Here is a 267,045-nt window from a genome sequence, read left to right as displayed (position 1 = left end):
GAAAAATAAACAAACTGAATGAAGCTTATGGATGCACACTGGAATAGAAGATAGATTTCTAAGTGCTTGCAGAAAAAGAAATAATGGAGCAGGTCCTCCTTCCCCCTTTTTTTATCTGCAAATGCATATTTTTTATTTGCTTTAATAAGAACCCTTAAGAACACGAAGCAGCACATGATCAGGAAAAATTTAGTGACTTTCTTCCTCTAATGTATATACATGAGCTCTAGTATAATGTAATAGGCTTTATTTTGTCAACTACTGATTAGCCAATCAACATGTATACTTGGTCCATAAGCAGGCCAAACAAACCGTTTGCTACAGGAATATGTGCTGTTCATCCAGAGATGATATAACTGTGGCCATTAAACCAGCCATGTCACAGGCGAACCAAGGAAATGGGCAACGTCATGTCTAGTTTGACCTCACTATTTAAAATCTTGTGCTATTATGACTTGGGTGAAAATTGGACATCTAAAAACCTTATCTTGCTCTTCTCTGTTTCCATATTTCTATGAAAATCACTTCTTGTACTTTAAGTATGTCAAATTTAAAAGTATGACACAGAAGGACAGCTATATGATTGAGTGTAACATAATAAGGCATCTTTTGCTTTAAAGAAAATCATAGAACCATATAATGCCAGGTTAGAAGGGACCTCAAGGATCACCTGGTTCAACCTTTCTTGGTACTGCTATAGTCTATACGAGATGGCTCAGCACCCTATCAAGCTGAGACTTAGAACTGTCCAATGGGGGGGAATCTACCACTTTCCTTGGGAGACTATTCCAATGTTTGATAGTCTTCACAGTGAAAAATTTACCCCTTGTGTCCAAACAGAATCTCCCCAGAAGCAACTTATGCCCAGTACCCCCTGTCTTTCCCATATGACTACTTGTAAATAGGGAGTCTCCATCTCCTTGGTAGCCACCCTTTAAGTACTGGAAGGTGGTAATAAGGACTCCCTGAAGCCTTCTTTTCTTAAGGCTGAACAAACTCAGTTTTCTCAGCCTCTCCTCATATGGCAGGTCCTCTAGTCCTCTGATCATCCTTGTGGCCCTTCTCTGGACCTTCTCCAGCCTGTCTGCATCCTTTTTGTAGAGCAGGGACTAAAACTGAATGCAATACTCCAGGTGTGGTCTGACAAGCAACAAGTACAGCAGATGATGACTTCTTTAGCTCTGCTGGTGATGGCCTTGTTGATTCAGCCCACCATCCTGTTGGCTTTCTTTGCTGCAGCAGCACACTGTTCACTCATGTTGAGCCTCTTATCCACTAAGACCCCCAGATCCCTTTCCACAGGGCTGCTCTCCAGCCAGGTGGACTGCAGTGTGAACTGCATTCCTGGGTTATATATTCCTGTTCCCGGGTGCAAGACCTTACATTTGTCCTGATGGAACTTCATAAGGTTCCTGCTAGCCCACTCCTCCAGCCTGTCCAGGTCATCCTGGAGGGTGGCTCTCCCTTTCAGAGTGTAAGCCTCTCCACTCATGCTGGTGTTGTCAACAACCTTCATCAGGGTGCTCTTGATCCCAACACCCAGGTCACTTACAAAGATGTTAAACAGCATAGGGCTCAATATGGATCCCTGGGGGATCCCACTTGTGACTGGTTGCCAGTTTGAGGAGGAACTATTTACTATCACCTCCTGGGTACGGTCTGTCAGCCAGATCCCCACCCACCACACAGACCACTTGTTAAGGCCGTAACGAGTTCGTTTCTCCAGGAGGAGGCTGTGGGGGACTGTATCAAAAGCCTTGGAGAAGTCCAGGTAGACAATGTCCACTGCTCACCCTGCATCCAACCAAGTGGGTTACTTTGTTGCAGAAGGTGATCAGGTTTGTCAAGCGCGATTTGCCCCTGGTAAATCCATGTTGGCTTTTCCCAATCACATGCTTCAATTGACTTGTGACTGTCCCCAGGAGGATTTGCTCTGTGACCTTTCCAGGTACTGAAGTGAAGCTAATGGGTCTGTCTTTACATGGATCCTCCTTTGGACCCTTCTTGTAGATGGGGGTGACAGCCTCCCTCCAGTCTTCAGGGACATCTCCTGATCTCCATTAACTCTCAAGGATTACGGAGAGTGAGTTTACAATGACATCAGCCAGCTCTCTCAGCACTCTAGGGTGGATGGCATCTGGACCCATTGATTTGTACAGTTCAAGATCCTGTAATAGTTGACACACAAACTCTCCCTTCATTGACAGTGGATTGGTGTCTGCATCAACCTGGACTTCTGTTCCTTTGGTCTGGGACCCAAGAGCACTGGTAAAGACAGAGGTGAAGAAGGTTTTGACAACCTCTGCTTTTCAGCATTGGTGGTGACTAGTTCACCTCCCTGTTTAACAGTGGGCCAGTATTATTCCTCTGTTTCTGCTTGTGGTTAATGTATCTGAACAACCCTTTCTTGAAGTTTTTTGACATCTCTGGCCAATGTCAGCTCAAGCTGAGAAAGTTGCATAAGTCCTAAGGCAAGTTGCTCAGCTGAATAAATTACAGGATGTTTTTCTTGCATATGGCTATTAATTACAGATAAATTTAACTGTTTTGCATTTGGCAGATGGAGACTCATACACTTTTGCCAAATAAGTGTCAACAAAGAAGATATCAGAAGATTAGATTATCAGTTCATTGCCAATTCTTAAAGATACTATTTAAGAGTTACAGCTGAATACAATACACACATCCCACTAAGTACATACCTGAAGAAATACCTTCTTAAAGTATAAACTATTTTTTTTACCCCATTCAGTCTAGTCGACATTTTATTATGTAAATTATGAAAGTACAGTATCTATGTCTACAAAACCATTCAATCTTCCAAATAAATCAACTCCTGCATATCACAAAGGTAGCTGCAAAGCAAGAAGCAAGACAGTCTCATGGGAAGAGGGCCCAAAGAAAAAAAATAAAGGCAAGGACAGAAAACAGAGTGATACACACAGAAGGGAAAATGTAGGAATGCTGCCTTTTTGCATTTGCTTTGGGTATTTTTGATATACAGTAAAAAGCAAAACAAAAACCAACCCAAAACAAAACTCAGAGAACTGTACCTTTATAAATATTTTCTGAAAGTTAGCATGGCTGAACTGATTTAAGAGTGGCTTTGAGATTTGAGATATTTTTTACATGTCCCAGTTAGTCCTCTAATGAGATTTCTCTCTTACAGGCATTCTAATGATTTTTACACCTGCTGTTCCTTAAAATACTACGGGATTAGTACTGCTTCCAGTCCTGGAAACTTGTTCCAGTAAGTGCAAAACCAATGACAGATATGAGGAAGAGACCTGACAAATGGACATTTTACACCTCTGACTCAGTCTAGCAACGAAACCAGACAAGTCCCATTAGTGCCAAGCCTATAATATATAAGCACAAGGAAGCTTTTTAGAGAAAGCACTGCAAAAAAAGCTGAGGTCAGAGTTTGTTGTTGAAAGCAACAACTTAGTCCAGAAAGTACTGAAACCTGGCCTGCCCTTGCACATACACAGCAATATATTTCTACATTACGCTGAGGCCAAATCAATTTACTTTCATCATTTTAAAGTGCTTGTTTAAAGAGGAAAAAAAAAAGGTATATTGTCCAATGCCATCCAACATATTCTACTTAATTGCCAAATGCTATCCAATAGATTCTACTTAATTGAAATAGTCAAATGTCTTAATTCTCCAGACAACCAAATGGCACCTCCCATGTATATCACTTGCTAATACTGCCCTTCAGTGTAGAAAATAAAATCAAAGGCTACCCTGTAAGATTTATTTTATAAAATTCAGTTCAGAAATGAACTACTTTTAAACAGAAAACTTACAGGGGTAGAATAGGGAGCTTTTGGGATTTAGAGAACCAGCAGCACACAAAGTTTACAATACTTTCTTACAGGCAGGTGGGGATTGGGGACAAAAACCCAAACCCCAACAGCAACAGGGGGTGCAGGGAGAACTGAGTGCTTTGATCCCAGCCACAGCCACAACATCTTGCTCAGGCTGAAGAGAAAGCCCAGTTTTACCATGAGCATTATAACCAGTAAAACTGATCAGCTGGCCAGATGATCAGTAAAATCCTCTCGCTAACACATGAGAGGACACATGGAGCACATGGGTTTTGAGACATGACGTTTAAAAGTTGTCCTACAATCCCATGACAAACAACATGCATACAAAAAGGAAAAATTACTTATAAGATATTTTTGGTACTTAAGAAAAAAAAAAATTGAAAAAGAGGACACCAAGGAAAGAGGCCACCTGATGTTAACCTGAAGAATGTTTGTATAGGTAAGTCAATACTCACTCGCACAGCAGGACTCCATTTTCCAGAGCTGCTCGGAAGTCTTTGGTTCCAAAACTCTTCCCAGTAACTGTCTATAAAAATAAGAATTGAGAGTTAGCTGGACACATACCCATAATCAGGACTAGCAAGAATATCTAAGAAGTACTAAAAAAAATCCCCAACAGAACAAACCCAAAATAAACCAACAAATCAAAACCTAACCACTTTTTGATTCAAAATACTATTATTTTCTTAGGTTAATTTCAAAATAAAAAAGTTTTTAAAAAATAGTCCTTTATGCCTCAAAAGATGTCAGATCCAACATCTTCACATAGTTTCCTCTAGCGTAAGCCAATCTTCAGCTGAATTCTGTGGGAATACTTATTATTTTCTAAAGCAATACCAGCCACACTGAAACACATAAAATGAATTTAAAACCAAAGTGCAAAAGAGAGAAAGTCTTATCTGCTATGAAATTTTACAGTATCTGTACTCACGATGTCCAGCATAAAGTATTTTAATAGGGATTTTTTTCCTACCACTTGCACCTAGGGCAGTGTGACTGAAGAACCACTCTGGCAAGTCTATATTGCTGTGTGCAGATCAATTCCCATTTCTTGCAAGCAGCAGGACTATACCAGTGGGACTACTTTCTATATTCAGAGTGAAAAGCAGTGAGTGAGAACAATGTCTTATAAAAGGTCTTAAGACACTCAATGCCAAAATTGCTTACAGGTTTTCAGCAAAATTTTGGAGGGGGGGTTGTTCAGTTTTGGGGTGTTTTTTGTTTTGTTTTGGGAGTGTTGTTTTTTTGTGTGGGGGTTTCTTTTGTTTAGTTTGGTTTTTTGTTTGTTTGTTTGGGTTGAGTTTGCTTTGTGGTGGTTGGTTTTTTTGTGGAAAACAAGATTTGCTCCAGGCATTAGCTCCTTTCGTCTCAAACAAGACCATCAACTCAGAACCCTGCTTGAGTCTGAACTCACTTGGATTCTTCCTACTAGATCCTCCCTCTGCCCATGTCCTTTGAAGAGGCCAAATTCAGCAGATGTATTCTAAACATCCAGACTAGCAACCCACACACAAGTCAGAAGAGGACTCAATATTCCTAAAACAGGCCAAAATGAGGGTTTTACCCTAGTCAGGTATGGAAATCAAACACTAGGAAAGGTATTTATTTGAGCTTAGAGGCTACCAGGTTCTGTCACCAGCTAATTACAAACTTCTCTTTGGGGATCCTGACCATCCTCAACACTGCACAGGACTTCAGGCACACAGTTAAAGGCTCTGTGGAACCTGCATGCATCCAGACCAAAGCTGCTTATTACCACAGTAATTAAGGAAATTAGTAGTGAAACAAATGAGCTGTGTCTAGTATAATAGCAAAGGAGAGGATGTAGCTCTTTGAAGATCTGTTACATTATCACCCTATTGTGTTTTTTTTCTAAATCACAAAAGGAACATGTACTAACACCAGAGATCCTACAACTTAAGTGATTAGCTTTAACATAGTTTATCTTTTAATTCAGAAGTTGTAACTTCAGTCTCTATTCAGGTAAAAAACGAGCTGTTAAACACCTTTCAGGTTTAAAATTTTTCTTCTAGGATTTAAGAAATAATGACGAGCATGCATGCTGGCGCACCAACTCAAGGTAAGAAAATTTGAAAAGTTAAGGGAAAGAAACCCCCCCACACACTTTTAAAAACAGCAAAGGATGACAGTGATTCCCCTGGGAGAACTGCATTTTATACAATATTCCTATAACAACAGCCTATTGTTACAAAAGAGTAGATATTGCATTTTAGCAATGTAAGTTTCAAGAATCACTTAAAAACACACCATCTGAAAACTATCCTTATCTCAAATAAAACACAGCTTTTTGCTTCCAAATGCATATATTCAGTGAAAATAATTTTGAGGAAACTAGCCAGTGTAACATAACTGCATTGAAAGTTCAAATATAAATATTTGTGTTCCCTAGGTAATAGGGAATATGGGTTATAAATTAAGCTCTTCATTCTGCATGCTAGAAACATGAAGTTTGCATCTCAAACGTCCGAACTGTAGTAAGGGCTGTAGGACAGAGGTCTGGAGTTTGAAACATAACCATAAAGTCCATAAGGTATCCTCATTCTAGAGTTGTCGCTGACATCTACAGGACTACACAGTCCAAATGCTTGGTTTCACATAAGACAGTTTACTGGTAAATCATGCATGCAATAGATAGCAAGATCACAGAATCACAGAATGTCTTTAGCTGGAAGAGACCTCCAAGATCACCCAGTCCAGCCCTAGACCTAACATCACAAGCTCACCACTAAGCCATGTCCCTAGGCACCAGGTCCACATGCAGTTTAAATGCCTTGAGAGATGGTTATTCCACCACTTCCCTGGGCAATCTATTCCAATGCCTGACAACCCTTTTGGTTAAAAAATGCTTCCTAATATCTAACTTAAACCTCCCCTGGCACAGCCTGCATCCATTCCCTCTGGTCCTATCACATGTCATCAGGGAGAAGAGGCTGCCCCCCTCATCACTCCAGCCTCCTTTCAGGCAGTTGTAAAGAGCAATGAGGTCTCCCCTCAGCCTCCCTAAACAACCGCAGCTCCCTCAGCCACTCCTCTTGTACTTGTGCTCTAGGCCCTTCACAAGCCTCATTGTCCTTTTCTGGACACTCTCCAGCACTTCAATGTTCTTATCATGAGAGGCCCAGAAATGAACACAGTATTCTAGGTGTGGTCTCACCAGTGCTGAGGACGATCACCTCCCTACTCCTGCTGGCCACAGTGTTCCTAATACAAGCCAGGATGCCACTGGCCTTCTTAGCTACCTTTTCCTAGAGTTGGGTCCATCCCAAACATGCAATGCCTTATATATCCACAACCAACCTTCACGCTGAAATTCCTTACAAAAAAATAATCCTAGAACTGCAGCATGTATTTGAGGAGATCGCTCCTCAGAAATTATTCTTAAGAAGTCTAGGAGCATGTGCCACTGAAGTCATGTTTAACTTCAGCAAAGTCCCTCCAGAACACAAGTGCCACGCTACAAGGCATGATCATGCTTTCCTCGTGCATCTGGTGGTCTTTTCCAAAACAAAACAAAACAAAAACAAAACAAACAAACAAACAAAAAACCAAACAAACAAAAAAAAACAAAAAAAAACACAAAGAAAAAAAAACAACACAAAAAAACCCCATGCCAAAATGGTACGTGGAACAGCTCTGACTGTCACGAAGTCTTTAGGCACATGAGCTCAGGTAACTAGAAATCATGCTTGAACTACAAGAGAGTCCAACTTGAGTACAGGGTGGTAAATGCTACTATTGGACTTGCAGACCTCTTAAAAATCACATGAAAGGATGTAACACTGGAAGCATTTTGACTAAGTTATTTGTGCAGCCACTGCGGCAATCAACACCCACTTGATATACAGGATGAAGCTGTCAGACTGATCTTGTGACCCACAGATTTTGACAACTACATGGTTTGTTGACATTAAAATAAAAGTGTCAGCAGTGCCAAGTTACGTTTCATTAATATTGACTTTTAAAGGATAACTAATAATTAAGTAATTAAGAGGTGTTCTCAAGGAATACTAACACTGGTGGCTTGAAACCGAAACATTTTTCCACATTGCATAACACCTTGAATTTGTTGATGTCACAAAAATAAGTACTCCATTTTAAACCCTGCTTTCCTACAGAGATGAAGGACTTCTCTCAGCATGGACTTCCATACAGCTTATACCCACCACAAGGCACACAGCTCAGCTGTAACTATTATAGACTATATAGGAACCAGGTACCATTAAAAAAAGTGGAAAGCTGCTGACGGGCTCAGAGTTCCCTGACTTTTAAGAACCTGAGTAAGGCAAATTGAATCCCACCCCAAGATATTACATCTTCAAACAAAGTCTGCGATTTGTGAGTCACTGTTTATTCATTAAAACTGGTTATACTGGGTGTGGTACTCTTATGTAATAAGCATAATTGATTTTGGACAATTTTTCAACCACTTAGGCCATGTGAGCCACAGAACAATAAAGGAAATATCTTGCAAAAGCGATTTTTATCCATGTTTGGACAACATCTCTTTTTAAATTATGTCTCTCTTCTCTCCCTCATTCAGTTGAACATATTCTGCTTCTTTCTCTGCTTTTTTGATAGAAAGAGAGCAATGATATAATTAAAGGCTATATAACAAAATCACATTTAATTGCTGCTATAAAACAGATTGATTTTATTTTTGTAAGACAGCGTCCCTTAACACTTTGGTAAATTGCAATTGCCAGGTCCAAGCAATTTACTTCAAACAATATGCAAATCAAGTCTTTACTTAAATTTAGACATTTTAAAAATGCTTACACACACACAAAGGGTTAGTTTAATTTCAGGTTTGCTGTGACTCCTGCAGGAATAGGCAAATCAAGAAGAAATAACCAAAGATCAACCATTCTGAAGATGGCGCAACACCAAAATCATGATGGACTAAACAAAAAGCACATGGCACAGAAGAATACTCTAATTATATGCCTCACTACCAAAATTAACATTGAGTACATTTCTTTGGCTTCTGCTACTACAGGCCAAATATAGTTGATCATAATTGGTCTTCTTTGCCTTAAAAGCCATTCGAAGTTGAAAGAATTTCCAGTGTTAGTAAAAAAAATACTAAAGAAGTTCATGTTAAGTTGCATCCATAGTTTACAACAGTTTGAACGGCTTTAGCAGGATGGTAGATGTTTTCAGATGGATTGGTTTCCTACACATACCACCACATGCAACTCAAAGTGCAAGAGACTGGCAGGTTTCTCAATTTTGCATTGCTGTGCTGGAAACACCAAAGCTAGACTTTCCCTATCCAACACACGATTCTCGCCACATACACAGGCATACTGCCTAACCAATGCTCCACCAAAAGAGCATTAGCTGCTCGGAAATGAGGAAGCAGCACTACATCATGCCCAGCCTGTGGAAACTTCAATAACACCTTGCTGCAGACAAGCCAGGTACTTGCCACTCAGCCAGCTCCACAGTTCATGTTAGCCAGCCCTGCTCTCTTCAGCTCTTTCAGAGATCCTCTCCCACCATCCCACATAGACTACACTGTCTCAACCCATGCAAGGACCCCACACACCAATTTGAGAGACACACCAGCTGCAGCAGCATGAAGACTGCAGCTCCTTGATGTAGGGCCACAGGTTAGGGATGCAACATTCAAGATACTGAACCATGCATGATAGCAAGAGCCTTAATGCAGGCTCACACAACGATGTCACAGGGCAAGCAATTCATCAGAGAGACATCTCAAGGATACTGCACTGATTTATGAACTTCAGGTCCCCAGCTCATCTTGCAGCAACAACAGCCAGGTTTATTGTGCTGCAGAGAGGACCGACTGCACGTGTGCTGCAGGGAATGGGGACAACCATACAAATCTGATGCTGTGGTACCATCCCCACTACAGGACTTTGGCTACACCTGCCAGTTCCTGTCATGATACCCACCTCAGCTGATCACCTCACATACGCCTAAATGTCTGAATACTACCTTGCTGATGGCCTCTCTATCCCTTACCCTAGTTACCACCTGGATCAGATGATATGACAAATGGCTCCATCCTTACATAATCCCAGCATTACACATTTCTGTTTACAGCACTTGTCTCTAACCACCCTCATCCAGTATATCACTCCAGAATGGTACTGTTACTGTAAGATGCACAAAAAGATATATAGGCTACACCCACAGCCAACAAGCAAGCGTTCAAGCAACTCTCCATGTTTTGGCATCTGTACAATTTGGCAGGGTCTGGAAGTAGATTTATGACACGTTTTATATGGTATTTCAAGTCCACTGCATTTTATATACGCTTGTCACTAATATGCTTTATCTCAGCCTGACAGATTTAACTTTTAGAGTCTGTCAGGAATGAAGACCAACAGCAAAGAAAAAAACAGACAAACAAGAAAACAGTATAACAAAAGCAGTAGGAAGTGGTGTTTTTTATGGACTGTGACCATGAGTAGATGTTTTGTGGTACACTTCAGATGCACCACCCAAAGTCCTGCAAAAGGTCCTGCACCCCCCTTCACTGCTATTTGTAGTCCTTTTTTAAATGTCATGCAGGATATGAGCTTGCCCTTGAATGGTGTACATAGTAGCTGTCAAAGAAAATGCTGTCATTATGCTTGGAAGTAAGGAGCTTGCCGTGTTTGGCCTTTGCAGACTTTCTGTCCAGTTTTCTCCTCCCTACTGGTTCTTCCTCTCTGAATTTCTTTTTTAAAAAAAAAAAAACCCAAAGCAAAACCCCCCCAAAACACTAACAATTTGCTCCAGTAGTCTATTGATTTATCCAAATCCCTCCCAAAGGGCCACATTCAGAGGGTTGCTACACACCATCTTGAACACACAAGTAGCAAAAGGAGCCATTTGGGTAGAAGCCTTCAGCATTGCAGCAGACAACCCAACTAGAGTTGTTACTAGCTTTCTCAAGGTAAAGTGGTTAAACAAGCAGCTCACTTCTGAAGCAAGCAGGATCTGCCTCCTTGAATTTTGGGCCCTGGGAAGATGTTCAGAAAGAGTGGGCATTCATATCTTCCACCAATGGGAGAACACTGCTGGCATGTCATCTGTGGTAGCAGAAGGGATACCAGGTCTAAAGCAGCCAGGGTCATAGAGGGAACCATGCTGCTATTTTCACTACTGATCACAGTTTAATTAATGGTCCAACCTCTCCTTAGAGGTCAACAAGTGCTCAAGAAGCTGGCATGGTCAGCTGTCTAGCAATGAACTTACATCGCTGCCCAGACTAACAACTGCACAGGAGTCAAGAGCAAGGCCTGCATATTTACAAAAGGAAGCTCCTCATTTCAAGTCCTCACAGTTCATTGCTAAAACCCAGGATAGGCATGACTCCACTGGGTGTGCCTGGAAGTAATAAGAAAAAGATCTATCAAGAAATCTGCTGGATAATCTAACTGCCCAGCAAAAGGAGATTAATATTTTTGTCATAGATCACTTACTTATGCGGGTCCGCATGAACGTCCCCCTTTGTATCGGTAAGACTTTTGCTCTTCTGTTGGAATAATTCCTGCTCCATTGCTCAATGAAAAGCTGTACTCTCCTGTTTAACCCTATACTCCAAGTCCCTGGGCATTATTTCATTTCAAAGGATGTGGAAATTTTTCAATCTTCAGCCAAAGCTGCCTTTGATAACAAACCAGAACAGACATTTACGAAAGGAAATGACTGATAATTGAAGGAGTCTTACTGTTATTTTCTATCATCAACATAATGATGGGGTCTTATTGTGGTATGCCTTCAGACAGACATGCCAAGACTCCTGAAATAACACACAACTACATTTTTACAAAAGATGAAGAAAAACAATGAATGAGGGGCAAGCAAGGAGCCATATGATTACTGGTGTGAAAGGTGCAAAAAGCACAGATCTCTGCTTATCAGCTGCTTACGCTCTGTTTTTTCAGTTCTTCCGTCAAATTGCATATAAAAATACAACCTGAAGGATGGAAGTGAGTTTAAGGGAATTCCTGACTTAAAGGAACAATACTGCAGAAAGAGGAAGGATAAACATTCGGGATCGATCAATTCAGTTGAGCTTTTTGACTCCCACAAACAAGATCATCCGGCAAAACTGCAAGAAAAAGAAGCTTAGTGTTATTTATGCCGATGATTGCACTGACAGGTGTCAAACTAGGAGAACCAACATCATGAGATTGTGTGATAAAAACTGTATATGCAGAGATGGGCAGCATGAACTAGATGGAGATAGGTGTTCCAGGAGGATGTAAAGCTTACAAATGCAAAGTGAAATTTGAATGACTAGCCATCTCTGAACAAACGAATCATCGACATTTTATTGTAATTATATAGGTAAATCTAATTTACTTGGGAATTATTAATTCCACAGACTGTTTAAATGCACACAAGTTCTAAAGCTGCCATCCTGACTGATGCATGATGATTGCAACTTTAACCTAGTATTTACTTTCTTATGTGTATCTGCAACTAATTTCAGTTAAATAAAAGTATTTATGCACCTTCCCCAAACAATACAAGAGTAACATGAATATTTTAAGATTTGCCAGCTGAGCTCCATACCAACTCAGTGGCTGGTAGTTAAAGAAGGGTGGCAGTGGATGCCTTAACCGTAAGTGTTCCTACTCAAGCAAGGAAAAGGACAAAATCATAATGAGGTAACAAACATCCAAACATTCATTTCACCCCTGGAACATCCAGAAATCAACACCTGAATTCCTTAAATATGCAAGAGCCTGGTTGAATGAAAGTTGTCTTTTCCAACTAATTCTCGGTATAGTGGTGGTGTGCTAGAGCTAGGTGTTTGTTCCTGCCATAGGGAAAAAAAAAGTTAAACATACCTAAGGAATGAGAAATATGAAGGAATAATTTCTAGAAAAGTGATTGACTGAGGTCACAGAAGAAATGGCAAGCAGAGATTCCAGTTTCATTGCTCAGGTATCTCTGAATGATGTTTCATCATGTATGCACTCCCACGCTAGCGGACATTTGAACTTGCCCACTGTGAGAGTCAGTCAATCTGAATGCCAGCTCTTAATCTTTTTTTTTTTTGTTTTCTGAAACATCTCCAGTGCTTTGACTGTTACCTGACCTCAAGTTGCTGACCAGCTTTCCAAGCTGGAGAATAAGTGATCAAGAAATAAATGAATCCATGCATAGTTGTGTCTCAGCTGGACTCCTACATTCTGTCTGCCTGGGGCATACAAAAAGCTTGCCCTGGATAGGAGGTCAGTATGTTTTCAGCATCTCCCCGAGGATGTTGAAATAAAAAAGACTAGAATAATATCAGTGATGACACAGCTTAGACAAGTGAACTTGCAAGAAGACTCTGATGCACCACTGACAGAAGATTTTGTGGGGCTGGCTGAGCGGTAATCACAGAAGAGAGCCATGATCTTCCTGCTGTCCTGTTGTGGCACCAGAGCATCCTTTCCCACTGTCTTCCTCCTGCCCTTGTGAAAGCTTTGCATTTAGAAAGTGTCTTGCCATCACCCAGATGACTTTGTGCTTTAATATAGTACTAAAACTGAAAAAAACCCCAAACCATTCCCCATGTGGAGTCATTGCCTCTCCCCCACCCCAAAACAACCATGGCAATTGAGCCAGGGGTTCAGAGTACTAGGGAAGGGCACCACAGGGCTGGAGCCACAGCATGCTGCAAATGAGAGAAAAGGATAATATTTGGATTTTATGCAGATTCTTAACAGGCTTAACATTCCCAAAGATCTACTGCTTCAGCACCCTGACAGCCAGGCAGTACGTGAGAGATGAGATGGTCAGCCATGCGCCCTCACAAAGAACTTCAAGTTCAGGCAATAATAATAATAATAATAATAATAATAATAATAATAATAATAATAATAATAATAATAATAATAATAATAATAATAATAACAACAATAATAATAATAACAACAACAACAAACCACAAAAACCTCTATGCAAAATCCATCTATACCATTGCTTTTGCTAAAGGAGGAAAACAAAGTTTATAACAACCGCAGCAGTTCAGTTTCACATGATACAAGGAAAAAAAAAAAAAGTTTTTTATAAACTTCAATTAAAAATAGAGGCATTACTTGAAATATTACAAGATAAAATACTAGTGATACTGAAATCACATTTGTCTAGGGCAAACATAAAGAAAGTATTAAAGAAAATACACACGGCCTTTTTTTTGTATAAGTACTAAAATCACATTTCTCTAACACTTTAATCTAGTATTTTATATTTATAGAATCATAGAATATGCTGAGTTGGAAGGGACCCATCAGGATCGTTGAGTCCAATTCCTGCCCCTGTCTCCACTGTAATTGAATCTTTAAATATTTTGGTTTTGTTCATTTGGAACAAAAGATAAACACAAGCAATAAAAAGCCTTCTGATATTTGTATTCCCTAAGTTTATAGCTCAGTTTTACTAGTATGGTAATTCCAGGTCATATGCTGCAAGTTTCAATACAGGCTGTCATTCATTAGCATTTCCTTTTATAGGAAAGACCTTTGCTTATACTGAGTAAGAAAAATATGCTAAACCTCCAGTGCTATCTGCAAGCAGGTCCCTGTTGGGATTATTTATGTAAGTGGCTGAGCAATATAGAGATACCAAACATAATGGCCAAAACCAGTAGTTCCGCCCTAGATTACCCTTATCTCTTACAAATCAACAGCTTTGATCCTGGTGTATCTTTGATTTTTCATATATTTTAAATACGTGTGGTTCTTCAGGGAGCAGTGCCAGTGCCACGAGTGAGCTGGGGATCTAAGCACAAGGTCCTGAAATTGTTTAGCAGGAGGAGAAAAGCATCAGATAAAAGACCACGCACACAAGCGGGAAATGCTTTAGATACAATTGCTTTTGTGTGCTTAGCAAGGCTATTCATGCATGGAAGCAATTTCTTGTTATTACTGGAGATTTGTCAATCTTTTCAAATTTTTCTGCCTTTACTGAAAGCAGTGCTCTGACCAGCATACAAACTGAGACATGGGTTAACTTCAGTCACAAATGTTCACCAACAACCCCCTCCCGTTTCTCTCTCACACAGAAACCCACAAGCACACACAGGGCTTGGGGAGCCAGCAGCCATCTCACCAAATCCTCCATCCTGTCCCCACATCCCCTGACTTCTCTGTCTCCTTCTACACCCACAGGTTTCCAACCCATTTCACCAGGTTTACTTAGCTAATTAACACAGCAACAGATGGACAGTGAGCAAAGACATTGTGCGGAAATGAACATTTAACAGGATCAAAAGACACCATAAAGGCAACTAGTGTCATGTACAGAGCCTGGAAAAAAATAGTCATGACTCCACTTCTCACTAAGCAAGGGCACTTGGCACTAATTGCGGCGCTTAAACAACAGCATGTAGAAATTTCAGTATCAGTTATGTAAAAATAAACCTTCAAGGGGAAGTGACTGAAATTCGTGTGGACTTCAGCTGCAGAAACATGCTCTTCTCTGGAGCTGGAATAACTCAGGAGGCAAGACTAGCTTAGGAGAACTACTGTTATGATCTCTTCAAAGAATACAAGTAAGACTGAAAACCTCTTAAATACTACTGTGTTAGGAGTTGGGGTTTTCTCAAACTACATTTAAATTTCAAGATATGAGACTGAGTGTGGGAAACTCGCAACACTGAGTAAGCAGTAGGGGAAAATATGAAGAACTGTGATGTCAAGAAAAATAGTATTTGGGGTTTTTTAGGTTTGGTTTGTTTGATTTCTTGCTTTGTTTTGTTTGGGTTTGTTTTTTAAAAAAACTTTTTAAAATCTGAAATTTAAAGGGGGGCATAACTACACACAAATAATTACATTGGTATGTTTGAAATGCACCGTAGGTGCAGAAAGTTACCAAGCTGTGAGTGAGACTTCTCAAGGCTCCATTTGCCAAGGTTCTGCATTACAGGCCATGAGCTCCTACATTACAGCACTGGATGGCAGAGCACATCACCGCTGCCGCGCAGCACCATCTAATGAGGGACGCCAGGTATGACATATGACCAGAGGCTTTGCACTTATATACAGTCCCTCTCCTTGGCAGGAGATGAAAGAAATCGCCTCTGGCAAAGAAATTAAATAATTGCAGTCAGAGGAGGGAGGATAGCTACAGAGGAAATTGAAGTTCAAGGGAGCTGCAAAGGGATGGCGTGCATCTGAAAAGATGACAGGATCACAACCAGATGAGGCAGGGTATCAGCCTGGGCGAAGGAATAATTATAATTTAGGTTCAGTAAGTTTTGCTGACCAGCCCTTGTCTCTGATTATGTTTTTGAGGAGTTCTAAAATATGAATAATGCCCTTTTAAATAGAAAGCATTTATATATAAAGGAATATTTGACTAACACATAGCAAGTTACTGACGCATCTTTATGATACTTGGAGAATTGCAAAGTCAATGTGGTTTTGTGCCTGATGACACAGCTTTCAGCTTTTCAGGGAATCCTTTTCCAGCTATGCCTCCTTCAAGACCTTTTCATCACATCACAGCACAGATGGTACCATTCTAAACAGTAGCCTATACTCCTCACCCATTAGTCCTAATTATTTTTTTGTCCTCCCCAAGATGTAACCTCTTTACTACTTAACATGCATTTGCCTTTACAAAAATAAAATGTCATTGCTAACAGAAATCAGGGATCAGGCTACCATTGGTCCCAAAATCAAGAGTTCACCCTACTCCAGGATTAATGATGACATCAAAAAGGCCCTTCTTTATGCATCACACTGCCCTGTCATCTGTCTGTTCCTATTTGAACATTTCAGTCTAGTCACGAGCACTTATTAAGCCAAATACACCACTAGCAAACCCTTATTCTCTGTGGAACTCTTCTGCTTTGTTTCCAACACCACAGATAGAAGAAGCCTTAGCAGCTGTCAATGTCACAGGCAGCCTCATACAGGGATAACTGCTGCACTTTAATTAAAGAATAAAGGTGAACAGCATGGAGAAGAGATTATGGTCCAGAAGGGAAGCCGCAAGTGACAACTGCTGCACTTCCAAACTCTTCCAACACTTCCCCCTTCCTATCTTTCCTCTTCAACATCATCACTTGCCACCCCACTCCTGATCAGGCAGAGAGAGCATTGATACAACCCAAGCCTTACTCAAGCACCTCCAGCGTGACACTTCCTCCAGGCATTTTATTCCTCCTCTGCAAATGCAGCTTTATTTGTTTAACTATTTAAGGAGCCAAACTGGTTTGACAGAGTGCTTGCCTCCTCACCTGGGTGTGTTTAGAGGAGCCCAAGATAAGACTGACTGTCATAGCAGCTACACAGAGTTGCTATGTACGCTGCCCAGAGGTAGGATTTAATTACTAGTCGAGAGCAGCCAATCTCCCCCTTATTACAGAAGACAATTATAATTTGCTTATATTTATTATGACATTCTTGCAGAAAAAGCTCATGACTCTTTGTAAACAAGTCCATACTCTGAAAGGGAGAGGCAGAAATTTATTCCACAGTTTTCATATTCACCCCATTATGCATTTAATATGCAAATCCTGAATACCCAGTGTTTTTAGTATCAGTAGAAAATTCTATGTTGCTGAAAAAATGAATTTCTTTTCCTCTGGGGGGGAAAAAAACCCAAGGTATATTAAATAATTTATCAGCATATGGCTGATACATCCTTTCCCAAAGAGAGACACTGACCTTAAGCCCTGTGTAGAAAAACCAGAGAGGTTCCAGCCTGTGTGGGCTGCTTCACATATATTCACGTAACTTCCCCTAATGATACAGCCACAGTGATTTTTAAAAAGCCACACAAAGTCCACACAAGAAAATCACTTATTTTCAAGCAAATAAATTGTACCAGAAAATGTTTATCCAGAGCTACAAAAAGCAGTCTTGGAAGACTACTTTGATGCATTCATTTAGTAGGATTAAGCTTGTACTTTGTAATCTCAGAAAAGATGCACTTTTGAATTATAAATAGATAAATTTACTTTGGGCATTTTCCATCTCTAGCTTAACTTCCTTTTGTCTTTAAAATAACACTGCATTAAATGGAGTAGTATTATCAGTACCCCATACAGTTTCTCATCAGTGGAAAATACATCTGTGTCCTGGAAGACTGAGATTTTCTTCCACTGTAGGCAAGATTCCTCAAGCATTTCAGGTTCCAGCCACAATGGTTTCTACCATCAGCTGCTTTCCAGGGCATGCAGACTTCAAGAATGTCTGAAGTTTTGCCTAACAACTGAGACAAAGCACAGACTACCTCCAATTTAAACATTTTCTCCCATACATATTGCATGAAGTTATGGTGATTTCTGCTGCTTTATCTGGTACATGATTACCATTTCGACATGAAATTTTTCACCAATTTATTTATAGCTTAGTACAGCAGTTAAAGATGCTTTTCTACCACAACAAAAACAAAACTCGGAAGTGCTGTTAACATTAGGTCACTGCTTTATCAAAGCAGAATGAGGTCTTTTTTATTTGAAGTTCCAGACAGAAAGGAATGGTGCTTTGTATCATCAATGTTATTTTCTACACAAGATTTAATTTTGTTTGGTGGCATTACAAAGCTATGTATTTTATTGGACATACATCCTTTTAAATATTTTCTGTTAGAAGGAAAAAACAAAAGTTGGATGTAACTTACAGCTTGAAGCATTCAAACACCACTTGCACAATGTTTATAGACTAATAAAGGCATTATCCCACCAAATTAAACTAGTTATCCACCTCGCCCAGCATCCTCAATCTGACAGTGACCTGTACCAGGTACATCAGAATGTTTGCAGGGTGGGGAGGGAGGATACCAGTACTTTCATATTAAGAGTAGAGGAGTTCTCTATAATTATGTGGGGAAAAAAAACAACACAGATAGGGAGAGCAACACATCTTTTCACAGACAGTTCTCTTGCATCAGAAGTCATGTCAAGGAGGAGAAATATCACCCACCACTTCCTCCTGCCCCTATATACTGTTGTTTTGGGTTTTTTTAATATATGCTTGCCTAAATATTTCTTTGTTTGTGATATATAATAAGACGCAAAAACGTGTCCAGCTTTTTCTGGATATACAAGGCTAACTTATGTTAATTCTAAAGTGTTAAATCTATGCAGTGCCTTTTTAATTAAGATATGTAACCATAAATACACTATTAAACACTCATAGATCTTCTGCCATCCAGTGTTCTCCAAGACTAGTGCCTCAATTCAGGAGCCCACAATGATATTGGGTGTGAATTCACACAGAATCTGAGTGTCACTGCAAAACTGATCTTGCATATGTCCTGACGTATTCTGACCTCTGCTGTTATAAAGTGGAATTTATTTTGACAATCAGTTTTTCTTTAAAACAGTGTCTTCAGCTGAACAAGCATTTTCAATATCTGCAATCAGCTGCGGTAAAGAACTAACAGGAAAATCACTTATTTTACACTGTGAAGCAGAAAAATAGTGTCCAAGCCTTTCTAACTCTCCCCCACCCCAAAGTTCCTATGATCATGTCCTTTATTATGAGCAGCATATTTGATTATTACATAAATGTGCATACCCTGTTCTTCTAGCATCCAGATTCTGCATATGCTACCAACCTGTCCCAACATCATCATTCTCTGAGAGTGCATTGTTTTAGGCTTTTTAAGACAGATGCAAGCAAAACCACTGAGCACACAAATATATAGACTATTGCTAAGCTGAAACTATTCAAACAACTAGTTCTAGCTAGCTTTTGGTTTTTGCACTTGAAGCTATATTTTCACAACAATAATGTTTTACAGTAGACTAGCAAGCTCTCTTAATTATGTAAAAGTCTAGGACTCTATACTGAATTTTGACAGTACTGGTTAGTGAAGATGTAATATTCTAAGTATCCCACACACTAATGTCAGTGAAAGTGTAAATCTGAAGGAATTATGACTGTATTGGTTGGCAAGACTTTAAACACAGTAAAACACCACTTTTTACGTTATAGGTAGACTCAGAGGGGAAAAGAAAAAGCAAGGGAGTGTCCATCATGATGCACTGCTTCGGAACTTCTCTTTCCCTCCTGAATAAGAAGTCTCCTCTCAGACCCTGATCCTGATGATTAAGGCAGGGACCTTTACTGTACTTGCCACAAATGCTCAAAGAACATTTGCTCTTCCTTTCCCATCGTAACGCCTGACATTTCAAAATAAAACTGCATCTACAGCTTGCTTTATTTCTGCCAGCCTTCCTGATTTCCCATGGCTTGGGAGATGACAAAGTGTTTGATCAAATACTTATAAACAGTAGGAATCTAAGACTGTATTCCCAGTCAGCTAACACTTTTGACTAAGGAATAGAAAGACAGTGACACAGTGCCCAACAAGTGTTTTTAGCACCAACTGCTCTTTTTAACCCCACGTTTAACTAGGAAAGAGACCATAATCTCAAACCAGCAAGTTCACCCTTTTGCCAAGGGCCTACCTCTTTTAGAGCCAGAAGTAGAAAATAGTCCTTTGACAGTATTTTCTTCTAAAAAAACAAACCAACCAAACAGAAAAACCCACAACCCCCCCCAAAACAAAAACACAACCCATACAACTAAGCAAAAAACCCCAACAAAAGTCTTTTACCAATGACTCTGTTCTTTACCAGCAATACCAAAATGAATGTGGGGCTTTTTTGTTATGCAACAACTTTTTTTTTTCACCTTCATGCATAAATAGTTAAGTTATTTATTTTTTAAAATAATTTAAAATTTTGCTTTTGCTGGGACAAAGATATGGAAGTTTGCCATAACACCTTTATTGGCGTAAAAGCAGGAAATGCAACAGATCACTGAATCTTAAAGGATCTTCAACCACAACTACAAGCCAGTCAGTTATTAAAACTCAGCACAGCACTTTATCCCATTGTACAGATGTCCAGGTGACAGCTTAACTTACACACATACACACCATTCCAATAACCATCCTCACATGTTTTCTTTTGCCTTCAGTCTCAGTCACCATGTGCTGGGAACTAAACCAGAAAGGTGCCCCCAGAAATGCTACTACAGTAATGAATACCTTGTTATTACCATCAAGAAGGGTCAGGCAAATTAAAGTGAAAAAGTAACTGAAGACAAAACGTAGAAGAAATTCTATGGCCATGCTAGAAGAAAAAGCCAGGATGGATTTGGTATGATGAAGGTGAATAGAGAGTTAACGACAAGATGGCTCTGATGTTCAGTTAAAGATCCTTCATGTCAGATCCTTCAGAGAAGCATGGGAGTGGGGAAAAAAAGCTACTGAGAGTAGAAGAAAAGTGTTGAAGATGGCAAAGCATGGAAGAACTTGCTTCCTTAAAGTTCTTCTGTGTTCTAGGACATGCTCTAAGCCATTAGCAATTAATTATCTTCTACTTAAAGGGCTGGAAGGGTCTCAGTGACTGGAAAATTAAAGACACCTCCACCCCCCCCTTTAGAGCTGTGATGACAAAAAGAAACTAGAATAAGAATTAGAAAAACATTTAGACTTATCTCCCCAACTTTAGTCTCTAGAAGGGTATTAAATATTGCTGACTCTCCACCAAGCAGAGCTGTTTGGGAGACAACACTTTAGTCTGAAAAGTCACATATAAATGTGGCTTTTTTCCTGCTTTGGCAAAGTAACTGGTCTGATACACAAGAAGAAAAGCAGTAAGTGGGCTACAGATGGACTTGAGTAATGCAACTGGCAAAAAGCCTTGCTATGTTATTTAAAGATAGACAGACTGGAAATACGGTCTAGGTAAGGAGATTAAAAGGCCTTTATGTGGCAGTAGGAAGATGACCACACATGCAAAGAGCAGGTTTCGGAAGTGCAACACAGACTAAACTGTGTAAGGTACTAAACTGGACCCAAGAGAAATCATCTCAAATTCCAGGACTGTTTAGCACATTCTTTGCAGAATTAGGTAACGAACTACAACTGTTTTATTTATAAACCCAAACCAAGACATTGGATCAGCACTACGGGGGGAGATGAGAATTCAGTCTTCTGGTCCAGTATTGGAACAGTGGTCTAAAGATCAACAAGAAAAAAATTAGCAGAGCTTAGTTACAAAATCTTGTTCTTAAAACAGGGCAACCAAACACAAAAATACAATAATCCTGTATGTCTCAAAAACAGTGTTAACTTTTTTTTTTTTTTCCCCAACAGACTTGACCTCAGTTTGTAGTCAGTCACCCCCACATCCTCCTATGCAGTGCCACTGTCTTCAGTGGTTATCCACCAGTTTGTAATGGTGCAATTTTTGTCCTACTCTTGGTTTGGTAGGTGCTTTGAGACAAAACAGAAAACAGGCTTAGGAGTATAAGGACTAACTGAAGGGGAAAAAAAAATATTATAAAGAAGAGCTGAGACTGACAGGAAACACTTCCAAGTTTATCACAGCAAAAGTTTTATGAATTGGTACAATTTGCAGCAAAGAAAATTAGGGAAGAATTAGGGAAGAAACATTAATTGTAAGAGTTATTTACCATAGACCACTTTGCCAGTTTTTAAGAGGTTAAAAAAAATATATGCTAGGAATGGTACAGGTTTAAGAATATCCAGTCTTACAAGAGAGTAGTCATGAACTACGTGACCTCAGAGCTCCTTCTAGCCACATATGCAATTTCCACATGAAAGAGCTTATTACTCATTCAGTCTCATCATCTGAATACCAAACCAAGAGAAAACCCTTCTTTGTTAAGCATGTACACATCTGCAGGATTTAGGGCATAAACCAGAACAAAGTGAGTTTCAGGGGGAGTTTTGGTGTTGTTTTGGAAATGAGGTACTTCACATCAATGGCTTTAAACACATGATAACCTAGACACAAAACATGTCTACATGTAAATCAGTTTATTTTAGGATGTGTGGTCTAAGTGTTAAGTCAGAAATTCAAATGCCTACTATGACCTGACCTTGTTAAATCAACAAAAAAGAAAAACTGTATACCCATGGTGGGGGGACAGACACAAGTGCTCCCCTCTAAGAAATTATAATTACTCTGATCAGGATAATTACCATCTCTGAAGACACACAATTTCAGGGGAACTTGCACTATCATATATAACTCACACATCAGACTCTATAATTCTAATGTGATGGCAAAAGTTGCATGGGGAACTATGATTTATTAGAATTTAAAGGCTAAAGTACTGGTTGCATCCAATTAATGCAGTTTAATTAATTCTGTTCCCAAAATAAATCCCTCTGTATGGCCTGTTAATGCTCATCACTTGCTGGGGATGGAAAAGAAGGAACTGCCAGTTCTTTATGCACAGTGTTATTAATATTACATAGTCTAGGGAAGCTCTAGGCGGTCCAACTTTGCTCCACAAGTGGCCTGCTGCTCTGGAACCATTGGAGATGCCTGCAGAGAGATGGGAGACACTCAGGCTGGTGGTGCTGAGGATGCCTGTGCACCATTGGCACCTTCTACATCTCCACAGAGACGATGTGACTGTTTCAGATGACAACAACAAAATGAATTAAATTCTGGTTTCCCTTTCTCTGGTGGAGGGTAGTGTTGACCTGACAAAGTGACCTACAAGCTCTGAAGGACAAAGGGCTCTCCCCAGGCACCTCCAATGACAGAGTTATGTGGGAATGAGGCAGGTACCAGCAGAGAGGATTGCTACAGCTACAGGAATATTTGCTTTGAAGAACCTCCAGAAACCACATGAGAAAAATAACAGAAACATATTTTTTGAAAGGGAACTTTCAAAGTAAAAACAGGTCTGGACTTCATTACAGGTCACAGGTGCTACATGAATCCACCTGCTCAAGGCATTATTTTAGACACACATATTAGGGAGAAAAAAAAATTAAAAATCAAGTTTTTGCCACCTCAAGGGAGAAGATACAAAATCCCACACAACCTTGCTGCCAGAGGAAGGAACCAAAGAAACTCAGGACAAAAATGGAGAAAGATCTGCTCTTCACGTTTGCATTGGAGAAATGGGGAAGGAAAGATGAGAACAATTACTTTTGTTGTTTGACTCATCCCCTGCCAGCGAGCCCAGCACAACCCTGTCTCAGTTGGCAGCAGGGATGTGACTTCTTGCTACACTTTGGTCTCCTGACATTGCCCATACTTAGCACTGGAGGAGGTGCAAGTCTGGATAACTTCAGTTCTATTGTTGCTTCCACAAAACCTGTGCAACATTATTACTGAACTCAGGGAGATGTCACAGAAACCCACTCAGCTGAGACAACCCTAAGGCTTGATGACCAACCATTTCATTGTAATGATGGCTGGGACAAGAAATCCCAAATATCAAAGTCAAAAGCTGGCAGACCAGAGGCAGCCCTCCCAAGTTGTGGGATTTTTTTTTTCATACAAAGCTCTGTCAAGGCTAAATCCACTTCAACATGTGCCAAATTAATACAAATAAGAGTCTCTGTCAAAAGATATGCCTATGGAGAGTGACTGTCAGTCCTTGTATTAGATTTATCAATAGAGACCAAAGAACTGATCTTGGTCAATAAAGCAAACCGAAGTTAATGGTTCATCTTTCAACGGCTGTGAAGAAGGAAATTATAATTAATGTCAAAAAAAACCCAAAAAGCTTGTGATTGTTTTTTTCCTCCATACAGACAGGAATAAGTCTACAACACAACTTTTTTTTTTGTAAAAGCAAAATAAAGCAATTCTAAGACTTGCATTCAGCGTAATTTGAAAGCATCTTATTCTGGAACTGCCTTTATAAACACTGCAATGACAAGTTGAGAATCCCTGCAAAATACCTTTTGAATTGTTGGGAAATCACAGTATGCTGCAATGGAAGAAACTTATTTTAATCAAACCTGAAAACTGCACAAAGTGAAACTGGATTAAGCAATAAACATTATACTGTCTCATGAATGATTTTATGAGCAAATCTGTGACAGCAACATTTCTGTTAAAAAGAAAAAAAATACTATGGCAAAAAAAAAATAAAATTGTAGCTTTTTACTGTGAAGCAATTTTGCAAATATTGTAAAGAATGTTGTGCTACTCGAAAAACTCCCAGCAGTGTTCAGATGAACAGAAAGTGATTTCACAAAACATCAACTCTTTTCTGTGTCTTGATTCTCTTTTTTTCATACAAATGAAATATTTGTGAAATACACAGCATCTGAACACAGAACACACATTTTTTTTCAGTACGACACAGTGAGGGCTATTTTAAGATGTTGGAATGTCATTAATTTGCGCCCCTTAGCTCTGCAATTTGTAAATGATTAGCTCTAGAGCACCAAAACAAAGTCAAGTCTGTCTAAGCCCATTTCATCTGACTACTAGCATTTAATTTAAACAGAATTTCAAGTTCTGATGCCAAAACACAGCATATGCTACTTATCATAAAATCTAATATGAACCCTCATATATTATTTATCACCAGGAAGACAACATTTTTTTATTTTGTTTTAAGCCTGGCCCTTTCAGTTTCCCAAGATCTCAAACAAGTACCTACATTTCTGCTAGTAATGAAGCCCCTGAGGAGCAACTTTAGCTTGAGACATCACTGTCAACCCTTTTCCTTTTGTGTCAATAGAGGAGGAAGGAAAGAAGTATATGATTAAGCTCAATGCTATTTAAATTTACTTTTTTTTTTTTCATTACAGGAGATTCCTGAATTTAATGGCAACCTCACACCTTAAAGAGGGAAGAGACTTATACCATCAGTTTACTGTTCCTGTTGAGTTTTATAGGAAATAACAAGTATTTGGCTGTCATGCTCCACCACAGAGGGCTGTACAAAGGGTTACAGGAGGCAGCCCTGTGGCTCTGGTGTCTGGAAAAGCCTTAAACTCTCAAGAGGTCACAAGACTCTGCAAACACAGCTAAAAACAAAACTATACAGGGAAAAGTGGGGAGCTCTAGAAAGATTATAACATTTTGGCTCTAGGAGAGGAGCTCTCCCAACAGCAAACCGCGTTGAATGGAGCAGTAGACACTACTTTGTGCTTGTTTGTTTTTTAGATCCATGAAACAGAACACACCTACCACTTCTTTTTTCATCACAAACAATTCTTTCAAAGTCAGAGCTCCGGTCTGAAGCTTAAGGCCTTCTATTTTATTTAGTTCTGGGCTAGCCTTAAAGGAGCAGGGAGAGAGGTTCAAAATTGGCAACATCACTCACCAGGAAATACAAGTTACCTGCTCTTAGGCACCTATGGAATACACTTGTTTCAAGTTCTTCAAGTTTGAGAAAAAAAAAAATCTGGACTTCAAAAATTCCCTACTGTAATTAATGACTTGCTCTAACTTGACTCTAAATAAATTTAATCACTATGAAGGAACAATTAAAAAAAAAAGTTCAGCATCACCTGATATTTTGAAGTACCAGCTTTAAACTAGTACTTCACTGTTTAACCAACCCCCACATTGAGCCATAGAACCTTCATATTTGGTTTCAAGACGAAGAGAAAAAATAAGCAGTGGCCACATTGACCCAACTCTGAGACTCAGGTAACAAGAGGGGCTGAAGATTCAGAAGTAGTAGTGAACAGTCCCACTGCACAATCCCCCGCTGGCCAGCCCCTCTCTGGTGGGGGTATCTGTCCTCACTGGTGGAGAGGACAGAGGGCTCCTGTGGTCCCCACTGCCCCCAATCCAAACACTTCAGTCAGATAATTCATGTGTATATGAAAATTAGTTTCTGCAATTATTCTGCATCCTTATTCAGCAGGATGCAGAAGCCAAAGGAGCATACTGGGGAAGAGAAGTTTTGAGAAAGGATAATCTAGAATTCTCCACAATTTGAAAAAGAGAAATTAAATTAAAGCATTCAATTCTTATATCTTCTAAAACAAGGAAAAAAATATCTGAAATGGCTTATTTATTTTTTTGTAACAGTTACCCAGAAGTTTTGTAAGTCCTTACCCACCTAAAAGAAATTTTAATGAGGAAGGTATCACATTGAAGTTCTGAAACCCAAGCTAGATCATTTCCATAACCTCAGAAATGGTATTTCAAGTTTCTTTTCCCTGCCAACTGTTTTTATTCCCAGTTGCAAATCTCTTTTCTCTTTCTTTTGTGCTTAAAAAAAAGAAGTTCAAATACCTAGGCAACCTGCTGTAGCAGCTCTGATTGAAGGTGCTCATGTTCACCTCATCTGGGAAATTTCCTAACTCCAATGAGTGCCACTAAAGCAATCAGATTGTTTAACATCCTATGCAAATTACTCAGATCCACCTGCAAACAGACAAATGGAATTTAGCAAAACTATGGTAATTCAGCATGATGCTGAATTTAATAAAAACATCTCTAAAGTAAATCAACAGGAGATAAGAAGTAAGACAAACTTCAGGACTGTAGCATGAGTTATGGCAGAAGGTCCACATGGTGATACTCAAAACAGAAAACCCCACTTCACAGACTGAGTCTGGTTGGTTGTTGTTTCTTTTTCTTATCTGGAACAAAGAATATTTACCTGCTTCTAAAAAAAAAAAAAAAAAAAAAAAAAGGCAAAAAACCCCAACTGAAAAAACCCACAAAACCTCCTCCAGCCCTGAGTATTATCTTGAAGTTGTGGCAGACTTACAGTACTAATCACCTTGAACCTTCTCCCCCACAAATTTAGTCTCTGCGTAGCTAAACAAATACTAATAATTGAAAAGCACACAAAGTGATTTTACTAAGGGGGTAATTAACAACTTGATCTCAGTTTAGCAGCTGATTTTTAGTTGGCTTTAAACCAACAGGAGCTTAAAAGAACCTATTACACATGGATAAGATTCTGAATAACCTTGTGAGTTAGTAGTTGGCAGTTTGATGTGGCCCTCAGACTTCAAAGGACCCTTTTATAAGAAAACAGGACAAAAGGCAGAGAGGTTTTTATCATCATTTATGGTAAATAAGATAGACAAATCCACAGCATACTAGAAAGCTGATGTAAGGAAAAGACTGAATTTTGCATGAGCTTCATCAGTACTTTAGGGACCCTGAATTACCCAGTAGGTTTTTGATTAGAAGATGACACTAACTTGAAAAGGCAATAGCAAATAGTCCAGTAGCACAGAAGAACCCAAATTAAGTTTCTGCTACTTTGCTATCAGCAGATGTTTAGGAGGACACAGCACCAGACTCCAGTGGAACACGTGCCCAAGGGTTTCCTGACAACTGAAGTGAACAAATCCCACCCTGGGCACATAAAGCTCAAACTGTTTTCACTTTCTCCTGCTCAGCCCTAACGATTCCTATTCCCCCAGCCATGAACATACAGGCAGACAGGCAAAACTGATGATCTGTGGAGTTAGCATTAGAAGAATTGCATGTTAAGGTCTAATCTCTAAATACACACACTGCTGATTATTAGGCCATGTAGAAACATAAGGATCTCCCCCTTGCCATAATTCACTGATGGAAAACCAGCACTGACATATGGCTTAAAATTAACGTAGTGTGAAATGAAAAGTACAAGTCTTCAAGTGGAAAGCTGCCCAATGTAATTTTCACCATTAACATTTAATTTAAGAAGCAGATCAAAGAAGTGCATCATTTACATTTTCAAACATTAAGTTTTAAAGATCAAAGACCTCTCATACTTCCAGACTGCATATATGTGAGTAACTTGGTTAGAGTAATTAATCTATGCAGAAAGAGAACATGAGGTGCTTGTTTGCTCTGTGCAGGAGTTCCCCCATCAGCTGAGACTGTAGCAACTGCTATCTGCAAGGAGCACCATCAACAAGCACTTGTTGACACTATGTATAAATAGAAGTAAGGCCCTTTGTGGTCTAAAATAGCATTATACCAATTTTCTGACTGCTGGAGAACTCTCCCCCTGCAACTAGCAGCTGCTGAGTAGTTTTTTCACAACTCCAGCCTGACAGCTATGATTTAGCAGTGCTTATACGATGTTCCAGCGGCCATTAATGACTTCACTTCATTGTGGTGTTTAACCAAAACCATGTATTTCTTGACAGTGCTGTAGCCTAATTATGCCAAAAGTTTAATAGAGAGATGTGCACTGTGTAAATATTCCAAAACATGTCAGCTTAATTCTATGTAGAAATGAACTATCAGCAGCAAAGTGATGTTTTAATGACCACTGGGAGTTGCTGCAACAGATCCTGGTCAAATTCAGTGTAAAGTAGAAAGTGTCCTGGCACTTATATCCAGGAAACAATCAAACTTTTTGTTCATACTGAAGACTGCTCATGCTTGCTTCTCAGCAAAAACCGCAGCTTAGAATTCAAGATGAAAACCAGATTTTCTTGGCAGAAAACCACAGAATATCACAGTTACAAAAACTATGCTAAAATAAGGGGTGATCTCATGAACTGGACCAGCAAACAGGAGCTGCTTAAGGAAGTTAAGATGGCCAAACCTTCTCTAAGCTGAGGAATGTGACACCTCCACATGTGCAATGATATTGGGCACCTGACTGCTAGTGTTACAATAACATTCAGTCCCCTGGCACCTTCCTTATGGTATGTTAAGATCCTCAATCTAACATGCTGCCCATCGGACTGGTTCTAACCACAGGTTGGATTTTTATCTGTATCTCCCTCTTTTTACCTATTTCCCTTCTGAATCACGGGATTAAAAATATTTTAGAAGTAGAAGGGAGAGGATATATAATGCTAACACCTACACAGAGACATAAATTCTTATATCACGGTATTACACATCTAATACAGGCAAGAAAGGGGCATATGAAATCCACATACCTACCTCTAAACATAAGAGGTTTTCTAAAGCTTCTCAAGAGAAGCTTCTCCAACAGACACTTCTCATGGTAAGGATCTTGCCTAAGACTCTAACTAAGACTAACAAGCTCTCAGAAAGATGAATTTTAATATGCTTTTACAATAATTGAGGAACCTATGTGTTATTAGTACTCTGGGAAAGAGTCTTCCTGACAGACGAAAGAAGTTTCATAGAAGCAAGTTTCATACTTCAAATCTTCTCCCACAAACAGAAAGGTGAGCAGAATCTTTGCCCGTTAGATTAAAAAACTGATGAGCTTTGTCTGTCTGCAATTAACTTGTAGCATCCTAATCTCAAAGGACATTTATGTCACATAATGCTGTAGAATACGTGGGCATTCTTGCTAGCCCTAAAATGGTTTGCATGGATTTCTGTGCGATAGCAGCCACACTGCTTCCAATCCCCAGCCTACATCAGACAGGTAGACACAGCCAAAACACTTTAATGTCTTGAACTGTATCTGTCAAAAATAAAAAGCACTATGTGCCATCTAAGCAACATGATATGCACTGGTAGATGAAAAAAAGCAAACCAAACCAAACAAACTAACCACAACAACAAAAAAACAACTAAAATAGATAAAATCGGTGTATGTCACATCTACCTCCACTAGCAGTCTTTAAATGCTCTTTCCCAAAGGGGAATGTACATCCACTGCCTCAGGAAGAAATGAAGACACATTTGCTTCTTTACTCGAGTGGAGAAGCACATGACGAGGTTGGGATAAAAAGGAACCAGAGATCCAGTTCCCTTCTCCATATCCTCCCTCCAGGAGCAATGTCTGTTAAACTGAGCCTGCATCAGGTTGATCCATTCCCAGACTGTGCAATAGCACAAGAACAAAGACAAAACATGGCTGAGCTACAGCCACACTGCAGCTGGGTTAGGGATAACACTCTAAGGAAAAAAAAAAAACAAAACAACAAAACAACCGATCTGAGGAAGGCTGGCATACCTTTAAAAACCGCTGTGGCACACCAATATCCTTCCCATACTTCGTTCGCCCATATCCAAAAGTTAGCGTGACATTAGAGATGTCTTCTAAAGATGTGAGACACCCTCCTCTATCTTACCCCCTCGGCTGATCAGAGGAAAGAGAAAACAATCAGATGAGTCACTGCTGGAAATCTGCACGGCTGGATCACATCTAACCCATCTCCGCACCAGACACAGGAAACCAAATTACTGCCAGCCTCCCAACCACATCTGCTTACACACTGGAAAACACTGCTTTGACCTTACATGTTGTTACCATGACCAGCAGATACAGTTCTTGCAAGTGACTTGCCCTCAAGTAAAGACCAAATCTTGTCACTGAGATGTGCATGTTAAGTATTGCATGTTCTGACAAAATTAGCCATTATACTGAGAACCAGACATGATTTATTAGGGTTATCCTTAACTATGGTATATCCAAACAAATATAGGAAAAGAGCATTCACATTTTTTACTGTAATTTTTAAGACAGTTTTCACAAGGACAGATCAAAGAGTCCACTGAAAAATGGAATGCCACAAGATTTTCGTTGCCTCATTAAAAAAATATAATAAAAAAATTTAGAAATTCCTAGCTGGAGAGGTAAGAAAGGGAAGAAAACAAAAAAAGGAACTTTAAGTACCCACACAGACACACACATGCATGCACTTATGAGCCAGGCCTAACAGTAAGTTTCCATGCCCCATGGTAAAATAGTAGATGAGATACCAATTTTACAAATATGTAAGTGAAAAAATTGAAAGTAATGTAACACATTCAGAAATTTAGAACAGTCTGAGACTGTATTCGCCCAGTCCTTTAAATGAGAAAAATGCAAAACAAATGCAAAAAAAAATAGACATAAAAAGCCACTATAATCTATAAATGTTAATAATTTAAATACTCACAACATAAATTCACTTCAGTAAGAAGAAAAAGTAGTTATTTACAAACAGCCTTCGGAGCACATTCTTCCTCTTCTCTTCCCAAGCCTCTCTCCTCTGTCATTCCTCCACTGCAAACAGCTCCCAACCCCATCCGCTGACACTTGACATGCAGAACTTCCTGGAGTCTTTAACGATGCTCTCAAATGAGATTACAGCCTGTGTCTGCAAGACCTACCCTAACGTCACAGAGGACTTTTGGATGTTATCAGACGCATGAAAGCCAGGTCATTAGTGAGCAACCCAGTCTGCGCATTTTAATGGAGACTTGTCTTTGAAAATATTTGACACACAAGACTCGTAGCTGTGAAGCAATACCTTCCTGAATAATCATTGAGTTGATGTTTATTATATCAGGGTGGTTTTTTTTTAACCTTCATAACACCAGGCAAATGTCTGTGAAAGATATCCATCTGTACCTGGAGCTCACACCATCCTCCTCACTCCATTTTCATGCAGCCCAAAGAAGAGCAATTCCATACAATCTTTTTACTGAATGGTGAGGACTTGCAAAGAGGATGCCCACCTAGCATTTTTCAAAAAATATACAAAGATGAGACCTTGTTAGTTAGTTAAGACAATCTATATCACTTTGCTACAACACTTTTCTATAGGCAAAAGAATCTGCAATCAAGTGCCTGGCCCATTTTTGCTCAGGATTACATTTTCAGGTGCATCAAAAAGGTACATTTTGTCAGTGCAGCATTTAGGCAAAGAGCAGACAAGGAAGAAAAGAGATGTTTTTTTCCTAATGTGGACATGCAGTAGTGCATTTGTCCCCAGCTTCACCTAACCTGAAATAGTATTTGAAGAAGCATTTCAAGTCAGCACAACAGCTGTTGCTACAAAAAAACAAACAAACAAAAAACAACCGACCAAACAAACAAAAAAACCCTCAACACACAAAACCAACCACTCCTATAGTGCCAAGCCTAGAACTTAATTTTTCTTCATCTTCTCCACAGCCACTTTGACATCTGGCTTCATTTGCTTCCTTTCCTTATCACATTGTGATTCACTAGTTGACATGGTCATTTGACCATGAAGAAACTCTCAGATCAAACTCCACAAGCTAGATTTTTCAAATTCTTTCCTGAAAGACAAATAAAAAATAAATAAGAAATAGAAGAGCCAATAAAGCATTTCCAGGAAAGAATTTGCAAGTAACATTGGAGATGAGATCTGGGATTAGATTGCACCCCTGAAGCAGAAGTGATGATCACTGCAGAACTGCTGGGCCAGGTGGCCAAAAACCTCTGAAGGACCATCTCCCATCAAACGAAAACCCCAACAAGACACAAAGGCTGTTTCTGCCATAGCAGAAATCAGTGTATAAGCATATCAAATACTTTCAAATGCTTTAGCCCAGAAACTCCTGGCAGAGTTTCTATTTAAAACAGCTCCAGTTGTACTTATAAACCTTATGAAATTCATCCTAAAGTTATTTATGGCTGGAAGCCAGTCTCCCTAATTCAGGTGTCTAGCTTATACCTCAACCCCAGGCACAAAACAAACAGCTCCCAAGTCATATAAGGAAGAGAGCCAGGCATCGAGCACAAGGAGGTGACTCGAGAAGCCTCCAGGGACAGAGATGGCATGTCTAAATTCAGGTGTCTCCACTAGCTCAGCTGCAACTCAATGGGGAGCTGCCACCAAAAGGCCAACTCTGCCATCACTGCCTCTTCCCAGACATGAGCACTGGTGCCCATCTCACCTTCCAGGAGCCAAGCAATTACATAATACCACAAAACAGGCTGAGACTCCATCATCCAAAGGCTAGGACCAAAGCCACTGCCACCACAAAGAAGGCAGGAGAAGAACATGCCAAGCAAAGGAGTTCCAGTGACACCTCGCTGTGATAACGGTCCAGCAGTAACACAAAACCACATACTTGTGGGACTTCATCTAGGAGAGCTTGGCCCAACACCTAATAATTTCACTGTCTATGCTAGTTAAATCAATCCCAACCCAGATATGCCTTTAAAGCTGTGTTATGTGACAATTATTTTGACTTTTCGGCCAACATAGTAATAACTATTTCTCAAAGTTATTATATCGGGTTTCTTTTCTAACATTAGTAACGATTCAATGCTGAATCACATCCAGAAACAGTTAGGACTTTCACATGAGCCGGTGCAAAAAAAAAAAATAATGTGCCAACACACCCAGTACTGGCAAAAAAATAAAGCAAGTCTTATAATCCTCATGCCCTTCTAAGATCACCCCAGATGTTTTGTACCACAAATGCAAAACATTGTTGAAATTAAGTTCCTCTTCTCAGTGTAACACACTGAAAGTTTTACAACTAAACATCCAACTGGAAGCTAGCACACTAAGTTAGATTCATACAGCTTTCTTTTTGTTGGAAAACAAAAAATACTTAGCACTATTTATTCATAAACACTAAATTTGCAACTGTTTGCAGAAGCTCACAACATCAGGAACCAAATAACCTGTTTTAATGTAGCTTATTCACTACACTTCCTTAAAGTAAGATATTCTCTTGGATCGACAGTGTTCAGGTAGGTGAAAAACAGCAAAACCAAAACACTTCTCCTGAGGTAATTTGGATATTATGTTAGGTGTGTTGAGAACACCTCTGACTAGCAGAAACATTTCTAGTACACTGGGTCTGAGAGCACGTGCTGTTTTTCATTAGGTTACTGAAACTGGAAAGCACACTGAAAAAAATGATAGTTAAGAGTTATATTAGTCTTGTTAAGCAAAAGGCTGGGTTTTTTATTTGTTTGGTTTTTAAAAAAACTTTAGGAGGAAAAAAAAAAAAAAGCAATCTCCTCCAGGAGTGAATGAAGAAACTCTAAAGAGAACTAGTGGTAGGTACAAGAAACAGCTGGAATGTATCTCGTTCTTACAATAAAACCCAAGTGTTTTCCAAAGCTCAGCAAGGTCACCATCTAATGTATTACACTCAAGCACTCATTAAAAACTTTAAAATTTGGATTTGAAAAAGTGTTTAACAAATAAAAGGTGCTAAAAGGGAGTCCACAGTAATGGGGGGCTGGGGATGGGGGGGAAGGAGGGGAAGCATGCTGAATATGGAAATCACCATCTCACCTTCTCCCTGAACCATGGGAGGAAAATAATACATCACCTCACAAAACTGAAGAAAGGATCAGGTCACAGTTCAAAAAACAAACAAACAAACAAACAAGATAGGAGGAAAAGAACAAAAGTAACACCATGACTAACTGTAGCTGGTAACCATAAAATAAAGAACAGAAGAAAAGTCCAGTCAGAATTATTTGAGATCCCCTTCAAGTTGCAATGTGTTTCCCCAGTATAGAAGACATATCCATTTCTATAGTCAACAAGTTAATTCTTCCTCTTAAAGTGCCTGCAGATGCTGCTTTCATGCAGAATTTTAAAACAACACTCACAACTACAAAGAGAAATTGTCCACAAAGGAAATGACACTGTGAACTCAGCTCAAAGCTATGCACGCCCATCGCACAGGGCTGCATGAAGACAGACTGAGCATCTTTGAGAAATCCAAACATAGACTTAACTTGAAAATATATGAACCCATCTTGCAGAAACCAGGAAACAGCTTTTTACCCTCAAGCAAAAATCAGTCCCATTTTTCTCCCAAACACGTCACCAAATGCACAGCAGATAACTTTCCTAAGGTCTGGCAGGAAGGTGACAAGGTAACAGAGAGAATAACGTTCAGTCAGATAAAACAGCTATTACCACCACCTCCTCCCTCCAAATCATTATTGCTAGTGACATTTTGCCATAGCACTTTCATAGTCTGCAGAGAGCGAAGAACATGATTTCTAGGATTTACAATTCCCACAGTATTTGCTTGCCAGCATGTATAGTAATGTATCCATTCATATTTATATATTAATTGGATACACTTAGATTTACTCCATGCAAGGGCTGAATGCCAAGAATCTACAGACAGTAACAAAACATTGATGCATCCACCTAAAGGAGGGTTAAATACATCCCTTAAGTAACAGTGAGCCAGGACTTCTGCAGCAGCGCTGTATGAAGTTCTCCAGAAACCAGCCCACCCAGGTTTTATGACTTGACAGAATTACCCAGTATTAGACATGATTTAGGCAATACAATCTATAGATTTTGCCTTTTCATTCACACATCTTTCATTCTGACACAATCCAGCACATGAACTGGCTATTTCTGCACTATCCAAGAATACATTACTCAGAACTGGGAAAAATCTTTTTCTAATTATTAGTTCAACAGAAATAAAGGTACCTATGAGAAGAGGATTTGAACTTTAAGATGAGCCTTCCATCTCTACAGTTACACCTTCCATCTGCCATACCAGACTGTATGCATTAGATTCATGCTTGGGGGAAAAGCAAAACCAAATAATCATGGAGGTAAGATCTCTATGCAAATACAGGGAAAACACTGCTGCTAGACCTCTTGCTGCATTTGCAGAAGCCATAAAAATATACAGTAGAAATGTGGATTTCAAACAGTTTCAACAAACAGAAACATTTGGTGACCACATGTCGGAGACCATTTACTGGGTTTGATTGCTGTACTATTAGTCCAAACCAAAAGATTTCAGTAAGTAGTCCTGGCTCTCAAGTTTTATCCTCAGACTTACTCTTTATACCAAGCTACCCTGCAAATCCACTTTCTTAATCTTCCAAGCAGGCAGGTGTGTGTGTCTGTGTGTCTGTGTGTGTACACACATTTGCTTTCTCTGGAAACAGACAAAGCCAAAAGCCCCCAAATATTTTTCCAACATCCAAAATGTAACATACTTTCAAATCACAAAGGAAGACAATTTTGGACTCCAAAAAGCAAACTGTAATGCAATAATAAATGAAGTTGTAAGCACATACAACAGCATTCAGGAAAAAAAAAAAAAAAAAAAATTAGGCTATTGCACTACCTATTTAATGGCCATGGCAGATGCGAGCAATGGAAATATCTTTAGTTGCCCTATAGCCATCCTGGGCTCCCTTCCTCTAATGTTGCCTATCAAAACCAATGCAAACTTTATCTTGCTACAGAAGCCTCTCTCCATCACCACTGGGTAGTGTTAGCACTAGAAAGGATCTCTCCTGTTGCATGCAGAGTCTGCATGAGGAATGGTCCCAGGACTACAAGAAGATCCTGCTTATGACAGAGACTGTTGCCCTTGACAACAATATAAAATGAAACTGGCAGCTTTCAGAACATCTGACTTTAACAGCACTAAATCAGTTACTAGGGGAAGAAATTCAGCTCCCAAGACGCCCCGTAATCACTTGCGATGTTAAGAGTTACTTGACCCAACACCTATTTTTCACTTCAATGCATTTGTCAAGGTTGCTCCTTGTGTTCTCCTACAGCTCTACTGCTTCGCTCCAACAATTCATTCAGGCACACGCTCACTGCCTGCCCTCCCACAGACAGGATCTGTGCATTCAACTACTTTGGGGGAAAATAAATAAATAAATAAAATATTAAAGCGTTATTTGCCTCGGGGCACTCTAACTAAAGATTTACAGACTTTGTGGGTCAGGTTTCAAGTTGCTTTAGCAAACAACTTCAAACCATAGATATTTACCTGAGGATTAGGGTTCATCTAAAACACAGAGCACGCATCAGAAGCGGAGAGGTTTTATAAGAAAACAGCACATGCTCTTCCTCCATCTTGAACCCTTAGAGGGGCATCACCCCTAAAATGGGGGGAGAGGGACCACGTCTCCCCTTTGTTCATGAGGATGAACTTTGTGGTGGACTGCAGAGAGGAAGAAGCAGACCGCCCTCCCACATCTTGAAGCAGGAAAACAGACTCGGCAGTCTGGGATATTTAATAGCTGGAGGAAGAATGCTTTGGTTTTGAGGAACAGCTTTTGGCTTGCTGAAGTTATAATATGGAACAGAACACAGTAGAATCATTTTAACCCAGCTATTTCTAGCTTTGGCAAACACAGCTCCACCTTAGAGAAACTATTTCCAAGTTGTGCTGTTTTAGTGTTTTATACTAGTCTCAGCACACACCATCTGCCCAGCTGAGGTGCTAAGCAAGGGCTGAGCTGCACGTGAGTTTGATCAGCACCAGTTGTTACAGGCAGAGCTCAGAAGACTCCGTAAGTCCCAGATGCCAGAACTCAACACCACTAACCAGTGTTGGGCTTTGGATAAGGGACACCTGAAGGAGTCCAAGTTTTGCACAGGAAGTGACTGTCCCCAAAAGAAACAGATGTCCTCAACAGCCAGCTCTCCCAGAGTGACTAACCATCTCCCAGAGCTACAGTAACCAATACCGAGACAAGTAACACCTCTCACCACCCAGTTCACCATGGCACACAAAACCTATTTTAGAAGAGGTTGGGAACTATTCTTGAAAAAGTCTTTGCACTCTAAAGACTACAGATCTGCCTTGCTTGCATTATCATAAAATATGCCTCAACATGACTCTGAATTACAGAACAAAGTCTTTCATTAACTAACACCAGATATCAAATGCAATTTTTGTGTTATTACTTTTAATCAAGTTGTTGGTTGTTTTTTTATAGCACAAGAACTAGGATCAAATGTTCCAGCTCCCACCAGCCAGTGACTGCTGTACAACATGGAGACTCCAGCTGAGAACAGGCAGAAAAGGGACTTGACCAGGACACAGTCTGCTCTGGCCAAAAACTTTAAGGACTGAGGCAGTGAAAACTTTGGATGTTTTGAAGTGGTTTCCCCCCCCGAAGATCTGACAAATATGGTTGCCCATTCCTGTTACAAAAAGTCCTCAGCTTCCAGGTTTGAGATCAGGTTTTCTAAGTTGTTTTTAAAATCTCAGTCTCTAAAAGGCTCTGTACTGAAATAGAGAAATACGTTAACACAGATTTCATTAGCAAAGGGAAATACTACCAGTTTACAGCTTGTTCTTTCAAATCTATAGCAGCTAGTGTTCGCATGCTTTCATCTTTCTCTAATGCTAGGGGAAGCTGGCATGCAAAACCTTACCAAAACATAAGAACTTCAAGTTCATAAATATTTGGGTATCTGCCTTATCTTCAAAACTAATTGCTTAATCATTACGACTCACTGAGCTTCTCTCAGTAATACACCCACTGCTGCATTTCATAAAGATCCACAAAACTTTGGGACATGTCTCATTACTCTAAAAATGACTTTTTTTCTTCTCATACCACAAAAGACGTGGTTGGTCTTTGCTTTTTTATCCATCTGGATTTAAAGAGTAGAGAAACACAACAGGCTCTGAAATGCAAACCTCATTTTGTAGGGAAATAAATATTTACTTTTTCCTTCAACATGACAGAATGCTCAACATCCTGTTTATCGATACCTTCAGGTTTTTAAGTTACGCGATTTAAAGTAAAAGGTTTCTCCAAAGGGTAAGTTTAAAAGTTACTTGAAAATGAGAACAGCTTTCAGAGAGAAGAACAAAATATAGCCACACAGATCCGAATGGGAAGGGGGGAAGCTGAATATACGTATGTTATTTCCACTATATAAACAGTGTAGACTTTACGCTAACATTGCTCTGCCGGTGCTCCCATGTGCTGGCGGCAGGCAAAGAGGGAGCCTCTTGTAGGAACGGTACAACCAGCCAGGATCAAGTGAACGATGATAATCATTAAATTAAAAAAATCCCCCAAACTTTACCTCATCCCCAAAATGAAGAATTTCAAAGATGGCATGACATCACCATAATGAAACCACTTAAAATAAGCTTTGTCAATTTAAAGAAAGCAGCGCAAGAAAGGTCTGTGTGAGAGAAGAATGCTCTAGCTACCTCAACTCACAGATAGCTCTTGCCAAATCGACACGTGGGGAAGTCAGGACTGCTTTAATTACCTACATTCACGGATGGTACTTACAAAACTGACACTTGTGGAAGTAATTTACGATACCCTCGCCTACGGTGCTCTCAGTTCGAAATTCTCAATAGATTTTAAGCACTAGATGTCATCGTTTTACAGAAGAACAAAGAAGCCTGGAGCCTGGTCTTGACAAGGTGGCAAAGATGGGAGGCAACAAGTAACGAACACCCTGCTTTGGATATTTACTCTCCTGAAAGTTACTGGGATAGCATTTTTGACAACAGACGTTTCACTTCACGTGAACGGGTGCAAAGAAATAAGCTTCATACGTTAAAATCCGTACGAAGCAGCACTCAAAGGCTGCTCTTCAGGAGCCCACCACGACCTCACTAAGTGAGGCTGCTGGACATTCCGCCCAGCCCCGTCTAAGGCTTCTGCAGGGGGATCCCCGGCCACCAGCCCTGCCCGTCCCACCGACACGCTCAGGGACACAAGCCCACGCCTGCACAGACACCGTGCCACTGCCGTCTCATGCAACAGCTTCAGAAACACAGGTATTTACATCAGGCGCGATGGGTCGTCAGACACTCATGTTTAAAAACAGAGAAGCAAATGAGTGTAATTTCAGGTTGCTCTCTGTCCCAAACTCTTTTGAGGCAGGAAGGAGAAGAGTGCCTTTAATTCCGACTGTCTCAGAGCAAGCGCTAAAGAAGCAATTTACTAGATGGCAAGAAATTACAAGCCTTAATTACAGGAGGGCAGCTCTACCAGCCTTTAATTTGGATTTCGGGGAGGGGGGCGTCGGCGATACTGCAAAGACAGATCTCCGCAAGCCTTCACGATACCTTCTAAAAATAGCAGCCCGCAGCTGCTGACAAAGAAAGAAAGTTTGGGAGCCGCGTCCCCGGGAGCTGCTGCTGCCTGACGGCTGCGGTGCCCCTGGGCCACGCAGGGGGTGCGGCGAGACCCCGACCCGCGCGGCGGGAGGGGGCGAGGGGCGGCCCTGCAGGAAGGGGGCCGCGGGTGGCAAGGGGGACACACACAGAAGAGGTCCGAGCGGCCGCCTCACCTCTACCCATCGCCGAGCTTCGGCGAACGCCGCCTGGCAGTCGCACTCCGCGTCCTCTCTCCCCTCCATGGCCAGCAGTCCGTCCGTCCGTCCGTCTGTCTGTCTGTCTGTCTGTCTGTCAGGGAATGGATCCGTGGGGGGTCGGCGCAGAGCGGCCGGTCCTGCGGCGGGCTGGGGGCGAGGGGAGCAGCTGCTGTCATTCAGCTGCCTCCTTTTAACGCTCCCTGCGCCGTCTCCTCCTCCCTCCCCCTCCGCCTCCTCCCCGCGGAGTTGCTGCCCCTCCCGGGAGCTCGGCGACCGCAAGAATTTGAAGGAGCCGCTGGCTGGAGAGAGCAGCCCCGCGCCCCGCAACCTCCCCCTCCCCGCCCTGAGGGGGCAGGGGACGCCCGGGAGGGGCTGCACCCCCCGCGGCGGCTCCGTCCCGCCGGGCCACAGCCCCCCTCGCCCTCCCGCCCGCTGGAGGCCGCCCCCGGCGGCTCCCGCCCCTCCGCATACCAGGAATAGCTGGGGACAATCGCACCTTTCAGGGCAGGCCACCTCCATCCCAGCCCCCGGCACCTGCCGCCCCCCGCACCGCCCCGGTGCCCCGCGGGCCGCCTCCCTGCGGCGGGGCAGCGAGGGGCAGCGCGGACCCCGGGCCGGCCCCCGCACCTCCTCCGCACCCGCCGGCCTCCCCTCGCAGCCCACAGGGCTGTACGACGGGGATAAGGAGCGGCTCGGCGCTCTTTCGCCGCGTCGTCCCCCTTTGGGGACGGGCTGAGGAGCCTTTTGCACTGCTTGGGAAGAAGCGAGAGGTCCAGGGTTTGTTTTTGAACTCGTTCCACGCAAAACAAGCGAAGCAGAGATGGCTGGGGCAGAGCTGGGGCCGCACGGGTCAGCCCCTCTGCTTCCCTCCTGCCCTCCACACCGTTCGCCTCGGCTCTGGTTTCGGTCACGGCACCCCCACCCACCCCGTGCCCACGGCTTTGTTTCACTCGTGTCTCTGCCCTCAACGCGCTGCTACAGTTCCTCTGGGACGTCTCCTCTCCCAAGCCACCTTGTGCTCAGGCTCGGAGCTGGAGCCCTGTCCCGGCGAGCCCGCTCTCCTCCCGAGCCCGGGCGGGCTGGCTGCCGGGCTCCGGCCCCTATGGCAACCACAAACATCGGGCCGGGCGGGGTGGTGCGGAGCCGCAGCGGATCCCGCTTCCACCCAGAGCTAGGCAGGAGAGCACAGGTGTCCTGGCTAAACACGGCGAAACCCTTTCTCCCAGGACAGGAGAACACAGCAGACACGTTCAGAGCAGGAAAGGGAATGGAGTAGCAGGAAAGAGCAATTCTCTGTAATATTAATGCATAGCACTACTTTTTTTTTTTTAATGTACTTTATTCAACGTCGTATGAAACATGATCTTTTTGCTACCTGAACTGTTAATATTTTTTCTTTCCGTATCTTCTTTGTAAGCAAAGTCAAGTTGCTGCACACAGCTTCTGCTTCGTGTGGCCCAAGGCGGAGCTTTCCATGTAAATTTTTAAGGACCCCTGAGAAAAAGGTAACTTGAAATTTGTACTGCACACAAATTAGCCTCTCCTAAGATGTTTACTTAGGAGCACATCTTACTTCTGCTCTGTAAACAACCTTCTTAGATTAGGAAAGAATATTTTAGGAGATCAGTTCAACATACCAGGGAGCTATTAGCCATCATTTTCTGCAGTACATGGAATCTTGTGTTACTGGTGGTACACACAGGCAGGAATACCCAGTGACTCCAACTGAAATAAGTTCCACAGGAAATGTTTGACATTTAGTAGAGTTGCAAATGCATAGAAATTATGTAGTTAGCTCCTCACAGTGGTATGATTTGAGACATCAATGCTACAGAGCCAGCGATGAACGAAGTAATAAAGCTATAATATTCATATTTTTTTCCTACTCCTGCTTCCTGCTCCAAGCCAGATCAGCCCCAAGACCAAATACAAATTAAGAATCTGCCCTCTTCTCAAGTAAGAAGCCTGAGAATCAGGAAAAAAAAACAACCAAAACCAAAATCAACAACCCAAACCCTCTCATCTCACTATTTAACATTCAAGACTACAAAGGCTAACAAAAAGTCTAAATAAAGCATGTATGTGCTGCTGCTGCTGGCTGCCATCAGCTTGTGTTAGCTGCCATTGCTATATATTTTTCTGAAGAAAAATTCCCAGATACTTAAGGGTCTGCCTTTTCACTTCATATAAAAATATGATGCTTGTCCCTAAGTAGAAAAAAGTAACTGCAAATATTAAAGGTGTTTACATTTATTTAAGAATACAATTCTACAAAACAGGTTTCAAGAGGCCATGTTTAAAAAAACAAGTTTCCAAGTTCTCACTTACTTCTGTCTGTTTTACTTCACTCAGTAGCAAACTCAATAACTTATCTTGGAATCAAGTGTTTTAACATTTTAGATAAAATAATTAAAGTAATTTGAGTAATCAAGTAATTTGATTAAATCCTTTCAGTAAGCTCCATGGAACACAGCAGCGTTCAAGTCGATGTTATGCACTGAGTAAAAGAAGTTCCAGCATGCAAATTTCTCCCTCAAAGTGAATTTTAAATTGACTGTCAGAGATAATTTTTCTATGAAAGCCCAAATGACCAAAAGAGTTTAATATTCCTTTGCACTAAAAAGGTCACCAGACACCTAGATCAGAAAAAAGACCACATATACCAGGTATGAGTGCTAATTGTTGGTGTCCAAAGTAGCAAACATCATGTAGTTCCACCCAGAAACTGTGTGTGCTCCCAGGGATAAGTCAAGCAACAGTTTGTCATACTCTTTTTATAGAGAGTTCTACCAATATTTGATGCAATAGTATTTTCTAACAAGGCAGGCTTCTTCCCTTAAGGAAAGAGCATATTTATTTTAAAATGTGGGCTGTTAAGTGTGTTTATTTGCTAAAACTTACTTTTCAGTGCTAGAAAACACTTCCTTCTCCTTTCCCTAACTGAATCATGCAGCCATGACTGAAAGGGCATTGCACTGGTTATTAAATTCTTATGGTTTCTCAACAAAATGCTTGTAATAACAAGGGAAAACTTACACCAATATACTTAAAAGAGCTTGAACAATCCCCTAGTGCTTAATAGCACAGCAGCTCCATTCAGCTAAAATTAATGGAAGTGCTGAGCATGCATCATCACTTCACTCCTACATGCACCATTTCCATAAGATGATGTGTACGGCCAGCCCAGACTGCAGGAGCTGAAGAGGGTTTTCCTGGCAGTCACTAGCACTGCATGCCTATGGCCAAACTATGCTCTACACAAAGGTGGCAAGGCTCTGTCTGGCAGGGCTGCACAAGTTTGGAAATATATTTTCCCACAGAGCTTGAGCTAATAAGCACAGAATGTACAGCTAAAGCAACATCTGCATGGGCATTGCAGAGCCAGAAGCACCTCGTGGCTCTGCAGGGCTTATCAGCTCCTCGCTGGACTATACAAGCCAGCCAAGTGTTTGTACCTCATTGGGTATCCAAGTTTAGCCTGGAGGAGACTCAGGGGGGGACCTTATCACTCTCTACAACTAGCTGAAGGGAGGCTGTAGTCATGTGGGGGTCGGGCTCTTCTCCCAGGCCACTAGTGACAGGACGAGAGGGCATGGCCTGAAGCTGCATCAGGGGAGATTTAGGTTGGATATTAGGAAGCACTTCCTCGTGGAAAAGTGATTAGACGTTGGAATGGACTGCCCAGGGAAATGGTGGAGTCACCATCCCTGGAGATGTTTAAGGAAAGGCTGGACATGGCACTTAGTGCCATGGTCTAGCTGATGTGGTGGAGTTAGGTCATAGGCTTGGACTGCATGATCTCAGAGGTCTTTTCCAGCCTTAACAATTCTGTTACACAGGTTCTGTCAATGCCAAAGGTATTCAAGCATTGTGTAGATCCCTTTACTTTCTGTGCACCTCAAGATGGTTGCCAGTGCCTGTGCCACTGCACGGCCTCAGCAGCACTGGAAGGCCACTACACCATACATGTGAGGTGAGAGAGCACTTCTGCTGTGCAGTTCTTCAAAATTTCAGTCTAGCAAGAGACCATGCTGTGAGCAGATACAGTTCAGCATCAAACTGGTGCAATGCTCTTCCTTTAACATCTCAAATTTTTGAGAACCCTTCCAAAAGCAACGGTCACTAAAAAGTACCATCTTATGTATTGATAAATCAGAAATTAACACTTACAAGTAAAATAACATTGGGCAAAACCTTACCCTACAGGGCAACTGATTTGAAAACTGCATGAAAAACACTGAGCAAAATAAACGTGTTACCAAAATACTAGGAATTCTCATAAATAAGTTTTTACTTTCTAATAAGATGTATATTTTATTCAAGACTTTTCCAGTGTGACCATGAAAAATCCCACCCCAAGTTTACTATTCTAACCATGATTTCCTTTGTCATAAATTCACTTAATCAGTTCCAATACTCAATTCAAGCTCAAGTTCTGAAGTGATTTTGCAATAAATAATTGCACAAAAACAGAGCCCCTCTCTTTAATATCTAAAACAACTGAAATCTTCTGAACACTGAAGAGTGTGCATATGGTGTGAGGGTTTCCCTAAAGGAAACAACTGTCATATCTAGTTTAGCAATTTTGAACTCCAGTTCCTCTTCCTCTCTGCTCACCCTCTCCCCTACCCTGAAAGCACCTGATCTATATTCACTATGGCTTACTCAAACTCTAATCCTCCCAGTCACTTTTAACATAAAATATGCAATATGCAAATTAAATTGCAACAACTTTTATTTGATTTTTCTGGTATTAGCAGAAAGACAGTGCAGCAGCTTCAGTTACTAAAGCCTTTGATTTTTGTTTTAAAAAAAGTTTCAGGGCTTTACTAATGAGCATGGCAACAGAAAGTAAGTCTTAACGATACTGCATTTCATTGGGGTGAAAAAGTGCTCAAAAATATAAGCTTGGTAGTGTTGTTCTTCCCCCTCACTTTTCACACAAGCTCACTTACAGAAAACAGGCTCCTTGTTAGTGGACTCTCCAGGTGACATGTTTTAGACAGACATGGGACCGACTTTTCTTTAGAGTGCAAAAGATGTTCTTGAGTGATAAGATAGACTCCCAGGCCTCTCTCTTTTCTATAAAGAAGGAAAACTCTGCCAGATTGCTTCTGGCAGAACCCCATTCATTTTTCCTGCAATGACAATTGCTAGAGAATGAAAGCACCCTTTGGGACATGGAGGGTTTAGTTTCCTTTGGCAGCAATCATGATTGGAAGCAAACCTGAATTATTTTCCTTCAAAGCAACAAGTAAGAAATATAATTTTGCAATGTCAAAAACATGCACATTAAACAAAACCAAACTTCCCAAGAATCCTAAAGTGTAAGATTGCTTATCCTAAAAAAACAAAACAAAACAACAACAACAAAAAATAGCTCCCAAACCCTACAAACCCAACCAAGTTGTTACAAATTCAAGTGTAGAAGTTGGTCAACAGTACCTTCAGATCCAGTGGGTGGGGTGGGAGGGATGGCACAGGGGAAGGGTATCACATAGCATTCAGTTATGCCACCTGACAAACTTAAAATAGATATTCCTAAAGGGAAAAAATAGTATATGTCCATCTTAAAATCTGTAGTCTGTTTCTGCTCTTGTTACACAAAACTTCTTTACAACTATAATGACTTTTCCATAATTTACTTCAGTTGGGTGAGATGCTTCACATGGCTGTATTCACCTCTGTGTTCCCCCCCACAGTGCTTTCATTTGAACTGTCATTAATTACTGCGTGTGTGGCTTTTCTGGGGTAAAAATCCATGTTGCTTTTCCACATATGAATAGCAAACACTCATTTCACTAAAGATTTTTGACGATTTATTACCATTATTTGGCTTGAGAAACAAAATTAAGTTTTATTCAAAATGTTATTGTTTTTAAAATGTTAGTGGTCACCAACAGTAAAAAGAAAGTCCCTTTTCTGCCTTTTTCTGCCATAAATTGATGTATAAATAATGCACTGAAAAAAAATGCCTGTCTTTTGAGTCACCTGCAAAAGTTCTTATAACAGTATTGTATCATGATTTTAAAATGCAGTTAGCCTCATTATTGCGAATTTTTACCCATTAACATACCACATACTCCACTCAAAACGTTATCTGTGAATGTCACAAATTATAATCCTGCTCTGAACTAACTCATTATTATTATGATGAAATATCACAGAAACTTTGAAGGGTGTTGAAGGGGAAAACCCCACCACATAGAAATCTTGCACAAAATGCATGCATGTGTATAAATACTCAAAAGTTGTTTTAGGAACAAGTAGCAAGATACAGCAAGGACAAATGCAAAGTTTATTCCACATAGGCTACAATTAATCAACATGTTAGGGAAGTATCAAAATTTGTAGTATTAACATATGGCAACAGTTTTATTGTTACAACACATTGCAATAGATTAGTCCCACTCAAAAAGGCTTTTAAGCTGCAGACAGTGCAATTGCATTAAATCTTAATTCTTCTGGGTCACGTTCCATGAATTTCTTGCAAACTTCTATTGCATCCTGGGGAAAAAACGTAAAACAAAACAAAACAAAAAACACTATAAATCATACTTACTAAAAATACTCACAACTGAAACACAAAGATATGCTTTAGACAAACTATGCTCAAAATTGATTTTTCCATAAATAGTTACTAAATAGTGTGATAAAGCTACATAAACTGTATTTCTGATCTGAGTTACCACTAACCAAGATTATTTACAGGGCCCATATATGGGCAGCAAGAGAGTAAAAGTTGTATGCAGAATCTTAGCAAGAATGGATTTTGTGACTGAATATTACTTTGTGCAACAGATGTGTTGCTTGTCTGAGTTTCTAAATGCATCTCTGAAGTTTGCTTCTACTAATACTGCTGTATTCAGAAGTTTTTCCTTTGTCTCAAGATGAATCTAAGCTGTGTGGGGTAAGTGAAAGATTATAAGTAATTCCTTCATCTAGCTTTAGGGTGCAATGTGGAGAACACATGTTATCAGTAAAACAGGAAAAAACCCACATATGAAGAAAGGAAAGCTTTATCCAACTTCTCCCCCTGCCCAAACAAGCATGAATGCTATGCAATCTTTACAGACATTAGTCTATGCTACTAAACTCTAAAAGGTTTCGTTAGTTTGGTTTTTAGTTTCTCTGGTTTCTTCCTTTCATAAAGCTAATCCAGTCTGGATACCATAAAAGTGAGATCTATGCACTGCCTTCTCAGCTTCAACTTCACTTCATTCTCTGGGGATGACAGTTTATCCTCCCAATTCGGTGTATTTCCTTCCAATTCATTTCTCAACTAAACAGCTCCTGACACAAAGAAGCCCCCCAAAGCAGCCAGGAAACTGGAGAAGAATGATTATTAAGAAATGTCAGAAACAAAACCAACGTCTGTTTAGCACGGCACCTATCAAACTACAACTAAACCAAAGGGAAGAGAATAAAAAATTAGTCCAAGTTTTCAAACTGATGACTTAATCTCACATACAATTTGAAAGGAGCAGGGATATATGAAAATCTCAGCACAGAAGTCAGTCTGATCCTCTTTTATGGTCATCCCTTCTGACATTTCTTGTTATCAAGGTATGATACTTTGTCCTCCAGATTCACAATGTCAGCTTTGCGAAAAACCTCTTTCAAAACTGACTAAACCTGATTTTTGTCTCACCATCCCACTTGTTCTGTTCCACATCCAACCATAAATACAGCAAGACTTTTATATAAATACTTTTTCTCTTTCTTTTTTTTTTTTTAACTAATTCCTACCTCTAAGAAGGAATCGTCACTAGTTTCCCCATGGTTTATTGGAAATGGCTTGCGCCCATCTGTTGAAACACAAAGAGGGTTGAACAACACATTCATAACATTGGAAACACTTCATTTGTCCTGTTAAAAAAAATATCTGAACAGATTTTTTTGGTCTTCACTTACAAAACTGCTACCATGTTTTTCATTAAAGAATCACACACGTCACTGGCTATTCCCTCGTCTCTCCTTCACTGCCAGCTGCTTCAATAGGTATCATTAGGTACAGTTTGTTGCATTTCGAAAAAAAACAAACAACAAAACCAATCAAAACAGTTAAATACTTTTAAATATTGTATTTGAAAACTTTAAGGCTATAACTTGTGATTGTTCTAGTGCAAGCATCGTACTTCAGCTTTTCAAGTAGAGAAGAACAATTTCAACTACACTTAATGGATTTATGCAGACAGACAGCTGTATGTCTGTGGTCTTTGACATCTGTCATCAGGAACTCTATGAGAGAACAGAATACCAAACCCACCAGTTTGAAGAGTTTGGCATAACTAAAACGTTACTCTCATTTAAGATATATAAGCAAACAAACCCACTAACTTGAAGTATTAAGAACTTTCACAGCATTTAAAAATGGTTGCTATAGTTATTTTTTTTCTCCTGTTTGCAATATAATGCTCTCATTCTCAGCATTTAGAAAATAACTTTTTTTCACAAAAATACTTTTCAGGTTACTTGTGAAAAGCTCACTTTATGAGAACATATGTCAGGATATCCTAAGTATTTGCTAGATCAAATTCCCTTTTAGCTCTGTCCTCCCTTTTAAAGACTCCCTTCCCAAAGGTTCTATAAAAGTTGACAATACTTCCAAACTACATTTTCCATACCTAAAAATAGAATTGACGTTAGAAAACTTTCAGATTTACGTGAACAAGAGATTGTTCATTATTGTAAAAACCATGATCTGAAGACACAACAATGCAAAACCCTCAGAACGTGCCAGGAGCAACTGAATGCCCTGTTTGATTTTATTTGATTTTTTTTTTACATACATCTTGGCAGAGCAGTATTTTAATTTCATCTGGCTATAAATAACATGTTTTCTATGGCAAAAACATCACAAGCATTTAACATTCATGAGCTTCCTTCATATTTTCTGTCTGCCAAAGCCCACATGCTGGCCACAGGGGCTGAAGCCAGTGAACTAATAGAAAAACCTTCTCCCGTTTTCCTAAATATTTTTTGCTTTCTTCCTCTGATACAGAGAGGAGTTATTTTAAGAACAAAGGAAATAGCAGTATTAGCATTTCACTCAACAGTGGAGTCAAATGTCTTTTTTTGTTGTTGTTTCCTTTTTTTTTAATTTAAGCACAAAATTCAAGTGGGTTTTATCTTGCATCCCACTTACGGATAATGGCTGAACATGCTAATCATAGTCTGTAGTGTGCTTTTTCAGCAAAGCCAATTAAATGCATAATGAAAAGGTAACATGGAAATAGTAGGACACAACTAAGAGAAGAGTGAGCCATCCATCACGCCTTGAAATTTAGAGTCAAAATACTTCTGTTGCATCCCACAATAGTTGCTTCACTATTTGATCTTGTTCACTGACAGCAACATAACATTACAGAAATGTGTGCCTACTGCTTATGACTTACCACTGACAAAACACCTTAGATAACCTTAAGATTAACATAAGCACTTCTTATATACTCGTTATGCCCCAGGTTATAAGTTGCCACCTGTTAAGGGCATTGCTTAATTACATGTTGACTTTTTTAAAAAAAGAAAAATGTTCTCACCATTAAATACTGCAAAAATGTTAGGAAAGACCAGTGACTTGCCGTTTTAAAATCCTGATCTACTTGCTAGGTTGCTGGAGTGCCTGCAGCAAGACCTAGTTGCCCAGCAACACATTTAAGATTGGAGTCACTAGACAATGTCTGAGCAGAACTTGGTACTACACAATCCAAAGAGGGGGGAAAAAATAGCTGTAATTCAGAAAAGAGAGAGCACTGTTTTACAGTTTGCTGTCTAGTGACCAAAAAATGGTAGAAGAAAAAATAATCAGCTTATACCAAATGAGTTGCAGAATATTAGGATCTCCTACTATTCTGACAACATAATTTCAGTTTAAACAGTATCACACTATTTAATAATATAGCTATCATTTCTAAAGTGGCATACAGTTCATGTACTACTTCCACAAGGAATTCAGTGTATCAGTACTTTCTCCTCTTGTTGCTTCCTGTCCTTGTAAATGATAAAGGAAGATCAGAGGCAGGTTAGTAATCTGTACCATTTTATCTCAATAGAAGGGAGTTGAGTGAAGGAGAACCCCCCAAAAAAAACTAGAAGGAAGGCTGAAGTTGTTTGACAGAACCCCCCAGACCTTGTGATGCAGTTCAAAAGAATGTTAGCCCTACATTACATCAAGTAATCTCTCTCTAACTTTGATACTTAACATTACTACTTGTATTTGTTTCAAACAAATAGAGAAAGTGTATGAAAGTGTTCTTACCTAGTTCATAGAGATGACCACCTACATTAACTAAAGCAATAAAGTGAAGATCTACTTTTTCATCTATACTTGGTGCCTGCAAGAAAAAAACAAAACAAAAAGAAACTGTGTTCACTAAAACTCTTATCACAATATGATTAATGAGAACATATTGTCATAATATGCAAAACTCCTGGCCAAAAGAAATCACAAGTGAGAAGCACATTTTGCATCTATACACAATGGCAGAAGTCACACTGCAGGACATTTTGGAATATAAAGAAGCTTTCTGCAGTGCCCACATCAGTAAAAATCCTTGCAGTATAGTATCTGGAAGTATTTCCAATTGTCCTCTACGCAAAAGCTTTATTTTTCATTACTGACTTGGAAGTAGTATCAGCTCAAACACATTAACATTAAAAATAGGTATTAATATAAATTGCAGCTCCTTCACTCACCCACCTCCCATAACAGACTGAATTCTGAAGCTGTAGTGTTTTAAAATTGAAAACATTCACTTGGTCAAAGCAATTTTTTCCTTGTAAGCCACATATAATACAATTAACCTGTTCCATCTTCACAGTTGAAGGACATAGTTCACAGATCTTAGCTGGGGAGGAAGGGAAATAACCAGGCATCTAGACTGAAATTTTGAAGTGGCATCATCAGCATCCTACCAAGAATGGACTAAAGTGAAGTGACAGTATTAAGTGACATGATATAAAAAAAATATTGCAGTCAGTAAAGAGCTCTGTAGCCCAGTACTGTGTTGCCAACTACAGCAAACAAAAGCTTTTCCAGAAGAAAACAGGGCATGCACAGCACGGTACTCGGCCAGCAGACATTCCCAGCATCCACTACACAGAAGTTTTTGAACTTCTGAGTCAAAAGGTTCATCATCACAGTTGTGTTCATTAGCCATTTATGGTCTTATCTCCTCATCAGCCTGTCCAGTCTGCATCTGAGCCTGGATCCATAATTTAAAAAGATACTGTTTGAATGGGATGGGAAAAAGCAATTATCAAGAATCTGACTTCTGTGAAAAGATATGTAATGCAATTTTCTTCCATCTTGTAATTACCATTGTCCTTAGAATTTCTTGAATCACCCCAAAAATCTAACAATTTTCTAGGAGCAGATAAGAGTGTAAAATGACTGTAAAATGAACCTTAGAGTTGCACTGTGTTTTCAGACTGGGTTAAAAGCTTCCATCTTCCTGATGGTCATAAAAAAGGCTTTAAGAGATTCTAAGAAATGAAAAACCACAACCTCCTCCTACCCTGATTTGAAATTCGCCTCCATAAGCAGTTGGAGTGTGAAAGGCATAAATACCATGTTTAATTCTGCTTCAGAGGGCCTACAATAAAGAGCATTCCTGCCACTGAAGATGAGGTGGCTATGAAAGGGACAAGAGGACCTTTACACTAGAACTCCAAGGAATCTTTTTCCCCTATGGCTTAAGGGAATTGCCTTTGAGAATTTTAGTTTACAGAAGGCCAAACAGAACCAGAGCTTAGAAAAACACAAGCAAAACAAGCAGCCTCAGGAGTTTGGCTACCTCAGCTGTAAACTTCCAAGGATCACAGGTCTGCATAACTTCTGAATCCACAACCTCCACATCCACAACCTCCCTGGCAACCTGTTCCAATGGTGAGATGCTGGAACAGGTTGCCCAGGGAGGCTGTGGATACCTCCTCCTTGGAGGTGTTCAAGGTCAGGTTGGAAAGGGCCTTGAGCAACCTGATCTAGTGGGAGGTGTCCCTGCCCATGCAAGGGGGTTGGAACTAGATGACCTTCAAGGTTCCTTCCAACCCACACCATTCTATGATTCTGTTATTCTGAAAACCACACAACACAGAAGCTGACAACCAGTAGCACCTTGTTGTTATTCCCATCCATCAACAAACTTTTCATAGGCATCTAAACTGAGATGCTACAAAAGTATGCAGGCAGACAAAGCTGAGCGTCCTTTCCAAATCCCACATTGCCACCTAATTCCCTTTGTAGACATATGACTTCACAGCTGCTCACTTATCAATTAAACTTTACCAATTGTGAAATCTGGTCTTATGGAATGTCAGTTAGGAAAAAGACCACTGCTAGTTAGTCTTGCTTTAGGAATGACATTGCTTAGCATTTAAAAGCTTGCATTTGAATATATGCTACTGGGTCTGAAATTAACAGTAACTGGAAGAGGTCAAAGTATCACATTTCAGAAGACTTTGAGATGCTTAGGATTTGGTTTTGATCACATTTAGAACAAAACAGAGTTGCCCCTTTGACCATCTTGAGAGTTGTGTTCTTTGCTAGCTTCTAATAACACCTTTTATATAGAGACACATACTTGGCATGCTTGGAATGCCGAGTCTATATACAGCTAGAAGATGGATAGGGAAGCTATATATATAAAAAAAGGCATTATTAACTTCTCATAGAGTTAACTTGGAGACAGACTCCTATAGAATCCTGCTGAGTTTTTGTACATGCCTAATCTAAATAACATGCTTTCATTGTGGTATTGCCACAACCCATGAGAAATAATGTGTTTTTACATTTTTAATTCCCCAACCTCGGAGACAGAATAAAGTGCCATGCCATTATTAAGGTTTCTGCTACATGTTCTAATGTAGACAGTCTCCTTCCCTTCTGACTTCTTTTCATCCAAATTACATAGCAGTAAATTTACTACACAGTAGATCTGTTGCATTTCTTGAAAAATTAGGATTTCAGTAACTTTTGACAGGCAATTATTTGCATAATCATAAGCACAGAGAAACAACAGCGTTTGAATAGTCAAGATAACCTAAAACTTTATCCTCTAGAAATCTACTGCTTGTGACTTAGGCAAACAAGTACCTGGATTCAATGTGATCAATCTGATTTGAAGTCCCCCTGCCCCACCTTAGGGAAAAAACCCAACAGACATCCATTGCATATGTGTGCATGGACACACACACGTGCGAAAAGAAACCTACACAGGCCAATTTCTGCTTCACTGGGAAGCTCTAGAAATTATAACACTTGAACCAGAATACTTTAAATTTCAAAGGAATAGAAAGAAGAAGGAATGTCAGGTTCAGGGAGATGTCTTTTGTGGTCTCCTTGAAAAGCTACACCTTTGGCCAAGTTTTCAGCTTCTAATAAACAGTCTGTGTAAATGCTTAAACGAACAAGAGAACATAGCTTTAAGAAGGCAGCCTGCACGCTCATCACTAGGTAGCATTTTTGAACAATTATAGAGGATTTTATCTTGATTACTCTTCTTGTCTAAGACCACAGTAACACAAACATCAGTCAGGTGTTGGGATGACCAGTTTCTTTATATTTTTCATCACTTAGAAACCTCCTCAATGTCCAAAAGGAGAGAACAGATTTGAAGACTACATGTATAAACCACAAAGGAGGAGAAAGACACAGGAGTCAAAATAAGATGATTGTGTTCTCAGGATTTGGAACTAACCAATGGGAAATATCATGACCAGTAAACTTGAAACTGATTTGAAGAGGGAAAACGCAAAGAGTTTAGTGCTCAAAATGATGGTTTTGAAAACATCTTCACAGCTGAAATTTGTTCTCAAAGTATCAAGATAATGCTCACTGGTAATGCCACAGTGTATCTTCATGAATGCCCACGCTCATATACAAAAATGGTACACAAGGTTAAAAGCACCTAAGTGATTGAGGCCTGATTTTTCAGAGGATTTGTCTGTTTTCTCTGCTAACCTGAAATTAAATAATAAAACAATTGCTGACTGCTGTGAGAAGTCCATTTTAATTTATCTGTCTCAGGTCAGTACCCATTAGTTAATGTTTTTGAAACAGCACCTCTACATTTCTTCCTCTTCTTCACTAGCAGATTTCCCATCATTAATTTTTAAGATGGCACTTCCCAAAGTTTTTACTATATAAATAATAACCCTTCCTACTCCCTCTTGTACTGAGGGGTTCCTTGGTTTACCTTTCACCACTGCATGCTGCCCTCTCCTTGTGAACTACAACAGTCTTCTTTCTTCTTGTTGCACTAACCTTCAGAAACTTAATGGTACATCCCATATGACTGTTTGCCCAATCATATCAGCTGGTCTGATAAAGCGTATTTCATCACCTACACAATTTAACTTGCTAATGTAATGCACTTAGACCATTAGCCCAATCTAAAAGTCAGTATTCACTTTTCATGCATTTGAAATCTTTAGATCTTCGTATGTTACTAACTTAGAACAAGACTGTTCAAATTTGACGTGCAACTGGTTTCTTTTCCCCAAAATTGCATTTCTGTGACAAACATACAAATCCTCATCACATCTTGCTTAAAATTTATTTATGAAAGACCACGTGACAAAAACAGGCTCAATATTACAGGATGGATTTCAGGCAACTTCTTCCAACTAAATCGTTTCATTTTATTATTTCTCTACACTTGCTCTTGAGAGAAAGGAGTGAAGCAAGAAGTCTTCACGAACCAGTTTAGCAGAATGCTTTGCATTACAGGTAGTGACTGGGAAAGGAAAAAAACAACCCACTTGTGTTCAGTCAAGAAATTGGCATCAAGAGTCTTCCAGGTTCTGGAAGAAGAGCATTCTGGAAGAAGACAGTAAAGACTGAAAAGGAAAAGACAATTTTGCAGAACCTTGATAAATAAAAAGTTTCAGATGCATCCAGCTGAAATATTATGGCAGAAGTAACTGCAGTCAAAGAGAAGAAAAAAAACTTAGGGGTTTAACTATATGATTTCACATACGAGGAGTTACAAGAAGACTAAGAAAAACATACTCAAAAATGAAGTTTACACAACAGAATGTTAGGTAAGGTTTGGATTTGATACATTTTGACAGGGGAAAAGTGATGCAATTGCTATTGGGTAAATTAGGCGTCAGTAATTTCCATTTTGAGGCATGGAACATGTTTGGGCAAATATACTGTGCAGGCCTGTGAAAAACATTTTGGTTAAAATACTGCAATTAAAACAATGACCACTGGAATGATGATCACAAGTTTCAGCAAGATTATTTGTGGCTCATTCTCACAGAACAGTGACATCTCTATTCATGCTCAATATACTGTAGTGAGTTTACAGTATTTGTAACGCTCTGGAGTTTCACAGTTGAACATACATAGCTTAATTTAGATCAAGGGATCCTTTGTCCAGAATAAGAATAAAGAACTTATGTAAGAAAGGTGCTGAGGCGGTGCCTTGAGTGCTGACCCAAGGACAAGAAGCTCCTTTGCTAAGCATTGCCTTAAGTATTTTTCTACCATACTGTCATGGTAGAGTAGTTGTCTCAAGCTTATTAACTGCTCCCCCAACTAAAGCTAGAATACACAAATGTCTGGTGGGGTACAATTCCATGCTGCAGGACAGGAGCATCTGATTTTGAATGGGGGGACGTCAAGCAGGAAGGTGAAATTCAGAGATGGGTACTAACATTTATATGAACCTAAATCTCCCTTTAGATGTGTAAGCAAGAAGGATTATTCAGCAGTATGGTGTTCTAAAGAGGACTTCCTTAGTTTTTTGTTTTGTTTTAAGGAACAGAAACTTTAGTCTGACACAGAAAGTAAATGGCAGCAAACAAAGAGCATGTCTTCCAACTTAGTAAGTGTAGGGAGCAAAAAAAGAATTGGGAGATTAGCTTGACATATAAAAGGCAACAAAATGATTCCAAGGCAAGCAGACACTAAACTAAATGAATAGATGAGCTAGAAGAATTACAAGGATCAAGGAAAATTCATTACTAATGAAGCATGTTGTTACCTATAGCCTAAACATTTGCCACTTCTTCTGCAATTTATCAGGTTTGCATAGAATATTTCAGGATAATATTTTCTATTTTTTTTTTTTCTATGTTCTTAACTAATCCAGAAACCTACTCTAAAAGGTCAAGGAAAGTTTTCAGGTAGGGAAAGTGGTTCTACTTGAGCATAAATACAGTCTCCCATAATTAAGACTTTTGCTTTTAATTCTGAAATGTTTTTCTGTCAATGTTTAAGTAGTATAAATCTACTTAGAACTACAAGAAAGTTCAACTCTATTTTAAACACAATACAGAGGATGTCCTCCCCTTTTTTAAATTTAAGTGCACAGATTTCTTAATAGAAGCAATACTCTAACATTTTCATACAATGCTGAGACCAATTCAGCCTCTTTGTGCATCTAGCAGAATGATCAGAGCAGCTATAATAATACTACTTCTTGACTGGGCATTTATAGGATAAAACATCAAGGCCAGGGTAGTATTTACTATCCAGCCAACTGAGACAGCTTAATGCCCAAAATGCCATTTGTTTTTTTTTTTTGCATATTGAACTAATTTACGTACAGTTTAAGTGTTCTTGAATCTTCTTGGAAATGTATGTATAAATAAGTGTAAAGATGAGAAAAACATTTAAGTTACCAATAAATATCAGACTATATGGTATTCAGTGATAAATCTTTGCATGTGGGAATCACAATTTTAATCTGTCAGATGGAGGCAGTCAGGATCTCAGAGCATTTAACAAACAATATTTTAAAACTACTTTTAGTGGCAAGCTTTTATTTTGCCAGATACAGTTATACTGAAGGCCACTTATTTTTTAATGATTTTTTTTTTTTAACATTTTCAAAGCAAGTGCTCACTGATAATGGATGAAGAGTTGTTTTTAGAAATTTTCTTAAGTAAATAAAACTCTCAGCTTGCCAATAGTGGTCTTCTAGTATAATCACAACAGATTATGCTGTAATGTTCACCCTTGGATAAGTCATGGCTTATTTAGTGTTGAAGTAAACTCATGGTCAATTAATGTTTTTGTTCTAGGCAGGTACACTCAAGCTCCTCTTCCTCAATAAATCTTTGTTAACAACAAGCTTAAATAGGCCAAATTCATATAAGATTCCAGTTTCAAATTGCAGAAATATTATGTAGGATTTTTCAAGATTTGCTAATCAAACAAAAATGCCCCCAGGTAAAATGTCAGAGGCTTGCTAATGTAAATGGCATAAATATTAAATGGGAGGATAAAGCGTGAGTTGGGGAGAGCTTAACTCTGTGCTAAAATCTATACCTGCTCAAATCCCAAGGTATTTAACTAGCTCCAAATGATAACATCAAGAATGTTCCATAGTTCTGAAGATTACAGGAGAGCTAGATACTTAATAATAGCAATTATTATTCTCATTAAGAGAAAGGAGCCTGGGAAAAGGTATAATTTTGAGATACTTATCAGGATAAAAATATGAAAACTATAAAAAAAAATGAAACATTTAGACACTAATTATTAATAACAACAACAAAGAAAACACATTAAGAAGGATTTCCACATCAGGACAGATCTGTACGAAAGAGGAAGTTATTTGGTCCTTGATCAGAATAGTGATTTCACCTCAGTAAAAAAATCCACATACTTCCAAGTAAGAATTTCTAGTAATACAGGTGAAGTGTGATCATTACCAAAGAATGATAAAAACAAAATCACTGTCCCCTATGTATTTAAGACCATTCACTTCTACATATTAAGATTATTTTTGTGCATACTGAAAGTGTAATCACTCCTTAAAAGCTGGATGAAATACCACTAAACCACTGTTTCAGTTTAGTGTTCCTGATGGGGGTCATAGAACAGTTTAGAAATAATGGCTATGCTGTACATGTAGGGTTTTTTTTTCTACATTTTCAAGCTATAATTGTGCCCTGCAACTGAAGAAGGAAAAAACTGTAAGTATGGTATTTGATGACGCACTTTTATTATTAGAATGTCTCCACCTTCAACTAGAATGTACGTCTGCGATCTGGATATAGAAACAGATGTCAAGTGAGAAAGCAAGCGAGCCCCTTGGGATTACAGGAAATATTTCATCTTTACTGAAACACCCAGGGACCATTAAACAAGACTTAGAATGAAAGGAGACTAGGCTCATGATATAAGAACACGAGCCAGGTCTCAAATGCAGAAGAAACAACATAACGTGACAAAGAATTAGAAGCCCCTTGGTTAAGCACATCCAAATGAAAGATCATGAAGATGAGGTGAAAAGAAGAGGCTGGATGCGGAGCCTATGGCAAAAAAAAAAAAAAAAAGCCACTTCATGAAGGACAAGCTTTATCTATGCTTTGAAAATGACTTGGCATGTGTATTGAATTAAAAATACCTGGACAGCAAAGCATGAAGTGATGTACTTTTGCTGTCTGACATGGGGCAAAGAAAAAAAGAAAGGAAAAAAAAAGGAAGAAAGAAACCCTAAGAATGGTTGAGAAGAGATCCCAACAGAAAATGACGCCTTGAAGACCGAAGCTACACGGCAGAAGGCCAGCTGTGTCAGAGTAAGAAAAGACTGAAGGTGGACTACACTTACAACAGAATGAAGCCCAACAGATGGAAGGCGTATCAAGGGCCGCCAACGACGAAGACGGATTGACGGACCGGTAGCTTTTGCAGGACCTACGTGATTACGTTTGGCCCAGGAGAGGGATGCAGAGTGACACAATGGTGAAGACTTCGTTCTGCTGTGGCTAACCTGAGGCTGCGATGAGGATGGTGGTGAAGACAGCGAGGACGAGGACGACTACATAAACATTAAAAAAGAACATACTTAGCCCACTTACACTTGAAGTAACATACCTAAAAAAGGCAACTGCAAAGGTGTCCGCTATTTATTGTCCTGGCCTTTCACTGATCTAATCATACAGGTAATATTCAAGAAGGTGTTGAATTTGAAAGAGAAGACAGAAGGACAATGAAAATAAGCAAAGACATGGTCCAAATCTGAAGTTTTTCACCAGATAAGCTAGAGGTTATTCACACCCAGAGAACTTCAAAATAGGAGTTCAAGTTAAAGACTGTTGGAAAGTGAAGAGGAAGGGGATTTAAGTATCATCTCATGAGAGGACTAGTTGAGAAAAGAGAGTGATCAGTTTTGTCTACAGCTATGAAAACTGTAAGCAACAGTTCTTTGGTAATTTAGGAAAGCTAGGTTGTGCTACTCTGGGATTTAAAATGAAGCAAGTAACTACTGTAACAGAATCCAGAGTTTCTTTACTGTTGCATGTCTAACACAAAAGGAAAGCAAAGGAAAAAGGAAGCTTACCGTGGTGAGATATGCAACTTCCTAAGTTTTTCACCTATTCTTCTAAAATAGCAGGCCAGTGGCAGTATTGCCATTAACACTCAGGATCCCTTTAGTATCCGTGGAAGCAGTAGGACTATGATAAACCATTCAAATTGTTACTATTAGAAGAAAGACCACAGAAGTATTAAAAATGACTCTCAGCTGCAACTGACAAAGTTACAGTAAATATATTAAGACCAGAAAGGACCATTGTGATGATTTAGTTTTGATCTTCTGTCCCACACAAGCCACAGGACTAACCAAGTTCAAGGTCTGTTTGGACCAGAACATAAAAAACCAACCAAACATTCAAATTTAATCATTTTCTTAGTACTGAAATAAATCAGAACAACCCAACATTTCAGTAAACCCTGTCTAGAGCTACAGAGGCAGTAAACAACATAAGTAACAATCATACAGTTAACTGAATATATTAGTGCTAAATGAAAAGGCAACCTTTCTAGTCCTGCTTAATGACGATATGAACATGGAACAATGGACCCATTAGTTCATCTGACAACAATGTCAAACCAGGGCCTCACCTGCACCTTATCATCCACCATTACTTTCTCCTCTCAGCATATGTAACAATCCCCAATGTAATCTTCAGTCTTTAAGAGAACCCCTCACCTTCTGCCAGGAAATGAACTTTAACTTTTGTGCTAATTACACAGTTTTCACTTGGCCTCAGAAAAATACTCCTTTGTTTGAAGCTAACCTAAAGAGCAATCCAGATTGTCCTGTGTCTTGTGCTTTTTACACTGCCTGTAGGTCTTGGGGTGTATTTATATGTTGTCTTCGATGTCACTGAGAGTTGTTTAACAGTACAGGTGTTACAAACAATCCCTGCAGAGCCTCCCTAGCAAACAAACTCATCAATGATATCTCACTTATTTACACTGAGACGTGCCAGCTGCTTGTCAATCCACCAAAGCTATGCAAGCAGAACAGAAGCTGCAGTTCCTTAACGTATGTCCCACATTATGCATTCAATTGAATAATTCCAGTAGACTTCGAAAACAGAGTCTTAGATAGATGCTCTGAAAAAGATTATTTTCACTCTTTTTAACTCATGTATAACCACTAGTAAAAAACATTTACTTTCTTTGTGTAATTTTTGAAACAATTGATCTTCTTTCCCATTCAATCTCTTCCCCCCACCCCATCAGGAGTGAGACAATGAATTGGTTCCTTCTGCTCCCATATTGCTGACCTTAAAGAACAAAGACAGGAATTCTTCATGAACAGCAAGCATCAAGTACAGTAGAAACTGCAGAGCTCAGAGATAAGCATAGAATGCTGTTGTCCTGATCTGCACCAGGATGAAGCCCATTTGCTTTTTACTGATATTTTTTTTTTCTTCATTGTTCTCTTTACTAAGCAGCATGCTTGCTGAAATTAACAGCAAGATTTCCAGCTGGTGGACTGACAATGCCCAAATACTTAGTCACTGCTGAGAGACCAAGGCTACTTTGCTCCACTTGTTGAATCTGCTGCTTCAGACACTAAAGGATATTAGGAGGTAATTTTTTAGTGTGAGAGTGGTGAGACAATGGAACAGGTTGCCCAAGGAAGTTGTGGAAGCCTCAACCCTGTCAGTGTTCAAGGCCAGATTGGATGGGGCTTTGAGCAACCTGATCTAGTGGAAGGTGTCCCTGCCCATGCAGGGGGGTTGGAACTAGATCTTTAAGGTCCCTTCCAAGCTAAACCATTCTATGATTCTATGGCCAGCGTCCACGGAGGACTCTGTCTATCCATCTCCTTGATCCCCAGGCCGATGTGTTCCTCCTCTTCCTTCGTATCTCTACACTCAGCTCCTGTCTGCCTCATCGCTATCTCTGGAAGCAGTCTGGGAACTTTCTGGGACTGCTCCAGCTCAGGGGAGTGCAGTGGGAGCTTCTGGGGGTGGGAGGAGGTGATAAGGGTTTTGCACATTCCTGCACATGTTTGCATATATTTGTAAATATTTTCTTTTATCATGAGTAATTAATTAAAGCTGTCTAGTTTGGTTTTCAATCTGGAAGCCCCTCTCCTTATTCTCTCTCTCCTTTCCCTGTCTGGGTGGGAGGGGATAGAGAGCTTATTGTCATTAGTTTAATTGTTGGCCCTGCAATAAACTATGACAATGATCAAGTCTCATAATCTGTCTGGAGAACAGAGGTTTTTCCACAGGTTTGTCACCTTTGGTTTTTTTTTTTCCCAATTAGTTTCTGATTTTCAAGCATTCTGATCCACCCGTATATCTCAGCAGCTCCACATAAAAAAGGATAAAACCAGAAAACCTCCAGCCCAAAAAACTTATCTGCATGAAGAATTTAGCAATGACAATACTTTTACAATTCAGAGAAGCTTACAAGTGCTTAATGGCTATTATAACTTATATGTACTACTGATGTGGGTTGTTTGTTTTTTTCAAATTCTTCACTTGAAGATTAAAATGAGACATTTTCCATTTAGATAGCACATCAAGTGGCTTTAAAAACAATTTATTCTCAGCTTGCCTAAGAAAACACCAAAAGACAACTGATAAAACATGGCTTCTAGAAGTCCCCACACTCCACAGACCCCTCTGTGGACGGAGGAACCTGTGAGATTAGAACCTGCTGCGAGGCAGATGTTTAAGAGCTTTGCTGATTAGACAGTTGACAATAAAAGGCAAGACACACTATGTTAGGTTTTACAATTTTGTAAGCTGTTGCTATTAAAACAAAGGGTAGCTGTTTACTTAGAAATAGTTTTTAAAAAAATAAAACTGAAAAACTTGTTGAGAGCAGGAATTCGCTCTGGCTTTGATGCATTCCATTGACTGAAAACTGTTAAACTGTAAACTTCGCTGAAAAAATTTTAGCACTTATAGCATAATGTACTATGAAACCATTAATAAGACTTTGAACAATACCAAATATAAGATTTGTTTAACAGCACAGGGATGACAAGTATATTGAAAGATGTTTTTTATAAAGTCTTTTTTACTTTTGTTACCATTTTTACCACAATTCTTCACTTTTACCATTCTTAATGATTGCACTAATTCATTTTTCTGGCTAATATACTGGCTAAAGTAATGAGAAGATATTAAAAAGGCCCCTTTACTGAATGTGATGAGACCATAAAAGACTATGTTCTCAAAACTGAGTTTATTACCTAGAACGAAGTATAAGGCAACTAACCGTTTCACATTTCTAGGTGAGTATTTGTCCTCATTCTAAATTCCACTCATCTAATCTTTTTATCTTTTGTTTCCTGTCATAGTGGGTCCCCAAGTGAGATGAATGAAAACAAAGAGAAACTCCCTCTCCACTGATAATACACTTTTGCATTTGTAAGAGTGAAATTTCAACAGATGGTGTATAGGAAATCTGGAAAAGCAAATTAAATACTGGATTAAGTCAAATTAACAAGGCTGCAATAGCCATAACATTCCACACATTGCTTTAATAATAAGAACAGATTTTGTCAACTGAAGTTGTTTTCAACTGAATATTAAACAAAAATAATTACGTATCAATATTAATACGAAATTCATGTTAAATATACATATTCAAATAAAAGATAAAAAGCTATACATTTCACATTTCATTTAAAATGTGGATGACAAACTAGTATCTTGAGATTTTCTACTCAAACAAGACTTATTCAAAGCAAGAAACTGCAGAGAAGAGAGAATTAGAATAACTTCACAAGATGAAAGGATCACAGGAGCATATTTCTGTGATGAAAATTGCAGAAGGTCAATTATCTGAAGTGGTTATAACATAAGCCCTGAAATAGAATTGAATGTTATTGTAATTTAAACCAGAAAGCACATTAAGTTTATGATTTGTAATACAAGAAATATGTTATAAACAAGTTAAAAGCTTTATGGAATAAGTCCAAAACAATGCTCAGGCAATTATCATCCATCCCAATCAAAAACTCATTCCTACATATAGTTGTTATTAAAGCCTAGAGCCATTTAAATCTAAGATTTAAAGGAAGCACCTATAAAGTTTGTCAGGCACCAGAGTGGTGCTTTTCACATACCTAAAAGTGCAGAAGTCTGACCGTGCTGAGTAGCTCATGACTTGGCTCATGCCCAAACCTAGTAGGTTCTAGAGAAAAGGAACTCTATGCTCATCTTGTTTGGGGAACTCAATCAAGCAAGGTACCTCAGCCACGTCTAATGCATTGAAGACTTGACAGGAAAAAGCAGCATCTGGTATTGGATGATCATTTCTTTCTAAGAAGAAATATTTTTTGCTGATTAACTTGCTAGTGGTTACAAAACCTCACTTATTTGGAAGTTCAATACTTCTAGTCCCGGTCTATTTTTCATATGTGCAACCCTGGGATCAGAGGCCCTCCCACATGTTCTGCATCTGCTCAGTAGAGTCAGTCCATGAGTGTGCTATAACTCCTCCCAGCAAACAGTGTCTGCGGCCTCATTATACAGTCCTTGTACAGTAAACCCTGTAGCAGAGATGGAGGGAACGTTGAAGTGACAATAAGGGGTGCAACTTTTCTAGCCAAATGGGCAATATAAGAGTTATTATGTCTTTAAGATCATATTCAAAGAGGACACACTTAATATCTATCGATTTTCCCCACCACAATTTGAGGTTTTCTTCTGCTTAAGTACTTGCTCATTATTAAATTAAAGACAGTGTTTTAAAGGGTTCCTATGACAGTTCAAAAGCATAATAACATTCTTCTTCCTTAGAAGTCATTATGCTTACTGGGTTTTTTATATGCAAATTAAAATCTATGCATCATACTGTCTGAATAAAACAAACCCTCTTCCTCCTCCTTCTTTCACAAGTGTCTTAAATCTTTTAACAGCATTTCAAGCCTCTTTTGGTGGTGGGGGTGAAATCTGGAGAGATATTAAGTTCATTCAAGCTTTTATAAGAAGATAAGCATCAGACAGAGAAGAGGTGTCTGACAAAGGAAGTATTCCACAAATGCAGAAGCTGCTTCATTAGCTCATCTCTAACAGTCAATCAACAGAATTAACAGGAACAAGAGACATAATGAATATTTCAATTGCAAGAAAAGCCTTGCTCCTAGCTAGAACTTCCTCACATGCAACAAAAGCCTGCAAAGCATGCACATTTTTAGGAAGTTAAGGTTCATAAACTCCACACCTCACAGACCTACTTGTTTTGTCACCATGATAATTATCAGCATTAATAAGTATTGAAACTGAGACTACAGTTTTTAACTGAATTGGGCTGTATCTGCTAGCTAAGAAACTTCTGCACCAGTAAGTTTAATTAGTGTTTCTGCATCTAGTAAAGCGAAAATCTTTACAGTAGTCTCTGTATCAGTTTAATCCATTATTAAGAATGGACAGTATCCCGAGAGTATTACTTTGCTAGACATATCTGTAAAGACAGACCTTAAAGATGAGAAAAATTGTGGTATCAGAGCACCCCAAAAAAATCTTTCCAAAATGAGTGATACTTTCTTTCTCTCTGAAAACTTAAAAGTTCTATGACCTATGTTAGGCAAAAGTCAAGCTAGATTATCACAATGGCAACTTCTGTGATCAAAAATTAGTGGAAAAAAAAATTCCAATGGTTAGGGAGCTCTGCAAAACCTAAATTAACTAGATTTTTTTCAAACAGTTTTTCCTATGCATTTTTTTTTCCTATTGGAAAGCATTGTTGCACACCCAGCTACCGTATTTTGAGAGTGCTTCCATCCAACCAAGCAAAGTTGGTGATGCAACATCACTTCCCTGAGTAGTTTTAGCCCACTGTCTTAGCTTTAGCCCTGCTGGTAAAATGTCTTCAGGATACTAAGTTATTGTACTACTTTTTTTGCCACCAGAATTTGTGGTTGGATAAAGAAAAAAAGAGAGCCAAATGAGTTCCTCTTCTACCTGAGGGAAAGAAGTTGAGTGTGAACTCAACCATCACCTGTCAAGATCAGTGTGCTAAAATGCCAGTGAGCAAACACATGGCTAGAGCCTGCTGGTTACTGTCTTTTACACAGAGAGCACAAGAACAGCACTGGCACCATTATGGACTGGAGACATGTAAAAAATCCTTACGGCAGCTGTTTTGCAGAGATGTTGGGTTCAAAACTGTAGAAATATTTTGTTACTTTCACTTGTTATGTATCTGTTATACACTTGTTATTGAACTTTACAGGCTGGTTTATGGGTGCGAATATCCTCTATAGCTATGTTTCATCCTAGGAATCAGAGTTCCTTTCCACAGGTGTTATGGTTATGCATAAGACCCAGAATGACAATTCAGAGCAATACTACATTAATACCTTATTAGTTATTTGCTTAGTAAAGTCTAGAAATCAGATTGCTGCATGTCTCTGAAACATAGACACATTAAAGAACAGGGCAATGCAAGAAGTCAAAAGCTAACCAAGCATGATTTCCAAAACATTTCACATGATTCTAGTAAGCTCGTTTGTACACTTTTATTGCATAGGCTGCAAAAGAGAAAAAGCTATGGCTAACATTTTTAGACAACTTCATTGCCTTTACAGGACAGATTCCATGCTTGTTCTTTAACGCTAAACTAAACAAAAATAATCTTGGAGACAGTTATATGATTTATTTTATATTGTCCCGAGATGCAAATGTTTCTTTACAAGACTATGGCTTATTCAGAAGAAACACTGAGGAATATTGGCTATTTAAGAAAAAAAATCCCACCATATGTTCTTGGCAGGCGTAAAAGGGAAGCTCCTTTGTGTTTCTTCTCTAACAATAAATTGTAATGCCCCAGGGAACCAGAGATCTTTGGAAGTTCAAGCTTTATAGCAGTTGAGAAGAGAGTGCATTGACTCTACTTAGTTCTTGCCAATGTTAAGACTGTTACAGTGATCAAAGTCTAACTTAGCACATTCCAAGCAAGATTATAGTTCTCAAGGCACACTAAACAAGTTTGCAGACTACAGTTCGCAGCTATGGTTTGACTTAAGGAAGAAATCAAGCTGTTGTAGTTTTTTTTAGTGGCTGCCAACATCAATCCATGTTAAAAATATTCCTGATTATACTTGTGAACAAAAAGTATATCTAAGTAAACATGCTGATGTGCACAAAAATTTCAGGGTTTTTGTGAACATCTGAGACCAGTTCTTACTTGTGACTTTTATGCTGACCGAGTCAAACCCCAATTTTGATTTTCAAAGGCTAGTTTTTCCACCACCAGTATTTTTAGAGCGGTCTAATGAGGTGCAAGAATATTGTTTTCATCTGAAGTAGCTGCTCAGATGCAGCACCTCAGTCTTCTCAGTTCTGAGCCTCATTTAGCCCAACATACAGTTCTATTAGCCAAAGCTGTCAGTTGGTAAAGAGATACATGAAGTGTGCTTCTGTAACTCCTGTTAGCTTTTTTAGTAAAGGCAGTATTCTCTGTGCTCTCCAAAATAATTGATATATTTTATATTCCAGTTCTGTTTTATTCTCTCTTCCATAATAGCTAGTAACTGAAAGGTTAAACTTTATCTAGTTAGACATTCCCAATAAGCATCTAAGTAAGAGCAAAGAAAAAACAGGAATTCAAAAGCTTCTAATTTTCTTCTAAGAATTTAGGCCATGAACAAAATCAAAGGCTCTTATTATTCCCTAACTAGTATCTAACACAGTTATTTCAAGTGGCTATTTCACTTGTCTTTATTTCCTTGACTGAAACATGATTTTGAAGTATGCTGTAATAACATTTAAAGAAGTAAACCTCCCAAAGACCACAAATCACGTTCTGCTAAGCAGTAATGCATAAACCATGCTAAAACTCCCCTGTCCAAAAAACTTTCAACCTCAAACACAGAAGTGGTTCCATATGCCACAAATACCGCAAGACATAATAAAAAGTTCACTCTATCATTTGAACTTCATAACAAGAAGTGATACGGAAAGTCATGTGTCAGCACTTAGTGATGCCTTGATGCTGCACCAACAGCCTGCCAATTACTTAACACCACAACTATCTGCTGTCCACAGCTGCAAAAGCTGATCTAAGTCTAGTATGTTAAGCCTTCTCCACTCGTCCCAGGAGTGTGCTTCTAACCCCTCTGTGCCAGCATTAGCTCCTACAAGGCTACAGGGTGAGCTGTTCCAGGAAGCTGTTTGGGAAGCTGATGGAAGACAGAAGATACTGTAGGTAATCTGACAATCCAGAATTATTTCAACAGCCACAGACACACATAGCTGGCTAAAACCTCAGATACTGTAAGTTTTTACCTGAATAGTGTTTAAATGAGAGCTAAGCATGTCAAAGCCTTTAGAAATGCAGACATTGAATACAGATGATTCTCTAGATCTAATTCCTTGGCTAAAAGCAAATTAATCTTTTAAAAAGTACTTTCTATGGTATAGCTTGCCATTTACCTTAGCTGCAAAGCAGTGGCTATGGATACCAGTAATATGAGAGCAGAACAAAAACATTTTGCTACTCACATTATAGTATTCACAAGAAGGTAATTTATTTCAAGAATCAGTACAGATAATGCTTTCTACCTGGAGTAACTTCCCTCAAGCAAACATAGCATGCAATTAATTGAGTTAAACAATTCCTAGTAGCTTATTTCTACAACAAGTGTGTCTTTGCATCTTTCTCCTTTTCTACTGTCTCAGGAAACTATACAGTAACTTTTTATTATTAATTAATATGCAGGATAGAAAATCAGTTTCTTCCCCAAGTCCACATTCAAAAGGGGTATTTGGTCTGCAAACGACTCTAGACCTGGAAGTCTCTTTCATGTAATGATACCTTTTCCTGTTTTCAAAATATTCTCCCCTCAGATTCTCTGATCTATTACTTGAAAATAGTTACGATTGTTTTGAAATAAAACAACCCAAGACAGTAAAACAAGAAAGACAGATTATGAACCTAACCCTGATAAATGCCATTAATTGCTAATTTTCCTCCCTCAGATTTTGCCATAACTTCATTAATTATCACTGCAGATTAGACAATTAATGTGGATGCTCTACTATAAACAAACACTATTGTCTTCTAAATATTTTTGAAGAGTTGTGGCATTTTTCAGTTTGTTTTTGTTTTTTTTTATAAGAGGGTATCAGAAGTGTTAAGATGCAAGGTAGTACAGTGTTTCAGCATTTAGGAACTGCTGAAGCAGGCCCAAGGAGAACAAAAAGGAAAAGAAAAAAAATACAAATGAAAAACAAACAGAAAAACTCAAACATGAAGAAGCAATATAAGGACCAGCTTAAAAGAGTGTGCAGTTCTCTAAAGAAGCAGGTTATATTTTCCACATCTTCAGATATCCTAGATATTATAAACAAAAGTATATGCTCAGGAGAAGACTCATGAAAGAACAAAGAGGATATACTGCATAGCTGTCAACTATTCTAGTCTCAACAACAGCTGCCTTTCAGGAACTATCACATAGAAAGCAGAGGGAGCTGGATCCATGAAGCCTTATCATAAAAACCTAGATTCCTAATCCTTTTCTTTGGCACCTTTGAATATGAAATACCTGTCACTTGAGGAAGTGTAAGCTTCAGCAGTATAAAGTTTAATGGAAAAGCTTTTCAAGAGCCTTACATTAACTGCCATCATTATGATGCTAGGACATGAGACCAGAATCAAACCTCCTTTGAAACGCCTGAATCCAACACACTTCTCCTGTGGAACTTTTCCCAGATACTACTGCTTACTACTAAAGAAATTTTCAACAGAATTACATTTTTTACACACAGAAATACCTACAGGACTGCTTTATCTATTTAGTTGCTTCACTGTAGCAAAAAAGTGAGACCAGGAGCCAAAGAAAGCAAGAGTCTTAACACAGAACTTGGATCAAATCTGGTTCAAAACCTGGCCTGAAGGATAAATCTAAATTTAGAATACATCTAATTTGCAAACCTGAAATTAATTAACTAAATTAAAGCTGCTTAACTGTTCTTAAAATTTAGTCTCTTAAAGAAAAAAAAAACAAACCTGGTTTTAAGGAAATATTTAAGTCATTTAATAAAAAAACCCAACAACAAAACAAAACAGTAAACTTCATTAAAAACCTCACATATTCTAATACAAAAAACCTCCCCAAAAAACTCAGTTCTAATCCAGTCTATAGATGACCTGTGAAAATTTTACATAGAATATAAAAAGTTGACCATCAAAACGGCTAGGAACACAGCCCCATTTTGTTTTCCCCCTTTGAAAAATAGGCAAATTATTCACAGCTATCAAACTTAAGAAGCCTGTTAAAGCACTCCTGGAGGCAAGACTCTAGCTCTCAGCTTCAACCCATTTGCTTAGCAACTCACCTTAAAGCTTCATCTACATAGATCACACACACATGATCAATCACAGAAGGAAACTGACCCCTGTAATCCTTCTCTTCCAGCAATCATTAACTGGAATGTAGAATCCAGCAGTCCACTAATAGTAAAGTTATACAAGCAATATCTTGTCAAATACCTGATACCTGGGGCAAGGAGAGGCAGAAATAACTGCTTTTCTTTCTCCTGCATTACTTAGAAGACACTGTACAAGCCACAAGAAGAAAGAAAACCTCACCTACTGTACTTTAGAGAGAAACAAAGAAAGCAGATGAGCCATTGGAGACACAGCCAAACAAAGGAGGATTCCTGTCTTTGTCACACAAAACACTGCTAGCAACAATCTAATCAATTTTCTTTTTGTGGAACAGACACTGAAATCTAAACTGGAAAGATGGCAAACTGCCTTAGTATGACTGAAACAGAAAAATGTTGAATGTTATTTTTTTATTTAAAGGATTTTTTTTGGTTTTGGGGTTGGGTTTGGCATTTTTTTATATATCACTCAATGTGTTGGGGGATGAAAGCTTATAAATAAATGTATTAGTGAGAACTGAGCTGAATTAGTGTTTATATACAAAACCCACAAAAACAATGGCAAACCAAGTATTGTACTATTTTTTTTTTCCAAAGTAAAACTTACAGAATCTTATAAAAATATTTATTCAACTTGTATGACTACTATGAATCTTACAATCTTTCCTACAAATCTGCAACATTAAACCTCAATTTTAATTAAAAATACTACTATATTGGCTGGTTTGCTCCAAAATTAAGCTTGAAAAGGTCACTCAAGTTATATAAAAGCTTAAAAAGGAAAAAAGAAAAGCAAAACCAAAAAAACACAAGCAAGCTTCAGGTTTGGTGTCCCTTCCAACAATTCCACTTGATTTTGTGCCCCAATTTTTGACTGACACAACACTGCAAACCAAGCGATGATCTCCATTCACTGTAAACCTTCAATATACGATTGCTTACATTTCAATTGTATTAAACTCAAAGTAGTTACTAACAAAATGTTTTTTAAAAAAATGAATACCTCAGTCTGACCTTCATGGGCACTGGATTCATGAGTGACACGAATAGCCTAAAATTAAAACATATTTCAATCAGATTTGAAATGAGAGATTTTCTATGTTTTAAGAATCGTTGTATGCTCTTCATTTTATCAAATGCCAGAGATGTAACTATTTTTGTTGAGTGCTTGTAATAAATAAATTAAAAAATACATAAACAAATAATTTCAATTTCCAAGGATCTTGGAAGACCAATACTTCAGCTTCATCACAGTAAATTAAAATAAAATACCTAACTGGTTGCAATGACAGTTCTACACAAAAAAAACACTCCAGGCAAGTGTTTTTGTTATATATCACTTCTTGACCAGATCACATGCTTTGGATAGGAGCTCTGATCAGACATTTCGTGTCCAACATTTTTACAGAAAATGTCATTGAACCACTACTGTTTCTGCTTGTTAATACCTCCCCTCCGCCATATATTAACACTCCTGAGGCCTTCACAATAACACAAATCAAACTCAGACATGGAAATTGTCAAGATTTTGAGAAAGGATCATCACTATCATCAGGAGCAATTGTCCTGTTCATCCCTTTTGCCACTGCCCACATTTCTGCAGCATCCTTTCAAACAGCACTGACAATATGGCTAACCACAGTACAAACTAGCTCATCTAGTTGTTCAAGGTGCTGGAGGAAGGAGATTGTATTTCAGCAAAATCAGCTCTTTGTGTACCTCAAAATGCTGGAGCCAAAAGGAGATGGCTAGAAGGCACAAATGAAAGGAGGCAGCAGGACTGTCCTTTTAACTATAGTCCCAGATCAGCTTAAATTGTCCATTAAACTGCATCCTAAACCCACCAAAAAGATTATGCACACATTTCTCATCCATTTCAAAGTCATTTTAAACTAAGCCAGTGAATTAATATGGATGAGGAACCTTGACAAAATCCATTCTGCTGACTGAGTTGAGGGTAGACAGGAATAATTTAACCTACCAAAGCAGGTTTTTCTTTGTAGCAACTGATCACAAGGTGACTTTTAAAATAAAACTGTTTTAAGTGCTTCACTGGGTCAAGTCCTAAGGACAGTACCTGCTCATGCAAGTAATTCTTATACCATTTTAAATAGCAGTAAAAACACGATACTAACTTCATAAGTTTCTAGATATTTGGCCCTCTCTTCAGGAGTCATAGATAATGAATCTTCTAGGAACTTTTTCAGCGAAGAATTAGTTTCTTTAAAAAATAAAAAAATACATAATTAGAGTCTTGCTTTAACTCCAGATTCATGTAAAGCTTACCGAATGCTTATACCCAACAATATATTTAAAGATATAATTACATCATATCTTGAAGACACTGAAGGCTGCCACCTGCTGCAGTTTGCAATGTTTTGAGTGCTTCAGTTTATGGATTAGTATGAAATATTGTTTTTATAATTATGGGTAGAAATGCTCTTTGAATAGAGATCGTCTTCTATAAATGGTTATATTCAGAGACAACAATATAAAATGTATCCTTCCCTCCATGCCTCTCCACAGTCAAGGAAAAAAAGGGAAAAGCCAACAAAAAAAACCCCACCCATCATGCCAACAAAACTTACCAAAGTTCATTTTATCTCTGTTGTTTGCAATGGCATGAATTAGTCCAATTGTTCCACAGGCATTGTTAATGGTCTGCTTCATGAAATACACTGATGGTTTGACATCTTGCCCCTTAGCTTTTATTCTTTCTTCTTCTTCTGTTCTGAAGGTTTCATACTAGAAGGAAAGTCACGGACATTTCACAAATGATACAAATAGATACTGGCTATGTGATCCAAGCAAAAATTATTTTAAAAGACCAGCAGCTAACTAATTAAAAAAACACCTCAAGCTGCAATTTCTAATGCCTAACACATGTGGTCCAACAAGTATATGTTAATGTACTCAACAGCTCTATATTGTTTCTTAAATCAATACCTTATCACTAGCCAAAAAAAGTCACACTTGAAACATCATTTTGAAACACTTCATGTGTTTAATCAGCATGAAGCAGCCTTACATGTTCCATTTTTACATTTAATTTTTTCAAGAATATAGAATAAGATTAATTTAGCTTGACTGAACAACCTGAAGGACTTGTTTTGTAAAGCTCCTAATTGACTACAACCTGTTATATTGTGTGTTGATTTTTTAGGGTTTTTTTGTTGGTTGTGGCTTGGTGGTTCTTTGCAACGGGGGTGTTTTTAGGGTTTTTCAGTTGGTTGGTTAGTTCCTGTTTGTTTGTTTTATTTTACAATTTTCTTCTCTAACAGGAAAAAAAAATGAAAGAAAACTGCAAATGTTCCAGACAACACTGTTCTTTCTCCCTCCTTTGCTTCTTTTGCCAGGTTCTTTTGAAGACAAAAATAAAAATTGAAGTAGACAAGCTTTATATACAAGTATGACAAAAGTAAACTTTGAATGCAAATGTTCTCAAGGAACTCTTCCTGAAAACCCTTTAAAAATCTCTCTCAGACTCTATGTACCATCAGTGACAAATTGAAACAAGACATTTTTCCAGCATCACGATTCCACACTTGCAACTTATCTGACTGTTCTGGATGGTCCAAGTAAGTGCACGTACAAAGCATTTTAATTTGACATCACTTATCTACAAGTCAACAAAATAGTTACAGAACATTGGGACTTCACATGAAAGATTAAGCAGTTGATAGAAACACTTGTGTCCCTTATGTTTCTGAAGGATTAACATGCTGGAGAAAATCTCAAGTATTTGGCTGGCGGTCATATTTGATTGATCAATGCAACAGAGCACATGCTGATTCTCTGGTTCTGTTTGTCATAGGCTTCTTCAGGATGAAATTGCATACACCTTCTGAAACAAGAAGTTCTTCTTTGCCACAGGATGACGTGCCCATAGCATGATCCAAGAACAGAAGTTTGCACAGGCAGGGGGCAAAAGAAAGGTGACAGTCACAGAAGGAGCTCAGACCTGTAGCTCAAGCAGCCAGACAAGCCACAGCACATAGAAAACAATGCCTCAAAGTTGACGGAAAGGAAATTTTCTGAAGTCAGGAGATGACAGTTAGGAGTTGAATAAATTCAAAACCATCAAGATGACTGAAATCAAGCCTGAAAAGTACTGCTTGCATAGCTGTTTTGGAAAAACTGGGAGTGCAAAGGGTTACAGAACCCAATGAATAAGAGAACTGACCTAGTCACTCTTCTATTTAAATATATGTTTTGTTATAGAAGTTAAACTTTAATAGCTAACTCCTTTGTCCTTATAAACCACATGTTCTTTTTAAGACACACAAAAAAAGGAAGAAGTTTGGGCAGATTCACCTCAAACTTTTTGGCTGACCTTATCACAATCACGTAAGATTTTTATAAACTGAAAGATCAATATGAATTACACATTTCAACCTAGGTAACACTTGAAGGAGAAATGCAAGATGGTTGTCTTCTCTACTTAGAACCATATGATGACACAAAATAAGCAGGCTTGAAGATTAAACCAAATCAAGTCTTTTAAAGTCTAACTTAGAGGAAGAAGGAGGAGGGGCAATTTTCTTTCATCTTAGAAATTTGCCACATCTGTCCAAGCAGCAAAAGTCACATTGGTACTGACGACTGTACTGAAAGTGGATTGAAGTTTTGTCAGTGCAACAGTAAGAAAACTCAAGAAGTACTTCCATTTGACAGAGTCCTACACCCTACATCTTATTTTGCTTATGCTATTGTAGCTCTCTGTTAAAAGTAGCAGAATCAAGCCATTTCACAGTGCATATTAAAAAACCAAAGCCTTAAATTATCTGCAACAGAAAAACATGAGGCATATTCCTCTGTGCTTCTACATTTGCTTTTCCCACTCCAACTTGAAAAGAAATTGGAAATACGCATGTAAGGTTATCAAAAGAAGGTTCTGAAGGAAGCATTTTGCTGCTCTTGTTTTTAATGAGTAAGGTTAGACTCTCACCTTGATCCTACTACGACATCAATGTACAAGATTCAAACCGTTCATTCCTGTTTCATTTACAACAAAATTGATTTGTTGCTTATTAAACAAGCATTTACCTTTTCTGTTATTGGAAAGAGAAGCAGCACTGCACAGACAGGTCTTGGCACCATGCTAAGCAGTTCTGGTTCCATACCATAAACATCTACAAATTGCCAGTCAGGATGTATACCTAACTGTTTGAGAAACTGGAAAAGAAAAAAAAAAGAGAGTATTAAATAAGTACAATCATATACTTATCTTTTTAGAAATGCTTTCCAAAATTTAAGAATAAACAAGAATAAATGAGATTCAAGTTTTAATAAATAAGGCTGAATAAATCACTGTACTACGAAAGACATACCAAAGTCCCACAGTTTATCTGTTTAGCTTTATGAAAGGGAAGTGAAAACATTCTCCAGCACTATTTACTAAAGCATTAAAGCATTCAGGCATTTTGAAAATGTTTTGTCAAAAAATAGAAGAGTACTGAATATTAACTTTATAAATCATGGGTCAGACAACCTATGAATAAATTTATTATTTGACTTCATGAGTACTTCAGAGTATCTGACATCTGTACTCATATTGGAGCTGCTGGGTTTCAACAACTCAAAAAACCTGTGATCTTCACCAGCCTTTTGAGCAAAGAGATACTAGACTACAGATTTTAACAGGTGTACCTTTTAAGGTGTTCACTTACATGAAAAATCTGTTTGAACTATGATCTAGTAAAATATTTTGAAGCAGAAAAATATTAAGTGCCAGATCATTAGACATTAATAATTAATCTTCAAGTACTTCTCAGTTGCTTCTTTAGAACTTTTTAACATAGTCTAAGCCAGAGGCTTTCTGATCATCTTTCCTGTAACACAGCTGTGTGTCACAATACAGAAAGTGATTTTGGATATTCCACCTAACATAAAGCCACTTAAGGACACAAGAAAGACTGTAGCACCTAACTAAGCTTTGACAACCTTAGTCTACAATTGTGTGCTCACTTTTTAATCCAATACTCCTTTTTTACTCATCTATGACCACAATGATAGTTGCAAAATTAATAACTATACATTATTAAAAAAAACAGGAACTATTTCTATTACCACAGGCTAGAAGAACCTAACTGAATTCAAACGCTATTGTTACTATGCACACCGACCATTTATAACTACAAGCAAAAGCTAAGTGTACACTGTGGCACACATGAATCCTATTTGGAAACGTTACTTCTACTGGTAAAATAAATAGATTTTGGATAAAATCTTAAGAGATTAGAGAACTCTGAATAGATTCTAAAAATTACGCATTTCACAACCTACTATATTTTTGCCAGAAAACCCATATTCTATAGGAAAATCTTAACCAGTCACCTGAGACTCTTATTTTAAAATAAGGAAAGTCTACTGATAAACGATTGCAAATTTAAATGCCTGAAAAAAAAACATGCAGCAAGTAATATTCCTATACCCTCTTTAAAGGAAAAGGAACCAACTCCTAAAGCATTTCTTTAGTCTCAACAAAACTCAACTCTGCAGTTCCCAACACTGTTCCCAAAAGTGATACTGTGGAAGACCACAGTAATTTGCCCACTATCTTTCTTAGAGGGGAAAGATTACTTTAACAGCTTCATCATACTTCCTGACCAAAGCTATTTGAGGAAATCTATTTTTTGATACATTTACAGTAAAGATGTTTAAGAATCACTTAAGATGATAAGCCAAAATGAAAGGCACAGATTACTCTCCTTTTGATAACCCATCCAGTGAGCAGCTTTACACATACACTAAAGGATTCAGTCATAATTCTGCCCTGTCTGAACAGATTCATACCTACATAGATGTAACTGTAAGAAATATCCCAAATTAATGTTTTATTAAAACTAAACACAAGAACATACAAAAATACAAGTGTCTTCATCTAACAAGAGATCCCTTCAAATGCCAATTTCAGCTTGTACCAGGCAAGAGACTAGTTGGTTGTCTTTCAGAGGACATAGCCAAGGGGCTGATTCTCAATACTTATATAAAGGAGACAGTTTCTACCAAGCCTGAACGTATGGACAACAAGCATGCATGAAGTAAGGAAGATTTTTACCAACATCATCTAGGAATAGCTTGTACACCAGGGCAAAATAATAGAAAATATACATACCCTTAAGTTTATTAAAAGAATGGAGCTGCAGTTTGCAGCCAGTTTTGAGGGTGAAAAATGTACATTTTAACTGTATTATTCTGTTTCTATTTTACACTGCAAGTCATTAAACAAAAAAGGGCAAGCAAAAACTATTCAAGTTTGAAAGAAGTTTAAATGATCTTGAGAAAATTAATAGAGCTTTCTGTGTGTCTACAATAACCTATACAGCTCCAACAACACAGAGCTAGCTCAGTATTTTATTCTGGCTGCACTGTAAAATATGGAGATTTTTCTTTTCATAAGGCCAAAAAACCCTTGTCCATATTTTTCTTTTTTTCTTACACTACCTACTAATAATAAAAAACATGGATTAAACATAAATTCAAAGAGAAAAAGGGGGGCAAGGAGGAAAATAAAGTGTCTTTATCAAGCTTCAGAAAATGTTGCTCTCTTCTGTAGAGGCTGGTGAGTCTGAGCACAAGTCATAATTAAGGCTTTGCAGAACCTTTCGACTAGTTTCAAAAACAAGACAGTTTTGAAGTACAGTAAGAAAACAAACTAAAAGGATTGCTTATGTAACACCAAGCTCTTTTGGTTCTTTAAGTCTTGGCAAGATTGGGAAGAAGGACAAATTATATATTTTTTTTAATGAAAAGGGGGAAAAGGGAAAGTGTTAAGTATTCACCAGCTGATGAAACATAAGACAGTGTATTTTGAACTTCTCTGCCAAGCCTCTAGGTTGTGAGGATAATTACCACTTTGTTAAAAAACAATTATAATCAAATCTGAAGGGAAAGAGAGTGCATTAAAATATTATTTATATTTATTTGTACTTCTGGTACTCTCCTTATGAAGCCAATAACTAATCTTTCTATCTTTTTTACTGCTGTTATTCAGAACTGTAGGAAATGCAAAAATACCATTTCTTATTTTGCAAGATTACTTGAAAAAAATTTACAAAACCCCAAAATAAACCCAACACTTACCAAAAGAAAGCAGTGCTACAAAGATCAGATAAGGCTACTGGTCAAATAATTTAGGTTCTCCTATCCTGTTCTACACCCCTGGGGAGAAAAACCCCACAACAAACCAAAATAAAAAACACCCACGAATCCGAAATGAACAAAATGCTCCCTAAACCTAAGAACAGCTCTTAAAACTCCTGAACAAAATATTCCTCATAACTTCAACTCCACAGATACAGACTGCCTTTCATTACTCATGCTACCCAGCTGCCTAGAAACTTTACAATCTAAGAAATTTAAAATTTCAGTATACAATGAAAGTAACTACTAGAAATGATGGTCAGCACTAAAGAGGAACAGCAAGACCTTATGCTTAGCATGACAGCAGCCTAACACACAAGCAGCCTAACAACTTTACTGTAGAATCATAGCAAACAAAATACTAAGGAGAGGGTTTCATTCAGGCCTGGGAAAAAAAACATGACAAGAGATATCCTTCTGAAAATTTAGTAAGTAGATTACACAAACAGCCAGCATGAAATCTGTCTAAGAGACTGCCAGATGGGTAACAGATGAATAATAGATGGCAAAGTGAGAACAACCCTTTAAACAAATACACAGGGCTTATTTTTTACATTAGGATGTGCAAAGAAATAAAAAAGTTCAGACAATGACATAGCCAGCTAAGTAATCTTTTGCAACTGGGCAAAAGAAGGTAAGACTGTATCTAGTGAGGTCAGGGAGAATAAATTTTGTAGAAATAAAAACAAATTCATAGGAATCAGGGGAAGTTCTTTAGAGGGACAAAAATCCATTTAGATGTGACATGGGAAGGTCATAAAAAGAGATGACATAAGCAACAGCTTGGCAAGTTATACAAATACCTTAGTAATAACTAAATTAAACCTCCTTGGATTCTCTCTCTGTCTTTTCCTAGACCAAACATACTGGTAGAGAAAGGAGTCAGTTATGCACAAGGAGGTGAAGCAACTACTCCCCCACTGACAAAAGCATTCTTGTTGTAGGACAGCAAGCAGTTTTGTTAGCTTTTTAGACAGTGTCATTCATAGGGAGTGACCTTTGCTGCTTTACATTCCAATTATTCAGCAATTACTCAAGCCATTTTATTCTACAGATACCTACAGGACAGAGCAGTTAGGGTACTTTACACTGCATCTGAGAGCTGACTCACTTTCAGCTGTTCACTTTCTCGTAAAGATACTATATAGAGTAGCTTTATTTACGTCTGCACAATAGAGTATTAGATATTCTTTTTCAGTCACTGCTTATCACATTGCTTACTATTTTTAATGTATATGCCTTTGAACATTTACTTTAAAACATAAATATGCAAGTACTTGGCTGCATTACAGAAGTCCTACAGGAGGTGAGGAAGAACAGCAACAAAATCACCACATCAGCATCTAGTTTAACTTTTTCAGAGCATTATTTCTACTCGTTGTCGTATTTGCAATTGTCTCTTTTCTTCTTGTGTTAAAATACCTTCCTGAACAACACTTCTTGGTGTTTCACTGGTCCATTCAACAAAAAGTCACTTTTGGAATTCCTTCCCCCCATCTCATCTACACTTCTGAATTTCTCCTTTTTCCTCTAGTATTCCAGAAGGCCCTTCCTTCTCTTCTGATTATTACCGTTTTCAACTAGCTAAGAGAGCATGCAGAGATGATGGAGACAGACTCATCTCAGCAGTGCACAACAGAACAATCAGAAACAACAAACATACAACAGTACACAGGAAATTTAAATTTTATAAGGAACATATTTGAAAATGTAAAAAATAATGAACATAGTCAAACATTAGTATAGGCTGCCCAGGAGACCGTGGAGTCTCTGTCCTTTGAGGAATTCAGAACTTGACAAGCCCCTACACAACAAGTTTTGAACAGAACATGGCTGGACTACGGAACTCTAGAGGTCCTTCCAGCCTACTTGATTCTATTCTAAATCACCACAAACTGTAGGTCTGTATGTCTAAATATTAGTTAATAGTAAAAGACATTGCAATAAACTCACATAGGCAGGTTATAATAAGTTAATTTAGATATTTATGTGGTAAAACCTATGCTGTTTACATTGTTGGTATCACTACTTAAACCTATTATTAACTGTTAGGCATTGAGGTTTTTACTTCAGCACTTTAAAACAGTTCTTCTGGCAACAGTTACACAGCCAGCAGGACATTTATTTATGGGGCTGATGGAGATAAGGGAAGGGTAAGTGGGGTAAGAAAAAACAAGACTTCTGAAGTACCTAGTGCAAAATTTGAATATTGTCCAAAGTAGCCGTATCTCTCCCACTTTGTCACTTGCATATAGAAACAAAGTGAGGACACTGAAACAAAACAAACTTTGAAATTTAGGTGCAATTAAAGTTGGGCAGCATTTCAGCACAGTGTATTTCAAGAATGCCACGTCCTAAATACTAAGACATTGTACTCAAGACTCTGAGTTTTCCACATTTTACTGTGGTATTTATATACAAGCTGGAAACATGAAAGCATAAAAACTGCCAAAATGTACAAACACTTCCAGTCACTCAGATGCAAAAGAGAGCTTTTGTGGGGAGAACTGTTGGAATCCTCTTCTAAATGCAAATGCAAACCAAGATACCAGCAAAGCCTCCATTTTATTGTACTTCTGCTCAGTGGACTAAAGCATCACTATCACAACAAAGCTACAGTTAAGACTTCCATTGTAAAAATCAAAATATATCTATGGCTTTAGGAAACGGGAAAGACTACATCTAATAAACCAATTAAGACAATAAATATTTTGTAACTTTTTCATTAAAGCATGGGAATTTTTTAACTTTGTTAAATTGAAGCTAATCTTTTTCCTCCTAGAATGCAGTAAAACTGCGTAAAGTATGTCTGGTGGAATTATCAGCAAGAAAAACAAAAAACAGAAAAAACACTTATATTATAATTTCTATAAATTGACAAATAGATGATTGTATTCATCAGCCCTTTAAGTATCCAAGTCTTCTTAAACTAATCTGTAATACAAATATAAATGCAAGATATTTTGCTCTAAATTCTTTTTACATAATTTCTAGAGGCATATTACAAAAAACTGTTAGTTTTGGAAGAGAAATTCCTTTTTAGAAATACAGGAAGCACCCAAACAACATTTTATTGTTTAGGTATTATGAGGATGTGTCCTATTTCTTTCATTATGACATCTGAGGAATTAAAATGAAGGTATGATCTTTCAATGCTTTTTAGTGAAGGCATCTTTCAGACAATTAATTAAAATGACTGTAGTGACAAGATGGCAGCAGCTGTAGAAACTTCAGCTCTATATAGCAGGTCAAAATGCATCTGAGAAGCAAAGACACGGCTGTAATTTAATGAGGTGCATTATTCTTATTATTCTTCAAGATGTATAACAAATTCTTTAATATCCTTAAGTGATGTATTTCAGGACCTCATAATAAATACAGTCCATTTATGATATTTTTTTTTAATTTCTTTTTTTTTTCAAAATTTGCAGTGAAGGAGGAAAAAAGAGAACACTTTCCAGTCCATAAAAAATGTGACAAATTTTACACCCACAAAATTCTTATCCTTCCAATTGTGTAGTTTCTTCAGGGTGTCTAAAAGAGCAGCACTGACTTAGTGCTCCTGATCTTCACCATAACAGGTATGTATTTTTTTTACATATCCATCATGCAGTTTTGTAACTCACTACTTAGCACCTCCTGGTGTATATATTGAACCAGGGTATCACACAGGCAGCAATGCACAGTGCACAGGAAGCTGGCCTAACCAGCTGACCCAGGATTCCTCTAAAAATGCCCCAGCGAGCAAGAGCTTTAGCATGTCCCAGCCCAGAGGTGCAGCTACTGAGACACTGATTCAAAACAGGACACTACATTATGCTGTGAAAAACGTTTGAAGACCTGTTACTGTGATCCAATTATTCGTAATGGGCACAACCTAGATCAATCCACTCTTCCAAATAAGCTGTTATACATATTGTTTTTACAGCAAAACAACAATTGGATGTTACTAATTCTGCTGGTCCTTTAAGCCAAGGAAAATGTGGAAGCAGGGAACACCACCTTCAGTGTAAGATAAACTACTGCATTAACCACTAGCACTTATTTTCCAACCATAGCACCCCATTCACTTAAACAGTGTTGGAGATAGTAAGGATTTCCTTGTTACAATTAGTTTATGTTATTAAAACAGAAATACGAAATGGAGCAAAAAAGATCATAATAAAGGGCCAAGGCCAGAAGCAGCAAGTACAAATAAAGGAGTGAAATACATGGTTTTTTTCTTAGCTTTCAATTACTGAAGAATGTACAAAGCCTGATCTAAGTCAGCCTTTCAACCATTTGTATCAATAATGCTCTAGAACCCAAAACAAGCTAAACTTCCCCTTTGCAACATAACTACCTATTTAAACTCAGTAAGAGGTATAAATAGCTTGACATATTTTAAACTAAAAGCCACCAGTCAACAAGTGATCTCTCAACAGACATCTACAATCCCTTCATATTTGTCCTTATGCTTACTCTTTGCTATGCTGTGCCACAGCCTCAATGCCTCCCTTTTGTTGGCTCTGTGGAGGGCTTTCTGGGATATTCTCTTTACAGAAAGATACAAACAGAGTCCTGGTCTTCCACTTTCTGAGGCTACACTCAAAGAACAGGCTGGTTTCCAAGTACGCACACAATCTCCACTGTTTCCACTCTGCTTACAACAGAAGAGTTAAACTCAACTCTCCCAACCCATAACTGGAAAAAAAAAAAAAAAAAAAAAGCTGAGCTAAGCATTTTCAGGACATCACTTTCTGTTCACATCTGACATCCTCTCACTGCAACACAGTACCTCATCTACGAATACTACCACCCAACACAGGAATCATAGGTCCTGCCTCTTCAGTTACTTTGATCAGTAGGGCTTTCTTTTGGAGAAGATTGTGTGATAGTGTTGCAGTGCTCATAAAATGGGAAGACCTCTTAGGAAGAGCAAAATTTGTTTCCTTGAGATAGTTAATTATTCTCTGTATTTGTCCTACCATAAACCCTTAAGAAATGTGTTCCATAACTGGAACTGTATCCAGTTTCTACCATTTGTTCTATGTTTTGTGATCTTTCTTGTCCCTGTGACTTTAAAGCACAGACAGGTGTCAGGGACATCCATGGATGAAAATTAATCTATTTATGTAGCTGACTCAGTACCTTAATGGCTTTTTAAAAAAAAAAAAAAAAAAAAAAAAAAAAGGAAAGTAGGATCAAAGGCCTGAAATATAATTGTGGCAGTTAACTAAGAACCAGAAAGTAAGCCCTATGTGGCCGGAGAAACCCAAGCCACAGCCAACTCTCAATGGTTTAACTCCGAGCTACGTGAAGACAGTACTTGAGCTTCACAGATAGAGTCAATTACTCCCTCCTTAGCTGGATACAATGAATGCAAGGGTCGGCAGCATACCTTATCTAGGAAGTAAGTATGTTTCTTCCAATGTGTGAGATGAAGAAAGGTAAGAGAGATCATGGGAGATCAAGAAAGATAACCACCGATACTACTTTTTCATTTATCTGTGTTTGCTAGGGAATTAATAGTGGGTTGCAAGCCAGACTGAAGCGACATCATGATGAAGAACAATCAGCTTGTTTCTGATCTTTTCACTCCAAAAATTTCTATGCAGTCTGATGTATTTTTTTTGGTGGTAGAAGAAGTGGAGAACAAGATACACAGCCAAACACCATCTGGTGAGCACTTGACAGATTAACCGTATTTTCTTGCTTCCTCTCTCCTATTAGTGGGGGAAGGGTAGTACCTTGGGCCACCATCTGAAGGTTGAAGAAAAAAACATTCCCTGTCATGACTGGTATACAAAGTGAAGCTTTGTAAATGCTGAATCATCAGTCCTTTCTGGATCAGACGTGGCCTAACAATTCATTCTATCAGACTGGAGAAGTGGAGGAGGAAAAATAAAAAAGTATTGTGGCAATTCAACTAGCACTGTATGGTACATTTAACTATGCTGACTTCTCTCTCAAAAATACCACTACAGATAAGTGGCTGTGGTATTCTGAATGAATCATTGCTACTGGAGATCTTTAAAGCTAAGAAAGAATATTCCTGTTTATCCTCACCAGCCAGTTTCTGAACCATCCAACATTTCTAACACATTTTACATAAAGAGAGGTTCTACATATACCAAGGATTTCAAAATTCATCTATTATAACATAAATGCTTTCAGATTGAGAAAAACTTTCAAGAGGTCACATACACTATAACTGAGAAATAGCAGTTCTCCTTTATGATCTGAATTTCTACCACAAAAATTGAAATTGTTTCAAATTTACAACATACATTTCAAACCTTAAGAGAGCACACAGTATGGTAAAAACCACATTAAAAGCAAATGAACCTGCATTTACTACATTTCCTTTCTAGCTGCTACTGAGAAAAGGAATGATTGGTACAATCACCAAAACAGGCTAAGCATTTGTTAAATCCTAATGACAGTTCTGAATACAATCTAACACTTGAGAATCCATGAATCTTACAGGTGACTGGAATATGTTTTGCTTTAAAGAGTCCACTACCATACCTAGAAATAACATTAACAGATGTAGTATGTTACAAGGATAGACTTGGACTAAAGTAAAGACAACATAAAAAACAAGTAGCAAAACCACCCAACCCACCAAGAAACATATGGCTATATGTCTACGTAGAGAGATAACATGTATTAAACTACTACTAAACACATATATTTCAGCTATTCGGGGCACGCTATTGGGTTGCTTTTTTAAAATCCTGAAGAATTCTAGAGTATTTTACAGCGTACAGAAGAGAGTATCACCAAAAAAAAAAAAAAAAGACTGTACTAGCAATTAACAGGAATTTTTTGAAAATGAATTTGCATTCGAATCTCTAATTACTATTATTGTTGTTTTAAACATAAGCAGGATGTGAGTAACAAGTGACTAACAGTCCTGTGATAGAGCTTACCACTGTATTGAGATTAAAAGAACAATGACTAATAATGCAAGGTGTATTCAGATGCAACACTGACTATTTTTTCCTTTTTTTTTTCTTATATATACACCTCTAGACCTACATAACAACAACAACCACTGCTCAGTTAAGATTGGCAAAATACAGTGATGGAGAAAGTCTAACTGGTCTCAAGAGGCCTTTTCTGTACAGAAATCTTAACAAGAAATTCCTTGTGAAGTTAAAGTTCCTATAATCCCTCATCATCCAAAATTGATAGGTATCATTAATACAAAGCCAACAGGCAAAAGAGACAGATTTTGAACACACTGAGAACTGTTCATTTAATGTTCTTCTAGGATTTTCTCCATATAACATAAACATAAAAGATAAAGTCACTAGTTTATCCTCCTCAATTTCTACTTTACAGCTGACAGGACTTTATTTGTACTATGGTGAGCTGATGTTAACATCTCAAAAGTGAGAAGAACTTGGAGAATTTGAAATTATACTAGTCATTTATTCACAGGTATTTTCTTCCAAACTGAAATTTAGCCTCTGAATTTCAAAATTAAAAACCAAATTGTAGCGCACATTCAAGAACAGCTTGCAGGAAAGGTTGTTAATTTTAACTCAGGACTGCAATTAAAAACTTCTCAAAATCATCCACAGCAGCAATAATGCAAGAACTGTAACATTATTTCTCCTAGGAAAGTATAAAGCCAGGTACAGAATGACCCAGAATCAAACAACCCTTCACTCTCCTGCAGATTCAGTTAGTATATCACAGCAGCAACAAAATAAATACATCCTTCACACACTGAAATTCCTAACTTTCAAAATACTTCCGCAATATAGTTTTAAGAATGCTATCTTATTGCTCAAAGCTTCAGAGTCTTTTGGCTTAAACACCATCCTTAGCATTATCAACAGGCCTGCTGGGATCAACATCTCACCTCTAATGCTTGTTAAAGACACTCAAAACTATCCCTGAGAACACGATGCAGCTCTGGAGTGTATGTGATTTCCTTTCAGATAAGAGTTTACCTCGTGCTTACAGTGTTTTGTGGACTAGAACAAGCTTCTTTAGCGTGGACTCTACTACACTAACAAAACCAGCAACAACAAACCGTACAGATATTGTCAAGAATAAGCAGCAAAGCACAAATACGGTAAAATGACACTATTTCTTATGGTCAGCCAAAGAAAAAAAGATTGCAACAGAGTGATGTAAGCAGATCCACAGAAATGCACAGAGCCATAATGTACAGGCCCAGAACTGGCACACATTATGTGTAACCATATAACAACCACTAATTAAAACCCAACTTGAAATGCATCAGAGATTATGCTACGTTAAAAGCCAGAATACACCTATTTTTTTGTATTACTGTTTAGCTTTTTCTTTCCATATAACACGTCTCCATGACACTACGGGACTCAAGAGGTTTCAGAAAAGCTTTCAGGTGGATCCAACATCAGAGGGCGGAGCGCAGACACCCGCGCGGGAGGAAGAGGTCGCTCTCGCTGGAGAAGCAGGAGCCTCTACTACATGAAAATGCAAGGAGATGGGCCTGAAGCTGCAGGGAGACTGGGAGCTGCCTCAAATCAGAGCTGCTTACCTGATTCGTGACCTGAAAAGAAAGCAGAAAACAGCGGGAAGTTAGCACTCCGGTTCCACCCGCGCCCCCCAAGACCTGCTCCGTCCCCTGCCCGCACCAGCCACCCCTCAGCCCGCCATGCCGAGCCCGGGGCGTGCCGAGCCCTCTCCCCTCCGCCATCCTCCCTCCCTTCCGCCAGCAGCTCCCCCACCCCATCTCCGCCGCGCCCCCCGCGCAGCGCGGGCACTCACGTCGGGGTTGGCCTCCAGGGGCAGCCAGCGGTGCGGCTCCATCGCGCTGCTGCCGGGGCGGCTCCGGCTCCCGCTCCCCGCCGGGGCTGCACTCGCCGCGCGGCACGGACGGCACCTCCCGCCGCCTCCGCCCTGACCCGGGGCCGCACCACCCAGGCTTTCCGGGGGGGGGCGGAGGAGGAGGAGGAGAAACCAACGCTACAGCCTCTCCACCCACGCCGCTGCCCCGCTCCGCAGCGGCGAGCCGAGGCGCTACCGCCTGGGAAGAACGCCTTCCTGGGTGCGCTCGCAGGCGAGGATGGCCGGCAGGCTGCCCTCTGCCCACCGCCTCAGCTCCCCCGGCAATGGGCTCTCCCGGCGGGGCAAGGGGTGGTGCCTGGGCCACAGCCGCCCTCCCGCCCGGGCCTGCGTGCTCTGCTCTGCGGGGGAACCCGCCGCCGCCCGCCGGAGCCTCGGCGGCAGCCGGGGCTGGGTGGGGAGCCGGCGCCAGGCGCTGGGGACGGCCGTGCCCCTCTGAACCGAAAGGCAGTGAGCCCAAGCCGCCAGCCGGCGGGGAGGTACGGGCAGCCTCCCGGGAAGCACCCCCGGAGGAACGGGAGTGGCCGCGGAGCGGGGCGGGACGGAGGGGTTCGGGCGGAGCCGTAAAGCCGTGGCCGTGGGCGGCCCCCGCGTCGGCTGGGAGGGCTTGGAAGCTGCAAGGACACACGGGGTGGGCGTCTCCGAATACCCTGCCGAAAATTAACGATGTGTTGAACCGAATTGAAATCAGCGTTTCTCGTGTAAAGCTGCGAATCCCCTCGTGTCTTTCCATGTCGGACGTACCAACATAACCATTTCTTGGCCTTTTGGCTAGGATCAGGCACGGTGTAATATATTCCTAAATGCCTCAGTGTAAGGGTGGTGAGACCCTGGAACAGGCTGCCCAGAGAAGCTGTGGATGCCTCATCCCTGGAGGTGTTCCAGGGCAGGTTGGATGGGGCTCTGAGCAGCCTGTTCTAGTGGGAGGGGGGGTTGGAACTCGATGATCTTCAAGGTCCCTTCCAACTCAAAAAGTTCTGTGATTCATATTGTATACACTGTAATATACATTTTATATACATATATATGGATGTACACATGTCAGACTTAGTGTTACGTCTTCTTTCAAGTTAATTCAGAAAAGCTAAGAGTGAAGGTGCCTGTCGTTTCTTGGCCTCGGCCCCCCATGGCTGCTTCTGCCCTCAGCTCTCCACAGCCTACATACAACCAGAAAGACCTGGGGCAGCAATCCCATCTCCTTATGAGTTCTGTTACCCAGTTTCTACACCAAGCGTCTTCTCGTATTAAGTGTGCAATCCTTATCTAGCTAAGAGTACTGTCAGGCCACCATCATAGTTTGCATCTACCTACCTCTGCCACAAAGAGCTTCATAGAGAATTTTCAAAAGAATGGTAGAATTGTTTGGGTTGGAAAAGACCTCTGAAATCAAGTCCAACTGTTAACGTAGCACTGCCATGTCCTTAAGCACCACATCTACACTTTTAAATACATCCAGGGATGGTGATTCAACCACTTCCCTGGGCAGCCTGTTCCCGTAGCCAATCTAAACCTCCCCTGGCACAACTTAGAACCATAGCATGTGTGGGATTGGAAGGGACTTTTAAAGAACATCTAGTCCAACCCCCTCTGCAGTGAGCAGGAACCTTTTTTACTAGATCAGGTTGTTCAGAGCCTCATCAAGCCTGATCTTGAATGTCTCCAGGGATGGGGCCTCCACCACCTCTCTGGGTCACCTGTTCCAGTACATAACTTGACCCCATTTCCTCTCATCACTTGTTACTTAGGAGGAGACCAACCCTCACTTCACCACAACCTCTCTTCAGGTAGCTGTAGTGAGCCCTGGGACTAAGGCCCAGTTCCCTCAGACACTCTTTGTAAGACCTGTGCTCTAGAACCTTCACCAGCTTTGTTGCCCTTCTCAGGACTCACTCCAGCTCCTCAATGTCCTTCTTGTAGTGAGTGGCCCCAAACTGACCACAGTGTTTGAGGTGTGGCCTCACCAGGGCCGAGTAGTGGGGGACATTTACTGCCCTGCCCTGCTGGCCATGCTATTTCTGATACACTGTTTATTTCTGTGAATGAGCAAAGAGGCTAAAAATCCGTACGTACTTCAGCCACTTTCTGTTCCAAATCCAAAGAACTAAATGCATGTTTATGTGTAGATGAAAACACCCCCCAAATAACTCCAAATTTCAGCAAATTATTCTGTAATGGTCTGTAGTGACCAAACCACCAAGATTCTCAACTTCACATCTATCTCCACATCTTGGAGAAAGAATGAAAAGTAACAACATTAGTCGTAGTGCTAAAGGCACTACTAAGAGACTTAAGAAACTGTAATATAAAATAGTAAGTAAAGTTCTTAGAATATGTAATAGAAAGTATGTAATTGAGTTACTTAAGAGCAAAGAGGTTGTTAAATCAAGTCCTTGCTATGACAGATCTTACCGGTACATACATTGCTAGTGTTTCAACAATCATGAGGTCATAAAATACATACTACTCAGAAACATTTGCACACTTAATTAGATACTTTAAAGGGGAGAAGCCAGGATCAGACAGATCTCAAGTGTATAAAGCTCATAAACACACACCATGTTCCATAATAATTACTCTTTCCCTGAAGTATCTTCTGATTTGTTTTCATTAACATTTATTGAAAATGCACAATTTTAACCTAGTAATTGCTGCTGTGTGACAAGTTATGTTTTATTACCCTGTGACAGTCTTTTAAGAGATCTACTGAGATTGTAACATCACCATATAGAAAAAGGGAAAAGCAAACGTGAAACCGGTCACTAGAGAAATCTAAGAATATGTGCTATTTTTACAAGGTGAAACTGGTGAAGTACCAGCGTTTTAGGGCTCCACGCCGTGCCCAAACTTACTTCACTACATTTGGTGTGCAAAACTTATCGAACACGGTTCTAGCTGCAGTTTTACCCTCAGTGGCCATTTTCCACTTAAACCGAAGAGAGTTCATCTGCGCAGATGACGGGCTGCACAGTTTATCTGCAGGTGTTGGGCTGGTTCCGCAACACACCCGCGCAGAGCACAGCCCCTCCGCGCACCTGCGCCAGGTGTGACCCGACCCGGCACCTCCACAGCCCCCCGCCCCACGCCCTCCCGGCGGAGAGCTGCGCATGCTCCCTGCCCGGCAGCCAATAAGAGCGAGGCTCCTGGCCCGGCGTTGCCCGCAGCCAATCAGGGCGCCCGGCCGGCGCTGTGCGGCGGAAGCCGGGCCCGGGCGGGTGCGCGGCGCCATGGCGGGCGGCCCCGCGGTGGGGCGGGCGCTGGCGGCGCTGGGTGAGGGCCGGGCCGGGCCGGGCCGGGCCGGGCCCCGGTGCGGTGCGGGGGGGGAGCGGAAAGGGACGTGGGGCCTCCTGGTCCCGCAGGGTGTGTGTGTGGGGGAGACGCCCTCACCGCCTGGGGGTGTAGCGGGAGGCCGCCCGGCGGAGCCGTCCCCGGGGGCTGCAGGCGAAGCGTGTGGGAGTTGCCAGCGGGAGCCTCTCGGCCTGTCCGCGGGCTGGCCGGGGGCTTCGGCGCCGGGAGGCGGCGTTGGCTTGCGGGGAGCCGCGGTCCCGTGCTGCTGGTGCCGGAGGGCAGCCGCGGGCGTGCCCGGGGTCCCGGGAAGCTGTGAGGGAGTCGGTGTGGGTGCTGCTGCGCGGGGCCCCGGGAGTTCCTCGGGGCTGCCAGGCTGCATAGACTCTGGGGCCTGGTGGGGTCCCTTCTATCAGGCTTTGCTTCAGAGACTGATCAGGTTAGGTTAATGCAATTGGAGGCGAACTCCCTTAAAGAAATCCTTGCTCTTAAGGTAAAATGCGTGCATGATGACGCAGGGATTCTTCAGAGGGAGATTAGATTTACTGCTGTACCATTTCAAGGATTTGCTTCTGGTCACTACAGCTTGTGTTTTTTCCAGATGTTGGTGGTGCAGCAGATAAGATTAGTTTAATACCACAAGACTTCTTTGCAGAATTGGTAAGTTGGACAGTAACTGGGATGTGGAAGGACTTCTGACACTCTGATTCTAAGAGACCTTTTTGTTCAAGCTTTTCTGTTTTTTCTCCGTTGCAAAAAGGATCTTAGTTATGTGGTGTCTGAGATTTACATGACTCGTAAAGTGGACCTGTCCCCTTAAAAGCAATGGGGATTGCTTTAAATGTATGTTTTTCTCATAGAATAATGTTAAAATGTATTTTTTCATTTTATTTAAATGAGATACTGAGCCAGCTTGTTTACTGTTGTGTACTCTTGAACAGGTTGACTGTTGAATAAGTATGAAAATGGTGTAGAATTATCTAGTGAGGTAGTAATTAAAATACTTGGCTGAGTTTATTTGCTTTTCTTGGATTTGGTGTAATTTCAACAACTTAATTCTTCACTCTGCCTTTAAAGCATCCCCCTGTTATCTATTTTTGCATTAATCTGTTTTCTTCTTTGTTTTGTGATCTCCAAATATTCAAACAAGCTTTGTCTTGTATAATTAAAATATGCAGTAAGTATGTTTTCGAACTTAATTTCTTTTCAGTGTGAACACATAATTCAACATCTGAACCATAAGATCCCAGGTGTAAATGCAGCTGAACTGTGTCAGGTAAGTTAGTATACTAACACTTACAAACTAATATATTAGCTGTATCTGTTTTAAAGGATAGATTCCCCAAGTCAAATTTTTTTGGCGGTGTGTGTATGTATAAAAAGAGGTTTTTAGTAATGCATGATTTGTTAGTTATATTTGTAATTATTATTTGAAAATTCTCTTTCCAGAGAATTCAAACATCTGGGGTTGAGATTAGTGTTGGTGACCTGGCAAAAATAGCTAACATCATTTCCTTTCTATTTAGGTAAGCACAAAATAATTTACTTTGCCTCGTGTCTTTTCTTTTTTTCCCTTCACCTCAACTTAATAGCCCAGTTAGAAAGTGACTGACATCAAATGTTGGTACAAAATTAACAGATGCAGGAAAAGGGCAAAAGTTTGAAACTCCCAGTACACAAAAAAAGAAAATCTGAGCTTAGTCTTATGTTTTTAGAAGGCCTGTAATTGCTTAATTTATTGTCTTGATTTTTGTAATTAAAAAAATAAAGAGGAAATATTTCTAAGATCCTGTCTGCAAGCTTTAGGCATAATAAAAGAGGAGGTTAAGCTCAATTCTAAAGCTAAGTCTTCTAGACTTTTACCTGGAAGAAGTGTGTTCTAAAAACTTCTTGTTTGTTAGAGATCAGAAACCTGTTGTGTCTGTTTGAAATCTGCAGTGATAAAAGTAGAGTCTTTAGCTTGTGTTTTCAGTTGTTTTGCTGTAATGTTTTATGTGTTCTGAAAGAAAAAATATTCAAGGTCTTTTTCTATTAATAGTTAATCTCTAAACATTTTCTGTAAAATTAATATGACTGAAGAAAACATACCAGTAAAAATTTATCATGCTATGTTTTCTTCTATAAAATATAAAGCCTTAAGTTATATTAGATCATGCTACTTGAAGAACCAACTCTTTTTCTCCTTTATTAATAATCTCTTAGAGATGAGTGGATCTGCATGAACAAACCTAGGGTGTCAATTTTTTTTGTTAACTGTTTCTGTAGAGGAAATCAAGTGGCAATTATCCCCTAGATTTGCTGCCTTTTCAGTTGAGGGCTTATTACATAAATTTACTCCTGTTAGTATCAATTATAGCATTACTGAGAGGTCCTTACTTGCCTTTTGGTTATACTTAAATTACCTCTCAAAGTTTAATTAAAATGCTTTCTAGAGGAATAATGTTTATCTGCTTTATACACATCTTTCACTGAATTATGCATTTTTTTTAAGTTGCAACAGCACTCGGAGACTGTGATTATTTTTGTTTTAATGTTGTGTGTTGTGCAATTCCAACAGAGCTTGATCTCTGCCTGTTAAGACACATTAAAAGTTGGATTTGCATCCACGTGCAAAAGATGAGTAAAATACTCAGGGGAAAAAATAATATCACAGGCTGCCTAATTGTTGTAAAGGGCATGGATAGATAAAGCAGAAATAAAAAATTGCCTATTTGGGGTGGCAAGAAATGTTGTTCAATTTGTGGAGAATTAAACTGATGTGGTGTTTTTTTGATGTATCTGTAGCACAGCAGCCAGAAACAATCTCTCTACGGAAGAACTGATGATCACCTTGGGCAATGCAGTCAGCACACTGCCAAAACATGTGCTCCAAGTGATTCGCCATGTCTGGAATGAGCAGGGCAAATCCATTAGTGTGTCAGAAGATGCAAGAAATGTGGCTGCAGCAGGGCAGGTAACTAAATACCAAGGTGCAGTTGAGCTAGGTGTTCAGAAAGCACAGTTCAGAAACCTCAGTGCTTCATTGTCCATGTTGTGTTGTCAAGCATGTGGTTGGTATCTTGACTGCCAAAGTTTTTCCTATGTACATACATTGTCAAATCTCTACCAAAATAAGTAAGCTTATACAGTCAAGTTTGTCTAAATACTGAACAGTTTTCTCATATTGCTGTTTGTATGATCGAGTCACATTTCATAGTCTTTCTAAAACTAGTGCTTCATAGTACTAGTAGGGAAGGTGAGTAGCAGTCAGTGTGGCAGGCAATAGTATTAGCTGTTTATGTAAATCTGTTTTAAGTGTAATTTGAATTGTTGATGACACCAGCACTTGAAAATTTTAGTCTGTCTCTTGTAGGTTTAAAGTTCTTTTCAAGATACTTTCAATTTCCAGCATTCCTTTTTTTCCCTTTTTGAAAAAAAAAAAGTGGATTTGCATTTTAAGATCTTTTTTCTAACAACAGTTTAAAAGAGTATGGACTTAGAGGAAAAAAAATTCTCTGAGGATTGATGGGAAGCTTCTAAAGACTATTTACTTCTTTATTCAAGTTCTTCATAAAAGTCTTTTGAGCTTTCATAAAAGACTAAACGTTATAACTTACCTGTCTGAAGTTTCTTTGTGATGAACTTTGATTTATCTAAAATACTGTTACGCAATGCCATAATTTTTATTTTTTTTCATTATTGCTGTTGCAAAATTTTGGGGCGCCAAGAGGTTTTTCTCATGTTTCCACTTGCTTTAGAAACTTCTGAAAAAAACATGACGAAGGAATGAATGATAAACAAGCCAGGTGAACTCTGTAGCTCAAGCTCCTCATTCTAGAACTTTAATAGTAGTCTGTAGTCTGTCAAGTCTGTGCTTGACTATTGACTGTACTTGAAAACAGATTAAGTGAAGTAACTTGTTAAACTGCTTATTTTTTTCACTTTTAAAAGGGCAGATGATTTTGTATTCACAATAGTATCTGTAGGTGCATGTTTGTTTCCCATTTAGATATGAGCTCTGGATGTCCTGTTACTGTCTGTAAAACATTCACATGACAGAATAGCCATGGTAGGTCTTTCTAACAGTTTCCAATGTTTTTCTTTGCAGTTTGTAGATATGAAGTGGAAACTGGGAGTTGCAATGAGCTCTGACACCTGCAGGTCTTTGAAGTATCCTTATGTTACAGTGACACTAAAAGTGGCAGACCCTTCAGGGCAAATAAGGGACAAAACTTTTGAGATGACTGTGCCACAGTTCAAGGTCTGTAATCACTGTTACTTGATTCAGTCTCTTAAAAGCAATAGTGACACTGTTGTGAAGGGAGTCACTATCCCTTGGTGCATAGATTTGTGTTGCTTATTTACTGATACAGTCATTCAAAGATGAAGCATTAAATTATTACTTAAACTGAAATGATTATTTATTTCATAGCATTTAGTTCTACATCACTTATCCAAAAATGTTAATTTAGCAGGAATAAATCTGTTTTCTTACAAGCAAGCTAACAACTGAAGACATGAAGACTTTAGCATCTTCATTGGCAGCTGTCACTCTGCCTTATTAACAATGGAGGGAATATTCTAAGTTTAAGGAACTGTTCCCCAGCCTCAAAATGTAAAACTTGGGTTCAGCCTAACAGTTGTTAACAATTAGGAATGGAGGTCAGTCTGCTTTGTCACTACTGGCTCTTAATTGCTATGCCTTTTTCTGTGAACTCATGTCAGAAGCTTTAGTTTTGTATAATGAACTTCTGTTGTCATTCCTGTTTAAAGGGCAAATGCATCACTTAACATATTGCACAAGCTTACAAATCCTTGGAGTTGGACTGGCAGGAGTTTGAGAAGGATATTCTGAATCCTTTAGATGTTGTGAAATGTTGTATTCTGGTTGAAACCTATTTAATGTTAAACTTCCTGTTCAACTACTATAAGAAATGGATGCTATACTTGAGATGCCTGGATTATTTTAGTGGGGAATAAAACCTTCATGTGAGAAGGTTTTGAGTATTTTTTTTGTTGTGAGATCTGCACTATTTTGTTTTATGGCATCTTCTCCTTTTAATAGCCAAATCCATGCAAATAAGGCATCACCTGTGTAGATTTAATAGTGAATATGTCCAAATGCCAACCAGCCCACTAAATGAAAAGCAGAAACTTTCAGTTCAAGCTTCAAATAGAAACTGGAGAAAAGAGGGAATGTGAGAAAGGTGGATTGTGATTTTTCTGACATGGTAGTTTGAACTACAGTTTGAGCTTTTCTTTAAGCAACTGAAATTGGTCTTAACTCTTGCATTTTAGAACTTCTTCAGACAGTTCAAGGAAATGGCAGCTGTTCTTGAAACAGTTTGAAGACAAGTCTTATTTATACTGAAATTTTGGACAGACTTTGATCAAGTAAGCTTTCTGTTCTGCACAGGGAATAAAGTGCCATTCTTCAGCAAGGTATGTATCCTTGTCTTCTCAACAGGTATTTGCCAGCATCATCCTTGCACTGCTGTGAACATTTCTTCACTTTTGAATACTTGATGCAAACTCTGCAGTGTTTGTGAAAATGTGTTCAGCTTTGTTCATCCTGGTAGACAAAAGATCAGGATGTATCCAGAGAAGCATCACTGTAGATTTTCTAATATCCAAGAGTAAGAAACTACACATTGAACTCTGGAGTGTGGAAAGAGACCTGAAAATGTTGACTGGGAAGATGCTGAGAGAAGTGTAAATCCCATGTTAACACTTTTTGTCTGTAAAATTGAGATGCACTTGGATTGAACAATAATATTAAGGAGCATATGAAATTACATGTAACAAGCATACAGTTATTCTTGAAGAACAACAGTGTCAAGTAGTTAGTTCCAGGTATTTTCAGACATAGGTTTCAGTCGTCTTTTAATAACTGGATAATGTTCTTGTCCTAACAGCTTGTTTATATATTTGTTTATTTGGTTTTTTTCCCACTACCTGGGCTTACAAAAGCTCAATTAATGCATTAAGCTTTTCTGGAGACCCAAAATTCATTCTCTGAATTGAAGCTCAGAGGCTAATTTTAAATAAAGGTAGAAAGGTGAATTTTAATTCAAAAGCATTTTAATATATTTTTGCCTTTGCATTTAATCCAGCTCTAATCTGTGGCACTCTGCTTGATGTTTTGATTAACAGTCTGCCTTCTAACTAAATTAGAATATTGATGTAGTTGCCTCACTCCAAGCTCTGGGCTAGAATAGTCACGAGGAAACTTAAATTCAGTCTGGAGTGTTAGCCAAGCACATCAGAGAAAGGACCACACGAAAAGTCAGCAAGATTTCTTTGTTGTAATGTGTGGCAGGCGTCCACTGGACTGTGTTGCAAGTGCTCACTCTCAGACAGTGTCCTAACCAGCAAAGTTTTTACTTCAATTCTGAAGAATGGGGCCATTTCCAAAGGGAGAGTGATGAATCCAGTATGCTTGCATGGTCTTTTTTTTTTTCATTTGTTCTTAAGTTTTGAATAAGCAAAAGATGAACTGCAAATACAGTGGCATAAAACCTAATGCTGTTGCACTTTGAGATGTGCTTCTGGTGTAGTAGAGCAAGGAAGTATAAAGAGAGACAATTCATATTGATAAACAGACTGAAGTTTATACTGAAACTCCAGAATGCTAGAGACAAAGAACCAGTTTTGCTGGGATCGATCCTCAAGTGATTTCAGGTTCCCTAAAGTGAAAACATCCACTTTTCTAGCCCGCTTTACGATTTTCAGTGACTTTTTTAGAGGCTGGCTGAAGGCCATTGATAAGAGGTTATGCCTGCCTCTTTTGTGTCATGAAAATAAATTGCAGCACACCATGTGTGGTCTGCATGCTGCAATCCTTTCAGTAAAGAGCTGCACCCGCAGTATTTGGGCATCATGTGTGGTCCATTAAAACAGTACTTGGAGTTGCTTAGAAGTCCAAATAAGTGATGATGTTGGCTTTAGCAAAAGATAGTGAAGGTTTGGGGCTGTGGCCATTGAGTTGGACAGTATTTCCTTTGTGCTGCTGAAGTTCAAGGTGTTTGCTTTGTGGCTGAGGAGAGCAGGTTGTTCTTTTCTGGGACTCTCAATGGAATGTCACAAAACGGTCTTGGGAACAGACTTCCCATTTGCCTTTTTCCTTGTCTATCTTCAAATGCTTGGAGCTGAGCATAGTGCAAAAAATTCTGCGTGTGGAAAAGTTATATGAGCAGCTGTTTTTTTGTTTTTGTTTTGATTTGCAGAAGTTGGAGTGTAAGGCTCTTATAGCTGTAAAACATTGTCATGCTTGGGCCTAGTGAATTAATTGGCTTACATGAATGCAAGAGTTCCAGAAAGAGTGTTTTGTGGTCTGTTTTGTTTTTGTTTTTCCAATAAAGCTGGAGCCTTACAAGTACTCTTTTTCTAATGCACTTAAATTCTTCGTATAGCTGGAAATATTTGTGCCTTCATTGGAACTGGATAGAAAAGAAGTTTTAATTAAGTCTTAACTTTTAGAAGCAAGAATTGAGTAAATGGTGGAAGGTAATGAGAACTTTCAGTTACCATTTTTGCTTTTTCCATCACCAAGAAAAAAGTTGGCAGCCTTTGAAAAGTCTAATGTAGATTCTGTCGAGTCAAATATTCTAGAAATATTAATGAATATTTTTTAAATGTCCCTGAACTCCAGCATGTTGTAACTCATGTGGTCACTCTGGCTGGAAGATGCCTGGACATGTGTGCTATACCACTTTACTGTCTGAGAATTTTCAAAGGCATTTATGGACATCTAGAAGATGTGATTAAAAGTTGGCTATGTACTGAAACTTCTGAGATTTGTCCTGATTGCTATCAGTAGAAATTCCTGTACTGAGTAATAGAAGAATTAAGTACTTTATTAAAAAAACCATGAAACTAAAACCCTAACAGTTTGCAGGGTAGCAATATTAACATGTTCAAATGAGCTGTTGAATTGTTTGTCTAGATGTGCAGAAACCAGACTTTGCATCCTTGTGTGTTCCTAATTCTACTTTTTGATTGATTTGAAATTGTATAACATGAGTATTTTTCTAAGTCCACAAATAGTCATTAAACACATAGGTATCAAAGATAAAGATGGTCTGTATTTTGTTCTAAGCCTAATGCATGCATGTCTGTCTCATAAACACTATAATGGGTAAAGTTCAGGACTAGGCTATGACTAAACTTCTTCCTTTATTAAATTAGGATGAAGTTCAGACATAGGCAGTTGTTCTCTGTGATGGGGAACCAAGAAGCAGAGGGATAACTGCAGGCTACAAGGAATATTAGTATCAATTACTTAAAACTAGACAAAATGTTGTATTGAACCAGGAAAAGACAGAACACAGGAGATTAATGAAATTTTGCAGGAAATTAAATTAAAGTGGTTTTCTTTCCTTAACTGTGTTTAGGAGACAAGTAAACAATTACACTTTTCAACATTTGCCTGGAGCAGGGCAAGAGGAAGGAATGGGGGTGGGGGGGAAAGGGTCTTACACAGCAAACAAACCCAAGCGAGGGAATAATGAAGGAATCTCCTGCCATGTCTGTCTTCATCACATGATATTTTTTAATTAGTTTTGATCACACCAGCCCACTTGCAAAAAGCTATTTTGCAAAAAAATTGAGGAGGGCCTAGAGAGAGAGTGCACAAGTAGCTATAGTCATGTCTGTGAGCTAGTGCTTTATATATTTAACTTCTGCACACTTGGGTCTAGTCATGGCCAATATAAAAGCATGTTTGTTCCTGCTCCCACAAAATTGTACTGCCTTTCTTTAACCATATTTTAAAGGTCTGTAACCCTGTTGCTCACTGTAAAGCCATTGCCCTTTATTTTTTACCTTTCTATTTTCAAGCTTTTCCTTTACACCCATCTTGAACATCTAAAGGTACATTAGTTTGGAACAGTTAAAAATAAAGGTATAGAGATGATAAATTGGGAGAGAGGAAGAATGGAGGTGTTTTTGCTTGCCTTGTTCCCTATCATGTTTTAATATTTTATTACCCTCTTAACTGTGCATATAATGAGGGTAATTTCCACTCCTTTGTAGAGGCATGCAGGGTTCCTCTGTCAATACACAAGTGCCAGAGTCATTTCATCTTCTGGCAGCAAAATGTGCTCTATCTCTGCAGAACCTTTGAAACTGGGGGAGGGACTTAAAATTCAGTAGCTTCTATCCTATCTAGTACCCTGTGGTTGATCATGGTAGTGCCCATTTTCCAGACAGATTTTTCAGTAAAATGTTACATGTCTGTTGATTGGGCTGCTGGCTTACAGGGCATTCATTTGGTTAGGAAGTTGGATGTGTGCAGGTCAGTACATGATATAACCAGTGCCTTGACCTGGGTTGAGCGTGCATGGTATGCTGCTACACTCATCTCTTCTTGAGGCTCAGTCATCTCATAAATGACTGGATTTGCTTGTCATGCTGCACTTTTGGCCAAATGTTCCCTTTACTTTTGTTTCTCCTATACAGCACTGTCCATACATACTCATCCATACTCTGGGTGCTTGAGTGCATGCATATCAGAAGGATGTTACTCAGCACTCCTCATCCCCCAGTCCTGGATGCTTTTAAAGACTTCCTGACTCTTGTTTCTGAGGCTTTTCTGAGGGAAGGTGAAGAAATGACCTGCTATTTGAACTCAGTTACTGGGATATGTCTATTAATTATCTATAACTTTGTGTCATGAAGAAGGTAGGGCAGTTGAGATTGCTGATCTTTTCTGTGAAGGCTAATTTTAGTGTTTCTGGGTTTCCACTTCCCTGTGCTGCATTTTCCTTCTATGATTATGGTCTAGCTACTCTAACTTAAACTGTTTCTGTCAATATGTGTAGGTGCTATAGTTACCAACTCAGAATGGCTTGGGTTGGAAGGGACCTTAAGGATTGTCTAGTTCCAACCCCCCTGTATGGACAGGGAGACTTTCAAGTAGACCAGGTTGCTCAAAGCCCCATCCAACCTGGACTTGAATGCTTCCAGGGAGGGGGCATCCACAGCTTCCCTGAATTACCTGTTCCAGTGTCTTGCCACCCTCACAGTGAAAAACTGCTTCCTTATGTCAAACCCAAATCTACTCTTTTCTAGTTTAAAGCTTTTACTCTTTATCCTGTCACTCCAAGTGTGTGTGAAAAGTCCCTCCCCAGCTTTCCTGCAGGCCCCCTCAGGTACTGGAAGGTCACTATAAGGTCTCCCTGGAGCCTTCTCTTCACCAGGCTGAATAACTGCAGCTCAGCCTGTCATAGCAGCGGTGCTCCAGCCTTATGATTGTCTTCATGGCCCTCCTCAACTTGCTCCAACAGCTCTTTGTCCTTCTTTTGTTGAGGGCTCCAGAACTGGACACAGTACTCCATGTGGGGTCTTACGAGAAGAGGGAGAATCCCCTCCCTTGACCTGTTGGCCATGCTACTTTTGATTCAGTCCAGGACATGGCTGGCTTTCCAGGTTGCAGGTGCACGTTGCTGGCTCATATTGACCTTCTTATTAACCAACACTAGCAAGGTTTTCTCCTCAGGGCTGTTCTCAATCCATTTTCCCCCCACCCTGTATTTGTGCTTGGCATCATACTGACCCAGGTGTGGGTCCTTGTACTTGGCCTTGTTGAACTTCATGCAGTTTGCATAAGCCCACCTCTCAAGCCTGTCAGTGTCCCTCTGCATGGAATCTCTTCCCTCCAGCATGTCAACCACACCACACAGCTTGATGTCATCAGCAAACTTGCCAAGGGTGCACTCAATGCTTCTGTCCATGTCACTGATAAAGATGTTAAACAGCACTGGACCCAATATCAACCCTTGAGGAACTCCGCTCATCACTGATCTCCATTTGGACATCAAGCTGTTGACCACAATTCTTTGCATGCAGCCATCCAGACAATTCCTTATTCACCACGTGATCAATCCATTGAATCCATACATTTCCAATTAAGATACTAGGATGTTGTGCAGGAAGGTGTCAAGCACTGTGCACAAATCCGGGTAGGTGATGTTAGTTGCTTTCCCCTTGTCCACCGATGCTGTGACCCCATCATAAAAGGCCAGCAAATTAGTCGGGCTCAATTTGCCCTTGGTGAAGCCGTGTTGGTTGCCACCAACCACCTCCACATTCTCCAGGTACCTTAGCAGAGCCTTCAGGAGGGTCTGCTCCATAATCTTGCTGGGCACAGAGGTGAGACTGATGGGCCTGTATTTTACCCAGGTCTTCCTGTTTTCCCTTTTTGAAAATAGGGGCTATGTTTCAAATACTCTGTTAGCGTTTACAGTAAAGATATAGTTATAAATTGGAAATATGTCAGTTTTATACTTAATATACTGAGTTTTGGAACAGTAAGCTTTAATATGTATATTGAAAAAGAAGGAAAATTCTATTCTTACACTAAATTTCTGTGCCGTATAGTGTCTTAAGAGAAATTTGCCACGGCTTTGGTCACCAGGTGGCACTGCTTCGTGTCATCTTGATACACAGTAATCTTTTTGAAAGCCCTTCTGACGGTGGCATGAGGACTTCTAGTTTTCTCCCTGTGTAGTTTGTACCTGGAACTGTACACATCATGTCACTGTAGCTTCAATCCTACTTCTTACACTGTAGGGAAATACTCCAACTTCTGTGTTAATAATTAAAAATATAACAATATAAAGATTTCCAGTGACATAAACAGCATTCAGCATTTTAATAACAGAATATATACCATACTTGGTATTTTTGACATAGCTTAAAATGGTATTTTAATTATATTAACATTTCTGCTTATTACTTGTTCTTTAAATAGTATCATACTACATTTCTATTTTTTTCCACATCTATCAAATAGATTTTTCTGGATCCATATCTTGCTCATAGAATAAGTGTTTGCATTTTTTGATCCAAGGTTTTCATACAGTTTAACCACTCTAAAATCCTCTTTCTATAGTTTTTTATGCAGCTTAGTTTTGTGTCTTTATCCCACACTTAAGAATACACTTACCTGCCACCGAAAGTGGCCGTGTTGCTTAATTCCTCTGTGAATTCCCTCTGAATCTGAAAAACAACGTTCCAGTGTTCTTGGTGCTACTGAAGCTGCAAAGAATTTTTCTGTTCCCCATTAAAGGGTCCAGAATTTAATCACTATTGTCTTAGGCAGGTTACAGATGTTTTTGAAATGAAAAAAAAAAAAAAAGAATCATTTGAGAGCTTGGCCAAATTCAAGCAAGACAAGCTTCTTCCCAATTATTCTTCTGAACTGGCAAGTGCTGGATGCTGTAGAGCTGGGCAAAGAGGAACCTAATGAATTTCAACAAGGACAAGTGCAGAGCCCTGCACCTGGGAAGGAACAACACCATGCACCCATACAGGGTAGGAGCTGACCTGCTAGAAAGCAGCTCTGTGGAGAAGGACCTTTGAATCCTGCTGGACAAGTTATCCATGGGACAGCGATGTGCCCGTGTGCCCCAGAAGGCAAATGGAATCCTGGGCTGCATTAAGAAGAGTGTCCAGCAGGTCCAGGGAGGTTCTCCTCCCCCTCTGCTCTGCCCTAGTGAGAGCCTGCCTGGAGTATTGCATCCAGTCCTGGGCTCCCCATTTCAAGAGGGACAGGGATTTACTTCAGAGAGTCCAATGCGGGGCTACAAGGATGATTAAGGGACTGGAACATCTGTCTTATGAGGAAAGGCTGAGAGACCTGGGGCTGTTTAGTCTAGAGAACAGAAGACTGAGAGGGGATCTTATTAATGTATATAAATATCTGAAGGGTGGGTGTCAAAAAGGAGTGGCCAATCTCTTTTCAGTCGTGCCCTGTGGTAGGATGAGGAACAATGGATACAAGCTAGAGCACAGGAAGTTCCACCTCAACATGAGGAAGAAATTCTTTACTGTGGGGGTTACAGAGCACTGGAACAGGCTGCCCAGAGAGGTCATGGAGTCTCCTCTAGAGACTTTCAAGACCTGCCTGGATGCATTTTTGAGTGACCTGCCCTAGATTCTGTGATGGTCCTGCAATAACTTACTTTGCAACTGTACTGAACTGCTAACAGCCACCAAACTCTGTATTGTTGAAACAACAGGGATTTTGAGTAAATTGCATCATACCCTTTTTTTCAGCGAGCAGCCTTTAAAAGTTTCTTAAAATGGCAAATGTTCTCACCTGGAAAGATGCTATGATCATATGTAAGCACACAGGACTCAAGATTTAAATAGTTTGTTTTGTTTTTTTTTTTTAAACAAAGCATTGTTGTTCTTAACTGGATTCAAAGTCTGCTGTGCCAGAAAGTTTCATGGGATGACTGTTAGATGCAAAAAATGACAAAAATAAGAATCGGTTCCAAAATCAAAAGCTTTTTTGAGGAGAAATATAATTCAGTGCATTGTCTCTCTTAATCTGTTCTACCTAAAATTGATTAATCATATACTAAACACAGACATAAAAATGTGGTGGGTCACGTTAAGTTCTATAGATGTTTACTGAAATGCCCAGCTAGGGATTATTCTCTTAGAATCTCTGCTCATTCCAGTTCCCCTAAAACTGTTTTGGAGTGGTTTTCCTTGGCAGAACAAATTCTAATCTGTCATTACGATCAAAAAATATTAGTGCCATTTGAGAAGGAAAAAGCTACAATGCCAAACCACCCAACCACCCATCATATTAATTTTTTATAATTTTTATTGTGTAAAAATTGCAGTGAGTGTCTCCTGCTATTGACATGTCTCTACAAGACTGATAATGTCTTACTCAAACCTTAGACATTACACTTTTAACTATAGTAACCTCTATACATGCTGCAAATTAGACATTTTTCATTATTTCTAGTGATGTTTTTACACACTTAGGAGGCACCAGAGTTTCTCTAGCAGCTAAAGTTTAAAGCCTTGGTAAGATGCCCAGTCTACTAAACTTACTTGTTAATGCTTCATTTATATTTCCAAAAGTTAATTCATTAGAGTCTTCAAATAAGACTGGGTAGTTTAAATCAAAATGTTTTCTAAAGTAAAAATGTCTAGATCTCAGATCTTATTAAAAGGTGATCTGAGAGTTAAATAACATTTGACTAGTTCAAAAGAAAGCAAATATGGTAGTGGGCCTTGAAATCCCAGAGTGTTAAGTAACAGAATTCTTAGAAAAGCAATAGGATGAGAAGCGATTCCAGCTACAGGGCATATTACTGAGATAAAGTACTCCAGTCCAAGATTATTGAAGTTATGCATAAATTATGGGATTGTAAAGTCACGTCTACAGCTCCTCTAATAACTTAATATTTTTTCTGCAATTAAAATTGTGGCTAGAAAGCTTAAGGGGATTGATAATTACTAGCAATTAACAATCTGATCATATGAGATGCTGAGGTCTCTCCACTGCTGAAGAAATTACTGAGAACCATGGTGCTTACCATTTTGCACACTTAAATCCTTTGATACTGAAGATGAACTGATGATCCAGATACGACATATGAAAGGGCTGCCATGGTGCCATGTGCAGAAACAGTAGACATTAGCAAGATATTGTCTTAATGAACAAAACAGACTTCTTTAATAACAGAAGGAAAATATACTTACCCACTTTATTTGGAAAAATAATCTTTACATGAAGTGCTCCACTGACAAGCATATTGAACCCAAATGTTCAGAGACATTAACTTACATTTAGTTAACTCTGTCCATGTTTGGTCCCTTCAATAGTATACCTTATTTTAAAAGATTTTGCATCTAATTTCTTTTTAGTCAACAGAAACCAATGACAGGTTATCAACAATTCGAAAAAGTGTTTTATTTGACCAATTTGCAGCACATGATATAGTAACTATTGAGCATAGTAGGTTATGTACTTTAGATCTTCCAGTACAGTTTTTACATTGGATTTTACAATGTCTTTTAAGAAGCTTGGCCAATAATAATTAAATGAATTGTGGAAAAAAAAAATAATAAAAATTGTGGCCTCTCATCAGAGGCTTTGTCTGTCATGTCTCTGCATGGGTGCTGCATTTACACTTCTTTCCATTTGGGATGACCTGGAGAGAAACTGCTCCTTCTTCAGGAACAGACATGGATTGTCAAGGCTCCATGGATAAGAGCGATAGAAAGTTGCTTTATTCTCTGTCCCAAAGCTTCTGATTCCCATTAACTGAGCTATGAAGATTATATCATGTAGGCTAATTCCTAACTATATTGTGCAGAGAATTAGAAGATGATACTTTTGTTATCATTCTAGTTTTAAACACTAGGGGAGAAAGTACATGAGGAGCATGTCAGAAGTTATGGGCAAAGGAATACTGTGCTCAGAGTGAGAGAAATTAGGAAGTTTTAAATTATATATGCAGAAAATCTTACAACTTAAAAGAAATGAGAAAAAAAGGACCAGCTTCAAGAAGAAAAGTTACGTAACTAAAGGACTGAGTTTCTAATGAAACACTATTAATGAGATGAGGGGATAAAAAGTGGTAGGCAGATTAAAGGATAAGAAAGAAATGATGAAGTAAATGGATAAAGGTAATGGACAGCTAAGAAGGATTACTATGAAGAATCGATTCAGAGAGACAAAAAAAGCTGAAGCAAGAAAAAAACATAAAAACTTTGGATTAGCATCTGAGAATTTGAAGGTAGTTAAAATATTAGTGGTAGAGTCTATATAGATTAATTTTGTCTTAAAAGGGATTTGTATAAAGAATTCAATACTAAAAATTAATGAGGTCAAAATAACCAGATCTCATATTAAGCAAACCAGCCAACTGAAGGAGAAACCAAACAGCTTTATATAACTGGCACAATGATGACAATTTAAGAATTTCAGATTAATCTTCCCCATTTTGTTCCTTGCAGTTATATTTGATTAAAAAAAAATAAAAAAATGTGAAATTTGAGTTATGTCTTTAGCATCTAAAAACCCAGCTGTGTACCATCATCAAGTGAAGGCTCCTTGTTCTGTTTGAACAGCGTGAAAACATCAATGGACCTGTGATTTCTTAAAAGAATTTCAGCCTTTTCTTGCTAATTTTTTTTTAACATATTCTCATGACTGTCTTCCCATTTCTGGTTATTATTTATTATTATTTGTATCACCACAGCATCTTAAGGCCTAGGTGGCTGTCTATAACCCACTTCTGGTAGGCCATATACAAACATAATGCAAAGGGATCTAATAGTCTCAGAGATGGTGTTTGTAAGCAGCTGCAGCAATTCAGTATGTTGCAGCCCTCTCTCAGGCTGCTTCCTTAGAGCCATTTCATGATTACCCCCAACTAAAATCATTGCAACACAGTGTATGAGGGGTTTTGCCACTGTGTTAGTGCAAACCCAGTCTTCAGTTCACTTCCCTGGTAGTTTAAATTGGTCTTTGTGCTCAAGCGCAGCTTTGGGATCCGGAAGAATTATCTCACCAACTGTTCCCCGAAGGACTGAGTAGTCTTGCTGCCATTGTCACCCCCTGAGCAGCTATTCCTGCTTCCTTTGTGCCAAGAGCAGTGGCTGTAGGAGCGCTGTCACTTAAATTAGAGGCGGCTGACAGAACTGAACTGGCAGAAAACGAGCAGCTCACTGCAGCATCAGAGCAGTGCCAGCACTGCTGCCAGGAAGCAAATGGGTCTTCTTCCAGGTGGACTGTTAGAGGATCCCAGCAGCTCCCCAGATGTCATCCTGCGATGCTGGAGCACGGAATCTCAAGTAATGTTCTCAGCTAAAGGGTTAATGCCAGCTGAGTGCAGACTGAGGTACAAGAATTTTTTTAGGTTTGTGATCAAAAAAATATTTGCCATAGTTATTCTAACTATTCCAGTAGCAAAACCTATTGTACAACACTGCAGTTCATGTGTTAAAAGTGTGTGAAAACAGTCGGTTTGGGAAAGCAGTTCCATTCTGGCTTGAACTTGTACCATTGCAGCAAATACGAAAGCTGGTGTCCAGTCTACGTAAGACTTTTTCCATCAGCTTGCCCTGTTTTAAGAAAAGCTCATTTTAGGATACTCTAGGAGGTCTGTGTGAGGTCTTTCCAAGTCAGATCGTTAAAACTGAAAATTGCAACTGATAAGCAAGAATGCATTCAAGCAGGTGATTAAACTGGGAAAAAGAAGAGCAAAATAATTTGCTCAGGAAATGAGCATAATTGCTCGGAACACTATTAAAATATTGCTAACGCAACAGCTTCTGTGTCAGTTCGGGCTGTTCTTTGTTCTGACCTGCTGTGCTGCGTGACCCCTCTCTGCCCAAATAATCGAGCGTGCAGCCTCAAATTACAGAGTAGCTCTGCAGCTAAGAGAAGAGATTTGTTCTTTTCTAAACAGGGTTAAAACGGCTGCCACAATAACACGTTACTGGCAATGACCGCTGCTGTCTCTACAGATGTAAACTCAAGGACAGTCACTAAAATAGACAACTGCAAAATGGATCCGGGTGCTGTACGGCTGGAAAAGCTTTGCCAAGCTACTTTCTCAGGTAGAGCAGACCAGTTACTAACATTCGCAGCAGGCGGCGGATTTTGCGTTGACAAAAGATAGGTTATCGCGATAGCGGGGCGGCGGAGCGGGGAACCCCGGCTAGAAGCTCAAGCAGGAAAAAGAAACCTAGACAAGATTTTTAAATCCGTCCTAATGTAACTGGCTGGGCAGTGAGTGACTCGGCAGGGAGACGCTGCAACAGCGCAGCCGCCCGGCAGCCCCGCACCTTTGCGACAAGGATGTTTCCCCGCACGGGGGAGAAGCCGGAGGGGAGGCAGGGGTGCGGGCAGAGCCGCTGCGGTGCCCCGCACTGGGGGTGTCAGGCTCCGGGAAGCTTCTGCCCACACCCTCCAGTTTCCCAAAAGCAAGAACCAAGTTGGGAAAAGCTTCGGAGCTTTTGCAGAGGGGGCGGGAGTGGCCCCAGCAGCCTGCCCAGCTCCGTCCTCCCCTTGCGGACCTCTTCTCCCGCCTCCTTATTCTACCGACAGCACTGCTGGCCCGCAAGGAAAGGCTGACAGCACCTGACCGAGCCGAGGAGGTCACGTTATATCTTTGTTTGGAGCCCGGGGCGGTGCCGCCCCGCCCCTCGGCCGGGGGTGGCCGGGACGCGGAGCCCGCTCGGGGCGTAGCTTCTCCGCTCCTCCCCGGGGCGTTGAGGAGGAGGAGGAGGAGGAGGGCGGCTCGGCCGTCCTTCCCCTCGCTGCGGGCTGACCGCGCGGGTAGGCAAGGAGGAGGCTTCGCTCTTTGGACGTGCCCGCGGGATGCGCCTTTAGCGGCGGCCCCGGCCGAGCGCAGGCCCCGCCGGCTGCACCTGGCGCCAGCGCCGCGCCCTCCGCCCGGGACCCGCCATGGAGAAGCGAGGGGAGAGCGAGCCGCTCTCCCACCCCCTGCAGCCGGAGCCCGAGCCCGAGCCCGAGCCGCAGCCGCCGCCGCCGGCGGAGAAGCGCTTCAGGCTGTGGTACGTGGGCTCTTCGTGCCTGGACAGGCGGACCACGCTGCCCATGCTGCCCTGGCTGATGGCAGAGATCCGCCGCCGCGGGCAGCGGCAGGAGCCCAGCGGCTCCCTGGGCAGCGGGGTGCCGGCCCGAGAGGTGCTGCTGCTGCTGGGCTCGCCCACGCTGCGCTGCGTGCCCGCCGGACCCGCCAGCCCCGGCCGCCCCGCCAGCCCCGCGCCCGCCGTCTTCATCTTCGAGCACAAGGCACAACACATCACCCGTTTCATCCACAACAGCCACGACCTCACCTACTTCGCCTACCTGATCAAGTCGCAGCCTGACAACCCCGACTCCCCCATGGCCTGCCACGTCTTCCGGGCCACCGACCCCAACCAGGCGAGTGGCGGCGGGGGCAGAGGGAGGGGACGCCCGGGATCACCCCCCCTGCTTTGCTTCTTACCCCCTCGCCTGACAGAACCCCAGGCGCTGCTCTCTGCAGCCGCGGAGCGGGTGTGCTTGGACGGGGCAGGGCAGCCCTTGCGTGGGCCCTGCCGGACCGTAACCTCCGCTCCTCCTCCCCCCTTTACCCTTGCGAAGTGGGGGGAGCCTTCCCGGGCTGGCCGTGCCCGCTGGGCTCTCCCCGGGGTTGGCCGTCCCGGGGCTGCTCGGGTGGCTGCAGCGCTCTCGGGCTCCGCAGGAAAGGGGGTTGGGAGAGAAACACACACCGAATCCCGCATGGCCGCGGGGGTGCTGTGCCCCCGAGGGCGGGGAGGTACCAGCCTTTGCGGAAGGCGGGTGCACTAGGAGATGATGCCCTGTTCTTTCTCCCCGTCCTCCCTTGCCTTGGGGCCGCCCGGCGTCCCGCAGCAGCTCGGTGGCGAGCGCACGGTTTGCTCTGTGAGCAAAATGCAGGATTTGTGTTAAGCCGTCCTTGCCGTCGCCTAAGTTTAAATCGAGTAGCCAGGATGGTGCTTTCAGGGCTCCGCAGACCCCCACTCCCCAGGGGTGTGGAAACCATTGTTGGCGACCAGCAGGCCGTATTTTGCTGACGGGTCGTGCTGAGGACACCTGGCCGTGCTCAGGCACACTCGGTAGCGCTGCAAACAACCCTAGGTTTGGGTGGAGACATTGTTGATAAAGTGCCAGCTGGAAAAAAAGAGGCAACAGTAAGACACTATTTTCCTGACTTCTGCACAGCCTTTGGCTCATGCATCAAATGTGCAGTAAACGGCTTTCTCTTCCCTGTTTGGAGTAAGTGAGAGATGGTGGTTTGATGAGTAAGTAGATCCTTGATTTAGCATAGTGACAGTGAGAAAAAGGACTCTTAAGTAACAATCCTTTCCGTGAGTGAGTTAAGATGCTGTCCCCTCAGTTTTTGCAGATGAGGGAAAAGGTGTGCAACTGGAAATGCTGGATCTTACTGAAATTGCTTAGCTGACTTACTAGATCTCTGAACACCTTCTTTGGTTTCTTTTGGTTTTGTTTTGTGAGGTTTTTTGGTGTGGGTTTTGTTTGTTGTTTGTTTTTTTTTTTAGTGGAAGCAACTTAAAAGTTCTAAGTATATCAATTTCTATTTCAGCCAACATACTGCCATAAATTATAACATGAGAGGGATTTAGATTGAGTACATATCTATGGCTTGACCCATCATCAAAGATAGGATAGGAGGTCTCCCAAGTGGAGGTGAATGTGCTTAACTTGTTGGCAGCTGCTGCCACTGTTGTGTGCTGCCAGGAGAGAGCACGCGGGAGGAGCATGAAATGGGGGGAATCGTATCTGGCATGGCAGGAGCCAAAATGTCCTTTTAGGAATCTCACCATATAGACTGAAGGGGACTAAGGTTCCTGCTATTGGCAGAAGATGGTCAGTCAAATATATTTATGGGGTACGTCTGCTATACTACCATGACTTACAGACAACCTCATTTCATAAGAGAGTAGATGCCTATTAATCTTGTGAACATTTACATTTGGGAGACTGTTTCTGACAAAACCTTTTATCCGTGCACGTTCCCTTCTTTCCTTGTGGAGGCAAATGTCCTTATGTCCATGGAATTACATCAAATTGATACTATAGGTAAAGCCTTCCTATTGGAGGAAGCTACTACTATGAACAAGTTCCCTTTTATAAACTGCTATCATGGTCTGACAATATAGTCTAAATTTTATCTGGCAAGATTTTATTTAGCCTTGTTATCATTAATAAAGAGTAAGTCCTTCTCACGAGGATTCCTCAGCACGTGATTTCCAGACAAAGGACTATGATAAGGGTAGCAGATACACAGCCAGTGATGTGATTCAAAAGCATCCCACAGGCAGGTTTTCTTAAGGTATCAAAAGGAAAAGGAGGTGGAATTTTTTTTCCCTCCATGAGTTTTGTTACCAGTCATTGAGGCTTGGCTGGCTAAGTCTGTCTGTTCAGGTCTCTAGCTGTTGAGCTGTGCTTAAGCCTAGTCCTGAGCAGATGAAATGAAGCTGCAGGTTGCAAACTCTGAAAATCTTTTGAAGTTCTTAATTGTTTGTTAGAAAATAGAGGCTGTTCTTGCACACCATCAAAATCTTTAAGTATGTGCTTCTGTTTCAGATTGGTTATGTGAGCTTCGTGGTGTGTATTAGCTTAGAAAGTATTTTTCGCAGCTGTTATTTTAAGACGACCTTATTTTCCATTCTAGGCTGTAGTAACTTCCAGCCAGAATAAGTTGGCACTGCTGCTGAGAGGAGTGATCCTGTCCTCTTCAGGACTGGACCCCACATTGCTCCCTCTCAGCTTTGTCTTCATGGCAGCACAGCTGTTTATGCAGCCACACTGTTAACTGGAGCAGCGAACTGACTGGTGTTAAACTTGCATTTCCCCTCCCTTTGCTGGATTGGTTCCAAACCACTTCCCTCTGTTGCTTTACTGTGCAACCCTTGTATCGTTTACATCAGGACAGGTAGGTTGGAGGCACAAAGTAGCAATGAGCAGCCAAGAAGGGGAAGGATGGGCTAGCCTTTTCAGTGGTGAGAGTGCCTTCAGACTACCTGAAGATGACCCCAGTGCCACGGTGTTACCTGTCTTGGTGGTATTAACTTCAGCAGCACACAGAGTCACTCTGGAATGAAGAGAGAGTGCAGGAGGGGTCAGGTGGTCTTTGAGTTAGAAAGCAACTCGCTGTGATGGATAACAGTGGATGTAAATTATGAAAGTGAGAGGATAATGATTGACTTTCAAGAGGTGAGTGCAAGTGCTGTAAGTCAAAAAAAACATTGTAGGTAAGAATGAAAACGTTGGCTTCGAGCCCATTGCTTTGTCTGCCAGTGGTATTGCACAGCGTCTAGGATGCACGTGCGTTCATTGTGACTACGAAAGGGGCTGTTATTCACAGAAGAAAAAACAATACTTTTTGCCAGCCCCTGCAATTTCCTTTAGCAGATGATGAATAAAAAGCCAATGCAATAGGTATTCTGATAGCATCAGGTGGGAAGATAACATCTTTTAATGTTATTTGCTGTAACTGAAGAAAAATGAGAGTGAGGCGGTACGAAACACCTTCGTGTTTTATTGGAAAGCCTGCAAAGCTGAAAAGTAGGAGCCAGTGGGTCAGCTCCTATTCTGGAGTAGTACTTGGGCATGCTGTCAAACCCAGAGCTCAGCTGTTGGAGTGGGGGTGGATGCTAAGATACTTTTATTAGGAGGAGTCTCTTTCTTTTACCCTTTCATTACAAGGGAGGACAAAACTTCAGGAGCCATTTGACTGGTGAGGATGGGAACAGAAGTTTTTGACTTTTTTTTCCCCTCAGAGTTTATGCATTGTTTGCCACTCCTCCTAAGTTTTCAAACTGGCAGCCAGCTGAAGTGGGTGGAGTGTAGTTGTCTGTCTGGTAGCTTCTGAATAGCAACCAGAGATTTGTTAGGTTTGTGTTGTGGTCATTTGAGAATAATTTAGGATGCACCAAGTCTGTCTGTAGACATCAGATGACAGCGTTGTGTCATTTGGCAGATTTTCTTCACAACCCCAGGAACAGATTTATTACTTTTTTTTTAAACCAGAATTTAGAGTTTATAAATATAGCAGGCATACACTTCTCCCTGCCACCCAGAAAAGCCCTTTTCATTAGTGTTTCAAGCTCAACTTCAACACGTTTTTACCACAAAATACTGATTTTATCCTATGAAACAGATTTTAATTGTGTGAATGAAGCAATGCTGTTGGACAATTACCTTAAGCTCCCTCTTCTCCAGGAGAGAGGTTTGTGATCTGATCTCTTCACTTTTTTAAAAAACTATTTTGCCAGTCTAGACTCTCCATTTTCTTCTTGAAACATGAATAAGCCTGTTTTGGGGGATTTTTTATTTTTAACTTGAACTGGCATCCTAAATCTAATTTTACTATAATTGATTCTTATTAGTGAAGATAGTTGTCTCCTCCAGTGAAGCAAGAGCTTACTTGATGCATTTTGTATTTCTTTTAGAAACTTTTTAAGCAGTGATCCAAAATATATTGTTATGGGGTTTCAAAACTAATCCAAGGTGGCTGTTGAAGAAAAACATCCTGGTGCAACAGACCTTAGTAGGGTTTAGCTCTTGTCTGTATAAGCTAGCTGCAGATGTCTGCTGCAGCCCCATGTCAGGGGGAATAGGCTTTCTCAAGGGGAAGCAGAAATAATGGAGCGTTTTGCGGACAAAATAAAGCTATGATAAGAGCTGGAGAGATAGAGGGCTGGATACAACAGCCAGAGGCAGCCTGCTTGTAACCCAGATCCCTGCTCTGTCAGTGCTGCACAGGCTAAAAATCGCAAGCATTTGTCTATTCCAAAAGTGTGTTAATTGCCTGTTAGATAATGCATTTCAGTTAAGCAAGGTCGTAAGACAGTTTATTCCAGAAAGGAAGGCATCAGTACAAAGAGTTTAATTTTAGCTATTTGGAGCAGGCTTTTTATGCTGTAATAATGTCATGTTCTATAAGGCTTCTTATTGAAGAATGTAAAGGTATAAACGTTTGAAGAAAGTTCATGAACTTTACAGTCATATTTTGTGCTTTTATTTTTATGTGACATGGGAGCACAGGCCGAATGATAGGAAATTCTTGGCATGTTAAGTACATATGTACAGCATTTTTGCAGTTCATATTAAAACATTGCACAGGTTGAGTCACCTGATAAACTATGTTTTGATTAGGTATAACAGACATGAAAAATATGGGTTTTGGGTTTTTGAAGGATTCTGCAGGAGAGGGGAGAGAGATGCACAGTTTGGTTGCTAGATTGACTTCAGTGCACTGTGATTGTGAAGGAAAGAGGTAACACTGTTTTCCTTGAGAAAGGTAGGTTGTCCCAGTTTTAATCAAGGAAACAAGCCTTGGAGAGACCAAAAGAAAATTTTCTCTAAGTTTGTATGGGTCAGAATTTCATTCATGGGGTGAGAAACTGAAAAGCAATGACTGAAAACAAAGCCTGGATGCTAAAGGCTTGTAATGAATGGAGAATTGTTAAGTGAGCGGCCTCATTATCTCCAGCCTGCACAGGCTATACAGCCTCTGATAAAAAGTCTTGCACTCCCTTTTTTGTTTTGGGGTTTTTTTTGTTTGTTTTCTTGGGTTTTTTTAAGCAGTGTCTGACTTAAGATTTGTGAATTGGAACTGAAAGTTGAGCACTTAAGGTTTCATTTTTGTTTTCCTTAATGATAGATTCTGCACTTTTCCTGAAAATGAGAATGCTTCTCATTTTAGGCTCCTAAAGCTATCTTTAAGTTCCAGTTTTGAACTTGCATAGTATTTTTCTTCCATGTCCCACACAGGAGAAATAATAAAAACATTTAAATTGTTAGATGTTTCTGAATGGTGATATGTAACCTCTTTATCCCTTATTAATGTTTATTATAAATGCTCTTATCTGCTGTGTTTGTAGAAATAATTAATTCATTTGTCCTTTTGCAGTTCATGAAAACGACCCCATTATTTGGCAAGTAGAAGTGACATTAAGGAGGATTGTTTTTCAGAAAGGCAAAATATATATGATAAGTATATAAAACAATGTGAGCTCATGGAGAGTGGCTGTAGGTAATACACTGACCAGATAATAAGGCTGTTTTATTTAAAGAAAAGAACTTTTATACATCTGTGCACATCGAATCAGAGCTCCTCTTCTGACTATCTGTTTCTACATTTTTTTGTTGTTCTGTTTTTCAAATGTAGAGGCAGTTCCTTTTAAAAATAATGACATAGAGAATTGACTTTCAGAAGGTTTGGCTAGCTTATGCTCTTCCTCTTGGCCACAGGAAGAGTCTGATTTTTAGGGTTGATAAAAATCTCAGACTAGAATGCTTAAAGGTGTTGTTGATAAAAGCGTATGTTGAAAGTGTCATTCAATTTCTAAACAGTCATTGCAGGACAGTAGTGTGAGAGACTCCTACCAACATCTACTCTTTGCTAGAGTTTGGTCTAACATTTGATTTGCACAGCTTACCCTTCCTTGGATCTCTTCCATCCATCTTCCCCATTTTCCTGTAACTTCCTGAGCATTTTGAGTTTCTCTGAGGTGAACATGACAAGGAATTTTGGGGACCAACCACAGAGACTGCTGTCTAGGCTGTAGGTCATACAGAATTTTCAGCAGTGTTGGCATGGTCCCCTCATGGGACCAGCTGTCCTTAGCCACCTGGTTTTCTTTCCTTTGTGGTTGCAGCTACTATTTCAAGTTCAGAGACAAGAAAAAGCATTTATTTCCATTTTACTTCTATAATTTGTCTAATACATGAGCTGTGACATCATCTACCTTCATGTTCTGCACTCTTTTCAGAGACCTGAAGGAGATGACAGAGTTAAAAGACCAGACCTACTGGATGTCTTGTATAGGTCATTAAATAACATGGTGGTTGAGGGCAGTTAGAAAGCAATCTTAAGATATTGAAAGACTTAATTCATAAACAGAATCTGTGCTTTTTGTGTTCTGTGTAGACTGTTCTATGATACAATATCTATCACTTCATGTTCTGACACAAACAGGTAGGTACATTAAGACCATATGCAATAATGTGAGTCCCAAAATAAAGTAGAGCATCACTAATGCAAGATAATGTATGATCATGTCACAAACAACTACATCTGCCCTGAGGAGGTCTTAATAGAACCATAGAATCACTTAGGTTGGACAAGACCTTTAAGATCACTGAGTCCAGCCATTAACTCTACCAAGTCCAGCACTAAGCCATATTCCCAAGTGCCACATCTAGACAACTTTTGAACACATCAAGGGATGGTGACTCAACTACCTCCCTGGGCAGCATGTTCTAATGTCTAATGTTCAGTGAAAAAGTTCTTCCTAATGTCTAGTCTAAACCTCCCCTGGCGCAGCTTGAGGCCATTTTCTCTTGCTCTATCACCAGTTACTTGTGAGAAGAGACCAGTGCCTACCTCTTTACAAGGTCCTCTCAGGCAGTTGTAGAGGGTGATGAGGTCTCCCCTCAGCCTCCTTTTCTTCAGACTAAATAGCCCCAGTTCCCTCAACCACTCCTCGTGAGACTTGTTCTCAAGGCCCTTCACCAGCTTGGTTGACCTTCTCTTCAACTCCTCCAGCACCTCAATGTCCTTGTTGTATTGAGGTGCCCAAAACCGGGCATACTAATGTGTGGCCTCAAGAATGCAGAGCACAGAGAGATGATCACCTCCCTGGTCCTGCTGGCCACACTATTTCTAATACAGGCCAGGATGCCATTGGCCTTCTTGGCCACCTGGGCACACTGCGGGCTCATATTCAGGTGCCTGTCAATCAGAACCTGCAGGTCCCTTTCTGCTGGGCAGCTTTCCAGCCATTCTTCCCCTGGCCTGTAGCATTGCATGGGGTTGTTGTAGCCCCAGCACTTCACCTTGTTGAACTTAATACAACTGAACTCAGCCTATCAATCTAGTCTGTCCAAGTATCTTTGTAGATCTTCCCTACCCTCAGGCAGATCAACACTCCCTCCCAACTTGGTGTCATCTACAAACTTACTGAGGATGCATTCTGTCTCCTCATGAAGATTGTTGATAAAGTTGTTAAAAAGAAGTGGTCCCAGTACTGAGGCCTGAGGAACCACTTGTGACTGGCCACCAGCTGGATTTTACTCCACTCACCACCAGTCTCTGGGCCCAGCTGTCCAGCCAGTGTTTCACCCAGCAGAGCAAATGCCTGTCCAAGCCATGGGCAGCCAGTTAATTATTTTTTTCTGTCAGAGCCTCTGAAAGATGCCATGAACTAATAAGCAGTTACCTGGTTGTGTTATAATTCCGTTTAGTTTGGATAATTTCTAAGAGAGGCAAAATATTTCGGTTGAAGCACTGCAAAAATTATTTTTTATTTATATATATATATGTATATATATATATTTATGGGCTCCCAGTACCATTTAGACATTCTGTTTAGTGCTTTGAAGAAATTCTATCTACTAAACCATACTTCCTGACTTTATAAGTTACTTGTGATAGTGAGTTGTCTTCATCTCTGCACATATCTAGTGGCTTTCTCATGGAATCCATAATTCTCTTTTTTTATCCTTTTATCTCTTCAGAATTGGATAGGCTTTTACAAATCATCTTGTCTGGAAATTTGGAAGGGCAATATGGTAAGGTTTTTCTTGTTCTGCATCTCTGGAACCACTGAAGATAGGTAGGATTTTATAGTGTTTGCCATGTACCACTTCTCTGAAGGATTCAATTAGTTTAAAATGTGAATGCGAGAGAGATCCTTGTTCAAAGCCTGTGTGAAACACTTGTAGAAGTCATTGGTTTTATTTTATCTAATACCATAGAAGTGTGGCTTTTTCCCAGCTCTACCATCCCTGGCTCTGTGGTTTTCCTCCTACAATTACAGCTGACTTTAAAGTGTATTTCAGTTATGAAGTTGATTTTTGCACGTTGATAAACCTTAATGAGCATCTTTCTCAGTTCAAATGACTGGGGTTATGTTTGATTTTGTTACTCTTCTTGGCAAGAACATGGAGATCTGCACAGTGGTGTTTAGAGATCCTTGTTGCGTTGAAAAACGTGGGAAGTCAGAATATTATCCTTGGGGGCATAGCAATGACTGCCTTTAAGATCATTCCTGATTTTGTTTTTCCTAGCACAATTAATAAATATTTTTTTTATTTTATTTTTTTTTAGAATGCTGATGTTAAATATATTTTATGTACTCTGTGATGCAGTATGTGTTTCCTGTTATGTTCATTAAAAAAGAAAAAGAAAAAAAAGGCAGTGTCCCAGGAACTTTGGGAGTAGTCAGTGGTCTGTGGGCTCTGGAGTATTTCTGAGCTTGAGTAAATATCCTGTAACTGAGCAATGAAAGACTAGGACATGCAATGCTAACTTTGTTGAAGCTTATTTTTATATGCCTTCTCATAGTTTGTTTCTTGCTTTAGCTTGATCTTGAATTACGGTAGGATTTCTAAATAAAAATAGAAGTAGGGTAGTACATATTTAACAGAGCTGTGTTTGTCAGAGAGGAACCAGTTGCTTTCTTTAGTACTGGTCAGCTGGAAGGGTAGAATCAAAGCAGCACAAACTCCAGCTAAACCCTGTGCTGAAAGCTGGTCTGTGACCTTCAGGTTGATGTTCACGGTGGATTGCAGTACACATGCAAAGCTCTTGAGATTCCTGCCTGCCCCAGCTCTGCCATAGCATGCAAAATAGTTGCTTCAGTAGCCTGGAGAGAAAAAATTAATTCCTGCTAGTCTGCAGATTGTAAAGAGAAGGGAGTGTGTGTATGACTTGCTGCCATACTTGGCAGTGGAAATAAATAACAAACTGCCCTCAGTGTTATGGTACTTTCTGTGGCATTCTAAGCAGTTTAGGATGCAAATTGCCAAAAAAGCTATTGTAACTATACTTTTAAAAACCTAACAAAACAAACAAACTTAGTTGAAGATGCTGAAGTGTTTCTCTAATGTGTGAATCCCAGAACATCTGGTAGGACCGCTTTCTGTGAAAAGTACTGCCCTTGCTGTGACATTTGTTTTAGTATTGTGTACAAGACTCGATTATTTATGGAGATTTTAGATTGATTTTAAACAAGTACTGCTTTTTTAGAAAATACTTCTGGCCTGACTTTGTTGTCATACTCAGTGAGAGTCCCTTAATTTTCTGTGCAGCCAAGCTGCAAGCTTGAGAAGCTACAGTCTGTGAAGAGGATCCACTTTTTTTTTTTTTTTTTTGTAAACCAATAACATTATAAATAGAGGCAAGATGTTGGCTACTCTTCATCAGCACTTTTTTTGGGCAAAACTTGCCAAAAGAGAAAATCAAGTGGGCCTTTCAGTAGGAGCAGCACAACATACTTTTATGTGAATTATTCATGAAGAAACACACCCAGATTATCCATGGCATATGTGTGCATGTATTCAGATTTAGCCTCGAGGAAATTTGCTGACCTAAACATGGGAGCAGAGTGGGAGCAAGGCAACGTGATTAAAGTCAGCTCAGAAGGAGTGGGTTTACATTCTGGCACTGTGCCTCGGATTCCCTGTCTGCTTAGTGCTAGAAAGAACTAAAAATAATATCTGCAGTTTAGTGGGGTGGTGTGAAGTTTACCAGCTGAACACGTTTCCTCCATAGTGATCCTCTGACTGCGAAATCAGCACAGAAAAAGGCCATGTAAAAAAATTACGTAGAGCGCATCAATCCAGCTGTATGAATACTGGTTTGTGTTTTGTTGTTGATTTCTTGTTGGGTTTTTTTCTTTGCTCAATATGCAGGCTTTCCTTAAAATGCACAGCATTGCAGTTGGGAGTGTGAGAAATGTGGAGACCAGCCCAGACTGCTTGATTAATGAGCCTGGTGTTTCTTTATGTAACCAAATATTTTGTTTCTGTATGTTCACCCACTGTTCTGCACTTCATCTCTTTTACTCAGTATGAAATGCTTGCTAGTTGTGTGGGAATTTGAAATGGAACTTTCTGTGTTTAGTGAAAATTATAGGTTAATACTTCAACAATGCTTTTGAATGATACAGAAGTTTAGCTGCAGTGCCTTTTTATTTCTTATCTAAGTCTAGGTTTTTCAGATTTGGGAGGCTATTTGATGTGCTGCGTGTTCTTGCATGACCACCATAAAAACGTCAGATTTTGTGAAAACAGTTAATGCTTGATTTTTGCATCATAGCAGAGTGGATGCTTCAGATGAATTCAGTTGCTTCTGGAGGTGTCAGCCTCAGAAAATCCAGAAATATATGTATGTATACATATAGGTTGCCATTTTTAACCTGTCAGATAATGCATCACATTATAAACTGGAATATCATAAGCTTTTCTATTATGCTAAACTTGAAGTTTCTTTCTCATACTCCCCTTCAACATAGCAGTGCCAATACATTGCTTTTTTAGCTATGGAGTTCTACTGTTACGCTTTGCAGTTGTCCTGTTAGATTTTATAGACATAGTATTACCACAAAACCCAAAAAAACTCCCATGGCGTTCTGCTGGCTCTAGTGCTCATTTTGCAGATTTTTAAATTCTTTTTGTAACTCTGTGAAAAACTGCATATTCTGTGGAGTCTCACAAATTGTTGCAATCCTGGCTAGAAACACAGTACCCAATTTGTGTATACTTACGGCCAGGTACATAATAGTGAACATCTAATAAGATAAAAGCACGCTGGAAAAATGCTCAACTGCTACATATTTTAGCCTTTCTACACAACAATTCAAAGCATGCTTGCACCTATATCATGCTTTTGAGTGGGATTATTGATTTCAAGTAATATCAGGTAGGTTGTAAGATTTAAACTTAGGATCACCTGATTTATTTATAGAAAGTTGAAGCTTTATTTTTGTGTGGTATCCTTCATTCCATTAGTTACAAATTATTGAAGTTTGTTACCTGTGTAACATATAGAAAATGCTTCCTTTCAACTCTGTTACTGGGCCATATTGTTGGGAATAAAGAGTAGGCTTCATGGTGTCCTGTTACAGAGGTCAATGATCCCCTTGGGCATCCCAGCCATGTTCCAGGGTGCAGCATACATAAATTGTAATGGATCACTGCTCCTGGAAGGGCTGCTGTTCTGTACCCACAAGAGCGCTGCATGAAACTATGCAGGGTCTGCTTCACACTTTCATCCTGGGCTTAATTGTTTTGGGTTGGTTTCAGAACAAATCAGTCAACAACTTCAGACTCTGTCCAGAGAGCCCTGGTTTTAAATAGGATCTAAGTCACTCAAGCCGCTCTGCCCAAATTGCACAGTGTTTTCGTGTAGGGTCACCAGCTGCTGGAAGGTTGTACTGCTTTACTGATTTGCAGTACATTTTGGTTTTTATACTGCTTTCATTGTCATCCTACTATCAAATATAGTTGTCTCTTGCTATTACTATGTCATAAAAATAATAGTCTTGAAGTTTCTTGTTTTTTCTAGTACTGGTTATATTAAAATGTATTAAAATGTCAAAATATCTTTCAGCTCAGTTGAATAAGCAGGAGGATAAGGATGTGACGGGTTTCTAATTCAGATTCAGTATGTGGTGCCATTGTCATTTAGAGCCCTGGAGAGACCTAAGAAAACACAACAGTTTTTATTGGCATGTAGATTTACTGGCTTTGTTTGTTGTAGACCCCAGGAACATTCATCCAGGGGGACAACACTTCTTAAAGAGATGTTTTCTGTAGTTGATGCCTGTGAAAGACAAAGATGAAGTCAGGGTTTGTAACCAGGATGTGAAGATAATGGGGATTCTGGTAAAGAAATCACAGCTAATCAGAGAACAGTGAAGAGGACAGGTCACTGTGAGATCCCTTACTGGTTTTCAACAGATACATTAGTTTTCAAATTTTCAGCCTCTTCAAATCTTTTTACCATATGTGCATACAAGGCTACTGCTTATTATTTTCTCATGTCATGTCTCTTGCCCTTCCATTTTTCTCAGCTCCTTGAAATTGTCCCAATCAAGATTATAATAGTTTTGGTTTTGTTTTTTTTTGTTGGTTGTTTTTTTCAGGAATTGTCTGTATTGCATGCAGTTCTGTTAACCATGAGAAGTCATTATCTAATGATAGGAAAAAAAAGATAATAATCCCTTTCCCCCCATTGCTTCCCTCAAGTCCACTGCCCCCGATTAATACTTGAAAGAAAAAAAGCCATTTGTTCTTTTGCTTGTATGTTGCCAGGAGCTGAGCCTTTCAGATATAGATATCAGGATTATAAAAAAAATTAAGTTTATTCCTGTTTGCACTGCTAGCTCCAAATTTCACGATTTAGAAAAAACTCCTATCTTTTCTTTTTCCAGTATTTTTTTCTAATGTATGTTCTAGAAACAGCTGTTTATTGAATAAAATCTCAAACAAAACATTTTATGTAAAAATAAGCATCCATGCTGATCGTTTTAATAGAGCTGTTCTAATACTTTTACTTGCTCAAAACTCCTTTGCTTTTAAAATTTGTTTTCGCCTTCACGCCCTGTTTTAAAACACATGACCTTGCACGTTATTTTTAAGTCAAGACTGTGTATGACCAATGAGAAGTGAAAGTTAGATGCAATTGTATCACATTTCAGAAAGAAGGTATGAGTAACCAAAAAACCCCAAACAAACAGACAAAAAAGCCAACAAGCACCCCTACTATGGAGAGAGAGGATAGTTTGCTGTGTGGTAAAGGGCTGTAGTAATAGCAAAGTAACTCCTGGAGCATGACATAAGCAGCTGAGGCAAATTGCTGCTCCTGAGACAAATTGCTGCAGAAGGATGCTTGTTGCTGCATGGCTGCTGCTACAGCTGGGAGATTGCCTGGTTAAGAGCAAAGTAAACTTGAGCTCGGTAAGAACTGCTGTGAAAAAGTACACTCCAGATAAGTGTACTTTAATCTCCAGAGCATTTAATTGGTTCAGCAGTGTTTTCTAGTGCCTGAAGCATTAAAATGTGCAAACATTCATGATATTGACATAACTACTAATTTCTAATTTATTCTTCTCTATGAGTCCACGAGCAACAGTAGCAGAGGACACTTGCTTTTTTACTGTTAATACAGTTATGGTTCATGTGTCAAATTATGAAGTTAGTATCTGCCCTTGAAAGTCTCCTATTACTACTTTGCATTTTAATGTAATACAAAGCTGCTGTTGTAGGTCATTATGCTGATCTTTTATATATCCAATGAGGTTTGAATGTGTTTAATATAGAGTATCTGAGTGTGCTTTCCATGCAACTATGTAAAATTAATCCTTTCAAAAATTTTTATTCGGTTTGTGGTCTTTGAACATCATCTCCATTGGAAAATTTTTTTTTGACAGTAGCTGTTGATAATTATTTTTTTAAACCACGTTTAACTGCTTATGAAGGGCATTCTGGTACCTATCAATCAAATATTTTCATACATAAGATACTGTTTGAAATTTGATTTTAAGACTAAGAGAGCTTCTATCTTCCTTAATAATGTCTTTGCCTCCCAGTTCCCAAATGTTTGTCTTTTCAAGTGAGCAGACCCAAAACTGGGTGTCAAAAATAACTCAAAAGCCCCTGCCACAGTGCACTGTGGCAAAGGGTGAGCAGGTAGAGTTTTTAACAAGTTCATGGGACTTGAACAGTATATAACAAAATTTCAGAGTGCTGTTTCTGAGACAGTATGTCAGTGTAAGTGGAAGTTAGGGGGGAAAGAACGAGCAATTCCCCTTCTCCATGAGAGAATTGTAACCCTTCCATGGGAGTGCTTGCGGTCTTCTGGAGGAACAACTGGTGACAGCTTGTAGGACAAGGAAGCTTCTAGTGTCCTGAGTGATAATCAGTCTCCTGAGTTACTAACCAATGACTCTGGCAAATATTTTCCTTCCATTTCTTGAATTGCATAATTTCTAACACGAAACATGGTTAGTTGATAGTTTGCTTAGAGATATAGCACTACAACTTTACAGAGTAAATAACACTCTTCCTTCTTGGGTGTCATACTTCCCATTAGCCATGTAGCCTTTTGCTTTTTCTTTTTCCTTTTGGTGCTGTTTTTACTCTATTAATTCTATTTAACTCTCTTTTTTTAACCCATCTTGGATAGTAGTTAATCAGAAGGGTTTAACATCATGGTTATTCATTTGTTTTTCTGCTTTATGGAAATCTGCATTGTTTGAGCATAGTAACATGAAGAGAAAAAACAAACAACCCATAGTAGTAATGTATTCAAGTAAATTCCTTCTAGACCCTCCCAGCTTCACGTACCATAGAGAGCCAAACCTTTTGTCATGTCTTCTGACCAGGGAGCTCAGATAAGTCCTCATCACCCATTTCATACAGTCACTTCTTTCTGTCAACCTGGATGGTCTCAGTCTGTAGCAGCAGCATACATCAGTGCATACTGCTTTCTCCAACCCACTGAGTATAAAGTAACAGGTGGCATCAGCCTAAGGAAAGATAACATTAACTACATCAATAAATCACATATTTTAAAGGAATGTGTTGCATGAAAATGTGTTTGAATAGTTCAAGCATGGAAATTCCATTTATAAAAGTATTATTTCTCTGGGGTTTTTGGTAGGTTGGAAATAAATTTATTGGATTAGAGTAGTTACAGTCTTTTAGTGATGAGTAAATATAAAAGCAAGAACCGATTGTGTGTGGGGGTTTGACTTTCTGTGCAGAATTCTTATTAGGACTGTAAAAAAGATCAGATGCTTTCAGGAATAGATTGATTTACTAGCAATGTTTAATAGCCCAGATTAACAAAAATGCCTTTCTCAAGTCTTTGGAGAGCTCTAATGCTTGTGTATTTCTCCAGCTTTTCTGTGAAGGATGACTGTCTCAGTAGAATTTCCCTACACCTTTTGCCATTATTATATTTTCTCAAGCATAAATGACTTTCACTTTGCTATTACAGATTATGAATATTTGAATTTTAGATACAAGAATTGCATCTTTAATTGTGCACCCCAAGAATTCCCCAACACAATGGTATAAAGCAGAAGCATCCATGCTCTCAGAAAACTACATGGGAGCATCTGGACCACGCAAAGTAATTTGGATGTGATTAAATGTAACTGAGTTTTTCTAGCTGGTTCTGCAGTTTCACATAAAGGAATCTGCAAGTATGGTACTGATGTGTGCTTTGAACAGCACAAATCCTGTTCCAACAAATGTTAACCTTCTCTTTGTGGGACTGATCCTCTTAAAATGTCCAGCTCTCTATATATTATGTAAAAAAAAAATCATTTCCTTGAAGCCTTTCCTGATCCTGGCTGAGAACATGCAGCAGGGATCATATATATAATTGCTAATAAATTACCTTACTTGAGGTTGTTTTCGAGCTTGCAAACAACCTCTTGTGTGACCTTGCAGTCATGCTGCTTTCTTGTGAGCTGCAGTTCCTGGTTGAACTTGGGACACAGTTGTCCAGTGTTACAGCTGGGCTGGCACAAAAATGTCAGTTACTACATGGAACTGTATTATTCTGCTAATATCTATATGCTTAAATATTTAGTAGCGATTATTCTTTCTAAGCTTATTTCTAAAGGGCCAGACCCTTCAGGTGTTCTTGGACAAATCTAGCTGACTTCAGGGAACTGGCTCATGTGTATGAATTTTCCAGAAACTGGCTGAAAGCCCAAAATTTGACTGGGAGGGTTAATCCGAGGAGCCCCATAGTTAGGTAATGTTTCTGCATGAAAGCTTTTTGTAATTTATTTTTTTTTACCAAGAAATTTACAAATGTTTTTTTAGTTGTTTGTTAGGTGGTTTGACTTACACTTTAATAGAAAAGTTTCTAGGATGTCACCTTTCCTTTTCTAGTGGACATATTTTACTTTACTATGAAGTATCCATTTCAAGTAATAGCAAAATATTCTAAAAAGAAGCTGTTACTTGTTTTGCCACAAACTCAGGTACTTGAGAACCTGCTGTTGGATATTTCTTCCAAATACTTTTTTTTTTTAGATTGCATTTTTATGTGACCTTCTGATAACTTTGGGGTCTGCCACACACTGTAACTGTGAAGACATTGATTGCTCTTTCACTGAGTTTTTTGGGTTTTGGTTTTTCTTTTTTTTGATTGAAGGAGCCCCTGTACGTGGCAGAAGGTACAAGAAGTCTGTAGAAAATAACTTGCCAATAGTTTCTTGTATAGTTGTTACTTTTACCAAATGCTACAAGTATTTTGTATTTATACATTGATGTCTTTATGAACTACTTCAGATGGTTTTCTGAGCTACTTGTTACTGTAGGATCTGAATGTTTTACAAAAGCATCATTAAATTTATTCTCATATTTGTGAGCGAAGGGAAGAGGTGTCTTAATTTGAGAAAAAAAAATTAAAATCACAGGAAGGGATTTTTAACTCGATAGAAAAAAAAATATCTATTACTTGAATGCTCAATTTGGGATGTTTAGGAACTGTCAAAATAGTTGATATATTCAGAACTTATACCAGCTTCTGTTCCAGCTGTAGCTTCCCAGCCTTCCAGCTCATCTTTGAACACTTAAGCAAGTTTAAGCACTGTCTTTGGCACCACGGGAGATCACAATGGTAGAAGAGTGGTAGAAGAAGAATCTCCTTTGCTACAGTTTACATTCTGTAACTGCAGAGTCATCCTCCTTTTCTGATTTCTGTTCCTCGGGCCATGTATGACAAACATTCTTATAAATGGAGAACTTCCACTTCAGTTCTGATTCGTTCTCAGACTGTGTACTTTTTTGATCTGAGTGAGCTAGGGGTCTTGTGGAGAAAAAAGCATCAGTCTTTAACCACAAAAATTGTCAAGAACCTCACTAGATTCACTGCAAATCTCTGACCTTTTTGGTCTAACTGGGTAACTGATGGCAGTAGAAGACTTATCCTCCAGTGCTAATGTAGGGGAAAACCAAAAAAAATGTCAATTTTCCCCAGGCGTTTAGTGAGAGAAAACATTTTGGATGCTGCAGTGGTAATTGTAGAAGGTACAAAATTCTGCATTATGCTTCCAGCTCATTTTTGCCCCATGCTGTTCCTTTGCCATTGCAGCTCCTCCCCAGTTTTCAAGCTGCTGCCCCTGTGTTCGTTTGCACTCAGTGTGGCTTTAACTTCTTGGTCTTTTTCTGATCTCTTATGTTTTTTTCAGTCTTTTTGAATTTGCAATCCTCGGTCTGACACAGGTTCTCTCAATCTCTCTTGCTTGCTTCTACCTTGTTCCTTCTGTCATGTTTGTCTGCAGTCCCTGATACTCTTTCAGCTCACTGCACAATTCTTTCTCTTTTCTCACTCCTCTCATCCTTGTTTTTTCTTCTTTCCCCTCCCTAGCATGTTATCTGAACTCACTCTTTCCATCCCATTTCTGAACTTGTGGATTCAGTCATATTGCAAATCCACCATGAGCCACGTTTGCGGACAGAAATTGCTAAAGGTTGTATGAAATAATTTCTAGGGTCTGGTTGGCATCCAGGGAATTTAACCACTTTATTTATACCCTTATTACCAAATACCCTTCAGCCAGTATTTTTCAGCGATTCATAATTTGGCTAGATTTTGGTGGAGACACGAGGCTCAGATTATACACAAAGACCAAACTGAAGAGTTTGCATGTCCAAATACCTTGGAAGAGTTGCTTGCAGCAGTTTATTATTTATTTTAACACGAGTGAAAACCCAAAGAGAAGTACAGTATAACAGTTTAGTAACTGAATTATTTTGAAGAGGTCAGTCCATAAAGTTTAGGAAAGTTCTGATCTAAAACCAGAGCCTTGTAGCATGAGCTGCTGTCTTACCTAAGCATTAATTTATTCCAGAAGACATAGGCTTTATTTTAAGAACAAACTAAAGTAATGCTTTCCCATATAGGAATAGGCATAATTTTAAATTGTAAAATGTGTCATCAAGTTTTTAATACGTGTTTTTCGGGATGTGGCAGATGTCTCTTTCCTTAAGACTTTTTCAGCTCACAAATTAGGAGAATTTTACCAAAAAGGGGGGGGGCGGGGAAAGGATTAAGCAGAATGTGTGGTGTGTGGAAATGAGTGATATATATGTTAAAAACATATTGATATTTAACATAGTGAATGTTTCCTTTTTTGTACCTGAGGTTGTAATAGAAGAGACAGCATTTTGGAAGTGATTAGGAAAAATTAAAACCCTACTGGTTCCTGTTATTACTTTGAACTTTAGTCATAGATTTTAAGACCAAGCTCATGCTAATGCTCATTCATAAAGGGCCCCATCTTTCCCTAGCTGGTGCTTAGAAGTCTAAATTATAGAGTAATAAATTAGTATTTGAAATTCTGCTGGTCAGTAAAACCAGTTGAAAGGTTGACCTTTCACTGAAGAACATCCATCCCTCTAACGCAGGTTAAATAGGGTCAGAATTTCATTCTAAAATATAAATGATAATGTGAGATGGCTCTCCAGAAGGAGTTGAACAGATGAGAATATGTGCATGTTGCTTTTTTGGCCTATCGTTGGAGCCCAGGATTCTGACACTGGTTGTCCGAATAGGTCAGCAGTTTACACAAATCCAAGCCAAGATGAGGTGGTTTATTTTCTCAGAGGTGGGAAAGAGGCATGTGCTCACACGGAATCAGCTCATGTTGATAGGGCAGGGTTACTCCCTCTGTGTGGAAACAAGAAAGGAGGAAAGATCCACCATCCTTTTTTTTTTTTTTCTTCTTAAAAGACAGTTTTTAAATACTGAAATCCTTTTGTATTGAAAATACAAAATATACAAGTTGTTCTTAAAAGCAGTAGAGAGAGGACCTTTTCCTGTGAACTCACCAGGGCATTGGACCTTGATGGCCAAACAGCCACAGATTTGGTGGGCAGCTGTTTTTTGGTACCAGAGTGTTAGTGCCTGACTTCTTAAACATTCAGCTTTCTGCAAGCAGCACAGTTCTGCTGCTGCTGAAATTGACCTGTTCAGAAGCGTTATTTCCATCTAAGTTTTACAAGGACTTTGTGGTTTTTGATGTATTTTAAGCACCAGAGCACTGTAGTTTCCCTTGAGGTGGACTGACAGACCAGCAAGAGGAACTAGAGAGGAACCCTAGTCTTTTGGGGGTAGAAGAGGCTCTAAAAATGGAGATTTCTTTTTGAGATTATCTTCAGAAAGGATTAAAGAGGATGCTGCTGTTATCCAGTCCTTTTCCCACTGTCTCTTATTGTTCTGAACAAATGCTGGGGGACAGAGCACCTTCCTGGTACAATAATTTAGGGATAGGAAGAAGTAAACCTCATCAGACTCATAAGGTACAAGAGATGACCTTGTACCTTAGTAGTGCATAGTAAAGACAGAACACTTGGACTATATGTTGTATGCAGCCATGAGAGCCAGTAAAACCTACATGTGTGAGGTCCAGTGCTGAGTCTGCTTCCAAAATGAGGAAGCGCTGAAGATAATCTTTTCAGGTCACAGTGAAACCAGGAGGTAATTGCCCAGCTTAGCTGTAAGCATCTCGAGCCAGGCGTATGAGATAAGTTCCTCTGATGTTATGGAAAAGGTCAAGGACACTACAATCTATTTCCATAATACTTCAAAACAAAAAAACCCCAACAAACTGGTTAAGTAGAGATGCTAGGAAGTACTAGAGTTAATTAATCCCCTACATAGTTGAGTAAAAGTAACTTCATTTTCAAGAGAAGGGCCTTCCAATAGCATTCAAAGTAATTTCACAGCTTAAATGAGTTCAGTCATGCCTCTGTAGTAAAGAGCGCATTACCCTTTTTATTAGTGTGTGTAAAAACTGCTCTTAGCTACATTTGAATTCAAGACATGATGGTTAGACTGGTCTGTGCATGGTTGAAAAGGACTGATCTCATATCTCATTGGGAAGGTATTTCCTAATAAATTCATCTGTTTATCAAGTAAAGTTTCAGAGGGAAATGATTACTCATTTACTGAGTAAATAAAAAGGGCAGCTTTTTATAGTTATAGCTTAACTTTTAGTAATTGCTTTAAATATACAGCAGTTACCTTTTAGAATATGTTAACATGTATTAAGGGCACACATGGCTCTTTAAAAGGAAAAAGACTGCCAGCTATTAAAAGATTTCAGTTTATATAAAACTAAATGTAAAATTCGCTGATATCCCTTTGAGACAGGAATTTAATATTTTAAAGCATTTTTTTTAACCATTTCTTCAGTTTACCTCAGGTTTTCAGTGACTTTAACACCTAGATTACCTGTAAGGACAGAGTAATCTATCTGCACATACTTCAGTTTCCCTTTTGAAGTTTCCAGCTGTATTTATTGATAATGGCTGCTTGGTCTCTTTTCCTTCTCGTTATAGGGTAGGCAAACTTTAACAGTTTTTAATCACTGTCAGGTATTTCTGAATTTGAAATTTTTGACATAATGCTCTAAAGAGTGATAACTATTAAAAAAACCCCACAAAAAACAACAACCAAAACCCCCTCAAACAAACAAGCACAACAACAAAAACAAACAAACAAACAAAAAACCCCACAAAAAACTCAATGGAGGAAGGGGCTTCAGTCTTCCTAACTTTTGAAGAAAGTTGTGTTGAAGAAGGTTGAAGAGACTGTGCTGCAGAACTTGTGCCTATATTCAGTCCTGCATCTAGCCAACACCAAAGCACTATATCGTGACCCTTCCAGCAAGAGTCTTGCCATTGACTGGGAACAAAAATAGTAATGATTCTCATTTCTGTATATACTTACACACCCCAGCTGTTGTATATGAAGAGAGGAGCCATCTAGTTAAGACTCTTTCACAATTACTTATTTTTATTCTGAAGACTGTTCGTGAGTTGATGAGGTTTGGAAATCTTTGGAAAGGGCTATGTGATAGGAGCAGTTGAGTGCTCAGCAGTTACTTACCAGCACATCATTTGAACTAAGATTGCAACAGGAAGGAAATTTCCATGGAAGATTGCCTCATGTACCCAGCAGAATAATAGTCTATTTTAGTTGCTCAGTGCAAGTTCTGTAGAGTTTTAGCGTAAGTTGAGCAAAATAGCACTGCTTTGCACAAATAACTGCATAAATTGCACTATTCTAGTTTTCAAATCAAAAGTGGGTGACAGATTTGCCTTTACAAGGATAAATCTGTAGGGATTGTTTCTTGATGTCAGAAAATAAATTAGGTTCTTTGTTGGTACTTGTAGTATGGGAGACCAGGAATGTTTTTCAGCTGATTGATATGCTTTACTATGGCACAAGGTCTGAGTTCACACCACCTCCTGCATCCTTTTTTTCCTCATCAGACATAGACCCCCCAGAACAGGAGGAGAGCTACCCTGCACCCCAGAAGGCACCTCAGCCTGAAGACCAAATCTACCTCATCGTTCAAGAAGCATCATGGAGAAAACCCACCTTGCATTGTTAGCACTTCTGTATCAGAGCTGTTTGTTGCATGCAATGGAAAAGGGTCAGAATCTGTCATTGGAAACCAGGCATACCAAAATAAATTCCTTTTCCTCAGAAACTGGAATTACTTTCTTATCAGAAGGTTGGGGTTGTTGTTTGGTTGTTTTTTTTTCTGCTTTCTGCCTGCTTTTGAAAGCAGATGTTTGGCAACTGACTGCTCCCAGATTCCCAGTGCAGAAGAGCCAAGCTACATCCCAGATCTGTTGGTTAGCTGGAGCTGAATCTGGTCCCCCAAGTATGGGTCTTGTCCTCTGAGCAGTGAGTCAGAACATGAGAATTTCTGATGTGCAGTTACTTAGGGCTGTCACTTACATGTTAATTAATGTCACTTACAAATAATTTTTAAAAAAGTAAGATGTGTTCCCACTTGACAGGGCTATGAGTTTGACTGTGTAGCACCTTCTAGTTTAGTGTTCCTAATCTGAATACAGTTCTTTATTGTTTCTTGTGAACACCAAAATACTTTAATGAAACATAACCTCCAGGCACCGTGGACAAGTATAGTGTTATGCAAGAGCTAGTTGTACTGTATTAAAGGTTAACACTTAGGTAGAAAGTTAATCAAGAATAAAATCCTGTGTTGGTAAGGTAAAAATAATTCTGCATTTAATAACTGCCTCTATTTTCAAGTGTTCCCAACTTAGATCTAAAGCATGTTTGTTGCACTTTTGGTTATAAGCACTGGTAATCATTCAGGCTGATGGAAATATTGATTAATCTCAAACTATTAAGTTAATTCAACTTGCAAATATTTATTAAAGGAAGCATAAATTTGCCTCAGACTGAGTTGTTAAAACACACCGTTACTGATGCTTTTAGTTTTTAAGTAAATTTTTTAAAGTATAAGCTGTAATCTCCTGGGTATTTTTAGTGCATGTAGCATACTTACAGGTTAAACACCTACTTTAAACTGAAATACTGGTTCAGATGGTAAGTTTCAGTACAGACACAGGTAACTCGCTACAGTAGTAACTGTAGTACTAAAAGTCTAGAATAATTAAGAACCTATATAATTACATATACAGAATAGTTTGTTTTCTCCTTAATGTATCAAAAGGTATGACATTGTTGCTTACACTGTTAAAGTTCCAAGAACATTTTTTTTTTAAATTAAGAAAGATTAAATGGGGAAAAATTGGACTAAGAAAAATAAATATATATTCCCAGGGTGAATTGAGACACACAATTATTAGGGAGAAAGAACTCAAAATCTAAGGAAGTGCTGACTGCAGTGAATGTTCTTTGACATCTGTAGCATGTGTACAGGTTGAAAAACAAAGTCCTTATTCCATTTTGGAATATGAATTTGCAGTTGCTAAGGGAAATAAAGCAAACTGTTGAATGTAATAAGGAAATGATGAACAGATTAATAAGAATGCAGCCAGAGGGGTTTTCTCTAAACACAACTTGAAAACACAATCATAAAGGTTCCAAATGTTTTTGCAAATGTCAAAACTTTGAGATTCCACGTATTTTGTAACCATAAGAAAAAGGTCATGTCCAGTCAGGGAGAGCACAATGCAGGACAGCTTGAGTCTGCTGAACCTTTCTTTGCCAAACATCTGACAGTACAGAAGATATGGGTATGCTTATTTCTGGAGTTTACTCAAGCTCTCAGCATCTTTGGTTTATGATTAGTTATTACAAGTTCTCTCATAGTCAAAATAAGCTTCTAACTCTCAGAAGTGAACAGAAGGTTGTAATTTGTATTCCTGAGGCTTCTTGGAAGAGATGAGATGTGACCGACCCTGCTCCTTAGTACACATCAGAGAGGCTTTAGCACTGGTGCAGAACAGTAGGACTTGCTTTATCCCATGTGCAGCCTCCCTTGAATGCCAGTGAGTTTTGATTGCTTTTGTGATTTTTTTTCATCCTCCTGACAATGTGGACACTTCCACAGCCATCTTTTCTCTCACTGTTTAGATGTAAAAGAACACAACAAAAATTAGTTTGTAAAAGCACTCTGCCAGTGCAAAGGCAGTTGGCAAGGCTGTGTGTATAGAAGCACCTGATGCTTCTAGTGGTCTGTAGGCTTTTGGCTGGAGTGTTTCAGTTTGTAGTTTAAACTGTCATAGTTTGATGGAAGGGGAAGGATGTCAGTTATTTAGGATTTTTTAAGGTTTTCAGAAATTAAACCTGCCTTGACAGTGAAGTGAATTGCACCAATAAAGGAGTTGCATCTCAGCAAAAGCCTTACCTAGCTATTTTGTAAATGTTTCTTAGACTATTTCAGTTGCTTAACTTTCATCTTACTTATTCAAGGGCTGCCAGAAAGGTTCCCAAAGTGGCTGAAAACACCACATCAGCTAAATCCATTGCAAGGTGGCTTGAAATGTTTAAAACCCAAATCCAATAAAATGGAGAAACCAGCAAAGCTGTTTCTGCTATAGACATTCAGTTGAAGTTATTTATACTTACCTGCCTCTATATTTAATTATGTTGCAATTTAAGTTCCAGTTGGAATACGGCTACAAGATGATATCTGATGCTTTTAAGTAATAACATAGTGCTGTTCTTTCCTGGAAAAATGTGTATATTGGATAAATTATGACATGGTTAACAGTCAGGATTATTTTTGACAGTTAGCATTAAAGCAATGTGGTTGGAAAAATACTTAGTAGATGTGCATATTTGCTGAAGAATCTGGATTTGCAAATTATTAAATGTGTTATGAATTGCAAATTAAGAATACTCAAAAGCTTCTCCACCTCCTGTGCCTGCAACCGTGTTCTTAGTCTTCATGATCTGAAAAGCTTTTCATCTTAGATTAGAAAAGGCTAAAAGAGTAAGTCACAGCTTGTATAGCTAGTTGTTTTGTAATGCAGTTCAGCAGCAATAACTGAATGATGATAAATTACAAAAGCATGTGTTTTGCTAGCTATCATAAAACAAAAAAAAAGGCAAGAAAACATTTATTCGAGAAAGGAAGAAAACTGTAAGTTTTTATGATGCCTATTATAATGCTTTTATTTTAAAATAAACTTCAGTGTTTCTTAGGGGCAGACTGAAATGTAGGCAGAAGAAGCATGCGCTGTGGAAGACTTAGATAAACAGCACCAGGAACTGCAAGAAGCAACTTTGGAACAGCTAAAGAAGGGAGAACATCTCAAGGGCTGTCCACATCTAAGTTTATATCCAGTGACCCATTCACTGTTGATGTCTCCAAGAAAGCTACAGACTAACAGAAATTCAGTCCTCTATTTATAAGAGAGGTTGAGATATCCTAACTTTAACCATAAGCTTTTTAGGGTGGTTTATAGTTTGCTGTATTTTACCACATTATTTCACATGTTCTTGTATTGCTGTACGATGTGTTCCATACATCTTTTATTTTTTTAAAGTGCTAAATGGTTAAGGACCTTCCATCCAGGCTTATTTTTTCTGAATGGAATAGGACATTGTCTTAACTGGTTTGTAGTCTTTTCTTTGTGTTGTAACTACAGCAGTGCTTTTTATCTCCCTAAGGTGAAAAGGTCATATCAGACAGGTCTTGAATAGCAGGTGCAAAAGCAAAATGATCAAATAGTGTAGTTTAAATTATCTAAGGGCTTCAACTCACAGTTGCTGAATATTTGAAAAGGCTGATTAGCATTTTCATTAGATAATTGAAACTTTGGCATAGATGTTTCCTTGGGAGGCAGTGACTGAGAAAATTAACACCTTTATCAGCCACCATGTTCCTCATGCATGGACAAAGCCCTTGTATGTCTTGCCATTAACCAGGCATGTTCACATGCTTCTAATTGAGCTTTCACTGCAGAGCAGGTGCCCTGTGGACCTGTTCTGCCTCCCAATTCAGCAAGGTTAGCTGCAGACAAGCTGCAGGCTCTGCCCTCAGTTACTCTGATGAAACTGCAGACAAATTTCATAGAACCATAGAATGGTTTGGGTTGGAAGGGACCTTAAAGATCAGATAGTTCCACTCCCCTGCATGGGAAGGGACACCTTCCATTAGACAGGGTTGCTCAAAGCCCCATCTGTTCTGGCCTTGAACACTTCCAGGGATGAGGCATTGACAGCTTCCCCGGGCAACCTGTTCTAGTGTCTCACCACACTAACTCAAGCTTCTCATCAACCAGCACCCCAGAGTCGTTCTCCTCAGGGCTGTTTTAAATCCATTGCCCACCCTGTCTGTAATAATACTTGGGATTCCCCTGGCCTTGGTGCAGGACCTTGCATTTGCCCTTGTTTAACTTCATGAGTTTGGCATGGGCTCACCACTCAAGTCTGTCAAGGTCCCTCTGGGTGGCATCCCTCCCCTCCAGCATGTTGACCACACCACACAGCTTGGTATCATCAGCAAAATTGCTGAAGGTGCACCCAATTCCACTGTCCATGTCGACATGGCCTGTAGTTCCCTGGGTCTTTCTTTTTTTCCCTTTTTTTAAAATGGGAGTTATGTTTCCCCTTTTCCAGTCAGTGGGAACTTCACCAGACTGCCATGACTTTTCAAACATGACGGACAGAGGCTTTGCAAGTTCGTCCTCCAGCTCCCTCAAGAGCCGCAGATGGATCTCGTCAGATCCCATTAACTTGTACACTTTCAGGTTCATTAGGTGGTCTCAGACCTGCTCTTCTCCTATAATGGGGGGACATTGCTTCTTCCAGTTCCTACCTTTGCCTTCTGCAACTTGGGTGGTGTGGCCAGGCCCTTGTTGGTGAAGACTGAGGCAAAAAAGTCACTGAGTACCTCAGCCTTCTCCATATCCTGCATGATGAGGTCTCCCGTTTCCTTCTGGAGAGGGACCACATTTTCCCTAGTCTTCCCTTTATCACTGATGTAGCTAATTTGCAGCAATAGGAAAGCATAGTGTGACTGAAGGTAGAAGTTTAGTGTTAGATTTTATTGGTCAGCAGAAAAGTACCCCCTCAAGAAAAGAACCAAACACAAACAATTTGGCTTGATTTTTAAATTTTAGGCTGAGTTAAACAGAAGTACTAATGGCACAAAAAAATGGTTGGATTAAAACCAGCAGGTTGTCATTGAAGTACTGGAAAGTGAACTCTCTGCCATTTTTACACAGGCTTTATTTGGATTGTCAGGGTGTTTTACTTCCTTCTTCCCTTATTTTAAGGAAAATCAGGTAAGATTTGATGTTCACAGTCTGACAGTACAGACACTGACCAGTGTAAAGATGGAGCAGTTCTGTGCAGATCCAACACTTAGTTGATGCAGTGGATGAAAAGTGGCAAAATCCTTGCCAATAAATACCTAAGCTGAATGGTCATGGTTGAGAATTAAAAGTACGCAGCATAGTTGGGATAGCTTTTAGACACACTGGTCAGAACAAGACATCTAGTGATTAGGCATGAGGTTATATAGGCTCAGTAAAGCAGTAGAACTGGCAGAAGTGATTGTAAGGTAAGGGCCTAAAATACAGAGTGTTTTGCAGTTGGATACTTCTTGATATGGTGGAGCAATCAAACACCACTCCTCCTGCCTAAACACAGGAGAGACACATTTGAAGGCAGTCAAATTTGAAACAAGCAATCGCATATAGAAACAATTTAAGCTATTACAGCATCTTTAATTGTGTGTCCAAATCTGAAGTTTGCTTTCTAGAGAAGCAGGACAGAATGAAAGTCAATTTTATTAATCATTATTATAATGTAATAACATCTCATTTGTCTCTCATCTGAGCTTAGATGAGCTCTCTCATCAGAGCTGTTAGGCCTCCTGTCACATCTATGTAGAAAGTTCATTTTTTCAGTGTAAATTTCCTTTCCATAGCTATCCCAATTATTCATCCTCAATTTTAAGTCTTTCTGCACAAAGCTCTAGACAGCAAGACTTTGATCATTCTCAATCTATTGCTCAACAGCAATTAGTAGGCTTAAATTAGCCTCCTAAAATGTTTACTTTCATAGGATTGTGGGATTTTTTTTCCTCGTGTAACGCATAAATTCATCATACTTGTTAAATTTCAGAAGTTGACGCTAGTTTTGGGGCTTTCTTTATTGAAACAATTCCTGTTGAAACATTGTTAATCTGTACCTAGCAAATAAATATATACGAGTTGTGTTTTATAATCAATCAGAATTTCCAGGCTAGAGTAATTAAATAGAAATATTCTACCTTGATAAGCAGATTTTTAGAAAGTATTGAGATTTATTCATTATGATTAATGAGTTTTTGCAGCATGTTAGCTACATGTGTCAAGCAGGGCTGGAGAAGTAGTGCTAAGAATTTTTTAATCAAATAGAACACAAGGAGTACCTCTGGAAGGAAGTTCTTCAGACTTCTTCAAGTGTAAGTGAACTCGTATCTTATTATTTAGAAGCACTTAGAAGCTAAAAAGACCAACTAAAGGAGACCTTAGTAATACATATATATGGCATATAATATTCTAAGAATAGAAGAAGACTAATTAAGCAAACTTACCACCCTGGAAGAAAACTAAGGTCTGAACAATAAGGCACAATACTTCTTACCTTTTACTGTACTAGAAGAGGACAGTTGGAAACAACAGCATAGAATAAGTCAGGAAGATCCATGAGATTGTAGCCTAAAATAGGTATTTAAAAATATGCAAAGTATTTTTCAGATTTAAACTCTTCTTCTTAAACTAGAAAGTCATAGTATTTTTAATTTCATGATGAATTAAACCAGGTACTGTTTTATTATGTTAAACTTATTCCTGCTTCAATTTAGGAATGTGACAGTGTGTCTTATATCAATAGATTTTGAGACAAGCTTCAGGAGCATCACTTTATGTGTAGCTTATGACTGTCAAACCTTGAGAGTAATTTCATTTACAAAAATGGATAGTTATATCTTGTATAGCATCTAGATCAGGGAACTGAAACATGTTTTCAGAATTAATTGTAATAACTAAAAATCTAAGTAAAAATCCTCTGTTTAAGGGGAAAACACTGAAATAACTTCTAGAAGCACTACCTTAAGCAAACATCACTTTTAACATTTTGTGTAAGCCTTTGAATGTGGTGTCAGGTGTTTTATGTGTAAAATCTTGGCCCCACCTCCTTAGTGCTCATTTACGTCAGTTGCCTTGCATTCTTGAGGGGGAGTATTTAACAGGAGTGTTCTAGGAAAACAAACTCCTCTGTAATAGCTTATTTTCTGTGTTTCAATGGAAATTTATAGTGTCCTTCGGTATATTAATGGATACAAAAGAACAGGCTTTGTAAAAGTAAGAATTCTTGTATTTTATTTTCCTTTACATTCTAGTTGAGCATTTGTTTTATAAAGCTGTGAAAGATCGTTAAGGGAATCAGGGAAACTGCCTGGGTTTAGTAACTGCTTTAATCATGTAAGTGTCCCATTTTAAAGTTTCTGATGATTTATTACAATGTTTCCTGAGCTAACTTGTACAATGCCTTCTTTAATTCTGTTGCCCTCCTCCCTGAAAAAAGTGCTTTTGTGATTGTTAATGTGTCAGTGTTACATGTCTGTCTCTTATTCCTTCATCTGTGTAGTTTTTTCTTTTATTCAAACTGATTTTTTTTCCTTGTGAATAAATAGCTAAATCCTGATTTTTTTTTAATTTTTGTTATTTGCAAAAACTCTTGTGTAGACTAAAACTACAAATAGTGCTTTTGTGCTTAGGATCTATATGTGAATTGTTATTGCTGTGTTAAGGAACTGAAGATACAAAAAAGTGCTTGTCCTAAACAGGTGCAGATGATTTGTATCTGCTGTGTTGGAGCTTCTGTTTTCCCATGCAAAACCTGTCCTCTAGCCCTAGGTTTATCATTCTTTGTTTTTCTCTACTTGCCATTGCTTTTCTACTTATGCTGTTAGGAGATTTTTGTGGTGTTTCCTTGATAGTAAAACTGTTTAGGATAATGGTGGCAAGAGAGGCTCTTCAGAACAGCTTGCTGTGTGGTTTGTACTTACAGTGTATTCTGGAATAGTCCCTTTGGAGAGCAATTCTAAAATAGCTTATCCTTCAGCTTGAACCTCCAACTGGAATAGCTATGTCATTGGGACAGCTGTTATTTTCAATTGTGTTTTGTGCTGGATGAAAACTTGGATGAGAGCGAGGAAAAAAGGAAGAGAGCAAAAGTCATAGCAAGTGTATCTATAGATTTACATGTTGTTTAGATGCAGATGTTAGCAGATGCTTGTGCAGAGTGTAGTGTTTCTATATCTAACAGAGCTGAGATATTAGTGCTGTGAAACAAGCACTTCAGCGGTCTGTGAAGATGGGGAAGTTAAAGGAGAGGAGGATTGCATTGGGCAGTGGGGCCCATTCCCCAAGTATCTTGGTCAGGGGTGCAGTCTAACTTTAATGTTCTTTTAGTTATGGTAGAAGACAAAAGCTGAATCCAGGAAAAAACCCTACACTGTAATACAGCAACATGGACTTTAATGCATGAAGTTGTGCATTAGGCTGTTACTTTCTTGTATCCAAAGAGTAGCTGCCTCATACCTTCACTGATTTTAGCTGTGATTTCAAGTTGAGGGGCGACCTTATCACTCTCTGCAGCTACCTGAAAGGAGGTTGTAGTGAGGTGGGGGTTGGTCTCTTCTCCCTAGTAGCAGGCAAGAGGACAAGAGGAAGTGGTCTCTAGTTGTGGCAGCGAAGGTTAAGACTGGACATTAGGAGAAACTTCTTGACTGAAAGGGTTATTAAACACTGGGATAGGCTGCCCAGAAAGGGGGTTGAATCGCTATTCCTGGAGATTTTAAAAATATCTTTAGATGTGGTGCTTAGGAATAGTGTTTAGCACTGGAATCAGTAGAGTCAAGTTAATGGTTGAACTATATGATCTTAAAGGTCTTCTCAACCAGAAAGATCCTGTGATATCTGGGAAATACTCGTGAAAACGTGTGTGTTGTACTTCACAAAGCACTGCCTTTTTGAAATGCACCCTGTATCATTGATAGAGCTGTCATCTGTTCACCAAAACAGCATTTTGGTGTTCAGTTAGGAGCAGGGCTTAGATTTGTTATGAACCCACTCTGATTAAACTCAGTGTGTTACAGTGGAGTCCTGTCATTCTTGGAGAACAAAACTGCCAAAACAGTAAGTGTTAAACATTGATACCGAGAAGGAACGAAGGCATGACTCTGCTGAGTTGTAATATTCTTGAAGGATAATGACATTGTGAACAGCATGTCCTCCTCTGGATGCTGTAGTGCTCTGAATGAAGTAGGTATGAGTGATGGATTTAATCTAATTACAGCAAAGCTGATAGCATTAACAGTTGCAGTCTCTCTTGCACAGCTGAACAGCTAGAGTCAGTGCTGCACTGCAGCAGGAGCTGCGGAAGCATAAGTAAAGACACAATCTTGTCCTTGAAGAGCTTCCCATTCAAACTGACATCCTGCTACAGGCATCTGCTCTGGGAAGTCCTGTGTTCAAGCTTGCCCAGTGCGCTCACTCCAGAAGGTACGGGCTGTATCTGCACGGCCCTGGATCTGCTTGAGGTTTTATTCGGGTCTCTTGTGGCACGGTCGCAGGATCTCTAAGGATAGGTAGTTGCTTTATGTGGCTCAGAGTGCCTCGAATATGAGGCTGGAGTTGGCAGCTACCGAAGTGACAAGATGGCATTGTGTTAAAGAGGTCATATTGTGTCCTGGCAGTTTGCTGAAGGGAGGGTAGGGGGTGATTAAGGGTGGAAAGTGGCACTTGAAGGGTTAGTGTTGGAGGTACAAGGGGAAAAAGGGTCACATTTGATGTACTGTTTTTTCATATTGTAAGGGTGCCCTGCAGCAGATAATCCTTAGCTTAATGCTTCATGTTTAAGCAAACCAGCGGGATAAGACAGTGAGAGCCAGCAGGGTGCTTGGGAGTGAGTTTGTATGCACAGTGTGGGCAAGCAGGAGTGAGACTTTGGACTGAAATTGGAAGCAAGTGGCAGGCTGAAAGGCATCAAACAGCATTTTCAGGTGATTTCATTTTGATGGCCTGAAGAGCACCAGTAAAATGACTTGGCCAGCTACTTATCCACAGTGAGCAGGAGAAAGCTGCTAAATTACTTGATATGAAGAATCAAACTGCTGAGGACATTTTTTAAAGGAAAGTAAGTGTGAGGAGACTGACAGTTGTATTTCTCCAGAGGAAATTAAAGGCAGTTGTAGCCACTCAGACTGATGGTATGAGAAGCAAGTAATTGAATTAATCACAGCAAAGTTTCTGGGTGCACGGGGAGAGCTTCAAGTGAAGTTCTTTGGCAAGCTGGTCACATCTAGCAGCAACTGTGCCTACTCACTTATATAAATGAGATAGTTTTACTGATGAAGAGGCAGTTTTTTTCTTGATGGTGGGAGTGCCTGCAGAGAACAAATGGGTAATGCTGGACCATATTCCTCAGTCTGATGAATGTGGGAGTTTCGCTGTTCTTTTTAACGGCTCATTTCCTTTCCGTTTACGCACAAAGTAAGACATTAAGAGAGTGTTCATTTTACTGACGCAAAATAGAATATTTGTGAATTGTTGTTTATATTTAGCAGAATGCATCCTTAGGAATACCCAGTTCATTATACTGAAAGAAAATGTGTGTGTCCATTCATAAAGTTATAACTTATTTCAAATATTATGTAGGCATATGACAAAAGTTAGGTGCTGTACATTTTTTGTGTTATTCTTTATGCCACATAAGGAGTTTGCCAATGCCTCTTCTAATTCATAATTGAATGCTTATATGACACTTGGATTTCACTCCCTTTGTATTTAATTGATGAGAAAAACCTAGGCTCTGAATCTCAGTGCCAGAAGTATTTCCTTAATAGTATCGGGAAATGTTTCCACAATAGGGTTGTCAAATTATCTGCTGATTAAAAGTGCCAGGATGAAAAAAACATTACAATCTTTTCTGCCAGGATCTGTGAAATTTTCACATTGCAGTTTAGTATTGCTAATTAAATCACTTTGTGCCAGACTAAAAAGAAGTCTCAAACTATGGAACCGCAACCTGTGCTTGGGTACAATTAGGGGATTTGGTTGCTGACAGTGCTGATGTTCTCCTATTCTGTACAGCTGCTGAGTGAGTATATAGTGAAGGATTTTTTTTTGGTTGTGTGTGTTTGTTTGTTTGTTTGTTTTTTCTGGGGGGTGGTGTGTTTTGTTTGTTTGTTTGTTTTTTTACTGTTAGTCTCTGACTTGAAAAAAAAAGTAATTGTCCAACAGTAGCAAACGTGCCTGGCAGGAACTGCAGCACATGCCTTTGTCTCCTGGGTTTTCTGATGTCTGTTTCTCGTAGCCCGTAGGAAGGAATGCATGCATCTCTGATCATGAAATAACAGGAAATGCAAAATACTGATTTGAGATCTTCAGATCTTTAGAACTGAATTTTTTTCTAATGATTGTAACCCCTGATTGGTGCTTATGATGTTTTAAAGGGGTTTTCTGCTGTATTTTCCTTGTTGCTATCACTTCTCTGGCTTATCAAAGCATGTAGGTAAGTGAGGCTCAAAGTGCTGCAGGAGTGACAAGGTCAAGTATCAAATTCAAGCTGGGATTTAAGAATCTGTTATGCAAATATTGTTGTAAACTACGCTTAGGTATGAGCTGCAGGTATGGATTAAGAAAATGGGGTAGTAATTGGGGTGGGCGGATGAGAATTGCATAAACTGTGTTTTTTCTCTTGCATTTACATTTATTTTTGTCTCCTTTACTTTGTTACAGTTATGAATTACATGTGTTGCCCTGCTATTTATTCCTCCACTTGATTGCACTGAACAGCAAAGGTGGTTCATGCTTCTTAGGTGGTCAAGGGTACATGTAATGTTTGCACGAACATTAACTTCCTGGGCACGTGCTTCTGTTGTCCATAATCTGGTACACCACAATTACAGTCCCAGCTTTCTAAGGAGTGGGTATTTTAACAGAAGCTGTATCTGTTTCATTTATGGCAGTGATGAACTCCTTTTACACTTTAACAATTTCCATTTGAAGAAATATAAACAGAAGTGTTTCATTCTCAAGCTTAGGGTTTAAGAGGTCCAGCAGTGGAACTCATAAAGTAGTTGCACTACATACACTAGGAAAATTGTAGAGGAGATAAGGGAGAAAGAAGAATTATTACTACAAGAAGACTTACAATATGAGGGGAGAAAATCTGTATCAGTGTCCTTTTATGTAATTTCTACAGTCTTGAAGCTATATTATAAAACTTTACCAAAAAAACAAGTCTTGTTCTGTCCTTATGATCCTGTATCAATTTATCGTCTTTTTCATTTGACTTGGGAGGGTTTTGTCTCCAGTAAGGCAGGAGACAGCTTTCTTAATTTTATGTTCACTCCTTTGTATTGCTTAGAGTGCCTTGAGCAATATGTGTATGGAATGGGCACTGAAGTTCCCCATGTTCCCATTTTTAGCACTAAAGTTTAAAAAATTTACAGTGAAATCACATGTAGTCATGCACAAGTAAATACTGTAGGTGTATTTTGGCTACTGGGTAGCCAAGTTTACAGAATGGTAAAGTCTGAAGGCAACACATTCAGCACTTGTGTACCTCCTGCTCTGTGTCCACTTTTGAGAAGCTGCTTGTATTTAGTATTTCACTACTCAAGTGCTTGCATGTATCATTAGTGCAGTACACAGTTACATACCTATATTTCACTGAAGTAGAAAAACTACGTTTTTTTTCCTGCTTTCTCTCTTCTCCAACCTTACTCCTGAGCATCCTCTAAAAGCAGAGCTCCTATCCTGTGTCCTCCTGCAATATCCTCACCGCACCGCTCCTGCAAGGAGCATCCTGCCCACCCCATCTATCCATGTCTGGAGCTGGATGTGCAAGGCCTGGTTTTGTGAGACGCTTCCCGTGTTGTGTGGAAGAGGCGCCTGAAGCAGCCACGCACAGAGCCGAGATGTGGCTGGGTATCTGCTGGCTCAGAGTCTTTCAAAAAGCCAGGTTTTGAAGTGCTTCAAAGAACCCAGTGGTATGTGTACCTTTTGATAAAAAGGATGTTCAGTACAAATAGGAGAATATACTGAAATATTAAGATAAGCTAATTTTGTGGTTGTGAACAATGATTCCTGGGGGAGAGCTGATGGTGACCAGAGTGTACCTAAGCAAAACCATACTTTCTCCCAGTTCATAATGGCTGAGTAAACAAACAACCTTGATTAAAAATAAAGTGAACCAAAGCACAGTAGTGCCTGTTGATGTTACTGCCCTGCACCAGAAGAGGCAAGTTACGGGTAAAGCTAAGGTCTTCACGCTACTGAGTTTTCTGAATGTCTGATAAAATGTGTCTGGGCTTAGTTTTATTGGATTTTATTGCCAGTACCTAACAAATAATGGGACTACCCTTATCTTTTTCAGTGGATAAACTTCCTAAAAATGTTTCTACTTATGCTGAGTTTTTGGCTTTTTTTTCCTCATCTGGAAAAATTAGGTTAGGGTTTTGGCAGAGGAGAGCTGTCTGTAACGTAACAGAACTTAGTTCATCTCGTGCCAAACGCCAACACTTGATATCAATAATCTTTGACTCAAATATTGCTCTTGGGTACATTTATCATTTCCATTGTTCCATAACACAGCGGGGAAAAACAGTCTTTAACAATTGCTAGCAGAGAAAATCTGCACACAGTGGGAGCTGAAACGGTTCTTGCAGTTGTGTAACAAAACCCCAACATGTTGGCAGTGTTCTGGACCCGGACAGGGATTTTTGTTGGTGAATGCAAGCAGTGGTTTCAGGCTGGTGTGCATCATTCTTTTCACTCTGTGTGTGGTATTGAGTTACACTGCATGTATAAAATGTAATCCTTAGAGAATTCCCCCCCCCCCCCAAAAGAGAGTAACTTGTAGGGAACTTATGACTGGTAAACTGACATTATGACTTTGAATTTCCCTATTAAATGAGTGGCAGTATAAATCTGGTTCATGTATTTGTACTGTGTAGTCAGATCAGAGTTTTATATTGTTCAGTGGTGCCAGCCTCTGCTTTGGAACATGTTTATGTTCCCAAAAGGGAAAAGAAGATACAGCGTATTTCTCTTCCGTTTTTTCCTGGTAAGAGGGACTAAAACACAGTATTGTCTTCCCTCCTGTACCCCTCTCATCACAAACCATGCTTAGAAACAGCACCATCACTTCCTAAGAAAAATAGTTTTCGTTAAACTTTGGGTGAAGAACCTTCTGACTTTGAAGGACAAAGAAGATAATTTAAGAAAATTAGATACTTCTGAGGAAAGCACAGGATGACATCTCCTCTGCTCCCAGTTAAAGCGATCTAGTTCTTCACATTTTCGTGTAAAAATTGAAGATCTAGTCTTAGGTATGTTGTTGTCTTGATGCTGTATGAAAATGAAATATGAGAATTCCATAACTTTAGGAAGATGTGATTGTGCACTTCCTTTATTTCCTCTTCTTGTACTCTGTCTTCCCAATATTCCATGGAGGACACATGCTGGGTGGCAGCCTTGTTGCTGGCTGTGCATAGGAGAGTGCCTGGGATCCCCAGACCTAGCCTTTGAGTATGTTTTGCTAAACTCAAGCTGTCATCCATTAAACTGTGGCACTGGTGTGGAAAGGCTTCAGACCAGCCCCTGAGACTGTTAGAGGCGCAGGTCAGAGCGTGAGGCACATTCCAGCTCTTGTTCAAGCCTGTCTGCTTTGCAGCAAAGACGCAGGGAAAAGAGCTCAAGTGCTGGCAGCTCTGCAGTAGCTTTGCCATTGCTGTGCTTTACTCAGAGTAGTGATACAGCAGGCATTCAGCACCTCCATCACACCCTCAACCAGGATAAAGCATGTCAGTACAGCCACCTATGGGAGATTCCATAGAGAAAGAGTGTGTAAGCACATTGTGGAGCTTTGCTTGGTTGAGGTTTGCTCATGAGGTTGCTTGTGAGCTGCAAAGATGGCAGTTGCCTGGTAACTGTACAGTGAAGATGCATGCTCTGACTTCTGACTAATGGAGACTCTTAACATTTTTAATTCTCCCTTCCATTAAGATTTTGAGCCTCTTTGGTAGAACAGTTTGATTCAAAGGGACAGGAGTCAGAGTTAGAGAGGAATTTCTTTATTAGAAGTTGATCTATAATTAAAACCTGTAATACAATAGATGTTTAAGCTTTCTAACATGATCTCTTGAGTGTCTCAAGCACTTATTTCAAGTTAGTAATTTATTCTAGAAATTCTCCCTTCTAGAGTGTTTGAATACTTCCTTTCAGTTAGTGAGGTCATTCCAGAGGATTTTAAAAGGGTGCGCTGGATGGTGACATACTACTCTGACTTCTTGGTTCTGAATACTAATGTTTGGATTAATTGTTAGCTGTGGTCTTATGCCTGAGAATAAGTGCTCTGCCCACAAGAATAAACTTGGCAGGTCTCAGTCCATCTGAAAACACTTTCTGTTCTGGGTGAGTTCAGCTAGCTTGCATTTTGTGGTGGGAGCAATTGTGTTAAATGCCTTTATTGACATGTCTACATGGTGCACAAGATCTCAGATGTTGATGGGTTTGGAGAGACTGCCACTGTAGCAATAATACTTCATAATACTGCAAGATAGTTGTTCCCCTTGACTCATTACCATTTTCACGAACAAAATCTAAGTAAGGAGTTAGGTGGTGCTAGTAGTGTCTGCCTACGTATCAGAGGCAGCAATGCTGGTCTAGCAGAGCTGTAGTTTGTGAAGAAGAGTCATTGCATCTTTTGGAATATTTCATGGCATGATAGTTGACACTTGTGCCTAAAATAAAGGGATTTTCTGATGTAGGAGGTATGGTTGATTGGGTATGTTCTTTGTTGTATTGGAGTAGGAGTTGTATTTAAGTAGGAGTTGTGAAAATTTAGCATCGAAGTGGACTCTCAGTAAAGAACAGATCTTACAAAAGGTTTGTGCAGCTTTCCTTAAAGAACAGGAAAAATAATACCTGCTGCTCTCCTACCTTCCATCACTGAGAGTAGAATCTCTCACTAATCTTTGAAAGCTTCCTGAAAGTGTCATTTTTTACTCCTGCTGTAGTATTTAATGAAAGGCTGTCATTTGAGGGGTCAAAAGCTGTATAAGATTTAATCTCAACAGCATTCTTTATATCTAAAGCTCAAGTTAGTTCTTCACAATTAACCTCCTGTTTCTCCTTTGCAACTGAGCTGTCTCCATAGCTATAGCAATTTCTTGGATATTGCGGCTGATAGGTAAGCGACAGGAATAAAACAACGGTGGGGGAAACAGTTGAAGTTAGTATGAGTGGTGTTACCCTAGATGAAATACTTTGATAACCACACTTACAGGCAAAAAGTCAACTGATACAATGTAGCTTGGTTTGGTGGGATTTAGCACTACCTTGTTTCATAGATGGTAGCGTTGGAAGGTGTTCAGGTTGCCTTCACAATGCCACGCAACTTCTAGCAAACAGGTTCTTTCCTACAGGTTACTTCATAGTCAGCATTTGCAGATCACCCTCTCTAACCTCATTTGCCTACTTTCTCTCACATGCACTTGATTTTTCTGTTGTCAGAAGTAAAATTGCAAAGGTGATACCTCCTACAGTCTAATGAAAATGAAGTCCTATGTATTATTTGAACCCAGTAACAGATTTTTTTTTTTCTCTTCAAGTTTAGAGTAGAAAACAACAACTTTCCTTACTCTAGCAGTTCAGACAACCAGCTGGAAGAGAGGCTACCTGCAATTGGCAAGAGCTCTTGAGTCTTTTTATTTGTGTTTCTCTTTTCAAATCTGGTACTTTTTGCTTTGTCTAAAGTAAGAAAAAAACAACAAAAAAATCCCCAAACACAACAACCCAGAAGCGCTGAAATAAAATAATTAAGATTCTTTGTATGTCATCCTCAAGTGGGGGGGACTAAATTGGAGAAATTGACTTTCAGGTGCAAAAATGGCTTCTATGTAGGCAAAACTCGATCATTGCTGTTATTCAAATTGAAAACTTGACTCTTTTTCTACTGAATTGTAGGATGGTAAAATCACAGACTGATTTGGGTTGGAAGGGACCTAAAGATCATCTAGTCCCAATACTCCTGCGTGTGCAGGGACACCTCCCACTAGATCAGGTTGCTCAAAGCCCCATCCAGCCTGGCTTTGAACACTTGTTTTTGTCCTATTGCTACAAGCCCTTGTAAAAAGCCTCTCCCCGCCCCCCCTACCCTCCCGCCCCAGTTTTCCTGCAGATACTGAAAGACCACTATAAGGTCTCCCTGGAGTCTTTTCTTCTTCAGGCTGAACAGCCCCAACTCTCTCAGGCTGTCTTCATAGGAGAGGGGTAAAGGAAATTTACTTTTACCATTGACAGCTCTGTAGAGGTTTTAATTTTTGTTTTTCTCCAACTTGTAGGCTAATTACTTGTATAGTAGGCTGTACTGTTTTCTGAAAGTTCATATGCTTTTGCAGAAAACTGTCAATGCAAGGCACAGTTTTGGTGAAGCTAGTCTGCTAATAAGCATCTGACAAAGAACCTGTGACAGACTCCTTAAATTTCTTCTTAATCAGTACTGTTGCCTGAAGGTAACCATTTGGTCATATGAGGACTTCCTTTTGCATAAAAAGGAATCTGTATCTCAGACTGATTTTAAAATATGTTTAGTTACTTTCTGTGAGCAAAGGTCATCAAGAAAAGACTGATTAATATCTGAAACTTCAGCAAGGATTTTTTTGGAATCTAGAGACCCTTTGCTATAAGGGAAGAGCTGGATGGTCTTCTGCAGTTCCCAGAGCTGTCAAAGTGTGGTAAGTCATTCAGTAAACGTACATGAGCTACTCCTGTAGTTAGAGCTTTGTGGGGATGAGTCCCTGAGGATCCCAGGCTTGCTAGACACAACTTGGCTCAAGCCTCATTAGGATTAATCCTGCTAACCATAAAGTGATCACAAAGGATCCAGAGCTGGTAGAGGGGAGACTGTTCCCTCTGAAATCAATGCCTGTTTTCAGGCTTGTGCATTAGAAAGGAAACTAGCTTTCAATGACCGCATGAGGGTGTGGTGGAGGTGGTAGAGCAGAAAAGTTGTTACGCTTACTGTGGTATAGATGTGTGTCTATTAAAGTGCACTTCCTACCAGAGGCTGAAGTGGAAGCTTTTGAAATGCATCTGTAAGGCAATGGTGAATGTGCTAGGAAATGTCCTGTCTTCCCAGATGTTTATGCTTTGGATGATAACAAGTAGTACCAGTTGTCAAAAAGCAGCTGAAATGGCAGTTGCTCATTTAGCCATGATAAAGGGTTAAAGAACCTTTTGGCTAATAGTACTATATAAAGCAAAGATGTGAAGGCTTGTATTTTTATGTTAAATACAAACTATTGTCCTCCTTGGAGAAGAAGGTTAAAGACTGGATAGAAGCCAAAATTGAAGTACGTAAGTTCTCATAATTAGTTTGATATTATGAAATGCCCCTGTTGCCTTAATCTGTTCCTAAAAATGTTATAACCAAGGAGTTTATGAAGGATTTCCTTTAGGAGGAGTAAGTTTCTTGACAATAGGAATTTTTTTACTTATACGAGGCAGCAAGAGAAAAGTATTAAGAAATAACTAGGAAGAGAATGGTAAGTAAATAACAAAGATGAAGTAACACAAGCTTTAATCTCTTCAATAAAATTTGAAATAACGGGTTGGATGCAGTAAACTCGGTTCTGATGTGAAAAATTAGTCTTTCCAGTGAGTTCAGTGGAAGCCAGACCAGCTATTCAGATTGCCGTTATAGCTGGTGATAGTCTAGTGAATTGGGTCTGTGAAGCCTGGAGTGCTAGTGTCCAACCAGATGTCCATGACATGAAAGGCACTCTGTGATCTAACTCTGGTTCTGCTGTAGGAATTTGAGTTCTTTAGTCAGGCTGATTTCAGGGGGGAAAAACAGGAAGCTATTTGGGGATGGGGTAGGGCAGGATGAGATTCAGCTGCAGGTTGAAGTTCCATATCCTACATCAGATGGCTGCTGTACCTCATTCACGTTTAGTAATAAAATTCCTCTCCATCTTTTATTCACCACCCACTAAAATATTAATCCAGTTTGTTTGCTCATAATAAATAGTCTTGTCTAAAGCATGAAAAGTTCTGGTTTGATTGACAGTCACAGAAATACTGTATGCATGAAGTACTCTAGCTCATTTTGTCAAAAATAATCAGTGTAAGACCTAGACTTAAATATTTGAATATTACACTGCTCTCTAGCATTTGAAGATCCCTGATTAGCCAAGCACAGTTCTACATCAGCGTTTTTGGAGCCCGTCTTTTGGTTGAAAACAAGTACGCCAAAAAGTCAACTTTACTAATTTTTTAATATTTAACTTGATTGTAGCTTAAGTAGCTTGTGGCATTGTCTTAAAGAATAGCAAAATCCTTGCTGTCTCTGCCAATGGTGAAGAATTGTTCCTGTGCGTGAGGGTTGTGTAACACTCCTTAAATTCAACCACTTAATCATTTCAGTCCTTGAAGGCACAGAACAGATATTCCTGCTTGGTGGTATAACAACCTTGAAAATTCTCTGTGGAAGGAAGTGAGGGATAGTTCTTAGGTATTTGGAAAATGTCAAGTCTTTACATTTAGAAGCTGTTGACATGCACTGTGAGACAGGTTAACAGAGATTTGATTGGCTTAATGCTGTCCTGCTGGGGATACATCTCCATCTTGTTGCTTCTGCAAAGTCCATCTGTTAAGTCTCTGAGCTTCAGAGGCAGTATCTGAGCTAGGGAACTGTCCAATGATTTTCCTATTCTTTTAATAGTGGATGGTGTTGAATGACATCCTGCAAAGTGTAAATGTGAACAGGTCAAACTTAACCACACTAAATCAGGATAGCATTGGTGAAAATGAATAATGTAGTCTTTGTGTGCTCTTGTCGGCTGTTTGAATCATTTGGCTTAAAGGTCTAGAGAACTGTGACTGTAGCCAATTAAATACTGCAGCGTGTGTGTGGCTAAGAGACAACAGGAAGGAGTCATTGAACTTGTGAAGCAAAGTGGTCTTCACCTGATGCCTGAAATTACTAACATTGTGTTAGTGTTCATGTAAAACTGTAATACAGCTTCTCATTCAGCAATGCAGAAAACATAGATTTGCTGCAGAACAAACACTCCAGCCATTTAATAAGTTAGAATTTCTCGTTTTGATCCACTTCCTTCTGTTTAGAAGAGATAAGAAAGCTGTATTGTAATCTGTTGGATAGCTCAGAAGATTCTGTTAGGCCTTCAGCATTTCCTGGAAAATGAATGTGAAATCATCTAGTGAGATGAAGCAGAAATAAGAGGGAAGACACACAAAATGCATAACCAGAATTTCTTTCATATAAAGCAATTTATAAATTTCTTTTTTTTTTTTAACAGTCTCTTAGTTTTCCAGTTTATTCTGTGTTCTCAGCTAGTTGCTGGGCAAGAAACTGTGTTATAGCAGCTGCAGCTGATGTTTGCTGTGCACACACTGATGTGTGTATTGGCCAGCTGAGCAGAACAGATGCAACATGGTTGACAGTTCTGTGTGTGGGCGTTTCTAGTTTACACAGCCACTTGCACACTTTCTTTTCTCCTTCCCCAGGAAAGGTTTCTCTTATGGTGGTGAGATAGTGGTCAGATTTGGTGGAAGACGTGGGCCCTAGGTGCTTATTAAAATGAGGAAGATAAGAAAGAACTGCTCATGCAATTTCAGAAACATTTTAGCTGGGAAACAAGGCTTACAAGGTACCTGTACATAACCCTTGATATTTCACATGGCAATGAGTGATTATTTCCTTCCAGTTCCATGGCTGGGCATCACCTCTTCCAACATGAGACTCCGGCCAGCACACTAGGATCCCTTACACAGGTAGATAGGGCACCTCCAAATTAGCTATAGTGATCCCATTAAGGTCTTCTGCTCTTGTTTTCTAAATAAGTGGGTTTTCTTCCTTTTGCTGTCTAGGAGCTGGGCAGCTCTGTTTCTTAAGAACAGACTTTGCCTAACCATAGTTAGGCAAATAACTTCCTTCCTAAAAGATGAAACTATTTTGAAGTTCCTCGACAGCCTATTGTTAAACAGGAGTTGTGGATAATTTTTTTTTGCTTTGCTGGAGAAAGGCTTTGTCTTGGCTTCTTGTGAGATGAGGTGACTTGACGTGACATGAGCAGGCTTTCTTGGCATTCTACTCTGTATAAAAAAAAGACATCAAGCTATTGGAGATGGTGAAGGGTCTGGAAGGGATGATTTAAGAGGAGCGACTGAGGTCACTTGGATTACTCAGTTTGGAGAAGAGGATGCTGAGAGGTGACCTCATTGCAGTCTGTGGCTTCCTCACGAGGGGAAGAGATGGGACAGGTACTGATCTCTTCACTCCTGTGACCAGTGACAGGACTCTGGGAAATGGCAGGAAGCTGAATCAGGGGAGGTTTAGGTTGGATATCAGGAAATGGTTTTTCACCCAGAGGGTGGCTGAGCATTGGAACAAGCTCCCCAGGGAAGTGGTCACAGCACCAAGCCTGCCTGGGTTCAAGAAGCATTTGGATAATGCTCTCAGGCACATGGTGTGATTCTTGGAGTGCCTTACACAGGGACAGGAGTTGGGACTTGGTCATCCTGGTGGGTTCTGTGATTCAAAAGGTAAACTTGAGGTATTAATTATTTTGTCCTGTCCCTCTTTCCTGTATGCATGTTGTAGGATTTCTTTCAGCCCTAATTTTGTAGGTCCTCTTGTAATTCTAGTTAACCACAAATGGCACAAGGTTGCAGCAGTGCAAAGTATTAAAATTGAGGAAACTTAACTCTTCAGGGGGAAAAACATGAAGGGTTTGCAGTCGTGCTGTGGTTTGGATTCAGAAAATGGGGAAAAAACTCCCCCAAAGCAAACCTCAAACAAGCATTGGATCCCTCCTTTCTTTTCAGGCTGCCTCTGCCATCATATACCTGTTTTTTCCTCCCCTGTTGTCTTAGGCTATCAAAGTAAATGCAGGACATAAACACGGTACATAAATTGATTAATTTTGTGTTAATACACTATGCAAGTGGCAACCATTTGACTCCTCAGCTAGTACTGTTTTCAGGCTTGCGGGTGTGTGAAGGCTTTATGGAGCAGCTGCTGATTAAATCCAAGCTGAGTACATAAATCTGAAATTGGCTGTGTCTGTGGTGCTTGTAATGGGGCTTAGGACATGTGTTTACATCCTGGTGGAAAGGTAAGGCTGCCTTAGCTGGAGGTGCTACACCATGAAAGCGCGGTGTATATTTTGCCAGATAGTGTAGGGTGGTGTTCAGATACATGGTGAAGTTATACAAATGCAGCTTTGTTCTTAACATGATGAAGGGACCTATTGTGTAATAAAGAGCAGCTCCCTCCCCTGTTCAGTCCATTAGATAGTTTTTAATTTTCTATGGACTCGAGGGCTCTGAAACTCTAGTTTATGAGCAGCAGCTGGGCAGAGTCTCACAGCCACAGTTCTTAGTCTGTATTCAGGGAAAGATTGCTCAAAGTGTGTGAAAGCCCCTGGTAAAGCTGGGGTGGCAAAACCTGGCCATTTTTGTGGAAGTACATTCTTACCGTCTGAGGGTGTGAGCATTTAACCAAGCCTTGTAGAAATGTGATGATGTCCACAGTCGTATTTTGTGTGCAGCTATAATGATAAATAATGAGGAGTAAATATTTTTTGTATGATACCTTGAGAAAATACTTGGGGAGGTGATGGTGAGGAAGCTCTTCAGCATCTCAAATTCCAGGTGCATCTCTTCCTTCCCAGGCCTTACTCTGAAGGCAAAACTCTTATTGGTATGAGAGGACCAGTACTGTATCAGTAATTATGTGCTGTTCCTGCTTACGCCTGTATTACTGAGCCATTGGCTTCATGAACCATGATTTCAGCTTCCAAGTAGTTCTTTTCTGAGAACTGCAGAATCCTAAGTGCTGTATTTTTCCACATTTTAACATCATAACTGATTTGAGAAAGTTTCACTAACATATATGCTGTTCTTACCAGAATATCAAGTCTCAGAACTTGACAGCTGCTATAGCTGCAGGTCCTTTCTTCCACTTCCTGAAAAGGATGGTAAATCACAGAATCACGAAGTGAAAAAAAACTAAACTCAGAACAGCATGCATAAAAAGCAGTGGGTTATTGCTTCCTCTATCAAGTATATCCTTCTCTTGTCTACAGCTTTCTTCCATGCAAAGAATCTTGTATAAGTTCTGAAGCTGATGCGTTGTAACTATAAAGCAAAAAAGGTGCTCTTTTAAAATCTTTTTATAGACACAAATATTCTTTTGACTATCTGTATGGCTTTTTTTTTCAGAATGGAACAGTAGGGTATTTAATAAATTGGGTAAAATTATACTTTTTTTTTTCCCTAGAAAATGTAAATTTAAATTGATGTAAATGTAAATTGATGTAAATTTCTAGAGTATGAAATATGACATAATTTAAAGTCTAGGGGTGAATAATAATTTGAGTGGCATGTGTACAGCCCTCAGGTTTAATTTGCGGAGCTTGTGCATCGTGAACCATTCTTAACTGCTTTGAAATCTACACCAAATGTAGGTGTAGCTGTGTATTAGCAATACAGGACTCTTAGAAAAGTTGTCTGCAAAGATGACTCTGCCTTGTTTATTTCTGGTAAAATGCTCATTACAATCAACATATATTAAAGCAGCATGATATCAAATGGATCTTAATTTCCTGCCTATATTGATAGGTACTGAACAACTGATTACAATAGTAGCACTACCTGTTTTTTCTTGTCACTATTGAATCTTATGGTATTCAGGTATTAGCCATTGGAAATAAGCCTGGTATGTCTTAAATCTTGCATTTCACCTTCATGTCACTTAAGAAAGCTTGGTATAATACCAGGATGTTGTTACATGATGTGTATCTTTTGTTACCTAACATGTCTCTTTGAAGCGCTGCCTTAAAATTAGCATCCTGCTTACCTATTTACCCATATAAGCCAGTGGCTGATTTCCAGAAGTGATGAGCATTCAGCTTTGAATGTTTGGGGTTTTTTTAACTCAAAAGACTGTCATTCCTTGGTTGTATGTAAAAAATTCAGACCTGTCAGTCCAGGAACTTATAATGGGCTTTGTGCTTTGTTCTTTGTTCCCATAATTAACTGAATTTGTAAGTAACAGGTTTTTGTTTTTATTTTGTTTGTTGTTTTGTTTGTTGTTGGTTTTAACTTTAACTCTTTATTTTGGTATATTCTTAACATGGATTGATTTCTAGTGGGTGGTCAAACTGCTTTGCTCTTGTGTTTTTAATACAAAAAGAGGGCATAGGTTTTCAATTTGCTGTTTGGTAACATTTTTTTACTGTATGGATAAAAAATGTTATTGAGCCTTACAGTTTTCCTTGCAGCAACTCTATATATTCTGGAATGTGTCTCCACTATGATTAGTCTCAGAGCAGACACCATCTACATGTGTTAGTCTAACAGTCATCATGAAGCTGCTGTTAATGGCAGGTAGTACAGTTTTTCAAATGTCACATGCTGGTGAGCAATTCCAAATGGTTTAATTCCAAGACTGGTGTTTACATGCGATGCATCTTTAAAGCAGTCAGACAGGCTGAACAAGGATTGTGATAAACATAAGGACCTTGACATAAAATGAGTCCTGTCAGATTACTTTGCAGCATGGGGAGGGAATACATGTTGAAAGAAAAATAAGATCACAGGTCAAATTCAGAAGAATGAACATCTTTACACAGTGTGAAACACAGGTTTGCTGTCCTACGTAGTAGAGTCTGCTTTGAAGTTACCTAATGTATGCAAGTTAAGTTTTTATGAGAGCAAGAGCACGGAAATGAGCCAGCCTGCCTTGGTTTAGGCCAGGATGAAGCCAACTTTCTTTCTGTTGTTTTTGGTTTTTGTTTGTTGGGTTGTTGTTTTTTTTTTCTTTTTGGTGAACTCTGTACTCATAGTCCTATGCTAGTATCAGGGGGCTGGACTAGATGATCTCCAGGCGTCCCTTCCAACCCCTAAGATTTTGTGATGCTATGAAGAGCTCGTGAACAAACACAATGTCAGCACCTGGGGTCAAATAGTTTAAAAACTCCCAAGAGAATAATAAATATAGTGTTGTATATTTCTGTCATGTTTGGGATAAGCCTTAAAGCTCAGATTTTTATTAGTCCTCCCTGAAGTGTATCGGTATCTACTATATATAAATGTGTGGAATTGTTTTGGAAGCCCTTGTGGATGTTACACCTGAAATTGAAAGGCATGCTTGTCAATCACACCACACAAAAGACTGAGATTTGGTGAGTGAGACAAATCTTGCCTTCCTAGAAGGTGCTGGGAAGCACAGACAGATACATTATGGAACGTACTTGCTCTTACTGAGACAACTGACATGTTTCCTTGCTGGTTTTGCGAAACAAGTTTCGGCCTTGACTTCAGTGAGAACAGGACATCCAGACGTGACCAAGAATAAATTCCTAAAGTTAGATAATTTCCAGATAGGCTAAGCTCCCCAGGGGACAGCGAGTTGATTGGCGGGGGAGGTATGAAGTTCACTCCTCAGGGGAGCTTGTTTTCCAATTTTTGTTAATAGTTACATGCTCACTGCTAATTCTCATCAGCAGACTGACTCACGGTTACAGAGACAAATATTTTCTAATCTTGGCTATTGTCTGTAAAAAATAGCTTCAGCTGTAGGATGATGAAATGATGAATAAGCTTGAGTTTTAAGTTCATCAGCACAGGGAAAACTGTTGTCTTTTATGAAAGAGGAACTTGCATAGTTATTTCTGAAACTTCTAAGTTACTTGAAGCTGTATCTTGCTTTGATTGCCCCTGAGAATGACAAGTAATATCTTAGCTGAAGTGATTTAAGAAACTCCTGTGGTAATCTAAAGTGAATGGGAATTATATTATCCTTCAAAATAACTTATTTAAGTGTCATGAAAGTGCTGTTGTGTCAGTGGCAAAACCACTCTTCCCTACTTATCCCTCCCCCCATCAGATCAGAAATGGGAGTTTGGTTTCCAGGCTGGAGTGGGATAATGATTGCCATGTTATATCTAAGCATATTTTTGCCAGGCCCTAGACACTGCAGATGTGCTGCCCTTCTCCAGTGGCACAGGATTATGTCCAGGTGGTTTTCAATATCTCCAGAGAAAGAGACTCCACAACCTCTCTGGGCAGCCTTTTCCAGTGCTGTCACCCTCAAATTAGAAATGTTTTTCCTCACATTCAGATGGAACTTCCCATGCTCTTGCTTGTGCCTGTTGCCCCTTGTGCTGTTGCTGGGTACCACTAAAAGGAGTCTGGCGTCATCTTGTTGCCTGCCTGTTACATAATTGGAAGCATTAAGAAGATCCCCTCTCAGTCTTCTCCAGGCTAAACAGATTTAGGTCTCTTAGCATTTATTCATAAGAGATGTTCCACTTCTATAATCATCTTTGTAGCCCTCCACTGGGTTCTCTCAGTTAGTTCCTTCTCTTTCTTGAACTGAGGGGCCCAGGACTGGACACAGTATTCCAGATGCAGCCTCACTAGGGCAGAACAGAGAGAGAGGAGAACCTCCATCTACCTACTCACCACACTCTTCTTGATGCACCCAAGGATGCCACTGGCCTTCTTGGCCACAAGGGCATGTTGCTAGCTCATGGTTAACTTCACCAGGATTCTACCCAGGTCCTTCTCTTTCCAGCAAGTCAACCCCTAACCTGTTATTCTTCCTTGGGTGCAGGACCCTACGCTTGCTTTGGTGTGCTTTGATAATTAGCTTAAATTCCAGAAATCCTGGGTGTATTTCTGTTTGTATCACTAGGACATGGTCAAGCCTGTTCCACTCTTCCTATCAATGTTGTTAGCATTGGTAGCTCTAGTTAGTTAGCATAACCCACCTGTTTTGCTTATTTGTGTAGACTCAAGCCAATTACAAAAGCTGGTTCCCTAAATCTTACTGTTTATGCTGTCAGGCAGTGCTGTGCAGCTGCTGGCATAGAAATATCTGTCATGTACCAGACATACTAAAGTGAGAAAATAAAGGTTAGAAGTATTGAAACAAGTAGTATCTACAAGCAGCAGTTAGTGAAGCATTGCAAAAGTTACTTTTCCTGAGTTATGTGAAAATGTTCCCTAAAAACTAAACTGAAACTTCCTCAGAAACAACTCCTTCCTATCCCTCTTGATTCTCTGCGTTCATCATCTATTATGTTTTCTTCTTTATACAGTAACTGAGTACTTCTATGTTCTTTGTTTCCCTACAGTTTTGTAGAACCGAGATTAATTACCAAAACAAAACACACTGTCACAGGCTTTTTGGGAATATATACAAATGATCTCATGGGCCTTTATCAAAACCTTAGGTTATTCATCACATATGTAACTGTTGGTGCAAGAGTCTTGCTTTATGAAGCTGTTCCTCTGAAAGGACCTTACTGTCTCTTCACTGACTCGTTTGTCTCAAAGCTTTCTGGGAAAGCATTTCCTTTTTTGTTGCCTCTGGGTTTTGTGGGTTGGGATTTTGTTATTACTATTAATAGTAACTGTAGCTCTTTTGGAATTCCTCTGCATAAAAAAAAGTAAAACAAACATACACTTAATTGTGTTCAGCTATTAAATCTGAAATTCTTACCCATTCAACTGTGTTTGTACGGATTTACTTTTGAGCACCATAACTGTATGGAATTGTTTTTGCTGTTAACATAAGCAGCTGATGGAATCTTAGTATTTTTAACAGTTAGTGATTGATAAGATTAGATTATTGTGGCTCCCAGCGAGTGTAGTGATTGGTGTTTTGTGGTGTGCTAATTCTGCCTTCTGACGTGGTATTCGTTATTCCCTTGTCGCCATCAGGCAAAGTGGTGATTCAAGGCTTTGAAGCTGGAGGGAGTCTAGTTAGGTGGAAGCTCCCTGCTCTGCCCAGCACCTGGTTTCAAAGCAGTTGGCAGTTCAACATCTGGATCAATATGACTTTGAAATTGTATTTCACTGTGTTTGTGTTAGGATTGCTTGCTGGTTTTTATCTGGGAAAACTAAATTGTACTAATGGTTGCTTAGGCATTTGGTAGTGTTGCATAATAATGCAATTGCTCTTGTGAACTGTGGATTACCAGACAAGAGGGAACTTGTACAGATGTGTATTTCCTAAGTACTAGAAAACTAATGAGTGTTACTTGGCATGGGTGCAGAAGGGTTTTAAAGGCTATTAGGTTGCAAACTGGTTGGGTTTTTATACTTTCTGCACACTGTCTGATAAATTCTGTATGTTTGTCTTCCACAGTTCCTTAGTGAATGTCTTTTTGAGAAAAGGAGTCTTGAACCCAGTAGAAACTTTTTTTTGGTCTCTGCTGTCACCTGCTGCTTGACACTGTTTTTTGGTGTCCACCTTTCTGTAAGCAGAGACTTTTCTTAAAAAGTTTGTAGTCTGAATTTTCTCAGAAGTGCAGTCAAGAGTTTCTGGGAAAACATTAAAAACAAAAATACCTAACTCCTTGGTTTCATGTCACTGAGGAACTTCTAGCCTCAATAAGGGGGCTAGAATTTATTTCAGTGCCTGGCCTTTTCAGGACCATGTATATAGACATCTGCTAGATCTTGGACTGAGTAGGGTGTAATTTTTCCCATTTTCTAGAGTGAGTGCAGAATTGCTAGCTTCTTATCATCTCCTCCTCCTGTGATACAAGTAGGTAGTCATTCTAGAAAATAAGTTATAAAGGTGGTGGCAACCATGGAAATCAGATGCAGGTGGTCTTCAACCAAATCTGGGCTGATAGGCACTTCAGGAGTTGTCATGGTCTGCCATGCAGGAATCCTGAAACCTTGATCTATTAACTAGGGAAAAACAGACTTTCCAAGGTGTGCTCATTTCATAGGGAGTCAACATCTTAGTTCATAGTTTTAAACTAAAATCTTGAGAGCTTCTATCTAGAACTGAATTAAAGAACTCTTCCCACTTTTTAAAAACATGGTACATGAAGCACTTCTCTCAGTCTTAGCACTTGCACTTTAAATCCGCTAAACTGAAATTCACTATCTTCTGATTTGTATTTGAGAAGTGGATAGTGACCATAAATGGGCAAAATACTTCAGTGAGCTCTCCAGCTGTAGCTATTTTTTTTTCTCAAAAGGAAATGAATGCAGAGAATGTATTAATTGTTTGGGACTATCCATGTGACAGCCTTATCTTCTCAGGCAAACCCTTTTAAAAATAGAGTATGTGTTAAATATGATGGGGTTTTTTAAACCAGCATCTTCTTTAATAAACCTCTTACTAGAAAATGAAATGCCAAATTAAGTTAAAAATGCTGGTTTTGGGCAAAAACGCCTAGTTATTACCTGGATTTGTGCTTTCATAGTTTGAAAAAACTGGAGTTAAAGCAGTTGGAAAGTTTAAGATGCAGTGGTGTTACGAGCAAGCTGTACTTTGCTGAATCTTTCACTGGGAACTATGTCCTGAAGTTGGAAACAAACTTGAGAGTACTTGCTTATATATGTAACTGGTAGGTGAATTGAGACTTACTGTTCCACATATTTAAAGAACTTTAGGATCGTCATGACAGCTCAGTACTCATACATCTATGGGTTGCAAATTATTCAGCAGAGTGAATGTGAGATGTATCTGAGAGATGAAAAAGCATCAGTCTGACTGGCCTAAGCAGAGGAGCAAAACACTGAATGCAAGAACTTTCCTTACTTAAGGCAATGTTCCTGTTGGCCTGTGTTGTCACTGTTCTTTAATATACTGCTATAGAGTGCTTGTATGCAATATAAAAAAGGCATCTGTTGTCTGCTCAGGCATCCAGTCTTGTAACTCTTACACATTCTTTCCTGTTAAGTAACTTGATCCACCTTCTATCGTTATGCTGCTTATTTAAATTTGGATACTTGGCAAAGCAGCATCTGTGTAGCACACAGAAAGTGTTAGGTGATCTACAAGATTCCAGTAGCAAATTAGGTCATGTGGTTGGTTCTCTAAGCATAAGCTGTGCAACTCCAGTAGACTTTTTCCTGCTTGTTGATTGTATAAAAACTACACAGCACTACTAATTCCTGGGTTTATCTCAAGTAAGAGTTATTTTGAAAACTGAATTTTGTTTTATTGTAGCTTGCCTATCTAAAAATCTTTCTTTGTAGGCTGGTTTAGTGGTAGTTTTCATCTTTGCCTTCAACAAGATTGTGATCTCCCCAATATATGACATGAGGTTGAATGTCCAGAGTAAATAAAGTAAGTGCATTGCTCTGTAGTAGTTCTTTAGAAACAAACCTAATTGGGTCCTGACCAGTCACCTGATTAAAAAAATAGCCAAGTGAATGGGAGAAAGACTGACTCCTGAAAGTAAAACTTTATGCAATTCTTTATTTTTTTTGCTTGTTCCTCATGTGTTTTCTGTTGTTGCTGTAAGCTTTGGCTACACTCATGAACCTGTAGAGAACAGCAGAAGTGTGAAAGCACTAGCTGCCAAGGGGAACAGCTTGAAGCTCCAAGTACTGCTTTAACTGGGTCTTTCTTTGCCAGCCCTTGTGTTCCAGCTTTCCTGCTACTGGACTTGTGTTGTGTCAGCTTGGACTTGCAGCAGAATGAGTCGGAGTTAATGGGAGATACTGCCTGCTGGGAACCTGACTTTGAATTTTCTAAACTGTTTTTAGAAGTACACTGAGTGCAGGTCGGTTATAGAAATGCTTAGGGATTTGGCTGTTATTCTTTTCCCTTTGTGATAGCATTTTTCTTGGTTACAAATCCTCCTCATTCCTGTAAAATTAAAAGTATTGGTATTCCTTCAGCACTAAGTCAGCTGATGGAGACAAATTTTTCTGTTCTAGTTTCTAAATATCTGTAGTGTAAACAAGGTCAACAAATTGCTTGTTTGCATAAATTGAATCACTCTGAACTGGCCTCTTATCTCTTGATCGGAAATATGCATTTTTAATGGTGAAAACTGCTAAATATGGAGCACTGTCACCAGTATGTGAAGCAGCAGATTGCTGTAGATTTAGAAGTACAAAAGGTCCAGATGATCAGTGCTGTACTAATTGGATGCAGGAAAACATAACCGTTAAAACATTTCTTTTTTCCCTTTCCCACCCTTGCTCCTGGTTGAGAATAGTTACTGATATCTGCACTTTGGCTCAGATTTAGGTGTGTTTTTGTGTAAGATAAAGCCTTTGCCTTGGTGTCGAATGCCTGATACATAGCAGGATGTGGTATGTGGCTTACTTTGCCTTTGTTCCTGTTTCTCTGTTGTGGCTGGGTTATCCGAGCTCCTGGATATGCAACTTAATGCTAACTGAGAGTTGTGTCCGATCGCTCATAATTTTTTTCTTAGGTTGCGCTAATTTCTAATTGATGGATATCAAGCTGTCTTGCTAATTACCAAAGCACGGGGTGTTGATTTCTGGATGGTATCCTGTTTCTCTTTTGTTCATTTTTAAATATACATAGCTAGTTCATGAGTGGGACTCGCTATCCAAACCCGAGGCAGTGCAAGTTCTTCCAGGCCCAAGTCAGGAAGTGCTCGGCTTTTGAAGCGTAATGGTTGTCGCGCGGAGCTCTGGCTGTGCCCTGATATCACCAGTGGAGCCTGAGGAAGTGCTGTGACAGTGCTGCCAGCTCTTTGTGAGTAGGGGGATCTTTCTGCTCTCGCTTATCCCAGGAATCTCTTCTTGAGTCCTCATGTTCATGACACCAAAGTTCGGTGACAGTTTCGCTTGGACATGCCTGTGCTTCTGAACTGGGTCCCACAGCAGAACGTACTGACTGCTCCCAACATGCGAGTGTGAGGTTCATTCATCTCTTGTCTCTTTGTGTGGTGGAGAGGATCTGGCACTGCATCTCGTGAGGTGATGGGGTGAGAGAGGCTGAGCTTCTTCCTTGCTTTGAAAATAATCACCTTACTAGAACTACTGTCATTAAGTAGCCAGATTTGTTAAGCATGTTTGTTAGATTAGTACTTCACAGTCATGCTAATGTTTATAAGCCTTATGGTATGAAGAGTTGCTTTGCTTTGTTAATAAATTCCAGACGGAAATTTTCCATGTGGAAGCTAGAAACTAGCTAACAAGAGCTGCAGCTTCTCTGCACAGTGATATTCTGTCCAGCTGTGGAAATACTGATTATACAACAAGCAAATTTTGTTCTTCTTTGCGTAGCATTTAGGTTTGAAGTTTGGGTTAAGCACTGCTCAGTAATTACTGCAGAATGCATTTGAATGTTATCCCTGCAGCAAAAAGGGGAGCTCCACCTTTGTTCACTGAAGGCTGTTGCAAATAATATATATATATATTTAATACTTCCAGTGCTGTTACTACTATTCAAGAAAATGTGCAGTGTCACGATGGAGATACTCTGCCTTTTCTAGAGTTGTGACAAACTGTTCTAGTGTTATGCTGCAGCATGCGTGATTTAGTACACCTGATGGACTCTGTTATTCAACTTCAGTATATTGGTGATAAACACCTCATAACTGCAGGGCTTTTTTGAGGGGTTTGAAGGCAGGGTTGATAAAGTTGAAATTAATGTTGACAAAAACCTAGTCACATGACATGAGAAAGCATGCAAATAAGGTTGTAATTTGAAGTTATTTATTTTCCTGTAGTCCTCTCTTTGGTTTTAACCAAGTCAGTTAAAAGAGCTTGCATTAGTTTTACCAGTTAAACTGACATTTCCAACATGAAAATGTATTTCTGCCTTGAACACAGTGAAGTTTCTTGATACACAGTAGTTCTTGGCAGTACTATTCAGGTGCGCTGCGCATAGTGTACTATTTATGCGTGAGGAAGGTGTTTTCTCTCCATTACATGTTGACCTTGTTGTAGGTCTAATCACAAGGGACAGAACGGGATGGAACCCATGAACTGCAGAACTGGTATTAAAATATCTGTCTTCTAGACCTGGTGAAGTACTGCAGCCTTATTCAACACTAGCTAGCCAAATGCCTGATGTACTGCAGTAGGTCCTAAGGTGTATAACAAAGGTCATGGGACAGGTGGGGTGAAGAGGGTATAAGGTGCAATAGATTGGGAAACCAGCTGCCTAAAATTGATGCCATTATTACTTTCAGCTTACCAAAACTCTACTGTCTGTAGTGAATGGAGTTGTGACAGAATAACACCTATCATGCTTTGCTTTTTGTGTTAAATATTCAGAGCTGAATCTTACTGTAGGTGATGCAGAACTCTACCAGCACCATCTGTTCTGATTTGAGAACAGCTGACTTTGCTTGTTATATCAGCACCTATTGAATTGGATCTAACTGCTTGAAGAGGGATTCATAAAATCTTAGGCTGCTCCAATATAAATAATAGATTTAATTTAAATTCCCAAGTGTTTTGTTGTTTTTTTTCTCCTTGATTGGACTTACTAGATTGATCCTGTTTCCCTAGAGTACAACGTTGCCTCTTTAATGTCATTGCAAAGCTCTTCTTACTTGCTTCTTAACTCACAGTCTTGGATTTTTGCTTTTGGTGGTTTTGGGTGTGTTTGTGTAGGGCTTTTTTGTTATTTTTGTTAGTTTGGTGTTTTTTCGTTTCTGTTTGGTTTTTTCCTTCCTCAAGCAAGTTTTGGAGTGTTCCTCAGACTGGGGAGCAAAACTAGTATCACAGGTTTAGTTTTGTATTTGTGCCCACTGTCCATCGTTGTCTTTTTGGCCTCTTGCATTTGTGGTGGTTTTGATACAGGACCTGAAGAAGCATCTCTGCTCTTCTCAATTCTCTTGCGTCTATTCAGAGATACAGGAGTTACTATGAGCACTGTTTCAAGGGTCTTAAAGTTCACAAGGTACTGTTGTCTTCTGACAGGTGTGTGCAGCTCTTGAAATCCTGGAGGGGAGGAAAGCTCACCTGAAGCTCTTGCATCCATTTTGTTTGGTATCAGTTTATTGATACCTGAGAGAGTTTGATTTATCTGTAGCTGTTTAAGCATGAGGATATTCTTGTGCTACAGAGAGCGTTGTGTTTTGTTCCATATTTGAGTAAACATACTGTGTAGTTCCTTCATAGAAATAAGCGACTATATGTATCTAGTTATTAATGAAGCTTGTCAGGGTTTTTGTTTGCTCTGAAAACTTTTCAGGTTTTTGCCTGGTGATGTGTGTGGGTTTTAGCTCTTAAGCCCTTGCTGCGTCTGTTCTGGGAGCTCATCCTCTTCTCCACTTGAAGTGAGAAATTAATAAGCCTTTTTACATTCCATGGTCAATAATTACAATATATTGGACAATTAACATTTCAAATGTTAATTTAAGATGCTAGTAACGTTAATTTGTATAAACTGGCTATGTCTGACAATTTTGTATTGTTTTATCACTGTGTAGTTTTAAATACATTTTTTTTTTAACTGCCTTGTTCCACTTCATGTAACATTCTGCTTCTCCTCAAGAGTTTAGGGAGACATCATGAATAATACATCCAGGCATGGCCTGCATTGCACTTCTGGTTTCTCCTTCTGGTTGAAAACTGTCACAGTGCCATTGGCTCTTATTTTTCTGCCTGAGATGCCCTGTGCAACTCCTTTGGGACAACAGTCATAATTTTCTCTGCCCAGCAGTATTTGGAAAAAAGTGATAGGTCCCTAGACTGTGTAACTTAGGAGAGGAAAATAATGGGAAAATCAACTCTTCTTGCATTGTTTTGGCACTGGCACTACTGGGTTTGTTTGGGGTGGAAGTGAGCTTGACAACGAATGTTCTGAGTATGTTAAATAGATTAATTGCTTAAATATTTTAAGGATTTATTTTTTTTTATATGCAGGTGAACACCAAAAAATGACAAAATAACTCTCTTAGCCATTTAGTTTTGGTCTACTGAAACACCTGGTAGCATACGACCAGGAAGATCTGCAATGGCCCAGTGGCTTTCAGGAATAAGAATCCCACTTCTCCCATTTGGCTGCTTAATTTAATGAGGCTGCTGCTGGGAAATACTGGAACTTGGAAACACTTTAACTTTTGAATGTTTCAGTAGTCTGTCTTGGTATTACTAAACTGAACTCTAAAAACAGTTAAGCAGTTTCTTCCTATTGATTCAGTATTTTTAAATCACCATTCTGCTTACTATCTTGTCTAACCTTTCCCTGCAATTTCAACATAACAATTAATAACCTAATATCCAAATCCAAAAAAGTTACACAACTTTGATGGTGAAACTTTTGTGACTAGGGTTTCTAGATATAGAGAGCAGCAAAATGTTAAAAAACAATTATATATGCCAAAGACATGTGTAAAAAGCCACATTGGGTTATTGCTATGCTTGGTGTTTGTGCAACTTTCCCTGTACCTCATATTTCAGGAAAATATAAAATTCTTGTTTAACTCCACTTGATCCCAGTTACAGTTTTTGCCTAAAGTAAAAACGTCAAATGAAAATATTCTAATCTGATGAAGTAATTTTCAGGTAACAGTGGCACTTGGTTCTTGATAGGGTAGTGTTGCTCTGGAAGTGGAGAGGATCAGGTCTAACAGTATAGGCTGGCACATCATGAATCATTGGGCACATTGGCATTGGTATGCAGTTACTCCTGTACACTAAAGATCAATAGCAATGTTAGTATCTGTCTTGCATCTTACACTGAAGCTGTTTTTCAGACTGTACTATCTAGAGAATCTGTGGAACAACCAGTGAGGATGTGGAACTGGTTCTGGACCATCTGAAACATATTTCTTATCCATTGTGATATCCTTGTGTTACGTTGTTTTCCTCTTCGTTTCTATATAAGAAAAGTGTTCACAACTATGGAGACTAAATGGGTCTAAATATTTCACCTTGATTTATCACGTCAGTTGTGGATAAGGAAGAAAAATAGAAAAAAAGTAAACACTGATGAGGGTGCACTCTAAAAAATAACAGATAACAGCTTGTAGAAAAGGTTATCTAAACAAAGCAGGGAATAAGGATTGCTTGGGCAATATGACCTAAAACCTCTGCTCCAATGCTATGATCCCCCTATGCTGAAAGGAAGACACTGCAGCAATAAATGTGGTAGGTAGAACCAAAAGCTACACAGGGAGCAGGGACTGTGAAACAAGAATTGTGACTCAAGTACTAGTGACTGAGGAATGTGCACAATCTGGAAAAGATGGAAATAAAACCAAGTGGTAAATGGTAGGGTGTTTTTTAAAGTAGAATTGTGATTGCTTAAAAGTCCATGTATGTTCTTGTGGGGGAAATTTGTGAGAGAGGAGGATATGGATGGGGAATCCTGTTGTGTTAGAATTGGTAGTGTGTTAGACTGTTTGGACACTTGCTGGCAGGAAAGGTGAGGGGATAGCATGTGTTAAGAGTTTATTTGGGTATTATTGCAAGTACTTCAGAATTTCTTCTCCAGTCTTTGTCTCAGAAGAGATGAGTAAGTTGTGCAACCCAGCTATTGGGATGGAAGTGATGGTACACTTTTTAAAAAATCCAAATTGCCAATTAAAAGTTGACATTGTTTATTCTTGTTGACTGTGTAGAATTTATGTGATTTTGAATGGAATTATTATTTGTAACTGTGCTTTTGAATAGCAATGAAAGTGGATTGTCCTGTAATAGGTTCTGAATTCTAAAAAGGGAAATTAAAGACAGCTGTTTTGTGTGAATCTGTGTTAAGTGATTTAAACTCTAGAGCTTACTTAAGTACAGACCATAGAAAGAATAAGAGGACTGATCAGTAGAAAAGGAGCTGCATCTTGAAATATGAACTGGCACATAAGGAAGTTAGAATTGTCCATGTCCAGCTGAGCTGGCCTGGCTAGGAGGAAGCACCACTTGGGCAATGGTAAAGCAGCCTGGTAGTGCAAATGAGTGAAGATGAAGTACATTCTAATATCTGTATCATATGAAGACTAACTTTTAACCTCATTGAAAACTGAGATGATGATGGCATCTACAGGGATGAAAGCTAAATGGTCAGTAGATCTTAGGGTTACTAAACGTCGTTTTGCAATACATGAACTGGAAGCAGATTTCAGTTGAATGCCCAATGGTTGAAGAGTGTGTAATGGGAGATGGGGATTCAGATGAAGTAGTTTTCCACTGTGACTTGCAAAAGTACTGACATATGAGGTTACTGCCTCGTTAGCAAGTTTCAACTGGTATTATGTGACTGAAAGCAAGAGATACTGTAGGGAGCGTGGTTTATTTATTAAGGTGTGACTTTAGAGTTTTGTTTTTAATAGAAAAAATACTTCAAGATAAATTATCAAATGTATGGACTACAAAAGCTGTTGATTTATTTCATTGAACTAGGTGAGTTTTGAGAACTGATTTGTTTTATGAAGAAAATCAGATAGATAGTCTCTCTTGATTCCATTGCCACTAGTAATGTCTTCAATGCATGTAATGTGATGCTGTTCATTATCTTTCCAGAGATGATGAGACCTGGTGAGAAAGAGGTTTGGTTAAGCAGGGGTAGGTGCTGTTATAAGAGCACCTAGAATCACTCTGAGGCGAGTAGAGTTGGACAAGTCCTTGTTTTCTTTAGCAAAAGCAACATGAAAAAGGAGCTTGCATATTAAATATGTTGCTACTCAAGGCAGACATTCCCCCAGCATGGTTGGGATAAAATGGAAGAAGAACCATGTGGCCTTAAAAGACTGAGTAATACAGGGCTGAAATTGAGAGTTTGTACTGGAGAGGTGGAGTTTTGCCTTGCAGGGTATAGTAGGAATCTGTAGGTAAGCATGATGGAGGAGAAGAGAGATTTGGGTGTGCTTCTTAGGTGCATGATGACTGAGACAGCAGGGAAATGTGACCTTAAAGTAAGCTATGCCATAGGATGCATGGGGTGAGGTTTTTGTAGTAGATAATAAAGGGGAGCTAATGCAATTGTACATGTGTGGTACTTTGGTAAAATTTCCATATGCTTGTTGCCTCTATTCCACTGTTGTTCAACTGTCAGTTGAAACTGATGGGGTTTGTTGGTCTCTTTCACAAAACTGTTTCCACACCTGGAAGTATCTGGTTCTGCAAAATAAAGAAACAGTGATGGCCCTATGCAAAATGTATCAGCAAGATATGTTGATGTGGGAGGTGGGCTGCAAATATACAGAATTTAGAATTTACTATTTTTATATTGTCAGACAAGAATCTAAGTGGCACTCTACTGGAGAAATAACTTGGGTAAATACTTAAATTAACTGATGTTTGTCATGTCACTGTCTGTGCTTTCTCATTTGTGGCTACTAAACAGACCTTTCAAAATGTCCCTTTAGGTTCCTGATGTCATTAGCAGCATAAGACAAGTCTCCAAAGCAGCACTGAAAGAAGATGCCAAACCAAGTAAGGATAGTGAAGATGCCTTCTATGACTCTCAAAAGTTTGAGGTCTTGTACTGTGGAAAGGTGATGGTGACTCACAAGAAAGCTCCTTCCACGCTGATTGATGATTGCATTGAGAAGTTCAGCCTTCATGAGCGCCAGCGCCTCAAACTATTAAATGAGCAGCGGAACAACGAGTCAAGTTTGGACTTACCACTATGTGAAGGAAATGTTCCAGCTTCTCCATCAGATAACCCGTTTGAGGAGCTAGACAGCCCAAATAACACTGCAGGGCACACTGCGATGTTTACAGTCGGCAGTCAGACCAACTTGACCAACCTGGCCAGCACTCGTGGCTCCTTTCCAGAACGAATTTTAGAGGACTCTGGCTTTGATGAGCAGCAAGAGTTTCGGTCCCGGTGCAGCAGCGTTACTGCAGTTATGCAAAGAAGAGTTCATGACACAAACCTGAAAATACAACCACGTAGAAGACATGCAAGTGCACCCAGTCATGTTCAGCCCTCCGATTCTGAGAAGAACAGGACAATGTTGTTCCAGGTTTGTGCTAGGATGAACAGTTTCATGTCAGTTTTGCACTGTATCTTCCCCTGTGCAGTTTGAGGCTGAGTTTTGCAAGATAAATAATGTGGATCCAGTATGGTTTCACGATTTGTCATAAATATTTATCTGTTCATAAATGATTGGAATGCAGGTAGCTGAACTTCCTTTAGGAAGTCACCTCAACTCATGAGCTCAGGCAGATTTTAAGGGAATTACTTAAGGAGTAATTACTTACAGGAGCAGAGTTTCTAGGGAAATCTGTATTTTATATGCAGTTCTGATGTTGTTGAGAGGTAGGACACAGCTGGAAAAAGAGAGTATTCTTTCAAAAAGTGAATGGAGGAAGACTTACATGTGAACAATTCCTCTTTTTTTGTGTGATTGAAAAGACACAACTTCACATGAGGCTTTCAGAGCCTTATGTTTCAGCTAACCTCTTTATGATAACTTGTTCTGATGTTTAGCTTGTCTTTCCCAAGATGAGTACTCAGTCTCTGCTCTGAAGACCTCTTTCTTCAGACCTCCTGGTTATTTTTTCTCTTGTCTGAAGTGCATTTGACATCTTAAGAGCTTGTGTTGAGAAAACAAAAGGACACTTAAAGGAGGTGACCCATAAAAGGAAAGTTATTTGGACCTTATAATAACAGGGCACTAAATGCCTGGATTTTTGTCTTCCCATTTGCTTTAAAGATCACTCTTGCCTTTTATCCTCTTGGAGAAATACTAACTGAAGTGAGAATGCATTGCCCTTTAGAAAGCCACAGCCATCACTAGTCATGAAAAGGATTTGGTTGAGAAACTCCCTGAACTCTATGGAATACTTTCCATATGCTTGAAAAGCAGTTAGGGAAACCTGAAAGATAGCTTGCTGTAAAACCTATGCTTTCTCAAAAATTAGGACAAAAATAAGAAGTTATCAACCTAAGATCAACATAGCTTCTCAGCTGATTTACAATGTAGTTTAAAAAATTAATCCACAAAAACCGGTTTTTACGGCAGCTGTTAATTTAGCTACATTGTTTACTGAAGGTTTTAATATTGTTTGTCAAACATGTGATCTTTGGACCGAAATAACTCAAAAAGAAAAGGGAGGGGAAGAAAAGCTGTCTTCTTTCCAACTCTCTTTCCTATTCAGCTGAGTGTATTGTTCTTGCTGAAATATTCTTACTCAACATAGGTTGAATTATGGCACCCTTGTTCCTGCTGAGTAAGCTGTTGTGCTGAAGGTATTCTGTGAACAAGAAATTACTAGATTGTGACATTTTTGTTGCTGTTAATGTTGTGCCTCCAAGGCTATAATAAACTAGACTTACTTTTTCCACCCCCTCTTTCACCCTCTGCCCTCCAGGTCGGAAGGTTTGAAGTTAACCTCATCAGTCCAGACACCAAATCTGTTGTGCTTGAAAAGAATTTTAAAGATATCTCCTCATGTTCTCAGGTAAGCTTTAATAAGAGGCAACATGTAGTTCATCAGAAGAAAAGGAATTTAATTGTTCTTCATTACTATTGTCTTTCTCATCTATAGGCAGCAAAAAAAAAAGAAATGTAGAATTCTTTTTTAGGATTCTGTGCTGTTTTCCTTTATTCAGTCTCAAAGGCCATTTATTTTTAAGCAGTTTATCCTGTCTGAATTACTATGAATGGAAGTAAATTGCTGGTTTACCCCACTGGCTCCTTAATTAAAAAACTAAGAAAAAGATGGGGGCAAGGGGGTTTTTGAATGATAGTGACTTATGTATATACAAATCCTGCATGAAGTTTGGTGTGTTGACTTCTTTGGGGAATTCAGCTGAAGAAATTGGATTATAGACTGTGATTGCTTCAGAAACGCTTGCAGTGAACTTGAAGTACTGATTTGCTTTTACAAGAGTGTCAGCTGTTACTCAAACTGAGCCTTTCACTCATCTGGTAGCAGTTTCAAGTAGATACTGTACAAAAATAATACAATGTCATTTTCCAAAGAGTGTAAGTACAGAAAAGATGAGTGCAAAATAACCAGTCTGACCTGTGATAGTGGCAACTTTGGTTATTGATCAGAAAACAAAGGATAAATTGTTTGGGAGAACATTTGGTACAATTTTGGAAGTGGTTAAATCTCCATTTAGGATGCTCTGAGTGTGCTGTCTCTGAGCAACTAAGCTTGTGAAAGCCTCTGGAATGAAAGGACGAGAGCATCAAATCAGCCCTCCAAAAGAACAGCAGTTCACTTGAGTTGTTTCTTCTGGAGAATAAGGCAATAGATGAGCCTAGCTGTGTCCAGTCATGAATAAATGTGTCATGTTAGGGTTAAATGCCAGGACTGAGTTCACCTTCCTATCTTGCTTTTGTTCAGTGCCTGCTACTTTTGGCACTTTCTGTTTCGATGTCTTGTTTTATTGCCTTTCATTCATTATGCACATGCATAATTTCAGTCCTTCTGAAACATTATTATTCCAGTTTAAAGTACACTTCCTGGCATGTTTTAAACCTGTATTTAACTCTAAAGTACTTTCATTTTAATGCTAATATAAAATCTGGTCTTGCATGACTATGCTACCAGTGCTAATCACAGAATCATTCTGGTTGGAAAAGTCCGCTAAGATCATCCAGTCCAACTATAACCTAGCTTTACCAACCATTAACCTAACAAGTCCAATGCTTAAACCATGTTCCCAAGCACTGCATTTGCATGTCTCAGCCACCTCCATGGGCAGCCTATTCCAATATTTAATTACCCTTTCAGTGAATAAATCTTTCCTAATAGCCAGTGTAAACCTTCCCTGGTTCAGTTTGAGGCCATTTCCTCTTGTCCTGTTGTTTGTTACTAGGGAGAAGAGACCAACCCCCACCTCACTACAACCTCCATTTAGGTAGATGTAGAGAGCACTAAGGTCTCCTCTCAGCCTCCTTTTCTCCAGGCTAAACAGCCCTATTTCCTTCAGACACTCTCACAGGGCTTGCACTCTAAAATCTCTCTAAAATCAGATCTCTGTGCAGGGCAGCCATTCCAGCCGAGGTTGGCTCTGGCTGCCCTCCTTGCCTCCACTGCTGCCTTCCTCTGGTGGTGCAACTTCCCTGGAGCCATCTGGCTCTTCCAGAATCATCTTGGTTGGAAGGGACCTTGAAGATAATAAAGTCCAACCATAACCTAAATCCCCCTACCATAAACTAATTTACCCATTCAGTGCTTAAATCATGTCTCGAAGCACTATATCTACATTTCTTTTAAATACTTCCAGGGATGGTGACTCCACCACCTCCCTGGGCAGCCTGTTCCACTGTCCAACCACTCTTTTGGTAAAGAAATTCTTTCTAATATCCAGCCTAAACCTCCCCTGGCACAACTTCAGGCCATTTCCTCTCATCATTATTCACTTGAGAGAAGAGGCCAACTCCCACCTACCTACAACCTCCTTTCAGGTAGTTGTAGAGAGCAACTCTTCACCTGTCCTCTCTGGGGTCCTGGTGGCTCTCAGGCCCCTGCCCACCTGGGAGCTGTGGCCAGGAGAGGTGGCTATTTTTAATGCAATGGTGTCATTAGCTGGATGAAGACTAAACATGAGGATAGCAGGTGCTGTGAAACTGGTAGTAGTCGTAACAGTATTTCTGTTGACATTTTATGTCATATCTCAAGTGTTTGAAATAAAAATGGATGCGAACTCAGGACACATATTTGCTAGATCAGCACTGGATGCAGCTGCACGCTCTGCAGAACCTCAAAGATGCAAATGTGGGATCTCTAAAGCTTGTCCTGAAAAGCATTTTGTATTTAATATGGCAAGTGGAGCAGCAAATGTAGTTTGGCCTAAAATTTTGTGTAGAAGATAAATGTGTTAATGAGTGGAGTTAAAAATAATGTTGGTAGAGGAATAAATGTGGCCTCAGTCAATAGTAAAACAGGAAAACCATTAGACCAAATTAAATACAGCCAAAATTAATTCTTAAAGCAATGGTATGGAAAGGAGAATTTGAAGACAGCTTGAGTCTTCTCCTGCTTGGGCGGTGTATTGAGCTGAATAAAAGTGATATTCAGCTCTGTGTACTGGGCTCCTAGGTTTCATGTACTTACTGATAGTAGTCAAACAAGAGACTCCTAAGCAGGGACAATTTTTATTCTACTGACTTTAAAGCATGGTGGAGACAAGCAGGACCATGGTAAACCTTCAAACACTAGCTTTCCATTAGTAAAATAACTGTACAGGAAACAGTGTTAGGTAATGCTGCGTGTTGATCTCTGGATGTGGAGTTTTTCACTCCACCTCTTCACTTTCTTTTGGAGTAAAGCTTTTGTTTCTTTGCATGCTTATATAACTCAGACACAATACTATGAAGTGTTCATCTGGTTGTTGAGGTTTTTTTAATGCAAAACTGCTACTTTTGAGAAGCTGAGGGTTTTTTCTGTGTTCAATAGAAATGAAACATTAATTTATTCAAGATTAAGGCTTTGGTTGCATAAACCTCATCAGTATTACTTCTAAGAACTCTGTAGTAGCCACAGGGCTTCTCTGTTGTGCATTTGTAGGGCAGTGATTTATTGTGTATTGTGAGACTGCTGCTTAGGAATGTTTGTTCTTCTAAGCTTTACAAATGATGAAAAGGAGATGTTCTCCTCAGCTTGCATTCTGGATTCTTTTAGTCTGGTCTAATAAAGGTATTTTTATTCTGTAGCTTAATTATGGTTGATCTGCTGCATTTGATTAAAAATCTGCACTCCGTATAATTGTCAGTGCAGCAAATATAACTGATGATAAACCCTTGTGTGTGCTAAGCTCAGGTGTCAGACAGTTGTAGAAGTTTTCTTGTTGCAGTATTGCTGACCTTGAAGGAACCAAGAACAATAAACAGCTTTGCTCTTTTGGAACGAGAAGTGTGGCCACCAGCTTAAAGAAATGGGGAGGTATTGTTAATTGAGGAATGTACTGTGCCATTTACGCTTCAGTGGTGCAAGTGTCATGTCCATCTCCTCCCACAAATGTTCTCCTGTGGAGACTGAGAAATCATACAGCAGTAGACTTGTTCGGGCACTGTTAGCAGTGAGGGAACTGGCATTTCACTGAGCTGCCTTAAGTAAATATGGTTTCTTTGCAAAGCAGAGGGCAACGTGTACACATCTGTTCTTTTTTGTTTTATGAAGCCTTCATGTGTCGCAGGGAAATGGGTTCAGTTAAGTTAGGATCAGTGTGGACTGTGGTAAACTAATGCCGTTTGTGCCATCTTAGAAATCCTCTGCATCTTTGTTAAGTTTTGTTTAAGTAGCACAAAGGTAACTTTGGGGATTTTGTTTCTAAAAACTGCAGTGTGTAGTGACAGTATGTTCAGTCTGTCACGTAGTGTGTTACCAATTTTGTCTAGAGTGTTTTCTGTAGTGACAAGCAAGTTGTTTTGCCTCCTTCTCTCCTCTTTCATGACATAGGTGTTTTCTTTGGAAGTGGATCCAAGCAACAGAGTTCTGCTTTCTGTTGTATTTGAACTTGAGGGATTAGGCTTTCTTTTGGAGAAAATCTATTGCCATACTCAGATGATAACAACATTGGCAAAGGCTTTAACAATAGTGAGTCATGTTCCATGAATTAGACTGGAAATGCCGTACTTCTTAGGAAGCAGCTCTCTTTGATCTTCTCAGTGCTGTTTTTAGCGACACAGTGTTCCCTGTCAAGCACTTAGGCTGGGAACCTGAAAGAAAACAACAGTAGTAATGTTTAGTAAGTATTGAAACTTCTGGTATGCAACTCAGTCTCAAAGAATTTATTTAAGAGTTTGGTTGGAATTCTGCATGTCACCACTCATTCCTTGGTCTTTTTGGTGTAGTCCAAACTTGTATTTCAGGAAAGCAAAGATCTGATGCTATTCCAAACCTGTGTTTTAATGTGGGCTCACTACATCAAGTTTTCACTACAGAGGCAGTTCCAAATCCAAACTAGGACTCTCTTGTTTACTTCTCTGAAATTCCAGTTTTCCTGATGGAAGAAATTCAGGTCCAGGTCTATCTACTGCTGTATAACTTTTATTTTCTGTGTGTAAAGAGCTCTACATAATGTTTAAATGCAAAAAAGCAATTTAAAAAATAGCTATGGCAGTTGTGAAATAGATAATTAGAAGTATGTGTTTATAGTTTCTCAGATTTTTGTGTTGGCGAGTGTTGGAGTCTGGTATTTTTAGGATCACTTTAGAAACTAAACCTGTTAAAAAAAATGTCCCACTAATGCTGTTTTTAAACTCTTTTAGGGTATAAAGCACGTTGATCACTTTGGCTTCATTTGCCGGGAATCTGTTGAACCTGGGTTAGGCCAGTATGTTTGCTATGTGTTCCAGTGTGCAAATGAGTCTCTGGTGAGTATTTATTAATTATCCTAACCTCTCCATCAGAGGATTTCTAGGCATTTCCTGAACCATGGGAGTCTCTGTGTCAGCTGTGTCATTCTGCTATATCAGCTGAGCCTCAGTGGTCACATCTTCTCGGGTGTGAGACCTCAGTTGCGAGTATGAAAACATGGAATAGGAAATGCATACATTCTGTTGATATGAAACCGTATCCTGGTACTCTACTGATGCATATGTCAATAACAAAAACAAAAAAAAGTGGATGGATGAGTTCACACATGCAAACTGTGAGCATATTTGGGCTCTATATTTGAGTTTAACTCTTGCATTTCTAGTTGTTGAGACACCTGGTTCCCCTTTAAACATGTGATTATATATATTGAATCAGTAACAAAGCTAATGACACAACCCAAGCAATACTTTCCAGGGTAGGGCTTAAGTTACTGGCCTGATTGTGGATGTGTTTTTAGCCTGTATGTGGCTTTAGCATTTTCTCTCTAGTCTCTTTTGCTCCATTGGGAGAAGAAAATGGCAGCACCTGACCAGAGGAAAAGAAAACAATAATGTGGGTGGGTGTAACTATAAAAAAGGGCATTGGACATGTATGTATCCATCAAATGAAGTTGCAGGTGCCAGTGATTTAACTGACACAGTAGCTTAATATGGTGAGAAGTGTACAAGAGATAATTTAGGCTACTACATTTTTATATTAAAGCTCTGACACTTTAAAATAAGTTGGTTTTTGTTGGGAAACATGTTTGTTCCTGATGGCTGTGCTAACAGCTGTTAACTCTTTCTCAGCTAATCTTAAAAACCTCTCTTCTGGATAGCTGAAAATGTAATTTGTTAATCCACTGACTAGCTTGAGAATGAACAGTTTTGTGTCAATAACATTTCAAACACCTAACAGTCCTAGATGTACAATGGTAGCTGAGGCTGCACTGTTACCAAAATGGGAGCTTGCTATGAAATCAGCTCTATATTTGTACTAACAGCAAATGTTACATCTGACCTACTCATAAATCTGATCATGCATAATTTGAAGACTTAAAATGTGGTGTATAAGGAAACCAAGTATTGCTTAACCTCTTTACATATTCTAGTACTGATATGTGTGGGTATGCCCCAATTGCAATACGAAATGAACATTCTTGAGCTACTTTCAAATGCAATCACTTGGACCCCAGTGACAGTTTGACTGTGGCAGAGCAGAGTTGTAGAACGTAATGGCTTTCCAGATTCTGAGCTGCCAGACAATGTCAGCAGTCTTTGTATATGGGCTGTAAACCTTGTGTGCTCTAAAGCTGGCTACAGTCTGTACTACAGTTCTCTTGATTTCAGTCTCGTCATAGTCCATGTGTTCTGTGCGTCTTCCATCTGAGAGACATTGTTGCCAACTTTTAGAAATTGCCAGTCTGTGTTGCAAGATATTCACTGTTCAGTGCCCTGCTTTATTGCTAAGAAGACAGAGCACCCAGAAATTACTGTTAGTGCTTAAAACTCTGGGTTTCAATAAATAAACCAGTCCTAAACTTATCAGAACACAAATTCATTAAATTTTCCACATTCAGATGCCCTTTTTTCTGTCTTTTTTTTCTTTTTTTCCCTGCAATTTACAGCCCCTCAAAAAGTCTGTGTGTTTCCAGTGTTAGACTGTATGATTTTGGTCTTAAATGTTTCAGATTTCTTTCTGCGTATTTAAAAAGTGGCAGGTGAGAACAAGGACCTGGTTCTGAAATAAAATACTAATTTCCTTCCTAAAATTATTGTCAAGCTGTTGCCTCCTTCTTTCCATTCTAATGCAAAGACTCATGGAAAACAACTTTTAATAAGTGTTATATTCCCCTAAAATACAGTCAAGGGAACTCCAAATGCTTTGTATGTAAGATCAAAGAGTGTATTTTAATGAGTGTGAAGAAATATGCTCACCCTGACGTTTCTTAAACAGAAGCTGAGCTTTTCCAGTGCTGGTGTGTGGGATCATAGCACTGCTGTATCTGTGGTAGTGGCAGAGGAAAGATCAGGGCAGACTGAAAGGCAGTCTGCCAGTACTTAAAGTTAAGTTGGTGATTGTTAACGAACCTAGAAGCCAGTCTAGTAGACTGCAGAAAAGTGAACTGCTGTGGGAAGCTCCTGTCTGCCAGCAGGATGAATCCGTAGGGTTTTGTTCTAAAATGGTATTGCAGTGGGAGGAATAGTGTTGAAATGGAGCATGTGCAGTCTACAGGAGAAACTTGAAGCTAAAGAAAAATAAATTAATGGTGGTTTGTTTGTTTGGTTTTTATTTAGCCAGCATATAATCAAGCCAAAAATTCAGTTGCTAAAACAGCAACTGAATGCCCAGTAAGCTTGAGTAGCTGCACTTGAGATATTCAAAATCACACTTTCTAGATGAACTTGAACATGGTGAGCATTCACACAAGACAGAAAAGCTGGGAATACAACTTTGGTCTCTTTAGAAGACAGCAAACAGGGGTTTGGTTTTTTATTGTAAATCACTTGTCTATGAGATGATTTATAAATCTAATTTGATGTATGTGGCATGCATTTTTGTTTATATCCTGTCTTTTCCCTCCATCCCCTTTAGGTTGATGAAGTAATGCTTACCCTGAAACAAGCCTTTAGCACTGCTGCAGCTCTGCAAAATGCCAAGACACAGATAAAACTTTGTGAGGCCTGCCCGATGCATTCATTGCACAAACTTTGTGAAAGAATTGAAGGTAGCAGCTGAGTTTCTTTTCTCATTGTGCTTTTCTGATTATTCTAGAAGAATTTTACTGTATCTGTTAATTCTGAGTGTGTCAACCATGCACTTTCAAATTGAACAATGTAAAAACAGAGAGAAGAGTATCCCAATGAGCAATCCTCACCATCACTTAGCAGTGTCTATAATCATGTGTAGATGATAGCAGTAATGGTATTACAACTGAACATAGTATAGCTTTTGTTATAAATACATACTGTTTCATTGTTGATACCTCTCCTAGATGTTAAGCAGGCAGAAAAACTCACCAGATCATATTCTTTTTTTTTTTTTTTTTTTTTTTCCCCCTTCCTGAAGATGCTTTCAACGTGGGTAATAAAAAACCAGCTGTGGTCAGAATAATCTTGCTTTCTCATGTTTTTATTCTTTCTTATGGAGGATTATTTATTTCTTCCTCTATGTTTATTCTCTTACTTCAAAATCTGATTCTATCCTGGGTGATAAATCATTAAGTTAGGAGATTAATACCTAATATAGAATGTTAAGGCTACCTGGCTTCAAATGTCAATACACAAACCTTTGTAGTTACTCTGAAAGTGAGGTATTCCAGAACCCATGGAAAATATCTTACAGATGGAAATTTTTTTAAAATTTGGTGGCAGGATCCTATTTTTGTAGTAATTCCATTATGTCTTCTTGTAAAGTATTGTATACAAAACACCCCAGTACGTTACAGTGTCTTGTATCTTCTGGTCTGGTGATGATGGTGCTGGTAAGTGCTAGTTCTCCCATTCACTAAAAGTCGCTATTGCCACTTACCTCCCTCTGGTGGATGAAAAGCCAAGTATAAAATCTAGTGGAGTGAAATTCAGTGAGGTTGTGACTGTTATTTTCTGGGTTTACAACAGATACTCAGAAGAGATAAAGCTTAACGAGGAAAGTCTTCTCTCAGTGAAAAACTTATAGAGGCTGCTGTACTCTAGGCAGTTTAAGTATCTTGAATGCAGGTACTTGCAAGTCTGGGTTAAGTATCCAGGATCAAAATAAAATCTCTTCCGGGGTGACAACTTAATCACCATAATACTAGTTTCATAAACTTTGTACTTAGTGACTAAAAGACTTAGTGTCCCTTTCTTTTTATCTGTCTGCTCTGTTTAGAGGCTAGAAGTTAAACATAATCAAACCCAGGGCTTCATGACTTTGGAAAATCTTGATCTATTCTGATTGCAGTTCTCTATGAATGATACCTACCCTGGATGGAAAAACATGTATCTTCATCTGATCCAGGGGGTTTGTTTTCCGCACAGTTTCTGCAGCTTCCTAGACCAAGCTCTGTGAGCAAATGTGTGTTTTATTGAACATCAGACATTCTTTATTATTATGACTTTTAAGCTGCTCTTGTTTTTAAGTATTCTCTGGGATGACCTCTACCCTGTCCTTTCCCCCTGTAGAAATGCATCTAAACTTTTCAATTAAAAGCATCTGAAAACTTCTGAGTATCATGTACATTGAGTATCTTTCCATTTATACCCCTGATCTGTTTCTCTCTCCGTCCTCTCCCATACATTTGTCAGGCTTCTGTGTTAGTGATCTCTTTATACTAAGACAAAATGCATCAGTGGGGTGGGAAGCACAACTTTTTGCACAGGAGCCAGCTGCTTAGCTACTCATAATTCTGTTTTTTACTGCTTAATAAAGGAGACAAAACCCTGTGGTTTATCAAAACTTGAAGTCTTTTGTATCATGGATACTGCAGATATACAACTGTCCTATGTTAAATGTGTATAAACTCAAATCCAGGCTTTTATTTTCTACTGCCATTTTTTTTGGAAAGTTTTTGAGAGACCACATGAGAATCTAGAAGTTTTAATTTTCCTTTCTTTTCTCAGGACTCTATCCACCAAGAGCCAAGCTTGTAATTCAGAGACATCTGTCATCCCTAACTGATAATGAGCAAGCAGACATTTTTGAACGTGTCCAGGTAATGCCTTAGAAGCTGTTGTCTCAAATTTTAAGAAGACCATAAGACAGACTGGATACTTTTTCTTTTGATCGTTTCTTATGTTTTGCTGTGCAGTTGATCTAGAATTTATTACTGTCCATCGAACATCATGCTGAAATAGCATGCTCCAGCATAACCTCATGCATGATACACTGCTATCAGAAAAGCTCGATTCACAAGTCTGCTGAGGTGTTCTCTGTTCATACTCGGAGTACTTTTTTTCTAAGCTTAGCTCTTCCCCTTTAAATGCATTTCCCTGCTGGAAAGGGATATGGGAATTAGCTGAGAGCAGGTAAGGTATGCAGGGATCAAAAAAGTGGTTGGTATTTGCAGATGCTCTTTTGGCTTATTCTGAAGTGAGATATGTAAACAAGTGTATGAAGCAGATGAAGTATCCAATAATTTAGGCTTCCAAAGACTGGGCTCCTCTCTTGCTGCCTGAAGAAGGGAGCACCTCTTTTGGTTGGATTACTTATTCCATTTATAAGGCTATACAATGCCAGACAACCTTAGAAAACAAAATATGTGGGTTTAAGGCTCCTTCCTCTCCACAGCCTGTAGCATTCTGCATATGGCAAGTTTTGGTCTCTTTTGCTCTGGAGTATGATGGCACACCAACAGAAGTGCAGTTTGATACATGAATAGCACACTCCAGCATCTGGCATATCAGCATATTAACTTCAAAGAATACAGATGTATGGAGGGGAAAATAAGCAAATCATGACTTGAAAGACAGCTGTTTTGTTTTGTGTGCTGTTACTGACAGAAAATGAAGCCTGAGAATGACCAGGAAGAAAATGAACTTGTGATCTTACATCTACGCCAACTCTGTGAAACTAAGCAGAAAACACACATTCACATTGGTGAAGCACCATCGGTAAAGCTTATTTTTGTATTATTCCTCTCCCTCCTCCCACCCTATTCAAATGTAACCTTGCATGGTAGCAAGGCCACTGCTAAAGTTCATCAGAGATAGCTGAAAGCTGGGTATTTTAATTCAGAGGACTTTTTCTTTTAAGTTCGGGAGACGAGAAGGGAGGGAAGAAAAGCAGCTATAATTTTTAAGTCTAGATTCCTTTACAGTCTGAGGATACCTCCTCTGTCATTTTCCTTCCCCCCTGATCCCCATTTCCAAATAGTCATTGCTAGGGGGAGTAAGTATGAAGAAGGCATTGGTTTCAGTTTAAACTCCAAACTCACCTGGCAAAGGAAATGGGTAACAGTGTTACTACATTTATATGCTTTTATAAGGTAGTCTTTAGGGATGAAATGTGCCTTTAATGGGGTTTTTTTGTTTTGTTTTTTTTTTGTTTTGAAGTTTGTCATTTGGGGTTTTTTTTTATGGAGGCCGAGGGTATGTTGTTTATTGTGGAACTTTGTTCAGCTGTACTCTTTGAAGGTCTGCAATTGCAAAAAGAATTGTTAAAACTGGATTGTGTCCTTATTCAACAGACCATTTCTAACAGTGCGATTCCAGAAAGCACCACCAGTGGTGGCAGGTTTAAACTTGACATTCTGAAAAACAAGGCCAAGAAATCCTTGACTAGCTCTCTGGAAAATATCTTCTCAAGGGTAAGATTAACAATTCATTTTCAGCAGCTCTCCTAGGTATCCTTGACAGTAAAGACCTGTCAGACTTTGGATTTATTTTTTATTTTTTTTTGCTTTTGGCCTTAGTCTGATAAACACTTAATTGAAGCGATATCCCTGTTGTGCAATCTGAGGGTTATAGCTGGGTTGATTGTGACTTAACTGTGCTAGAAAGCTTATGCTAAAGCCCCAGAAACAGATGGAAAAAAAGGAAACTTTTTTTGAATAATGAATGTTCATTCTAGGCGACAAGTGAGTTAGCTGAGAATAAAAGAAAATAATCAGGATGGTTACGTGATCCCATAAAGAGATGTAATTTATTTTTTTTTATATGTGGCTAAATGAGGTTCATAAACTGGAATCTTTCTGTTCTAAGAAGAAATGCCTTACCTCTCATTGCTGAAATTATTCATATTGGTCATAAATAGTCTTTAGAAAATAGTAACAAAATTGCACTTTTCCAGGGGAAAAAAGGCAATAGATTTTAAAAAATGTGAGTCTTTCTTCATGTCAGTGTTTCTAGCCAGGTATGATGTGGAATTGCAGACATTATATTAATATTTAATTATACTAAATAGCCTCTCATATTAAATAGCCCTTTAAATAATAAGTTTGCTTAGTGTCCTCTGCTCAGTAGGGAGAGTTCTGAAAGCAGAGAAGAGGCATATAGAAGAGTAACTGAAGAGGGCTGGGTGCCTGGGATCCAGTGTGGTGTTACAGAGAAAAGTGAGATGAACTGTGAATACTGGATGGCGAGGTCCAAATATAATTTTGAGCAGTAAAATTAAGTTCCTTCTGCTACTAATTAAAAGTAGCATGCTAAATCAATGCCTAAGGTGCACTTGTCCTGCAGCTCATAGTGGCGTATCATAAAGTAATCTGGAAATGTAGGATGCCACAGATGTTCTCTATAAAGCAGTGTAAGGGTTCAAAAACAGAACAAGGGGGCATTCGAGCAGTTAATCACTCCCCCTTAGGCTTTAGTTGATACTTGTCAACCCCCTCCCCACGGGTATTATGCACTTCTGCTCAAAAAGGGAATGAGGACGCTGTGGGGGGGGGGGGGTTTATATGTGCTGATACTTCATAAACAAAACGCAGGTGTACAAATGTGTAACTATAATACAAGCCACTTGTAGGGTGCAAAGGATAGGAAAAGGATTGTTAGGATAAAGGGAGGTGATTTAGAATGTGTTGCAGATCCCCCCCGTTGGGGTCACTGTTGTGCATGTGAGAATGGGAAGTAAACTCGAGAGAGAGAGAGAGAGAGAGAGAGAAAAGCAGGGAAGGTTATACTCCTGACACTTTGAAGGTAGCAGCAGTGACAGCTCCTGGGCTGGAGGGCAGCAGGAACGCACCCCGTGGGCAGCAGCGCTCGGGCATTCCCCGGCTCCATCCCTGGCTTCGCCAGCGAACCTGTGCTGTCCGTGGCTCGGCTGGGCTACTGCGGCGCCTCCTCCTTTCTTCTTTGGAAGCAGGCAGGGGTCTCAGCAATCTGTTCTTAAAAGAACAGTTAGATTTCAGCCTTTATTTCGCCCCTGGGGTCCCAGGACGATCTGGCAGGCTGTAGCCTTCCAAGTGACAGGAGGGGCAGAGTAGCATGCCCATAGGCTACCAGTGATTTCTGGCCTCATTTCAGCAGAGGCAGAAGCCCCGCCCTGTGCTGTGCAGTGACATCTCTCCAGGTTAGGGTGACCCAGGGCACTGTTTCAGGTGCTGCAATGCATCATCCCATCTGCATGCCAGCCTTGGCTCAGCCAGTCTTGAGTCCCGGGGCAGAACAGACCACCCACAGGCAGGCAGGTAGACCCTCTCCGCAAGGAGCCAGTGTCTCAGGTTTTGACAGTTCCTGGTGCCCCAGGCACTGTGCAGGAGGGGTTTCCATTTAGTTGCCCTTATATGTTGAAATAGTTTTATGAGAGACATATATTCTTTGTGATATGGGGCATAACCCTTACAAGGAGGCAAAGTATTACGTACCAGGGAGAATCCTTAAAGCTGTCTGTGCTTATGGTTGCATGTGCATTTGACTTCAGACTGAAGCTAGCATTAGAACTGTCCTGGTCAGATCTGGCCTATGTTATGTAGCAAGGTTTACATGCTAGGAACTTGGTCTGAATAGAGAGTGCACAAAGAGTAATGACTGTCAGATGATCTGGATAATTTCAGCAGTCTGGAATATCATCAAATGGTGACAGCTACAATCATGCCTGTGCTGAGTTGGATTTTTATTTTTTTTTCCACAACTAAAGGGCACATGACTGGAAAGTGATCTAACTCTGATGGTGGGTCACTAACCCTGCGGTGATTGTGGAATAGGCATGCGTCACTGGGAATAAGTTTTCACAGAATTGTTATAGAATGTCGTGGGTTGGAAGGGACCTATAAAGGTCATCTAGTCCAGCTGCCCTACAATAAGCAGGGACATCTCACACTACAACAGAGCCCCATCAAGCCTGACTTTGGATGTCTCCAGGGATAGGGCCCCCACCACCTCTAGGCAACCTCTTCCAATGATCCACTACCCTCATAATAAAGAACATTTTCCTAATGTCCAACCTAAATCTACCCTTCTCTAGCTTGAAATCATTACCACTTGTCCTACCCTTACACGTCCTAGTGAACAGGTCTAATAATTTACAGTGCAGATTAACCACTAGTGATTTGGTTAAAGCAGGTATATATGACGAGTGTCTCTGTGCATGTATGCTGTGTGTTACATGCATACATGTGTTACACAACAACTGCTCCAATAATTCTTCATCAGGCTATTACAACAAGCCTAATGGATCATGTCTAATTCCTAAAGGTATTTAGGCACCAAATACCTATTGATGTGGTGGGTTTTCTCCTCCTTAAGCCAGCTGCAAATCACATGGTATTGATGTAATGCAATGCTAATTATTGCATAGCTTACTGTCTTTATTTTAAAAGTGTGTGTGTGTATATATACATACATATATATATATATATATATAAGAAATTCAGGTTTGGTTTGTTTTTTAAAAAAGGCATTCAGCATCTTTTTGTAGACAGAAAGATTTAAGGAAAAAGTGAAAGTCATATGACATACTGTCAGCCTCAATCTGAGAAAAATTAGAAATAAGTATATAGTAACCAGATATCTAGGAACACTTTAAGTGGATGACTTCTTAGCTAGGCAAATAGCATCAAGTGACATTTTAAGCTACTTGAGGGAGTAGCTGCTCACTGCTCACGGTAGGGAAGCATGCCGAGTTCTGTGCTCTGGCTTCCCTTAGTCCCAAAGGAATGTTGCTTTTTCACTTGTTTTGCTGGACTGATCTTATTTTTGTCAGGTTTGAACTGAAAACAGGCTGTGCCTTCCTGATGAAGTACCTCAAAAAAATAAATATAACCTCTGATTGACCTTATGAACAGATTTCTTCTAGCCCATGCTGCACTAACCTCTTCTGTTGTTGTTTTTTTCTGAACAAAAAAGCCCTTCTTGCAGTGCCAGAAGTGTGTCTTTTTCAAGCTAGTGAGAAAATTCCAAGTTATTCTTTGCTGTTGTCTTATTGTAAGGGTCACTGCAGAGATTCTTTAGGCACAATGTGCATTGGTAATGAGCTTAAATGGGATAATGTACTTAAAGGGCATTGTAAGTCTTGAAAATAAACCTTACCAAGAAAAAGTAGGCTAAATAAATATTGCTGATGTTGACAAAACTTTCTCAGTAGTTGCAAGCATAACAAGAGGAGCTCTACCTGCTTTTCCTGAAACCTAGACTGTTTTTCCCATGATAAAGTACTGGAAGCAACTAACTTCAGCAGTTGGAAGTACCCAACAACAGACATCTCCCATGTTTCATGAGAGTTAGTTAGGAGTGGAAGGTAGTCAAAAGCATTGTCGCTCTGTCACCGCTTCCTGTGGAACCAGATGACTCAACAATTTTGGCAAGGATCTACTAACGCTAATTTCTGGCAAGTTTGCCTCAGAGTTGTCTGTGTTAAAATTGAAGAGACTTGTCTGTTATCTGGTGCCATTTGGCTGGGTTTGCAGCCGGAGAGCATTTTTTCCCTCTTTTAGTGCTTTTATTAGTTTTGCTAAGGTGGAATTTAATATATCTAAAATGTCTAGATGTGGAGTAAAATCTCTGTTTAGGTGGTAGTATGTTAGATGCATCCATTATCTGCAGTACATGCATGGTAATGAAGTCTGGAGCTTTTTGAACTCAGCTGTTTAAGCCAATTCAGCTATTTTGCCTCAAATGGATCAAGAAATACTCAGTTGCTTCAGACAACAGAGCTGCAGGTTTAAAACTCCTGGGAGCAGGAGTGGCAGAAGACAGTTTTGCCAGGTAAAGGTGTCATTGCTTCTAAAATCCAGTGCTTGTGCCCTGGTCTGTGGTCTTATGTCACGTGCCTGAACAGTCCTGCGTTCACCTGCACAGCTGTTGCCATCTTCGTTCAGCCTTCAAAGAGGAAGAAGACCATATTAAATTACTTGCCTTTTTCTTGCAGGGAGCCAACAGAATGCGAGGCCGCCTGGGAAGCGTGGACAGCTTTGAGCGCTGCAACAGCCTTGCTTCTGAGAAAGTACGTAAGGAGCTTAGTCAAAACTAGCATGTTTTCATTCATGAGTCTTAATGAAGAGTAAATATGGCACTCGGCTTCAATTCAAAAGAAGCAGAAAGCACATAAACTTACAAAACTCAAGAGTTTTTACTGGGAGGCAGAGGGTGTGAGGAAGCTGGCATATGCATTGGAACTTCAGCTTTAATCTGTTGTTAGATTGCCAGTCCTTTTTTTTCTACGCTTCCCCTGCTTTTACAGGAAAAGTAGGGATTTTCTGGTCAATTTCTGCCTCGTTTAACTGAAGTAATTAAAAAAGGTCATCTCTCAAGGAAAGGAAATGCTCTGAAGGTGAAGAATCCTTTCTGTAAGTAGTAGTTGCTTTAGGGAAGCAAGGAATTTTTTAACCTGAAACCAGCTGTTGGGGATGCTGTATGGGGGCGAGCGAGCGGAACTCTGTTCACTTTCTTTTTATTTCCTGTTTTTCATGTTTTACTTCACATGAGGACTGATTGTTGGTTTTCCCAGGAGGTGAAGATTCTGCTATAGTTTTCCTGCTGCAGTTACTCATAAACTGGCTGTGTAATAACAGTCTCTCTTCCAGGATATTGCTATGACGGTACAGGAAGTGTGCTCGCGATATGTCGAGGAAACTAGCTAAAAGCAGTTTCCCTAGTCTTTTCAATTCCTGCGTTTTCCTGAAAGAGCCAGAAGTGTGGCAGCAGGAATGCCAATCCCTTTGAGAGGATGCCTGGAGTAATTAGTATGTTGTTTGTGTTGTGTATACATTTTTATCCCTTCCCCGAAGAAGGAGGACGCTGCTGGTTTTGGACTAAATTATCAAAGGATGTCTGGTTTTGGTGATAATTAGCATACAATGGGCCATGACAAGCAGGGGGAGAGGCTTTGGTGCCCCGGCGTGGCCCGCGGGGTTCAGCGCGCGCTCTGGCAGGGCACGGAGCAGCAGGCCTCACTCTGCTGATGCTTCCTTCCAGGACGCTTCGCCGGGCGATTCCCCGCCAGCTACTCCTCCAGCCTCCCCGGTGTCCCCGGCCTGGCAGCCGTTTCCCGAGGAGGACTCGGACTCCCCCCAGTTCAGGAGGCGTGCGCACACCTTCAGCCACCCTCCCTCCAGCGCCAGGCGGAGGATAACCTTCCAGAACGGGAGGTCCCAGAGCGTCCGGTCCCCGCTCCTGCGACAGACTTGCGTCGAGGCAACAAGGTGAGTCAGGACACGCCGTGCCACGCGCCTGCTGCCTTCTGCTGTCTGGGCACACGAGTCTCGCCCCTCTTCCTTCTTACAGAAACTGTTTCTGCACAGCTCTGCTATCTATTTATTTATTTTCGGCCTGTCTTCTCTGCCTCCGAGCAGTTTGGGGCTTTGCAGTATTGCAGTAACTTGCTAATCCCTGGATTAGTGATTAAGGGGATGCGTCAGTCCAGAGAAATCTATCATCGGACTGGATGCTGGCACCGATCTGTTATGTTGTTTATTTGTCAGGCCCTCTGGAGAAGAGATGCTCGCTGCTTTTCACTGCAGAAACCATAGCATAACATTTTTATGCCAGGATGAAAAAGGCACCGACCGCTTCAAGTGTCAGCTACTGTGTTAGCCAAGCTACCAGAGAGTATTCCAGAATTAAAACTCGTGAGGAGTCTCGCAAAAGGATTTAGGATTAAACACATCCCCTGAGCTGCGAGGCATGCCATTTGCCTGTTTGCCTTTTTCCAGAGCGTCCCTCTCTAACTTTTTTCCCTTCCTTTTTGGATACTCTCCAGCTGTTAACATGTGGAATTCTGTTCTTTCAGGAGTTCCTTCACTCAGTCAGAAGAGGTCCCCACAGTTCCTTGTGGGCGCTCTTTGGCTGTGCTTTCTTTGCCTTCAACCTGGCTATCTGCAGTAAGAGACTGAACTCCAAAACCTTAACAAGATTCAGGCCCAGATGAGCTGAATTTTTTTCTGTTGGAGAAGAGCTTTCTCCAAACTATTTGTCATGTTTAACTGTTTAGCTGCAACTATGCTTTTTGTAGGCTCTTTCTAAAAAGGGCTTTAAATAGTAGTTTCTCATGCATTTGTTTGGATTTAAATGTCAGTGTGCATGCTGCACAGCTTTGTGCAGACAGGCAAAAAAGTTTTTGCTGTTTAAGAGAATGGAGGAGGGCGAAGGGTAAGAGACTAGCCTTGAAATAGCTTTGTTACATTGTGTTTCTGAAGAGATAGTGTTTTTTACTAAGATAAACTTTGGTTATTTTTTTTTTTTTCCATTGACAGTGTTGTATGCAAACAGGAAACCCTGACAGTTCAAACTGAAGGACTTGCTGACTTCAATTCTTTGTAATAACTTTTAAGAAGTTGCTGATTAAGTGGCATCATCAGCAGATTTTTCAATCAAAACAGTTTGTGACAACTTGGTTCTAGGCTGGCATTTTTCTTTTTCTCCTTGACTATTGAGGATTAATAAAAAATTTGAAGTAAAAGAAACTGATTTAATTTTTAGGTCTCCTCAACACTTAATAAGTAATGTTTAATGGTGTAGGAGGGCTTTCTTGATTTAAACACTTTACTGCATTTAAGTGTGTTGCTAGAACACATTAGTAAGTACAGATTGTTTGTTATTTACAAAAGCAAGAGAAAATTTAGGGGAGGAAACAACATGGTTCATGTTATTGGAAGCAGTTTTCTAAGGATATTTTCTGAATGTTTCAGAGATTCTTTTTCTGAATTTGCTTTGAGAACAAATAAGGCTAAAGAAATATGGTGGTCTGCCTCTGCAATGTCATTGAAGTGTTTCTTACAAGAAATCAGCTGTAACAGCAAAACCAGTATCATCAGGGAAGCTGCCCAGTAGTACACTTGGCACATTTTTTTCTGGGAAACAAAGCCAAGATGAGGTACTTGGCCAGTATCTTTTATCTGGATGTTTTATTATTGTATCCAAATCCATGCTGACCCATCTACTATGTTCTCTTGTTGCCTGCACAGCCCTGTTCTCGGGGTTCGGCGCGCTCTCAATGAGAGTGAATCTGCGTCACCTGGTCTCCCCTCCTCTGTCTCTGCCCCTTCTTTCCTGAAAAGCTTTTACCAGGGCTCAGGAAGGTTGCTCCAGCACTCAGAAAATGACCTCTCCAAGAGGTGAGAGCGTTGTCTCCTGCCTAGTTCTTCACTGCCACAAGCTTAACAACAAGCTTCCTAGTGCAACGCAGCACATGGGAGTTCTCCCACTCTGCTTTGTGCTGCTGCATTTCTAACAGACTTCCTTAAGTACTTTATGCAAATGGGTGGACAGGCTTTTGGCCAAAAAATAGGCTTCTCTGCTGACACCTAGTAGCTGTGACCTTATTCTGCTGCAGTGCCAATCTCTTGCGTTGGTTTGTCACCTGAAATGCAACAGTTTTTAGGAGCATCATGCCGATTTAATGCTTTCTCTGCTGAATGCAAACCAGCATGTGTTGCTGTGATCATTAGCATGTGAGAATAACAGTGTGAAGAGTGTACAGTACTAACGTGGGATGCCTGTGCATGAGGAAGGGGAAATTCTAAGCTAGTTGGGTGACACAAGATGCGAGATGTTTAGAGAGAATCGGAAAATAACTTGCAATTAAAGAGGAGTGGGGAAGCAGTGAAGGTATAAGAAGGGCTTTCTGACGTCAGTGTGAAAGACTTAGTGTCTGAATGGAAGTCACACTTCTTTTTACTGTAAGAATAGGCTCTCCTTCAGGACAATTCTTGAGAAAACTCTCTTTTCCGAGGTAGGACTGTAATGAATACAGTGAAGTTTTGAACTTCATGGTGCTTTTTTGTGAGTTGGTGGCCTTTTCATTTCTCTCCTGTTAATGACAACCTTTCTCTGTCAATCCGTCCTTGTTCACTGAACTATACTTTTGTCTCTGGTACTCTGAGTGTGGCTCAGCCCTAATCATACCCAACAGTTGGAGAAAGTGCTCTTGTGACTGTTTCTCCTTGGAAAAACAATAATATATTGTATTCTTACAAAAAAAAAAGTGTTGAGACCTGTATCCTGGGTGTTAGGACTCTAATACATGGGAATTTCAGTTGCCTGAGATAAATGTGGAAGTTTTTAGGGGTGCCCACAATTTTTTTTACATTGTGGAGTGAAGTTGCATTAAACACAGATTAGTTTGTCATCTCCATTTTAAGGTAGACTGTAAGAAATTATTTAAATATGAAAGCTAATATGAGAGGCAGTTGACCTAAAGGTGTCTTTAAGGTACAGTTTGGTGTAGCAATTTGTAGTGATACATAGGTTAGAATAAATATGAAGTACATATCATCTCCTTAAGCACACTGTATCCTACCTTGTGCTCTAGGTGATCCTGCTTTAGCAGGGGAGTTGGACTAGATGACCTCTAGATGACCCTTCCAACTCTGACAATTCTGTGGTTCTGTGATTCAAGCTGAACCAATGCCCAGGTTAGTTTGTACATGCAGCTGAATCCCAGCAGTGAAACACAGCTTTCTAGATTTGGAGAATGTATGTATTGAGTATTATACTAAAACTGTGCTTTAATGCCAGCTAATTCCAAGATTAAATTTCTGAGATATTACTCTTTCTGGAATTTGTTATGCACACTAGTCAAGATACTGGATATCATTATGATAGAATTTTGATCTGTGAGGTGGGGAGATCTTCAAATTAGGAGTGAGTCCCAGAAAATCACTCTCTTTCTACTTAGGTTTTGTAGTATATGGGGTTTTGATACTATTTAATCTTAAATTAGTGCAAAAGCTCTTGTGAAAATGGGTTCTCGTTAGCCATAGGTCTTGTTGGGAGCAACTGGGCCTTGTCTAGTGATAGGACCAGCGGCACTGGGTGCAAACTGGAACATAGGAGGTTCCACGTAAACATCAGAAAAAACTTCTTTACTGTGAGAGTGACAAAGCACTGGAAAAGGCTGCCCTTAGAGGTTGTGGAGTCTCCTTCACTGGAGACATTCAAAACCTACCTGGACACGTTCCTGTGTGATGTACTCTAGATGACCCTGCTGTGTCTGAGGGGTTGGACTAGATGATCTCTCGAGGTCCCTTCCAAACCCTAGAATTCTGTGATTCTGTAATGGAGAATGAAATACATTGTTCAGCTGGGAATACCTGAAACTCTTGAGACTTTCTCTGATTTAACTTGCAAGTGTGTGTCATGCCATCAGGTTTATGAATTATAGAAAGCTCAAATCTTTGGTGTGGTTTTTCATGTGGATTGCTTTGTTGTTTTGTGGGTTTGTATTTTGTTGGTTGTTTGTTTTCCTTTGGTTATTTTTCACAGAGACAACAATCTTCTGTCTCTGGTAGGCTCAGTATGAGGTGTTTTTAGTATTCTTGTGAGAGTGTATGTTAGGCTGAATTTAGTGCAGTGTGGCAGTCCTTTACCATCTGAAGTCTATAAGCTGCTCAACTGTTAAGAAACATTAATGGAAACATCAGTGCATTTTCCTCTCTAAGAGTAATGGTTACTACGCATTCACAAAGTGTATCCTAGCCACATTGCACTGGAGAAAAATTATAGTCTGATTTCCTATATAATGTTGCTTTGAGATTACATGTGGTACAGCAGGCAGCTTTTCTTGGTGTGCTAGTGAACTTCGATCTACGGGGCAGAGCCATTTACAGTCAGAATTCTTTATAGAAAGATTTTTGATGGGTAGCAGTCAGATGGACCTATGCAAATAACACCAAGCCAGGATCAGCTGAGGAGGTAGGTGTTAAAAATCAGCTCTGCTCATTGTATAAGTGTCTTTATGTATTGGCCACTGTATAGAAGGTGTGTCTGATCCATGTTTATGTCACATGCAACATGTGGTCACAAACCCAGACAGTGATACTAGGGTGTTGGAAATACAGGGTACAGTTCTCAACTGACTGTAGACATCTTTGTCTCATCTAATTAATAGAGGGAAGTTGGTTTTCCTGCACAGTTGCTCTCATCTTAATATGATTGTCTTTAATATTCTGACATTTACAGAGCTTATCATGTGTATTTATCCACCTCCCTTCCTGAACACTAGTACGGTGCTTGTCACTGGAACCATGTTCATTTAGAAAGCATGAGTCATGCCCTGAAAGATTCTTGAGATTCGTTAAAAAGGAAGCTTCAGTTGACTTGCTAGGATTTAAATGGCTGTGTTGGAATACCTAAACCCAGAAGAAATTAAAAAAAGCCTCCAAAAAATTTCACTATCATGAAAGACATGTCTTTTTTTCCCAATGTTTATGGGGAGGTTGAGCTCTTTGGATTTAATTCTAATGATCACTACTGTGACGCTTTATGTGGAAGAGAGAAAGCATTTTTTTCTGCTGTAAGGAATTAACTAAATAGTAAAGTTTGGCATTGGCACAATGTTAGTAGGTGCCTTCAGAATGTTTTTACTGCATTGTCAATTCATTTGTGTAGAGAGAAGGCTGGGCTGTGTTTTGTGCAGTGTTATTGAACACAAGCATATATAAGGATTAAAAAAAAATACCCTGCGGATGTGGAGGTAAACAAACAGCAATTTGAGAGCATAATCTGCTTTTAAACTTTCATTTCTATAACTTTCAGAATTTCTGGCTTTTATTCAGCAGCTGCTCCTGAAAGTTAGACCATTGAAATAATCTGTTCTTTTGCTCTAATATAAAAATAAAAGCAGCACTTTAAAAAATGGAACAGACTTCAGAATAGGTGCAACTTGCCCTTGCTGTCTCTCTTCACTGCATTCATTGTTATGCAAGGATAGTTTAAACTGGTTTATCACCACTTGAATTTGAACTGTTTTGTTTTTTTTTAAACCCTTCCTTTTCCCATGCGGAAAGTAAAATACTTGAGAACGTTGTTTACAAAAAATAACAAAGTAATTATTCAGAATAAAAATATGTGACAGGATTGAGAATCAAGAGAGGTGTAATCTGGTCCAAAGTAGTTTTTTCTTCCTTCTGGAGGGGAGGAATACTTCATGCATTAGACTTGCATATAGGCTTCTGCCAGCTTAAGTCCTGGGAGCTGAGATATTAGCTGTCTTTCTATACTTGATCTGCGGATTTTTGTACCATCTAAGCCTCCAAGTAGGTCAAATTGATTCAAATGCTACTTAGACCAACCAAGAGAAGAAGTTGAAATGAAAGCAAACTGGGGAAAAATGCAAACATTGACATAAGCAGAAACAGTATTTATTCTCCAGTCAGTTGGCTTGCATGAATTCAAATGCATTATTTTGAATAATTCAGTTTAAGTGTTCTGTAGTGAGTTCACAAGAAATGATGCAGCTTTGTGTTTTGTTTTGTTTGTTTTAATATCAGGCTTTGGAAGCGTTTTAAAGAACAGTTTTGGAAAGAGATTTTTGGGTAATTGAAATCCAGCAAAGAACGTGTTTGAACAAATTGTGGGTTGGGCTTTTTTGTGTTGTTTTTTTTATTTTTTATTGTTGGTTGGTTGGTTCCACCCCCAAACTAGCTGTCTCATCTCGTTATCTGATAGAATAATAAGCGGGATGATGCATTGGTGAAAACTGAGTTGTGAGATAAAAAGTTTAGATGATCATGTACTCTGTACTCTTGAGTACTTGGGTTATCACTTGTAACAGTTTAAGGATGAATAGTAGAGACCGAAATATTTGAGGCATTATATCGAATTTATAGCATTTCACTTTTTATTGCATACAAGCTGATTAATGGATTTTGGTTTCTTTGGGTCAGGAGGATAGGCTTAAATAGCCTTATGGAGAACCATTAGTCTTCAAACTAAACTGTGATGCATTTGTGTGAAGTAGAGTATTCCATTGTTACCATTTTCTAGAGATGCATGGGAGGTATGTTAAATGATTAGAACAGGAATAGTAAGTAAAATTGGAAATACTGAATTTTATGTAATTTCTTTACTGAATTATTTGGCTTTGCCCTTTCATGTGTTTTACAAAACAGAAACAAACTCTGTTGTAGAAGCTGTTCCATAATCTAATTGTCATTTTTTTAAATAAAAGTAAAAAAAAATCTTGTAACCATGTCCTAGTTTTTGCAGTTTAGTTCTTAAATATCTATTCCTTAGTTCTGTAAGATTTTAGGTACTACCATCTCTTAGCTTTCAGCACGTTGATTCTGGTGCACTTAGTCTTGTTCAGTTGCTGGTAGGTTGCAGCAGGACAGGAGCTTGTAGAAAGCAATTGCATTGTTTTCTTCTTGGTGGCTCTGTCATTGTATAACCCAAGAAGTCATTCTTGTTCAGGGCTGCTTTTTAGTGTCTCTGCTCTTAGTATCTCTGCTCGTATTAATAAGCCTCTTCATTTTTCAGGGAACTGGTAGCTAGTGGTTAGATAGACTGTTTTTTTGGGGGTGTTTGTTTGTTTGTTTTTGTTTTGTTTGTTGGTTATTGTTTTTTTTTCCCCTTTACCTCTGCCCTGTTTAGAGGAACCATATGAGGTGTTGCTGACCTGTTGGAGAAGAGTACCTACCTGCCTGGTTGTCAAAATCCACAACTACCTTAAAACCTGAATTAACCTGATTTCTTACAGGTACAATCAAGAGCAAAGCCAGGCAGTTAAGTTCAGGTATGAGAGATGATAGTTTAGGGAATAACTATTGTACAACTTTTATTTCAAAGTGGGGAATATGTAAATGAGTTAACTCATCTGTTTTTTGCACCAACATTCTGAACCATTTCATCACAGGATAGGAGACACTGTCATTTTACTCTGTGTTCTTCCTGCTTTTACTCTGTAGGATACTGTTTCACACCTTCAGATCTGATGTTAAGCTAGGACTTGTCTGTCTCTCTTGGAATGAGGAAACTGCCTTTGCTCCCTTTCTGGCCTCCCTTTCCTAAATCTTAGTGTTTTCAGAGGTGCCCTAGCCTTCCATTTCATATGGCAAGATGCATGCATGAGACTATCAAAAGTTTTCCTCTAATCACTCATCAGACAGCTCTTGGAAGGAGGAGGTAGTTAATACTAGTTGTTCAAAATGCCACAGGAGTTTTGGAAGGGAGGGTTTAGCAGCAGAAAGATCTTCAGAACTGTATGATTTGCACACTACAAAAGGTAGCACCTGGGACTAACCAATCCCGCTGTAAGTCTGTGACTCCAGTGGTTTAACCAGCTTTGTTCCAGACCCTAAAATAGCCACCCTCTTATTCTGACTTTTATTTTAAGTTTTACTCCTTTAAATTGAACACTGTTCTTAGGACTGCCTGCATGTTTAGGGCCACAGTAGCTGAATGTAGCTTTTCGTATATAGCAATAGAAAGGAAGTTTTCTTGTTACATAGTTTCTATTTAGTAAGGCTTGGGATGACTTATTTTTTTTGTGTTCTAACACATGATATGTAAGGATTGAAATAGTGAGTAGTAGTTTCTCTATTCTTATTTTTAGAAACATGAGTTATAGTGATTCATATATCCAAACTCAATACCTTATTTTCAAAAGCTGTTGGACTGAAATACCTTTGGAAAACAGCAGCTTCAGATTAAAATTAAGTTTTTTAGTCTACGTTTAGCACCAATAGTGGTTACCCCACCACCAAAGACTGTGTAAAGTTAGGCAAAGATGATTGTCACAAGGTTTCCTGTTGCTATTTTGGTTAGTGCAACATGGGACTTTACTGAGACCACTTACTAACAGAATGATGCATAGGGAACTGAAGGCAGTATAGAAACTAAACTGAGATTAGAGAATGATTCAGACTGTTACCCAGGGCTCCTAGCCCATAGCTCTGTTCTTAGAGCAGGAGAGCAGGGTGGTGTCTAATGCTGGGTAAGTGAGCTTGAAGACATCATTGTTTCTCTGCCAGGATATTGAAGCAGGGTCTGATACGTGTGTATGTTTGAGTCCTGTTTGCTCATTGAGACCTATAGATGTTGGGGACCTGTTGTAGATAGTTAGCATAGAGACAGCTTTGATCAGCACAAAGGCCAGTTCTAGCTTGGTGGATTATCATTCAGCACAGAGTGTTTGATATGAGAAGTGCTGATTGAGATGGTCTAGGTGGGAGACTGGTGTAGCTGAAACTTCAGTAAGATATAGTCTGCTTCCTTTGCTGATCTCTCCTTTTGTGCAAGCCAAAAGTGGGGAGACTGACTGCAGCTGGCAAACTGTCTTCATCTGCAACTAATTTACCACCACAAACATAGTGAACGTGAATAACAAACCTGCTGGGCTCTTCTTTAATCTGACTCTTTCTAGGGACTTTGTACCGTAGCATGGAAATTCATCACAGGGTGAATATTTCAATGTAGCTACTGCTGTGCTGATAGCGCAGTTTTCCCTGTGATTAAGCTGTAGATACAGTTTCCCATATTTGATGCTGTCTTCTCAAGAAGGCTGTAGTGGTGTGTCATGTTGCTGACGTTGTGTGGAAGGATTTGTGACAGATAATCAATGTACCCATTGCTGTACAAGATCTGTGTACTTACTTTACTACCACAAAATGCAGAATGCTAAAATATTTCTGAAAGTAGCTCAAGTACTTCTGAAAGCCAAATCTTCTTTCCTCTGGCAACAGTCAGTAGAAAGATGTGCCTGGTGTCCTCTTAACATGATGTCCTGGAAAAGTTTCCCTGTGTCCTCTCCTTGCCTCTTCCAGCATCTTAAGCTACTATGAAAATCACTATGTAAATCTTTTTCTACATGGTACAGGGGAGGACATCAGTGCTTTTCAGGTCCTTGTAGGAACTGACTTGACCTCTTTTGGCAAAAGCTCTGTTCCTTCAGCTGGAGATGCTGATGAAACATGAGGACATTTGGCCCCACTTATGCTGATGAAGTGTCCACTTCTCGTGCAGCCTCTTTTCTATGCTTCAAGAAGGCCAGAACATGGTCTCCAATTAAATACTCACCTGTGAGTTCATCATGCCATTTAAAACAGCTCTGAATGGGATGTTATGCTCTGCTAAAGCATCATCTGCTAAAGCAACATCTGTGCATTTAGGGGTATGACATCATATCGCCCCGGTAAGACTCATGTATGGTAAAGCAAAACCCATTGCTGTCTATTTTAGAGGCTAAAATATTACCATGTTTTTCTTAGCTTTTCAGAAAGTTTAGATTTTATTCTGAGCTTCCAGCTGAATGCTTCATGAATGCTATGAATCCTACCTGATGGTATGTAGTACTGGCTTCCCAGTGCTGTGGTACAGGAATACAACTGGGCACTTCTGTATTCAAGGCGAAGCTCGCACACAGCATGTTTTGCCTTCTGAAGCTTCCCAGCAAATGCTCCTGCAGGTTTGAGGGTATACTGGACAGACTTAGTAAAGTTGTTTGTTTCTTTTTTTAGTCCAAAGTGACTGGCTTTGATTACCCCACCTGCTTTTTCTTTCCTTCAGTGATGGGGAGGGAAAGAAAAGAACATCAACTGTCTGCAGCAGTGAATGTCTAAATGCTGTGGGGGCCACGCTCACACCTCGCCGCATCTCCTGGCGGCGGAGAATATTCCTGCAGGTAGCTTCACCTATGAATAAATCTCCTTCCAAGATGCAGCATCCAGGTCTGTGCGTGCTTTTAAAGAAAATAAACAAGCAGTTGTTACTGACTAGTTGTTACTATAGTGAACTGCAACGTGTGAAAATATGCAAGGGAGAAGGAAGGCAGCTTGATAACAACAAAATTATTGCTAGAACCTCAATAGAGATCAGTTGTGCTTAGTTGGCTTTAGGTCTTTGTTGGTTTGAACAGAGGATTCTGTCATCAAAATCAAATTAAGGGCAATCTGCCACAGCTGCACTAGTAGCAAGGAAATGAAGAACTACCTCTTGCTGACAAACTCTTTAATAGTTAGCAAATCTTCACCCTAGCCTGCTTACATAATAGCAGTGTTTGCAGGAAATGTTAAATTTTTGTCTTGTCCTCGTACTGCACATGGCACCTGTTGAGTGTGTTAACAATTCTTACAGCTTTAGGTCATTTAAGGTAGTAACCTCTGAAGTATCTGAAATCCTGCTGTGTTGATACAGTACCATTGCCAAAATTCACAACCACAGTTAAATAACAAACTGTATTTAGTGACTGTAAAGTGCTTTAGCACTGCCTGTGGTGCAGCTTGGCAGATGGAAAAAGTTGCTTTTAGTATATCACAGCAGTGTAGTAAACTACAGCAGTAAGGAAGCTCAGCTGTAAAGGACTATGGATAAATGCCTTTTTGTAACTCTAGAAGGAGCTAGAAGGGGAAGGGGTTGAAGATTCCTTTTAGTTTAAGTAGAACTTTATTTTGAATAAAACCCTATTTAAAAATATTTCTCTACTGTTGAACTGCATTTTCTCTGTCTTTGGAATCGGCACCTCACTGCTGAATGTGGAAGACAGCTATTTTTGTTCTGCTGTGACTTAGATTTGTGTGATATGTCAAACAGTCTTTCCTGTAATAGCTTTCTGATTCTTTGCAGATGGTCATGACGGAAGTGAATTGTTACCATTATCCCCTCTTGCTCCACCCTTGGAGGAGGACCCTCTTGTTCTAGTATTGCAAAATGAGGATTTTCCAGATAAAACTGGAGAGAGGAAAAACTCAGAAGAACTACAGAGTCTGTGGAGAAAAGCCATACATCAACAAATTCTATTGCTTCGAATGGAAAAAGAAAACCAGAAGCTGGAAGGTTAGCTATTTAGAAAATACCCCTAAAAAATAACACAAGTTTTGCTGCCTGAAGCTGAAAGCTGTACAGGTGTTGGACACCTCAAACAGAGATGTGGTTCTGTAATTGTTTTAATGAAGAGTGCTAGGAAAGAAATGTTTGCCCAGCCCTGTCTTTCAGTTTACCAGGTTCTCTGGCCATCTGCCGATTCTTAATGAGCCACCTTATTTAAAGAAGAAAGTGGTAACTTTTCCATTTTTAGTGCATGTTAGACAAAGGTTGCTACAGTTGGTGTTCTGGCTGACCAAGTCTAGATATGGTAAACCTTACCCTCTATATCTTGTTTCAATCCTTTGCAGCATGAGGCATTTCTGTCCAGGCTTTCTGTCCTTCATTAACCACATCACAGTGGTAATTTATAAATATTTGAATCCAAATATGATTTTTGAGCAACTGACTCTTGAGGTATGTTAAAAAGTTTTTTTGGTTTTGGTTTGTTTTGTTTTTTTTCTTTAGAAGATGAGCACAGTACACTGAAAATTGAGTGCTGTTACTCAGGGATCTGAAGTTGGCCATGATGATTTCTCAGCTGCCTGAGCTTCTAGTTATGATACTTTATTATGACTGGTCAAGACTCACAGATAAAAGACAGATGCAATGTCTAGCCTCACATATGGAAGTTCTTTAGTGTAATAGACCTAGTAGCTTTAGGTGCAAGCTGAAAATTTCAAATATCCTCTCTACATAGGGTAGTCTAATTCTTCAAACAAAACATAGTAATCTTGTTTTCCTCCTTTAGTGGTCCTTATTGAGAAGGCAGAGGGAGGAAAGAAAAACAGCAGGACAGAAGTCTTTCCACATCCCTAGAAGTGTACATCCTTGAATGTATTTCCTACACGTGTAGTGTATTTCTCTGTACATTCTCTCTAAAGTTTTTCTACCTGTTGACACACACTTCTGTGGATACTCCTAGCTTCATAGGGCACATCTACGGAGAAATCTGTTTTCACTTCAGCGAAAATCTTCATTTGTTGTTTTGTCAGTCAGTCTACAGTTGTAGGGTGGGGAAGCTGGATGTCTGCAGTAGTCACTACGGCTAATTCTTTGTTATTCCCTCTGGTTGTGTGAGCTGAGGAAGAAACTCTTTTCTATACCTGCTGTGCATGGCTGGAGGTCCTGAAAACTGTTAGAACAGTCCAGATGCCTAAGAGTTATTTATAAGTTATTTCTATTCTGTAATGGATATGTAGAAAATAAGCTCTGCCTGTGTGATCATTCTTGGTGAAAACATCAGCAGTGGAGGGTCCAAATTTGCACTCATCTGCCAGCCTACATCTTGAGTTGTGCTCCAAGGAGCATGTCTCCATTCTACTGCTGGTGAAACTGATAGTCTTGTTAGCTGGAATTCATCATTTGTTTTCAAAGGATGAAAAATAAACTGTCTTAATGCTTGTCTTCAGGCTTCCTTCCTGTGGGCTGCTGTAGCACTGGTCATTTTATGAACAGGACATATGCAGAACTGATAGTTTCCAAAGAAGTGCTAGTTGGGAAGTGGTTGGCATTCTAGCCTATGATTAAATGTACCTCTCAGGAATAGGAAATGTAGTAACAGAAATGTGGGTATTTCTCTACTTGAATTCATGTACCTACCTGTGAGTTTATCCAGCTGTACACGACTGGTTTAAGACTGGAATTGCTGTGGAATTTATTTCAATGGTTTCCTGTTAGTTTTGTTGATTTTCATTTACAAAATATTAATAGAATCTCTTTTCCTGTTCCTTTTGCTGTCGAGGAGACTTGAATACTATTAGCTCATTGTTTTACAGAAGGTAAGTTCTGTGAGTGGCAGAAACATGCTTTTTCTTTTTTTTTTTTTTTTTTCTGAGCAGCTAGAAGCAGCTTTTCCAGAAGATCACATAGAAATATAAGAACTGCAAAAAGTAGCAGACCACCTAGCAATGGTTAGAAAGAAGATTAACAAGATAGTTGGTATAGGAGGTAGGGCAAGTATGATCAACAGGTGAACTTGCCAACTTTCAGTAGGATTAACTGCAGAGCCAAAGTACTATTCAGTGAATGATAATCCATGCACTTAATTCTGGAGCTCATTGTCACCCTGAAATATGTTACAGTTGTCTCGAGTCTTTCACATGCTGCTTATGAGAATGAGAGTTCTCAAATCATACAGCAAGAGGGTAGCATTTAAATTTGCCCTAGTTGGACTGTAAATTCTCATGGGGAGATCACATTCCCTTTTTAATGGAAGTGCACTGCACCTTGTGTAATAGTTGCTTCTACAAGGCTTCTTGTAGTCTTGAGTGGATATGATCTCACTGGTGAAACACAGAGCTTTTGGAAATAAAAATTTTAAAAATTGTCCCCTACATTTTAGGAGTGGGCTAAGATTAATCTTATGGATTAATCCAGTATTATCTATATCTGAAATGTGATTATTAGGTAAAGGAATTTATTTTCTTGTTTTGCGGCTTGCACTATAATGTGAGAGTTTGCTTTCACCTAGGGATGGAGGTGGAGAACGTAAGAGGAAAGAGTCTCCAGCAGGGAGCAAGTACTGCACATGGATTAAGGCAAATTTGGGATAAACTCAATTGCAGCTTTCAGAGGTCATTTTGTGAAATGTATAATTCAGTCCAATGATAATTAAACCTATCTTTGTAAATTATGTATAATAAAATAATACCAGTTAATTTCTCAGTAATGGAAATTAAAGCTGCTCCTCCATTAATTCCAGAGTAACTATGCAGCTTTATTTCAGAAATAGTGAGTCCTCTAGAATAAATATCTTGTGTTAGGTAGTCTTATGCAGTAAATCTGTTAAATACCCAGCAACGTGAGCTCTGTGCTTCAGCACATATGTACATTTCTGGGTATGGTTCTTGTTGGTTCATTCTATTCTAGTCAGCTTGATGCCAGGTAGCAATTCCAAGACCTCTTACGAGTTTCTTAAGGAACATGTGAAAACTGGGACCATTGTGAAAGACTTCAGTTAGAAGACTTGCCTAGCTTGGTTGCCTGAATCTCTAACATAAGCATTAATATGTTTGGGACTTCCCATATTAAAACAATTGCCATGTTCAATACAAACAAAAGAAAAATCATCAAAAGTGTTTTTGCAGTTGAAAGAAGCAGCAGATGGGGTGAAATTGACTGTGCTCAGTGGACTTTTCTTCTCGTCCCAAGCCTTAAAAAATGTTTTCATGTATTTTATGAATTGCCAGTGTTTATGGTACAATAGCAGAAGATAAATTATTACCTGCAGTGTCTTATGACAGAAGACGAGCACCATCTCAGCTCTTAACTGATGAATTGTAGAAGGTGTATTTATCCATAGTCAGATTATCAGATAGATACCACAGAATCACCAGTGGGCAGGGACACTAGACCAGATTGCTCAGGGCCCCATCCAACCTGGCCTTGAACACTTCCAGGGATGGGGCTTCCACAACTTCCCTGGGCAACCTGTTCCAGTGTCTCACCACCCTCACACTAAAGAATTTCCTCCTAATGTCTAACCTAAATCTCCCCTCTTCCAGTTTTAATCCAATACCCCTTGTCCTCTCGCTACAAGCTCTTGTAAAAAGTCCCTCCCCAGCTTTCCTAGCTTGAATGGGTTTTGCATATTTGATGTTTCATTTAATTATCTGATGTTCTGTTTTTTTCCTGTACTATTCCTTTGTGTTCTGTGCTCTAGCAAGCAGAGATGAGCTGCAAACAAGAAAAGTCAAACTGGACTATGATGAAGTTGGTACATGTCAGAAAGATGTCATAAATGTTTGGGATAAGAAGTTACTGAACTGCAGAGCCAAAATCCGATGTGACATGGAGGACATTCATTCCACTTTGAAAGAAGGTATTTATGTAGGATGGCTTTTAACTATGAAGTCTTCAGATTTTTTTGTTACATTTTGATACTGAAGCAAACTGCCAGCAATACTTTTTCCAGTAGCACAGAAACATTAAAATCTTGCCTCCTTTTAGCCAATGCACCCACCTGTTGTTGTCAAACAGAAATTAGGTTCTGCTGTGTCTACAGCATACAATGTCAGCAGTGCCATATATAATTGTGTGTATAATCATACTCTTGATTATACAAGTAATAGCTTATGCCCATGTATTATTACATCAATGATTGAACTTGGATCTTCTGCAACTAAGACTGAGACCTTCTGGTTTCTGGTCTGTGGCTTCTATCTAACTGACTTTCAGTTTCAGATAACTCTAATTTTACTTCCTTACTCAGAAGGCAGGACTATAATGGCTAATGTGGACTGTGCCCAAAACCTAGGGAGGGTCACAGCCAAGCTTCAGAAAGTCTGAAGGACCACATCTTGTGGAGTTTGGATTATGGTCTTTTAGTATTTTGTTTCCTTGAGTGAAAGGCTGGGGAATTTTGACTTGAAGTGGATCTTCCTGTGGTCTAGCCCTAGGCCAGAAGAGGAACCAAAGGGTTGTTGGTATAATGCAGATGTAGAGTCTGATTGCACCTCTGTGCCTTCCTCCATAAAATCTTATGTCTGTATTACAGATAATGAAAAATAATATTTGAGTGTAATCTGGCTGTGGTACAGAAGGCAAATTTGAATTGCTACCAAAGAAAATAATAGTAGAAATAAGGTTGTTTCTGTTAGTGATAAGGCTGCCAACAAACAACTTTCCTTGCTGCTCTGTCTTCTGCTGCTGGACTCTGTAGTTCTGAATTGGGAAAAAGGATATGCTTTTTCTTACTTGTATTCTTGTTAAATAATTATTTGTCTGGAAAGTGTTAGCAGAGTTGACAATTTATTTTGTCTTTCAAAGGTCAGTGTACAGAGTCAGGGAAAGTCAGAAAGTAGTGTTTTAATTTAGTTGGTGCTTTTGCAGGTGGTTGGCTTGACATGAGAGAAATGCCGTCTTTCAAGACGAGTGGTTCTGTGTCCTTCCTTTGGTATGCTACATTAATGCTTTTAGGTTTGAACTGAGCATTTTGTAATCTGCACATCTTTTTCCAAGAGTGTGGACTGACATGGGCAGCCCTTTGGGAAGGGGAAGAGGAGATGGACCTCCCCATGTTTTTCACCTCTGAATTCAGTTCAGCCTAAGTCTGTGTGTAGTCTTGCATCTTTTCCTGCTCGAAGGTAACAGCTCAGAGGTGCCAAAACTGTACCTCAGCTGCCCAATGTACTGCTCAGGGTAATTACTGGAAGTTTGTAGTTAATGTTTAGTTAGCAGGGCTGAGCTGCGGCTACCAAAGGAATGCACTGGAGAGTGGACAACTTTCCAAAGCTGACTAGAAGGTATCCTCCAGAGTGGTTCAGCCAAGATTAAGACAGGCAAAGATTATGAAACAGCAAATTCTTGTGTTATAGCACTAAAAATATGCCCTGGCTTAGACCTCTTGTTTTTTGACTGACCTGCAGGTGTACCAAAAAGTCGTCGGGGAGAAGTTTGGCAGTTTTTGGCTGTGCAACATCGAGTCAGACACAGGCTGCCAAACAAGCAGCAGCCTCCTGACATCTCTTACAAAGAACTTCTGAAACAACTGACTGCTCAACAGCACGCCATCCTTGTAGATCTAGGTATGTCTGTTTGTAGCTGGAAGGTTATTCTGACTTGCTTCACGTCTTATGAAAGCTGTTGCTGGAGAGGGAAGCTGCTCTATCCGCACCACTTTTGATGTTGTCGGGATAACACTCTGTGTACGCCACTTAGTGTCCTCTAAGCAAATGATTTATCAGGTTTTGCTATCTGTATTTATGCTCTTCTACATCTGTCTGAAAAGAGAAATCGAGCAGTTGCTTCTGCAAGTTCAATGCAGACGATAATGTGAAGTGAGCTTTCTGAATGCCGTAAAAAATCAGTGGTAAAATATAGATTGATCTGAATAAAATCACCCTGTATATGAAAACAAAGAAAAGAGATCTGAGGGAAGAGAGAAGTGCTGGCTGTCAGAGAGATCTGGGTTTTTTTAATGAGAAGAATTGAATTGTGCCTATTCTTCTCTCTTCACATCAGGACGGACATTCCCGACACATCCTTATTTTTCGGCCCACCTGGGAGCAGGACAGCTGTCACTCTTTAATCTCCTGAAAGCATACTCTTTGCTGGACAAAGAAGTGGGTTATTGTCAAGGTATCAGCTTTGTAGCTGGAGTGCTGCTTCTACATATGAGTGAGGAACAGGCCTTTGAAATGCTGAAATTCCTCATGTATGATCTTGGCTTCCGTAAACAGTACAGGCCAGACATGATGTCACTACAGGTAAGTCAGTCCTCTCCCTAAGGAAAACCAGAGTTTTAAATGAGTTTTGAGCTGTCAGAGGTTGCTCATGGTCTCTAGGATCTTACAAAATTTCTTAGGGTTTTTGAAGGTTGTGAGGTGCACGAAAATGTTATTGTCAAACCTCTTTTTGACTCTGAATTTGCAAACAGAGAAGTTCAGAACTTGCAGACTTTTCCTGTCACACGTCCCTCATCTTCTGTTTGGAAACTCTGCTTTCTCTGCTATTTTGCTCTTCCTTTTCTTTTCCTCACTTCTCCCTCTTCCTTATGCCAGAAAGCCAATATGCTTCCATCTGTATAAATGGAGTGTAAAAATAAATTTGGTTTTGATTTTCTTCAGTCCATAACCTCATAGATGTAGATAAGTTTTATTTTTAACTCCAAGTCAAATCCATAGTGACACCCAGTGGCCAGTCAATATACTCCACAGGCATTTGGTCTTGGGACCCCTGTCTTGCCTCAACATTTCCACCTCTTTTCTCTCGTTGTCCTCTACTCCACCACCTCCAGCTCAGGGAGGAAACAGACGAATTTTTAAACATTTACTTTGCTTATGAAATGGAGCATGCTCTGCAATATTAGGCATTAACAGCTAGCTATAGATACTCAAGGCTGCTCAGGAAAAAGACAGAAAATCTATTAGATCTAAATAAATTTCAGGTTTTAAAGATTGAGGAATTTTTCACCTTGAGATGCAACTGTCTAATGACTTAAATAACTATATGCTATAAGCCCCTAGTATTATAAAGGGTTATACCACTGCTGAGTTAAAGCTTATAATCCACAGTGGAGAAAGAGAAAACTAAGAGGGAAATACAAATGTATCTTTTTTTCCCCCATTTTGTTTTTTATTCTTTGTTTGCTTTTGTTTTGTTTGTGGTTTTGGTTTTGTTTTTTTTTCCCATGCTCCCTGCACAGCAAACACTTAGAATTAAGTAAAAACTTAAGTGGGAGTTTCAGTCCAGTTTTCATGACCGGTCACTTTAGGTGCTTATTTGGCAAATATCCAGAACTACAGAATAGATTATAGTTAAGGAAATTGTACGTGCATATTCTAAAAATTATGTAGAGGAGTCCTTTACTGTGGATGTAAGTATGCTATAACAATTTTATTGTGATGAGTTAAGGGTGAATAGCCATAAGGAGCATCATTCCCCCTCTTCCCTGTCCATTTACCCCCCCAAATGTTTTGAAACAGTGGAGGTCAAAGTGTGATACATGTGTGGTTGTGCCATCAATTACTTTTTTTTTCCCCAGGAAGATGCTTTCTTAGTGTTTGTATGTTATACTGCAGTTATAGACTTTCAATAACATCTGATGATGTGAGAGCTTTCAGATGTCCAGGATTTCACCTTTTAATTGAAATGAGTCTGAAGCTTTCATCGTCAGATGCTCATAAGGAGTACTCTTTACAGTACTGAAACACAAGTAAGCTTATTTTCAGGATTAGCTTCTCTCCTATAGAAGAAAAGTGTTGGATGTTACTTTAAGATAATGAAAACTCATTTTACTTAAATGTTTAATTGATGTCTGGAAGAAGTAGCAATCTAGATTCTTAATTCATGATGAACTCATCCAGTTGGTTTACTGTCTCTATGATAGCGTTCTAATTTCACATGTAAATGTATTTGTATCAACACAGTCCAACCTGTGCTTAATTAGTGTCTTTGCTAATTAAAATAAGGACTCAAGAGCCTACACAAATTTATGTCATTGGCTGGAATGAGAAGTGATCTGTCTGCTTGCAGGCACTGCTGAGTGATAGTTTCAAGTGCAGCCAGTGTTTGGTCAGGAAGAATCATGACCATTACAAGTAGGAAAGTAGCTGGATCCAATCAGTAATTTTCTTATTGAGGAATGGCTTCACCTTAAGCATTATGACACTGTTGACAGCAAAACTGGACAGCTAATCAATATGTGTCTGTTTCTCCTCTTCTGCTTTCTGAGAGAACCGTCGCTCAGTGCTGTGAGCAACTTGCTGTGAAATACAAACTGTCAAAATTGCAAAGAAATCATTTGCCACAGAGTTATATTTTTAGTAGTGAATAGAAGCTTTTAACCACTTTGCACCTATTACGGGTTGTATAGCAGCACTTTTTGCATCAGTGTGTTAAATTTCTCTGGACCACTGGTGTGTGGAGGGTGTGCTGGGAAATACATTGTATACTTCTATTGACCCACCAGACCTAATGTACTCATTAAGTACAGAAGTCATCTAAAATTATGATTAGGAGTTTTAAATGCAGCAAAAATATGGCCAAGAGTCAAAGAATGAAAGTTGAAATGTGTAAAGTTAGCCAGAAATAGTTCAACTCTGTAATGGAGAGTTTTGGCGTCTTGGAAGAGGTACTTCTATTTTCGTTGCTGCAAGACTGAAAGTTCTGGTTTGTTGATAAAGTAAATTCAATAGATTATCTTCTCACCGTAAGCCTGTGAATCTGAAATTATAATTGATGATTGGGTTCAAACTGTTCTTTGTTATTGACTACTGTGTTGGTTTTAGTTCATTGGGGTGGGTTATTAGTACTTGAGTAGATATCACTCGAGATCCTAAGCAACAATTAAGCTTCACTTTATAGTGCTATCTGTATGAAGTTAATTTCCCTTGAGTGAAATGTGAATGGTTTGAAAAAATGAGTAAAGCTGAACTTTTCTGCTTCCTTCCCCTCACCCCCCTCTCATGCACTGTAGATTCAGATGTATCAGCTCTCAAGGCTTCTTCATGATTATCACAGAGACCTGTATAATCATTTTGAAGAAAATGAAATCAGCCCCAGTCTTTATGCTGCACCATGGTTTCTTACACTGTTTGCATCTCAGTTTCCATTAGGATTCGTAGCCAGAGTATTTGGTAAGAAAGTTTATTTTGTTGCACTAATAAACTGAACAATGTGGTCGATTGTGTTTTGGAACTCTCAGGGAATAGTCTTTCTACATACTAGGGACATTTGGGGGGATGGTTGTGGGTGGCAAGTAGCAGTGCTCTTCATGGTGGGATGTCAGCTCCTTTTAAAAGAGGAAAACTGAAATGTATTAAATGAAAGATCAGATTTGAGCAATTAAATATGTCCTCTCTTATTAGCTAAGAGACTTCTGAAGTGTGATCAACAGGAAGTTTAGTGTTGCAAATGTATTTTACGCATCCAGCATTCAGTCTGTGTCTATAGAAAAAGTCATCCTGTTGAACTTTCAAATAAAAAAATGAGAATGCATTGATCTTCAAGAAAATTGTTTTTGAATAACTGATTCTAGAGTGCTTTCTAATAAAAATTCAAGTAAACTTGAACTTAAAGTGTTTCATGTATTCATGTATATATTGAGCAGTTTTCTAGTCTTAATATAACTCTTGTTCCATTGAAACAGTTTTTTCATTATACACTTCCCATCAGATGATGTCTAGTACTGAAGCTTAAATATTGATTATGTTTTGTACAGCATGTCAGATACTGGGGTTTGTATTATTGTCAATAAGAACTGCCAGCTTAATCAAATCACTAGTAATGCAGCTTTTTCTTTAAATGTATTTTGTAATGTAGACTCACTGCATTCAGATGTGCACTGAGAAGCTGGGACCATGTGTCATCTGCTTCCTCTTAAATCAGGCTTTTTTTCCATTTGATTTTTCTGTTTTCATACAGCACCTTTTGTCTTGTCTTAAGAAATAAAACCAGACTTTTGTTTTATGTTTTATGAGACGCTCTGGAGTGTGTTAGGTTTTTAATATGCTTGCTATGGTGGTTTGAGGGGGAAGAGGGGTTTGGTTGGTTAGTCTGGTTTTCATTTTTTTGACTGGGTGATTTCTCCATTACAGAGGCTTTTTTTCCTTTTGCAGCAAACTTTTTCTGACTCTTTGGGTAAACAAATGATTTGTGTATCTGTTCTTCAGTGGTATTCATGTAATTGGTACATCTCTTTCCCTGTGGAATCATTTAATTTGAGACACTCAAGCACTTTTTATTATTTTTTTTCAGTTTTTTAATGTGTTTTTCAGGGCTAAAGTATTTGGTTTTTTGTTTGGTTGGTTTTTTGTTTTGGTTTGGTTTTGTTTGGTTGTTTTTTTTCCTTTGGTAGGCTTTACATTTGGAAAACTAATTTTTTAAGGGTGAGAGGAGGGTCAGTGTTCATTTATTTGTAAATGAGCTGAGCAAGGCATGTTCCCATTTTAAAACTCAGAAGTCAGTATGTTGTTCTACTTCCCAGTATGTTAGATTCTTGCATCTTCAGTGTCTTACAGGCCATTGTCACATACCAGGAATAGATGGTTCATGTCTACCCATAAATAAAGTACAAGCTATCTACTTATATTCGTGCTTCTTGAATGTGTATCCTGATGCTACCCTGTGACACTGAATTAGGGCCAGGGATGACCTCTCAGTATTGGGATCAAAAGTTGAGTTTGTTTGGTTGCGTAGCCCTGCTCTTGGTGGTGTGACAAACCAACAGCACAGGAAGCTTGTTTGAACTGCTCAAATGCTGTGTTCATCTCAGTAACTGCAAATCCACCACTGCTACTGAGATCTGAGTTTCTGGTTACTGTGGTTGTTTTCCGTTTCTGTGCAGTTTGTCTCTACTGACTTCTGCAAAGCCCGAACTTTACTTTCATATCCACGTAATTACATCTTGAAGGAAGGGCTTGGGGCTACTGTGGGTTCTGAAAATAGTATGATTGGTTCTGGAATCTACACGACTGTTTTTTAAGGAGTAGCTTTTGCCTGCAGAAAACAGTAAAACGTCAGGACTTGTTGACCACCCACTTCCCAGGTGTTTTTCAGTCATAGATGCACATAAAACCAGTTCGCAATTAGTTAACAGTCTATAGTCAACAGTAGACAGTAATGAAATACTTATTGCAGATAATGGCTACAGACATAACAAGCATGCAGTGTTTTCTTTGATATTTTCTTACATCTGTAAGATGACAGAAAATGCTTTTAATACTTCAGCCTCATGTTGAAATAAGACAGATTGCATTTCTCCTGAACTGAATAAATCTGCAGTACAATTGATTAAAAAAGAAAAACATCCCAGCAATACATGTATTTATCCAATTACTTTAGCTCTTGTTTTCAATATATTTTAATTATTTTCTTTTTTAGACATTATTTTTCTTCAAGGAACCGAAGTCATATTTAAGGTAGCACTGAGCCTACTTAGCAGTCAAGAAATGTCTATAATGGGATGTGAAAATTTTGAGAACATTGTTGATTTTCTTAAAACCACTATTCCAGATATGACTCAGCCTCAAATGGAAAAGATTATTACCCAGGTAAGGTTGGTTTTCTCTTTACTCTTTTCCCCCTCATTTAGTTTACTTTTTAAAGATCATGCTTAAGGTATATGTAGAAGTCTTCTTCTCAGTATGTTCCTTTTGTTTTGAAATGTAAACAAGTCATCTTCCCAGCAACTCGTATACAAGTAAGATATGAGCCAATATCACTGCGGCTTGAACTGCAATTTTAGCAAGACTTCAGTTGCTACCTTCAGGTTTAGTACAGAGGTTCTTTTGTGCCCCAGCTATTGGGAAAACATAAACTTGCTTATAAATTTCACCATCAGAAGGGTAAAAGTAGTCTGTTTGCCACACCTAAACTCAGCTGTTGCTCCCTGCTAGTGGGTGAGTAGTCCAGCACTTTGTGACGGGAAGCACAACTTGCCATGGTGGGAAGAGCATGACAGGAACTTCTCCTGCTGAGCCTTCAAACTTCTGGCTGCACAGTGCCAGGTACTTCCCTAGGAGCTTTTTCTGACGTCTCTAACTTAAAATCCTACAAGTCACAATATTGAAGCCCTGTTCTCGTGATCTGTATTAAAAACAAGGTCAAGGAAACTTTTGCTGTTCTGTTGCATGGGCAGCTTCTCTTCTTCTGGGGAGTAACATCTAGGGTGCCCTCGTGCAACTTCATCATCCCGCTTCAACCCTGTCCTTGGAGGGATCACATTTGGCAGATGCTTGGTGCCAGAGATAAAAGACCCTCAGGTTTGATCCCTGCCTTTCTTGCATGAGGGAAAAGAGAACTGGAGCAGTGTTATTTCATCAATATCATTGCAACTTCATGGGAAAGGGCAAGAATAGAAGAGAAACAAAGAATTACTGGTGCTATTACAGGAAAAGCACGTGCTAAACCTTCTTGTGAAAAACTGTCAGTGACTGGGATCTTCATCTCTCTACATCCTCTTCCTCTGCATTGGAGCTGCAAATTTAAATGAGTCTCAGTGTAGTACCTTAACTGTGCACCTGCGAGCAGTTTCCCCCATTTAGGTGGTAGTTCAGGAATAATGAAAAATCTTTACAAAACTGCCTCCATATGCAGGACATGTGCAGTTAACATTGCTGCAATCTTATGGCTTGACTAACACTGGAATGTTTTGGGTGCTGCCATTTAAGAATTCATTTTTAGGTGATGTGTAAATATTCATTTCCTTATTGCACCAATTGTGATTATCATGCTAAACCTACGTCAGGCGCTTCAGCATTCAATTCCACAGCTCACTGATTCTGGCAATGATAGAGATTTAATTTCAGTATTTTTGATACTATTAGAAATTAAGTCTCTGTCCTGTGGTCTGTGTGGGTTGCAGAGCAGTCATGCTGTGTTGAGCGCTGTAGAAGTGGCTTTGTGCAAAGCTAGGTCTGATTGAGTAAAAAACGGGTTATGTAGCCTGAGCAGAGGTGGATGTGGTTATATACAGGTCAACTTAGCTCTGAGAGGAAGGTCACCTGCTTGCCCATGGTGGATTAAATGAGAATTTTTTGATGATACATCTGATAGTAAGAGATGGTGTTTGGTAATTGTAAAAATGATGATCTGATTCTTCTAAAGTCTTAAGATTTCTTATTGCTACAATAAGAACTCTAGATGCTAAAATGTTCTTACTGTAGACTTCCCCTTAAAATACTTTTTTAGGAGGAGCAGGAAAAAAAATTAAGATAACCAAGCAGAGTTGCCTCTTAGCCAAACATTCATGTGGAATAAATGCTCTCTACTGTACTTAAAAATTCATCTTTCTCTCATGGCAGGTGTTTGAGATGGATATTTCAAAACAGCTCCACGCCTATGAAGTAGAGTACCATGTTCTGCAGGATGAACTGCAGGAAAATGTGAGTCCTTGTGATGAAGGTGAACCCCTGGAGAAGCTGGAGAGGGCAAATAATCACCTGAAGAGGCAAAACATGGATTTGTTGGAGAAGCTACAGGTAAATGACTTAAGATTGAACTCATGAAGAGGTCATTTCTATGATTCAGCCAATAGAGAAGAAAGTGTCTTTCTTAAATATACATGGAAAGTCTCCTGACTGCAAGACTATATGCAGTTGAGCAGTTCTCTAAATTACAGTGATTTGTGAGACACATTTTTAACTTCTTTGTCATTCTTTGAACTTTTCCTTCTTCATTTCAATTTCTTCTTCTTAGAATATCTCTAGCTTTATCTCCCATGAAATCTATTTGGAGCATTTTGTGTTTTTTGCTGAAAAATATGTTCTGTTTCCCTTCATCTCTTTCCTTCCCTATTGAAAATAATTCTTAGTGCAGTAGGCTTGCTTTCTCCAGATCTTTGTAGGCAACGTTGTTCTTTTTCTTTCTGCTGAAGCTTATAGTCCTGTTTTTGAAAGGTGGTCTCTCCTAGCTGACTCAAATACAGCTGAGTGCCCACCAGACTTTGCCAAATAAAGTCTTGCTTTAAAAGTCTTCTCTTCTACCTTCATTATACAACTTTTCTCCCATAGCCTGGCCAAGACTTGTTTCAGGTTTCAATATGTGTTGTCTTGCATTTTCCGGAAAGACAAACTCTTCTTTTTGCATCACCAGGCCATTTCTTGTTATATGATTTAGTTTGAACAAGCATTAGGAAGAGCTCAAAAGGCGCCTTCAGCTCCTGAAACCCAAAAATAGAAGCAGGGAAAAAGGGAAAGATCAAGTCCTTTTTTTTTGTGGTTTTGGGCTCAGGGTGCTGTGCTTTGTTCTTTTGATATTGAAATCAAGGATTGCTTGCTCTGTTACTTTTTTTTTTCTTTATTATTTTATTGCTGCTACCTGGGTTTTTACCTGTGCTTTGATAATGCACCAAGGGTGTAAAATACTTATGAGTGACTGATTTGAAAGGCTCCATACAAGGTCTTCTGTTCTTCCAGACTGCTGTACTGTAATTCATCATCCTCTGTTCCTTAACATCTTTATCTTCTTGTTTGTATAGCTTCTTTATTCCTCTGTTTGGACCTTTTCCTAGGATTGATCAGATTTCCCCCATTTCCCACAGGGAGACATTTACTACTGCTGTGGTCCAGGGTTTCTGATTACTAGTCAGTGGGGGTTTTTTGTAGCTTGTTTGTTTTGTTTCGTTTTGTTTTCAGAGGATGCTGTGGAACTTTTATTGGAGAGCAGGGAACACTGTCTGCTTCTAGCCTTAACACTGAGGTTCTCTTTCCTTTTAACCTCCCATTCTGCTAATTTACTTTGTTACATAGGCTTCCCATTGCTCCATCACTGTCAGGCAAGTCGTCTCTTCCAGTGCTGCTCTGGCTGCTGGTTTCCTATTTCTTGCTGCAGCTCCAGTTCTTGTTACTCCCAACTGTCCCTTGCTTACTGAAACTTGAACGTCTCCTTCCCTCTGTAGAGCTTTCAGAAAGCCTTCAGGTTGATCTGGCTGCTGTGAGGAGATTCTGTGTATGATATGCTGTAAGCATTCCTTATATCAGCTGCCTACATAAATGCCTTTTAGAAACATCTATGTTATTAAGTTCTTAACATATAGCACATCATAATATAAAAATATTATTTAGAATATTTGTACTTATTATAAAGATAATATTATTGTTTACAGGTTGCTCATGCTAAAATTCAGAGTCTGGAATCCAGCCTGGAGACTGTTTTGACTCGAGAGAACAAAATGAAGAGTGTAATTCAGTCCCTGGAACAGGAAAAAATAACGTATCAAAATATTCTTGAGCAGATAATGAAGTATTTGCCAACAGAAGTGTTGTCTGACTGTGAACTGCTCCTAAAGGAAGTAAACTACAACCCAAACAATAAAATAAGGAGTAAGCCATAAACCAGGGTTTTCTAAGCAGCATTTCTTCAAAAAAGGGAAAGAAAAGATGAATATGCTGCTTTCAAAGGACTTAGCAATAGACAATGATGTTACCCAAAACTAGTGCTGGGACACTCATAGCTACAGATGGGCCTTTCAAATGTCAGTATGCAAATTCAGGCTATTAATTTTTTTTATGATTGTGTAAATAAATCACAAGGGGTAAATAAAAGATTCTCTCATGTAATTATGATGAGTAGATGTATATTTAGAGTTGATCTAAAGGAAAAGAGAAATTTCAGTAGTCAAAGCCAAGATAACGATGATCTACAAATTCACTTTGGATGTGTTTGTCTCTTAGTGAAATGAGGATGGTGTGTCTTTATATATATGTATGTTGAATAATACTTGAAGAAAAAAAAAGAAAAAAAAGAATGTAATTTCCCCTCCAAAGAGCAGCATGTTTCACATCTTCTGTGGAAAATCTGTGTGAACTCATGCCTGCCTCTCTTTTAATTCTACTGACATTGTGTGCACAGATCAATAAGCAGAATAAATATCATGACTTGGTGCGTACAGAAAGAGCTCTATTGCCACCCACTGCCTGGGCTGTACCAGTCAGCAGTGTAATTCCACATGCATGTTGGAACTGGAAAAAAAAAGTCTCATGTCATAGCTCCACCTCCATAACTCAGAGCTAAGAAATAGTTATCTATACACACCCGCAAAACTTGTAAAGACAAGAGCTAACAGCAACTGCTACTTCTGTGCTGGCCTGTTTGCTTCCCCCTGTCCTGTGGTTGGTGATGATGACAGGAGGAAGGAAGCGAGGCTGCGAGGTGGTATTTATTCTGATGTTAATTTTTTGCAGGAGGCTTGTTGTCTTAAGAGTTAGGCATCTAAGAGGTTCTCATTTAACCAAAGAAATACTGCAAGAAGCCTTGTCTTGTCGTGGGAGCCAGGAAGCTGTTCTTAAATTTTATTTGAAGATAAAATAGAGGCAGGTTGCAGGAAATTGAGCATAACTGCACAAGAGAGGACCAAGAAAGCTCCAAATTTTATGTACCTTTCACATACACAGCAGATATGAATTTCAAAGGGGATTCTGAAGTACAGGTGCAGTTTTAATAATGCTTTTTGGGTTATTCCTGTTTTAATACTGCATTGTGGTCTTCTTTTTAAAACAAAAGTTTGTGTCTTCTGGGCAGAAGGTGAGATAGGCTCTGATCATTTCAAGGGAGAAAATACGTTTATAAAGTATAAAAAGATGCATATAGATTTGAAAATGTTTTTGAGTGGAATTTTTGAGAAGGCTTAGGCATGCATTTTGAAGTGCATGTCTGAACCGTTCATTGAGTGTTACAGTGGCTCATGTTATCTCTTACCATTTATACTGTATTTCAGGAAACACTCTTTTTAGTAAGAAAAACAGTTAAGCAAAGTGCCAAATCCAGCAGTGTCTGTATGCATATGATTGTCCAATTAAGAAAGCAAGGACTGAATATCACTGCTTTCTGAGTATTATGCTTTATGGTAACATAAAAATGAGCAACAATGCTGATTTGCTGCACGCTGCTGTGGAACTTAGGGCCTTGTGTCTCCTGGGTTGGTTGGGTTTTTTTGATTGTTTTGTTAGGGTTTTTTATTTGTTTTTTCTGTTGTTTTTTACTTTCATGGTGTTTTATTTGATCAAAGATAGATTTACTTAACAGTCTTTCTTTTTACAGTTGGAGTGCAAAGTCTTAACACTGTGTATAAAATTGTGGAATCTGTCTAGATATTTCAAGAATATTGTGTTACACTAGGTGGAAAATGCCAAGTGGAAAAGCAGTTATTTGCAGTTTTGTTCAGAATAAGTTTTGGATGATGTGTACATACAAAACCAATCCCAGGAGCTGCAGTACTGTGTATTACAAAGAATCAAGGCTATTCAGATACATTTAATTTTATAATTTTTTTTAAGATGCACTGAATGTGCTTTATCCTCAGTTTCACTTATAAAATTTTTCATGTAATGCCTGGAGAAATTCCAATAAATGTCATTGCTGCATTTCCCGTGGTCTTCGGCTAGTTTTATTTTTCTACACTTGAAGTACGAATCACATTCTCAATAGTACTTATTACATGAAATTTAAAAAGGATCTTTATAGTTTCTCTGCAAAAAAAAAACCCACAGGATTTGAAGAAGAATAGGGGTGGATATAAATTATTTTGGGGGAAAACAGTCTTGCATTGTTCTTAACTGAAGATGCAGAATACTAATTTGATGAACTCTGTGCCATACATCTAGCTTGGGAGGAGGAGGACACCATATCAACAAGTAGGAATACACTAGAGAAGTGAAACCACAATGAGATAAGTGCCTCCTGACATTAGAACGTTTGTCAGAGCATTTATGTCCTGAACACAAGTGTGGCTGGCAACTGAGAATGTCTAGGATGTCTTGCTTGAAGTCTACACTCAAGCAGGTATGCTCCAGACCATCTTCAGATGAATAACCAGCAAAAGTATTTAGAAGATGGAATGGTGTGTTTGTGTTCATGTGTTTGTCTCTCCCTGTCTACTGTATAGACAAATTTTCAGTAGTTCTGTTCTGGTTGCAACTGTGAAGAGAGAAGTCCAAGGTGCAGTAGGCCAGAGACAGAGCTGCAATAATATTTGCCTGGGAGAAGGGATGGTTCCTGGATTTGGGCAAATTTCTCTTTTATTCTTGTATCTTGTATTTTCTGTTTGGAAAAGAAGTTTTCAGAATAAAGCTATTATTCTGTCTGAGCTAAGCATAACAGCACTCTCAGATGTTGCAGTCAACTTGGGGAGAACTAACTTAGTAGGAAAAAGTATTGGCTGTTTTCAGGACCAGCTAACTTAGACTGGTTTCTGTTAGCAGAGGGCTTTTTTACAAGTTTGGGAAGAGATTCATCCTTTTAGCTAGCAAGCTAGCTTGTAAATTAAGAGTATTACTTGCCAGGAATACAGTTGAATGAGGTCCCTCTGTTGAGAAGGGCTAACATAGGGAACACTCTGGTATTTGCATTTTTATGGATGAAAACGTGGTCAGAAAGTGTTTGTCTTGTGTTATGTTTAGTTGAGTTTTTTCCTGTCTCCTAAAGAGGAGAGTATATATTTATCTCCTAAAAATAGGGATATTTATTTAGGATGTCTTTAAGTTGAATGTGGTTCACTTTTCTCTAAAGAAAACATTAGATACTACTGAACAATCAGGCTCCTGATAAATGTGATTTCAGGTCAGGTCTTCAACTGAACATGCCAAGTCTAGCCAATCTTAAAAGGTTTGATTATGCCCTCTTCAACACGACACTGCTTTGTTTACTGTCACTTCAAGAAAGTTGAACTATATGTAACATCAGAAACAATTTCAGCAGTTTGGTCCAAGAATTTCATATTGCTAGCATGATCCAGAGGGTCTACATTTGGACACTTAATCAAAGCGGAAAACCACGAGTGTGAAGAGCCTTTTGTGTGTTGAGGTGAATAACCCCAGGTACTGTTAAATAGTGATTATCCACTCAGTCTTTGTAGTCATAGATGGGTGTTGACAGGCATGTGCAGGCCATAACATTTCCAGCTTTATGCTTGGCTACAGCATCCATTTGAAGAATTATAATTGGTCCTGTATTTCTGTAGTTCAGTTGTTACTGTTAGCTGTTGATTGCATTTAACGGGCGGTTTGCCTTCCTCTGTCTTTCTAGTGACTGGAAAGAACAAAATTTAACTTTCATTTCCAAAAAGGTATATTGAATGCTTTGCCATATCCTTCTTCCAGACATCTGGTGTGCAAGGGATATAGTTTATATGCTTAAAGTTCAATATGTTAGCTCACTCTGAAAGTGTTTTAGACTCGGCAGTGACGGTAAGAAACTGGAAACTGGGGAGATTACTGTGTGCCTTGAGGAGCTAATGGGTTGTGTGCTGACAGGCTTGCAATGAAGTGGAATCTGAATGGATTGGTGCTTCCTGTGCTGTTTGGTTTTATTCTGATGTTGACCTTTAATTCTGGACCAAAGGAAGGAGCTGGTGGTGCTGCTTGAACAAAATGTTGTGTTGGGGTTTCATTTTAATTGAGAAGGTTCTTCACTCATTTATATTCTCTTCAGAACTCTTGCTCAGGAACCGCTTTTTAACAAGGGAATTTGGAACTGTTGTCTGTAGTCTTACCATCATAAAAACTTCTCTTGCAGCTTTTCCAGACTGTTCCAGTACTGAAATTGCAACTTTTCCAAGTCTTCACTCTGATAAAAGAAGTTAGATGATTTTAATGTACTGGATTTATTTCTGATTAGAGTTCATGCTGAGAGGTGACATGAGTACCGTGCATCATATCCTGTTGGAACATACATGGGAACATTTTGAGTGAGCTTGTGTTTGTAAAATGTTGGACTAAGATACCACTTCTTAGTGTGGGAAACAGGTCTGTATCTGACTTCAAAACAGAGGCCTAGTTGCACTGGCTGTGTGTATTCTATGCTGTTACCTGTCCCAATGATTACTTCCATCATCTGAGTACACTTAGTGTTTGGAGTTGCAGGTATTTAGATGTATATGGACATTTTTGGCTAAAAAGCTCAAACTGCTTTTACTATCCAATGTTGAGTGTAAATGGAGCATTCTGCATAGTATAAGCATTCTCTTTGTGTCCAGAATAGTCATCCAGCTGAAAATCTTGTTTTAGAACAGAAGAAACACAGTGAAGAAAGAGCTGGTTGGAGCCTATAGTTACTTTTCTCTTCAATAGGCAAGTGGGCTACCCAAGATAGAATATCTCAAGTTGGAAGGGACCCATAAGGGTCATAGGGCCCAACTCCTTATTCCTCACAGGACTACCTAAAAATAAACCATACAGCAAGAGCATCATCTCCCTTATGAGGAAAGGCTGAGGGAGCTGGGTCTCTTTAGCTTGGAGAAAAGGAGACTGAGGGGTGACCTCATCAATGTTCACAAATATGTAAGGGGTGAGTGTCAGGGAGATGGAGTTAGGCTCTTCTCAGTGATGACCAGTGATAGGACAAGGGGTAATGGGTGTAAATTGGAGCATAGGAGGTTCAAGGTGAATATCCGAAAAAATTTGTTTACTGTGAGAGTGCCAGAGCACTGGAACAGGCTGCCCAGGGAGGTTGTGGAGTCTCCTTCACTGGAGACATTCAAAACCCACCTGGATGCGTTCTTGTGTGATGTACTCTAGGTGACCCTGCTCTGGCAGGGGGGGTTGGACTAGATGCTCTTTCGAGGTCCCTTCCAACCCCTATGATTCTATGATTCTATGATCCAGATTCTCCTTGAACTCTGGCATGCTTGGTGCTGTGACTTATCGGGGGAGTCTGTTACAGTGACCAAGCACCCTTTTGGTGAATAACTTTTTTCTAATGTCCACCCTGAATGTCCATTGACACAACTTCATCGCATTTCCTTGTGTCCTATCTCTGGTCACCAGAGAGAGGAGTTCAGCACCTCCCCTGTCACTGCCCCTCTTAAGAAAGTTGTAGTCCAAGCCGAACAGACAAGGGACCTCAGCCACTCCTTACAAGTCTTGCCCTTGAGAGCTTTCACCATCATGGTCACCCTCCTCTCAACACACTCTAATATTTTCATGTTCTTATATTAAGTTGTCCCAAACTGCATGCAGTACTCGAGGTGGGGCCACACCAGTGCAGAGTAGAGTGGGACAGTCACCTCCCTCAACCAGCTAGCTATGCTGTGCTTGATACACCTCAGGACATGGTTGGCCCTTTTGGCTTTCAGGGCATGCTGTTGCCACCAACCCAAATCCCAAGATCTCTTTTTGCAGGGCTGCTCTCCAGCCTTTCATCTCCCGATTTGTATGACTAACTAGGATTATCCAGTCCCATGTGAAGAATCCAGCACTTGCTCCTGTTAAATTTCATACAGTTGGTGATGATTCAGCTCTCTAGTCTATCCAGATCTCTCTAAGGCCCCTCTGCCCTCAAAGGAGTCCACAGCTCCTCCTGATTTAGTATCATCAGCAATCCTGGGGAATGGAGACACTCAGGGGCACAGTGTGAAGTGTAGATCCAGGCTAGCTGGAGCCTGTAAGCAGCTGCAATAACACCATGCAAAGCCTGGCTTCCTAAACATCCAGGAATGCAACTGGTCCTATTCATGACTGTTGGAGGGCTGGACATGACCACTGTACTGTATCTCGGGGCTCCTTGCTTCAGACACGGTCAAGTCTGGTCCTGAGGACTGAGCACCAGTTTGTTCCATGCAGTTTGTGCTCCTGAAAGATGTCTTCCAGTTTGCTGTTATGTGCTGAGGCAGCACTACAATGCAAACCAAATCAGAATAAGTGAGGGTGGGTGGGGAGATAGCCTTCAAAATGTACACCTGATGCTAACTAAAGCCCTGCTGTAGGGCCCCAAAGCCAGTTAACATCCCATCAGCACATCTCCAGCAAGATACAAGATCAGTTTTGTATGAAGAAGCTGCTGGCCTGGCTGCACTATCCTCTCCAGCACTTAGTTAAGGGTGTTTATTTTTTTTCCAGTGCTACAAAAAACATTTGCCTTAATTTTTTTTATTATTTTTTATTTTTTTAATTTTTTTTGTGCTCAATCTACTGAAGTTGATGCTTCAGAAGAAACTGCAGGGATTCAATTTCTACCCGAATGCTGCCCACGAGGTGTCACTGTTGGTTTTGTACGTGCAGGTTGTGTGGGTGTGCGTGAGGGTGTCGTGGTTGCTCGGCTCCTGTGCCATGCACCGTGGGACCAGCACACTGTGCCTCTTATTTTAGAGAGGAGAATTAACTTATTCTCCTGCCTGATGAAGCGTGATGCTCTGTTTGCACACTGTAATAAAATGTGATGTTCGTGGTCAAAGAATTTATTGTAACCAGAGGAGTTACTGAATGACAGACACGGCCTTCTCAGAAACAGATGCCTCAGTTGCAATGTTTAGCCTCTGCTCTTCTGTGAGAGAACTATGGAAGCACTTTTACACTCTAAAACAGGCATATTGCCCCCAGTAATCTGATCCTGTGTGGCTCCTTTTGTACCATTTTAGTTGAGCAGTGTTTAGTTTTATGTCACTTGAAACCAGCATTGAGCTGGTCTGGTCTTAACTGCAGTTTGATTCTGCACTTACTCATTTTAATTATTTTTTTTTTTTAAATAAGGCTTCCTTGTAGTAAGCCTTCCCCACGGCCACTGAGTCTCTGAGAACCAGTCTTTCTTCGTAGGTTTTCTTTTCATTAGTCTTACTGGGTTTTCAATGATCAGAACAAAAAATGAAGGTTTTGCTCCTATTTCTCCCAGAACTACAGAGAAAACATGATTTGCTACTTCCGTTTTCCAGTTAACACTTTCTCCCTCCAACAATCTTGCTTTCAGATGTTACTCTTGCCCTGAAATACAGAGGACACATCCAAGATAAGGTGCTCCTCCAACCTCCCAGACGGAACTGTTCTCAAATACGTCCAGACAACAAGCACAGGGCATGTTTACTCTCCCTACCAGAGCTTAATATTCAAATCATACTCAGGTAATTATGGCATCAGCATTTCCCTGGGGACTTCTGGACATAAACAAAGAGACCACATCTCGTCTACAATGTGTCTGCGTTTCTACAAGCACCAAACGTACATGGACTTAATGGGTTGAAGGTGCTTAAAGCAGGGCCACTGCACCTCATGTGCAATATACCATCGTTCGAAAATCTGTCACGTTGTGGAAACATCATTCAAGTGCTAATTTAAATTATACTAACATCTAAAATGAAGGCATCTTCTGACATTTATAGGTTTCACATCTATTTCTGCACTCTACCAAAATAGATGTGCTGTGGGTGGATCTATGATTACTGCTGTGCATCAGTGAGACAAAAATTGTGTAGGCAGCTAGTATTATGCCTGGGTAAATATAGATGAGGGAGAATCTATGAAGTAATTTTTTGATGTCACATGTTTCTTTAAGAAACTATTAGAAGCAATGTTAATTTTAGCAGTGCTTAAGGCTTCAAAGAGGAAAAGAGCATCTTAAAAATGTGGTGACCAGATATGATCCTGCATAGCCTGTTGTCCAGGTAACAGGGAAGGTGTCGTGCAGTCCCAGGAGCAGTGATTCCCTGCTGTCCTTTTCCTGCTGAGCAATCATGGCTGTTGGGGCTAGATGCATTGCCAAGCCATCCTCCTGACCAAAATTCATTATGTATTTGTCCTCCGTCCTTGTGGTAATCCTGAAGACTTCAGAGGGCTTTCATGGGCTGAAATGAGTATTTTTTCACTGACTCTTGATACTGCATATTGTGATAGGAGCAAAGGTAGCAGTCTTTTTGGAAGAACATTAGTTTATCATTTTCTGCCTAAAAGAAGTAAAAACTACATGGTCCTTCCTACTCCAGATGGACCAGTAAAGAGAAGCAAGGTATGCTCAACCACTAAACTGCTCACAGTGAAACAGCACATGCTTGTGCCTAACTATAATGCTACGTAAACTGGAGGGTAACTTCTAACAGTTTTCTCATGGGGACTGATAGGTAAAGTTCTCCACAAAGCTTTTGGTTCCTCTTTTCTGTGTGAGAATAAACTTGACACAGTGCCACAGTACACTTGTGCTTTCTAGGGAAGGGTTGGGTGATCTGGTTATGCCAGTGGATGCAGGGAAACCTAAGAGTGCAGTGGAGGGTAGCCCAGCTCTCGCACTTGGTGCCAGCTCTTTTTACCACCTGACCTGGGGAGGTCCACATTGACTTTCTCCTCAGAACAAAACGTGCAAACTAGTATTAAACTAGGTAAACTATGTAGCAGCATTACCCCCGTACATGAAGGTGCTGGGTTGTTCAGGGTGTTTTTTTTGTTGTTGTTTTTTTAAATTGTCTCTCAATGGAAGTAAGCCTGATGCAGTTGAACAGTCCTGGAGGAAAATTCAGATTAGTTTAGTTGGAGGGGCTGGGGATGGATCAAGCCCAGTCAGCATGGGTTTATGAAAGGCAGGTCCTGCCTGACAAACCTGATTTCCTTCTATGACCTGATGACCCAACTACTGGACAAGGGAAAGGCTGTGGATATTGTCTATCTGGACCTCCAAAAAGCATTTGAGACGGTTCCCCATAGAACTCTCATAAAGAAACTGGCTGCTCATGGCCTGAATGAGCATACAATCTGTTGGATCAAGCACTGGCTGGACAGTCAGGCCCAAAGAGTGGTGGTCAGTGGAGCCAAATCCAGCTGGAGGCCAGTCACAAGTGGTGTTCCTCAGGGCTCAGGGTTGGGACCGTTTCTGTTTAACATCTTTATTGATGATCTTATTAAGGACATAGAGTGTATTATCAGTAAGTTTACAGATGACACCAAGCTAGGTGGGAGTGTTGATCTGCATGAGGACAGGGAGGCTCTACAGAGAGACTTGGATAGATTGGATCATTGGGCTAATGTTAATGGTCTGGACTTCAACAAGGCCAAGTGCTGGGTCCTGCACTTGGGCCACAACAACCCCATGCAACGCTACAGGCCTGGGGAAGTGTGGCTGGAAAGTATCTGGCAGAAGAGGACCTGGGGGTTCTAATTGACAAGAGGCTGAATATGAGCCAGAAGTGTGCCCAGGTGGCCAAGAAAGCCAATGGCATCCTGGCTTGTATTGGAAATAGTGTGACCAGCAGAAGTAGAGAGGTGATTGTCCCCCTGTACTCAGCACTGGTGAGGCCACACCTGGAGTATTGTATCCAGTTTTGGGCACCTCAATTCAAGAGAGATATTACCATCCCTGGATGTGTTTAAGGGTCGTTTGGATGTGGTGTTGGTGGAGATGGTTTAGGGGAGAACTTTGTAGAGTAGGGATGATGGTTGCACTCGGTGATCCCAAGGATCTTTTCCAACCTGAAGGTTCTGTGATTCTATGTGTGAAGTAACAGGGCCTACCTAGAGAGATGCTACAACAGAAAGCTGGTAAGACAGCAAAACATGTACAGTTACCCAAAAAATTTACCATGAAATCACAGAGGTGGGAAGAAGGTTGAGAGCAAGTTGGTAACAAGAGCAGCAATTATGGTCAGTTTAGGCAGTTCTACAACTATATTGTAGATGTCTGTTTTTAGAAGTGGGAGGGTTTGATTAAGTCTTAATCAAGCTTTCTGACACTGGCTTTATAGAGGCAACTCCAAAAAGTAAATCTCATTAATCTAATTTTTGATATCCACCTTTCTCTGTCTGTGGTAGGTCCTAAAACATTTGCCTATTGCTTTCTTCTCTCCCACCTACCTCAAATACCAGCAAGTAGAAAAGATTTATGATACCTCTTTTCTCTCCCTCTATGTAATAGCCTAATGGTTAGCACAATTGTTAAGGAAGCAAAAAGCCTGATTTCTGGTCATAAGTACATCCTGGAAAAAATGCAAGTGGAAATTTATAACAGCCTCCATAGCTTATTTGCTTATTCTTAGAGATTCAAATAATGAGTATGATCAGACCCTCAAAGGATCTCAGTTACTGATGCTCCCATTTATGTCATGCTTTGAGGGAAATTATAATGAGCATACTATTAAACAAAACATGAACCCTCAGGCTCTTTGCTCTGGCACATCATCTGTTCCTTGGAGCATGCAAAAGTCTCTCTCCCTGCTCCCCTGTGTGAGCCAGGATCCTGACTGGATGTTCTAGCCCTTCCTTGTTTCTGAACCCCAGAGTTGGGGTCTCTACACACAATGTCAGAGAGAGCAGGAAAGGGAGAATAGGTGAGTGTGATGCTCACACTGTCCCTCCATGCATGCCAAGACCCAAGGAACTGTTGTTTTCCAACTGCAGTGTCATCTAAGCCCATAGCTTTGTGGATTTTTTCTTCTTTTCTTTTCCCTTCATCCCAGGGGAGTCAGGATCTGAAGGGAGTCTCAGTGTAAATCTCTGAACACAGAAACAAACTGTAGTCCGTCCTGTGTGTGACAGGAAAATGAATAGCAAAGAAGGTTTGCCTGGAGCAGAAGGGAAGGGTGGAAGAGAAGGATTTGCTGCTGTGGATTCCTTAACTAGATAGAGTATGCTGGAGTTTAGGGCCTGGTTCAAAACATCTGTCATTTAGGACATGTGTGCCCTACCACCATTTGTAATGTGTGTGCAGCAGCAAACCACTCCAGACACAGCTAATAAGTATAATGGCCCAAAGGCAAAGAAGGAGAAGGGAAACAAAAGGAGAGGAAGGAACATGTAGTGTAGGAGAGAACAAGGATTGGGGTTGTATTAGACACGCAGGGAGAAACCTGTGTCACTTTTATTTGCACGCCAGAGGTACCTGTCACCATGAAGTCCACAGTCACAAATCAGGTTGATTTGCTGGCTCTGCCAGCAACCCTTTCTAAGCTGAAAATATTTTGAGACATAATCTTTCCCCCTCCCTTTCACTATAACAAAGCAGGGAGGAGAAAGCACCTATAACCAAATGCTTGGTAGCCTTGGGAACACCATGATGACCCCCACAATCACTGCTCCACACAAACAGGGTCCTTTTTCCCATATGAAACAAGCCATATGCTAGGTTTTGCCACACAAACAAATGCACGTTAGCACTGAAGTGAGTAAAAATTTTTCCCCTTCCCAAAGAGCAAGTTCAGCACCATTTAGACTCCTGAAATCCAGCAAAGGTAGAGGTGAGCTTTTGAGCAAAGAGCCAGTGTGCAAACCCCCCACATCTATTGGGCTTGGCCTCTGAACTGTGGGTGAAGAACACTTGTTTTCAGAAAAATCCAAATACCAAGCCAGACAGAGCATGCAGAGTCTCTGGGGTTAGCTTTTTGAGAAGGACTTGGGAGTGCTGGTTGATGAGAAGCTCAACATGAGCCAGCAATGTGCACTTGCAGGCCAGGAAGCCAACCATGTCCTGGGCTGCAACAAAAGAAGTGTGGCCAGCAGGTTGAGGGAGGTGATTCTCCACCTCTACTCTGTTCTTGTGAGACCCCACCTGAAGTGTTGTGTCCAGTTCTGGAGCCCCCAACACAAGAAGGACATGGAGCCTGTTTGAGCTAGTCCAGAGGAGGGCCACAGAGATGATCCAAGGGTTGGAGCACCTCTCCTGTAAAGACAGGCTGAGGGAGTTGGGGCTGTTCAGCCTGGAGAAGAGAAGGCTCCCAGGGGACCTCATGGTGGCCTTCCAATACCTGAAGGGGGCCTACAGGAAAGCTGGGGAGGGACTGTTTAGAAGAGCTTGTAGCAAGAGGACAAGGGGTAATGGATTAAAACTGGAAGAGGGTCAATTTAGGTTACATATTAGGAAAAAAATATTTTGTGTGAAGGTGGTGAGGCACTGGAACATATTGTGAAAGCCCCATCCCTGGAAGTATTGAAGGCCAGGTTGGCTGGGTCTCTGAGGATCCTGATCTAGTGGGAGGTGATCCTGCCCATGCAGAGGGGTTGGAACTAGATGATCTTTAAGGTCCCTTCCAACCCAAACCATTATATGATTCTATGATGAAGTGCAACAGCATTTTTTTAAACATTAAAAATTGTAAATTACTCTGTGCATGTAAATGCTAAATACAATTTCAGTACAGAGAACTCAAGGGTGTGCAGCATATTTCTTTGATTTTGCAGGGCCAATATAACTTGTGTATGAAGAGTGGCTTTCTTTGGGCATCCTTTTACAGAAGATTTCAATACTTCCTTTCTTCACACATGAAAAGCCACATTCAGTCATGGCTATTATACCATGTAGGATTAACTGAGCTTGCAAAGGTTTGGGGTGTTGAGCTTTCTGCAAAGTCTGCTACCTGAGTATTTAAGCACTTTTCATTTGCATAATCTACTTGTTGCACTTGTTAAGTCATTCTCTCTGCCAGATCCTACATCTGATCTCCACTAGGCAAATGTTGTCAGAACAATTAAGTAGAAATGCATTAGATGTAGACAGGAGGAAAAAGAGAGCAAAAAGATGGTGTCCCTGCTCCTAACAGGGAGGTTGGAACCTGATGGTCTTTAAGGTCCTTTCCAACCTTGACCATTCTCTGATTCTGTGATTCAAAGAACACCGCTTTCTAAGCAGGGTTTGCAGCCCTTTAACCACAGTGCAGAACTGATGTGGTTGCTGATTCTACCTCTTTATTCAAGTTTGTCCCTAATAGCCATGGAAACAAAGAAATGTCAGTGAAAGTAACAATTTTACTCACTTTCCTTCTGATCACAGCATGCATTGAAAGCTTTGTCATTTGCTCTCCACTCTGCATGTTGGAGAGAAAGGAGGGAGAAGGTAAGGTAGCTCACAGAGGGCAAGGATCTCTGCAGATGTGGCAGGGAGGCACAGAGCAGCAGGGTGCCAGGCTGAGATGGTGCTGACCAGAAGTGCTGTAATCTTCAGAGGAAACAAACCATCTCAATATGCTTTCCCTGTCTGTCCCTTACCCCTGCTGCTCACACTGCAGCCCAGGAACTTGAAGTGAAGGGGTAGACGCATATAGTGGTGGAGCAGCAGCAGCAGAGAGAATTCCACAGAGGAGTGTGGTCAGCAAAGGCAAGCTGGACTCTCTAGGGGTTGAAAAGCCACCTCCAACTTTCCTCTTCTCTTTCACCAGCCTCTTTGCAACCCCCTGATGAAGGCTGAGATAGGGCTGGGAAGCAGAAGTGGGTGTCTCTAAGCAAAAGGAGTATAGGGGCTATAAGGTAAGAGAAGACCTGGGAAGGAGGGTAGTTGTCATTGGTGTGGAAACAGGCAGGAAGCAGGTGAGAACATTAAGCTGTGAGAAAGGAGAACAACTCTTCTTTTAAGAAAATGAGTGGAGGAGACCAAAAATAGAATAGGGGAAGTGCACACGAGGGTTGCAGAGGAGGTTTCAAGCAGGACAACATCAGTGTTTCCCAGGGGAGGGCTGTGCCATGCACTGGCTGGGGTGTGAGGTTCAGCAGGTTATACTAACTTTTTTTTTTCTTTTTTTAAAAAAGGAAAGAAATAAAAAGATGGTTATCTCTGATAGCCACTGGGAGTGTCAGGCTATGAACAGGAGTACTTGCCTTTTTGCAAAACCCTCAACTGCGAGGGAACTTGGTAGAAAACTGTCAAAGCTGTTAGTCATTTTCTATTTTGTTTCCATCACCCAAATAGAAAAACAGCACAAAAGAAAAAGCCCCAATCAATCTTCAGAATTGTATTAATTCCTCCAACAAAGAGAGTTATGGGTGCTTGCTGCTAGGTTTTGGGAGACTGAAAACACCAATGAATCTGAAAGGCTTTGTGCAAACTTGCAAAATACACACAATGCTAAACTTTCATAGAACTTTTAAAAAAAAAAATCTATGAAGATTAATTTAACCAGTGCTATTGGTTTTCGTTTCTAATTGTTATCATCTTGATTTTCAGATCAATTCTTTCCAGAGGCTTCCACTGAAGAGATACCCACACAACCTTGAGTTTGCTCTACATAGTTGTGAGCTGTCACCTCGACAGTGCCACTGAGGTGTTCACTAGAAACTGATGACTAGGAGCTGATATTATTGAGGATTATTTTAGAGTATTGAGCCATGACTCAATTCTCTTAAATCCAAAGGAGATTTGGTGTATGTGAATAATGATTGCTGCTAGAAACAGGATTGAAAGGGAAGTACTGTATTAAATACATACTTAAATGCTTCACAAAATACTTAATAGAATATATACTTAGACTTACTAAACTATATACTGGAAAAGGATAGTGACCCTCTGGAATTGCTAGGTAGGACTAGAAATCTTGGCTGTCTTTCAAACCAGTGCAAAAGAGAGTCTCATCTGAGACCTGGGGCTTTTCAGTCTAGAGAGGAGAAGACTGAGGGGGGATCTAATTAATGTCTATAAATATATGAGAGCTGGACATCAAGAAGGCAAGACAAGCTTTTTCACTTGTGCCCTCTGATAGGATGAGGGACAATGGATTCAAACTTGAGCACAAGAAGTTCCACCTTAACATGAGGAAGAACTTCTTTACTGTGAGGGTGACAGAGCACTGAAACAGGCTCCCTAGAGAGATTGTGGAGTCTCCTTCTCTGAAGACTTTCAAGACCTGTCTGGATGCCTTTCTGAGTGATCTGCCCTAGTTGTTTTTTTTGGTCCTGCTCTGTCAAGGGGGTTGGACTCGATCTTTGGAGGTCTCATCCAACCCCTAAGATTCTGTGATTCTGTGATCTGAAAGAGAAAAAACTGGTGGAAAGATGGTGGATCAGAGGGCATTTATTGTCCAGGTTTACCCTACAATGTGAGGCACTTATTTGACTGTTTCTATGAGCACTCTGCAAGAGGGGAAGCGTGGGAGACCTCCAGAGGATAATCCAGCCCTTATGCCAAATGTCAAGCAATTTAGTTTGAGGCTGGAGTGATCTCTGGAGGGACCACTCTGGTTTCACTGCCTTTTGAGGAATTGTTAATTTAATTGGGTGTGCCTTCAATTAGTTGAGCAAACCTAGGCCTCAATGGTGGGATCTCCTTTTTGTTGAAATGGTGATATCATTGCATGCTGTGTCCTGGCTGGTGAACATCTCTGGTGTCACATAGTACCCAAAAGTGCAAAATGTCTTTCTATAACTCACTTTACTCGGACCTACTAGCAGAGCACAGATGTGGCAGAGGTGTCAGGCCAGGGATCTCCTGCTCTTTAGAGCAGACCCTGAACATGGAAGCACCTGATTGTTCAAGAGACTATCACTAAAATGGCCAGATATGTAGTACCAGGTTGCAGCCAGCTCAGCACCCCTGTTGCAGGTTGCTTTGGTGTGGAGTTCTACTGCAGGAAAGAAGGTCCAACCCCAGCCAGGACTGTGGTGCTGTGGCTGCACTGGGACATGGCAATGAAACACCTATGTGTTCTTGCCATGTGTGAGCAGTAGGTGACAACAACAGAGATCTGATCTACTGTAGCTGCTCGTCAGTAGTTACCTCAATGTGGGTTTTGAGAACATTGGGTCAAATTTGGTGATGGTCTTACAAATCCCCTTCATAACCTTGGATGTGGGTGAAGTCCCCGTGTTGAAGTCCATCTGGATATCTTAGCTCTCCTCAGTCCTCCTTGCTGATGCCTGGTTTTGGTTCTGCAAACTTCTCCTTAGGTTACTGAATAAAAGGACATGAATGCAAGAAGTATTAGTAAAATCCCACTCGTCAGAGTAAAATCTCTGCTTCTGCCACAGAATTTCAGTTGGCTCTGAGCAGCATCACCTACCTGTGCTATTCAACACAGCTGGAGACAACAGGATAAATATTGCAATAATGCCAATATGTTGCAGATGCATTTTAAAAGTATTTTGTTGTGTTACTATAAGTTATTTGAACAAGATTTTCTTGTTCTGGAGCTTGAAAACAGCATAGCAAAATTGTTCATGTTCGTGGGATTTTAATATTTTTATTTTTTAGTAACTTCAATCATCTTCCTGTATTTCAGGGCTGGAATATAATAATAAAACTTAACATGGCTCTTCAGATTGTTCTTTTTTTCTGTAAGCATGGATTCATAATGGAGATTTAGTGGGCTGTAAACAGGATGTCGTATGGTGCTCTGTCAAAAATTAATGATGGCAATGAAGATTAAATTATTCTTCCGTGAAAATACAGCACATGCACAGGGAGATGTTTGCAAGAAGGCTTAAAATAGGCCATTCCCCCAGGACAGCCTGGGGAGTTTACTGGCTTCCCCCTGTTCCTGGGGAGAGTCTGGGTCTGCCACAAAGGGGAGCTGTGTTTAAATCCTGCAAAAGCCTGGGATACAAAGGGAGGCTTTTGTTTCTCTTCCTTCCAGGTGGAAGCTGGAGGCTGTGGTGCCTGGATAATCTGATACTCGGCTACCTGCAGGGTATTCCCACTGCTCCAATTTGCATCGCTGGCCTCCTTGCGCTGCCCTTCGGTGTCAGAGCTCAGAGCGGTTCAGTCTGTGGGGGATTCATTGTGAATTCGGCTGTGCTTGTTGGAGGGGGGTGGAGGGAAAGGGAGAAGAGATTTTCCACAAATGGAAACCGAAAACCTGCAACATATCTATATGGAAAAGGCTTCCACTCCGTCATCTGCTTCTGATTTTTTCCCCTAGATGTGGCACGAAGATGTCAGTAGGAGGAAAAAATATTATGTTTCCTGACACAGGTTTGTTCTGATGCTGGCTAGTATGGATTGCCTGGTGTGCCAAGCAAAGCTGTTTCATGTGAGGCATGGTTTTCTGTAATGCAGCTCTCAGGAAGCCTGTGTGGCTGCTTTCTGTTCCATTTTTTGGCAGTAGGTGGCTGTCTGCCTCTGCAGCGGCTCAGCCCAGGCCAGAGTATTCCCCAAGCTGCCTGCTTCTACATTCCCCAAACCTGTTTTCCATATTACTGCTCAGTAAAGATGTAAATATTAAGCAGAAGATTTCACTCCTTTCGCAAGGGCATGGCTTTCTCAGTGAATTCATACCGGGGAGAAAATTAGGAAACTACATCTTGGAGGCAAGACGTCATCGTGACCTTTTATTCCCTTGTGGAAGAACTACTACCAGTATGCCAGCTCAATGATCTTTGTCTTCTCACAGCCTCAGCAGTTACTGGTTAGGATTCTGAAAAGCATCAGGATTTGGAATTTTCATTTTTGAATGCCCTCCTTTTTCTTTTTCTTTTTTCTTGTTTTTCCTTAGTCTCACCATAAGGTGCCTGATTATATATATATATAAAATATATATATATATAAAAATAACCTCCTGTGCTTCTACAACTGTTGCCCAGCACACTGTGTACTCCTGTGCTGTGAGATGTGCAGCTGCCTGCAATGATTTTCATCCTCTGCTGCATGCATGCTTTCTCATTTGCCTGTTCCAGTCCCTGCGTTGTGATATTCCTGATGCATCTTCTCATGTGAGTCCCCTTTTGGGTGGATTTTTTAGCTGTAGACTTTTTTGAGCTGTCTGGACCTGGAAAACTCCATCTTTTCCCCCTTGTATTCAAAGCCTGTTGTCTAAGACAACATGCTTGTGTAGGCTTAGAATATATGAGCCGACAGAAGTGAAAAGGGAAAAATAAGTGATTATGGTACTGACTTGATCCCCTCACAGGGGGAACAGGGTCCTTTGTGGTGAAAAGCAGCTCAATTCAAACAGGTACTGTGCTGGGCCTTTGGCATGCATCGATGCATAAACTGAAGCACACTTTACATTTTAACTTTCTTTTGAAGCTCCATTACAATAGTGAAGCTAAAATGTATCCGATGTATAAAAAACAACTATTCCTGTCTCTTCACAAAGATCTCTGCTCCTTCAATTACTTGGTTATTTCAGGGGGAAAATTACTACCCTGCTTCAGTTAGTCTTTCTGTGAGCAATGAAACATCGTTGCTCAGGAATTTGCTGAATAACATAAATTACACTGCTAAAGTTATAAAGTTAACCAAATCAATGTGCAAGCATGTCTTTGTGTTTTGACACATCAGTTGGACGTCACCAGCACTGGCTCCTGCTTTAGGGCAGAGATGACGTCTCCTGCCGTAGGCAAAGGAATCTGGCAGGGCCTCTCAGGTCTGCCTTTCAAACATGCACATTATATCTGGGGAGGTGAATGGCTGTTCTGATGCTGGGGAATGGTGTCTCTAAAGTGATGATTTTTCTTTTCTCAGAAAAGTAGGTTTTACTTTACATGCGAAGACGTGATCCCTGCTCTTCCTGTTGTACTGAGGACAACTGGTAACTGGGAAGCAGCCACCCAGCATGGACTGCCTAGAAGACAGAATGAGGACAAAATAACCTTCTGTGCTTCTACAACTGTTGCCCAGCACACTGTGTACTCCTGTGCTGTGAGATGTGCAGCTGCCTGCAATGATTTTCATCCTCTGCTGCATGCATGCTTTCTCATTTGCCTGTTGCAGTCCCTGCATTGTGATCTCTGCCATGCCTCCATAGGTTGTATTTTGCATCTCTGGATTCAGTGCAGAAGGTCTGATTAAGTCCTGTAAGCTGTGTAGCCACTTTTATCTCTACAGGATGAATCCAGGGAAGATCTAAAACACCTTAAGCGAGAAAGTCCTCTCAGCCCTGGCACAGATCAGGAATTTTCCACCTGCTCTGTGTATCAAAGCGATTTGCAGCTGCTGTCACAGCCCAGGAACAAGTATTCATGGGCCTGGGACAGAGACCAGACTTGTAGGCAGCCTGTGGAGAGAGGATGGCAACGTGCTCCACATGACAGGGTAAGGTGGACAAGTCTACTGTGTGTTTCCGCAAGGCTGCTTCCAAATGTTGCTTCAGTCTGGTGTGGGAAAGGAAAAGTGATGACAAAAAGTGTCACTTGTGGATCACATCTACTAGCCAGGCCCTCTGTTTCCAGCTGAGGTATATCCTATTTAAAATAAACAATCAAACAATAAACTTCTGTAGATGGATGTCTGTGGGACACTGGCAGGATCTTTTGGTTTAAATCCCACCCATATATAAGTGCCTGTCCAAGCATCCCTTTGTAGTAGCTGCCTCCATGGGAGTAAAAAATCCGAAGTGCATGGACTGTTTGAGCAACATATTGACAGTTTTTGTACTCTCTGTCACACATTGTGTGGATAACTACAGCAATATGTAGGGAACACTTCTGCATTTTCAGATAATTCATCTGTATTTCTTCACCCATCTATTGAATAGATTTGAGATGGGGATTCTTGCCACCACATCTTCAAGAATGGTCTTTAAGTCTCAAAGTGCTGGACCAGGTGAAGTAGAAAAAACTAGGCAGCATTTATAATACCACAGCTGGTCTGGCACTTCAAGACATGTCTTGAGCATGGCTGTCAGTGAAATAGAATCCTAACCACTGCTTCAAACCTGACCTACCCTGAAGGTAGAGTAGCAGAAAACATGAAACTAGTTGCTAGTCACTGAACAACTGGACTGCGGTAGAAGCACATCTCAAGAGGCTTCTGCCTTTCACTTACCATGTGTTAAAGCAGAGGTGAAAACAGTTCAAGAATGAATGGCCTTCATTAAATTTATTTAAAAAAAACCCAAACAAACAACAAAGGAATGTGCTAACATGCTCTGTAATGGTAGCAATGAGCATGAATAAGGACGTCTCACTGTAAAGAGTCTTCCCAGATGTGAGCAAACTCTGTGACATGAAGTAAGACAACAAAAACTGAGCCTTCAAATTACTGGAGAGGCCATAGGGATACATATTATTTCAGGTATTTTTCAGATATTGTTCTGTGTGTTTCAGAGTACTATTTTCTAGCAATCTATGTATTTCATGAAAAATAGGGGTTGTTAATGAAATAAACCATCAGAACCTTCTCTTCATCACTAATATTTGATTTTTCTTGCCATGCGATGCTGAACTTCAAGTAGGATAGTCAACATCAGAGGCTCTCTCAAACTTAGGAGAAAGTAGTTGAGAGGAGATACCCTCTTTGTCCACTGATTGCAGACTAATGTGTTAGAAGCTTGTAAATTTATACATGGTCTTTTCCTCTGAGGAAGCAAAGACATATGTAGAAGAAAACATTTTGTTGCTGCTATGTATTTGCAAAGATTTTTTTTCCAAGTTCTTAATTTAATAAAAGCCAAAATATCTTTTGCCTCAATCCAGTTTCTTTCCCCAGTTCAATGAAGGAATCTTTTTCTGGATTCCTGTGTTCAGTAACATAAATCTAGTCAATAAATTCAACTCCATGTATTCACCTGCAGTATGGTGAGGCTAATACAGCTGGGACACCACTCTTAGCCTCTACTCTTTGTATCTGTCATGGTCTTAGAGAAATACGAAGGGAGATAAATATAAAAATAAATATATAAATATATCTCATCAGTACAGGCTATTCTTGGAAGTTCTAGCACAATGTAAATTTTCATCGTTAAAACATTGCAGAAACAAACCCCACAACAAGAACTACCAAAAAACCTTACAAGTTGTTCTTTTTTTAAGCACGGTGTCCCACAGTTGATGTGTCCTTCAGGAAATGGCAGGTACCTTCATGCAACATTTGCAACAGTGTTGTGAGACTAGACAAGTCCTCTCTTTCCCATCTGAGTTTGCTCTTGAGCCCCAGTCAACCTGATTTAATAAGCAGGTCTACATACAGAGCAGCACAGGCTGTCAAATGAACGAGCAAGTACGTGCTGTTGTAATGGAAAACATGTAGCACAGAATGTCTAAGGCAAACAGACCGTAAGAATGGTGCCTTGAACACTGCTGGCTAGTCTTGCTTGGTCCATTTCCCAGAATTTACTGCAGAAATGAAGGCTGTGAGCTTTTGTTTTAAGTAAACCTGGCTCATAAAAGGGACATCTCCTTGTAGTGGAGGCTGTCTAAAATCTTCTCTTTATTCTGTAGCTGACAGGCAGCACGGCTGGTATCTCTGTGTCTTTGTTCTTTTAAATGCTGCAGTTCCATTCAGCCTCTCTTCCCATGGAAAGACCTAGATAAAGTGTGAATGACTAGCTGCTTGGATCTACAGCAAATTATCTCATTCAAAAATGTTAATTTGGACCCATTCATGCTCAGGTGAGAGAGTACAATTTAAAAAGCTTTTTCAAAGGCCCTTTTCAGCTCCTAACTTCATTATGAGCATTGAGGGACTTTATTAAACTTGAGGTTTTTCACCAAGCCTCATATTGTCCCACCCTGTCAGGTCCACAAGATACATCACAGGTGCTGTGACGAGGACAGACATCTGAAAGACAGTGTTCATACTTGTGTAAGGTCTGGTGTGGATGTGACACTGTAGTTCACTGTAGATCTTATCTTATCTGTAGCTCCGTGTCACTATGAGTCCTGAATTTGACTTTTTATTTAATTTTGACTCAAAGAAGAACAGCAAAGCAACAAAAAAATCTCACTGGAGAAAAAGGCATCACCTTAACAGCCATATAAATATAAAAAGCTTTATTTGAGAATCACAAGACTGTTTATGTCTTATTTCTTTATGTCTTTTTATGACTAAATCTTTGGTATATAGAAAATAAACCTGGACAAGCTGGTTGCATTATATATTTCTTTAAGGGACCGAAGTGTTTCACTTTGTATATTCAGATTTCAATTCCAAAGCATTCAACAGTTCCTTCAAAAGATGGATCTAAATGTAGTTCATATTCAGGACTGCATTTATGTTTGGTGATTGGATTGAGTCCTGTAAATATCATGTACGAACACAAAAGAGAAAAATAACTTCTAAACTGACCATAAAAATGATCTTTGGGTTGGTCTGAAAGAGTTAAAAATATTATAAACATCTGAATTAGAACAAATTAATCCCACCCTCATGATATGATTGCTAATCATCATAATAACATCCAGATTTTTGTGAACTGGGAAGCTCTTTATATAGGAGGTTGGTATTGTTATCCCTTTTTAAGCTGAGGAAACTGGGTTATAGCAAAGGAACTGGCCTAGCATCACTCAGCCAGTGATGGAAGTGACAAGAACAGAGTCCAGATCCCCTTTGTCCCATCCCAGTGAGCTTTACATAGGTCACTGAACACCTCTATCCTCATTTTGTGAAGGGCAAAAACTGACCCTAAGAAGAATGGAAAGGCCTGAGACTTGTGTCCTAGCTGGCTTTCCAGATCCGGGTGTGTCACCCGGAGCATAACTGCCCCAGGCTGGATGGAGACTTTGGAGACTGTTCCATTCCTTATTCCTAATATTGTTATTTCTTCTGATTTCTACATTGTCTGTTCTGGCATTTGTGGGAAAAAAAAAACCACAAAAAACCAAAAAACAACCCAACCAACCAACCAAACAAAAAATTCCCAAACACATTTGGTTTTCTTTTCTGTACTCCAACCAGACCATTATGCTGAGCTGAACATTTCTGAATTGAAGCAAATCCAAGTGCAGTGGCCTTGCCATAGGCACACCCTAATTACCAGCAAAAAATTCCATATGTTCTACCCTTCATGCAGGTTTTTCTGTGACCTAACTGCTCTGATTTGTCTTGTATAGAAGAATTTTCACATTGGGGGCAACTTTGACTTGTGTCATTGCCTACATCTGCTTGCTTTTCAAATGTTTTGCCTTCTTTTTCCCTTGAGCTGCTGTGGCTACTTTTCAAAGGCATTTGTGTGTTTCACCAGGTAGTTTTAACCCCACAGCCTGTTTTTTCATTCTTCATATCACAGTAAAGTTATAATGCTGAATTTATGACACAGCAATTATTTTCATGGCAACAGACTGTGGCATCATAAAACAGGATTATGATGACTTCACTGCAGGATCAAGCAGAAGCAGCTGGGTTCTGCATAGGAAAAGCTCCTTTTTAATAAAACATGAATATCTTCAAAAACAATAGGAGGAAAATTGTTGTTAAAGTCAAATTGCTATTTGTATAAACAAGCTTTGTTATCTTCTTGCAGTGAGCAAAGACTTCCAGTGATGCACAGTAAATCTTTGAGAAACTCAAGTCCTGGAAACATTTTTAGTGCTTGTTTGTCATTTAGTCTGATGTACTTGGACTTCTAGCTGAGTAGGGATGGGTCTTGAAGTCTCCAAAGAGCAAACTTTCATGAGAGCTTTTCAATGCTGCTATTATAACTATTAGTATTCTACTGTATACATGGGGCAAGAGATGTGTATGGTACTTTACAGATAAATAAAATGAGAAGCCTTTGTCTCCAGCTGCCCTGAACCATCTAAACAAAGGAGAAAGTGAAGCTTGGGTTAGACTTGAAAGAAACTCTCCTGTCGTAGTTCTGTACTTGGAACTCCTAAATGCAGGCAGTTAATGATTTTTACTATTTGCTCTGGGTTTTTAGTCAGTTTCTCAAAACACTCCTGCTCTTTTTTTAAGGCTTGTCGAATTTCAGGCAACTCATGATGTAAATCCTGCTCTTACCAGAATTGATTTATTTCATCTTTTCTGCATTTCTTTTCCTCAGAAGTCATCTCTAGGCAGTTATTACAGCTTCATCAGGGCAATCGATGCACTCAGAGGGGTTGAGCCTGGTGCTCCAGAGCACTGGAGCTAAAACTGCAGGCACAGGTGGGAGTGGGCAGTGAACCAGTGCAGACAGTGGGGAGCCAAAGAGGAGCTAAAGCAAAGACACCAGGCTAAATGAAGGGGATTTTGAAATGCTGTAAGGCATTTCGATTCAGTAGAAACCTTCTTTTTATGCAAGTACCACATGCCTCCCTCCAGTGTGGGAACAGGCTGGAACAGGTGGGATGGGAGCTTGGCAAAGGTCCTTCTCCCCCTTTTTTTTCATGCAGGAACTGTACATTGGGGCAGCCTCTGAGATGCCCAGTACAATATCACAAAGAAATAATGAACAGGAAAGAATATGGCCTAATAATGTTGGTTTTATGAACACATGAACGTGCAGTGAACAAATCACACAAAAGTGGAGGATTCTTGGAACCGGACTTGAAGTGCAGAAATTTATCACTTTTATAGCCTTTGTATTCCTGACCAATAATGGCTGTTCCTGTGTAGGAGAAAATTGCTATGATATCTCTGTCTGCCCTCCCAGGTTCTAGTGATAGCTGCATCTTATGTACCTGAGGATGGTATTAGTGTATGCGGATACTGCATTGTATCTTTTTGCAGTCCGTTGGAAATGTGTGGCCATCCAAGCCAGACTGCTTTATTTTTTTAATGGAGGCATTTTTTCTGTGTGAAGGGTCTACCTTAGCTGTGGAGCCAGCAGGGTTTAGTGGGATGTTCCATGGGATTCGAGCCCACCCCCTGCAACAGGGCTGAATTTTGCTCTGATCCTGTTTCTGTTAAACCCCCTGCAAATGCGGCATTCAACCTTTCCCTCCTCCTGGCTCTGTACCACCTATCTTTATTTTCTGCTAACTCCCCGAAGTCCTAATTTGCAGTGCTAGTGTGAAAAATCTGACAGGAACATATGACAGCTCTGGCCAATCTCTCCCTTTAGATGCAAGTAAGACAGTTAATAACCTTTTCAGACAGATGAGGTAGAAAGCCTGTGTATATAATCTCTCTGCATTAATGGGCTACATATGTGGCCCATCCACTGCATCAGACTGGGGAAAACACAGGTTCCTGATATTCTAAGTTGCTATTTTCACTGTGCAACTGAAGAAGGTGTTGGTGCCATCTTAGTTGTGTCAAGCCCTGCCCTGAAGCACAGCTGTGACCCACACCATCCAGCTGGCTCTGCTATCAGGAACTCACTTACTACAATTGTCAGAATTTGGATTTTAAACATGGGATATAAAGAGGTCCTTCAGGTTGCAGACCTTCTTAGTTTTCTTTGTATTTTTTTTTTGGGGGGGAAACATCTTTTAATATTTAAAATTGTTATGAATGTTGGTTTTTTTCCCTTAAAATTTAAATTTACCACAGATGTTTCATAGGTATATTCTAAGGCATTTTCATGGACTGTGCATTCAGTGACTAATGCTGAAAGACCTTTGTAAGACTGCAGAGCTGTACAGGGTTTCATGTGCATGGGCCAAAGGAAAGGCAGACTCTTGGGAAGGTAGATCTAGAGGTATTTGATGCAGGTCTCTCCATGGAAAAAATAAGGTAAGAGGCCTCTCAGCCTCCCTTTGGAGTAATACAACAGTCAGAGGCAACCTGGACACAGCACAGAGTTTTAGCATGAGCCTCTGAACTGCTGCAGCCTCAGTGAGGCAGGACCATGTGCTGGTGCTGTTTCCATCAAACTCCACAGTCTTTTCTTCCTTCCAAGGATCTGGCAAGGAGCGCCATGGAGTGAAACAAAAAGTGTTTCATTCCAGGAGCACAAAGCCAAAACGCAACTCAGATTTAGCTGGATATCCAAAAGTATTAGCTCACAAATGATGATGGAAGCACTCCCTGAGCAGAGTTCAAAATTCTTTGGCAACCTGGCTTGGTCCAAGGCTGATAATGAACAGGAATTGGTGTGAAGGCTTGTGTCTCTGTGCTTGCTGCCTGTGTTCCAAACAGGCCAGGGATGACAGGTTAGAACTAAATCCACCAAGGGTTCAGCTGTTGTGCCATGGGGCCACAGTGTGCAAATCAGCTGCTGGGGCTTGGCTGGCAAGGAGAGAGGCAGCGATGTTAAGTCTGTTATCTGGTCTAAATATCTGCAGCATCAACAACCACTTTCTAATGATTGCAGTTACTTGATCCCCCAATTTCATTGTGTTATGAGAATCTATTTATTATGCGGCTCCCTGGTTTCTGAGAGTGGCACAACAAAAGCTTTGGCATGGCCAGGGCTGCTGTGTCTGTCAGTAATTTGTGAGGCTCGCCTACCGAGTGCTAATTTTGGTGGGGTGCGAGAGGTCCCCTGGCGGGCAGTGTCTTTGTTTAGTGAGCAACGTCAGCAGTGCGAGGGCATCCACGGAGAGCATTCTGGTGATGGTTCAAAAGAAGGGCAAAAAGAGAGGCAGAAATGCACATCCTAACCCAAGCGAGCCAGGGGAACTGCTCTCCTGCCCGTCTGCCATGTGCAATGGAGGCAGGAACAGAAAAGAGACTTTCAGTCCAGCTCGGCTGCCTCCTCCTGGGGCTGGAGACTGGTTGCCATGGATATCTGCTGATGGGAAGGCACCAGGGCTGGAGACTCTGTCTGAGGTGAAAGATGAAATGGAGGATGCCCGTGGCTGGGGTGGGCAGCAGCAGGGATGTTTCCAGTGGTGGAGAAGCTGAAGGGGTTTGGGGGCTGGATGAGATCTTCCTGAGAGCAGAGCATCCCCCCCACCTGAAGTGCTGATGGCACAACTCATGGCACTGAGCCTTGGGATGAATTACTCATGCCCCAAGAGTTCAGAGGGTTATTTCCAAGCCATACTTTTGATGTTTCTCTGTGTGTGTTTTGCACAGAGTTTGGCTGGGTTGTGCTTTGAAGCTCTAGTTCTGCTCTCCAGCTGTGAAGCAGATGCAGAGTTGGCATTGGCAATAAAATGTGACATTGCAGGAGTGTGTGTCTGCATGTGTGTGTGTGTGCAGTGCCATATTGAAGGTTATGGTGTGGGGTTGTTTTGTTGTTGTTCTTGTTGCTGGCTTTTTTTTTTTTCTCTTAAAACAAAGAACCCGGTTCTACAAGTTTGTTTTTGAGACCCTTTCAGCTGATTTAGCAGTATACTTGGGTAGATACAAGTATTTCTTGTGTGAGTGAAAACATTGTGATTGCCTGAACATGTGCATTTCTTGCTCTGCTGCTCATGTGCTGCAGTCCCAATCCTCTCCTGTTTTACTGTTGCTCCGAAATGGCAAATGCCCGTGTGAAGAATAATAAACTGCAGCTACTCCTCTCTTTTGCTGAATTAGCAGGAATGAACTCTAGGTGTGCTCTTCTGCAACTATATTTAACAATGATATGTGACTAATGTTTCTTTACAGCCCTGATCCTTTCAAGCCCTGTACTGATTGCATCGTCCACTGCTACAGTAATTTAAATCAAGCCCCTCTGAACTCCATCCCAGTATGACCTTATGTCACCATTTGACTCAGGTCCAACAACAATGCTCTTGATCCCCTCCCCCTCCCACCCAGGTAGGGAAGGAGAGAGAGAAAAAGAGAGAGACTTGGCTGGATTGAAAACTAAACTACACAGCTTTAATTAAACACTAATGAATGATATAAGAGAATATATACAATTATATACAGATATGTTCAGGTATGTGCAAGAGCCTCTCGCCTCCCTCTACCCCCAGCAACTCCCACAGCACTCCCCTCAGCTGGAGCAGTCCCAAGAAATCCCAGAGCTGCTGCTGAAGAAAGCACAGAGTGATGAGGGTCAGGGGAGCTCGAGCCTAAGGGTCGACGGTGCTGGATGGACGGAGTCCTCCCCGGGCGCCGGCCATGGATGGGAGAGAAGGGAAGAAGAAGCAGGAAGGAAGTTGTCTTCTGTGATCTCTGACCTTCCTCTGAGCTTACGTAGATATATGGAATGGAATATCTCTGGCCAGTTTTGCTGTCTGTCTAACTCAGCCTCCTACGGAGGGGTCATAGATCTCCCCATAGTGTCTGAGCTGGCAGAGTAAAGGTGTGACCTTGAAGCCCCAGCAGTTACAAAAACATTACAGCTGTTATCAGCCCAAGCTGGGACACTTTGCTACTAGTTAAAAGAAAGTTCACTGAAGGAAAAAAAATCAGTAAAAGGAAAAATAGCTTAATTCTGGCTCAAACCAGGACACCCTATAAAAATGACCCTATAAGAATTTATTTGAAATATATAAAACACATAGACTTGAGCTTGTAATCGTGTCCTTTACTAATTAAGTCCTGAGTAGCTGCTATTAAAGGCTTTATTTTCTGTGGGTAGAAACCAGTGTGGGACTCGGAGGTGAGGTCTGGGGAGGCAGGACTGGCCTTAGTTGACTTATGACTCATTTAACTGTGATGTACTGGTGATAAACTAGTCTCACTGAGGACATAGGATGGATTTATTTTAATTTTAAAAAAAGCCAAGCACATATATCATTGATTCTTTATACACTGTTCGTGGAAGCACATCAATGAAAACATATCCCCAGAGGTATACTCATCTCTAGGCAGTGTTCCTGTTTCAAGATGCTTCGGAGCTAAAGAGTGATCCGGTGGACGTGAATATGCTTAACCTTAGAAACGTGAGTAATAGCCACATTCAAGTGTCATCCAAGTCAAGCATTTGCAGGATCAGGGCTTTAAAAGGTGCAGTCTTGTAGAAACAGCCCATATGTTCTGCTTTGATAAATACAAGTATCTGCAAATAGCAATATTTTATGGCTAAGGACATTTTATGATATAAAGCACTAGTGCAGCTAGTATGTAAAATATTGGAGGCAGCAACTGCTCAGGGTATATTTTTTTATGATTGTTTTCTACAGAGTTGATTATCAGGGCTGGTGTCTCTTCACTGAAAGACTTTTGAGCTAATCACAGAGATGAGTGTCAGGTCACGTTAATGGGTAACCATATACACCCATGATAAGTACAGCATGTGTCTTAAATGTCACAAGACAAATTAATTCCTAGTGTAATATTGTTAATTGGTAGGGTTGTGTGAACGATTAGTCCATTGTGAATCACCATAAATTCATTCTAGCGACTGGACAGATTTTCTTGTTTATAGGAAGAAAAGGAAGCAGCAATCCTGTTTCCAATCTGCTTTCATGGTCTAAGTAATAAGGTTAGGACTGAATCCTGGTTTTCTGTATTTAATAGGGGAGGATTCTATACAAAGGCCAAGAAATAGGGAGATAATCCATCTAACATGTTCATTTCGTAAATTTAAGGACACCAAAGCTATAATTAAAGCAATTCAAACTCATAAGTAGCTACAAACAGATTAAACTGAATGTTAAGGGTGGGAAATCACGTATATTTAAAGAAAGACATTTGTATTGGTGTAATTTAAGTTATTAAATGTAATGTCCCTACTGCAGCAAAAATTCTATCAGAAGGGAAATGGGTACATGGCCAGTCAAATTACTTTTTGAAAAATAAGTTGCAGCTATTAGAAAGCATGAAATTCTGGGTAACATTTAAAATGATGGGGTTTTAAAGGTAAGATGTCAGTTCTTGGCAGGTACTGCGTCAACTTGTCAGGACGAGAATGGGCCCAGCTTTCAGAAGAAGGGGAGGTCCACAGCTAAGATGTTCTGAACATTGGAACTCACCTCATATGTGGAGTTTCTTTCACGTATTGATGTGCTTACCTGTCATTGCACACAGAAAAGCAGAAAGAGGGAAAACTTATTATTTTACACAATAATTCCCCAAAATAAACTCATAAGTTTTTAGGGAAGTGTCCTTAATCTGGTCCTTAGACACATATCTGTAGGAAAATGACATATTAATCACGACTTTTTACCTCCCTGTAACTTAGTTCCCAAATTTGTCCACATCCCCTTGTCCTGCTGCTTTGCTCATCACCATGTCATTATCCTACCTATCTGCCATATTCTAGCTCTTTGTTCTGCCCATCTGCCTTTTGCAGTGTTATATATTACTACTCACAGCCAGCACACAAAAAGCAGCTCTGCAAGGATATGAGCATTTTTCTTTGTTAATATGCAAGGAAATTTAATATGAAATGTGGACAAAATGGAGATGAAGCCATGCTAATCTCTTTGGCATTCTTCATCAGCTGAAGTGGATGCTTAACTCAGAAGCAGTAGTGTCCTTTCTCAACAACAAGGACAAGCTAATGAGCCAAAGAAGCAAATCATTTAGGTCTTTGCAGAAGCAGAGTTTAAGAAGCATAACATTCCTTGTCCAAGAGAATAGACTTATCTAATACAGAAATCAAAGGCAACAGTGTTGCTGACAACTAATCCTCCAATCTACAGAAAATATAGGACAACCAAAACACAGAAATCATGTAGGTGTTTCTTTATACTTTAACTAGATAACGTTGAAAGATGTGGAGAGCAATTGAACAGAATGACTTAATCTCCCCTCACAGTGCCTACAGAACAGACTCTGGCAGTGTTAGCTCTATGCACTGTTTTGATATCCATAGAGCCAATTTTTGGAGTAGTCAACCACTAGCTGTGTGCTGACACCACCAGGAGTGTCATCTGGGATGACTTTTTATATGGAGGCCAATCCACTTTGGTCTGGACTCAGACTGCTGGGTCATTGCACTGGATTAATTAATTCCTCTTCAACCCGACGAAGAGGAAAGTTTTTCCTCTACCCCAGTGCGGTTGCACAGGTGAGACACAGAAGCTGCAGGCAAACAACAGTAGCTGTGTAATAGTTGGAAGTGCACCCAGGGGATTGTTCCTCTTTCCTGGTCTCCACAATGAGGCTGGTTTTGAGAGGGTAGGTCCTGTGTTTTGTTGGGGAAATGTGGCTGCTACAAATTTTACAGTAGACAATGTCAGCATGGCATAATAGCAGCATTTGCCTGTTTTCTCAGTGCATTTCATGGTGGCATGCTGTTGCACACTGTGACAGGAATGTTGTGACACTATGATGCAGGTATCTGCGAAGTCATTCAGGGATGTGTCTCGTGACAACTGCACAGGAGCCATCATCTCACCAGAGACTTGCACATGAAAGGTATATTTTTGATAAACCGAACACTCACATGCATAGTTAAGCAGCTGCATGGTGTTGTGTGTCGTACCAATGTGATGATCAAGCTGCAGCACAATAATTTTCAAAAGTAGTAAGGGAAATATAAACAGCAATAATACAACGTTGTGCAGCAGGAACAAGAGTGAACTGGTATTTGTCTTTGTTAGAACAAGGGAATGTCTTTGTAGATCCACAAACAATAAGATCTCAATAATTTCTGAACTTGGAAACAGATGAACAGTGTATTGCCTCCAGCAGTCAGATTTGATTTTCAGCTCATCTGCCAGAGAAACTACAAACAATGAGAAAGTGGGTGGGAGGGGAAGGAAATGAAGAAATCCCCCTATCTCTAAGTGTCTTGCTGTGGCAGTACATTTTCAAAAGCCACATTAGCTGGGTCACTCAATGCTCTGAGAGATTCCCTATTAAAACAAAACAAAATAAAACAAAAGGCTCTCCCTGTATGGTAACTGCTGTAATACCTCAAGCTACATAGAATATGTAAGAAATAAAGCAGAAGGAGGGATTTGGAACCTATTATGTGTCCAGCTTTAGGGAATCCTTTGTCATAGGCAATACAACAGTGCTCGACTTGCCATAACAAACTTGCAAATCCATTACAGGGTAGCTTTTCAGGACTTACTGTCACTACTGAGCACTGTTTAATATCTGCCCCATGGTAAGAAGGGCCCATGGTAGCCTTTAAAATGATGAAGAATGACATGCCAAGTGCAGGGGGAGTGTAGCCCAGTGTATTACTTGTGTCACTGAAGTGGCAGAGGAGGCAGAGGGAGAGAGAAATACATGCCAGTAGGTTGGGTTCCTGTGTCTCCTGAAATCAGAAAGATGGAAAGCTGTGGGAAATTCATCTGGAAATGTCTTGCGTGCACACAGGCACAGATGGTGCAGTTCAAAGGCAAAACATCCTCTTTTTAAAAGGACAGAAAGTCCTTCTTTATAGCAACAGTTTGCTCCCAACAGGTGTGAGAGAGCATCCATGAGACAGGGAATTTATGGTCCTCTGGTATTTAGGCTTAATCCCAGTGGCGGGCATGCACATGCTGCAGAGTGCAGCTACTCATGATGAATCAGTCTGTTGCAGATGGCAGGATCTCAGGAAGCAAGCAGAGTGTGTGATGGTCTTCATTGCAAACCCTGGTCCTTTCCCCAGAGAAACAACTGGCCAAAGCAGAAACAGTGCAAAGCTTCCTCCTAAACCATAGCAAATTGTGTTTGTATTTTATAAAATGTAAATAAACGTGGGAAGACAATACCACTGTTAAATACAGTACCTTCAAGGTACTATGGCCTTTGGAGGAAGGGGCAGGCCACTCATGATGACTACAAAAATGCTGTGAGGCTATGCAGGGAGGGAATTAGAAGGTCAAAACCCAGCTAGAAATGAATCTGGCCTCCATAGTAAAGGACAACAAGAAAAGCTTCAATAAATATAGTAACAACAAATGAAGGCTTGAGGAGGAGTGGCTGGAGAGCTGCCCAGCAGAGAGGGACCTGGGGATATTGATCAGCAGCCAGCTGAACATCAGCCAGCAGTGTTCCTGGGTGGTCATGAAGGCCAACAGCATCCTGGCCTGTATCAGGAATAGTGTGACAAGCAGGACTAGGGAGGTGATGCTGCCCCTCTGTACTTTGCCTTGGCTGAGGCTGCACCTCGAGCACTGTGTGCAGTTTTGGGCACAGTATAGGAAGGACATTGAGGTGCTGGAAAGGGTGCAGAGAAGGGTTACGAGGTCTTACAAGGAGAGGCTGAGGGAGCTGGGGCTGTTCAGCCTAGAGAGGAGGAGGCTGAAGGGAGAGCTCATTGCTCTTTACAACTATCTGAAAGAAGGTTGCAGTGAGGCAGGTGTTGGCCTCTTCTCCCTAGTGACTAGCGATAGGACAAGAGAAAATCAAGTCAAGTTGCACCAGGGGAGGTTCAGGCTGGATATTAGGAAAAACTTATTCACAGAAAGAGTGGGGAGACATTGGAACAGGTTGTCCAGGGAGGTGGTGGAGGCACTGTCCCTGGAGGTGTTAAAAAAATGGGTAGACTTGGTGTTTCAGGAGATGATTTAGTGGTTGGGAGTTGTAGGAAGGATGGTTAGACTTGATGATCTTGAAGGTCTTTTCCAACCTTGATGTTTCAATGATTCTATGAAAAGACACACTTTACTGAGTTTGAAACATTATTTTATTTGGGTTTTCTAAATGCTATAGCTATTGTTTCTCACCTAGAGCGCTCAGAAATAGGAATTAATTAAATGAGGAAATTTTACACACAAATCCTAATTTCTACTTACTCAGAAATTTGTGGGAAGAGGCAAGCAAAGGTTTGCTTGAGGATGTTAGCAACCAGCACAGGCGTTCACCCTTCTGAGTCTTAAAATTTGTTCCCCATGGGCTACCATCACCTTCCATGCAGTTCAAGATGTTGCTGGATTCCTGATTCTCTTCTCTGACTGTAAATGCTGCACATCAAGTGTTGACAGGGAGCTGTACCGATGCTGATGTTGAGTGAATAAAGCCTGAAGCTGGCCAAAAGTGTTTCAGCCATGTGTGCCTCCCTTTCCACAGGCTTCTTCTGAATAGCATGTTAAAGCAGCTCTGGGTCTGATCAGCAGATAAGTCCACCCACACGCCCTCATGACTTAGGCTATTAGTGTTTATTATCCCTCCCTAACACAAGTCTAGCCTATCAAACATGCTTTTCCTATTAAAAAAAAAAATCCTAAGTCATGCCAATTATATTTCAGTACTTGATGCATTTGTCCAAGGCTACAATTCATGTTTAGCAAGCAAGATATTTTTGGCTCTTGTTTGGGTTTAGTTATTTGGGGCTTTTTTTGTTTGCTTATTCTTTCATTTTGTTTTTTATGTCAGTCAGGGAACATGAGGCAGTTGAAATGCACTTGGAGCTTGATGATTTTCTCCAGTGACTGTCTTTAAATAATGCAGTCCTGTGTCCAAGAAATGTGCAGAGCCATAAAAGTGAAAAACCTGATTACCTAGTATTTATAGCCTTTTGCTCCTTTATAGAGTAACATGTTAAGCTTTCTTCCGCTGTGTGTATCTGTGCCCCTGACAGGCACTTGGGGAAATATTTTGTTTGACTCTACTTCCCAGTCTTCAGCTGCTGCAAAGATGAACATTTTCCTTCACTTCAACACCGTGCAGGTGATTCTCATGTAAGAAATTGTGTAGTAATGTTTACATCAGAGATTAAAAAATCAAATAGGGTTTAAAATACTTCACTTACTTCTCAAACAACTAGCCCCAACTATATGGAAATAGTTCTCTACTCACTTTTGATGGTGATCAGCTTTTATATAAAAGGCCACATCCTCATGAGCACAAGGATTAGCAAGTAGACTCCTACCTGGAAAGGTAGTTCTCAGGTATGTTTCAGACATATAGAGAATGCAAAAAAACCCTAAGCAATTATTTTCTTCTCTGAACTCCTAGCTAGCATTAGGAATTGTACTTTGGAATCATGTTATTACAGTAGTAGATGATCTATTGCCAACTACCTAACTATGAAGAAAACTTGCCACTGCTAGGAAGTGCCCACTAGAGACCAATGCTTCCCCGCAGCAGTTAATCTTTTTTAAAACAAAGGATAAAAACATTTATTCATGTTCCTGCTCATGGATTTTCCCTTTCATAACTTTCCTAGTGGGAAGGTGGATCCTGGTAAAAATATTTTGTGGGGATTCAGGTCCCAGAATACTTGTTGTCTCTGAGATGTGGTCTCTGGGATTCAGTACCTGAAGAGGACCTACAGGAAAGCTGGGGAGGGGCTTTTCACCAGAGAGGGCAGTGATAGGAGGTGGTAGTGGTTTTAAACTGAAAGAGGTGAGATTTAGGTTGGATATCAGGAAGAAATTCTTCACTATGAGGGTAGTAAGGCACTGGAATAGGTTGCCTAGAAAGGTTATGGAAGCCCCCTCCCTGGACGTGTTTAAGGCCGGGTTGGATGAGGCTTTGTGCAGCCTCATCTAGTGTCAGGTGTCATAGCAACTATGAGGGCCCCTGGGAGCAGCAGTCCCTCTCACTCATTCCCACCTGCTGGCTCCTGCCCTCTGCCCATCTTTTTGGCTGGGTCCATGTAGCATGGGTGAGGAGGAGGGAGCCCCAGAGTAAGTTTCAGGAGCAGGTGTGGTGGCTGGGAGTGGGGTGCAATTATTGGTGTGCTGATGAACTTCCAATCCCATTGCTTCTTTGAACCAGCATAGAAAGTTTTGCTGATCTTGTGGTGTGCTGGTTCAGGGAGTTCATCTAGCAGCAAACAAACTCCTAAAATGACAAGAAGACTACTCTCCTACTAGTTTAGGTCCCTTCAAGGGACTAGACATGCCAGCCCAGTGGAGGAGGATGGACTGTGTGCCTTGGATGGTAGTCAGGACTAGCCACGCAGCAGCCGCTTGGTCAGCTCAGCTGCATCCCAGATACACACTTTGAGTTTGGTCTGGATCAGTTTCCATGACTGGTTGGTTGTCTGGCCACACAGGTGTTTGTACTGGGCTCAGGGGAGCCAGAGGGGCTGCGGGAATTAGAGGCCCAGGGCATGGAGGGGAGGATGGAAGGAGAAAGGGTGAGTCCCCCAGTGATGCCAGTGGGCACAGCCTGTGAAACTGCAACCAGCTCCATTGCTGGAGAAACACTGAGCTCACAGGGGCACCAGAACTGTGACTGGCTTAATGAAACCATTGTTAGAGCTCAAATGAGGTGACAAGAGCTCCCTCAGCCTTGGCTACATCAAAATCTTGCCCTTGCTGGCACAACCCACTGCCCAGCAGCAGCAGTGTCTCTGCTGAGGTCTTCCAGTTTGAGACACAGAAGCAGCACTACTGTGGGAATAGGTAGAGGGTATAAACCTTTGATAGATGTGGGAAGGGAGCTGAGGAGATTGTTCGAAGAGCCATGAGTAAATGTGTGCCACAGTGAGGTGGGGATGGTGGTCAAGAGTTTCAGCTCATTGGGAGTGGGTATTTTATGGGCAGTAGAAATAAAGGGACAGAGACATTTCTCCTGGGAAAGACAGAAATGGGATAAGCTCCCCTGCTTCATGCTCATCCTACCACTTCCAGGACCCCCAGCTCTGAAGTCCTTAGGGTGAGCATCCCTGCTGGGAGCTCACACTCTCTCGCAGAAGCCCAGCTTGGCTGCATGGGGAGGCTGGGTCCTGGTCCTGTCTCAGCGCAGCCTGGCCAGGCACAGGTTTGCACTGTAGATACTCCATGGAGAGAGGCTGAAATGAACCCTTGAGGGGCTGTTTGTGAGAGGATGGAGAGAAAGGAGCAGCCTAAACTTGAGCACTTGTATCAGCTGGATGGAATCAGTAGGATGAAAGTGCAGAGGTTTTTTTAAAGTCTTCATTCACTAAGTGCTAGCTAGAAATGTGTTTTCACTCACCTTTGTAGAAGTGAGAAATCAGGGCTGATGATGAAGGACACAACGAAGAACACTAGCACGTTTTTTAGCTTCATGAACTAAGATGTGTGATAGCATCTTGTACCACTCTGTCTATTCATACAGTATTTGGGGGTTTCCTGCCTATTATAACATTAAATGTGTGTAATTCCTCATGTCCCATGGCCCAAAATATGCTTTTACTGTGAGAAGCAATAGCATGAATAACTGTAGAGTGATCCATGGTTTTGTCTCATTAGTTTTCAAGGCAAATACATTTGTTTGGGTTTCGCAGCTGCCAAATTTACAGTCTCAGCCTGAGATTTGAAAGACAGACTGTACTCTATTTTATTTGCATATCATCACTGATCTTTTTTCTGTATGTGTATGACAGGCAAATTTTTCCTCTGGTAACATTTGTCCAACCTGGTTGTCTTCAGTGGATTCTCACAGTAAAGACAAAACAGAGGTATTTAATCAATGCATTTTCAAGCACTTTACAAATTAGTCTACTGGGGAAACTAAGGAATGAAGAGATTATACTACTTGTTTCACAGGCACAGAGCAGACAAGTAGAGGAGGTCTCTTTAGTGTCCTACAATGGTACTGTCTTAGCTAGACAATGCCACCAAATATTGCCTTCTGGAAGAAAATTAATAGTTTTTTTTATAGCCAGTAAAAAAAAGGTTTGGCTTTTTTTCCCTCTGATACATTTAGAATAGAAAGAAAAAAAGAGAAAAAAAGAAAAGACACTATGTCCAGAAGGTAAAAACTCTTTCTATAGAGTCAGCACATTTATTAATATTGTGCCTTCTTTACTATAACACATTTGCAAAATCAAGTCAAACTTCATCAGAGCATAAATAAGAAAAAATAAAACACCAGAAGATACGTTTAGCAGCTTTTGCTCACTTCACATCCTACTTGGTTTTGTATGTCTGCCTTAATTAATTTAACAAAAAAAAAAAGATCTCAGAGTGTTCTAGGAGTTGACCCTGGTTTATATTGATTTAAAACCAGCTTCATTTAAATGATACAGTCCTGAACTGCTAAACAACCTGAGAAATAATTACTTTCACTGTTTCTTGGACTGAGAAAGAAGTTACCCATCTTCTTCCATTTTTTTTGGTGTTCTCTTTTTTCCCTCCATTCTGTTAAATGTGCAACCCCAGGCATGAAAAAAACATCGTTGGCAAGCATTTTAATAGCTGTTGTTAGCAGTTGTGGCACTAACTAATGATTTCAAAGGCTTCTCTGTTTCCTTGTCAGTGGCTGAACAAGGAGTGGAAGCAGCTGCCTTTTTCTGCAGCCCACCGGAGAGAGACGACAGAGCAGTCCTGGGCTGTGTCTGCATGGACCAGAGCAGACAGACATCACCTTGTTCTGACCAAACTGAAGCTCAACCCCAGCTCCTGTCCTGAAGCTGTATGTCCCATGGTGTAAAGCACTAAGCTATATGCTTCCATCTGCAGTCCTAAGCCATCTGTAACGCTTTGGGATCACAGCCAGAGCTTTCTGTATGGTGATGCTGCATTGCAACAGTACAGCTACACTAGTACATTTATTAGTGCAGTGGGGAAAAGGAGATATTGAGACTGACTGTGCCTCCACTGCTTCCCTGAATAGTAGGGTCAGGCAGTGAGCTAAAGCCTGACATATTCCCTGACACCTGCACTACTACATGCTCTACTGCTTTACAGCTCCTGGTGCCTGTGTCATGCAGTCCAGGTGCCCTTCTGGAAGGAGACCTATGAGGATGGAATCCTGATGCCCAGCACGTGGTTGTCTGATGAGAGATGCCACACTCAGCCCATTGCCAGTGTTTGAGCTAGTGCAAGGTGTAGCCCAAGTCTTAGTTTTCCCCTTTGAACTCAGTATTTGAAGGAAATCTGAGCTTGCTGTTAGTCTTGGACCTTTGCTTTAAATACATTGCAGATGTACCTACTGAGACAAAAAGAGTCAATCACTGTGACCAAAACTCAACTCCCCAGAGGAAAACTGGCAAAAATGGTTCCTAGAACATGAAAGCCCAGATAGAGTTAAACCTGGCCAGGGACATCAAGGGTAGTAAGAAGGGTTTCTACAGGTACATCAGTGATTAGAGGCAGAACAGGGAAAATGAGGGCCCTCTGCAGAAGGAAACAGGAGACCTTGTCATGCAGCACATGGAGAAGGCTGAGGTACTGAATGACTTTTTTGCCTCAGTCTTCACTGGTGAGGGCTCTGGCCACACCATCCAAGTCACAGAAGGCAAAGGCAGAAACTGGGAAAATGAAGATCTCCCCACTGTAGGAGAAAAGAAGGTTCGAGATAATCTAAAGAACCTGAAAGTGCACAAGTTTGTGGGATCTGATCAGATCCACTTGCAGCTCCTTAGGTAGCTGGCAGATGAAGTTGCAACTTCACTGTACATCATACTTGAAAAGTAATGGCAAGTTGGTGAAGTTCCCACTGGCTGGAAAAGGGGAAACATAACCCCTTTTTCAAGAAGAGTAAAAAGGGAGACCTAGGGAACTACAGGCCGGTCAGTCTGACCTCTGTGCTTGGCAAGATAATGGAGCAGATCCTCCTGAAGGCTCTGCTAAGGCATGTGGGAAGCAAAGATATGATTGGTGACAGTCAACACAGCTTCACCAAGGAAAAACCCTGCCTGACTAGTTTGGTGGCCTTTTATGATGGGATCACAGCATCAATGGACAAGGGAAGAGCATCCAATGTCACCTACCTGAACCTGTGTAAAGACTTTGATACTGTCCTCTATGACATCCCAGTATTGAAACTGGAATGGAACAGATACAATGGATGGACCACTCGTTGGGTAAGGAACTGGCTGGATGGTCGCACTCAGAGTAGTGATTGATGGCTCATTGTCCAGATGGAGGTCTGTGGCAAGTGGTGTTCCTCAGTGGTCAGTACTGGGACCAGTGCAATTTTACATCTTTGTCATTAACATGGACAGTGGGATCAAGTGCACCCTCAGCAAGTTTGCTGATGACACCAAGCTGTGTGGTGTGGTTGACATACTGGAGGGAAGGGATGCCATCCAGAGGGATCTTGGTAGGCTTGAGAAGTGGGCCCATGCCAACCTCATGAAGTTCAACATGGCCATGTCCCTGGGTTGGGACAATCATAAACACAAATACAGATTGGGTGGAGAATGGACTGAAAAACAGCCTTGAGGAGAAGGACCTGGGAGTGTTGGTTGATGAAAAGCTCAACATGAGCTGGCAATGTGCACTTGCAACCCAGAAAACCAGCAGCATCCTGGGCTGCATCTAAAGAAGCATTGTGCCCAGGTGGTCCAGGAGACCCATAGAATCCTGACTTGTATCACGAATAGTGTGGCCAGCAGGAGTAGGGATGTAAGTCTCCCCCTGTACTCAGCACTGGTGAGACCTCACCTTGTGTACTATGTCCAGTTCTGGGCCCCTCACTTCAAGAAAGATATTGAGGTGCTGGAGCAGGTCCAGAGGACCTTATAAGGATAGGCTGAGGGAGGTGGGGTTGTTTAGCCTGGAGAAGAGGAGACTCAGGGCGGGACCTTATCACTCTCTTCAACTACCTGAAGGGAGGTTGTAGTCAGATGGGGACTGGGCTGTTCTCCCAGGCAACTAGCAACAAGACAAGAGGGCATGGCCTGAAGCTGCAACAGGGGGGCTTTAGATTGGATATTAGGAAGTACTTCCTCACGGAGAGGGTGCTTACACATCGGAATAGACTTCTGAGGGAAGTGGTGGAGACACCATCCCTGGATGTGTTCAAGGAAAGGCTGGATGTGGCACTTAGTGCCATGGTCTAGCTGATGTGCTAGTGTTGGTCATAAGCTGGACTTGATGATCTTAAAGGTCTTTTCTAGCCTTGGTGATTCTGTGATTCTGTGATTCTGCGAAGCGTGGCCAGCAGGGCCAGGGAGGTGATTCTCCACCTCTACTTCACACTCATGAGACCCCACCTGGAGAACTGTGTCCAGTTCTGAAGGCGCCAACACAGAAATGACATAGAGTTTTTGGAGTGAGTCCAGAGGATGACCCAAAGATGATCTGAGAGCTGGAGCACCTTGGCTGTGAAGACAGGCTGAGGGAGTTGGGGCTGTTAAGCCTGGAGAAGAGAAGGCTCCAAGGAGACATTATAAAGGCCTTCCAGTACCTACAGGGGCCTACAGGAAAGTTGGGGAGGGACTTTTTTCAAGGACTCAAAGTGAGACGACAAGAGGTAATGGATTAAAACTGGAAGAGGGGAGATCTAGTTTAGACACTAGGAAGAAATTCAGTAGTGTGAGGATGGTGAGACACTGGAACAGGTTGCCCAGGGAAGTTGTGGAAGCCCCATCCCTGGAAATGTTGGGTTGGATGGGGTTCTGAGCAACCTGGTGTAGTGGGAGGTCTCCCTGCCCATGCAGTGGGGCTGGAAATAGATGATCTCTAAGGTCCCTTCCAACCCAGACCATTCCATGTTTCTATGATTATATGATTCTAAAGTTGTGCCAAAGAGAGTAAGTTACAAGCTACGTTAAACTTTGCGTATCTCCTTATTTATAGATCAAGTGTTGTGTAGAGGGGATAAAAAGGATTATCTGTCTGTCAAAAGGCATAACCTACTAGGAGGAGTTCAATTAATATAAAATTTATTTGTCTGCATTAATTTTTTTTCCAGCTTACGCCAGAAATTATGGAGTACTATCCCTCTGGTATTGGTCTCATGGAGACACATTCCAAGTTTGACACATTTGCCACAATCATTTTGCTCTGTAGGATCCTGTGATCAGCTGTTTGTGGCTTTACCATTACTCAGGGCATCAGGAAGCAAATGACACTGTAGCCTTTTGTTTTGAGACCCCAGGATCAAAATCTTAGGGAAGCAGAGTCATTATAATGCTAATGTTAAGGATTAGTTTACCTCTGCTGAAAATCTATTCTACAAATAATATTTCTGTTAAATTGAATTGGCTGCCCTTCCCTCCCCGATTCCTATAGTTTTTCCAATGTTGGACTTTCAGTTGTCTTCTTACACCATGCTTAAAAATGTATCACCTTTACTGTGTAAGCTAAAAAGATAAGCACACATGCCTGCAAAGAGAGAGTGACAGAATAATATAGAACCTATTTTTCTGAATAAAAAAATTAAATGCAGACCTTTTTATTATTTTATGCTAGTTCGGATCAAAATGAGTCATAATACCATGGTTTTAGGTGTATAATGTCAATATATGTATGATACCCATGAAATTATTAAATGAGATGTAAATGTGCCTCTTTCCTGTGTTCTCTGTTATCTGCATTTTTTTTGGTGTAATAATATTAAGCCTAGTCTCTCAAAACTGGAAGAAGAAAGGTCTATATTTAGGCACACATGCTGATATACAACTTGAGAACCTAAAGGTGCCTACATCGTGCTGTCCTTCCCTGCTTCACCTCACTTCAGGTGGTGTCATTTGTCCTTAGTATTTATAGACCGATCAGTGTTTTGTGTCGCTCAGGTAGAGGTGGTAAATACTTACAGGTCTAGCAGTCTCAGCTATATGCCATCCATGAACTCCTCACCACTGGCTCTTCCTCTGAACTTCTGAGTAACTTCAGAATGTCATCTACCCTTACAACTAAAACAAAATAAGTGGACCTACCCTAAGTATGTTTCATTCATCCACGTAAATATAGGGATACACTGACTCAGGGTGCAGGCTGGGCAAAATTCAGCTTTTGATCAACAGCTGATTTCTATTTGCAGTCTCAAAAAAGCTAAAATAGTAGCTTTGTCCCACTGGAAAGGATAACGGCTCCGCCCTCCTGTGGACTTCAGGGAGCTACAGAAGAGGTGCATAAAAAAATCTCTAGGAATACAGAACTGTTACACATAAAACCAAACAGGAAATTTTTACTAAAATTATTTACCTTGCCAAAATCAAGAACCTGAAACTTAGGAAATGCTAATTACCTTCTTTGTATTTTGTTACCTTCTATTATGAAGTTGTCTTCAGGACAAGTAGAAGCTATTCATATGGTGTGGGTTACATATTTAGGTGTACTCTGGTATTTATGGGTTCTCTCAGCTCACTCCGGGTTCAGGGCAGAGTGTTACTCAAGTGGTCAGGAATTATGACTGTGATTTGGGGTTCAGTGTGAGCTCAAGAAAATGTGACAGATGAGGCATGGCATAAAAAACTATTTATCTGAAATAGTTCCTGGACCAGTGATTCATCAATCTCCATCACATGTTCTAGACATTAGATTAGCCATTAGACTAACCATTAATCTATATTTATTAGTCCTACAAGAAGAAACACCAACACACTTAACACACAGGCAAATTAGAAGTATTCTGATGCTGAGTGAAGGTCTTTTAAACCATAAGGTGGAGACATGAACCTTTGACTGAGGACAAACTCCTTGGCCCTAGGTCAGTCTGATTCAACTTGTTATACATTGCTATAAATCAGAAGAAATTTTGCTAGTGCTAGAAAACCTGTGCTAGCATAAACTGGTCTGAAATCAGACATGGACCTCATGGGACTGGGATGGTGGTGAATGCTTTTGACAGACTATTCAACAGGTTGCCCAGATCATCTCTGAGATCTATACAGACAATTGAACCAGTTGAATCTGGACACGAGAAGGAAACTTCACAGATTTCAGCTTTGTTTATGTGGGTTGAAAGCGACTCTCCAGGGTGCATGCACTGCTTATAACTGCTCAGCTGTAAATCTGAATGAAGGCTGGAGAAACAAAAAGCTGCCTATGTAGACAAACCACTTGGCTCCATGCCCTCTCCAGTGTTTACCCAGGCTGCAGGCTGTTTAAGCAAAAGAAATCAAAGAATAAATATGCTCTAAGGTCTAAAGATTCTCTCAACTATGTAAAATATAAAATAGGGGCTGGGAAGGGCAGCTGCTCATTTGCATTCCTGGCATCTGGTGCTAATGACTAGAAGAAACTGTAAGAAATGTCAGTTTTGAGATGCATTAATGTTTAAAGGAAAACCACACCTAATGGAACAGCACCTTTTAATTATTTTTTTTTCATTTTTGCACTTCAGACACATAGTTGGGATGCCCTCATACCAGACATCTTCTCTACAGCATGTATGTTTGTTTTTGTTACTATGCTGAGCTCTCCAGAGACTCTTCTCTAAGCTGAGCTCTGCTCCCCAACTTTTCCCACCACAGCTTCTTTGAGGCCTTTCTCCTGAAGGTTGGCTCTTCCTTTGGACCAGGGTTTTTCTCTCTCAGACACAGGTGACTTGCCCTGGATGTTGTCCTCTCATTTTATTTTCCAGTTTATGATGACAATTTCTCCCTCCTTCCTTTCTTAAATTGGAAAAAAATGTAAATTAGCAAGGTTTCCTTGCAGTAAAACATACCTTCTGAACTTTCTACCATGACTATTTTCCTTTTCAGATTTGAAAAACTTCTGAAGGAATGTGGGCTCTAAACACTAGTACTTGGAAACCATTTGTGTTTACTAGAAGAAGCTTGGTTTGGGAAACTGAGCACAGAACTGGAAGTGTGAGTTGCTTTCCCCATCTCTGTCTGTGATGATTTCTAACATTATTTTGCCCTAACAGGACTTGCTAATGTTTATAATGTCTTTTAATGTTTATAATATCTTTATAATATAATATCTTGATAATATCTGGAGAAGAGGAGGCTCCAAGGTGACCTTATAGTGGCTTTCCAACACCTGAAGGGGGCCTACAAGAAAGCTGGGGCAGGACTTTTTGCACGGGCATGTAGGGAGAGGACAGGGGGAGATGGTTTAAAACTTGAAGAAGGGAGATTCACATTAGATACTAGGAGGAAATTCTTTACTACAAGGGTGGTAAGACACTGGAACAGGTTGCCCAGGGTGGTTGTGGAAGCCCCATCCCGGCAGTATTCAAGGCCAGGTTGATGGGACTCTAAGCCACCTGGTCTAGTGGGAGGTGTCCCTGCCCATGCAGGGGTTTGGATCTAGATAATCCTTAAGGTCCCTTCCAACCCTAATCTTTCTATGATTCTATGATGGTTTTATGATCTTCCAGCATTCAGGTGGGTAGAAGACAATGATATACAACTCATTTTTGGACTGGTCTCCAGTTAAATCACTGAAAAAAATGGAAAGAGGAACAGCTTTCTGACTGTGTTGGCAAAAGAGAGCCAGTGCCATATTTACACAACTGGCTTTGCTCTAACAGCTGGTCACACTCTTTCCTCTATGCCTCAGCAGGGCAACAAAATGGAAATTCCCATTCTCTGCTACACTGGCAGAAAGTGAGAGGCTCTGGTCTTGTAATAAGAAACCATTACTCCTGTTTCCTATAATGAGGTGCTGTTGAGATATAATGAAACATTCAGAGCAAAATTGTACTTTTATTTTCCCTGCTGTTTTTGCACTTGTTGTCAGCACCTGAACCTATATAGACTAGGTGTTTGAGTTATCACCTGATGTAGCTCTGCTAATGTATAGCTGCTTTCCTGTATTGTTTTTGTGGTGGCATTTCTCTGGCCCTGTTTCCTCCAGCAAGCCCCTGTCTCCGGTAGCAAGAACAAGATGAAATCCCAACCAACTTGAAGTTAATGGCAAAACAATAATTGACTTTAACAGGGCCATAATTTCAGCACCTAACACCATAAAGCAACCTTCAGTACAATTGATTTCCTGAACTGCATTCACTGAATATATGGTTTATTCTAAGGATTTCCGAATGTTGTTTGTTCAGAAAGTACCTACAGTGGCTTCTGGTTTCTCGTTTCTTTCCTCTGTAACAACAAAACTCTTGGCTATAATTCCACAAACTAATGTAAGGGTTTGCCAGAATAAAGGATGGGATAATACTCTGTCTAAATTCACAATGGCAAAAAACTACTAGTATTAATGTAACGTAGGACTCTCAACACAGTAGCATCTGAAACATCACAATCATAAAAAAACCCACCCTACACACCAAAATCAGGGCACAGAACTGTCTTCCTCAATAGAAGTGGGTTTTAGGCTCAAGGTCCTGAGCCAAAACCAAGCTAAAACCCCTTACCATCCTCTTCAGACATTGGGACTAAAACTGAAACTGAGCCTTTATTTTGAAGTTTCATTGAACTTGAGCTGCAATTGAATTAGGACAAGCTCAGTCTCAGCTGGCCCCAAACCTGAACCCAGAAGCAAGTTTTCCTGGCTTGATTTGCTCCATGAAAATCAGATAGATGCATCTCAAATTATGTTATCAGCAACACCTCAAGCTCAAGATGCTGTGGTCAGTGTCAAGACAGGAAGCTGGTTTATAGTTACAGGGAGGACAGAGTAAAAATTAGAATTTCTTCAGAATAAGAGTAGTTGGGACCATTTTTCATACAGCTAGTGAGAAGGATGGCACAGGGAGATGAGCAACATGAGGCAGAGATGGCCTGACAGTGGTGTCAGGAGCATGTACCAGGGAACTAGGACTAAGCTGCACCTAAATGAATATCCAAACTACAGCTCCGACCCTCCAGATCCTGCCCCTCACCCAAGAACTGAGAACACTTTATTCATTAACATTGGCTTTTTTAGTAGTCTCATAATGATATGAATTTAGCACATTATTACATAATTACATATGACAACAGGTAATTACATATTGCAATATGTAATACTGCATATTACATAGAATGCAGTTGTCCTGTGTACTGTATAATTCATCTAAATATCAAGATAATGTGGTTAAGACCCTATAGTTTTTATACAGAATGTAAACTAATATAAGATGAATCAGTTGTAAAATCAGCATGACATACATTCAGAGGCAAATGGGTGTGACAAACAAGGTCAATACATCTTTTATCTGTAAATCACCCAAAGAAGAACATTGTTGTTTGGGTCAAAGAAGGAATCTGAAATGGACTGAGTAACCACTGAGAAGGAATTATTGTCTTGGCTGAAAACACTAATGAACACAGATTATTTTTTTTTTTTCCTGAATCATAAAAACATGCAAAAGAGAAATATCTCACCTGATGTCCACAAAGCTGTCTAGACATGAAATGTAATGTTGCTGCCAGTAAATGCATGTACCCCTTAATCAAACTACTGCAAGTAGAAACCCACAATTTTGTGAGAAAAATCAAATAAAATTATGATGTATCTTATCAACAGGCATTCTCGGAGTACCTTTGATTATATTTATTGCAGCTTTATTCTGCTGAGCCAAATCCCACTAATAGTATTAAGGGAGATAACTGTTTGCTTGATTTGTGATAGCAGTCATTTTTATTTGAGCTGCAGCTTCTCAATTGCAGTTGAAGCTTTATTAAATGGGACCTAATAAAAAACACAGAGAGAGATCTCTTCCTTGCCTGACACAGGCAGGTTGTAGCTTTGTCTCTAGCAAGTTGTAGCTTTGTCTCACCCACATGGTATGTACAGACAGGGTGGTGTATGCCAGTTGATTTGGTGGCTCACGTGTATTGGAGACGAGGTTTTTTAATCTTGTCCTTTCAATTCCATCCCAGCTTTCTAGAAAGCAAATTGGAAGAAAGTTGTGCTTGAAGCCCAGCTACACCAGGTTTCACATCAACAGGTTAGCAGCTTTGTGCCAGATCTAAAGTTGCTTGCTGATCTGTCTATCTTGTTGGTAAGCTATTAGAAGAGAACATATGTTTGTTGGACACCTGGCTGAACTAAACACAGCAGTTTCTGGAAGATATGAAGTGGTTATTCTCGAAATTAATTGGCTTCTTTTTATCTTACTTCATAGCATGTAAAACAAGGTAAAAGAGAAGAGGCACTTGGAGAGAGCTCATAACCCTTATCTCTGGCCATCAGTCAAGCATTTCCATGTGACTGATGAATGGCAAGTGTTTCCTAAAACCCCCCCTGAAGCTTTAAGGAACCCCAACCTATGACTAAGGTGGCATTTACACAGACAATCAGTGCAGCCGTTAAAACCATCCCCAGACCTGTACTTTTGCAAGCTTATCCTTGGCATGAAGGCATTGGGCTCTGCTGACCCAGTGGCTGCCCTGAGCAGAGGTGGCAAATCCAGCTCTTCAAATGGTCCTGGTGCGGGCTGCTAAAGTGCAAGATGTTTATAGTTTGGGGAAGCTTTATGATGATGTGTTTGTAACTTGTGAGCTTTTTTGTTGTTTGTTTATTTACTTGTTTTTTCTTTTGCCTCCTCCCCTCTTCCCCCCCCCCCCTTCCCCAGGCAACATTTCAAATCATAGATGTGATTCTCACTCCTTCTTGTGCCAGGATATAAATCACTCACCTCACAACAGCTATTCATGTGTCTGCAGCAAAGTGCAATCTGTGTGGTAATTTGAAAGGCAATGAGGGAAAACTGGTACAGATCAATAACACAGGATTTTTGGGGTGTTTAGCACAGAAAATGGAATGCATTACAGATAGGAGTAACGTACAAATGGTAAGTCTGGCACATGGCATTGTTATTGTCTTAACCAAATAAAGAATATGTGTTTACAAGGAATACATTAATACTTGATGAGGCATGGACAGCAACATAAAATATCAGTTGCTTCCTGTATTTATGAGATGAACAGTGGCTATTACTGATTTTGTAGAAAAGTCTATCTTGCATTAAAAGGCTCGTGATGAGGAATTTTATAGCCACAAACACCAATGACATTAAAGAAGACAGAGCTAGATGCTATAGAATGCATAGGAAATATGTTGTCTGAAAAAATGCTCTTATTGCTGTGCTATGCTCTGAATCTTTTCTTTTCCCCCATGGGGCTGAAGTGAGCAGACATAAATGCGGTCTTCCCAGGAGAGCAGAGCAGAGCAGCAGTGCTCTCCCCTTCACTGCAGTCACGATCCTTTCTGTCTCTGAACCATGCAATCTGTCCCCTGGTAACCCGAGCGTGATGCTCTTGCTGCCACTGCCCTGATTCAAAACAACCAAAATTTTCCTGGTTCCTTTCCAAAATATGTGGCCTCTGAGATGCCTCCATGGAGCAGTAGGAGAAAAGTTGGTGTGGTTTATGAGATGCTTTTAGAAGAAACCCATATACAAAATGTCTTTGGAAAGGTTGTTTCCACTATTAGAGTGTAATGCTATTTAGTCTTTAAATAAGGAGAAAGATTTCTTACTTATGACAACATCTCTTAATTAGACTATCAGGGAACATCAGATTGCATCTCCACCTTGGCAGTTTTGTATTGTGCAACCTCTCAGCTTTCTGCTTCCACAACAGTCTAACAGCAGAGTTCCCTGCATTTTCTTTTTTCTTGGTGGAAGTATGGTGCATTATTGTAACCCATTTCTTACTCTAAGAAATGGGTCCCCTAAACTCACAGAATCATAGAAACATTAAGGTTGGAAAGAACCTCAATGATCATCAACTTCCAACTCCCCTGCCGTGAGCAGGGAACCCTACCATTAGACCAAGTTGCACAAAACCTCATCCAACCTGGCCTTAAAAACCTCCAGGCATGGGGCATCAACAACCTCCCTGGACAACCTATTCCAGTTCCTCACCACCCTCATAGTGAAGAATTTCTTCCTAATATCTAACCTAATCTCTACTCTCTCAGTTTAAAACCATTATCCCTTGTCCTATCACTGTCTTCTCTGATGAAAAGCCCCTTCCCAGCTTTCTTGTAGGCCCCCTTAAGGTATTGGGAGGCTGCTATAAGGTGTCCCCGGAGCCTTCTCTTCTCTAGGCTGAACAGCCCCAACTTTCTTAGCCTGTCTTCATGGTATGGCATGCAAGTTTCCAGAATGCTGTTGAATATGGGACAAAGTGTTTCACTCAAGACTTCATATTGCTCCTGATTGCCAGCTTGAAAATTACAACAGCAGTGACAAAACTTACACACCTGTTCTACTGGCCTGATTTGTAGGAAAACAATGTATTTTTGTGCAAGCTGTCCCTGTGAAATCCCCTTGAAACATTACTCAACATGACTGGATTGCAGAGTCAGGTTCTCTGAATAACAGTGTTTAACTTTCAGAAGAACTGAAGGAGTGTGGTTTCATCATTATAGCTAAAATAGATGCCAATGAAGAAAAGATTAATTTTCCTGTCTCTTGCCGAATCCTAGAAGACTTTTATATGATTCAATGTGTTTTATGAACTGCATTTCCAGGAATGCTGGCAGAAAACAGAGTAATCACTATTTCACCATCATGTCAGCTTTATTTTAACTGGCCTCCACTGACTTTTGGAAAAACGAGGAGCAATAGGAGCCATCAACCATCTCTGTTTGTGTATACCTCTGTCTGGTTGCCCAACCTTGCCAGCCTGCCTGCTTGATTGCCTTTACAGCACACACGGGCCCTGTGAAATTACTCCGGGAGGGAGGAGCAGGGCAAAGTGTGGAACAACTTCACCCTCTGGGAGGAGGAGGTGGTAGCAGCTCCCAGCAGCCTGGCCAGCAAACCAATCCATTCCCAAATCTGCAGCTTGCTGTGTTTGCTGGTGAGCTGTTGTGCAGTGCTGCTGCTGTGGGGTTCCCACAGAGGCGGCTGTCTGGATTGGAAACTGGGAGTGAAACCCTGCCCCTTCCTTTCCCTCTCCTCCTGCACCTGCCCTGTTTTATGTTTTTATGGGATGGTGGGATAAAACATAAATTTTTCAGGCTGGCTGAGCCAGAATCTGTTATCCATCTCATCCCAAAGGAGTGCTGCATATGAGTACTCAGTGCAGATGTATCCTGTGTTCTCTGGGAGGGATGCAGGTGCACAAATATAAATCTCCGGTGCCCTTTTAAATGCCTTAGACAGCCAACCTGTCCCCAGGGGGCTGGCAGAAAAGACCAAGAGCTTAAAAAAGGCCTTTGCCCTCTGAGGAGTTTCTGGGTTGGTCTTGCCTCTGTGTTCACTTCACAGCAAAATAATTTTACCAATATTCATGTCAACACACATTCTGAGCCTTAAACTCTGCTGTTTGGGTCAGTCTAGAAATCTCTCCTGCTCTCTCTCTCTTTCCTGTGGCAGATGTTGAGGAAAAGGGTGATGGGAGAAGGATGTCAACAGAGTGACCTTGAATTTGCTATACTCCTCAGTCCCCAGAAATCAGCTGTTTTGGGGTTTTGGAGATGAAGGTTGCATGCAGATGATCATAATGAGGTGCCACCTAGCCCCTCTGCACTTAGCAGATGACTCTCTAAACCCTTTGTACTGTGAGTGACTCTCACCACAGATGGTCATTATGCCATATAAAGAAAAGATTTCCTTCTGCTTGCTTCTAAAATCACTTTGGATAAGTTCACTGGGAACCCTTTGGTTCTTATACTATGGGAAATAATGAGGATCATGATCCATTTAATCTGCACCCCAGTACTTCCGATTTTGCAGACCTTTGTCTTTTACTCCTGAATATGTTTCTCTCCAGCATAAAGAGCCATAGTCTACAGGGGTGACCCTTAATATAGGAGCTACTTTATCCTTCCCATGATCCCTATTGCCCTTCTCACTACCTTTCACAGCTCTGTTAAGACTGGTCTGGAAATGGGATGACAAGAACTGTATGAGGTATCTGAAGTGTGATTGCACTATGAAATTACAAAGCAGCATAATGATGTTTTTCGTGCTCTTCTCCATTTAACCACTGCCAAATGTTGCAATTCAGACTATGTCCCTAAGCTGACTTGCTTAGCACCAGGTATTCAGCTGAACAGGTTTCAAAGACATTCTAATAATTATTTAAATTATGCTAGTTTTTCCGTATAGACTAGGACCTGATTTTTTAAATATTGCTAACTTATACTAAAATATTGCACCAGGAAGAGGGAAAAACAAAACAAAACAACTTAAATTCTTTGTAACAATGATTTCTGGTTTCTGGTGGGACATTTGCAGCCTGGATGAGTTGTACTGTGTTGGATTTTATACCTGCAGCTGTTCCAGAACTAAATATTACTCATCTCAGACCTCAGGAACATGTAATTACATGGAATAAAGCCCACATTTGAAGGGGGAATTGGAAAACTTGTTCTTAAGCTATTTATTGAAGGCTGGGTAGAGTTTGAAACATGAAGAGGTAATCCCAGGAAAGATGGATTAGTGACCAAAATTCAAGAAAAGCAGTCAGATGTGAATAATAAATTGCATTTTTTACAAGACTCTCTGGTTTCTCACATGGGCACTTACATGGTACATATAAAACTATATGTATGAGGTATAGTTTCCAGACTCATTTTCTGTACTTTTTGCAACTCTGTTTTATAGTCAGAATTAACGTCATGTGTTTTGTCCACCCGAGCACATCTGTATATCACAGCACAGCTTCAAGTGTCATGGACAATTTATATTGTGGCATTTATAGCCAATATGCTAAACATTAATGCAATGGCTGCCGAGCCTGGCTGGGCCCTTGGGCTGCAACACTGAGCAAGTGGCCACACTGTTAGTGACATTACACTTTGCCTTTCAGTCTGGGCAGTGACACGACAGACCAATGTTTTACTTTTTAAGCTGTTTGTTGCCAGGAGCAACATCACAGGGCATTGCTGCCTGCAGGCTGGCATGGGGACCATAACCCACAGAGCTTTAATCTTCGTGCATATGAATAAGGTGTGTGCCTGCACACTGGCAAAGATCACATTTGCAAACTATGTTTTTCTTTCCTTTTCCATGTCACCAAAGACTGAAGGGATACTATGCAGTAGTCCCAGGAATGAACTCTTGCAGACTGCATATGGTCCAGCTTTTTCAGACTGCTTGATTCTAAGGTCTCACTACTGAGAAGGAGTAATCAGGCAGCAGACCTACCCCTGGGATGCATATTTTTGGGATCCAGAGGTAAGACACCAATCTCAATAAAATACATTAAAATAAATGGGATTTGGAAATGGAATGCAAAGCAACAGCAATGCAAACATACCCTCTTGCAATTATTTTTTTCTGTGAAAATTATAGGCAATTTCAATAGACAATTGTTGTGGGATAAAACTTTAATGAAAACTATATACTTCCCATGGAAACATTGATATTTTATTTTAAGGAACTGCCTGTGCCTGAATTTCCTGAAGGTTTGGGGAAGAGAAATGTATTTTAAAAATATTTTTCAAAGAAAGATGAAAACAATCCAACAACTGGTCCAGTTTTCAGAGTAGCCTGAATCCATGCATTTGGATGGTACCAGCAGGCTCTTTGAGGATACCTCATATACTTTCTTCTGTTTTCTCTTTTGCTCCTATGTAGGATTAGGACCATTTTGTTTGAACTCTCCCCTTGTAGCAGCTGACACTTCTTTATGTATCCTCAATGTGAATTCAGGCAAACAGAGACCAAAGCTCTGACAGCTTTTACACTTGATGTTCCTGATGTCCCATGTGCTCATGAATAGATGCATTTTCTCATCTCTCTCATCACATTTCTGTGTCAGTGGCAGCAACTACGACAGAGTCAAAAGGCTCAGTAAATCTAGGTTATACAACTGGTAAAAATTGTCTCATGTGACCCTTCTAGTCCTTTTTTTGTTACCTGTTATGTTATTGCAGGCTCAAACTTCATGTGCTTGCTAGCACTGCTGTTCCCTCACTCAGGCCATTCTATGCTACTCTCCAGAGTGGCTTGTTCTGGGCTTAGTCCCTTCTCCTCAGAGTCAAGTCCAGCATAGGAAGGGTAGCAATCCCCTCTGGTGACTCCCTGAGAT

General features: G+C 40.1%; 3 protein-coding genes across 12 annotated transcripts; 2 read left to right on the top strand and 1 right to left on the bottom strand.

Annotated features, from left to right (window-relative positions):
- Positions 1-46,528: 46,528 nt before the first annotated feature.
- UCHL3 (ubiquitin C-terminal hydrolase L3) lies at positions 46,529-87,087 on the bottom strand. Its single transcript, XM_051623083.1, has 9 exons — positions 86,766-87,087; positions 86,536-86,547; positions 74,916-75,044; positions 72,458-72,614; positions 72,005-72,090; positions 70,873-70,920; positions 50,515-50,590; positions 48,003-48,061; positions 46,529-46,760 (listed from the first exon to the last, which is right to left on the bottom strand). The coding sequence occupies exons 1-9, from the start codon at positions 86,805-86,807 to the stop codon at positions 46,677-46,679; spliced, it is 693 nt and encodes a 230-aa protein (XP_051479043.1). The 5' UTR covers positions 86,808-87,087; the 3' UTR covers positions 46,529-46,676.
- Positions 87,088-87,304: 217 nt separating this feature from the next.
- Positions 87,305-98,179, top strand: COMMD6 (COMM domain containing 6). 5 transcript variants are annotated; one of them, XM_051623097.1, is made up of 7 exons: positions 90,042-90,110; positions 90,727-90,785; positions 91,336-91,401; positions 91,575-91,651; positions 92,910-93,078; positions 94,213-94,365; positions 95,403-98,179. In XM_051623097.1, exons 1-7 carry the CDS (start codon positions 90,068-90,070, stop codon positions 95,451-95,453), a joined length of 618 nt encoding a protein of 205 aa, XP_051479057.1. In that variant the 5' UTR covers positions 90,042-90,067; the 3' UTR covers positions 95,454-98,179. The 5 variants fall into 5 exon arrangements, with proteins under 5 accessions (XP_051479082.1, XP_051479057.1, XP_051479064.1 ...); XM_051623122.1 differs by lacking the exons at positions 90,042-90,110; positions 91,575-91,651 and adding an exon at positions 87,305-87,322; XM_051623104.1 differs by lacking the exon at positions 91,336-91,401.
- Positions 98,180-108,151: 9,972 nt separating this feature from the next.
- Positions 108,152-216,259, top strand: TBC1D4 (TBC1 domain family member 4). Of its 6 annotated transcripts, none has more exons than XM_051617477.1 (20): positions 108,152-108,813; positions 168,624-169,226; positions 170,578-170,667; positions 175,434-175,538; positions 178,117-178,249; positions 180,123-180,214; positions 181,002-181,112; positions 181,688-181,807; positions 186,307-186,381; positions 187,353-187,579; positions 189,341-189,490; positions 197,661-197,821; positions 198,717-198,926; positions 202,618-202,776; positions 204,323-204,481; positions 204,918-205,162; positions 207,874-208,033; positions 210,279-210,448; positions 212,201-212,377; positions 214,003-216,259. In XM_051617477.1, exons 1-20 carry the CDS (start codon positions 108,331-108,333, stop codon positions 214,228-214,230), a joined length of 3,858 nt encoding a protein of 1,285 aa, XP_051473437.1. In that variant the 5' UTR covers positions 108,152-108,330; the 3' UTR covers positions 214,231-216,259. The 6 variants fall into 6 exon arrangements, with proteins under 6 accessions (XP_051473437.1, XP_051473446.1, XP_051473453.1 ...); XM_051617493.1 differs by lacking the exon at positions 108,152-108,813 and adding an exon at positions 143,513-143,525; XM_051617486.1 differs by lacking the exon at positions 189,341-189,490.
- The last annotated feature ends 50,786 nt before the right edge of the window (positions 216,260-267,045 follow it).

This window comes from Apus apus, chromosome 1 (genome assembly GCF_020740795.1).
Source record: "Apus apus isolate bApuApu2 chromosome 1, bApuApu2.pri.cur, whole genome shotgun sequence".
Taxonomy (NCBI): Eukaryota; Metazoa; Chordata; class Aves; order Apodiformes; family Apodidae; genus Apus; species Apus apus.
The sequence above is the reverse complement of the archived record's forward strand: the minus strand, read 5'-3'. Positions and strand labels throughout refer to the sequence as shown.

Excerpts from the sequence above, each read along its gene's own strand:
- UCHL3 (XM_051623083.1), bottom strand. The coding sequence starts at position 86,807 with ATGGAGCCGCACCGCTGGCTGCCCCTGGAGGCCAACCCCGAC. Across the intron at positions 50,591-70,872 it reads CCCATGAAGGTCAGACTGAG|GCACCAAGTATAGATGAAAA; the intron begins GTATTCATTTTT and ends TTTTTCTTGCAG. Across the intron at positions 46,761-48,002 it reads GTGACGATTCCTTCTTAGAG|GATGCAATAGAAGTTTGCAA; the intron begins GTAGGAATTAGT and ends TTTTTTCCCCAG.
- COMMD6 (XM_051623097.1), top strand. The coding sequence starts at position 90,068 with ATGGCGGGCGGCCCCGCGGTGGGGCGGGCGCTGGCGGCGCTGG. Across the intron at positions 90,786-91,335 it reads AAGACTTCTTTGCAGAATTG|TGTGAACACATAATTCAACA; the intron begins GTAAGTTGGACA and ends ATTTCTTTTCAG. Across the intron at positions 91,652-92,909 it reads ATCATTTCCTTTCTATTTAG|CACAGCAGCCAGAAACAATC; the intron begins GTAAGCACAAAA and ends ATGTATCTGTAG.
- TBC1D4 (XM_051617477.1), top strand. The coding sequence starts at position 108,331 with ATGGAGAAGCGAGGGGAGAGCGAGCCGCTCTCCCACCCCCTGCAGCCG. Across the intron at positions 169,227-170,577 it reads ACAGGACAATGTTGTTCCAG|GTCGGAAGGTTTGAAGTTAA; the intron begins GTTTGTGCTAGG and ends TCTGCCCTCCAG. Across the intron at positions 181,113-181,687 it reads ACATTGGTGAAGCACCATCG|ACCATTTCTAACAGTGCGAT; the intron begins GTAAAGCTTATT and ends CTTATTCAACAG.